A 288,358-nucleotide genomic window follows, 5' to 3' on the forward strand; every position below is an offset into this window, starting at 1 on the left:
GAGGGGAAAAGCTGAAAGGATGCTGCCAGTTTCTGAGCACCTCCTGTTGGCCATACCGCCTTTGCCCTTATAGTGTGGATAATTACCCCCATTTTGTAGATGAGGAAACTAAGGGTCAGAGAGGTGTCCTAACAACTCACCCGAATGCCGCACAGCCAGAAGTGATCAAGACAGATTTGGAATCCAGGCTTGAGAGTCTGCCAAGAGGCCAGGCCTCAGGAGGCCAGTCCCTGAGGTTGAGCCAGGGGGTTAGACCCTCTGCCAGAGCGAGGGAAAGGACCAAACACAGGATTCAGACACAGGAGCTCTGGGTCTCAGCATGGTTCTTTTCCAGAAGCCTCCAACAGGAGTCAGCTGTCAAAGATGAGGCCTGGGAAGAAGGAGGAGGGAGCTTTCTCTTCAGCTGATTTGCAAGACATTACCTAATAGTCTCCTGCAGCTTCCTCCCTGGACTGGCTTGAGATAAAACCTGAGCTAAAGGCTCTGGATTGAGCCTGAGGTCTAGACCTGCCATGTGAATCGGGCAAGTACCTGCCCCATGTCCAGACTTCAGCCTATGTGTCAAATGGTCTCAATCTGTGACCCAGAGGGAGCTGAAAGCCAATGGAGCAAGGCAGGCACTGATTTAAAGTCAGCTGAGCTCTGCTATGTTGGTGGCAAGGGGCTGCCACGCCTGGGCAGCTGCTCCCCTAGCCCTCCCACCCGCAGTCTGACCTTGGCAGTTACCTCCAGCCCCACATGGGGTTACCATCCAGGCAAATGCCGTGGACCCCTACCCCCTTAGGCCAGCGTCAGCCACCGCCTCCTTGCTGGGATCACATCTCTCACACTCGCCTGCCAAGTCCCCTCTCCTCTTGCTGAAAGAGGTGGGGAGGGCACAGTTCATAGCACTCTGCACGTTCTGTTGTTAGGACCCTCAGCCCTCTCCTCGCATTGCCCGATTGTGAATCCGTGGGTCCCACCACATGGAGCTTCAAAGGGACAGTGCTGTCTGGGTGACCCCCGGCTTGGTGCAGAGCAGGTTTTGGTAACCGTTGAATGGGTCGGCCAATTCGTCCAGCCGACTGCGTGACAAGCACTGAGGGGAAAGAAAAAGCCAGAGAGACCTTGCCCTTGAGAGAAGGTTCATGCTTTCATGAAAAGGAGGTTGTACAGTTCGGCTTCCCCTCTCCCTCTTGGTTTTTGAGGCTTTCACAATGATTTCCTTCTAGGTCCTTTGGTTACTCATGCAATCAATATTTATTGAGTAGTGAGCTGGGGCTTCACACGTGGCCTGCTGATATGTTTTGTTTAGCCAGACAGTGCTTTTAATATATATATTTTTTATTTGAATGCCTTTGGGAGGGGCGTGCACTCCAATTCTCCACTGTGTCCCCTTTCTCCCAACACACACAGTGTTGGTTTCAGTAAGCCATTTCTTACATTTACTTTTCCTGCCTGTCCTCTGATTTGTCAGTTGCTTACCAGGTTCAAGAGATACATGGTGGACAAAGTATGTATTCCTGTACTTTTGAAGCTTACAGACTAGAGGGAATGGGGGACAGGCTTTAATCAAATAATCACATAAGTATATAATAATGGTCTCTAATAGGTACAGGGAACTATAAGTATGTACAGTGTCATGGGGACCATTACTGGAGAAGGTCAGAGAAGGCTTCCCTGAGCAATTAACAATTTAGCCTGATAAGGGTAAGGATAAATAGCTAATTAGGCAAAGGGAACAGGGCCCTCGACACATGTTGCATGGATGGATTTCAGGTCTTCAGGTTGAGGTAGTGATGTAGCTAAGCCAGGGGGCTCTAATGAATTAAACACACACACTCACACACCCACGCCAGCCATCTCCTACACTCACCTCTTAGCATCTGGGCCTGGCTGGTTGCAGTTTGGGGTCAGTGACCAGGGGGCTGCGTGCACCCTCCCTGGCCTTTCCTGACCCATCGAGGCCCCAGGGAGCTTCTGGATTTTCTGAGCCCATCGTCAAGTTCCCGAAGCGGGTGTGGGACAAACTCAGGTGGAGACCCAGCTGGGCTCCGTCCCTCAGGGGTGTGCCTGGTCCTGGCAGAAGAGCACCCCACTCTCCGTCCCGTGTATCGATGAAAAACATTATTCAGATAAAGAGCCTGGGCCTAGGGACCTTTCCTGTCTAATGGAGCTGGCCGCTCGACATGGGTTCCCGGTGCTGGGAGAGCTGGGCCACGCAAGGCGAGGCTTGGAAATCCACCTTCTCTGCTTCCAGGTTTGCATTTGGCACAGGCTTCATCTGTGCTCGTTCTGGCCGGAACAGGGACGAAGAACCAGGAATCCAGCTGGAAGTCATTTGGGTACGAAGGGTCATTTACTGGGAAAAATTATTGAAGTGCAGAACTACTGTTACCATTAGGATTTTTCAGTTTTTAGCAATAGGAACTGACTGAAGCACAAAAAAATGAATGTATTGGAAGGTATTTTAGTTTCCTGGTGCTGTTGCACCAGAGTCCCACAAGCTAGATGGCTTTAAAGAACAGACATTTGGTGTCAGTTCTGAAACATGGAAGCCTGAGTGAGGTGTTGGCAGGGCCCAGGGCCCAGGCAGCTGCCCACCTCCCCCTGGGCTCCTGTGGCGCATGGCGCAGCTCTCCAGATCCTCACAGGCCCTTCTCTGTGTGTCTGATCTCACTTTGCCCCTTTCTTAGAAGGACACATTTGATGACATGTAGAGCCCACCTGGAGAATCTAGGATGATCTCTTCATCTCAAAATCCTCTGCAAAAGAAAAAAAAAAAAAACCCAGGGAAGCTGTTTGAAACCAGAAGCCAAGGGACCAGCGGCCCTGTGTGTGCCCTCCCAGCTGGCAGAGGTGTTCCGGACGCCATCAGACTTTCTTAAGTCGGGGTATCTTTCTCCAGATGCCTTGGTTTTGGTGTTTTTGTGGCCATGATATGGTGAATCCCTTTTACAAAAGCCAAAGAAAGAAAAGGAAAAAAAAATCCTCTGCAAAGACGCTTTTTCCAAATAAGGTCGCATTTACAGGTCCCAGGGATGAGGATGCTAGCGGATCTTTGGAGCCGCCATTCAGCTCATACAGAAGAGGGTAGGGAGTCTTGCCCAATTGAAAGAAAAGCTGACTGACCAGCTTCAGGAAAGAGATGAATAAAATGAAGCTCTGGAGTCCTCAGTAGCAGGACCCACGAATCTGCTTAGAGCTTGCATTCAAAGGCTCCATTTCTAATCACCTTCCCTCCCAGTCCCATTCTGCTCGTGGTTCATGACCCAGGAGACAGGCTGCTTTGCTCCCGTGGGGCTGGTGCCTCTCTCCTGATGGGGAAGAGGGCAGGTATCCTGGATTCACATCTGCCCCAGACCGCAGAGAGAAAAGGTTGTCACCTTTCTCCCTAACAAAGCGGAGAGATGTTAACAGGCAATAATAATAATAATAATAACAGATGTCGTCTGTGTCGCAACCTTGGCTACCCAGCATGTCCGCCCATACATGCACACCTCCCCAAACAGGGTTATAAATGCTTCGCTCTGACACAAGGAAACTAATTAATTAAAAGTACTCTGATTCTCTCCCCAAAGGGAAGATAACCTGCCATTATGTTCTGTTACTGAATCCAGTTCTGAATTTATTCCTTCAGTGGTATTACTGATCCTAAATCAATATCTACAACATAAGGAATAAGGGGAATGTAACTGCTGCCAGCATATGTCCTCTCTGTGACACTAGAGGATAGAAAAAGGAAAACAAAGACTCAGCAAGGAGAGAAACAGGTCTATACTGTATCATTCCTTCAGTGATCAGAAGGCTGCACTTGGTATTTCTAAATTTTCTTCTTCACTAGCTGTGCCGTGCTTTTCTTGCCTCTGGCCAACACCTCAGTTACTTGGGATCCCTTGCTTGATGGGGTGACCCAAGCATTTATTCCTCGAGGATCTGAGCCCTTGGCGATCCTGCCTGTATATGGAGATGCCCCAGGGAGTCCCCCGGGTGTTACTTGCACTGCTTCCTGCCTCCTTTGTACCCCCGTGACTATTTCCCCTTGACAGTTCTAGCCAACATGTAACTCCCTGTATATTTGTCCACCTGGGGATGAGAGGAGCTCAAAAATGTCCAGGTAGCAGTCTCGGTCTCCAATTTAGTAGGCCCACTTCTGTGTCTCTCAGTGGAAGTATTCTTCCCTCGAGTTCCAAATCTTAAGTCAGCGAATAGAAAACAATAGATTTGCAAGTGGGTCATTAGATTTAGTTGGGAGCTATATGACTCTTTGAGAGTGAACATCCTTCTCATGCAGCCAACTTGACTCCTAAGCCTACTTGTGCCTGGTCCCCTGGACGCATGTGGTACATTGGTGATGGCATCCTATCTGGCATGCCAGATTTTATGAATGGGTGGATGATACAGTATCTGTTTTCCAGTGGGTGCTTTGGGTCACAGGCATACCTGCTTTCTTGTACTTAGGCCTTCATACACCATCAAATTCAGTAGCAAGCTGAATCTGAGAGCAGTAGAACCAAAAAAAAAAAAAATCCAAATAGCACTGTACCTCTTTTTGTGGTGGTAGAAAGTTTAAAGGTAGCCACTTGTCCTTTACTTTGAAAGGAATATTCCTTCATGCACTAGGTTTACTGAACACTTCAAGAAAGAAACTTCACTGAACAGCATTTATCTCCTATTTTCTGAAAGGCATGCAGCTTTCCCATGCAATGGGGATACCTGCTTATTTTTGCTTTCCAATGTGGTGATCATCCAATAGGGATAATCAGGGAATCAAGGTTTATTTATTGTGCAGAGTTGGAGAAATGAGGTATCACTGATTTAGCATAATAAAACTGTTGTCCGCTCCAGATAATAGCAAAATGCTTCCAGTAGTTTCTGTTTCTCGGAATAGAGAATGAAACTGATAGCTGCGTATCAGCTCCAGGGACTTTAGTAAGGAGGATACATCTAATTACTACCTGATTAAAGTAATCCACTGTCATTTTCCAAGACTTATCTAATTTTCTTCTGGTCAAACGGGAAGTGAGTGATGTTTTGATAAGAGTCATCACCCTGCAAAATCTTAGTGGAGGCACAGCTCTCTGCAGCCTCCCCAGAGATGTGGTACTGCGCTTGATTTTGTATTTGGAAACATCTGCTCCTTTGTAATTCTGTTGGCTGTTTCTGCCATTAATGGCTCTTGCTCTATGGGTCAGGGAACCCATGCGGAGATCTTTTCCAACCATGTCACTCAGGAATTGGAGACATAGAAGGGCTGTAGGATCCCACCACACTTTCAGTGATACAAACTCAGGTCAAAACACTGTTTTTCACATGAGAGGTGAACCTGCCCAAGACATTGGTATTAGCTCAAAGTCTTCATCCAAAATTTCTTGGAAGATTTGCCTATTTCCTCTTCTCCAGTGCCCAGTTCCTCTGATGAATAGCCGCAGGCCCTTTTGACAAATGCAGGAGAGACGTTCACACTGGACTTGTGTAGAGTCCTCCCTGCAGGGCAGGTATCATTCACAGGTTTTTGTAAAATTAAACTAATTCAGGCCGAGGAATTAGGTGACATTCTATAACTATCATGAGGGCTCAAGTCAGAGCTTTATTTGCTGGGGATAGAGATTGTTTTCTGTTTTGTTGTTGTTGTTGTTATGCTTTGCTTTGTTTAGTTTTTGTTTTGTTGGTTATACAAACAAATGTAGGGTTTTAGTATGTTGCCCTTGATATAACTTTGGGGCCCTACAGCAAGAGATCTTGTCTCATTCCGGGCCTGTTGAGTATCATTTTGATGAGTCTCACTTAATTTCTAAGTATTACATGTCAACCTGGTTCCCATACCCCAGCATTCTCCCTCAGTTTTGAGATCAGAGGCCATTTCAACAGCAGCCTCTGTACCCAACATCCTTGATCTGGACATTCCTGAAAGCAAGGGTAAAGAGAGGGTTCTGGGTTCGGTGGGAGCCATAGTTAGAGGTATGTGTGGGCAGGAGGCACAAGATAGACCCATTTCAGCAGCCCTGTCTTTAGAAAGCTTTGAATTCCTTCCTCTACATGATGCCAAGAGAATTTGAGGCCCTTAAGTTCCATTTCACGTAAGCCAGTATTTGATCCAAGTTTGCATTAGCCAACCCATCAAACTGTTAGAACTCAGCCAGTTCTTGGAGCTAGCACAGAGAATGCAGACTCTTTGGTAAGTGCAGCCTTATCAACAAAATTATCCTGGCCCCAAATTACATTTCCCCGTTACTGATCAAGTGCCACAGAAATCTATTCCCACAAATATTCCCCAAATTTCTGGTGGTATCAATTAGCAAGTTTCTGCAATTCTGTCTGGGTCCGAGGTTCTGTCCTACTCAGAGTCTACTTTTACCCTCTGAGCCAATCTGTTCTCTGGCTTCCAGCTAAACAGCCTTGAGTGTGCGGCAAGCAGAGAGTTGTGAGTTTTCTTCTGTAAGGAAGAGGGGGTATTTGTTCTCCGTGTTTAGGGGGGCAGTGGAATTCTCCCACATCTGTTCATTTGGCCATTCCATCTGTCATAACCACCCTCTGTACCAATGCCTCACTTCACAGAAGTGCAGCAGGGCTTTGAATGCAGCAACCTCCATAATCAGTTGCCAGCTTTGGTTTTGGAGATCTCAGCTCTCCCTAAGGCCATAAGGAAATTTCATTGTGACCATAGAAATGCTTTACATTTCATTCTGTGCTTGAAGATGAAAATTTTTATATCTGGGCTTGCTTTACGTTACTGTACATTATCAGAAATAAAATATTCTATCCTTCAAGGGCATTTCTTGCCTCCTTGAAATTAAACTAAAATAGCAGGGCCTTTTCTGAGAGCCCCAGCTTCAGTGATCAAAAGATAACGAGTAATTCAGGAAATACAGCTCTTTATCAGTGTGTGCCATGGTCTTCTAGATTCCCAGGCCAGAGCACAAATGGTAACCTCACTGTCTTTTGCCCCTTCACAACCCAATAATTTTCAGTACACCACATTTCCTGGCAGATGTGTGCCTGCAGTTCTATATTTTTCCATTTACTGTATCAGTTAGTTAGTTGCAGACAACAGAATCCAACTCTGATAAACTTAAGCAAAACAGCGACAGCACTGGATACATATTGGATAGGATCAAAGAAAAATTAAACAACCAGGCTTTGAGAAAGATAGGAATGACGGAAACACAGATATCTAGGTAGTTAGGACTCATTAATTACTTCTTTAGGGCCCTGCAATCAAAATGCCTTAGTAACAACTGCTTCCATTGTGCATTACTCTGTTCAAGCTAAAAATTCCCCAAGAGTGAGTCCAGCTTGGCTGGGTTGGGTTCTGGGCCCACCTTTTGGCTAGGGGAAGAGATGGGAGGAGCTATCACAGACAGTCCCACCAGGACCTGACAGCCAAGGGTGATTCCCCTAAAGGAAAGGTGGGACAGGATGAGAGGGACAGGATCCCAGGTAGATAAAACAATCAATATTTATTACACTGGGCAGCTGGGCTTCAGCAACAACAGAAACCTAGAAATATACGAGAGAGAGAGAGAAATTTCTGCATCACATGATCACGCAGTAGACAACATGGCAGGGTTACAAACGTCTTCCAAGTTGTGCATCTTGTAGTGCCTCCAGCAGAGAACTCCTTCCCAGTTACAGAGACAGAAGGAGCGGCCCAGCTGAGGTAGGTGACTAGATCTCTCAACTGTGGCAAAGGGCTTGGGTCTCTGAGAACACGGCAGCCACCATTTGATCCCCCTGGCTGGTGTGGGAGTCGAATGGTTCCCAGAAGAGAAAAGGAGTGCTGGACAGAGCCCATAGTTGTCCCTCACTGTCTTGTTCTCTTGGGCCTGTCTCAGTTTTATCTTCCATAAAGTGGAGAGATGCTGTCCAGACATGTTTAGGAGTGACTGAGGACCTGGGCCTGCACAGGACGGCCGGGCTCCAGGGTGGCACATGCTTATAGTTAAAAATGAAGAAACTTGCTGTCATAGTTTCACACTGTTTGTGGTGACGTCAGGAGGGTGACATCCTGGGTGAGTGAAACATATTTAATGTTTCTTTGAGATGATCTGAACCAGCCTTTTACCTGTACCTTCGCCAGCGCTGTTTACAGATCAGGAAGCTGGGACCCAGCGAGGTCCAAGACCACACAAGAAGCCAGTTGTACTGAAAAATTACCCTCTGTTAAACAAAACTTAAGCTAGAGGCCCAGAAAAAGCTGAACTGAAGGTCAAAGAACAGATAGATAACAACTCATCTAGCAAGAAAACCCTAGGTAAGATAAGTGAAAGCAATCTCCAGAATAAACTAATTAAGGTAATTAAATGTCTAGACGCCAGCAAAAAATAACAGATCACATCAGGAAAATTGAAGATATGGCCCAGTCAAAGGAACAAACCAATAGTTCAAATCAGATATAGGAGCTGAAAACAATTAATTCAGAATATACGAACAGAAATGGAAAACCTCATCAAAAACCAAATCAATGAATTGAGGGAGGACATGAGAAGGCAAAAAATGAACAAAAAGAAGAAATGGAAAGTCTGAAAAAACAAATCACAGAACTTATGGGAATGAAGATACAGTAGAAGAGATGAAAAAAAAAACAATGGAAACCTACAATGGTAGATTTCAAGAGACAGAGGTTAGGATTAGTGAACTGGAGGATGGAACATCTGAAATCCAAAAAGAAACAGAAACTATAGGGAAAAGAATGGAAAAATATGAGCAGGGACTCGGGGAATTGAATGATAATATGAAGCGCACAAATATATGTGTTGTGAGGGTCCTGGAAGGAGAAGAGAAGGGAAAAGGAAGAGAAAAACTAATGGAAGAAATTATCACTGAAAATTTCCCAACTCTTATGAAAGACCTAAAATTACAGATCCAAGAAGTGCAGCACACCCCAAACAGAATAGATCCAAATAGATGTTCTCCAAGACACTTACTAGTCAGAATGTCAGAGGTCAAAGAGAAAGAGAGGATCTTGAAAGCAGCAAGAGAAAAGCAATCCATCACATACAAGAGAAACCCAATAAGACTATGTGTAGATTTCTCAGCAGAAACCATGGAGGCGAGAAGACAGTGGGATGATATATTTAAATTATTAAAAGAGAAGAACTGCCAAGCAAGAATTCTATACCCAGCAAAACTGTCCTTCAAAAATGAGGGAGAAATTAAAACATTTTCAGACAAAAAGTCACTGAGAGAATTTGTGACCAAGAGACCAGCTCTGCAAGAAATACTAAAGGGAGCACTAGAGACTGATACGAAAAGACAGAAGAGAGAGGTGTGGAGAAGAGTGTAGAAAGAAGGAAAATTAGATATGATCTATAAAATACAAAAGGCAAAATGGTAGAGGAAAGTACTACCCAAACAGTAATAACGCTAAATGTTAATGGATTGAACTCCCCAATCAAAAGACATAGACTGGAAGAATGGATTAAAATACAGGATCCTTCTATATGCTGTCTACAGGAAACACATCTTAGACCCAAAGATAAACATAGGTTGAAAGTGAAAGGTTGGGAAAAGATATTTCATGCAAATAACAACCAGAAAAGAGCAGGAGTAGCTATACTAATATCCAAAAAATTAGACTTCAAATGTAAAACAGTTAAAAGAGACAAAGAAGGATACTATCTACTAATAAAAGGAACAATTAAACATGAAGACATAACAATCATAAATATTTATGCACTGAACCAGAATGCCCCAAAATATGTGAGGCAAACACTGCAAACACTGAAAAGGGAAATAGACACATCTACCATAATAGTTGGAGACTTCAATTCCCCACTCTCATCAATGGACAGAACATCTAGACAGAGGATCAATAAAGAAACAGAGAAGTTGAATATTACAATAAATGAGCTAGACTTAACAGACCTTTATAGACCATTACACCCCACAACAACAGGATACACCTTTTTCTCATGTGCTCATGGATCATTCTCAAAGATAGACCATATGCTGGGTCACAAAGCAAGTCTCAACAAATTTAAAAAGATTGAAATCATGCACAACACTTTCTCAGATCATAAAGGAATGAAGTTGGAAATCAATAATAGGCAGAGCGCCAGAAAATTCACAAACACGTGGAGGCTCAGCAACACACTCTTAAACAACCAGTGGGTCAAGGAAGAAATTACAAGAGAAATCAGTAAATATCTCAAGGTGAATGAAAATGAAAACACAACATATCAAAACTTATGGGATGCAGCAAAGGCAGTGCTAAGAGGGAAATTTATTGCCCTAAATGCCTATATCAAAAAAGAAGAAAGGGCAAAAATTCAGGAATTAACTGTCCACTTGGAAGAACTGGAGAAAGAACAGCAAACTAACCCCAAAGCAAGCAAAAGGAAAGAAATAACAAAGATTAGAGCAGAAATAAATGAAATTGAGAACATGAAAACAATTGAGCAAATCAGTAAAACCAGAAGTTGGTTCTATGAGAAAATCAATAAGATTGATGGGCCCTTAGCAAGACTGACAAAAAGAAGAAGAGAGAGGATGCAAATAAATAAGATCAGAAATGGAAGAGGAGACATAACCACCGCCCTCACAGAAATAAAGGAGGTAATAACAGGATACTATGAACAACTTTATGCTAATAAATACAACAATGTAGATGAAATGGACCACTTCCCAGAAAGGCATGAACAACCAACTCTGACTCAAGAAGAAATAGATGACCTCAACAAACCAATCACAAGTAAAGAAATTGAATTAGTCATTCAAAAGCTTCCCAAAAAGAAAAGTCCAGGACCAGATGGCTTCACATGTGCGTTCTACCAAACATTCCAGAAAGAATTAGTACCAACCCTTCTCAAACTCTTCAAAAATATTGAAGTGGAGGAAAAGCTACCTAATTCATTCTATGAAGCCAACATCACCCTCCTACCAAAACCACACAAAGATATTACAAAAAAAGAAAACTACAGACCAATCTCTCTAATGAATATAGATGCAAAAATCCTCAACAAAATTCTAGCAAATCAAATCCAGCAACACATTAAAAGAATTATACATCATGACCAAGTAGGAGTCATCCCAAAATGCAAGGATGGTTCAACATAAGAAAATCAATTAATGTAATACACCATATCAACAAATCAAAGCAGAAAAATCACACGATCATCTCAATTGATGCAGAGAAGGCATTTGACAAGCTTCAACATCCTTTCCTGTTGAAAACACTTCAAAGGATAGGAATACAAGGGAACTTCCTTAAAATGATAAAGGGAATATATGAAAAACCCACAGCTAATATCGTCCACAATGGGGAAAAACTGAAAGCTTTTCCCCTAAGATCAGGAACAAGACAAGGATGTCCATTATCACCACTGTTATTCAACATCGTGTTGGAAGTTTTAGCCAGAGCAATTAGACAAGAAAAAGAAATACAAGGCATCAAAATTGGAAAAGAAGAAGTAAAACTGTCACTGTTTGCAGATGATATGATACTATATGTCGAAAACCCTGAAAAATCCACAGCAAAACTACTAGAGCTAATAAACGAGTACAGCAAAGTGGCAGATTACAAGATCAACATTCAAAAATCTGTAGGGTGGCGGGCCGCGGTGGCTCAGCGGGCAAAGTGCTTGCCTGCCATGCCGGAGGACCTCGGTTCGATTCCCGGCCCCAGCCCATGTAAAAAACAAACAAACAAACAAAATACAATAAAACAAGAAAATGTTTAAAGATGTTTCCCTTTCTTCCTTCCTTCCTTCCTTCCATCCTTCCTTCCTTCTCTCTGTCTTTCCTTCCCTTCCTCCCTCTTTAAAAAAAAAAAAAAAAAATCTGTAGGGTTTCTATACACTAGTAATGAACAAGCTGAGGGGGAAATCAAGAAACAAATTCCATTTACAATTGCAAATAAAAGAATAAAATACTTAGGAATAAATTTAACTAAAGAGACAAAAGACCTATACAAAGAAAGCTACAAGAAACTGTTAAATCACAGAAGACCTAAATAGATGGAAGGGCATACCATATTCATGGATTGGAAGACTAAATATAGTCAAGATGTCAATTCTACCTAAATTGATTTACAGATTCAACGCAATACCAATCAAAATCCCAACAACTTACTTTTCAGAAATAGAAAAACCAATAAGCAAATTTATCTGGAAGGGCAGGGTGCCCCGAATTGCTAAAAGTATCTTGAGGAAAAAAAAACAAAGCTGGAGGTCTCACACTGCCTGACTTTAAGGCATATTATGAAGCCACAGTGGTCAAAACAGCATGGTACTGGCATAAAGATAGATATATCGACCAATGGAATCGAATAGAGTGCTCAGATATAGACCCTCTCATCTATGGACATTTGATCTTTGATAAGGCAGTCAAGCCAACTCATTTGGGACAGAACAGTCTCTTCAATAAATGGTGCCTAGAAAACTGGATATCCATATGCAAAAGAATGAAAGAGGACCTGTATCTCACACCCTATACAAAAGTTAACTCAAAATGGATCAAAGATCTAAACATTAGGTCTAAGACCATAAAACAGAGGAAAATGTAGGGCACTGTCTTATAAATCTTATAATTGGAGGTGGGTTTATGGACCTTACACCTAAAGCAAGAGCACTGAAGAAAGAAATAAATAAATGGGAGCTCCTCAAAATTAAACACTTTTGTGCATCAAAGAACTTCATCAAGAAAGTAAAAAGACAGCCTACACAATGGGAGACAATATTTGGAAACGACATATCAGATAAAGGTCTAGTATCCAAAATTTATAAAGAGATTGTTCAACTCAACAACAAAAAGACAGCCAATCCAATTACAAAATGGGAAAAAGACTTGAACAGACACTTCCCAGAAGAGAAAATACAAATGGCCAAAAAGGCACATGAAGAGATGCTCAACGTCCCTGGCCATTAGAGAAATGCAGATCAAAACCACAATGAGATATCATCTCATACCCACCAGAATGGCCATTATCAACAAAACAGAAAATGAAGTGCTGGAGAGGATGTGGAGAAAGAGGTACATTTATTCAGTGTTGGTGGGAATGTTAAATGGTGCAACCGCTGTGGAAGGCAGTTTGGCGGTTCCTCAAAAAGCTGAATATAGAATTGCCATATGACCCAGCAATACCATTGCTAGATATCTACTCAGAGGACTTAAGGGCAAAGACACAAACGGACACTTGCACACCAATATTTATAGCAGCATTATTTACAATTGCAAAGAGATGGAAACAGCCAAAATGTGCATCAACAGACAGTTGGCTAAACAAACTGTGGTGTATACATATGATGGAATATTGTGCAGCTTTAAGACAGAATAAACTTTTGAAGTATGTAACAACATGGATGGACCTTGAAAACATTATGCTGAGTGAGACTAGCCAAAAACTAAAGGACAAATACTGTATGGTCTCACTGATATGAACTGACATTAGTGAATAAACTTGGAATATGTCATTGGTAACAGAGACCATCAGGAGATAGAAATAGGGTAAGATATTGGGTAATTGGAGCTGAAGGGATACAGACTGTGCAACAGGACTGGATACAAAAACTCAGAAATGGACAGCACAATACTACCTAACTGTAATGTAAATATGTTAAAACACTGAATGAAGCTGCATGTGAGAATGATAGAGGGAGGAGGGCTGGGGACATAAATGAAATCATAAAGAAAGATAGATGTTAAAGATCGAGATGGTATAATCTAGGAATGCCTAGAGTGTATAATAATAGTGAAATGTACAATGTACAAATTTTAAAAATGTTTTTGCATGAGTAAGAACAAAGGATTGTCATTATTGCAGGGTGCTGAAAATAGATGATAATTAATACTTTAGAATGTCACCTTATGTGTGAGACTAAAGCAAAAAATGTTTATTTGTTACAAAATTAAGATTTTGACTAGAGCATTTCCTAATATAACTCATGTAGCTAGTTTGATTGAATGTCATAAGTACTTGGAATCTCAGGTAGGACATGAGATTTTGTTGGTTTATCCAGAGTGATGCCCCGATGAATCCCAGAGTGATTTGATCAGTGACTGGAAAAGTATTTGCAAGCCCCCTTCGGGGAATGGTGAGAGCGGGGAGAAATTCAACTTCCCGAAGTTGAATTCTTGATATTCTCACAAGCAGTGTGGACAACCAAAGCTATAGGCTGAGCCCCCAGTCTTGGGGTTTGTTCATATAAAACTTAACCCCGCAAAGGATAGGTCAAGTCTACTTAAAATTTAGGCCTAAGAGTTACCCCCAAGAGAGCCTCTTTTGTTGCTCAGATGTGGCCTCTCTCTCCAGCCAACATGACGAGCAGTCTCACCACCCTCTCCCTCTCTGCGTGGGACATGACTCCCAGGGGTGTGGACCTTCCTGGCAACGTGGGACAGAGATCCTGGAATGAGCTGAGACTCAGCATCAAGGGACTGAGAAAAACACTAGAATGAGCTGAGAATTAACATCAAGGGATTGAGAGAACCTTCTCGACCAAAGGGGGAAGAGTGAAATGAGACTAAGTGTCAATGGCTGAGAGATTCCAAACAGAGTCGAGAGGTTATCCTGGAGGTTATTCTTATGCATTAAGTAGATGTCACTTTGTTGTTCAAGATGAAGTGGAGAGGTTGGAGGGAACTGCCTGAACATGTAGAGCTGTGTTCCAGTAGCCATGTTTCTTGATGATGATTGAACAATGATATACCTTTCACAATGAGACTCTGTGAATGTGAAAACCTTGTGTCTGATGCTCCTTTTAGCTACTATATCAACAGAAGAGTAGAACATATGAAATTAAAATAAATAATAGGGGGTGCAAATGTTAAAATAAATTTAGTTTGAAATGCTAGTGGTAAATGAAAGCGAGGGGTAAGGGATATGGTATGTATATTCTTTTTTTTTCTCTATTATCGTTTTATTTCTTTTTCTGTTGTCTTTTTCTTTTTCTAAATCGATGCAAATGTTCTAAGAAATGATGAATATGCAACTATGTGATGATATTAAGAATTACTGATTGTATATGTAGAATGGAATGCTATCTTAATGTTTTGCTTTTTAATTTTTTTTTAATTAATAAAAAAAAGTTAAAAAAAAAAAAAAAAAGAAGCCAGTTCTACCCCTGTGGCCGTTGGGCAGAGACGAACTTTTCAGTTCAAATAAAGGCCCAACAGGGCCTTCATATGGAGCAATGAGGGTAGGAAGGAATCTGGTTGACTCAGAAAGTACTTTTTAAGGCTTCTGAGAATGAAGATGAACTAGCAAATAATAACAACCACTCTTCACATGTCTGTGGCACTCTACAGTTTACAAAGTAATTCCACACCCATCCTCTCATATACTTCTCCTAACACCCCTGCCAGACAACAGCCACAATAACCAAATAGTAGTATCATTATTGGATAGATAAGGAAATTGAGGACCACAAACAGATGGTTCAAGAATTCAAACTCAGACTTTCTGATATTAAGTTGTACTCACTCACTCAGTACCGTATTTCACTGTTACTACTTTGACTGGCAAACTTAACTCTCTGGGTGCCCCTGATGGAAGTAACCCTGAAGCATGGGGTCTGTCATGAATTTCTTCTCTCCTGAGGTTCTGGACCCAGGCCTTAGGGGCTGGCTGGGATGGTACTCATTGATGCCAGACCTCATATTCCAGGCCAGCCAGCCCCATGCCTGAGTGTGGAAAGAATTCTCCAGAAGTTTAATAAGTTGAGAAGCTAAGCTCAGTAAGACAGGAGACTGAGAAGAAAGAGGCATGGTCTTTGAGATGCTGTCTGCTAGGAAGGGAGAGAAGACAGGAGCAGATATAGAACTGATGGTTTTAAAACTGATCCAGGAGGGTTGGGTTCAGAAACTGAGGGCGTTCATGTAAGAGGAGGAGCTGCTCATGACTTGGTCTCTGGAGTCAGGGCTGGGTTCAGACACTGGCCCTGACACTTAACACCAGTTGTGTGAGCTTAGGTCGGATCAGTTGAGCTTTAAGGAGCATGAGGGGGCCAGGCTTCGAGGGGTGTCCAGAGCCCTCTCCCATCTTTTCTTTAGCTACTTGGACTGTAAGGAATTGCTCAATTATAAAAAACACAACAAAGTGGCTTAAGTGCAGGTGGATCCAGAGGCTCAACTAAGGTCAGCAAGTCTTTTCTCCTTACCTCTCTCTGCTCTGCTTTCCTGTGTTGGCTCCATTCTCAGGTAGGGAGTTATTAAAATTATTTGACTATAACAGGAGAATGTGAGGGATGCCATGTAGTACAGGGAAGAGTATGGGCCTTGAAGCCAGACAGACTTGGGCTTCAATCTCTGCTCATTATGAGCTGTGTGATTTTGGTTGGGTTTCTTTGCTTCTCTGAACCTTGTTTTTTTTTTTTTTTCACTTATTTTGGTTTAATAATACCAACACCTCTGAGTGTTAACGTGAAGTTCAAGTGAGAGAATACATATGAAAATGCATGGCACAAAAATGTTAAACAGTAAATGAAAAGAAAATGCACAGGAAGGAAATGGTGCTCAGCAGCCTCTGCCAGGGCTCGTTTCCTGAGGAGGGGTAAAAGTCTGAGCAGAGGGCAGTAGGTAAAAAAGTAGTTGGTACATCTAGAGAGCACAAACCGGACTCATTTGAGTACTTGAGGCTACAGTTGGGGTCTCCGAATGAACACTGGGATCAAAAGCCTGGGTTTGAGTTCACACTTGACCACTATCAAACCTTGGGCCTCCGTTGCTTACCTGTTCAAGTAGGAGGGTGCCTGAGATAAAGGCTGATGGACTTCCCTTCGCACAGGGCTGGGGCGTGTTTTCCAAACGGCTTTCCCGTCCATGATCTCAGAAGCATTAGAGCCCAGCGGGGTAGAAGGCAGAGGGTATTTTATGTGTTTGTTTATTCAGGTATAACAGGCATTATTAAAAATAAAAAGGACAAACCCTAAGAGTTCACCTTGATAATTTTTTTCAATGTGAACACACTCACGTATTTAGCACCCAGATAAAGAAAAAGAATTTGAACCCTAGAAGCTCTCCTAGTGATCTCATGCAGTCACACTACCCGGACCACCAAAGAGAAGCATTATTCTGAGTTCTAACAAGAGTCACACACTTACGTACTCTTCTGTGATGGGTTCCCTTTTCCATTGGTTGAGATCAGCCATGTCGTTGTAGGTAGCTACGGAGTTCATCTCCATTGTATTGTATTCCGCTAGGTGAATCTACAAAATTTACTTATCCATTCTGCCACTAGGTATTTGAGTGGTTTCCAGTTTGGCAAAATTATGAATAATACTGATTTGAATATTCTTGCATATGTCTTCTGGTGGAAATATGCATACATTTCTGTTGGGGAAGTACCTAGGAATGGAAGTGCTGTGTTGTAAAGTATGCTCACTAGTGTTCAAGAGTTCCAGTTGCACGACATCCTCAGCAACACTTGGCATTTTCTGTCATTTTCATTTTACTATAAAGTGGGCGTGCAGTGATAGCACATTGTAGTTTTAACTTGCATTTTACTGATGACTAAAGAAGTCAAGCACTAGTCCGTGAAGGCAGAGTTTGAAAAGCATACATCTCATCAGGTCATTCCCCTGCTTAAAACCCTGCTGGTCTCCATCTGCCTGGAAATGCCAACCAAGCCCCTTCCCACGGCCCTGCGCCCTCCGCCTTCCTCCTGTTGGCCTCACTTCCACCTACGCTCCCCGCACACGCTGTTCCAGCCTCAGTAGCCATCGTCCATCCTTCCAACATCCTGCCTTTGTTCCTGTCCCAGGGCCTTTGTTCTTGCTGTTCCCTCAGCCTGGAATGCATGTTCCCCACCTGGCTGGCTCCTTCCAGGCATTCAGGCTCACTTCAAATGTTATCTCTTTACAGTCCATTCTAGACGATTCTATATAAAGCTGTATTCCCTATACTCAGATGTGCACACACACTGCTCTCAATCCTATGACCCTGTTTTTCTCTACTTACTGTTCTCTGAAATGATTATTTATTTGTTTACATGTTCCATAGAAGACTGTGAATATGACAAATCTCAACAAATTTTGGTGTGTTGTGCTGCACTGGGGACTCAAATATCACAAGCATCACTGACATCGATGATGTGATTTTCTAACATAGAGAACAACTCTTGGTAACACTCCAAACAAAACAAACTGCAAGAAACTTGTGGTTTCTACATCGCTCATTCCTGGAAAATTACATGTATAGTAAAACCTTACACAAGGTACTTTGTGTTTAGGTGTAAATGAGGCTTGGTTTAGTAGCTGGTATTTATAAATAACTTTTTCAGTGGGACATTTGAATGTTGTGCCAGATGCAGGACAATTTGGTTTTGTGCAGGACAGTGCCAGAATGCCTTGTAAGCCATCTAGCACCCCTGCCTCTACCCATTAAATGCTTATCGGCCCCTCAATTGTCATTGTCAAACTAAAAACATTCCCACACATTTCTAAAGCATCTCCTTGTGGGCAGTTCTGCGCTGAGAATCACATATCTACAGGAAGGGTGTACTACCATATAGTCTTTGTCAGAATAAAATGAGGTAATTAATTTCAAAGGCTCTGCATTGTGCCTGGCATTTAAGTGCTTAATAGATTTGAATTTGCTTTCTTCCCTGCTTTTGGCAATAGGTTCTCAGACTGACCATCCAAGAACTGTCATCAACCCTGGCAACAGTCAGGACGGTACATTATTTTAGGAAGGCAAGTAAATTACACCACAAACACATTCCTTAATCCCAACTCCCAGAAAAGCTTGCAGAATAGCATGATAGATCTGCACAGACTGTGGAACAAGAATATTATACACTGTATAGTAATTTGACTCAACACTTACAGTTGCTGGTTTAACTCTGCTCCCTTCCTGCTGTACAGTCCCTTCTAACATTACTAAGAGAACCCATGTTCAGGCTGAGGAGTCATTCCTTGATAAAGATGAGACACACAAGGGCAGGAACCCACTGCTCCGCTCTGAATGCTGGGCTGTGCCTGGCCTAGCTCCACCCAACAGCAGATGGGGGTGGTGGATTTAATCCTACATCCAGGTTCTCAAAATAGGACCCTCTGTACAGGTGGGACCCTCTGCCCAGGAGGCCTTCTCTCCTCTTCCTACCCTTTATCCATCTGGACCACTCTTCCTTATTTTTCAAGTTTCTGAATATATTATCTCCTCCAGAAAAGCTTCCTTGGAGATCCCAGCAGAATTATTGGTTGTCACCCTCCCCTGTGTGTCCACAGATTCTGGACTTCCTCCCTCCACAGTCTTTGCCATGTTGCGATACACTTTCATTCCTAACACCCCCAGATGGGCCTGCAAGAATTGTGCTGGCTCATCTTTCCATCTCTGGCAACTAGCTCAGCACGTGGCATGCAGTAGGTGCCCAACAAGTTTTCTCCCTTCCCTATCTGCTGCCCAACAAGTTTTCTCCCTTCCCTATCTGCCTGCCCCAACCTCTTCGGATTCTAGAATAAATACACCCGAGTCGGTGTCATGCAGGCTGACGACACCAGTTTCCAGGATGTATATGAAGGATCTCAGTATTTTAAAAAGGGATAGTCTGTGGTCCAAAGGACAGTTTATTTAAAAGAAAGGTGACAAGGTGCGAGGAGGAGGAAGGATGGAGAACACCAATTCTAACATAAAATCACATAGGAAGCATCTCAAATTTTTTTTTGTACAAAAAGGTAATGAAGGAAGCTACATATACAAACAGCTGACCTCAATAGATTATATACATCAAAACCTTACAAAATAGTATTTCAAGTCAGCACTTAAGCCAGTGTTACTAGTTTTTGTTATAAAAAGTTAAAGCTACAAACTTCACATTTTTAAGTTGTACATTAGCAACAGCATTTAAGCTATTTTTTTCCCGAAGCTGGTCCACGTGCAAGCTGGTAGAAGAGATTTTTTTCCAAACATAAACAAGAACATGATTGTAAAGATAATCAGTATAACCCTAATAAAAACACAAGCATAGAGCTTAAGAAAGGATAGGATTGGAGATGGATTGGACAGGAATGATTTTCCAGTAAATAAGGAGCTGCAATCTTCAGAGGCAACATGGTATGCTAGAAAGGGCCCTGGAGTAGAATCAGAAGACCTGGATTTGAACCCTGTCTCTGCCATATTCTAGCTGTGTGACCTCGAGCAATAGGCTTCACCTTTCTGAACCGCAGTTTTCTCATCGTAAAACGATGACAATACCTAGATCTTCCAGAGCTATTTTTCATAGAAATAGAGCTATTCAGATTATGTACTTCTTCTTGAGTAAACTTTGGGAGTTTGTACCTTTTAAGGAATCTGTCCTTTTAAAGTTGTTGAATTTATTAGCATAAAGTGGTTTATAATATTCTATTAACCTTTAATATCTATAGAATCTATAGTGATTCACCTCCCTCATTACTAATATTGGTAAGAACTACTGAGTAGTAAATGTTATGATAAATTTCTGACATGTGGTAGGTGCTAAATAAATGTTTCCTGGATCAGAATCTACAACCTCAAGAAGTGAAGGCTATGGTTCTTAAATTGCTTCTGATTTTTTTGTTTTATCTATCAATCTAGCCAGCCTGCCAGCAAAACATTCATCCATCCAATTGGTGGTTGGGGACGGGTCAAAGGGGAAGACAGAGATATGCTTTGAAATTACATGGAGGCAAGTAAAATAATCTTAGAGGATTTGAGTTTTTTTAATGACACAATTATATATGGGCCATTGTTTCTTGGAAGCAGAGAGTATGTTTGAGTCTCAAAATTCTTTGGAATCTTGAGTTACAAGTGCTCAAGGAATGACTGAAGCTCAGTCCTCAATCAAAGTAAGCTGATCTACCGTGAATTTAGTATTCAAGGAAAAAATGACTAGGACTTGCTCCTCTCCCTTTCTGTCACTAGAAAACGAATAAACCTTTGTCAGGAAATTTATCCAAAACAGTCTGGCTTCTGGCTAAAGGGCTCTGTCCATCCAGAATAGTGAGAAATCTACTTTGCTGTACCAGCATGTTGAGTGCACACATTCTTGAAACAAAATAAACTCCAGATCAAAATTCAAGATCCAATTTATGAGGAAGAATTGAACCTTCTTTTACTTGGATCTAGACTTGAACAGGGGAAAACAGGCATTCCCCTCCTCTTTGGCCAAGGACTCTTTTAAACAAGTCCTTTGTTTAAAAAAGAAAGGGACTGAGGCAGATGGGGTGAGGGATGCACATTGGAAGCTTTGATTTTTAAAACTCACTTGCCTGTTAGACTTGACTACTAATTCAGTTGTTTCCTAACCCAAAAATGCCAGTTAGAATTATTTAGTTTGTGCAAGAAAAGGTGGTGACTTCATTTCAAACAGACTTGTGATTTTCCTTTTCCCTATAAAAACTGGACCCGTATGATGATGCTATGAATTTTGATTCTAGCACTCAGTAGCTACATTGCCTTGGGAAAGAATCTTTTCCTCTCTGAATCTGTTTCTTCATCTATGAAACAGAGGTAAAGTATTTAACTCACGGGCTTACTGTGAAGTTTAGATCTGACACATGTAAAGAGCCTACCGAGCTCATCCAGGTATATAATAGATGGTCAGTGAATACTAGCTGCCATTTATTATTCTAGCAGGATCCTTAAATTGTCCTCTCTTCTCTGTGTCTGCCACTTGGCTGCAGCCAAGCCTGGTAGACCAGTAACTGCCTCTTGCATTTTTTAAAACTTGCTTTAAATGCACAGAAGAAGAATATTCCCAGCCTTCCCATTGATTCACAGGTTGGGGAGCAAAAGCAATTATGGAGTCAAATTACAGCATCCTTAGGTGCAAATCAGTTGTGGCTCCCCTATCTGAGGGGAAGAGGTATTAGAAAATAAATAAAATAAAAGGACATTTGCTTTTCCCAACTGCCTACTCTTTGCTATGTGACTAAATGCCAAGTGGCCTTGAGCCAAAGCTGCAGAAGGATGGCTCTGTGCTGTCTTTTGCAAAGCCCTCACATCTGCTTCAGGCCCTGGTCCGGATGCACAGAGGCTGGTCTGCTATCAAACAGACTGCAGAGCTCATGGACTCACTGAAACCGAACAATCTGGCCCTCACTGGGAATATCTTCATAGCCAGGTCACCCATCGAAAAGGCAAGGCACGAACAAGTTTCAGTTAGCAGGGTCCCCTGGGGCAGCTTAACCAAAATGGCACAAGTCTGTTTCCTTGGACAATGGGCTGCTTGGTTCAGTGGCCCAGGGGTGAGGAGTCCGAAGTTCTGGTCCCAGTTCTTACTCTAATTCGCTCTGTGATTTTGGCCATGTCTCTCCCCCTCTCTAAGCCTCAGTTTTCCCATCTAGACAATGAGGAGGTTGGAGCACGTGATCTCTCATGTTTTCCATCTCTGGCATCCTACATGTCTGGGTCGATCCTCCTGGAGAACAAATCTTGGTCTGATTCTCATTTATCCTTTCCAGATCCCTTCGCAGTAAAATGAAAAAGAGTCACAAATTTGAACGTGGACCACAAAAGCAGTGCCCTCTACCCCTCTCTGTAGGGAACATGGAGCAAAATGTCAAGTGTGTGATCTTCACATGAACAGTAAGAGCTTTGAAGCCCTTTTCCTTTTATGGACTGACCAGAACCCCTTGTTTGCTGAGAGGTCCTGGTAGGCCTGTCCCCTTGCTGGATTACGTCTCCTCTTAAGGCACTAGGCAGTGTCTGTGCTGTGACTTTAGACAGTTGGAAGAGTGGAGAAAGATGACAGGCATTGGAACAGCAAAGGCCAATTTGCAAAAAAGGTACCAGGCTACTCCTGGGACTAAGTAAACACAAACAGCCAGGGCTTTCCCTTGGACCTCACCGATGGTTTCAGAAGCCAATGATGATCCACAAAGGATGAAACCTTGGCAAAAAAACTGGCTCCAAACTTAATTTTAAATGCAGTCCTGCAAAGGGTCAAGTTGGCTTCTGGGATTCTAGTGACCCCAACATGGTGCCCTCTGCCCTCATGTTCCACAGTACCATAATCTTACAGAAAAGAGGCAAACTGTTTAAAATTGTACCTATACAGAGATGCCACCACACTGAGTGGGGAATCTATTTATAATTTATATATATATATATAATATATGTATATTTATATATATTTTTAAAGTCTTCCAGAAAGAACAATTGAAAGCTATTGGGAGAGGAAAAACAAACATAAAACTTTCCCAGCTATTATTCAACTAGGAGTCTCTGTCCTGGGGTTTACAACTCTGAGTTTAAAAGCGCCAATATAAATCCTTTGAAATAATACACCTGGCCACTTTAAATGAGCACATCAGGGTGGCACGCTGACTGTCCATAGCCCTTCCCTCTGGCGCGCATTCCTGAGTTCACAAAGGTGCTGTGGAGAAATGATAGAGCAGAACTGCTGGCACACAAACTTGAGTGGTGAGCAATCCACAGAGTTCACTAAAGGCCTAGGGTGGAGTTGGGGGCCCGCACAGCCTGGGCTTGCTCAGAAGTTTTGTTGCCGCCGCTTCTTGGCCTCAATGGCATCCAGGATTGGCTGCCGCTTGGACTGATACTTCTGTCTGATCTCTTCAATCTCCTGCTCCATCATGGGGTCAAGGGCCAGGAGCCTCTTCTGAAGGTCCTCCACTGTCCAACTCTTAAGCTGGAAAAGAAATGGAAAGTACAGTCATGGCAAGGCCTAGATAAATGACAGAACGACAGAGAAGTTCAGTCTTCCCAGAGACACACGGGGAGGGGACAGAGAAGACTGCTCAGAACAAGTCTGGGATGACAAGCTATTCAAATGAATGGCATATCAGGGAGTGTTTTGAGATGATTTGTCCCTGGAAGAGGTTTAAGTGCTAATCTCTTAGATTTATTGTACTCTGACCAGGAACTTGGTGGTGAATAATACATACTTTCACCTCCCCATCTTTTAAATTCATTAAATATAGATTCATTGTTAGGGCATAAAAATAACAGTAACTTGGTGTATGTAAAATAATAGTGGTCTCCAAGACATTGCCCTAATCATGAGAAGAGCATCGAGACAATGGCTCCTTGTCCATCAGGGTGACTAGATGCTGAGGATGAGATGTTCTTCCCCACCCCACAGGTGCTGGCACTGTGATTCTCTCATCACTAATATATATGGGAGGTTGATTATATGCCAGGTACCACTCTAAGCACTTTATATGGATTATATACATAAGCTTCCTGGGAATATAGATGCAAACCGATGTGGGGTAGAGGAGGTCTTGGAGAAACCCTGAAACTTCGAGATTAAGTTTCCATTATCCAGAGAAAAATAGGACTCGAATATTTCAATTAATAATAATAGCTAGCACTATATTAGAGCTTTGGAGGTGCCAAACACTAAATGCTTTACCTATATTGATTCATTTACTCCTCACAACCCTATGATTCGAGTACACTGTCACCCACATGTTACAGAGGAAGAAGCCAAGGAAAAGGGGGCCAAGTAACTTGCCCAAGGTCTCGCGACTAACTAAGTGGCAGAGCTGGGATTTAACCACAGATGATGTGGCTGCAGAGCCCACGCTCTGAACCAGCAATGCAGAACAGCAAATGAGCAAAGCAAAGGTTTTGGAACTATGTTGATCTGCGCTGAAAACAGGCAGCCCCTCTTGCAAATGCTACAAGACTGACAAATTACTAATTTTCAAGGCCTTCCTCATCTACAGAAGTGGGACAGCAATGGCTCATCGTTTCACTGCAAGAATTAAATGAGATGCTGATTATAAAGTTCTTAGTGCAGTGCCTGGTACACTGTGCATTTTAAAGATGGCAGTGGGTGTTAGACCCTCTTTTTTCACCAAAGCCCAGGAGCACACTTGTGCTCAATCTGTATCTACAACTGCTGGACAAGAGGGTTCACTGTTGTTGTATGTGTGGATTATTTACTGGAACAGAGCAAGGCAATCCTGGCTGGCAGGGGTGGGAATGAATGCCCCCTTATTCACAGCAGGTGGCGATACTTTCTTTTGTGAGCTTACAGCCAGTGTAGGAGGTACAGTGTTTCAGGAACTCCAAGGCTCACCCAAGTCATACAAAAGATTTCTTGTGTCCACATTTATAAAATCATCATCTCCCTCAATCCTTTTCTGGGGCCTCAAAAAGGAAGTGGCGGGGGGCGGGGGCATGGTGGCTCAGCAGGCAGAGTTCTTGCCTGCCATGCCAGAAACCCGGGTTTGATTCCCGGTGCCTGCCCATGTGAAAAAAAGGAAGTGGCTGAGAAAGGTGGGTGAAGGAGACTTTTTCTGTCCACCCTACCCTTAGGGGCTGGGGTGTGAATAAGTGTGATGTGGGGCAGTGGCCTCCCTAGAAATGGTTTATTGACTTGGCATCTTAGGAATTTCCCTTAGCTCTCTTCAAGAAGGTTGCCTGAGAAGTGAGAAAAGCCTAACAGTTCAAAACCAAAGGTTCTTTGTAATGTGAGAAAGGAAAGACTTGAGACTTGGGGGAAAATACTTGGAAAGTTGGACTAAAAAAAAATTTTCTTTCTTTCCAGCCTGTGGTTTCGGGGGCTGGTGTTCTTCGCCCAGGGACACCCCAAAGAGTGATACTTTTCTCGTCTTTAGCTTTTAAATCCCTTCTCCAAAGAAAGAGCATCCCAAACCTAATACTAAATGTTACTGGAGACAGGTAGTTAAGACCTTAATGTCTGGGTTCACAGACCCTAGATTTGTACTAGCTGTGACACTCTGGACAAGTAACTCACTGCTTTGAGACTCTATTTCCTCATCTAGAACACAGACAATTAGTTTCTTTATACTAGGGCTGTAATGAGGGTTACATGAGAGAACAGTGTGCAATCTTAGCTTGGGGCTTCACACAGTATGCTGACTTGCAGAGAGTAAGCATTACGTAGGGGCAGTTGTCACTGTTATTACTGTTGCTGTTACTAATATGGTTGTTACAATAAATGTTATTGAAGTCTCTAATTAATCTTTCACAAATGAGCTGTTCCTGTAACCTTGGATGCAAGCTAGAATCAAACAAGTAAAAAAGAAAATATTCTACTTTATTTCCTGCTAACAATGCCAAGGGCTATCACTTTGCCACAATGCCCGTTAACTTATTGATAGTTTTAACAAAATGCCATCCATCCATCCATCAATTTATCAAATATTCATTGAACATCTACTATGTGTTTGAGGCACATAGACACTTCAGTGAAAAAAATCATTGCTCTTGTAAAGACTACATTTTAGTGGGGAGAGATAAAAAAATAACAAACTATAAAACAGAGTAAATTACCTTTACATTAAAAGGTGATACATGCTATGAAGAAAAAAAAAAAAAAGAAAAAACAGAGTGAAGGAAGGGAAAACTTGTTTTTCATCCTTTCATTAGGATAAAGAGCAAAATGCAAAATGAAGAAATTTAAGTTAGTGGAACTATACTAGCTTTCCAACTTTCTCTGTAATTTTGGATAAGTCCCTTCTCCTCCCTAGGCCTCAGTTCCCCATTTATGAATGAGGGGGCTGCCTAGATGATTTCAGGTTTTTCTAGACTCAATGTTTCTCAAATGTATCATCTATGGATCACCTTCATCAGAATCAACTGTTAAAAATACAAATTCCTGAAACCCAACCCAGAGTTACTTAAACTATCTGGCAGGTAAGGCACAAGACTTGCATTTAAAGAAGCTATCCAGAGATTTCTTAAAAATCCTCAAGTTTGATAAGCATGATTCTACATCTTCCTTTTTGTTTGCATGTTACAAAATTCTCACAAAATAGCTGCTGCCTGTCTCTGGTCAAAGCTTTATCTAAGCTTCCAATTTCTATGCAGCTCTGCTGCCCTTGACTCCCAACTTGGGTAACAAGCATCCTTGCTTCATCTCAGTCATCTTCAGACTAATTTACTTGTCCTAAAGTCTTTGGGGCTTAAATTACACCTGACCTATCAGAACACAAGCCAGTCAGTCGATGCTGAGATCTCAGTCACACTGTCCAGATATGGATTTTTCTAAAAAACAAGCTCAGAGAATGGTTTTATGGCGCCAAGTGTAGCATTTCACCTTCCTGATCTTCGGTGGTATAAATAAATTTCAAAATGGCCATTTCATGGTAAAATAACTGTGGTTCTAGTGTACAATCTAATTCAACCTATCTGTACAGCTCATTTGAACAACTGAAACACAGGGAGTACAGAATAAGAGGTCCTTTTAGATTATTGTAATGCCTAGATATATCCTAGAGTACATCAAGCAGATAATCAAAAAGTATTGGCAAAGTCCCCTGAGGGATGGGAGCAAAATATGGAACTTAACCTTACCATCAGAGAATCCCCTGATACTGTGTCAAATTTTAGGGACACCCAAATCAATAGACCATGCCCTCAATCTGGAGGCTTACTCTTGTGAAGCTTCTGTAGGGAGTGGAGAAGCTTAGCCTATGTATAGGCATGCCTAAGGCCTCTGTTGTTGCTCAGATGTGGCCTCACTCTTGCTAAGCCCAACGCTACAAGTGAAATCACTGTCCTCCCCCACTATGTGGGACATGACATCCAGGGGTAAAACTCTCCCTGGCAACATGGAAGATGACTGACTCCCAGGGATGAATCCAGACCAGCCACCGTGGGATCAACATTTCCATCCTGAGCAAAAGGGGGAAAAGAAGTGAAATTAATAAAGTATCAGGAGCAGAGAGAGTTCAAATAGAGTCGTGAGGCTACTCTGGAGGTTGCTCTAACACAAGCTTCAGTTAGACATTGCTACCTATCATAACCTGCCAACCCCCAACCAGGGCCATTCCAGCCAATCCTAAAGAACATCTAGGGCAATATATAAGATTCCACAAGGTTTCTATGCACTAGAGTAACTTTTCAGAAACCTACAACCTACAGACTGATCCCTGGTCCAGATAAGTCCTGAAACCTAGCCCAGCCTCTCCAGAACATCAGATAGTTCATCTCCCTACCCCATATTAGTGACAGACCCTTCCAATATAAGAAATTTAGAATTGCCATAGCCCAAAAACCCCTAAAGGGAGGGATGGAAAGATCAAAGGTGATGGTGGAGTTATACAGAGAAGATAGGGTTTAACAAATGAATATGAATGCTGAGTCGTTGAGCTGATGTCTTTTTTGGTCTCCCGGGTTTTGGAGCAGCTGGAGGTAAAAGCCTAGAATTGTGAAATTGTGAGCCCTGTCAGGCTCTGGAATGTATTCTACAACTAATTGTGGTGCTGTGCTTTGAAGTTTATAGCTTTTTGTATATATGTTGTTTTTCACAAAAAAAAAGGAAAAAAAAGTTGATTGTGATGATGACAAAAATATTTAAGCCCGCTAGCCTCCTATATTCTGGAGCACCTACAAGGAAAAATATGAGAGGATCATATGGTAGCCCATGGTGGGCTCTGGGATCTGTCCTATAACTGCTTGTTAAAGAGTGCTCTGAAAATTATTGCCTTTTTATTTCTTTGCTTTTATTGTGCTATACAATAAAAAAAAAGTTATAAAACAAAACAAAACTGCTTCTACAGTTTGGCCATGGCCAGCATCCTAAAGGAACAAATTCTCAAAACAGTCATGTAGGCACCTTGTGCTGTTTTCACTAGGTAAGGGAAATAACCTCATCATTTAGTATCTTGTCCAGTCCCTTGTATTTAAATACCCTCTCTACACTTTGACACCCACATTTATATCTCTACTAACCCATAAATTTCTGAACTCTAAACTCACACATCTAAATTAGATCCTACCGGATATCTTGGGCTCTGATTATCTCATAGAAATCTGCAACTTAATACATCCAAAATAACTCTCTTGATTCCCACCTCTCCCTTATCCTAGAGCCTCTTCCCAGTCTTCCCCCATTTCAGGAATAGCACTTCCATTCTCCCATGTGTTCAAAATCATCCCTCATTCCTTTCCCACACCATCCCTAAGCCCACATCTAATCCTTCAGCAGTCTATCAATCTAATCTCTGAAATACTAGAATAACTCAAATTCAACCACCTTTTTCCATCTCCATCTCCAACCCCTTAGTCCAGGCCCCTGTCATCTCATAGTAACAACTAGAATTAAAACATATAAATGAATCATAACCATCACTCTTATGTTTCCTATTGTACTTAGAGTAAAACTAAACAACTCATCAGGGATTATAAAGTCCTACATCTCTGGACATGTCTTCCCTTCCAAGTTCATCACCAATCACTCTTCCCTTTGCTCATGATCCTCTAGCTGCATTTTATTTCAGATCCAAACAGGACACAAGTTTTTCAGCATCAAGGGCCTAGGCAGTTAGGGATCCTTCTGCCTGGATGGCACATCCCCAGTTTTTTTTATCCCGTAGGTGTTAGCTCAGATGTCAACTCCTCAGATGAGGGGATCAAGGCTTCTGTGACCATATGATGTAGAAAGGACAGTTCCTCTCTGTTAGTCTCTATTTCAGCTCCTAGCCCATTTCCTCCAAAAACAATCATGGCACCTGTAATTATTATTATGTTTTACTTTACTTTTAATTATAGAAGTTGCAGTTTATAGAAAAATCACACAGAAAATACAGACTTTTCATATAACTCCCTCAATGTGCACAATTTTGTCTTATTATTGTTACAAATGATGAAACAATATTATTATAATTATACTGTTAACTATAGCCCATTTTTAAATTGGGTTGTTTGTCTTTTTGTTGCTGAGTTGTAGCATTTCTTTATATATTCTGAATATTAAGTCCTTATCGGATATGTGGTTTCCAAGTATTTCCTCCCATTCTATAGGTTGTCCTTTTATTTTCATGATGAAGTATTCTGATGCACAAAGGTTTTAAATTTTGTTGAAGTCCCATTAATCTATTTTTTCTTTCTTTTAGTGTAAAGTCTAAGAAACCCTTGCCTGAAGATGCTTCCCTATGTTTCCTTCTAGGAGTTTTGCAAGTTGGGTTCTTATATTTAAGTCTCTGATTCATTTCCAGTTAATTTTTATATAGGATGTGAGGTAGGGAATCCTCTTCTGCATATAGATACCCAATTTTCTCAGCACTATTCGCTAAAGAGACTATTCTCTTTTCACTGAGTGGACAAGGCACTTTTTAAAAAATTGGCCATTGATGTGAGAGTTTATTTATGAATGCTCATTTGATTCCACTAGTCTACATGTTTCTTTTTGTGTCAATACCAGGCTGCTTTGACCACTGTAGCTTTATAATAAGTTTTAAAATTGGGAGGAATGAGTCCTATAACTTTGTTCTTTTTCTTTTTTGATGATTAGCTTTTTTACTTCTGCAAAGAAGGCTACTGGAATTTTTATTGGGATTGTGTTGAATCTGTAAATTGCTTTGAGTAGAACAATATTTAGTCTTCCAGTTCATGAGTGTGGAATATCCTTCCACTCATTTATGTTTCCTTTGATTTCTTTTGGCAGTGTCTTGTGGTTTTCCATGCATAAGTCCTTTATATTCTTGGTTAAATTTATTCCTAGATATATGATACTTTTAGTTGCTATTGTAAATGGAATTTTCTTCTTAGTTACCTCTTCAGATTGTTCATTACTGGTGTACAAAACTATATATTCTTGCATATTAATCTTGCACCCCATCATTTTACTGAATTTGTTTTATGTAGCTATGTTGTGGACTTCTCAGGATTTTCCATATCTAGGATCATGTCATCTGCAAACAGGGAAAGTTTTACTTCTTCCTTTCCAGTTTGGATATCCATTATTTCTTTTTCTTGACTAACTCTACTGGCTGGAACTTCATGTACAATGTTCAATCACAGTCGTGTTAATGGGCCGTCTAGACTTGTTCTTGATCTCAGAGGGGAAGTTTTCAGTCTTTCGTCATTGAGTATGATGTTAACTGTGGGTCTTTCATTATATGCCCTTTATCAAGTTGAGGAAATTTCCTTCTATTCCTAGTTTTCTAAGTGTTTTTATCAAGAAGGTGCTGGAATTTATCAAATGCCTTTGCTGTCTCTATTGATGATGATTTTTTTCCCTTTGTTTTGTAATGTGGCATATTACATTGATTGATTTTTGGATGTTGAACCACCCTTGCATATTTAGGATAAATCCCCCTTGATCATGGTGTATAATTCTCTTAATGTGCTGTTAAATTCGGTTTGCTAATATTTTGATGAGGACTTTTGCAAATGCATTCAATAGGGATATTGGTCTGTAATTTCCTTGTGGAATCTTTATCTAGCTTTAGTATTAGGATGATGCTGGCCTCATAGAGTGAGTTAGGAAGTGTTCCCTCCTCTTTAATTTTTTTGAATAGTTGAACAGGATTGGTTAACTCTTCTTGGAATGTTTGGTAAAATTCACCAGTAAAGCCATCCAGTCCTGGGTTTTTCTTTCTTGGGAGGTATTTGATTACTGATTTTATCTCTTTACTCATTCTTGGTATATTGAGATCTTCCATTTCTTCTTAAGTTACTGTAGGTAGTTTTGTGTTTATAGAAATTGTTCATATCATTTAGGTTACCTAATTTGTTGATGTACAGTTATTTGTAGTATCCTCTTATAATCCTTTTTTATTTATGTGGGATTGGGGTAATGCCCCCCCTTCATTCCTTGTTTTAGTTGTTTGCATCCTCTCTCTTCTTGGTCAGTCTAGCTAAAAGTTTGCCAATTTTATTAATCTTTTCAAAGAACCATATTTTCATTTGTTGACTACTATCTTTTTATTCTCAATTTAGTTTATCTCTGCTATCATCTTTATTATTTCCTCCCTTCTTAATCTTGTTGGGGGTCCCTTGTATGTGACACATTGTTTCTCTCTTGCAGCTTTCAGAACTCTTTTTATCTTTGGCATTCGACAATCTGATTAGACCATGCTATAGCATGGGTGTATCTGGGTTTATCCTATTGGAATTTGTTGACTATCACATATGTGTATATTCATGTCTTTCACTAAATTTGGGAAGTTTTCAGTTACATTTCCTTGAATATTCTCTCTATCCCTTTCTCTTTTCCTCCTCCTTCTGGATTCCCACATGCATATACTGGCACACTTGACGGTATCCCTCATATTCCTCAAGGTCTGTTCACTTTTCTTCATTCTCTTCTTCTTTCTCTTCGTCAGACCGAATGATTTCAATCGTCTGATCTTCAAGTTCTCTGATTTTTTTCTTCTGCTAGCTCCATTTTCCTATTGAACCACACGAGGGAATTTTTAATTTTTTTACTGTGGTCTCTGAGCTGCAAAGTCAAGTTCTGGAACAGCAATTCCCTCAGGCCAGTATTAAAAAGATTAGGCCAAACATCCATGCTTCTGGCATGTGCAGAGGCCCCTCTTCTCTCTGTGGAACTGGACCTAGAAATCTGTACTAGGAATGTCAGCCAGCATCAGGTTGAGTGAGGGCTGGAGAAGGACCTCCGAGAGCCACGAGATCCTTCCACTTTTAGGAACCTTTTGCTTGATTTTGTTTTTGTTGTGTTGCTGCAATCCTCTAACTGTTCCTGGAGCTCTGAGAAAGAAGTTTCTGCCAGTTCTTGCTCGTTGTTCAAGGCTTCTGTAGGGGAACAGAGCCTTGAAACAACTCACTCTATTGTCTTGATTCACTTTTTAAAAAATTCCTATTTCTTTTTGCTCCTCAGTCTGAATCATTTCACTTATGTTGTGTTCAAATTCATGGATTCTTTTCTCTGTCAGCTCCAATCTGCTGTTGAAACCCTCTGAGAAATTTTTCAATTCAGTTATTGTGATCTTCAGCTCCAGTATTTCCATTTAGTTCCTATTTTAAATTTTTATCTCTTTAATGAGATTCTTATATCTTTATTCATTGTTTTCCTGATATCCTTTAGTTTGTTTTTTGTGTTTTCCTTTATTTCCTTGAACATACTGAGGATCACTTTTTTTTAAGTCTTTGTCCTGTCTAATATATCCAAAGTCTGGACTTCTTCATTGATAGTTTTTGGATTTTTATCTTGTTCCTTCGGATAAGCCATCATTTTCTGCTTTGTCTACCTGCCCTGCCCCCACTTTATCCAAAGTGATACTGAAAGTAACTGGAAGAGTTTGCAACCATCACTGGAAAGGTTTCTGGAAATGGGGTACTGTTAATGAAAAATGTGTGAGGAATGGATGAGTTATGAATTTAGCAAACAGCCCTCTCATTTAAAAAATGCCACCATTGGCAGTGCTGGGTGACCTCAGGCAAGTTACGTCACTGCTCTGTGATTCAGTTTCCTCATTTATAAAACAGGGATGGTACTGCCTCTTTACTGCCTTTCCTTGTGTAAAAATGTCAAGTGTCTACTACATGCATGGCACTGCTGCTGAGTTTCAGTGGCTCAATCTAAGGTTACTGAACATGACTCAAATCGAATCAACTAAAATTACTGGCAGGAACAGTGTTGGGCAACATGAATATAAAGGATAGTATCTTTCAGAGAAGCGGCTGAATTTGGGGCCAAAAGCACTGGCCTTGTGTCAGACAAACCTTGGTTCCCATTAGAACTCTGTCCTCGGTAGCTGGATGCCCCTGGGTAAGCTCACCTAATATGTGTGTGTCTCAGTTTTCTCATCTATTCAATAGAGGACAACAGTATTTACCTTAGAGGGATGATGTGAGATGCAGAGGTATTAGTAAAATATATCACACAGTGTCTGTGCACACAGAAAGTACTGGGTGTTACCACCTAAATCCTTTTTTAGAAAATGGAGAAAATAATCAAGAGAAACAACAGCTGCTGTTGCTTTGAGAAGTGAGCTGGATGAGCTCACAATACGGTGCAGGACACACAACACACATAAAGCAGAAAGCCTTCTCTAGTTAATTCTAGAAGTGTGAGGAGCCCTAGATCAGATTATTTTGGCTTGTTTCTGCTGAGCCAGATCACAGAAAAATTCTCAGATTCCCAGTACAGAAAGCTGATGAGAAATGGTTTCTTGTTGAGTAGGCTTAGCAGTTCTGAAGTTCTGAATCATACTATGTTGATGTCGGTTGCACAACTGGCCTGGAGACCAACTGAGGAAATCCGGCTGCTGTTTCATCACAAGAAATAATTCAAATTAATTACACAGATAGCTTATCCTTAATCAGCATAGTCAAGCTAAACTAAACACATAAGAATGTATAAAGGAGCTCAATAAGGCTCTGGTGAACAACCAGGCTTCATCCCTATCCAAGGTACAGGTTTAGACCTATTTCAGGGTTCTGCTTCTAATAGGAATGCTTCTAATAAGTCTCACCTTAGAAGTCTATTGCATAAATGGTATCATGAGATGTCACCCCAAAAAACATAAAGGAGAGACTTCTCAAACTTCGAAGGACGAGCTTAAATCCCATACATAATGTACCTGAGCACTCATAATTGTGCCTCCAATATCACAAACATGATTTCTCAAACACATTCTCCCTTCTGGCTGGGTGAGTTAGGCCAATTTCCCATCACAAGTGATGCTTTATTGTGACTAAGAGTGAGGAAAGCACACACTTTTGCAATTTTGCAGTGAAGTTTGCAGCCATAAATATGCCATTCATTGACCTTCCACTCTAGCCGCTAGAAAGTTATCAAAAAGTCAAGAGAGAAAATGCAAAAAGGATAAAGGCATCCAGGACATTGATTTAGCTCCACCAAGGACACTCACCCTTTTCTTGAGGTGAACTTGTATCCACCTAGGAGTAGACTCTAGTTTGGGGACAGATGACTCTAATAAGATAAAATTCTCAGGTGATGCAGTAATCTCTCAGCAGATGAGTGAAAAGATAGTTAATCAGAAAAGCAAGGAAGCTAACTTCCAAATCACAGCATGGATTAAGTAAGCAACAGACCATTCAGTTACAAGAGATCCTGCTCTTTAAATGAACCTTTTGAGAACTTTAATGGGAAATTTCCTCTATTACAAATTATGGTCATGCCAAATCATGCTTACTTCAGTCCCTTATAAAATTTTCCTAAGGCTTCTCCAACAAGGTGGAAAAGAAGCAAAACTATTATCGATTAATGATTACTTCAATTCTATTTGGGGTTTGTAACTAATTAATTCTAATTAACACATGAAATTTCCGTCATTTGAATTCCAATCAAATAAAACATGACTGTATGTACAAAATATTTACCTATAAAACTTGTATGAAATAAATACCGTAAGCCCAAATAAAACAGAAATTTGGTTCCATGCAGGCATAGTGATATAATGACAAGAGCTCTGACCTGGTCAAAAGACTGGACTCAAGCAATCTGCAGACAGTGTCCATAGGGGCTTGCACTTAGGGAGGTTTCAGTACATTGTGTGTGTGTGTGTGTGTGTGTGTGTGTAAATGATATGGTTTGATAAATTATAAACCACAACTACAAGAGGAAAAGATATTTTTAAATAATGGGGTTTGCTATAATACAAAGTATACTATTTGCATATCGTTAGTTATTTGTGATTTGTTGAAAATCATTCACAAATTTATACAACAAAATTAATTTTTGAAAAAGTACTTATGCATGTGCAGAATTTGCTCCAACTCTGTTCTGACATGACTTTTTAAAACTTACTCTGAAAATCACAACATATTCTTTTCTTAATTCTGAGAGTATTCTTTTCTTAATTCTGAGAGTCTTATTTATGGCTTCTGGCCAAAGTTAATAAAGTTTTGATCAAATCCAGATTTTTACTATTATCATGACACTGGCTTTCTATAAAACTCAATGAATTTTCATGCCCCAACACTAAAGAACAATGATCCCCCAAAGACACTGCATTCCTAGTATCTAACAACATATCTTTAATTATAAAGATGTAGGGGGTGCCTGCTCTGCCAGGCACTCGTGCTAGGCGTGGGCTGAGTCAGGAGTACGGACAACAGAGGGGTGTGAGTGAGTATACGGCAGGGTTCCTTCTCTAAGTGTCACAAAAACAAGCTACAATCTGAGGCATTACTAAGTTCCTAATGATTACTAATAGTAATAAGAGTTACCATTAACTAAATACTGTGTGCTAGGTTCTGTGCTCAGCATTTTACATGTATTATCCCCTGTATCCTCACAATAGTCCATGAAACTAAGGCTCAGAGAGTTACAGAAATTGATCTCTTAGCCCACTAAGCAGTGGAGTTAGAATCCGAGCCCACCCTAGTGTATCTGACTGAAAATCCCAAGAAAACATGTGTTACATGGGAGTTGAGAGAATCCCAAGGGTCAGAGTCTCTGCGATATGGACTTTTTAGTATATTCATAGTGCAAAGAAGGAATGGTCAATCTAAGGAAAAGTCTGAATTGAAAATTTTAAAAATTGAAACATAAAAGCTATTTCAAGTAACACACTGAGATTCAGGGAACTAATGAAATTAGGTTAGGTAAATGCAAAAGACTTATGAGCTCTCTTGTCAGTATTATTAACAACTCAAAATTCTTTTAGATACCATGTTTTTTCACACCTCTATGCTTCTGCTGAATACAATGCTCACTGTCTTCTAGTTATGGAGTGCCTATTTAATCATCCAGCCCAGCTCAACTTCTAGCCCTTCTCTCCCCTCTACTATTCTTTTTCTTTTACTAAAATGAGCTTTTAGAGAGTAGGGACTATGTCTTACATATCTTCAGAGAGTCAGGCCAGCAGATAAGAGTTTTCAATAAATATTTAATGAATACACCTTTAATCTTGAAGATTTTTTTGAAAAATTATGTTGACTTCTTACTGATTTCCCTTAATCACTAGCAAGATGCTGGGCTTTTTGGAAGCTTTGGAAGAATATAAGCAACACATAATTCTAAGCGGATAATGTAAGTTCATTAAATAAAGTAATGACAATTACTCAAAATTCACCCTTGCATGCCAAAATCAAAACGAACAGCTCATCCAGTGTCATGAATGCAATAAAATTACAAGAAAAAATAGACATAAAATCTACTACGCTTGATGACTACCGTTTAAGAAAAATTATTATTTTAAGAGTAGTTCTAAATTGATGTATAAATTTCACACTTAAGGAAGCCAAACTGTAAGAGAAAAACTCTCAGGAAGCTGGTAAACACAGAGCCTCCTACAATAATTATGAATGCCTAAGGAAGGTAGAGTGCAAGAATAGGAAACCATATGATGCTCCTGAAATTTGAAAGCACTAAAGGGAGACAGCAAAAGTATCACCATTGTTTTAAGGATATTAATCTTTCAGAAGATGGAAAAATCTAAAACATCAACTGTACCAAACTACTGTTTTAATGTAGCTTAATAATTCAGATAAAGAGCCAGCTAATCACATAAGAACCCCTGCAAGCTGTGCTCCTGCATCCTTTCTTGGGTTGGAAATTTCCAAGACAGTAAAAAGGCCAGGCCTCCCCGCTCTCTTCCTGCCAAATAAAAGCAGCCCTAGAACCTCAAGCATAATCTGAAAGTCAAAATGCAAATTGATCTCGCTTTCGTTAATAAAAGGTATTTTTAGATGAAATAAGTTTTAATCCTGAATACAATAAAAGAACAAGTTTGCATACAACTAGTCAAGAATGCAAATAAAACTTAGTTGACCATTTTGTAAGTATGAATTTTTACAATTTGGACTTTGAGAAAGTAGGAAAACACAAGTAAACAGCACTCAGTTTCTAGAAAGCATACAAACTTCTGTAAGTCCTGTGACTGCTCCCAATTGAAGGGACAGAGAGTCACAATATGAATACCCAAAAAGAAATATTCTCTCAAGCATTTCTCTGAGAAAAAAAGAATTCTGAAACAAAAGCAGACAGCAAGTTTTACCTGCAAGGCATGTCAGAATCTTTCTGAAATAGCCATAAATAATATCTTGAGACCTGAACTCCCTACAGTATCAAGAATGTAACTTACGTCTAGATAGAGGTGTGTGTGTGTTTAAAACTTTCAAATCTGCCATGATCACATAAGTACTAAAATACGGATTATTTTGTCATTTTTCTAATTTAAAGTTTTCTGGTTTTATTTCTTATTCTGTAAAAGCATTAATATGTATATGTCCTAGATATTTTGAGAGAATCCTATTTGGTGAAACTTCATTCGTTTCAATATTTATTTGTTATGGATAATCAAATGTGACTTAACTTATAAGCTGGTAATACTTTTTTTAATGTATAAATTCGTACACCAGAAAAAAGTATTTGCAAAGACCATGTGTCCTAAATTTTGGTTTAAAAAGAATTACCTGATCGCTATATTCACAAGCTCAGGGTTAAAAACACATACCTCTTCTGGTATGAAACCATTCTTTAAAATTTGCATCCTAAATGTTTTCAACAAGTGAGCAAGCATCTGGAAGAAAGGAACTGTCTCCAATCTGGAGTCTGATGTACAACTCAGAATTTGTAATGATGGGAGAGGAGCAGATACTGATAGTACCCTGATATGCATATATCACTGAGAGATACCATGGAAAGGTCTATTGCATGATTAATATGATGCTGATATAGGTCTATAAGCATATTCCTTGTCATCTGAAAGTTTTTAACTTCAAATTTTTAGGAATCCTTTTCCCCTCATAAGTTGTCTGGTTGTTAACAGCGTAAGTATATGGTTATTACAGTTCGACTTGTTTAAAAATAATAGGGAGACATATTGTCTCTCAGCATCCTTCTGTGATAATGGACTTCCTTTAGACACATCTCCTTTACAGTGCAAGTGATGTGAAGCTTTCTCAGAGGAGATGTTGGAGAGACAGTGCAGGGGGGAAAAGCTCTTGAGCTTCTAGCATGGGCTGGCAGTGGGTGTGAGGACAGTCAGTGGAGTGCAGCCCCAGCCATGGCCCAGAACATGGTCTGGCTGCAACCCTGCAGCATTGGCCTGACCATAACCTTTCGGTAGCCCTCTCGACATGGACACCAGAGCCCCCACGTGGCTCACAGGCTCTGAAGACCTACTGTCCTGTGCCAGAGCCAACTTGCTCTGTAAGCCCTGGTGCACCCTTGTACACAGAAGCCACGGCGCGCCTTCTGAAAGTCCCCTGTCCCCTGCCAATGCCCACTGCACACCCACCTACTGTGGCTGATCGCTGTTCCCCACCGGCACTCCGAGAACAACCTAATGCTTTCCCACAGACTTTGGACCAGTTCTGGTCTAGCCAAACCAAAGAACCTCTCTGCCATTCCAAAGAGGTCTGAAGCCCTATCAAATCTGTTCTTATTTGGATACTGTTCCCTCATCCCTAGAATGCCATTCAGACTCTGCTCATATGTTACAGTTACTCTTTTATCATAGTTAGTTATTCTTCATATTAAACTTCCCCTTTTTAAACTACTATGTGGTTTCCTGATTGGACCCAGGCTACTACAGGAGGGAAGGGTGCATGTGAACACATATGAGTGTAATGGAAAAACTTCCAAAATGCCAAAACCCAAATAAAAGTTTAAATTCAAAAAATGCCAAAATAATTTCAAATCCAGAATAGACTGGTTATGTGTATTTATAGCCAAATGCAGGAAAGAAAAAAACAGAGAAAATCTAATTTTCTCTCACTGAAAACTGTAATAGCAAATAAACAAATTATAGTATATCCATAAACTGGAACTACTCTGCAATAAAAAGGAACAAATTCCAGATATATGGAGCTTAGATGAATTTCAAAACAATACGTGAATTGAAAAAAGCCTAATACAAAAGATTATATACTGCATGACTCCATTCTCATGACATCTCAGAAAGGACAAAACTATAGGAACAAAAAACAGAACATGAGGAAACTTTTATGGGTGATGGAAATGCACTACAACTTGATTATAGTGGTGTTTACACAACTATGTATATTTTTGTCAAATCTCTTCAAACTATATACTTCAAAGGAGCAAGTTTGGTGGTACAGAAATTAAATGTCAAAAAATCCAAATTAAAAAAAAGCATAAAACTACATATCAAGAATTACTGAAGCAGTGCCTGCCCGTGCAAAAAAAAAAAATTATTGAAGGTAGTTAAAGTAATATTTAAAGGGAATTTTATAGCTTTAAATGCACACATATTTAAAAAGACAAATGATTGAGAATTAATCATCTTAATTATCCAAGTGAAGACAGAAAAAAAACCCAGAATAAACTCACAGAAAGTAGAAAAGAAAAAACAAAATGATAAAGATCAGAGCAGAGGTTAATGAATTCAAAAGCAAGGATCAGCAAAACCAAACGCTGGTTCTTCAAAATGATTTAAAAAATAGAAAACCTCTGGTTTGATTAAGGAAAAAAAGAAACAAATATCAGGAATGAAAAACAAGATATAATTACAGATACAGCAAATTAAAAATCCAAAACTGTAAGCCAATAAATTAAAAAACTTACATGAAATCCAAATTTTGAAGGGGGCGGGGGTGGCACATTAATCTGGGATGAGACGAAAAAAGATCAAGGACTAAGAAATCTGGACCAAAGGACAAGTAAGATAAGCTAGATGGTTGAAAAAGTATACTCAAATGATAGAGCCACAGAGGACAAAACAATTTTTGAAAATTGAGACTACTAATATAAGCAAAGACATTTTCCCTGCAAGTAGGGGGGAAAAGCTAACTCCCAACTCCCAGTTCTGGCAATAGGGCAGACTGAGATAAATGGAAACTTTCTCCAGTGAAAGGGGAAATCCCCAGGAGCCAGGAATATTGTTTATATGCCCCCCCTCCCTGAAATAACAGTAATAATGTTATTTCCAGTAAATCAGGTTAAAATGAACACCAGGGGTAGTTTCACAGAGAGAAAAAAAAAACAAAGAAAGGGATGACAGTAGGGAGAGCAGAAGCTCTGCCCATGTGCCTTGGAGAGAAGGCAAGAGTTAAAGATCTTGCTATATAATGATTACAGTAATAATAACTAATAAAAGCCAACATTTTTTGAACATTAACCACATTATTAGTCAGTCTCTATATTAAGTACTCTACAAGCATTGTTTCATATGATCTTCACTAAATCCTACAGCTGTAATTATTAACCCCACTCTAGATGGGAAATTTGAGGTTCAGAAGAATTACATAATTTGTCTGAGGTTACATAGTCAGCAAATGGCAGAGACCAAAATTGAATCTTGTTCTGTCTGACTGTAGAGACTGTACTTTGAATGAAAAAAATCACTTAATATCCACTATTTGTTAGGTTCTTTCACACTCATTATTTCCTTTAAATACCCAGAATGAAATATAAATACACCACTAAAGCCCGTATGTTAAGCATCACCAGAATATAGGCAGTATCCAAGATTTAAGTGCTTGCCTTACTAAAATGAGTAAGCATAAGGCTGGTGAGTTTTACCTCAAGTCAAGTTACCATAATCCTGAGTGGTTAGGGACAAGAGACTTTGGCTTTCCCCATCTGCAAAATGGAAAATCCAGATAATCCCAATTAACCTTCTGTAAGGTTTCTGTGAGAAATAATCAAAATAAATCCATGGGCAGACTTCCCTTGGGGACGAATTTTGGCTAAAATTAAAAAAAAAAAAAAAAAGCAGGACTGTCGGGCAGAGTTTTTGGACTATGGTATGGACTACTTTCCAATTTCTGGAGTTACTTGTCTCAGAAATGACCAGAGGTAGTCAAGAAAACTTTGTATGATGCTCTTGTTGGAGATGTAGCAGCAGGAGGCTGGAACATATACCCTTTAAGACTTCTTTTCAGTCCTGAAAGTCTATCGTTCTCTTGACTGATACACTGTTGGAATAATTTATTGAGAAAGACGATGGCTTCTGGGAATTCAAGACATATGCCCACGGTCAGCTATGCTTCCAGTTAAGCACCATGGAAGTGACCTTGGGACAGCCCTTCCTAGAGCCTAAGGTGCCAAGATACTTGTTCATAGTACTTAGGATCTCTTTTTGATATTCTGTTCTAAGCCATTTGGATCTAAATTATTTCTTATCACTATTCACACTGCCTCTATAAGGAATCATAAAACCCAGTCTGGATTCAGCTCTCTGGCTCATCATCAGAGAATAATCAGCCTTGAAAAATGAACTTTAAAGGAGATGATTGCCAAATAGCCACAGCTCAAGCAACCTCAGAACCAAACAAAGGAAATGAAAAGCATTGTCAGCTTCACACATGCAGCCTGATATTGTTTTAAACAACCTCCTACAGTCATAAACCACAAGCATTTAAGTCTCACCCCCTAGTGCCATTTCAATAACAGTTAAAAAACCAAACTCAAACTAGCTAGTGCAATTTACCAGCAGAACCAGGCTACTGTGTTTCTGAGACAAAGACGACATTCATTTGCCATGAGATTCCTCAGAAAGCATATCTAAACAGTAGGTTTCCCTGGCAATTTTGAATACATATTTCTTTTTCAGACTGCTGTTCCTGGCTGGTTTTCTAAAAACAAAAAGTACAAGATCTCATTATATTCCTAAGTACAAATGAATTCAACCCCAACATACCTTAAACCCAGCTTCACAGGGAAAATAAGACATCTGAAACAAAAATAGTCTACCATGTCAAGGACAATTTGGGAGACGCTTCTCACCAGAAACTGCTCAGCAAGATTACCTCAGTACAGAGCCAGTTACACACAGCTGCTGTTGAGCCTGGCTAGCGCCTGGGCATCCACCCGGCACTGTCAGACACGAACCTGAACACTAATCATGGTTTCCACTCAGCTTTCTTCCAGCATAGAGGTATGGAAAGAAACACATCAAAAAAACATTAGAAAGCAAAGAAGGATAGAGACTGTCCAGAAAAGTGATGGCAAAAGTCTGAGAGCATAAGGTTTGATGTTTAAAATTCTGGCTTAATACATACAACAGACCAAATACAAACTTTCTCAATTTCTAAACCTTTCGTTGACAATAAGAAAGCCTAGCTTAATGAGTTACAATGCTCTAAAAGCAGTGTAACTTCATCAAAAAAGCCAAAAATACTAAATGCCAAATAAAAAACATTAAGTCAATCAAGATAATATAATGCATGTAAAGGACTTAGGGTAGTATCTGGCCTGCAGTAAACACTTAATAAGTGGGTTTTTTTCTTCTGTTGTAATGGGTTTGCTATTCCATGATGCTGCAACGCCATTTTTCCCCTCTTAGTTTTAAAAGGAATAAATGCCTATTGCAGAAAGTTTAGAAAATGAAGAAGTTTAAGGAACTGTTTTTCTTTCTAAAGTAGAAAATGTCATTTACAATTTCACCACTCCTCAACAAAAATCACAGTTTACATTTTAACATATTTCCTTCCAGTTTTTTTAATACTTATATAATATTTTACACAGCTAAGATTATTCCGCATATATAATCTGGTGTCTTGATTTTTTTTCCGCTTAAGATATTGTATATATTTTCTCAAATCATTAACAACATTTAAAATCATAATTTTTTCAGTCCACCACTAAAGGTCTTTTGGTTAAAAATAATCAATTTTGCTTGGCAAAAAAAGGCATCAAGACAGTACTTAGATTCAAATTCTGTAGAATCAGCCTATTTGAGATGCATTAAAGTTAATGCCAAAACCAATATGGTATTCTGTTCACAGTTCCTTTCTAGAGGTTTTAAAAACAGAAAAATACTGAGTTTCAAGTAGAAACTTTCTATATGTAAAAACAAGCCACTTTTAGAAGCTAGAAGCCATCAAATTTTGGTAAATTCAAATTTACCACGTACACTAAAAATACCTGGTTGTTAGGAAAATTGGCTAGCTGCTTAGAAAAATATAAAGCTAGATTTCTAATTTACTCTTTGCACCAAGACAAATTAGAGATGGATTAAATATAGAAAAAGAAAAATATAAACATTCTAAAACAAAGCAGAGGTTAAGATTTTTGTAATGTAGGGGAAAACTACTCTAGAAAGAACATAAAATTCCAGAAACTGCAAAGGAAAAGCTGATAAATCAAAATATATAAAAGTAAATTCCTATATACAAAATTTTTTAAAACTGGGAAAATATTTTTACCATGTATGTTAAAAAGTTCATAATCTTAAAATAAATTTAGTTTAAATGCTAGTGATCAATGAAAGCAAGGGGTAAGGGGTATGGTAGGTATAATCTTTTTTTTTTTCCTTTCCTGTGTTCGTTTTATTTCTTTTTCTGAATTAATGCAAATGTTCTAAGAAATGATGAATATGCAACTAAGTGATGCTATTATGAATTACTGATTATGTATGTTGTTTTATTTTTTAATTAATAAATATTTAAAAACTTCATAATCTTACTTGATATATGAAGAACTTTTATATTAATTAAGGAAAATAAGAATTCCATTGAAAATTAGGTAAATAACACAAATCGGCAATTCACACAACAGAAAAAGATAGGAAATTTGGCACTATGCATCATAATTTTCAATTTATAGTTTGACCCAATATGGAGCTATTAATTCCAGGAATTAATGCTAAGGAAGTACAAACAATACAGAAATGTTCATTAAAACAATGTTTATTAACATTAAAAAGCTGGAGGTTTCCTAAATATCCCCGAAATGGGGATCTGTTGTGATCACAAATGCAAATGTTTTCAGAGGCCAGCACAACTGGTTAGTTGTGAAACCATAAGCAGGAAGTGGTGGGATCTGTGCTGAACTGGAGAATGCACAGTCATTTCAGTAATTCAGATTGTAAAGTTATATATGCCATGGGCCAAACTGGCTGTCCATTCCCTAAGCCCCACAGGCGGCCTTGATTGGATGTGTAATCGATAGCCACAAGTAGTACCTGTTCTCTCTGCAACCAGCTTGGAGGACCCAAGTACTCTGAATGCTGAATGCTCATCAATTCTATTACACTTGAGTAGCTGCCAGAGAGTTCACCAACATGGACTCTCCGGACTTGACGTTAAAGGCCCCCCAGTCTAACACTAGACTCTCCCTGAGGTGCAATCACTCAGCCTTGTTTAGGCCCAGGTGAAGAAAGTAAGAGAGGAAGGGGAGGAGGAGAGTGATGGCATGGAAGGCCAGTAGTCAGGGAACAAGGACTACTCTCCTGTGGGATGTGCTTTTTCCATAAGCACAAAGTTGAGGTGGAAGGGCAGGTGGTGAGAGTGACAAAGGTGAAGTCCTCCACATCACCCCCCTGCTATACAATTGTACATAGAGCCCCATGAATTGATCAAGTACCAGGAAGTCAAGCACTATTCCTCACGAATTTTCCCATTCTCTGAAACTTCTTTTGGCAGTAAACTTGTGGGCAGCTGTTACCCTCCTTAACCAAAGTGGCACAGGGAAGAGTTGCCACAGATAATGTGGCAGATCGTATATGTTATTTTAATTGCAAGATCTTAATTCATCCCAGGAACAGTTTAAAATTAATCCTAGAATGGTTGCAGCTTAAAATTACAGTCTCCCCAGCACACTTTCAAAAGTGAAAAACTTCCACTCAAACCTAGAATGGAATATTTCTTCCTGATGTGTGAAAATAATTTTATGCTTGCTCCTGTCATTTCTGAGATTAAGAGCACTTTGGAGGGGAGGGCAAATTTACTGACTTGACCTCATTTTAAATGCCATTTCCTTAAGCTTTTTCAAAGCTCCAAAATAGACACATCCATTTCTGAAGTCTGGAATCCTGGAAGAGCCTATGCTATGATTTTTCCTAAATGGAAGTGACTGGTGGGTCTATAAATTGGATCTCAGTTTGCCCTTCCTTGATCATCTGACCACCACGTGCTTACCCATTGTGGTGTACAATGCCTGCAGAACTCGGCTCTACAAACAGGAGCACAGCTCACCTCTCCCTCCCTCCCACTCCTTGCTCCCCTACCCCTGCCAAGCTGTTTTCCATTATCAATCACACCATTAGAATGAAAAGTGTTCTGAAAAACAGTATCAATGTGGTAACTGTCCAGGCCTTACAGCTTCCAGATAGGCACAGGAAGGGAAGTCATCAGGTCAGAGAAAGCACAAAAGGTCTGTCAAGGTTTGAATCATTAAGTTTGACAATTAAACCCAGGATTAAGAAAGTCACTACAGAATTCAGCTCATCATGGATATTAAATAAACACTTCAAGCAAACAAACTTTAAGCTAGCAAGTGTCTGCTGTAGCAGGGGCCTCAACAAAATTGTGAAATAAGTGTTGGGCCTGCCACATTTCTCCATTTCTTGTCAGCCAGCTTCATTATCTTTAACTCTCTTCCTCTTTCTGGTAGTCTATCCATTTTTCCCACCTAAAGTACTACAGATGTAAATAAAATTTACTGAATGCCTACTCTGCTAAGCACTTTTAAAGCATTTTTTCTAATTTAATATTCTCAATAACCCTGAGAGTAAATATGATTAGCGTCTTCATTCTAGGTGAAACAACTTGTTTAGGGTTACTTATCTCATAAATAGTGGAGCTGAGATTGAATACAGGTCCATTTGGCTCTCAGGCAATTTGTTATACTGCTTTCTATGCTCATTTTGGTCTCCTGGATATTCAAAGCATCCCCTGCTTTTTGGAGGGTGGGAGGGGGAGAGTGCATGGTCTGGGAGGATTTTTTTGGGGGGGGGAAGGGGGGTGCATGGTTCGGAAATCGAACCCAGGCCTCCCTCAGGGAAGGTGAGCATTCTACCACTGAACCACCCATGTACCCCTCATCCCCTGCTTTTTAAAAGGACAGAAAAAAAAACTTATATGTATTGAGCATTTATTATATGTTTTACACAGGCTCTCTCTCTTTCAGGCTTATATAACTCCTTTGTGAAATATGTATTGTATCTGTTTTGAAGATTAGTAAAAAAAGGTGTAGAGAATTTCTGGGTTCTTGGGGAGCTTTTAATCCTACCTTTATTTAGCAGATAAAGAAACACAGCCCCAGAAAGGTAAGGTGGCTTGCTTAAGGACATAAAACTAATTACTGCCAGAGCTGAGATCTGGTTCCCAATCCACTGCTCTTTTAAACTATATCTAAGCTGATAGTCTGAAAGGAAGCAACATATTAATAATAGAGTAGAAATGCCAGGCACTTTGCTGAACATTTTACATTATTAACCCACTTTGATATAGGGGATTCCCAACATCACAGTGCCAATCAAAGTTTTCTACTAAAGTTTTACCAAAGAAGAGGGAAAAAAATCTAAACTCCATGGTCTATAAAATTTATAATCCAACTAATATGTTCCTATACAAACAGACGAATGGGATTATCAAAAAGAGAACCTGAAATGGCTTGGAAGGTTTTGCAAAGAATGTACAATGGGCTCAGATAACGTAAGGAAATATTGTGAATATGTGTGTGTGCATGGCTCTTTGCCAACTGCTGTGCACCACAGAGAAAAATACACACACTTGAATTAGACAAATATTCACCATCAGAGCCTATATAATACTTCTTATGCAAACAAATGCATGTTATTCTGAGAACAATAATGGTCTTATATCAGAAAATCTGGATTTAAAGCCTAACTCCATCATTTATTAATTACTTGCTATAGGATACAAAAGGATGATTGTTAAACGAATGGGAGTAAGATCTATTGTGTGAAAATACTGTGAAAGATAAAAGGGGCAAACATTTACGGCGGCCTAACAAGCAACAAACACTCAAAAATTGCTATTTTCATCTTGAATTGTAGTCTTAAAAGAACAAGTGTCTCTGCTAATAAAAGTTAAAATAAGACAAGGTAATTATGAGTGGCCAATATGAAAATTATTATAAATACACAATTTCTACCATTGAGATAAGAAAAGCAAATTAACAGAAAAGCCCATACTGATTAAAAAATAGATAAAAGGGTATGAGAGAGAAAAAATCCAGGCACAAGTGTCCAAATTAAGCTGACAGGTACACTGTGATAGAGCTATCACCAGAGACTACATCAAATGTTTGCAGTAGCCTTTAAGACTCCTTGACAAAAGACTCCTTTGTTTTTGCAGTTGGTAATATTCAATCAAAATCAAAATAATAATGCCTTCTTAGTTAGCATGACACTTTCTGAACAGCAGCATAATTACTATAAAACCCAGGGTTACAAAGTCAATAATAAAGATTGTCAAAGGAAGGTAAAACTGGTGCCTGCCCATGTAAAAAAAAAAGATAAGAAGGTAAAAATTAAATTGTTCCGACAAGGAGAATTATTTACATAAATGATTAACAAAGTACAAAGATTGTCAACTTGCATTATGCTCTAAATAAGCAAGAAAAAAACCATTTTGAGTCAATAATAATTACTCCTGTAATATCACAAAATTCCCAGGAAGACACAATAAACCTGAAATCAATCTTCCTGGCTACTACAGTTCCTAGCACACATTATTTGAAAGATGATTCTTTTCCTGTTTTGTAACATTAATTTAGCACCTGTATATACTAATAGAGTTCATAGTGAGGTTCTTTTTTTCATGTGGGAAAACACCTAAGAGTTAACAGAGACATGATTTTGGCACTAAGTAGGAAAACTGCCTTTTAACATCTCTGGACTTCAGTTCCTCAAACTATAGAAGGGGAAAAGAAAACTCCACCTTGACTCTCTTATAAAAACACTGTAAGAATCACCAAATAAAAGAAGAAAATATGAATGTACCTTTAACCATATAGGATGCTATACAAACCTAAGGAAATAGTACCATCATCAGCAAAAGGAAGCATACCAGAAGTCTGGACTTAACTGCTCCCTGGGTCTTCCCTATCTCTGGATTATGTGTCGTAGTTCAAAAGTCTAATAATAATAGTTTTTAAGACAAAACTAGAATAAAAAGAAAATAATAATTTAAACAAACAATACACCAAAAATGAACATAAATAGCCTTGTAATTCTCTGCTACTGAATTCTACCATAGATTTTTATTTAATTTTTTATTAATTAAAAAAAATTACAAGAAACACAAACATTCCCAACACATACACTCAGCAATTCACAATATCATCACATAGTTGCATATTCATCATCATGATCATTTCCCAGAACATTAGCATCAATTCAGAAAAAGAAATTAAAAGACAACAGAAAAATATAACAGAAAAAAAAAATTTTACATGCCATACCCCTTACTGATCCCTTTCATTGATCACTAGCATTTCAAACTAAATTTATTTTAACATTTGTTCCCCCTATTATTTATTTTTATTCCATATGTTCCTCTCATCTGTTGACAAGGTAGATAAAAGGAGCATCAGAAACAAGGTTTTCACATTCACATAGTCACATTGTGAAAGCTATATCATTATACAATCATCATCAAGAAACATGGCTACTGGAACACAGCTCTACATTTTCAGGCAGTTCCCTCCAGCCTCTCCATTACATCTTGGATAACAAGGTGATATCTACTTAATGCATAAGAATAACCTCCAGGATAACCTCTCAACTCTGTTTGGAATCTCTCAGCCATTGACGCTTTGCATCATTTCACTCTTCCCCCTTTTGGTCAAGGAGGTTTTCTCAATCCCTTGACGCTGAATCTCAGCTCATTCTGGGATTTCTGTCCCACGCTGTCAGGAAGATCCAGACCCCTGGTAGTCATGTCCCACATAGACAGGGGGAGGGTGGTGAGTCTGCTTGCTGTGTTGGCTGGAGAGAGAGGCCACATCTGAGCAACAAAAGAGGTTCTTTTGGGGGTGACTCTTAGGCTTAATTTTAAGTAGGTTTGACCTATCCCCTGTGGGGTTAGGTTTCATATGAACAAACCCCAAGACTGGGGGCTCAGACTATAGCTTTGGTTGTCCACACCGCTTGTGAGAATACCAAGAATTCAACTTAGGGAAGTTGAGTTCTCCCCCATTCTCACCATTCCCTGAAGGGGACTTTGCAAATACTTTTCCACTCACTGATCAAATCACTCTGGGATTCATCAGGGCATCACCTGCACAAACCAACAAAATCTCATGTCCTATACAAAGTTCCATGTACTTAAGGTGTTCAATCAACTATCTACATAAGTTATATTAGGAGATGCACTAGTCAAAGTGTAGATTTGTGCCAAATAAACATTTTTTCCTTTAGTCTCACACCTTAGTTGAAATTTTAAAATATTAAGTACCATAGTACTTTCTTCTACTATTTTTGCCTTCTGGATTTTATATGTCATATCTAATTTTCCTTCTTTTTATCTTTACTCATAGTATTCCTTTCTACACTCTTCTCCACACCTCTCTCTTCTGTCTTCGTATCTGTCTCTAGTGTTCCCTTTAGTATTTCTTGCAGAGCTGGTCTCTTGGTCACAAATTCTCTCAGTGATTTTTTGTCTGAAAGTGTTTTAACTTCTCCCTCATTTTTGAAGGACAATTTTGCTGGATATAGAATTCTTGGTTCACAGTTTTTCTCTTTTAATAATTTAAATATATTATCCCACTGTCTTCTCACCTCCATGGTTTCTGCTGAGAGATCTGTGCATAGTCTTATTGGGCTTCCCTTGTATATGATGGATTGCCTTTCTCTTGCTGCTTTCAAGATCCTCTCTTTCTCTTTGACCTCTGACATTCTGATTATTAAATGTCTTGGAGTATGTCTATTTGGATCTATTCTCTTTGGGGTATGCTGCACTTCTTGGATCTGTAATTCTAAGTCTTTCATAAGAGTTGGGAAATTTTCAGTGATAATTTCCTCCATTACCTTTTCTCCTCCTTTTCCCTTCTCTTCTCCTTCTGGGACACCCACAACACGTATATTCGTGCACTTCATATTGTCTTTCAATTCCCTGAGTCCCTGCTCATATTTTTCCATTTTTTTCCCTATAGTTTCTGTTTCTTGTCGGATTTCAGATATTCGTCCTCTAGTTCAGAAATCCTATGTTCTGTCTCTCGAAATCTACCATTGTAGGTTTCCATTGTTTTTTTCATCTCTTCTACTGTCTTTCATTCCCATAAGTTCTGTGATTTGTTTTTTTAGACTTTCAGTTTCTTCTTTTTGTTCTTTTCTTGCCTTCTTTATATCCTCCCTCAATTCATTGATTTGGTTTTTGTGAGGTTTTCCATGTCTGTTCGTATATTCTGAATTAATTGTTTCAGCTCCTGTATGTCATTTGAATTGTTGGTTTGTTCCTTTGACTGGGCCATATCTTCAGTTTTCCTAGTGTGATCTGCTATTTTTTGCTGGTGTCTAGGCATTTAATTACCTTAATTAGTTTATTCTGGAGATTGCTTTCAGTTCTTTTATCTAGGGTTTTCTTGCTGGATGAATTTGTTGTCTATCTGTTCTTTGACATTCCGTTCAGCTTTATCTGGACCTTTAGCTTAGGTTTTGTTTAACAGAGGAGAGTTTTTCAGTTCTTGTTTTCTTGTTTCTTGCCCTGCTTGTATGGTGCCTTTCCCCCATACACACACACTTAGGAGGATCTACTTAGATATTATAGACCCCAGCCAGATTTTCTCAGACCAAACTGGCCTCCTATCAGAAGGAAAGAGTCACCTGCATTGGTTTTCCCTGAGGGTGAGACCCAGCAGGTTGAAAGACTTTCCTGTGAAGTCTCTGGACTCAGTTTTTCTTATCCTGCTCAGTATGTAGCGCTTGTCTGAGTGCAGGTCCCACCAGTGTAAGATGATGCGGTACCTTTAACTTTGGCAGACTCTCCCTGCTGGGGGCTGGTGGAGACAGAGGAGAGGTTGTAGGCTGGTTTTAATGGCTTCAAATTACCAAGCCCTGGTGTCTGAATTCCTTGATGGAGGGATTCCACCTGGGTGGGCCTTCACTCCTCCCCTGGGGAAGGCACAGGCTCCAGATAAGCCCCCAAAAGAGCTCACTTCTGCCTATACCTGGGGCAGTTGCAGCCTGAAAAGTCCTGCCACTGTATCCAGAGGCAGTCAAGCCTTTGTAGATACACAGTCACAAAAACCTCTGTTTCCTTCTTTTTTTTCCCCCCTTTTCTGTCAGTCCTGCCCCCTTGGCCCCGGGGCAAAATGAGCAACCTCTGCTTTGATCAGGTTCACCTGAGCTGGGAGCCTATTTTTAGTAGTCAGAATTTGTTAATTAGTTCCACAATTGGCAATTGGTTGTGCCCAGTCCCTGCAGCTGGTAAAGTCCTTTCCTTTCCCCTCTGGGAAGCGGCCTGTGGGGAAGGGGTGCTGGCTGCCACAGCTTTGGGAACTCACGGTTCTGGGGGGTGCTCGCAGCCGGTCCAGCTGGTCCAGACTGGAGTATGCTGTGTGTCCGGTCACTATCATGGCTCCGGGAGCTGTTCTGTACTGTTCCTGGTTATTTAGTAGTTGCTCTGGAGGACGAACTAAAGTGCGCACGTTGTTAAGCTGCCATCTTGACCCGGAAGTTCTACCATAGTTTTAAAGATTACACTTAGATCCAAATAACCCCATTTGTCATTTAATACTTTCTCCAACCTGATGAGATAGGCAGGACAGGTGGCAGGTGGTGTTACGCCTGATTTTTACAGACCACAAACCTGATGCTCAAAGAGACAATCAGCCCCTTCTGATGTACTTTAACGCTCATTCTATTGGTCTACACAATGAGGTTCCCCTGTTTTAAAGGAAGCTCACATCACACAATGTCAAACTTCCAGGCTTGATAAAGTAATTTGATCAATCATTTTACACAGCCTGCATTACAACCTTAAGGGAATTCACACAGGAGATTATGCAGATAAGAAGTGAGAGGGCGGCATCTATTGGCAAATGTGTGTTGCTGCAACAGAAGTATTCTGAGATTTGAAAAATATCAGTAATGCCAGTGCTTTATGAAATGAAAGCAGGTTAGAAAGAAAAAAATATAAAATATAGATATAATGGAAAGAAAAATTATTGGAAAGTTCTAAAAATGATACTCACTTGGGGCAATCAATTATACATTCCTTTCTTTTAGAGCAGTTTCTAAATCCATCCATTTGGGACACAATTTTCTTGGGGAATGTATGTCTGATTTTAAAATAGAAACCAATGGTACATAACTGAGAAAAGGGGCTTAGGTTACTAAAATTCATCCCAGGGACAATGTTTCAAAAAGGGAAGAGAAAGTGAAGGAAATGAGGAAGTTAACATTTATGAAGTGCTTATTACGTTGCAGGCACTTTAAAGGTACGACTCCGTTTAACTCTCACCAAAACAAAAAAATCTATCCCATAGTTACTATTATTATCTCCATTTTACAGATGAGGAAACTGAGGCTCAGTGAGAAGTAACTGGTCCAAGCTACTCAGTAAATGATGAAGTCAGGATGGGAACCCCCAAATCTTGACTCCTGTGATCTTTACCTGCCTCATAATCAAAATGGCAGAATCTGACCACTGTCTGAAAACAGAGGGAAGAAAATAATAGAGAAAATTTTCCAGATTGAAAGATATGGCTTCCCAAAGGGAAAGGATCTTCCTGGGTTCTGCTCAGTACATAAAATAAGATCCATACCAAGTTTTATTAACTGGGAAATTTGAAAACACTAAGAACATAGATTCTACAAGTTTCAAAAAAAAAAAAAAAGCAGGGTAAAGAGTGGAATAATAAATAATAAAAGATAATCAATAAAGGATCAGGAATCCAGGAATCAGACTCCTTAATACCAACACTCGGAGTCAAGAAGATAATAATCAGTATCTTCAAAAATTTGAATGGGGCGGGCCACGGTGGCTCAGCAGGTAAGAGTACTTGCCTGCCATGCCCAAGGACCCGGGTTCGATTCCCGGTGCCTGCCCATGTAAAAAAAAAAAAAAAAATTTGAATGAACATTTCTAGTCTACGCCCAAACTATTAACTGAATATGAGGAAAAGGGGGAAAACAATTTTCAAATCTGCAAGGTCTCAAAAAAATTACCTCCTATGCAGATTTTTCTCTGGGATTATTACAGAACATTCTCCAATAAAATAAAAAGACAAACCAAGAAAAATAAATAACAGGATTCAAGAAACTGGATAATCAACACATAGAAAAGAGATAAAGGATGATGGTGAGAAGGGAGAAGCAAAGAGGGCAACTATGTACCAAGCCAGATAAGTGCATGTTGGTTGGCTCCAGCAGCAAACGTTTCTTTAAGATGAAATTTATCACGCATCTGATGCAGCTAAACATCAGCTGAAAGGAGGGAGACATGTGTATGGTGAGGGTGGGGAAAGGAAAGAAGGCAAAATCCTCCTCTTCCTATGAGTGAAGTCAACAGATAATGCCTATCACGCTGAAAAGTCAGGAAGTAATAATGCAAGCATGGCATTAAAGATATGGAGGTAAAATAGGGGTTTTCCCAGAAAAAAGAAAGGAGATACAAATATGGAATGGGAGAAAGTTAGGAAGAATATGGGGATAGATCTGAATGGGCAGATCAACATTTAACTTATGATTAAAACACACACACACATTTCTGAGCTCTGTCCACTTAAAAAGCTTAGGTATGGACTTCCGGAGAAGATGGCGGCTTAGTAAGACGCGCAAATCTTAGTTTCTCCGCCAGAACAGCTACTAGGGGAGTAGAAACGATACAGTACAGCTCCCAAAGCCACAACAGAGATAAAAAAGACAGCGTACCCCATCCTGGAACGGCTGGCTGGCTGAGAGAAGCCGCTCTGGTGAGAATGCCGAGGGGCGCGGGCTTCACCGGGCGGGGCGGCAAGCGCCGGAGTCACTCCCTTCCCCCTTCCCGGGCCAGCTGGGAGAATTGGACAGGCGGTCCCCTCAAACCGCGGCAGCTGGCGCCCACACCACGCACGGCCCCCCGGACCAACTGAGAGAATTGGATCAGAAATCCCCAGGCCGCAGAGAACGGTGACGGGGGGGTGCCCCTTCCAAACCCGTGACTCCCCGGGAACGGTGCACACTCCCGGGCGGGCTGCTGCGGCTGGCGCCCTCCCACCACGCTTGGCGCCCCGGGCCGACTAGTAAATTCGGACGGGCGCTTTCCCAGGCTACGGCGGCCAGCGACCCTCCCCGCATTTGGACCCCGGGCTGGCTGGCACTCTTCCAAGCCGCTTCGGCTAGCGAACCTCCCGGACGGCGAGAGTTTTCCAAAGTTAAAGGACCCACAGCATCTTTTACTGGTGGGACCCACAGACAAACGTGTGCCACGAGCGCCACCTACTGGGCAGGATAAGAAAAACAGAACCCAGAGATTGCACAGAAAAATCTTCCAAACTTTTGGACCCAACACCCAGGGAAATCTGTTTAAATGCGCAGACGCCAGCAGAAGATAACGTTTCACGCTCAAAAAAATTGAAAATATGGCCCAGTCAAAGGAACAAACCAATAGTTCAAATGAGATACAAGAGCTGAGACAACTAATGCTGAACATACGAACAGAAATGGAAAACCTCTTCAAAAACGAAATCGATAAATTGAGGGAGGACATGAAGAAGACATGGGCTGAACATAAAGAAGAAATAGAAAAACTGAAAAAACAAATCACAGAACTTATGGAAGTGAAGGACAAAGTAGAAAAGATGGAAAAAACAATGGATACCTACAATCATAAATTCAAAGAGACAGAAGATAGAGAATTAGTGATTTGGAGGATGGAACATCTGAATTCCAAAAACAAACAGAAACTATCGGGAAAAGAATGGAAAAATTTGAACAGGGTATCAGGGAACTCAAGGACAATATGAAGCGCACAAATATACGTGTTGTGGGTGTTCCAGAAGGAGAAGAGAAGGGAAAAGGAGGAAAAAAACTAATGGAAGAAATTATCACTGAAAATTTCCCAACTCTTATGAAAGACCTGAAATTACAGATCCAAGAAGTGCAGCGCACCCCAAAGAGATTAGACCCAAATAGGCGTTCTCCAAGACACTTACTAGTTAGAATGTCAGAAGTCAAAGAGAAAGAGAGGATCTTGAAAGCAGCAAGAGAAAAACAATCCATCACATACAAGGGAAACCCAATAAGACTATGTGTAGATTTCTCAGCAGAAACCATGGAGGCTAGAAGACAGTGGGATGATATATTTAAATTACTAAAAGAGAAAAACTGCCAACCAAGACTCCTATATCCAGCAAAATTGTCCTTCAAAAATGAGGGAGAAATTAAAACATTCTCAGACAAAAAGTCACTGAGAGAATTTGTGACCAAGAGACTAGCTCTGCAAGATATACTAAAGGGAGCACTAGAGTCAGAAACGAAAAGACAGAAGAGAGAGGTATGGAGAAGAGTGTAGAAAGAAGGAAAGTCAGATATGATATATATAATACAAAAGGCAAAATGGTAGAGGAAAATATTATCCAAACAGTAATAACACTAAATGTTAATGGACTGAATTCCCCAATCAAAAGACATAGACTGGCAGAATGGATTAAAAAACAGGATCCTTCTATATGCTGTCTATAGGAAACACATCATAGACCCAACGATAAACATAGGTTGAAAGTGAAAGGTTGGGAAAAGATATTTCATGCAAATAACAACCAGAAAAGAGCAGGAGTGGCTATACTAATATCCAACAAGTTAGACTTCAAATGTAAAACAGTTAAAAGAGACAAAGAAGGACACTATATACTAATAAAAGGAACAATTAAACAAGAAGACGTAACAATCATAAATATTTACGCACCGAACCAGAATGCCCCAAAATACGTGAGGAATACACTGCAAACACTGAAAAGGGAAATAGACACATCTACCATAATGGCTGGAGACTTCAATTCCCCACTCTCATCAATGGACAGAACATCTAGACAGAGGATCAATAAAGAAATAGAGAATCTGAATATTACTATAAATGAGCTAGACTTAACAGACATTTATAGGACATTACATCCCACAACAGCAGGATACACCTTTTTCTCAAGTGCTCATGGATCATTCTCAAAGATAGACCATATGCTGGGTCACAAAGCAAGTCTTAACAAATTTAAAAAGATTGAAATCGTACAGACACTTTCTCGGATCATAAAGGAATGAAGTTGGAAATCAATAATAGGCGGAGTGCCAGAAAATTCACAAATACGTGGAGGCTCAACAACACACTCTTAAAGAACGAGTGGGTCAAAGAAGAAATTGCAAGAGAAATTAGTAAATAACTCGAGGCGAATGAAAATGAAAACACAACATATCAAAACTTATGGGATGCAGCAAAGGCAATGCTAAGAGGGAAATTTATTGCCCTAAATGCCTATATCAGAAAAGAAGAAAAGGCAAAAATGCAGGAATTAACTGTTCACTTGGAAGAACTGGAAAAAGAACAACAAACTAATCCCAAAGCAAGCAAAAGGAAAGAAATAATAAAGATCAGAGCAGAAATAAATGAAATTGAAAACATGAAAACAATAGAGAAAATCAATAAGACCAGAAGTTGGTTCTATGAGAAAATCAATAAGATTGATGGGCCCTTATCAAGATTGACAAAAAGAAGAAGAGAGAGGATGCAAATAAATAAGATCAGAAATGGAAGAGGAGACATAACTACTGACCTCACAGAAATAAAGGAGGTAATAACAGGATACTATGAACAACTTTATGCTAATAAATACAACAATTTAGATGAAATGGACGGGTTCCTGGATAGACATGAACAACCAACTTTGACTCAAGAAGAAAGAGATGACTTCAACAAACCAATCACAAGTAAAGAAATTGAATTAGTCATTCAAAAGCTTCCTAAAAAGAAAAGTCCAGGACCAGATGGCTTCACATGTGAATTCTACCAAACATTCCAGAAAGAATTAGTACCAACTCTCCTCAAACTCTTCAAAAAAATTGAAGTGGAGGGAAAACTACCTAATTCATTCTATGAAGGCAACATCACCCTCATACCAAAACCAGGCAAAGATATTACAAAAAAAGAAAACTACAGACCAATCTCTCTAATGAATATAGATGCAAAAATCCTCAATAAAATTCTAGCAAATCGTATCCAACAACACATTAAAAGAATTATACATCATGACCCAAGTAGGATTCATCCCAGGTATGCAAGGATGGTTCAACATAAGAAAATCAATTAATGTAATACACCACATCAACAAATCAAAGCAGAAAAATCACATGATCATCTCAATTGATGCAGAGAAGGCATTTGACAAGATTCAACATCCTTTCCTGTTGAAAACACTTCAAAAGATAGGAATACAAGGGAACTTCCTTAAAATGATAGAGGGAATATATGAAAAACCCACAGCTAATATCATCCTCAATGGGGAAAAATTGAAAACTTTCCCCCTAAGATCAGGAACAAGACAAGGATGTCCACTATCACCACTATTATTCAACATTGTGTTGGAGGTTCTAGCCAGAGCAATTAGACAAGAAAAAGAAATACAAGACATCAAAATTGGAAAGGAAGAAGTAAAACTATCACTGTTTGCAGACGATATGATACTATACGTCGAAAACCCGGAAAAATCCACAACAAAACTACTAGAGCTAATAAATGAGTACAGCAAAGTAGCAGGTTACAAGATCAACATTCAAAAATCTGTAGTGTTTCTATACACTAGCAATGAACAAGCGGAGGGGGAAATCAAGAAACAAATTCCATTTACAATTGCAACTAAAAGAATAAAATACCTAGGAATAAATTTAACTAAAGAGACAAAAAACCTAAAAAAGAAAACTACAAAAAACTGTTAAAAGAAATCACAGTAGACCTAAATAGATGGAAGGGCATACCGTGTTCATGGATTGGAAGACTAAATATAGTTAAGATGTCAATCCTACCTAAATTGATTTACAGATTCAATGCAATACCAATCAAAATTCCAACAATTTATTTTTCAGAAATAGAAAAAGCAATAAGCAAATTTATCTGGAAGGGCAGGGTGCCCCGAATTGCTAAAAACATCTTGAGGAAAAAAAACGAAGCTGGAGGTCTCGCGCTGCCTGACTTTAAGGCATATTATGAAGCCACAGTGGTCAAAACAGCATGGTATTGGCATAAAGATAGATATATCGACCAATGGAATCGAATAGAGTGCTCAGATATAGACCCTCTCATCTATGGACATTTGATCTTTGATAAGGCAGTCAAGCCAACTCACCTGGGACAGAACAGTCTCTTCAATAAATGGTGCCTAGAGAACTGGATATCCATATGCAAAAGAATGAAAGAGGACCCGTATCTCACACCCTATACAAAAGTTAACTCAAAATGGATCAAAGATCTAAACATTAGGTCTAAGACCATAAAACAGTTAGAGGAAAATGTTGGGAGATATCTTATGAATCTTAGAACTGGAGGCGGTTTTATGGACCTTAAACCTAAAGCAAGAACACTGAAGAAGGAAATAAATAAATGGGAGCTCCTCAAAATTAAACACTTTTGTGCATCAAAGAACTTCATCAAGAAAGTAGAAAGACAGCCTACACAATGGGAGACAATATTTGGAAATGACATATCAGATAAAGGTCTAGTATCCAGAATTTATAAAGAGATTGTTCAACTCAACAACAAAAAGACAGCCAACCCAATTACAAAATGGGAAAAAGACTTGAACAGACACTTCCCAGAAGAGGAAATACAAATGGCCAAAAGGCACATGAAGAGATGCTCAATGTCCCTGGCCATTAGAGAAATGCAAATCAAAACCACAATGAGATATCATCTCACACCCACCAGAATGGCCATTATCAACAGAACAGAAAATGACAAGTGCTGGAGAGGATGCGGAGAAAGAGGCACACTTATCCACTGTTGGTGGAAATGTCAAATGGTGCAACCACTGTGGAAGGTAGTTTGGCGGTTCCTCAAAAAGCTGAATATAGAATTGCCATACGACCCAGCAATACCATTGCTGGGAATCTACTCAAAGGACTTAAGGGCAAAGACACAAATGGACATTTGCACACCAATGTTTATAGCAGCGTTATTTACAATTGCAAAGAGATGGAAACACCCAAAGTCTCCATCAACAGAAGAGTGGCTAAACAAACTGTGGTATATACATACGATGGAATATTATGCAGCTTTAAGACAGGATAAACTTATGAAGCATGTAATAACATGGATGGACCTAGAGAACATTATGCTGAATGAGTCTAGCCAAAAACTAAAGTACAAATACTGTATGGTCCCACTGATGTGAACAGACATTCGAGAATAAATGTGGAATATGTCACTGGTAACAGAGTCCAGCAGGAGGTAGAAACAGGGTAAGATGATGGGCAATTGGAGCGGAAGGGATACAGACTGTGCAACAGGACTAGATACAAAAACTCAAAAATGGACAGCACAATAATACCTAATTGTAAAGTAATCATGTTAAAACACTGAATGAAGCTGCATCTGAGCTATAGGTTTTTGTTTTGTTTTGTTTTTACTATTATTACTTTTATTTTTTCTCTATATTAACATTCTATATCTTTTTCGGTTGTGTTGCTAGTTCTTCTAAACCGATGCAAATGTACTAAGAAACGATGATCATGCATCTATGTGATGATGTTAAGAATTACTGATTGCATATGTAGAATGGTATGATTTCTAAATGTTGGGTTAATTTCATTTTTTCCGTTAATTAAAAAAAAAAAAAAGAGAGAAGGGGTAATTGGAGCTGAAGGGATACAGACTGTGCAACAGGACTGGATATAAAAACTCAGAAATGGACAGCACAATACTACCTAATTGTAATGCAATTATGTTAAAACATTGAATGAAGCTGCATGTGAGGTATAGGTTTTTTTTCTCTCTATTATCGTTTTAATTCTTATTCTGTTGTCTTTTTAATTCTTATTCTGTTGTCTTTTTATTTCTTTTTCTAAATCGATGCAAATGTACTAAGAAATGATGAATATGCAACTATATGATGATATTAAGAATTACTGATTGTACATGTAGAATGGAATGATTTCTAAATGTTTTGTTAATTTTTTTTAATTAATAAAAAAAAAGAAAAAAAAAGCTTAGGTATGAAAAAAAGTAAAAAGCTTAGGTATGGGTGCACAGGTAGTTCAGTGATAGAATTCTTGCCTTCCATGTGGGAGACCTGGGTTTGATTGCCGGGCATGCACCGAATAAAAAAAAAAAAGCTTAGGCAATGTTACCCTAGTAACAATGGATAAACCTACCACCCAGATCTTGAGGTGTTGGACAAACCATTGATTCTATACCTGGGGCAGGGAAATTAAAAAGTGGGCTTGGGAATTTCTGATAATACCAGGAATCAAGGAAGGGCTCAAAGACAAAAATGTCATAAGGACAAGGGGGCCACCTTGAAGAGTCTTCCACTGGCAAAATTTAGGAATAAAACTGAATGATAATAATAATGGATTAAAATACATTTAATGAAAAAGAATCCATGAGTCCACAATGAGTATTAAAAAGTAGAAAAGGAAAACTGTTCTTTATAAAAGCATGCCATCTAATAAATGTAGAGGGGATAACAGAACTGAAATTACTAAACCCAAGGGAAAAAATGCCTTTATACTGCCAAGAACTGGAGGACATCACCTAAACCAAGCAATCAAACTTAGTATCTCCTAAGGTAGGAAACCTGACATTATGTGCTTCCTGACATATGTCACCTTTGCAATGTGCATCCCCAACAATGTTTAATTTGAAACTAATCATGAGGAAACAATACCGCAAATCAAGAATATGGGATAGTCAATAAGAAATCAGGGCTCCTTGGAAAAATGACAGATTCTAGGGCAGGAAAAGACATTAAGATGAGCCAGGGGTATCTTTTTTTTTTTTTAACTTTTAAAATTGTGTAATGTAACATATATACAAAGCAAAGAAAGAAAAAAGCAATAGTCTTCAAAGCACTTTTCAACAAGTAGTTACAGGGCAAATTCCAGAGTCTATTATGGGCTACTATATCATCATTTCAGATTTTTCCTTCTAGCTGCTCCAGAACCTAGGAGGCTAGAAGGAATAAATATTTTTTTATCATCACAATCAATTTTTTTTTCTTTTTTGTGAAAAATAGCATATACACAAAAAAAGCAATAAATTTTAAAGCAAAGCTCAACGATTAGTTGTAGAACAGATTTCAGAGTTTGGTATGTTAGAGTTCCACAATTTGAGGTTTTTACTTTTAGCTGCTCTAAGACACTAGAGACTAAAAGAAGTATCAATTTAATGATTCAGCAATCATATTTGTTTGTTAAACCCAACCTTCTCTGTGTAACTCCACCATCACCTTTGATCTTTCTGTCCCACTCTTTAGGGTATTTGAGCTATGGCCATTCTAACTTTTTCATGTTGGAAGGGGCTGTCACTAATATGGGACAGGGAGATGGAACTAGCTGATGCTCTGGAGAAGCTGGGCCCTCTAGGTTTCAGGACTTATCTGGTCCAGGGACCCACTGGGAAGTTGGAGTTTTCTGGAAAGTTACCCTAGTGTATGGAACCTTTGTAGAATCTTATATATTGCCCTAGGTGTTCTTTAGGATTGGCTGGAATAGTTTTGGTTAGAGTTTGGCAAATTATGATAGGCAGCAATGTGTAACTGAAGCTTGCTTAAGAGTGAACTCCAGAGTAGCCTCTCAACTCTATTTGAACTTTCTCAGCCACTGATACTTCATTAGTTATACTTTTTTCCTCCTTTTGGTCAGATTGGTATTATTAGTCCCACAGTGCCAGGGGCATCTTATAGTAATCAGAAAGTAAAGTATGCAAAAACAAAACAAAACCTACATGGACTGGGGGTATGTCAAAGGGGCAGAGGAGCCAACTGAAATAGGTCCCAAGGGCTGAAGCCAGAACAACTTTCGCAACAAAATAAAGTAGTACTGGATTATAACTCAAAGTATAAAATATATATCCATGAGTCCCTACTGATATAAATAAATGTTGAATAAATTAATAACTGGGGAAGAAGAGACAAATCTCCCATGAAGAAGAATCCCAAATACTTTATATAGCTAGCATAACACCCCATTCCTTAAGTGCAGGCATGCAGTGTGACTTCTTCCAATGAGTACAGAAAGAAGGGAAAATATGGAGAAATCGGACAAACCCTACTTCAGCCAGGTGATCAAAGTTAACATCAACAGTGATAAGCCATGTTGCTGGTATACATACTTGATATGATATGGTGAAAACAGCACTATACCTCTTGGTCTTCCTCCCCAAATGCTATAGCTTCAGTTTAACCAGGAGAAAAACATCAGACAAATTCCAATTGAGAAACAATCTAAAAAATACTTGACCAAAACTCAAAACTGTCAAGGCCATCAAAAACAAGGGCAGTCTGAGAAATTGTCACAGCCAAGAAGTGCCTAAGGAGACATGATGACTAAATGTAATGTGGTATCCAGGATGGGATCTTGGAACAGAAAAAGGACATTAGCTAAATAAAAAACAATTTTTTTTAACTAAGAAAATTTGGAATAAACTATAGACTTTATGTATCAACATTGTAATGTATCAACATTGATTTGTTAATTCTAACAAATATATGATACTAATGTATGATGTTAATAATAGGGGAAACTTAGTTCAGGGACTATGACAATTCTCTGTATAATCTTTGCGTTTTTCCTGCAAATCTAAAACTGCACTAAAATGTAAAGTTTATCATATCAAATGCAATGCTTAATGGAAGTACAGATTTTAAAAAGTAGAGACAATGTGGAAATCTAAATTTAAACTTAAACTAATTTAAACTAAATTTAAATATATGATATATTATTGAGCTATTGTTAGTTTTTTAGATAGGATAATGGTGTTGTGATAAATGGTTATGTTGGCAATGTTCTTGTCCTGAGGAGATGCAAGCTGAGCTATCTGACAGGGGCTGTTTTATACATGTATAACCAGGTGTTTAGAGGTAAGAATGAAGCCAGTCGGGTCATGATTAAGGTAATTCATAATACAGGATAAGGAAGACACTGCCTGTATTTTAGAACTTCACCTACTCTTTGAGACCGAAGGAAGAAAGTTTTATTATATCCAGAACCTTAATTTTCTGTAGTACATAATCTAACTTAACCTGTCTGGATAGATCATTTAAACAATATAAACAAAGGGAGCCCAGAATAAGAATGAGAGCCTTTAATCCTGTTTAGCTTAATGTAATGCCAGGATACATGCCAGACTAATTAAGCAGATAATCAAAAAGTATTGGCAAAAAATAAAAAGTATTGGCAAAGTCCCTTGAGGAATGGGAGAAAAATTATGGAACTATAATTTTTTTTAGAAAAAGATGTAGTTCTAAAACCACTGAAAAACCCTAGATACTGTGCCAAACATTAGGATACCCAAATCAACAGATGAAGCCCTTGATCTTGAGGTTTGCTTTGTGAAGTTGAGAAGCTTAGCCTACGTGGGACATGACATCCAGGGGTGAAAGTCTTCCTGGTGGCACGGGAGATGACCTCCAGGGACGAGACTGGCTCTGGCACCATGGGATCAACAATGCCATCCTGACAAAAAGGGGGGAAAGAAGTGTAACTAATGAAGTATCAGTGGATAAGAAGAGTTTAAACAGAGTTGAGAGGCTACTCTAGAGGTCACTCTTATGCATGCTTCAGTTAGACATTGCTACTTAATCATAACTTGCCAAATCCCAACCAAAACCATTCCAGCAATCCTAAAGAACATCTAGGGCAATATATAAGATTCTACAAGGGTTACATGCAGTACGGTAACTCTTCAAAACCTACAACCTCAATGGGTCTCTGGATCAGATAAGTTCTGAAACTCAGAGAGGCCAGCCTCTTCTAGAACATCAACTAGTTCCATCCCCCTATCCCATATTATCAACAGCCCCTTCCAACACGTAAAAGTTAGAATGGTCATACCCCGAATACCCCTAAAAAGTGGCAGAAAGATCAAAGGTGATGGTGGAGTCAAACAGAGAAGGTCAGGTTTAACAGATGCATATGAGTGTTGAATAATTATACTGATATTTCTTTCAGCCTCCAGTACCTTAAAGCAGCTAGAAATAAAAACTTAAAATTGTGAAATTGCAACCCATACCAACTCTGAAATCTGTTCTACAACTAATTGTTGTAATGCACTTTGAAATTTATTGCTTTTATGTATATATGCTATTTAAAGAGAAATATAACGGAGAAGATACGATTTAACAAATGAGTATGACTGCTGAATCATTATACTGATATTTCTGTTGGTCTCCACTGTCTTTTTCTAGGAGAAAAAATGAAAAATCGTGTAACAACCCATACTAAACTTTAAAATCTGTTCTATAACTACTTGTTTAAAATGTACTTGGAAATTTATTGCTTTTTTTGGATATAGGTTATATTTCACAATATAAAAAATGCATCTGATACTAGCAGTCAATGAGAGGGAGGGGTAAGGGGTATGATATGCATGAGTTTTTTTCTTTTTTCTTTTTATTTCTTTTTCTGAATTGATGCAAATATTCTAAGAAATGATCATGGTGATGAATATCAACTATATGATGATATTGTGAGTTATTGATTATATACCAAGAATGGAAGGATCATATGGTAAGAATGTTCGTGTTTGTATGTTGTTATGTTTAAAAAAAATGCATTCCATACTAGTGAACAATGAAAGGGACTGGTAAGGGGTATAGAAAAAAATAGGGGGAGGAACGTTTAAAATCTATTGAAGTAGATGGAAAAACTAGTGGTCAATGAGGAGGAAGGGTATGGGGTATGGTATGTGCGAGTTTTTTCTTTTTTCTTTTTATCTCTTTATCTGGAATCATGCAAATGTTCTAAAAAGTGATGATGGTGATGAATATACTACTATGTGATGATACTGTGAGCCACTGATTGTACACCATACATGGAATGTTTGTATGTTAAGAATGTTCATGTTTGTATATTGTTTTGGTTTGATAATACAAAATAAATTAAATTAAAAAAATGCATTTGAGCAATATATGGGTAATTGTTTAAAAGTTTAGGCAGTAGCAAAATGATCAAAAACTTTAAAAATAAAAAGATGCATAACTGTATAAAACATATAATCCTATTTTGAGAAAAGGAAAAATAACTGCACAAAGACACATTGACATTATATACCCTAAAGACTGGACAGAAAGAATACCAAAATATTAGCAGTGGTTATCCATGAGAGGCGTGCCTACAGATAATTTTAAATTTTTTTTCAAATTTGATAATAACCAAGTATAATTTTCATAATTAAAAGGGGGGAAGATTATTCTTTAAAAAATTGGAAGCAAAGTCTACCAAACAGTTCTTTTCCCCAGGCTACTTTATCTTTTCAACATTTCTGCAGCACAGTGACAAAAGTTAAAAATTGTCGAATCCTAAGAACTACGCAGAAACCTTCTTAAATGGATATTCCCCACTATTCCTCTCACTGTTTACCATCTATACAGTTGTCATCTTGTCTGTGTGCCTGCCTGGTGTAATTATAAGATCTTCAGTTATTAGTGAGAGTAAACTCTAATTTGTTTCCCGCTGATAATGACCATCATAATAAATATACATAGGTCCACAAAGACTTAATGTATTTCTACGCAAAGAGACCCAAGTGAAACCCTACAAAGTTCTAATCATATGTGAAACTGAACATTTTTCAGTTTAAAAACTTGGTTGTACAGAATAACCAATAGTCTGAGTTGTATCTTTTTCTCAGTAGCAGTAAAATATATTACCATCACTCAGTCTTCTCCTCTTTGAAACATCTCAATTCTTCTTCCCTACAGTCTGCTGGAAATCTCAGTAATAGCATCAAATTCAAATACTGAGATGAAAGAAGGAAAAGAGAAATGCCTTCCATTTGAGAAGCATCAGAATCTTATAAAATAAAAGTAGTCATGCTGGGCAATGACATAGGAACACATCTTAGATGATGAGAAAACATGTTCTTTCAAAGGCACTTGGCTATAAATAAGCAATACTATTAGAATTGTAATAGAGATTCTGTCTTTGGATGGGGATTTAAAAAACTGGCATAAATCTTTCTTGTCTTAACAGTTCATGTACCAGGAATATAAATTACTGGACAGTCAAGAGTCCATTTGAGAAAAAAATGGGAGGTGAAGGTGAGAAGAAAGACCCAAGAAAGTATCTTTGGCAGCTCCAAGGAAGATGAGTGAAAAAAGATGTCTAGGTGAATGGGTTCACAATTCAAAGTCATAGCTGTGGATCTAGTAATAGGAAAAATAATCTACATGCCATCTAAAGCTGAAAATTGAAAACTGTGCTTTCTAAATTAGTAACTAATTTACATTTTAAAATATTTTTCAGGCTTTGAAACCTTCTATGGATGAAGAATAAACAATACTAATCTTACTGTTGTTTTTCTTTTCTAACTCCAAGTTTCAGCAAAATTACAGTGACTGAACCAAATCTGAAATCTGGACTTGGTTGTATTGAGATTCAAACTTAAGATATTTCAACCTCTGATTATAACAATTAGGAATTCCAGGCCTCCAGGGACTCCTTCAGCTGTAAATAAACCAAACTGGCAACACTCTGCTACCTGGAGCAGTCTATCAATGCTTGCCAGGAAACAGATTACTCATTTTCATGTGATACAAGGATGTTATAACTAAATTAAAGTCTAATTAGTTTTTATAAACAGCATCAGACTTTGGCAGAGAGATTCTTCTGAATATTACTTGCTTAAAACAAACAAAATAAATTCAGCATTAACTACAAACCCAAACAAGCTTAAAATATGTAATATGCATTTCAACTCTTAAAGGTTAAAGTATGAACCTTAAAAAAACAAAAGCAATATTACAAAACTTTCATTCTTTATTTGTGAATACGTTAATGAAGCAATCAACTTTAAAATTACTTCAAACAACCTAAATGTCCATCAACAGGGGACTGGCTACATAAACTACAATATATCTTCACAATGGCATACTAATAAGCATCAGAAAGGAATGAAAACTATCTCTATATATTGCTACCAAGTAATTCTAAGCTATATATTAAGTGAAAAAAGAAAGGTAGAGAGACGTTTGTAAAGTATACTTTCAATGATCTAAGAATAAGGAATACAAATCTACATGTATTTGCATCTACATAACCAAAAACAAAAAAAGAGGGAGGAAACAGCATAGAGGGGGCAGGGATAAAAGCCAAATCTGAATAACTTTGTTTTGTAGATTTTCCTTTGAAACCATACAAATAGTTTATATAATTATAAAACAAAACAATAAAAATACCTAAAAATAAAGCAAAATGAAACAAAAAAATCTCTCTGCATATTGAGTTTGTGATTTAACCAGATGGACAGAAACGATTTCAAGTGACTTTAAAATACAATAATTTACCTATACATCTCTAGTTGGATATGCCCTATGGATAAAGAGAACTCTGATACAATCTTAAATTGTTTTCAGTAGTTATTGTTGGTGGGAGTGTTGATATTGTTATTCTGAAGCTGACAAATTTATTTTGGGATATAAAGCAAATGAGTAATTATACTGATATTGCTGGGAATGAAATATTTGATATGGGGAGGAGTTAACAGATACAGAGTCAAAGTGGTTAAGTAAAAATCCTTTAGTTTTGAATCTGTACTGGAAACAGTATATGAATTCATGCATTTTTTTAAAGTACTAGTTTTGTCCATTGAAAAGGCCTATAGAAAAATGACTTAACTGCAATGAGTACACATTGTACCCAGACTGTGGTCTCTAAATACCACTTTCCACTAAAAGGAAACAGAGTTCCTTATAAAAAAAAGGGGGGGGGGAGGGTTGTTTCCAGGTCTGGAGCAGGGAATGTACAAGATGACATCTGTCATAGCAGAAATCAAGGAAGATATCAGACACTCCTGGGAAGTATGGAAAACAATCCTCAATAAAACAAATTTAAAAAAAAATCAACCTATTAGGATTGTATCAAGATGGGACAATTTAAACATTAGAGAATAATAACTGCAAGGATTGAAGCACAACAAATATTTTTAAATCCACAAATTCATGATAACCAAAAAACCCTCACTGGTTACCTTTGGAGGATGCTAGGGAACCAATTCATTATTCCGAAAACTGGTAAATAAAGAGAAAACGATCAGTACGTACCCTTCCTTTCCTACACAAATATTCCTGAGAATATCTCCATAATTAATGAAAATGTTTCTTTATAGAAATATTTCAGGTGGTAAGTGTAGAAATGATAAAATGTCACCATTTTGCAATCTTTAATGAAATAATAGCTCTAAATGACACTCAGTGGCTGACAGCAATACAAAAAAGAGAGATGAGCATATATCCAGATATTATGGACTCCTGATGAAGGTACAGATACCATCCATGAAATGTTTGTCCCCCAAAACTGATCTGAATCTGATCAAGTTTTTAGATCAGCAGTTCTCAAAGTACAGCCTGTAGACTTCTGGGAGATCCCCGATAACCTTTTAGGGACTATGTAAAATCAAACTATTTCCATAGTAATACTAAGACATTATTTTCCTTTTTCACGTGTTGACATTTGCACGAATGATACAAAAGTAACGGTAGGGAGAACTGCTAGTGGCTTAGTATGAATCAAGGATGTGGCACCAAATGGTACTGGCAGTTCTTGTATTCTTCACAATCACTGGGGCTCACAGTCAACAGTTCCCTAAAGAATGTCTTTGATGAAATAGTCAAAAGTATTTATTTATTACAGTTTGATACAAGAGTATATCTTTTTAATATTATCTTTTTTAAAATTCTGTGTGTTGAAATGTAAAGTTTGCATTAAGTACTTCTGCTGCGTATTGAAATTGAATGGTTTGTCCTGAGGCAAAGCACCTGTCCAACTGAGTTGTGAACGGAACTAGTTCTTTTTTTCATAGACCACCATTTTTATTTGAAAGAATGACTGATAGACAAATTGTGATTATTCAGACTTTGGTATTGGGCAGAGATTTTCTCAAAAATGAGCCTGTCACTTAATGTCAATGGCTGAGAGATTCCAAACAGGGTCGAAAGGCTATCCTGGAGGTTATTCTTATGCATTAAATAGTTATCACCTGTTGGTTAAGATGTAATGGAGAGGCTGGAGGGAACTGCCTGAAAATGTAGAGCTGTGTTCCAGTAGCCATGTTTCTTGAAGATGATCGTATAATGATATAGCTTTCACAATGTGACTGTGTGATTGTGAAAACCTTGTGTCTGATGCTCCTTTTATCTACGGTATGGACAGATGAGTAAAACATATGGATTGAAAATAAATAAATAATAGGGGGAACAAATGTTAAAATAAATTTAGTAGATTGAAATGCTAGTGATTGGTGAGGGGGAGGGGTACAGGGTATGGTATGTATGAATTTTTTTCTGTTGTCTTTTAATTTATTTTTGTGAATTGATGCAAATGTTCTAAGAAATGATCATGATGATGAATATGCAACTATGTGATGATATTGTGAACTATTGATTATATACATAAAACGGAATGATCATATGTTATGAATGCGTTTATTGTTATATTTTTAAAAGAAATTTAAAAATTAATTTAAAAAATGAGTCTGTCACTTAAAACAACTGAGAGTGTGTGTTGTCAGTAATAAAATTTAAGCTCTCAAGGGAAAATTAAGAAAATTTTGGAAAACTTGATCCATAAATGTGTTCTTGACAGCTTCCCCAAATTGAGGGACTTTTCTGATAAGACTGGTAGTAACATCAAAGAAGGTGGGGGTTTTTTTTTATTGTATAATGAAATGTGTCAGTATTTGGAAAATCTGTATAACTCAGTAAGTCAATATTTTCTAAATGACCAATACATGATGTTATAAATCATGTATGAGTAGAAGTTCCATTCAAAGTCCAAGACAGATGAATGGATTTTAATGAACAGAGTAAGAAAAGCTCATTGGTAGGTTTAAGATTTCACATTGCACTGTTATGAACTAACATTAATGAATGGATTTGGAGAAACTCAGTTAAGAACAGGGGTCATCAGGAGATAGAAATAGGATACATATTGGGTAGTTGGAGTTGAAGGGATAAAGACTGCAACAGGACTGAATGTAAAAATTCAGAAATGGACAGCACAATACTACCTAACTGTAATACAATTATGTTAAAACACTGAATGAAGCTGAATGTGAGAATAACAGAGGGAGGAGGGTTGGGGACTCAAATGAAATCAGAAAGATAGATGATAAAGATTGAGATGGTATAATCTAGGAATGCTTAGAGTATATAATGATAGTGACTAAATGTACAACTTTTAAAAATGTTTTTGCATGAGGAAGAACAAAGGAATGTCACTACTGCAAGGTGCTGAAAATAGATGGTAATTAATACTTTAAAATTTCAACTTATGTGTGAGACTAAAGCAAAAAATGTTTATTTGGTATAAAATTTATATTTTGACTAGTGCATTTCCTAATATAACTTGTGTAGACAGCTTAACTGAACATCATAAGTACATGGAACCTTGAGTAGGACATGAGATTTTGTTGGTTTGTCCAGAGTGATGCCTCGATAAATCCCAGAGTGATTTGAACAGTGAATAAAAAGTATTTGCAAAGTTCCCTTCAGGGAATGGTGAGAAAGGGGGAAAATGCAACTTCCCCAAGTTGAATTCTTGATATTCTCACAAGCAGTGTGGACAACCAAAGCTTTAGGCTGAGCCCTCTATCTTGGGGTTTGTTCATATGAAACTTATCCCCACAAAGGACAGGCTAAGCCTACTTAAAATTAGGCCTAAAAGTCACCCCCAGAGAACCTCTTTTGTTGCTCAGATGTGGCCTCTCTCTCTTAGCCAACAAGACAAGCAAACTCACTGCCCTCCCCCCTCTCTACGTGGGACATGACTCCCAGCAGTGTAAACCTTCCTGGCAATGTGGGACAGAAATCCTAGAATGAGCTAGGACTCAGCATCAAGGGATTGAGAAAACCTTCTAGACCAAAGGGTGGAAGAGAGAAATGAGACAAAATTAGTAGGTGAGAGATTTCAATGAGAGTCAAGAGGTTATCCTGGAAGTTATTCTTATGCATTATACAGATACCACTTTTTTAGTTAAAGTATATTGGAGAGGCTGGGGGGAAGTGCCCAAAACTGTACAGCTGTGTTTCAGTGGCCATTTTTTTTTTTTTAACATGGGCAGGCACTGGGAATCGAACCCAGATCCTCGGGCATGGCAGGCAAGCATGGCCATATTTCTTGAAGATGATTGTATAATGATGTAGCTTTCTCAATCTGTGTGATTGTGAAAACCTTGTGTCTGATGCTCCTTTTATCTATGGTATGGACAGATGAGTAAAACATGTGGATTAAAAATAAATAAATAATAGGGGGAAATGTTAAATGTTAAAATAAATTTAGTAGATTGAAATACTAGTGATCAATGAAAGGGAGTGATAAGAGGTAAAGAAAAAAAATAGGGGATACAAAGGCTAAAATATACTGGGCAGATGGAAATACTAGCAACCATGAGAGGGAGGGGTAAGGGGTATGGTACATAGGAGTTATTTTTCTTCTTTCTTTTTATTTCTTTTTCTGAATTGATGCAAATGTTCTAAGAAATGATCATGGTGATGAATATACAACTATGTGAGGATATTATAAATTACTGATTATGTACCGAGAATGGAATGATTATATGGTAAGAATGTTCATTTTTGATGTTATGTTTAAAAAAATTTTTTAATTTAAAAAAAAAAAAGAAAGAAAGATTCCACATTGCAACTAACGTTTAAGGAACTACCACATGTCGAGTTCTGGTGTAGTGTCCAAGAAGAATATTCATGAATATCTGTAAAGGCTATTAAAAGACTTTTCCTCTTTCCAACTACATTTCTTTGCTAACTTTTCTTCATATCCTGCAATCAAAACTGTATATTATAACATGCTGAATGCAGAAGCAGATATGGTAAATCTAGCGGCCTTCTCTTAAGCCAAGCATTAAAGAGATTTGAAAAAATGCAAAGTAACACCACTCTTCTCTATAATTTTTTTCATTTTAGTAAATAGATATTTTTCAAAAGAATATATTCTTTATATTTATGTGTAATGTGTTCATTATTGTTATTTTTAAATGAATTAATATTTTCTAAATTTCTCAGCGTTAACCTCTAATCCAGTAAATATCAATGGAAGTAATGCCCGGCAATGTGGGGCATGACTCCTGGGGATGAGCAGGACCCAGCATTATGGGATTGAGAAAGCCTTCTTGACCAAAAGGGGGAAGAGAAAAATGAGACAAAATAAAGTTTCAGTGGCTGAGAGATCTCAAACAGAGTCAAGAGTTATCCTGAAGATTATTCTTACGCATTATACAGATATATCTTTTTAGTTTATGGTGTATTGGAGTGGCTGGAGGGAAGTACCTGAAACTGCTGAACTGTATTCCAGTAGCCTTGATTCTTGAAGACGATTATATCACTATATAGCTTTTACAGTGTGACCTGTGATTGTGAAAACCTTGTGGTGATCCTTCCTTTATTCAGGGAATGGACAGATGAGTAAAAAAAAATAAGGACAAGAAATAAACAAAGAATAAGGGGAGGGAGGATAAGGGGTAAAAAAAAAAAATTGGACAGACTAGAATAATAGCAGTCAATGAGCGGGGGGTAAGTGGTATGGGTTGCATGGGCTTTGTCTTTTTACTTCTTAGTTCTTTTTCTGGAGTGATGCAAATGTTCTAAAAATAATCATGGTGATGAATACACAACTATATGATGATATTGTGAGCCACTGATTGTATACATTGGATGGACTGTACGTACGTGAAGATATCACAATAAAAATATTTTTTTAAAAAGTAAAGGGATGGAGAAAGATATACCATATTAGCAGTAATTAAAAGAAAGCTGAAGTAGCTATATTAATTTAAAACAAAGCTGATTTCAAGCATAAGCAAAGACACTGCATAATAATAAAGGGCTCAATTCTGTAAGAGATGACAATCCTAAACATGTATGTACCAAACAACAGAACATCAAAATATATAAGGTAGGGCAATGGTGGCTCAGTGGCAGAGCTCTTGCCTGCCATGCCAGAGACTCGGGTTTGATTCCCAGTGCCTGCCCATGTAAAAAAAAAAAAAAAAAAAAAACCATGAGGTAAAATCTGATGGAAATGAAGGGAAAAACAGGCAAATCCACTATTATAGTTGGAGTTCTGAATTAGAAGTATGTTCCAGGTTGCAGAAGTCAGACCAAACAAGGTCCCTAACCTGGATGCAGGAGTGATGCTAAAAACTAAGCAAGTGATTAAAAAAAAAAAGCATCCTTGAGAGTATTAACTGAAATAGGAGTAAATAAAGAATCTATGTTACCACAGCAATCATTATTTTAAATTATAAATAAGGTAGTAATAACTCTAACCTCCCACCAAATGTCTAATTTCTAAAGTGTATAGCCAAAAGCAAAAGTGCAACCTAAAAAATGAAAGAACTGACTAAATCCTGACTAATTTAGGATTGAAAGAAACCTTCACTTGCAATCAGATTTGGAGCCCTGATCTACAAGCAAATGGGTAAGATAAAGTTTTATGAAATCACAAGTTGTTACTCTCCTGGGGAAAACTCACAAATATTCTTCCCTATCATACACACATACAAACACACACACACACACACACACACAATGTGTATGGTTTACAATTATTCAGAGAATCTAAACAATCAATCTTGATCTAGGTTCTGTTATTTTAGTCAAATTAATTTTGGATTATTATCTTGGTGGTTTTATATACTGAAGAACCCTTTATCACACAATCCTAGAGAGTATTAGCTCTTTGTGCTACATTAGATTTCCATTTTTAACTTCTCTGATACATATGGAAAAATGTGAAAGAGTATGAAATATTACAGAATAAGTAAGGGCACACTAGGCACTAATTTACTTCCTTTGGAAGTTCTCCAGTCCCTCTTCCCCATTCCTTACCACCCGCCCTCTATGCTCCAAACACAATTGCTCAGTATGTCCTGACCATCCCTTGGTCCTTAAGTCTTTTTCCTCCTTCTCCTTTCAAATACACTTCAAATGAGACTTCTTGATACCTTCCTTGAGGCTCTTACTCCTCTTCTGGGCAAAGCATTTTTTATACATACTTTATGAACAGACTTTATCAGAATAACCTAGAAAGAGGTTACTAAAAAGAAGTGATTAAGAGCTTGAACTCTGGAGGAAAATGCTCTGGTTCAAATCCCTATTTTGCCACTTATTTTTTGAATACTTTAGTCAGCTATTTACCCCCTTTAAGCCTCAGTTTTCTCATCCATAAAATGGCAATAATAACATTACCTACCTCATGGATAGTTATGAGGGTTGACCTAATATATATATATATGAAGCACTGAGAACAATGCCTAGCACAGAGTAAGTTTTCAATAAATGTTGGTTATTATTACATTACTGCTATGTATCAAAATTCTTTAGGCTAGATTTTGACTGTTATATTTATCCAAAGAGTTTCTATTTTTCAATAGGTAATTTTAATGTGCTCACATCTATGGTGATTCTGATGTGCTTACACGTATACAGCTATCCTCTGTGTCGCACCACTCCAGCCACAGTGGACTCCTTTCCGTCCTCACATACCCCAACCATGACCTTTCAGAATCTATGTTTGTTCCCTTCCCAAAGCTTACTTTCCCTCTTCATTCAGGCCAAATGCCCCTCTGTGCAAGGCTTTCTATCACACTAGCTCTTTACTGTGCTTTCTTTTTTTTTATAGCCCTTATTACCGGAACTGATGAAGTTAATGGAATGCTGATTGATGGCTGTTTCCCTCACCATCCTGTCAGGTCCCTGAGAGCATGGAACTTTTGTCTTCCTCACCACTGCTATCTTAAACAAAAATATAACAGCGCGTTTTAGGAAGAGTCATGAGCCATACTAGATTTATATTTATAGCTTTTTGTATGGCAAAATGGGAATGTCTGAATTCTCATAAAAGGGACATTCATTTTCAAAAATGCAATATTTTTATGAAACATTAAAGGGAATCTTTGCTGCTTTTCCATTTTGGCAAGTAAAGCAATTCAATTCTAAAAATTGAAGAAGTATTCAGCTTCACATGAAAATACGAAGTTTTTTGTCAACATCAAATCCTGCCACTCCTGATTAAATTATGTTCTATTTGATATTTTCAGCAAAAAGCTCATTTCAAATAATAATTTCTTTCACAGGAGAAGGGAATATTGTTTCCCATAATTAAATACTGCCTGTACAGAAATCAGAAAGTCTCTAAGGAATTACTCAGGGAAACAAATGAGCTAGGCTGACACACACCCTTCTTTAAGCTTAATGGGATTATTCAGAATACTTCCTTCCCTCAAAAGTTTGTATGGCACAGTCATGCAAGTGTAATTAACAAAGCTGAGTGTGAGTGTGGTTGTAAGAGGAAGGCTAGGGTCACGTATGGTCCCAGAAGAAAAGCTAGCGGATAAAACCCACTGTATAACTTAGCAAAACCCAGAGTAGAAGATGACAGTGTAAATTGTACAAATATAAAAAAGTTTTTACATGAACTAGAACAAACGTACATCACTATTATAAGGTGTTAATAATAGGGTGGTATATGGGAAAAATACAATTAATGCAAACTAAGGTAACAGTTAACAGTAACATTGTACTATTCTTTCATTAATTTTTACAATCGCAATATACCAAAGCCAAATGCCAATAATAGGGGGCTAGAAGGGGCATGGATTTTTTTTTCCAGAGGAAATGAGAATGTTTTCATAGATGGTGGTGGTAAATGCAGACCTATGTGATTACACCAAAAGCCACTGATTGTACACTTAGGATGGACTGTATGGTATGTGACTAAAACCGTTACAAAAAAGACTGGTTCTCTTTTCCAGATGCCACTTACAAATGTATACTTTCTTTATGTTATGTGCTTCTTTGTTACTTCCCATAGGAGTATAGGATATTCAAGAGGAGCAAAAAGGAAATTTTAAAAATCATGCAACGCTAATAAAGTGTGAATACATCTTTATCTCTGAATTTCAATAGCATCTAAACTTACATAAACCATACTCTAAAATCCATTAAATTAAAAATTCATAGTTCTGACTTTAGTGTATAAGAATCACCTGGAAGGCAGATTAAAAAGTTTACTGTGAATAAAAAAAAGAATATTTGCAAAGTACCCTTGGGGGAATGGTGAGAAAGGGGGAAAATTCAACTTCCCCATTTGGAGAACTCCTGACATTCTCACAAGTAGTGGGGATAACCAAATCAATAGGCTGAGCCCTCAATCTTGGGGTTTATTCATATGAAACTTATCCCTTTGTGGGGATAAGTTTCATATGAACAAAGGATAGACTAAGCCTACCTAAAATTAGGCCGAAGAATCACCCCCAGAGAATCTCTTTTGTTGCTCAGATGGGGCCTATCTCTCTCTCAGCCAACATGGCAAGCAAACTCACTGCCCTCCCCCTGTCTATGTGGGACATGACTCCCAGGGGTGTAAACCTTCCTGGCAACGTGGGACAGAAATCCTAGAATGAGCTGGGACTTAGCATCAAGGGATTGAGAAAGCCTTCTGGACCGAAAGGGGGAAGAAAGAAATGAAACAAAGTGTCAGTGGCTGAGAGATTTCAAACAAGAGTCGAGAAGTTATTCTTAAGCATTATATAGATATCCCCTTTTTCGATTAAGATGTATTAGGCTAGAGGGAAGTGCCTGAAACTGCAGAGGTGTGTTCCAGTAGCCATATTTCTTGAAGATGATTGTATAATGATATAGCTTTCTCAGTGTGACTGTGTGGTTGTGAAACCCTTGTGTCTGATGCTCCTTTTATCTATGGTATGGACAGATGAGTAAAACATATGGATTAAAAATAAATAAATAATAGGGGGAACAAATGCTAAAATTAAAAGATACATATATTGGATAGTTGGAAATACTAGTGGTCAATGAGATGGAAGGGTACGGGGTATGGTATGTATGAGTTTTGTTTTTTTTTTCCTTTTTATTTCTTTTTCTGGAGTGATGCAAATGTTCTAAAAATGATCATGGTGATGAATATACAACTATGTGATGATATTGTGAGCCACTGACTGTATATTATGTATGGAATGTTTATATGTTAAGAATGTACGTGCTTGTATGTTGTTGTATCAATAAAAATTAAAAAAAAAAAGATTACTGGGCCTTGTCCTCAGAATTTCTGATTCAGTAACCCTGGGGCAGGGCCTGAGAAACTGCATTTCTAATAAGTTTCCAGGTGATGGTGACACTGCTTATTGGGGACCACTTTAAGTACCGCTGCTTTAGACTACTGTTTCAAATGCTTGCTTTCTGATTAAAGTAAGAGTTATACACTAAAGATATTAAGGGATTAAAAACAGTTTTAGTGGCAGTGCAATGGTGGCTCAGTGGCAGAATTCTCATCTGCCATGCCAGAGACCCGGGGTTGATTCCTGGAGCCTGCCCATGCCAAAAAAAAAAAAAAAACCAACCAGTTTTAATTCGTTCTTTGGTATTTTTTTGGTGTAGCTACTCATGCACAACCCATCTCTAACTCTTTTGTTGATTAGTTTGAAACTTTCTCAAAAGAAGAATTTAAAAAAATGAATTCTCACGAAATTCAGAAGATAAAAACAGGGTGAAATTTTATATATCAGGATGGATTGGCTCAGGCACAATGTGGGTTTATGCAAGTATTTAGAACATTGGTCTAAGTATCAAATGCCCATGAGTCCCAGACAGCTCAGACAGTGAATACAAATGAGTGAAGTAGGCCAGATTATACGTATAATTGGAGAGGGCATACCCAAACAGGGATACTACTCAGCTCCAGACAACAGTTATCCGATCATCTAGATCAACTTCTAAGTTTTCAAGATAAGTTAGAGATCCAAAATTTTATGTAAAATTTCTCAATTTCTAAACACAGATGACTGATTTTAAAATGTTGAAATACTGTTCAGAATACACAAAAAGTTCTGAGGGCTGGAGCCTCCAGTTTATGCATCTCGTTTATAGGAAGATTCAGGACCTTTCTCTTGCATGGTCTGAAGTAGTGTGAGCTGGCAGTATGCTGACCCAGTCACTGCGCTCATGGGCCCAGTCCCCGCAGCAGCTACCCAGTTCCAAAATAAAGCAGTCTCCATAAAGACTTACCAAAGCCCCTTTGTATAAGCAGCTTGCCTCCTGAAATAAGGTCTCTTGCCAATGAGCTCTATATGGGAAAACTGCGGCAAAGAGAAGTGAATTCTTCCTAACAGTTAGGATCAAAGTGACTGGGATTTCAGGATCACTAACATGTATAACATTTGAAACAAACAAACAAAACACACAGGAAACAAAGCTTGGGAACAGAGATATGAGGATTCTGAATGATAATGTGATTTATTTACCTAGGAGTTATTGAGACATCTTTGCCAAAAGACTCACTGAACTGAGAAAATCAGTCTTTACAGATTTGTAGAAGATAACTACACAAACAACATGGAATAGCAACACAATAACTCAAATCCCATGAATCTATTCTGATGGGTTGATCCTGAAGTCTGGAGCACTGCGGTAAGGACTCTGAAGCCAGATCCTGAATCTGTGCAAAAGATGAATGCCAAGGACCTAGAAGACAGGGATGGCAGCACATATAGCCCTGTATGTATGTATACCTTTGTATGGTAGATAAGAACACTTCACTTTGTCACATTCACAATGTGACTGAGTGACCGTGAGAGCCTTGTATCTGATGCTCCTTATATCCAGGGTATGGGCAGATGAATAAAAATATGGATATAAATAAATAAATAAATAAATAATAAGGGGGACAAAGGGCAAAATAAATTGGGTAGATGGAAACACTAGTGGTCAATGAGAGGGAGGGGTGAGGGGCATGGTATGTATGAGTTTTTCTTTTTTCTTTTTATTTCTTTTGCTGGAATGATACAAATGTTCAAAAAATGAATGTGATGATACTGTGAGTCACTGATTGTACACCATGTATGGAATGTTCTTATGTCAAGAATATATGTTCGTATGCTAAGTTTTTACAATTAAAATAGAATAAAAACCACTTCACTTGTGTTCAGAAAACCTACAGTCACGGTTTTCCTATAGTGTATTCTTAATACAGTAACTAGAATACTTTTAAAACATAAAGACAAAGTCACCTCTCCTCAGTGGTTTTCCATTTCACTCATAGTAAAAGTTAAACTCCTTATAATTGCACACAAGAGCTTAAATTATCTGATTTTCCACTACAGTGCCTGATCTCATTTCCTGCTATGCTCTGCCTTGGCACCATTCCTGATATACTGTCCTCTTCACTTGTTCCTCAAACATGCCAATCAAGTTCCTGCCTCAGGATCTCTGCATGTGCTGTTCCCCCTGCCTGAAAAGCTCTTCCTCTAGATATTAATATAGTCCACTCCCTCATTTTGTCACCAATGAGGTCTTCCTTGACTGCTCTATTTAATACTGCTACACACACACACACACACACACACACACATACACACACTCCTAAACTCTCTCTCCTGCTTTATATATTCCCAAGCACTCATCAATGACACACTAAATATTTTTCTTCTTTACTTTCCTACTTGTAGAATGAAAGCTCCACAGGGAAGGAGCTGTCTATTTTGTTCACTATTATATCCCCAGAAAAGTGTCAAACACGTACTGGCCCTCAAAAAAACACTGAACAAATAAATGAATGAACAAATAGATAAAAAAACAAACTTGGGTTCTAGCATAGGTTCAGTGACTAACCAGTTAACATTGGGTGGATTATCCCAGTCCTAGAAAGATCTCTATCATTACTTGTATAAACTATAACATCCTTGCTATTTAAAATATTCTATTATTTAAAATAGAATTTGAGTTATGAAGATTGACAGCGGAAAGTCAGGACTAGAAAGGACTCCCACCAAATCCAATGTTCAAACCAAGTTCTTCTATTAACAACAACAGAATTACAGCAGCTGAATATGAAAACCTCAGAATTTGAAATGTAAAAATAAAAAATTCATAAGGAGAAAGTTCATTCTAAAAATATTTAGAAAACGAATGCAGATTTCTCAGTTTACTGTTTTCCCAAATTTTGTACTGCCTTTACTCACTGAATCCCTGTGAACGTTAATAAATGTCTGTGGTTGAGGGAAAATGTCCTACAACAAAAAAGGGAAAAACACTCCCAGTTTTTCATAAGGAACTTTGGAACAATTTAATAGTCATCTTCTGACAATATTCAGAAAAATCTTCTTAGAATGCCTAAAATTAAAGAATGGTTAGCAAAACGACAAAGACACTGCAAAACAGCATCAACTGCCCTGGAGGGGCAATCTCAAACAACTATTAAACACATTTGCAGCCTCAGTTAAAGGCTGAATAATTCTTTTACCATTAACAATTTCTAACTTGACAAGGAGAAAAATGGCAAATGAATAAATCATTTTTAAAATGAAAAAGACAGCACTAAACCAGGGGCTCAGGCATTGTTCAAATGTCAGTCAAAATGCTGCTATCTCAAAACTGAAGGCCTCAGCTTAGGAAATGCAGCAAAGGATGCCAGAGGAGACTCAAACAGCCATGAGGAAGTGCTCAGGCATTTTCAGTGGAAGGGCAGAGCTGGATGTGTGGCAGTTCAAACAGAAGTCACAACCATTTGACTTCTAACACTACTTACAAACTCGTAGTCTCCATCTTGTGGCACTTTCCAATCAGAAGAATTTTTCAATGGGCCGGAAACACTCTTGCCAAAGTTGTTGATCTGATTTTCCTTTTCTTTCTGCTCAAAGTATTCAAGGAAAGATGGTTTTGCAGGCTGCATGGTCTCATCCCTTCCTGAAAACCCAGGAAAATAAAAGGTGAAAAGGAATACTCATATTTTATATAAATTTAGTAAACAGATCTCTCTCCAGATGGGCTCTGGTAAAACAGAGCTGTAGAGATGCTCTTTTTATTAAATTAGGACTCCTTTGGGAATCTAATGAAAACTATAGAAGACTACATAAATGTTCATTCAAAATATTTCTCAGAGAATTAAAAAAAAAAAAATCACAGTCTCCCTAAAATCCACACAAAGATTTTGGTGTGATACAAATGACTGAGTAAACTGCACATAACAACTTTTTGAGTCTCTGATAGCAAACAGTTCCTGTAATATTCAGACTGAAAACAGAAAAGCAAGTATAAAATATTTGTTTAACATCTTCAGCACAATATTCTCTATAGTCACTTAAGCAGGGAAAGAGAAAGATATTACAGTAGGGTGATTTCATTTGATAATTTCAATAATTGGATTAATGAGAAAAATATGCATGGAAAGTAAAATATAAGTAAATCACAACCCATTCACTTCATAAACTGTAACTTTAAAAATACTATTTATAGGGCAGACCACAGTGGATCAGCAGGCAGAGTTCTTGCCTGCCATGCCAGAGACCTGGGTTCGATTCTTGGTACCTGTCCATCCAAAAAAAAAAATACTATTTACAAATGCTTTATAATAAGGCTAAGGGAAAAAAATAGGTTGCAACATTATATATACAGATAATCTCAACTCTGTAAAAACATACCTAGGAGGTTTGTTACTCAGAGGTAGCCTCACTCTCTCTAAGCCCAACTCTGTAAGTGAAATCACTGCCCTCCCCCCTACGTGGGACATGACATCCAGGGATGAAACTCTCCCTGGCAGCATGGGAGACAATTCCCAGGGATGAGTTCGGCCCTGACACCATGGGATCAACAATGCCATCCTGACCAAAAGGGGGAAAAGAGGTATAAACAATAAAGTATCAGTGGCTGAGAGAGTTCAGATAGAGTTGAGAGGAAATTGTGGAGGTCACTCTTACACAAGCTTCAGTTAGATATTGCTACCTATTGTAATTTGCCAAAAACATTCCAGCCAATCCTAAAGAACATGTAGGGCAATATATAAGATCCTTAAAGGTTCCATGCACTAGAGTAACTTTTCAGAAACCTACAACCTCCAGATGGGTCCCTGGACCAGATAAGTCCTGAAACTTAGAAGGCTCAGCCCCTCCAGAGCATCAGCTAGTTCCAATTCCGTACCCTATATTAGTGACAGACCCTTCCAACATAAAAAGGTAAGAATGGCCATAGTCCAAATACCCCTAAAGTGTGGGAAAGATGGTGGAGTTATACACACAAGGTAGGGTTTAACAAACGAATATGACTGCTGAACCATTAAACTGATATTTCTTTTAGTCTCCAGAATCTTCGAGCAGCTAGAAGTAAAAACCTAAAATTGTGGAATTGCAACCCATACCAAACTCTAATATCTGTTCTACAACTAATTGTTGTGCTTGCTTTGAAATTTATTTTAACATATATTTACCCAACATATATTTTTTTATATATATGTTATTTTTCACAAAAAGGAAAAAAAAGTCAACTGTGATGATACAAAAATATTTATCTCTTCTAGCCTCCTATATTCTGGAGCAGATGGAAAAAATCTGAGAGGATGGTATGGCAGCCCATGACAAACTCTGGGATCTGTCCTGTAAGTACATTTTGAAGAGTGCTCTGAAAATTATTGCTTTTTTCTTTCTTTGCTTTGTATATATGTTATATTATACAATAAAAAAAAGTTTAAAAAATAATACATAGGAGAAAAAAAAATAAGACCAAAAGAAAATCAATAAAATGTCAACAGCTTTTGTCTCTGCTAATAGGATTACAGGTGATTTTATTTACTTCTTTATGAACATTTTAAATAAAGAAGATAGTACAGGATAAGTATTAAGTGAGTAGAACAAGTGGTAAGAGTTACAAAGGCCCCCAAAATGGAGAGAACTCACAAGCTGGGGTGGTTAGGAAAGACTGGAAGCTTAAGTTGGGCTTTGAACCATTCGTGCTAGAGGAATCGGCAGCTACAACTAGTCACAATGGCAAAAAAGAATAATCTTATCCGGCATGACTTAAACACCTAGCTAGCTGAATGGCCCTATTTTACATATTGAGGTATGTTTGTGCCTGTGATTAGTATCATTATGTTGGAGTGCAGGAAGCTTTTTTCAGTCCTTCCCACGAACATGTCCTTTTCCCCAGAAACCAGGAAAAAGGGCCAGCAGGTCTGGAGCCTTTCTAAGCTCATGGAGAGGTGTTTAGAAGAAAAGGAGCAAATGTTTCTCTCTGGGCACATCTGTTCCATGCAATCTTATCTCCCGACACTTGTCTCATCCAATTTCAAGCCAGCACCCTGATTCTGTCTTAGACGTTTGTTACCCTCCTCGCTGTCACCATCGCCAAGTTCCATAGCTGTCAATCCCAGATTTGTCTACTTCCAGATGCTGCCAGTAGCTTATTTCACTGTTGCACCTCATTTATTAGTGATTAAATGCAATATTTGCTAGGAGTAGGTAATGGATGTTCTGTTTAATTTGTTCTAGGTATGATATTAAGTGCTTTTCATGCTTATCCTATTTAATTTTTAAATTAGACTTAAGGTATTTTTTCATAACATAGTTTGTAGGAACTACAATAAAATAACACTTGTAAAAAAAATGGATGTTTGGGATTTGCTCAGAAGTCAGGAAGCCACATTCTTTTGATAAGTCCCCTCTTCTACGACCACTAGAGAAGAGGACCAGCTCAGGGAGGACACTGAAGCAATCCTACACATAAAATAAAGGAGTATTCAGAGAGCCTTTGAAAGCTAAGCAACTGCAATAGTACTATTGACTGCAAACATACACAACATTATTATTAAAAATATCCTGACGAGACAGACCGATCAGCTGAACAGAATAGAAAGTACAGAAATAAAACAGAAAGTCCAAATGGCTGTTTCAACTGGAAAAAGATTAAATTGGATCCATACCTCACACCTTAAACTATAAAAATTCCAAATGCATAGCACATCTAATTGTAAAATTGGAAACCATAAATACTAAAACATGTGTGAATTCATTTAGAACCTAAGTGTGGAAAAAGGCTTTCCGACCATGACAAAATCCAGATGCAATAAAAAATAGATAAAAACTTTTTGTGTGACAAAAACATCATAAATAAAAAAAATTATAAGCACACATCCACTATAAGCCAAGCAAAAAGACAATGAAGATCTGGGAGAAAGTATTTACAACAATTACCACAAAATAATTTAAATTTTTCTTTTTAAAGAAAAGTTTAGGAATTCTTTATATATTAGGATAAGCTTTAAGTATAAAAAGAATTCTTAAAATCAAGGTAAAGAAAGATAAAACAGTCGAAAAATGGGCTTAAGACTTGAAATGATGGCACACACACAAAGATATCCCACTGGTTCTTAAACATATGAAAAAATGCTCAGGTTTACTCATATTAAGAGAAATTCAAAATCAAAACCACTTACATTTCAGACTGGCAAAATTTCAAAAGCTTGACAACACACAACCTGTGGGTATGGCTGTGGGGACACAGGTACTGTGACACACTGCTAAATTGGCATTCAAAATGGTACAATCCCTATGGGGAGTTTTGTCAATATCTAAATGTCAAAATATGAGACCAGGGAAGTCATGGAAAAATACTGTGGTGGTGTATTTAAATCAAGGTATTCATTTGAATTCATGATTTTTAAAAATACATATTTCCAAGCTTTTTTCGTTAAAAGGCCTTGAAACAATAACACCCCAGTAGTGATGAGCACACCTAGCACCCAGTTCCTGGTTTCTAAATACCACTCTCCACTAATAGGAACTAGGACTTCTTAAGAGAAATGGCTGATTCCAGATCCAGGGCAGAAAATGTACAAAATAAGCCTGGAACATCTTTTTGTGCCAAAAAGAGCAAATGTTCAAAAATTAATGGTGATATATCACTGAGCTATAGGTTTTTGCTTTGTTTTGTTTTGTTTTGTTTTGATTTTACTATTATTACTTTTATTTTTTTCTCTATATTAACATTCTATATCTTTTTCGGTTATGTTGCTAGTTCTTCTAAACCAATGCAAATGTACTAAGAAATGATGATCATGCATCTATGTGATGATGTTAAGAATTAATGATTGCATGTGTAGAATGGTATGATCTCTAAATGTTGGGTTAATTTCTTTTTTTCCGTTAATTAAAAAAAAAAAAAAGAGAAGGGATAATTGGAGATGAAGGGATACAGACTGTACAACGGGACTGGATATAAAAACTCAGAAATGGACAGCACAATACTACCCAATTGTAATGCAATTATGTTAAAACACTGAATGAAGCTGCATGTGAGGTATAGGTTTTTTGTTTTTGTTTTTTTTTCTTTCTATTATTGTTTTAATTCTTATTCTGTTGTCTTTTTATTTCTTTTTCTAAATCGATGCAAATGTACTAAGAAATGATGAATATGCAACTATGTGATGTTATTAAGAATTACTGATTGTACATGTAGATTGGAATGATTTCTAATTGTTTTGTTAATTCTTTTTTTAATTAATAAAAAAAAAAATTAATGGTGATATATCAAAAGGACACTGGAGCCACTTTGAAGGGGATGCCACTGGTGAATTCTAGAACATCAAAAAGTATACAATGAGGGTGATGTGATGATGGCTCAGTGGTAGAATTCTTGCCTGCCATGCCAGAGACCCAGGTTTGATTCCCGGTGCCTGTCCATGCAAGAAAAAAAAAGAAAAAAGTATAAAAGGAATAAAAAAGAATACATGAGCTCAGACTGATACTCCAAAGGTAAGAGGGGGTTGGGAAAGAAGGGAAAGCTCTTCTTTAGAAGAATCACCATTTGACAACTGAATTGTAAGTCACAAAAATATCTTCTTTCTTAAGAAATACACATAAAAGAGAGTATCTTCTTTCTTAAGAAACATGTACTTAATGTTTGAGAATGAGTTGCATATATATGCAACAACTTCTCATTACTTCTTTTAAGTTCTTATTATTTCTCTTATTCATCTATCTTCGTGTACAGAGAAATGTCAGAAATGAGTTCATCAATAAAAAATGGCAACATTTGGATAGAAATATTAGGTAATATAAACGTTTTTTCCTCCTGTGGAATTGTCTTTAAAAATGACAGTCTTATTTAAAATTAAAAAAGCATCATCTCCAACCATAAAATTGGGCAGTCACTACATAGACTTCCATGGTGCTTCATCCACTCCTTCCACTTGCACTATAGGTGGACTTCAGAAATTCAAGACTTTACTGAGGGATGAAACACTGAAGACAACATTTCAGTGGTCTAATTTTAAACCACATCATAAAAATCAAAGAAAGGTCTTTTAGCTAGAGTAAAGTCATTTGTCTAATTCTGGATTATCACTATTAAGATGAGAAAGTGAGAACATTTACTTTCTTCATATTTGAGTTCTTCACTTGTTCGATGACAACAGCCCTTAAAGATTACTAATACTTTTGGAGTTGAAGCACCAACAGTTGTTTGTCTCTTTCAAAAACTGCGGGTCACAAATCAGAAATTCTATCTAAAACTTCTTTCCTTTTACTTTTGTATATCAATACCAGGAACCTGCTTACATCTAACATTTGTTAGAAATTAAAGTTCCAAAAACTACATTGAATCATATAATAAGAGAATCTGAATCTAAGCACACATTTAGACATAAACTGGAAGTAAAATTCACACATGTATTAGAAATTTAATTATAGTGAAATGATTAGTTAAAAGGTTACATGCAAAAGATTACAAAAAAAAGTTAAAATTGATTTTGGAGACAAATCTGATTCTAGTCCTGACTATGTGACCTTAGAGATAACCACAGGTTCCCAATCTGCAAAGATGATACTGGAACAGATGATTTATAATGTTTCTTGAAGCTTTAAAAATTCTAAGATTCTATTACTTGGTAGTAATTTATGAAAATATATTTCTGCCCCAGTTGCTATAATAATTCAAAAGTTCTCCTTGCTGTGGAAGACAGTTTGGCGGTTCCTTAGAAAACGAAATAACAAGTTGCCCCACAACCTGGCAATACCACTATTTGGTATATACCCAGAATTGCTGAAAGCAGTGTCATGAATAGACATTTGCACACTGATGTTCACAACAGCATTATTCATAACTGGAAAAGATGGAAACAATCCAAGTGCCCATCAACAGATGAGTGAGATAAACAAAATGTGGTATGAACATAGGATGGAATATTAGGCAGCAGTAAGAAAAAATGAGGTCCTGAAGCATATGACAACATGGATGAAACTTGAGGACTCAGCATTACCTGAGTAAAATAAAACAGACACAAAAGGATAGCTACTATATGATTTCCCTGATATGAACCCCCTAGAAAATGCAAACTCAGAGTCAAAGTAGAATATAGGGGACCTAGACACAGAAACTAGAGAACAGGGAACGATTACCTAATATGTACAGATTTGTTAACGAGGCTGAACTTAAATGGGAATGGATAGAGGGGATGGTAGTTCATTAGTGGGATTATAAGTAATGGTGTTGTATTGAAGATGAATATGATTGAAAGGGGTTTAGAGCCATGTATGTCACCAATTAGCACCACAAATATAAATAAGTTCTTGCATGAACTACTTCAAAGGTATGACATTTGTACAAAGAGTTAATAATTATGTGGGAAAAGCTACCTATTGCATTCTAAAGTCTGTATCTAACAGGAATACCACACTAGTACCACAATACTAGGGGTAAATAATTGCAGGGTGGAGAGGGGATAAGAGTTAAGGGGAGTTTGGGATTTTCTCTTTGGCATGGATATGTCTAACTGTTATCTCTCTCTTTGGAGCAATGAAAATTGTCTACAATTTAGAGTGACGATGATTGTAAAACTAAGTGAGGATACTGTGAGACATGATTGTTTATTTTGGATAGAATATATGCTACATGAAGCTTTTAAAAAAATTCTCTCCTAAAGGATTATGACTCAGCATTAGTCAATCTCTGCTTTTAGCGATTCCAGAAATAACTTCCTACACCATAATGGTTATTTATGTATGTGTTAGAGTGCTTCACTATTGGATCAAATTTATATGGAGGAGATAGCATTTCTAACATGACCAATATTTCCTTGATAATAATACTATGATTAAACTGTTACTCCTATAGTAAGAGTCAAGATAATCTCAATAAACAGATCTACATTACTAATACAATTACTATCTAATGTAGATTACCTACAAAAAAATAGCCACAATAATTTCCTCTCTGTATCCAGACCCTCAAGAAGTTCCCTTCCACAATGACTCTGGGCTTGGCCATGTAGCTTGCTTTGGCCCCTGAGATAATAACAAATGTACTGAAGGAGAGGCATGAAAAGTGCTCATGTATTCTACAACCATGTAAATAAACCTGAGTGCACCTGCTAGATGGTGAGAGACCCCTAGCCAACAGCCATCTCAAATGAAGCCTTTGAAAAGGTACACCAGCTGACCAGAGACAGGAGCCAGCTAGTCCAGACCAGAAAGACCACCTAAATTAAATAAAATGGTTGTTCTAAGCCGCAAGTTTTGGGGTGGTTTGATATATACAGAAAAAACTAATGGATACTGTCAGACTGCTTGTCTCTTTTTTTCTCTCTTACACATACACACTATAACTACGGAAAGAGCTCTATTCTTTGGGACTGCAGGTTCAAGTTCAACTAATGTTTACTGAATACCTTCTAAATTTCAGGCTTTCTACTAAGTGTTTTCACAGGATGGTCTCATCCAAGCCTCATGTAAACTATGGAGACGCGGACTTACATTTATTAGGCACCTACCAAGTGCAAGAACCCTATATGACTTCATGTAATCCTTGAAGAATTTGTTGAAGTATGTATTATTATTTCCATTATATAGGTAAGAAGTTTGCCTAAGATTTCATAGCTAATACTGTTAAAGCCAGGATTTGAACCTGATTACCAGGAATTAAGTCTGATGAGCCATGTCTCATACTGCAAATTCCCTAAAATCAAACGAAGAATCTTGATTGCCAGAACTGCCATTAAGTTGAGTCCAGAAAGACTGGGGTTGAGGGCAGAATTTTCCCAGTAACCTTATCTTTCAGCATCCTTGAGCTATGACCAAGTAGGCATGTCAGTTCTGAAAAGTGTAACAGTATCATTCCAAGCTAATTAAAAGCAATGCTCTTTCCATTGGCTGGCTGGTGAGCTTTTGTTTCAACCCCAGCTAGGGTATTTCTTCTGATGTATCCCAGGAAATGAAGACATTCAGTTGAATAACAATACATGGAACTTGAAGCCATGGGGAGAATGCACTGAACAGAGAAGTGAAGGTTTGAAAATGGAAACGTATTGCGCTGATTTTTTTTTTTACCTGATGCAGATAATGCATGAACATCTACGCTGCCTATTTTTCTTTGTAAGCCTCATCTGGCAAGCTAAAATGACAATTACAATCTATCTAAACCCCCATAGGCAAAGGGATAAATTAATAAGTAATTGTACCCTTCTTTACCTTTCTTTGTGAAATGTCAAATAAAAGGTAAAGTACCCAACAACCCAAATGTCCATCAACCGATGAATGGATAAATAAAATAAGGTATATCCAAACAGTGGAATATTATTAGGCGATAAAAAGGGATGAAGTACTGATACATATTACAAATATGGATGACCTTTGAAAAATTATGTTAGTGAAAAAGCCTGATGCAAAAGTCACATATGATTCCATTTCTATAAAATGTCCAGAATAGACAAATTCATAGAGGCAGAAAATAGATTAGCAGTTGCCAGGGGCTAGGGGAAGAGAACAATAGGGAATAACTGCTAACAGACTGGGGTTTTTCAAGGGGGTGATATGTCTAGAGTTTAATAGTAGACACAGGTACACCACTGAATTGTATATTTTAAAATGGCAAATTTTATGATACATGAATTATATCTCAATTTTAAAAATAATACATTTTAAAAACTAAATTATGGTGATGGTTATGCAACTTTGTGAATATACTAAAAATCACAGGTTTATCTTAAATGAATGAATTGTATAGTATGTGAATTATATATCAATGACTCCATTTTTAATTTTTTTTTATTATTAAAGCAGAAGGATCCCCTTTACTCCATATTCACTTTTATTTCTGTATTCATATGAGCTATAACAAAGCCAGGGCAATCGTAACTGATAAGGAACATGACCAAAGATTGATAACGATCTTTTCCTTTGGAATGACCACCTTCTAGATCTTAAACTTCTGCTCTTCAATTTCAAACCTTCATTTTTTATATTGTTACTAAGTAAACCACATGGTCAACTTATTCTTTCCATAATTCCTACAATAACAGTTCTTTTCTATCTTAATAGTATTTTATTCTGTTTGAATTAGAGAACTGAGCAATGTTTGCATTTTCTTCCATCTCATGTACAAATATTTGCAAGGGAAAAACCCTCAAGTAATCCCTCAAATGTTTTCTTCTGGTTTAGAATAATATGCCTTAACATGCACTTATCACAGGCTTTCCCCCCCTTAATCTAGTATTTTTTATGTGTGGCTTTTTTGGTTTTGTTTTTGCTACCAAACATCGAAGTGCTTTGCATGTGTATTAACTCTCTCAGTTACACAATTTATTACCCAACCTGCTGTACCACCATATAATTACAAGTTATAAGACTCCCTGGAACCAACACAGGAATAATTTTTCCAGTAAACTAGCTTCAATCATTGCCTGTATAAGAATTAAATAACTGAAAGCGAGGGGTAAGGGGTGTGGTAGGTATAATCTTTTTTTTCCCCTTTCCTGTGTTCGTTTTATTTCTTTTTCTATTGTCTTTTTATTTCTTTTTCTAAACTAATTCAAATGTTCTAAGAAATGATAAATATGCAACTAAGAAAAAAAAAAAAGAAAGAAATAATCCGTAACTGAGCAAGTGCTGTGTTAGATACAACACTAAATGTATAAGTAATAAAAGAAAAATAAATGTCATCAAAATTTAAAAAAAAAAATGAATTAAATAACTTGACTTCTCTGCAAAGGTGTTCAATATCTATCAAAAGAGAGCTAGAAAAAACTTCTGGACCAAAAGGGGGAAGAGTGAAATGAGACAAAGTATCAATGACTGAGAGATTCCAAACAGAGTCCAGAGGTTATCCTGGAGGTTATTCTTATGCATCAAGTAGACAACATCTTGTTATTCAAGATGTAATGGAGAGGCTGGAGGGAACTGCCTGAAAATGTAGAGCTGTGTTCCAGTAGCCATATTTCTTGAGGATGACTGAGTAATGATATGGCTGGCACAATGCTACTGTGTGATTGTGAAAACCTTGTGTCTGATGCACCTTTTATCTACCTTGTCAACAAAGGAGTAGAACATATGGAATAAAAATTAATAGGGGGAACAAATGTTAAAAGAAATTTAGTTTGAAATGCTAGTGATCAATGAAAGCGAGGGGTAAGGGGTATGGTAGGTATAAGCTTTTTTTTTTCTTTCCTGTGTTCGTTTACTTTCTTTTTCTATTATCTTTTTATTTCTTTTTCTGAATTAAGGCAAATGTTCTAAGAAATGATGAATATGCAACTAAGTGATGATATTGTGAATTACTGATTATATATGTTGATGTTTTATTTGGTTTCTTAATTTTTTAATTAATAAATAAATTAAAAAAAAAAAAAGAGAGAGCTAGAAGACTTCCGGGAAGGTAGCCAACTAGAGTAGCTTGAGATTACCCTGCTCCATGGAACAGTTCAAGAAGGGACAGGAGGGCGACGGAGGTGGCAATTTGGGAGTGCAACTGACCTGGGAGAGCCTTCTGCACCACATGTGGCAGCCCTGGTTGCAGAGGTCGAGGAACTGAGAAGCAAAAAGCTGGAGCCTGACACGGAGCATGAAGCCACAGACTGCACGGGAGTACACAGATGGGAACGCAGGACTAGGAATTAAGCCAGGCTATGTTCCTTGGGCGCGCTACCCTCACCAGTGCAGCCCTGTGACTGGCGACTCAACCCACACTCCAGCACCTGAACCCCATCACCCCTTCCATTCCCTGTGCTCCAGGCACTCCCACCCCACCAGCCTCCAGCGCACATATCTAACCCACATCCATACCCCAAGGGCAGCCCAACCCACCTCTCCTGCATACCTCCTGAGCACTACCTCCCCCTCCGTTTCCAGTAGTCTATTGCCAGTGCATAAAGGTTGTGTGCACTAACCCTCATATCTAGGATACCCCTGCCTGCCCCCATGCCCACAGTGTCACACAGTCTCAACCCCCTCCCTGAGCTCAGCGCATCCATTTACGGCACTACTAGACCCACGCATGCGCACGGACCCCCCATCACATCATTCAGCTCTGGGAACTGTGCTTTACAGTAGTCCTAGAACCGTGCATGCGCAAAAACCTCAGCCTCACTTCCCAGCTCTGAGAAAGTACTGGCCTGCACAGCCGGGTCACAGCTACCACCAATCCATGAAGGCATAGACCTGCTGTCACAGCTCTAAGCAGGTGCACAAAAGGCCCCATGCCTTAGACCAGCACACACTACGGTTAAGCCACCCAGACCGGTGCACTTACACAGCTACATCCTCTCTGGCTGCTGGGCACCCACAATCACAAATATCAGCAAAACATCCTCAACCTGTGCCCATACCTGACCTGAACCGAATCACTACACTGAGTGCTCCCCACCGTGCCCTGCTCCCTGCTGTACAACCATTCCACAAACACAAGGCCTTAGACTACTGAAAGAAATCAACTCCCAAAGTAAATCAATCAAGATATTTACATACCACGAAAATAGCAGATAACTAAGCATATCACAATGCAGACAGATACAGCCCTGTCTAATGACCAAATTAAAACACCAGAGGAGACACAGATGATGGAACAACTAATCACAAATGTTCATACAACTCTACTTAATAAAATAAGTGGGAAAGCAAATGACATAAAGGAGATCAAGAAGACAGTAGAAGAGTACAAAGAGGAATTTGAAAGAATAAATAGAAAAATAGCAGAAATCACAGAGATTAAAGACTCTGTTGACCAAATAAAAAACATATTAGAATTTGGTACGAAATTAAAAATATATATATTAGAGGCACACAAAACCAGATTTGAAAAGAGACAGTAGAAAGAATAAGTGATATAGAAGACAGGATAATTGACTTTGAAGAATCAAAAATCAAATGGCAAAAAAGATGGAAAAAATTCAGTGGGAACTCAGGGAAATGACAGACAAAACAAAGTGCACAAATGTAAGAATCACTGGTATCCCAGAGGAGAAGCAAGGAGTAAAGGGCTAGGAAGAGTAGTTGAGGATATAATGGGGGAAAACTTCCCAACCTTCATAAAGGACATAAACATACAAGTCAAGGAGCCCAAAGAACTTCAAACAGACCAAATCAAAATAGGCCTTCCCCAAGACGCATACTAATCAGTCTGTCAAATGCTGAAGAGAAGCAGAAAATCCTGAAAGCAGCAAGAGAAAAACAATCTACTACATACAAGGGAAACCAAATAAGACTGAGTTCAGACTACTCAACTAGCACCCTGGAAGCGAGAAGGCAGTGGTATGATATATCCAAGATCCTGAAAGAGAAAGACTTCCAACCATGAACTCTGTACCCAGCCAAATTGTCCTTCAAAACTGAAGGAGAGGATAAAGTCTTCAGGGACAAAGAAGCCCTGAGTGAACTTGTCAATAAGAGACCTGCCCAACAAGAAATACTAAAAGGAGTTCTGCCAGCTGAAAAAAAAAAAAGACAAGAAAGGGAGGTTTGGAGGAGAGCACTGAATTGAAGAGTACCACTAAGGGCAATTTAAAGAATATGAAGAGAAAAAGGGAAAAGAATATATAGAACTGACAAATAAAATAAAAAAGATAAGATGGTGAATCAAGAAATGCCCTTTCAGTAATAACTTTGAATGTTAACACACTAAACTTACCAATTAGAAGATTTAGATTGGCAGAATGGGTTAAGAAACATAATCCCGCTATATGCTGCTTACAAGACACTCATCCTAGATACAAGGATATAAATAGATTGAAAATGAAAGGATGGAAAAAGATTTTCCTCACAAGTTGTAACCAAAAGAAAGCAGAAATAGCTTAACCAATAGTGGACGAAAGAGACTTTAAATGTAAAGACATAAGAAGAGACAAACAAGGACACTATATACTAATTAAAGGGCCAATTCACCAAGAAGATATAACAATCATAAATATTTATGCTCCCAATCATGGAGTTCCAAAGTACATGAGACAGACACTGGTAAAACTGAAGGAATGATAGATGTTTCAACAATAATAGTAGGAGACTTCAATACACCACTCTCCTCTATCTGTAGATAGAACAATCAGACAGAAGACCAACAAGGAAATAGAGACGTTAAATAACTTGATAAATGAATTAGACCTACAGACATATATAGGTCACTGCACCCCAAAGCACAAGGTTATACATTCTTTTATAGAACTCATGGAACATTCTCCTGGATAGATCATATGCTGGGGCACAAAACAGATCTTTATAAATTTAAAAACACTGAAATTATTCAAAGCACTTTCCCTGATCACAATGGGATGAAGCTGGATCTCAATAACCACCAAAGAATGAGAACATTTACAAATACGGAGATTTAATAACACACTATTAAACAACCAGTGGGTCAAAGAAGAAATTGCTAGAGAAATCAGCGGGTATCTGGAGATCAATGAAAATGAGAATTCAACTTATCAGAACTTATGGGATGCAGCAAAGGCTGGGCTGAGAGGGAAATTTATTGCCTTAAAGGCCTATATGAAAAAATAAGAATGAAGAAAAATCGAGGACTTAGCAAACCTGGAGGAACTTGAGAAAGAAAAGCAAACTAATCCCAAAGCAAATAGGAGAAGAGAAATAACAAAGATTAAAGCAGAGATAAATGAATGGGGGAACAAAAGAACAATAAAAAGAATCAATAAAACCAAAAGTTGTTTCTTTGGGAAAATCAATAAAATTGATGGGCCACTAGAACACTGGCAAAGGAAGACAGAGGATGCAAATAAACAAAATCAGAAATGAGAAGGGGTGCATTACCACAGACCCTAAAGAAATAAAAGAAATCATGATACTATGAACAACTATACACCAACAAACTAGACAGCTTAGATGAAATGGACAAATTCCTGGAGACACAAAACAAGCTACACTGACTCAAGAAGAAATTGAAGATCTCAGCAAACCATTCACAAGTAAACAGATTCAATTAGTCATCAAAAATCTTCCTTCAAAGAAAAGCCCAGGGCCAGATGACTTCACAGGCGAATTTTATCAAACATTCCAGAAAGAACTAACCCTAATCCTCTTCAAACTTTTCCAAACCATTGAGGAAAAAGGAACTCTACCTAACTCATTTTATGAAGCTGATATCATTTTAATACCAAAACCAGGTAAAGATGCTATAAAACAGGAAAACTATAGGCCAATCTCCCTAATGAACATAGATGCAAAAATTCTCAATAAAATATTAGCAAATCAAGTCCAATAGCACATTAAAAGAATTAGCCACCATGACCAAGAGGGGGTTATACCAGGAATGCAAGGATGGTTCAGTGCAAGAAAATCCATTAATGTAATACAGCACATTAACAAATCAAAAGAGAAAAATCACATGATCATCTCGATTGATGCTGAAAAAGCATTCGACAAAATTCAGCATCCTTTTCTGATAAAAACACTCCAAAAGATAGGAATCCAAGGTAACTACCTCAATATGATGAAGGGAATATATGAAAAACGATAGCCAGCATCATACTCAGTGGAGAGAGACTGAAAGCTTTCCCCCTAAGATCAGGTGCAAGATAAGGATGCCCACTGTCACCACTATTATTCAACATTGTGACAGAAGTTCTAGCTAGAGCAATCAGGCAGGATAAAGAAATAAAAAGCATCCAAATTGGAAAGGAAAAAGTAAAACTCTCATTATTTACGGATGATATTATCCTACTATACTTGGAAGATCCTGAGAAATCTAAAGCAAAGTTACTTGAGCTAATAAACAAACTCAGGTAGGTGGCAGGATATAAAATCAATATGTAAAATTCTGTAACATTTCTTTACACAAGTAATGAACTAGCTGAGGAGTCAGTTAAGGGGAAAAAATCCATTCAAAATTGCAATTAAAAGAATCAAATACTTAGGAATGAACTTATCTAGGAGATATAAAGGACTTGTACACAGAAAACTACATAACACTGCTAAAAGAAATCAAAGGAGATCTAAATAGGTGGAAAGACATTCCCTGCTCATGGATAGGAAGGTTAAATATAGTTAAGATGTCAATTCTCCCCAAACTGATCTACAGATTCAACACTGTACCAATCAAAATTTCAACAACCTACTTTGAAGATTAGGAGAAACTAACTACCAAATTCATCTGGAAGGGAAAGAGACCCCAAATAGCTAAAAGCATCCTAAAAAAGAATGAAGTGGGAGGATTAACACTTCCTGACTTTAAAACCTATTTTAAAGCCACAGTGGTCAAAACAGCATGGTACTGGCTCAAAGACAGAAGCACTGACCAATGGAATCGAACTGAGAGTACAGAAATAGACCACCAAATCTATGGTCAACGATTTTTGACAAGGCCCCTAAATCCTATGATCTGGGACAAAATAGTCTTTTCAATAATTGGGAACAGAAGAACTGGATATCAGTAGCCAAGAGAATGAATGATGATCCCTATCTTACACCCTACACAAAAATTAATTCAAAGTGGATAAAACAGCCAAACATAAGAAGTAGCACCATAAAGCTTCTAGGAGAAAATGAATGGAAACATCTTCCAGACTTAGTAATAGGAAGTAGCTTTCTAAACTTTACACCCAAAGCACAAATAACAAAAGAAAAAAATAGATAAATGGGAACTCAAAATCAAATGCTTCTGCACCTCAAAGACTATGTCAAAAAGTTGAAGAGGCAGCCAGTTCAATGGGAGAAAATATTTGGAAATCACATATCAGACAAAGGTTTGATTTCGTGTATATACAAAGAAATCATACAACTCAACAAAAGAACAAACAAACGCAATTATAAAATGGGCTAAAGGTATGAATAGGCATTTTTCTGAAGAGCAAATACAGATGGCTCTAAAGCACATGAAGAGATGCTCATTTTCAATGGCTATAAGGGAAATGCAGATCAATACTATAATGAGATACCATCTCACACCTTTAAGAATGGCTGCTATCAAACAAACAGGAAACTATAAATGTTGGAGAGGATATGGAGAAACTGGGACACTCATGCACTGATGGTGGGAATGTATAATGCTGCAGCCAATATAGAAGACTGGCGGTTCTTTAGGAAACTAAATATTAAGCTGCCCTATGACCCAACAATAGCACTACTTGGTATATACCCAGAAGAACTGAAAGCAACGACACAAACAGACATTTGCACACCAATGTTCAGAGCAGCATTAGTCAATCGCTAAAAGATGGAAACAAACCAAATGCCCATCAACAAATGAGTGGATCAGTAAAATGTGGCATAATATGTACAATGGAAATATTATGAAGCAGTAAGACAAAATGACGTCCTGAAGCATGTGACAAGATGGATGAGCCTTGAGGACATTATGCTGAGCGAAATCAGCCAGACACAAAAGGATAGATACTATATGATTCCACTTTTATGGCCAGCATAAAGGTATAATTAGAGGCTTATAATACAGAATAGAGGGGACTTAGAGATACATAGAAGCTAGAGATGGGTCAAATGCTAGCTAATGAGGTTGAATTCCAATGTAAGAGAAAAGATAGGCGTGAAGGTGATTCTCTAGTGGGTCTAAAAGTAATATTACCTTATTGAAGATGAACAAGATTAAAAGGAGTTGTATAGACCTGCGTGTCCCACAGATTCACACTAGAAATATGAATGAGTTCTCGCAAGAATCACTTCAAAGGCATGATTCTTGTTTAAAAAGTGTTTAAGTCTAGGGTACAGGGGGAAAACTGCTATTGCATACTATGAGCTATGCTCAAAAGGAAACCATCAGCACTACTACAGCAACAGCAGAGGTAAATAATGGGGTGAGGGACAAGAGTTAAGAGGAGGTTTGGATCTCCTATTTGGTGAGGGTGTGTTTATTGGATTTCTGTCTCTTGGGAATAATGAAATTATCTAAAATTGAGAATGTTGATAGATTGTGGACTTTGGGCCCTCTACATGATGCCCGATGAATGCAGGTGGCTGAAGGATGCACTGACTGAGAAGTAGATTGGCGAATGATGACGTAAACTTACGAATGAAGACTGTGCTGCTACAAAAAGGAACAATGTCGTGAGGAATGCATCAATGTGAATGAACATGTGGACATTTGGTGAGACAAAATAAGCCAGGAACAAAAAAACAACAGTGGTATGGTCACTTTTAGAACATGCTTATAAGAAAACAGAGGCCTAGACTGTAAGCTTTTAGAGCAGACACACTAAGTCCGGAGTGGTGATTATTATTTTGGGATCTTGAGAGGCTGTTTTATATATGTAACCTGATATTTAGAGATAAGAATGAAGCCAAACAGGTTGGGGTTAAAGTAATTCAGAACACAGGGGTAAGAAAGACAGTGTCTGTATTTCAGAACCACACATACTCTTTGAGACCAATGGAAGAAAGGTTTATTTGATCTGGAACTGAAATTTTCCGAAGTGCATAATCGAATTCAACCTTCTCTGTATAGCTCATTTGAACAACTGAAACATAGAGAACACAGAATGAGAAAGAGGTCCTTTAGTCTCGTATGGATTATTGTAATGCCTGGAATCATCCTAGAGGATATTAAGCAGATAATCAAAAAGTATTGGCAAAGTCCCCTGAGCAAGGGGAGAAAGACTATGGAACTATTACACTTACCATCAGGGAATCCCCTGATACTGTGTCAAACTTTAAGGATATCCAAATCAATAGGCCATGCCCTTGATCATGAGGCCTTCTCTGGTGAAGCTTATGTAGGTAGCATAGAAGCTTAGACTACCTATAGGCAGGCCTAAGAGTTACTTCTGGAGGACCTCTGGTGTTGCTCAGATGTGGCTTCAGTCTCTCTAAGCCAAACTCTGCAAGTGAAATCATTGCCCTCCCCCCTATGTGGGACACGACATCCAGGGGTGAAAGTTTCCCTGGCGACGTGGGAGATGACTCCTAGGGATGAATGCAGACCTGGTACTGTGGAATCAACAATTGTACCTGACCAAAAAGGGGGAAAGAAGTGTAATTAATAAAGTATCAGTGACAGAGAGAGCTCAAATATAGTTGAGAGGCAAATCTGGAGGTGGCTCTTATGCAAGCTTTAGGTAGATCTTGCTACGGATCATAACCTGCCAACCCCCAACCAAGACCATTCCAGCCAATCCTAAAGAACACCTAGGGCAATATATAAGATTCCACAGAGGTTCCAGGCACTAGAGTCAATTTCCAGAAACTACAACCTCTAGATGGGTCCCTGGTCCAGATAAGTCCTGAAACCCAGCCCAGCCTCTCCAGAACATCAGATAGTTTCATCTCCCTACCCCATATTAGTGATAGATCCTTCCAACAGCAAAAATTTAGAATTGCCATAGTCCAAACAACCCCAAAGAGAGGTATGGAAAGATTAAAAGTGGTGGTAGAATTATACATAGAAGACAGGACTTACCAAATGAATATGAATGCTGAATCATTAAATTGCTATCTCTTTTAGTCGCCCATATTTTAGAGCAGCTAGAAGTAAAAACCTAAAATTGTGAAATTGTAACCCATGTCAAAGTCTCAAATATGTTCTACAACTAACTGTGGTGCCGTGCTTGGAAATTTACAGCTTTTTTTGTATATATATTATTTTTCACAAAAAAAGAAATAAAAAAGTCGATTGTGATAAAAAAGTATTTAAGCCCTGTAGCCTCCTATATTCTAGAGCAGCTAGAAGGAAAAATATGAAAGGATCATATAGTAGCCCATGACAAGCTCTGGGATCTGTCCTGTAACTACTTGTTGAAGAGTGCTCTGAAAACTATTGCTTTTTTATTTCTTTGCTTTGTATATATGTTATACTATACAATGAAAAAAAGTAAAAAAAAAAAAAAGTTAAAAAAAGAGATCTAAATCCAACTTTCAAATGGTTACTAACTAGAGCAATATGGACAGCATATTTAAAAATATACCAAAGGTTCACAGGTGGTGATGATCCACCCCGCAATTATCACAAGAACTTCTTAATTGATCTCACTTTTTCAGTTTTTATAAACTGTTTATCATTCAACTGATCCTCCTTAACAAAGCAAAAAAATGTGCTTTGTTATATCACATTTCTGGTCAAAATGTCTTTACCAACAGAATCAAGTTCAAACTCTTTAACATTCAAAGTACTCCAATATTTGGTCATTGTCCTACATAAATACATATGTCATTCTCCTACAAAAACTCTACTTCAGCCAAACTCAATATTCAACACACATTTCTACCTTTCTGACCTTGCATTTGCCTGGAACACCCTCCTCCAGCCTTTATGAAACATCTAAGTCTTCACCATCCTTCTTACAAACATTTTAACATTTTTCTGTACGACTTACTTTTTGCCACAGAAGAGGTCCTATTTCTTTAAGTTATGTCATTATCAAATAACATTATTTGAAACACCCAGAGTAATGGCCCCTACATGAGGTATTAGAAAGAGTAGTTTAGTATAGGAGGCATTTCATAAATATCAGATGATGATGATGATGATGAATGTCATTGTCCCCTTTTAATCCATAAGTCCCTGGTCAGCAGCAAACGTCTCACTTGGTTTAGTACATCGCACTAATAATGACACATAGTGACTACTAATAAATACTGCCTGGCTAGTATTAAATATTTACTTCTAACCACTACTGACCCTGAGTTGATATTTTTAAGGGAATCGTCTACTTTTCATTATAAATCCATATATATTCATATGACAAAATGCACCTCCCTTTTCTTGCTGAGAAGAATAAGGATGATCAGAACAGCTTAGAACACCAGAGAAATATATTCTACTAACTGATCAAGACTGGCTGACTTATCTAGCTTTTAGGCATAAGAGCCGAGGTATATCTTTCAAGATTCACTTTCCTTTGCTTTTCATTACTCTTTTGCTGTTGCCATCCCTTGGAAAATTCATTTCCCCATGGCAATTCTTGGCTTTCCTTTTTATCATTGTAATTATACTGATTCACCTTATCTTCCCCAAAACACAGGCCATCAGACCTTCACCCAAGTCATACTGAGATCTGGCACTTTCAAATCCTAATAATGTGGTCTGGCAGGGTGTTTGGAATGAATTTTCAGGCACCAAGAGTCTGCTTTTTGGCTCATCCTAAGAGAATCAAGAATGTTAATGGTTTCCAAAGATAAAAGTGGGTCCAACATCTGGACACAATTAGAAAACTGCACAATTAGGATTTGGTCTCCATGCTGGCAGGATGACCTTGAATTACTTGTGCAACTGTGAGAGAAAAGTCTAAGTGCCAAGATGTCTGGTCTCCTATGGTAACTCTCACCCAAGAGGGAACTTCTGATAAAATGAACAGTGAACCACAGTGATTATCTTTCAGGGATGGAAAAAAATCCAGTAAATAATAAATTCCACAGTATTAAGGTAAAAGCTTGAATTTTACAAAGGCAGGTTCATGTGGATCCAAAGTCTGTCGTTCTTTAAAATCTGCCAACTTGGATTTGGAATTATGTAACGGGTTCTCAAAACATCTATCATCTTATTACCAAGGAATTTAGAATTCTCTTTTTCTCTGTCTCTCTTTTCTTAGCACATTTGTAAAACATTACTGAAACTGACAAGTGACCATGTTTTAGATCAACCATTTTCATGCCAGTGGTAAGACATAAGAAGAAGCACTTATAACACAGCATTAATACCAAGAGCAAATCTAAAAACATAAATAGCAAGAGAAATGGAATTAGGATGCAGAAAAGGAGCATTGGTTGAAGGAGTTTATAGGTCCAATGAAAAAGCCATTCCCATACACAAAAGCCCCATAATATAAATACTGTAATTCCCATCACTTTGGGGCATCTAAATGCTAAGTATTTTACATATGTTCTTTTGTATCATCTTAACGACCCTACAGACTAGGAACTTTTATGCCTCCTTTTTGCAGACTAGAAAACTGAGGCTCAAAAAAAGGAAAAAACTTACCCAAGGTGAGTCTATAAAACCCTGAGCCAAGTTTCAGACTAAGGACTTTCTTTAAAATCCATGTTCTTTCTGCTATCCTTTTTTCCTTCTTTTGCCCTTACTCAGAGAAGTGACTCCAAAGCTAAGTATTTTAAGTTTTTAGCTTTGGTATATAAAACTACGCTAATGCTATCTGAAATTCTCACACGATGCTGACTTTAAGTGGCAAGCATAACACTTAAGACTCTCTGATGAGAGTTTTAAATATCTTTAAGGGATAAGATATTGGACAGTAAGGCTACCGTAGTAAAAGAATTAAAATACCTGTAATACTTTATGTCCTAATTACTGTACTTGCAAATGTGAGACCTGAATCAGACAGAAAGAAACTGATAACAAATAAGGGAGACAACGTTAAAAAGAAACTGACTGAGTGAAGAATTTTTATATTATGCAGCTCCAAAATTAGTACCTGATGGACAGTACTAAAATAAAATCATTTCAACAAGAGTGCGGCCTTTGGTTTTAATATAGGGAAATGCATATTAACAATTCATGCCTTCATGAGACTCAGGACTTTCTGAGGAACTAGTGAGGTCACCACAAAATACTATCACAGTAATTTACCTAAAATATGCTCCTGAACAGTGATTTTAAAAGTATTTGCAAAGTCCCCTTGGAAGAATGGCAAGAAAGGGGGAAAATTCAACTTCCCCACGTGGAGAATTCCTGATAGTCTCACAAGCAGTAAGAATAACCAAAGCAATAGGCAGAGCCCTCAATCTTGGGGTTTGTTCATATGAAACTTAACCCCGCAAAGGATAGGCTAAGCCTACTTAAAATTAGGCCTAGAAGAGAGAAATGAGACAAAATAAAGCGTCAATGGCTGAGAGATTCCAAACAGAGTCAAGAGATTATCCTCGAGGCTATTTTCACGCATTAAATAGACATCACCTTTTTAGTTAAGGCTTAACAGAGAGGCTGGAGTAAACTGCCTGAAAATGTAGAGCTGTGTTCCAGTAGCCATGTTTCTTGAAGATGACTGTATAATGATATAGCTTTCACAATGTGACTGTGTAATTGTGAAAACCTTGTGTCTGATGCTCCTTCTATCTACCTTATCGACAGACAAGTAAAACATATGGAATAAAAATAAATAATAGGGGGAACAAATGTTAAAATAAATTTAGTAGATTGAAATGCTAGTGACCAATGAAAGGGAGGGGTAAGCGGTAAGGTATGTATGAATTTTTTTCTGTTTTCTTTTTCTGAATTGATGCAAATATTCTAAGAAATGATCATGATGAATATACAACTGTGTGATGATATATGATATATTACTGATTATATATGTAGAACAGAGTGATCATATGTTAAGAATGTTTGTGTTTGTTGTTATAGTTTTAAAAAATTTAAAAATTAATAAATTTTTAAAAAGCATACTGTATAAGAAAATTCTGACATTTGACATTATGAAAACAGAAGTTGCTGTTTAAGAAAAGACACGCCAAGTCAACAGCATGAGTCACAAGCTGGAGATATTTACAATTCACACACAAAAAACTGTATCCAAAATATAAAAAACTACTGCAAATCAGTAACAAAAAGATCCTGCCCCCATCCCTAAACAACAACAAAAAGGCAAAGGGGCAAAGGCTATTCCCAAAGAAAGCATTAGATTTTTATGTAGCCAACATGGAAATACGTAAGATTAAAACTAAAGAGGTAACTAATAAAATGTCACCATTAATATTTATTTTGATACATAAAATACCTTTCTCTCAAGCTAGTTTTGCCCATGAATTATTACTTTTATTAAAAAAATGTATTCAATTATTTGGTGAGGTCCATTTTGGGTGATTACAGTTTCAAAACTATAGAACGGTACCATGCTACAGAAAGACAGCATGAATACTGGTTAAGGTCCACTGAAAATCTGGGAAGGAAGAGGAATAGTTTTCCATTATTCTGAGACACTTCGGCCAACTTCAGTCTCATGTGAACTTTGCCAGGTATGAGGTACCCAATCTCCTACATAAATAAAATAAAGACACTGACTAGGGTTGCTATGGTTACTGAAAATAAAAACAAATAATGGTCTTAAACAAGAATAAAGCCTTCTGCAGAAAGAGGATTTTTGAACGCAAATGTGAACACAAGTTTAACTTATCACAGAGCTCCCTCTGCCGGTCTAAAGGAAGCAAAATGATCCTAACATCACCCACAGAAACTCTGAAGTTGCCTCAGGGATGATCTTTCAGTTCACGAAGGCAAACAAATTTCTTCTAGAGCTTTTGTCATTTAAACAAACAAAAACAACAATTAAAAAAAACCCAACAACATAAAAAGACAAATACCTAGATGAATAGAAGCCTTCCAAAATTCCCAAAATGAGTTTTATCCAGACAGGGGTTACAAAGTACTATGGGCCACTGCAATCAAATCTTATCACCACCCTAAATCCCCTCCCTCTAGGTGCAATCTGACTCCTTCCTTAGATACACACCACTAAAACGTTTCCTCAGATATAACAATATCATTAGCCTATCATCATAGGGAGCATCCCTTTGAAAAACATCAGTCCTTTCCTTGTGGAAATCTTGGAGACACTAGTTACTCAAACCACCAACAAGGAGTGGTATATGACCTCAGGCTGAAGCTTTCCAAAATCTGACCTGGAACGTGGGCCTTAGCCTTGTGGTCCTTTTTCCTCCAGTGGCTTAATTAAGGAGCTAAATCGGGAAGCCAGATTATATAATAGTTAAAAGCATGAGCTTTGAAATCAAACATATCTGAGTGCAAATCTTGGCTCTTCTATTACTCACTGTGTAATCATGAGCAAGTTACTCAATCTCTCTGCAATTCAATTTCTGCTGCTATAAAACGGGTAACGGTTATATCTATCACACATCTTGGTTATAAGGATTAAAAGATGTGAAATGCTTGCAAAGGATTAAGCACAGTGCCTGCTATACATCATGTACCTAAGTGTTAATGATTATTATTTACATTTATAATATCTACCCTATTGAGAATAAAAAATAATTTATATATAACTTTATTTTTAAATATATATATATATTTAAATACATATATATATTCCTGGAATCTCATAAAAAGCCAACATCAGGAGGCATGGATGGTTTAGTGGTAGAATGCTCACCTTCCATGCAGGAGACCCGGGTTCGATTCCTGGACCATGCACCCCCCCAAAAAAAAGCCAGTACTGTTCTTAACATTAATTTTGAAGAACTTTATATCATGGATTTAATGTCGGTGAATGTAAGAGTAGGCACCTAAAACAAATCAGTAACTCAGTGGAATGAAAAGAACATAGCCTCTGGAATGCTTTCAATTCCCAACTCCAAACTTAATAGCTGTATGACCATTAGTAGATAACAAGCTTTCTGAATTTGTTTCCTTCAAGAAAAAAGGCAGAAACATCATCTGTGTAGACATCATCTGTGTAAACATGATTGACCAAGACAAAGTGCTACGGGCCTCCTCTCTTGTTCCAAACACAGAGAGATTCAAGACTTTGTAAAAGGCAGTAAGAAATTAAATAGTGGTGAGCTGAAAATTGCTGAAGCTGGGTGACAAGTCCATAGAGATTCACGACATTATGCTCTATAATTATGTATACGCTTTAATTTTCCATAATGAAACATTTAAACAACTCAAAAAAGAATAAAATATCTCAAAAATAAGTGGCAAATTTATCAAGTTCATGACGCAAAAACTGAATTACAAAACCTTAGCATGTGGTTTGTGAACTTTGTTTATTTTATGTCACTCAGCCTATGACTGTTTAGGTTTTTAAATGGTTCTCATCATAACTATAATAAAAAATGCATTTTTTTCATTAGACACGCTAAAATTATCCAAGCTCAGAAAACAAAAAGAACAAGCAAGCCAACGAATTAACTAGTGCTTGAAACATGGAAATTCCATCTGGAACAAAATTAATTCTTTAAATAAAACAGAATGGACTTTCCATGACATGTGAATGCAAAACATACATTAATGGTTCACCCAGTTATACAGTACATAGTGATTATGACCATCTGCATAAGCAAAGCCCTTAAAACAAGTGGAAGATAGAGCTCTAAGAGTCTATCAAAAGAACCAGAGGGGGCGGGCCACAGCAGCTCAGCAGGCAGAGTTCTCGCCTGCCATGCCGGAGACCTGGGTTAGATTCCAGGTGCCTGCCCATGTAAAAAAAAAATATAAAAGAACTAGAGATCAGCAGCTCATTATTACAAAATTTAAATTTAGTACACAGCATTCACTTGATTATTTAACATCGAACACACAATATGTAGGGTGCTTTCATGCTAAGTTTAGAGAGTGAAATCTAACCTAAAAGCACTGAATGAGATAAGAATTTTAAAAGACTAGCTTTTAATAAATCCGATTTTTATAAATCCTTTGTAAATATTCATTTTTAAGGCCATAAAAAAGAGTGAAAGTGGAAAGAAGGGAAAAAAATACGATTCTTAAGGCAATGCTGAGTTCAGTCTTTTAATTTACAGGAGGTACCTATGACATCAGCATTTTTTTGAGGGGGAGTACGTAGTCCAAGAATGAAATCAACATTATTTTTGAGGGATTTTTTTCTCTGATAATAATTCTAGAAGATTTTTAAAATAAGTAAAATTTAAAATATCTATAGTATACCTACCAGTGATAATTAATATGGGATGCAGACGATGACAACTGAATCTGTTTTACAAATGAATTACATAACTATAGTGAGGGAGGTGGGAAAGAAAAAAGCTGACCCAAATGTTTGGACAAGATACTGAAGGCTAGAGAGAAAAAAACCTGCACACCAATGCCATACTTAAGCTGGTAAATTTGCTTCTCACAAGGTTAGCAATTCTGAAAACATTTATATGTATATTAAGATTGAATAAAAAAGTGAATGTATTATAGATAATAAGAGTCAGATTCCTCACTATCAGGAAAAGAGAAGTTATAAAGAAAAAGAAAGGGGACAAGAATCAACCCAGTGACACTGGACTGGAGTGGAAGGTATCATAATGGAGTCACAGTTTTATCTCTATCTATGTATTTCTCTATATACACACAAATATATACATGTACAGATCTTTATATATACACATACAAACATACACACACACACATAATCTAGCTCTGTGTATTAAGAGAACCTAGAAACAAAGATCTTGGTTTCTTAGTTTTTAAATAACACTCACTAATAAAAGGAAACAGGGCTCCTTGAAGACATAGGTGATACCAGAGCTGGAAGAAGGAAAATACAAGATAAGCCTGTAGCGACTTGTGGTGCCAGATAATAAGGAAGTACTCAAACAAAAAGACAGGGGCATTCAAAAGTACACAACAGCCAACCTAAAACCCTCCCAATAGCCAAAGCCAAGACAACTTGAGAAATAAAATCAAGAATAATAGCACTGGATTATAACTCAAAAAATAAAATAAAAATCCATGAATCTACGTTCATGACACATAACTAACTAAAGAAAAGGGTGAGAAGGGACAATTTTTCCTTACAGGAAAATTGTAACTAATAAAAGTAGAAGGAATGAGGGTGGTACAATGGTGGCTCAGTGGCAGAATTCTCATCTACCATGCCGGAGACCTGGGTTCAATTCCTGGAGCCTACCCATGAAAAACAAAAATTGCAAAAAGTAGAAGGAATGAGGAAAATAGAAAATCACATTACAGTAATAATAATTCAGGCAAGATCAACCCATGGATACTAAAATTAGTGGGTGAACATTTGAGAAAAAAAGAGGATATTTACATAGTCTCAAAGTATCTGCTCCCAAAATATTTATTAACTAAAAAGTGAAAAATAGTCACTTTACAGTAGAGAAATCTGGCAGACGGCATTTTAAGCCAAGTGATCAAGGTTGTATCAACAGCGGTCACTACTAACACATATTACATCATAAACCCCTAATATGATTCCCTGGGAAGGGCGCATCACCTCTGTGGTGTTCCTTCCAATAATACATATATAATCGTGAGAAAATATTAACAAACCCAAATTGAGGGATGTTCTACAAAAGAACTCCCACTGTTCTTTAAAGACTAAAAGGTCATAAAAGTCAAGGAAAGATGGAGAAACCATCACAGATTAGAAAAGATTAAGGAAAAGTAACAGCAAAATGCAATATGGGATCCTGCACAAAATCCTGGAATAGGAAAAAAAAAAAAAGGCATTATTAGAAAAATTGGCAAAATCCAAATACAGTCTATAGTTCAGTTAATGATATTTATATCAATGTTAATTTTTAAATTTTAGTAACTGCACTATGGTTATACAAGGCATTAAAAGTAAAGGTTGCTGAATGAAGAACATATGGGAACCATACTGTTTTTGCAATTCTTCTATAAGTCTAAAATTATTTTTTAAAAAAAAGCCAAGAATTTACCTCTAATTCTACTGCCAGTAATAACCACTTTTAATATTTTAATTCTTTCCTTCTAGTCTTTTTTTCAGTCTTATTCTATGTACATGCTAACAAATATTAATTTATCTTTTTAAATTTACAAAAACTTGAATCATGCTATAATTTTGATAACTGTTTTCACAAAGAAACATAATTATTTCTCCAACGCACTAAATATTCCTCAAAAACATGATTTTTAATGTTTTTGTATAGTATGGTCTTCCATCTTATGGATGTATCATAATTTATTTAACCACTCACCAACTAATTAACATTTAATTTGGATTTTTTTGCAATTATAAGTAACACATTTCGGGAAAATTCTTGAATATAATTTTTATATGTCTGTAATTATTTTTTTGGACTGGATTCCTAGAAGTGGAATATACTGAATCAAAAGTCTGAAGTTCTTAAACTCTTTATACACACTGCATTCCAGTAAGATTACACCAATTTATACATATCACTCCTTCATCATCTGTACAGTTTTGATCAGAAAACACAGAAGAGTCTGAGTTCCAAAACAGAGAAAATAAAATTAAAAAATCATTTCCCTTCAAAAATAATAATTTTCTTGAATTTGATAGCTGTATTTATCATGGTTATATAAGTGAATATCCTTGTTTTCAAGAAATAAGAGACTTCCGGGAAGATGGCCAACTAGAGCAGCTTGACATTAGCCCTGCTCCACAGAAAAGTAAAGAGAAGGGAAAGGAGGGCAACTGAGGCAGCAATTCGGAAGTTGTGGCTGACCTGGGAGAGCCTTCTGCACCACAGAAGTGGTGGAAGGGCAGTCCTGGTTGCAGAGGCCAAGGAACTGAGAGGCAGAAAGCTGGAGCCTGGTGTGGAGAAGGGGGTGGTGGAGGCCGCGGAAGAGCACGGATGGGTACACGGGTCTAGGAAGTAAGCCAGACTGCATTCCTTGGATGTGCTACACTCATCAGCGCAGCACCCGTGACCGGCGACTCACCCCACACCCCACACACCTGAACCCCCTCACTCACTCCCATTCCCTGTGCCCCAGGAGTCCCCACCCCAACCAGTCCCCAGCGTACATACCTACCCCAAACCTCCACTCCAAGTGCAACCCAACCCACCCCTAATGCACCCCTCCCAAGCACTAGCTCCCCCTCCCTCTTTCCTGTAGGCTGTTACCAGCACATAAAGGTTGTAGGCACTAACCTTCATATCTAGGCTAGCCCCGCCCCCCACTCATAGAGTAATAAGTCTCACCCTGCCCTCCCTGAGCTCAGCACATACACTTATAGCACTCCCAGGCCCACACATGCACACGGGCCCCCAATCACGTCATTCACTCTGGGAACTGAACATTAAAGCCGTCCTAGACCTGAACATGCACACTGCCCTCAGCCTCACTTTCCAGCTCTGAGGAAGTGCCGACCTGCAAAGCCGGGTCACATCTGCTGCCAATCCATGAAGGCATAATGCCGACCTGCTGCCACAGCTCTACGCATGTGCACAAAGGGCCCCATGCCTTAGACCAGTGCACATCAGGGTTATGTTCCCCAGACCAGTGCGTCTGCACAGTTACATCCTCCCTGGCCGCTGGGCACCAACGTTCACAAGCACCAGAGTAACATCCCCAACCAGCGCCTGTAACTGCCCTGAAACAAATCACTGCACTGAGTGCTCCACACATGCCCTACTCTCTGCTGAACAACCATCCGACAAACACAAGGCCTTAGACTACTGAAAGAAATCAACTCCCAAAGTAAATAAATCAAGATGTCTACATATGATGTAGACAGCAGAAGATCAATAACCATATCACAACGCACACAGATATAGCCCTGCCTATAACCAAATTAAAACACGTGAGGAGACAGACATCGGGACAACTAATCAAAGATGTTCATACCATACTACTTAAAAAAATAAGTGGGATCACAAGTGACATAAAGCTTTGAGATCATGAAGAGAGGAGAAGAGCACAAAAAGGAATCTGAAAGAATAAATGGAAAAATAGCAGAAATCACAGAGATTAAGACTCTGTTGACCAAATAAAAAAACATACTGGAGGCACACAATACCATATTTGAAGAGAAAGATGAAAGAACAAGTGATACAGAAGACAGGATAATTGACTTTGAAGACTCAAAAGAGCAAATGGCAAAAAAGTTGGAAAAACTTGAACTGGATCTCCGGGAAATGATAGACAAAACAAAGCACACAAATATAAGAATCATTAGTGTCCAAGAAGGAGAAGAGAGGAGTGAAGGGCTGGGAAAAGCAGTTGAGGATATAAAACGGGAAAACTTCCCAACCCTTATAAAGGACACAAATATACAAGTCAGAGAAGCCTAACGAACTCTAAACAGAATAAATCCAAATAAGTTTTCCCCAATACACATACTAATCAGTCTGTCAAATGTTGAAGAGAAGCAGAAAATTCTGAAAGCAGCAACAGAAAAACAACTCAACTAGCACCCTGGAGGCAAGAAGGCAGTGGAATGATATATTCAAGATCCTGAAAGAGAAAGACTTCAGGCGAAGAATTCTGTGCCCAACCAAACTGTCCTTCAAAACTGAGGGGGAGATAAAAGTTTTCACAGACAAAGAAGACCTGAAAGAATCTGTCAACAAGAGACTGTCGCAACAAGAAATATTAAAAAGAATTCTGCCAGTTGAAAACAGAAAGACAGGAGAGGGAGGTCTGGAGGAGGGCACAGAATTGAAGAGCACCATTAAGGGTAATTTAAAGAACACAAAGAGAAAGAGGGAAAAGAATATGTAGACCTGATAAGTAAAATGAAAAAATAAGATGGTGGATTCAGGAAACGCCTTTTCAGTAATAAACTTGAATGTTAATGGACTAAATTTACCAATTAAAAGATACAGATTGGCAGAATGAATTAAGAACATAATCCAGCTATATGCTGCTTACAACACACACAGTTACACAAAAGGATACAAACAGATTGAAAGTGAAAGGATGGAAAAACATTTCCCATGCAAGTTATAACCAAAAGAAGGCAGGAGTAACTATACTAATATTGGTCAAAATAGACAATATCAAGATGTAATGGAGAGGCTGGAAGGAACTGCCTGAAAGTGTGGAGCTATGCTCCGGTGGCCATGTTTCTTGAAGATAACTGTATGATGATATGGCTGTTGCAGTGTAGCCGTGTGGTTGTGAGAGCCTTGTGTCTGATGCTCCTTTCGTCTACCTTATCAATGGACAAGAAAAACATATGGATTAAAAATAAATAATAGGAAGAACAAATGTTAAAATAAATTTAGTAGACTGAAATGCTGGTGATCGATGAAGGGGAGGGGTAAGGGATATGATATGTATGAATTTTGTTCTGTCTTCCTTTTATTCCTTTTTCTGAATTTATGCAGATGTTCTAGGAAATGATCATGATGAAGAATATACAACTATGTGATAACAGTGTGAGTTATTGATTATATAACAAGAACGGAATGATATGATAAGAATGTGTTTGTATGTGGTTATGTATCATAAATAAAAAATAAATAAATTTAAAAAAGAAAGGGAGGGGTGAGGGGTATGGTATGTATAAAAAAACAGACTATCAATGTAAAGATATCAAAAGAGACAAAGAAGGACACTATGTACTAAATAAAGGGCCAATTCACCAAGAATAAATATTTATGCTCCTAATCAAGGAGCTCCAAAGTACATGAGACAGACATTGGCAAAACTGAAGGGAGTGATAGATGTTTCAACAATAATAGTAGGAGACTTCAATACACCACTCTCCTCTATCTGTAGATAGAACAATCAGACAGAAGACCAACAAGGAAATAGAGACGTTAAATAACTTGATAAATGAATTAGACCTAACAGACATATATAGGTCACTGCACCCCAAAGCACAAGGTTATACATTCTTTTATAGAGCTCATGGAACATTCTCCTGGATAGATCATATGCTGGGGCACAAAACAGATCTTTATAAATTTAAAAACATTGAAATTATTCAAAGCACTTTCTCTGATCACAATGGCATGAAGCTGGATCTCAATAACCACCAAAGAATGAGAACATTCACAAATATGGAAATTTAATAACACACTATTAAACAACCAGTGGGTCAAAGAAGAAGTTGCTAGAGAAATCAGCGGGTATCTGGAGATAATGAAAATGAGAATTCAACTTATCAGAACTTATGGGATGAAGCAAAGGCTGTGATGAGAGGGAAATTTATTGCCTTAAAGGCCTATATGAAAAAATAAGAAGGAACAAAAATCGAGGACTTAGCAAACCTGGAGGAACTTGAGAAAGAAAAGCAAACTAATCCCAAAGCAAATAGGAGAAGAGAAATAACAAAGATTAAAGCAGAGATAAATGAATGGGAGAACAAAAAAACAATAAAAAGAATCAATAAAACCAAAAGTTGGTTCTTTGAGAAAATCAATAAAAATGATGGGCCAGTAGTAACACTGACAAAGAAAGGAAGACAGAGGATGCAAATAAACAAAATCAGAAATGAGAAGGGGTGCATTACCACAGACCCTAAAGAAATAAAAGAAATCATGATACTATGAACAACTATACACCAACAAACTAGACAACTTAGATGAAATGGACAAATTCCTGGAGACACAAACAAGCTACACTGACTCAAGAAGAAATTGAAGATCTCAGCAAACCATTCACAAGTAAACAGATTCAATTAGTCATCAAAAATCTTCCTTCAAAGAAAAGCCCAGGGCCAGATGACTTCACAGGTGAATTTTATCAAACATTCCAGAAAGAACTAACCCTAATCCTCTTCAAACTTTTCCAAACCATTGAGGAAAAAGGAACTCTACCTAACTCATTTTATGAAGCTGATATCATTTTAATACCAAAACCAGGTAAAGATGCTATAAAGCAGGAAAACTATAGGCCAATCTCCCTAATGAACATAGATGCAAAAATTCTCAATAAAATATTAGCAAATCAAGTCCAATAGCACATTGAAAGAATTAGCCACCATGACCAAGTGCGGTTTATACCAGGAATGCTGGGATGGTTCAGTGCAAGAAAATCCATTAATGTAATACAGCACATTAACAAATCAAAAGAGAAAAATCACATGATCATCTCGATTGATGCTGAAAAAGCATTCGACAAAATTCAGCATCCTTTTCTGATAAAAACACTCCAAAAGATAGGAATCCAAGGTAACTACCTCAATATGATAAAGGGAACATATGAAAAACTGATAGCCAGCATCATACTCAGTGGAGAGAGACTGAAAGCTTTCCCCCTAAGATCAGGTACAAGATAAGGATGCCCACTGTCACCACTATTATTCAACATTGTGACAGAAGTTCTAGCTAGAGCAATCAGGCAGGATAAAGAAATAAAAAGCATCCAAATTGGAAAGGAAAAAGTAAAACTCTCATTATTTGCAGATGATATGATGCTATACTTGGAAGATCCTGAGAAATCTAAAGCAAAGTTACTTGAGCTAATAAACAAATTCAGCAAGGTGGTGGGATATAAAATTAATGTACAAAAATCAGTAACATTTCTATAAACAAGCAATGACCTAGCTGACGAGTCAGTTAAGGAAAAAATTCCATTCAAAATAGCAACTAAAAGAATCAAATACTTAGGAATGAACTTAACTAGGAATGTAAAAAAATTGTACACAGAAAACTATATAACGTTGCTAAAAGAAATCAAAGGAGATCTAAATAGGTGGAAAGACATTCTCTGCTCATGGATAAGAAGGCTAAATATAGTTAAGATGTCAGTTCTCCCCAAATTGATCTACAGATGCAACACTGTACCAATCAAAATTTCAACAACCTACTCTGAAGATTTGGAAAAGCTAACTACCAAATTCATCTGGAAGGGAAAGAGACCCTGAATAGCTAAAAGCATCCCAAAAAAGAAGAATGAAGTGGGAGGATTAACACTCCCTGACCTTAAAACCTATTTTAAAGCCACAGTGGTCAAAACAGTATGGTACTGGCTCAAAGACAGAAGCACTGACCAATAAATCGAACTGAGAGTGCAGAAATAGACCACCAAATCTACAGTCAACTGATTTTTGACAAGGCCCCTAAATCCTATGATCTGGGACAAAATAATCTTTTCAATAACCGGGCATGGAAGAACTGGATATCAATAGCCATGATTATGAACGACGACCCCTGTCTTAAACTCTACACAAAATTTAATTCAAAGTGGATAAAACAGCTAAACATAAGAAGTAGCACTATAAAGCTTCTAGGAGAAAATGTATGGAAACATCTTCAAGACTTAGTAAGGAGGTAGCTTCCTAAACTTTATACCCAAAGAACTATAAGAAAAAATAGATAAATGGAAACTCCTTAAAATCAAATGCTTCTGCACCTCAAAGACTATGTCAAAAAGTTGAAGAGGCGGCCAGTTCAATGGGAGAAAATATTTGGAAATCACATATCAGACAAAGGTTTGATTTCCTGTACATACAAAGAAATCATACAACTCAACAATAAAGAACAAACAATCGAACTATAAAATGGGCTAAAGGTATGAATAGGCATTTTTCTGAAGAGCAAATACAGATGGCTCAAAAGTACATGAAGAGATGCTCATCTTCACTGGCTATAAGGGAAATGCAGATCAAGACTACAATGACAAATAGGGTAAGATATTGGGTAATTGGAGCTGAAGGGATACAGACTGTGCAACAGGACTGTATACAAAACCTCAGAAATGGACAGCACAATACTACCTAACTGCAATACAATTATGTTAAAACACTGAAGGAAGCTCATGTGAGAATGACAGAGGGAGGAGGGCTGGGGACATAAGTGAAATCAGAAAGAATGATAGACGTTAAAGATTGAGATGGTATAATCTAGGAATGCCTAGAGTGTATAATAATAGTGACTAAATGTACAAATTTTAAAAATGTTTTTGGATGAGGAAGAACAAAGGAATGTCACTATTGCAGGGTGCTGAAAATAGATGATAATTAATATTTTTAAATGTCACCTTATGTGTGAGAATAAAGCAAAAAATGTTTGTTACAAAATTTATATTTCGACTAGTGCATTTCCTAATATAACTTATGCAGATAGTTTGATTGAACACCATAAGTACTTGGAATCTCAGGTAGGACATGAGATTTTGTTGGTTTGTCCAGAGTGAAGCTCCAATGAATCCCACAGTTATTCGATCAGTGAGTAGAAAAGTATTCGCAAAGCCCCCTTCGGGGAATGGTGAGAACACGGAGAAATTCAACTTCCCCAAGTTGAATTCTTGATACTCTCACAAGCAATGAAGACAACCAAAGCTATAGGCTGAGCCCCCAGTCTTGGGGTTTGTTCATATGAAACTTAACCCCACAAAGGATAGGTCAAGTCTACTTAAAAGTTAGGACTAAAAGTCACCCCCAAGTGAGCCTCTTTTGTTGCTCAGATGTGACTTCTCTCTCCAGCCAACACAACAAGCAATCTCACCACCTTCCCCCTGTCTACGTGGGACATGACTCCCAGGGGTGTGGACCTTCCTGGCAACGTGGGACAGAAATCCTAGAATGAGCTGAGACTCAGCATCAAGGGATTGAGAAAAACCCTAGAATGGAGACTTAGCATCAGGAGATTGAGAAAACCTTCTCGACCAAAAGGGGGAAGAGTGAAATGAGACAAAGTGTCAATGGCTGAGAGATTCCAAACAGAGTGGAGAGGCTGTCCTGGAGGTTATTGTTATGCATTAAGTAGATATCATCTTGTTATTCAAGATGTAATGGAGAGGCTGGAGGGAACGGCGTGAAAATGTAGAGCTGTGTTCCAGTACCCATGTTTCTCGAGGATGATTGAATAATGATACAGCTGTCACAATGTGACTGTGCGATTGTGAAAATCTTGTCTCTGATGCTCCTTTTATCTACCTTGTCAAGAAACAAGTAGAACATTTGGAATAAAGATAAATAATGGGGGGAATAAATGTTAAAATAAGTTTAGTTTGAAATGCTAGTGATAAATGAAAGTGAGGGGTAAGAGGTATGGTATGCATAATCCTTTTTTTTTCTGTTACTGTTTTATTTCTTTTTCTGTTGTCTTTTTATTTATTTTTCTGAATTGATGCAAATGTTCTAAGAAACGATGAATACGCAACTATGTGATGATATTGAGAATTACTGAATATATATGTAGAACAGAATCATGTTAATGTTTTTGTTTGTTCTTAATTTTTTTAAATTAATAAATAAATTTTAAAAAAGACTACAATGAGATACCATCTCACATCTGTAAGAATGGCTGCTATTAAATAAACAGGAAACTATAAATGTTGGAGAGGATGTGGAGAACCTGGGACACTCATGCACTGCTGGTGGAAGTGTACAATGGTGTAGCCACTATGGAAGACTGTTTGGTAGTTCCTTAGGAAACTAAATATTAAGCTGCTCAAAACCCAGTAACAGTACTACTTGATATATACCCAGAAGAGCAGAAAGCAATGACACAGACATTTGCACACCAATGTTCAAAGCAGCATTATTCACAATCACTAAAACATGGAAACAAACCAAATGCCCATCAACAGATGAGTGGATTAACAAAATGTGGTATTATATATGATGGAATATTTGAGGCATTAAGACAAAATTATGTCCTGAAGCAAATGACAAGATGGATGAGCCTTGAGGACATAATGCTGAGTCAAATAAACCAGAGGGAAAAGGACAGATACTGTATGAACCCATTTTTATGGCCAGCATAAAGGTATAATCAGAGACTTAGAACCTAAGAATACAGGGGACATAAAGATACACAGACGTTAGAGATGGGTGAAATGTTAGCTAAAGAGGTTGAACTCCAATGTAAGGGAATAGATAGGAGCAAAGGTGATTCTCTAGTAGGTCTAGAAGTAATATTACCATTTTGAAGATGAACAAGATTGAAAGGGTTGTATAGACCTATGTGTCACACGGATTCACACTAGAAACATGAATGAGTTCTTTTAAGAATTATTTCAAAGATATGATTCTCATATAAAGAGTGTTTAAGTCCAGGGTACAGGGGAAAACTGCTATTGCATGCTATGAGCTATGTTCAAAAGGAAACCATCAGCACTATCACAGCAACAGCAGAGGTAAATAATGGGATGAGGGACAAGTGTTAAGAGGAGGTTTGGATCTCCTATTTGGTGAGGGTGTGTTTACTTGTTTTCTGTCTCTTGGGAAGAATGAAATTATCTAAAACTGAGAATGTTGACGGACTATGGGCACTGGGCCCTCTATGTGATGCCTAATGAATGCAGATGGCTGAAGGATGCACTGACAGATAAGCAGAACGGGGAAGGATGGTGTATGCTTATGAACAAAGGCTGTGCTAATACAAAAAAGGAACATTGTTGTGAAGCATGCAACAATGTGAATGAACATATAGGATATTTGGTGAGACAAAATGAGCCAGAAAAAAAAAACACAACAATGGTCTGGTCACTTTTAGAAAATGCTTATAAGAAAACAGGGGCCTAGATTGTAAGCTTTTAGAGCAGACACACTAAGTCTGGAGTGGTGATTATTATTTTGGGATTCTGAGAGGATGTTTTATATATATAACTGGACGTTTAGACAGAGGAACAAAGCTGAACAGGTTGGGGTTAAAGTAATTCAGAACATAGGAGTAAGAAAGACTATCTATATTTTAGAACCACACATACTCTTTGAGACCAATGGAACAAAGGTTTATTTGATCTGGCACTGAAATTTTCCAAAGTGCATAATCAAATTCAGCCTTCTCTGTATAGCTCATTTAAACAACTGAAACAGAGAGAGCACAGAATGAGAAAGAGGTCCTTTAGTCTCGTATGGATTATTGTAATGCCTGGAATCATCCTAGAGTATATTAAGCAGATAATCAAAAAGTATTGGCAAAGTCCCCTGAGCCAGGGGAGAAAGAATATGATACTATTACACCTTACCATCAGGGAATCCCCTGATACTGTGTCAAACTTTAGGGACACCCAAATCAATAGGCCATGCCCTCGATCATGAGGCTAATTCTTTTGAAGCTTTTGTTGGTAGTATAGAAGATTAGACTACCTATAGGCATGCCTAAGAGTTACTTCTGGAGGGCCTCTGTTGTTGCTCAGATGTAGCCTCAGTCTCTCTAAGCCAAACTCTGCAAGTGAAATCATTGCCCTCCCCCCTACGTGGGACATGACATCAAGGGGTGAAAGTCTCCCTGGTGACATGGGAGAGGACTCCCAGGGATGAATCCAGGCCTGGCACTGTGGGATCAACAATTCCATCCTGACCAAAAGGGGGAAAAGAAGTGTAATTAATAAAGTTATCAATGGCAGAAAGAGTTCAAATGGAGTCGAGAGACTACTCTGGAGGTTGCTCTTATGCAAGCTTGAGGTAGACTTTGCTACCTACCATAACCTGCCAACCCCCAACCAGGACCATTCCAGCCAATCCTAAAGAACACCTAGGGTAATTTATAAAATTCCACAAGCGTTCCAGGCACTAGAGTAACTTGCCACAAACCTACAACCTCTAGATGGATCCTGGCTCAGATAAGTTCTGAAAACCTAGCCCAGACTCTCCAGAACATAGTTCTCCAGTATTTAACAAACGAGCAAGGCTATGTTCCAATAACACTTTATTTCCAAAAACAAATGGCAGGCCAGTTTTGATGTATAGACTACTGTTTGCAACCCTTGGTCTACAGGAAAGACCTCTAAATATTTTTAAAAAAAGGAAAGATGAAAAAGATCATTGAGACTTAGTGCTTTAAACCTATGCAAAGTTAAATTGCACCTCTACAACCCAATTATTACAATTTGGTATTCTCAAACTGCTTTCCTATATAGTTGGTCTATAATGTACAATGTAAGGGCAGGGGACACAGCTGAAGAGTAGAGGCAAACACAGCACTCTAAGATGGGAGCTGAGCATACGGCCTTAGACACAGGCAAATAAGGATCAGCAGGACAAGAAAAGAAGCAGGGATTGGCTTCGACTAGAAAGGACTTGTTAGGACTTTTAAACTTGGACAGTTATCTTGAAGGGATTGACTAAGTGTTGCTATAGCTGAGTTAGACACAAAAAATGTCAGGAAAGTGGCCTGTAAATATGTACAGCTCAGAATTTTATTACACTTTAAGATGAACTAATCATCAAAACAATGTATGCGAAGAAGGGAGAAATGATAACGTTCAATGAGGGAATGACTATTCAAGTTCAAAGTAAGTCCCTTCTCATTGCTGATCCTTTCTTACCCTTGACTTCACATGTCAACTTCCCTTTTCCATCTGCTACCTGCCCTCCAATGCTCCTTTGGTGGTAGCATGAGGAGAGGGGATGAGCCTCCATGGACTATGAGAAGCATCATCTCTGATGTGTGTACGGCTTATGCAAGAAGTTAGTATATTTAATCAGTCTTACTTTTCATGGTCCCTTCCTCTTCCTCATCCTCTGTATTGATCACCATGGTGCCTAACTGTGAAGGCAAGGTGTCTTCATGCTCTATCATAGTATTGGCTCCATCACTCATGGTGCTGGCAACTCGGACAGTGCCCATCTCATCACCCACTGCCCGAACCATTGTGCCAGAATCCATTTCATCCTCCTCCTACAAATGGAGAGAATCTCAAATTAGGAATGATTTGATCAAAATGTTTTTACTCATCTTGGTGCAAATAAATATCTCTGGATTTGACACCTATTTAGTTTCTAAATTCACCTCACAGAACTGAGAGTTCTCTTCTTTTATCCAAAGATCATAAATGTATTCATGTGAGAGCTGCCCATCTAACCCTAGAAGGACCTTCTACTACCCTTTTTCAATCATTCTTCATAGAATGTTGGACATAAATCTAAGAAGCCAAGGTGAGCACCTTGGGAATCTCAGGCTTGTGGGAGCTACATATTTAGTATGGGTTCCACCTGCCCCACAAGGGTACAGAAGAGCCACATCTTGGACCTGAGCATTTTCTCTCCTGAATAAAAAGTCAGACTAAATATCAGATATCAGGGTAAGAGAGCACAATTTTAAACTAACTCAGAAGCACTGGGAGAAGAGCAATCACAGATACAACATGATGAGATCAAGCTCCTTTGGCAATTAGGATAGTTAGGTGAGAAGAATTCCAGCTCCAGGCTGGTCCTACATCCCAACTCCTCCTAACTGGCTCAGCAATCATGAAATAACAAGCATTAATGCCTGAGGCCCACAGCAATGCCTCCACTCACTGAATTTTCTTCATCATCCTGGTCCACCTCCCGCTGCTGGGCTTCCTGGCGTTTCAACTTCACGTCCATGGCTTCATTAATTAAGTCCCGCAGTATTGACACTCCTTTGGCACTCTTGACAAACGGGTGCTTAAAAAAGAAAGTGAATAACATTAGAGATAGTGTATAAGGCACCAGTGCTAAAATAATGCCTTAGACACAATTAGTACCGTGATTGTGTTCAAATATCTGTTGAACTTCAACAGTCTTTAAGATTAGATCCTGTCTTTCTCTTATCACACGCAAGTCTAGTCTGTTATTACCAACATCACTTTTCATTCTACGGTTCACCCACACCTCTGATCTCTCATTGCCCTTTACTTCTTGAATGGAATGGCTCAGATCTTCAATGTTGCTCTTAAATGGAAACTTATTCATGATGCTAGGTACAGGTAACTAACTACTTCATTACGCATTCATGTTGAGTCATACTGGAGCATTTCTAAAGTGAAATATGTATCAAATATATATCATTTGCAGAAATTATTTTCTTTATATTTTCCCATGTATCACAGAATATTTAGATACTTTTTAAAATTATGAGCATAAACGTCCCCTTTGTGGAATGGTGATGAAGGGGGAAAATTCAACTTCCCCAAGTTGAATTCTTGATATTTTCACAAGCAGTGCAAGTCTCCAATCTTGGGGACTGTGCATATGAAACTTAACCCCACAAAGGATAGGTCAAGCCTACTTAAAATTATGCCTAAGAGGGGAGAGAAGCCAAGATGGCAACTTAGCGAGCTGTGGGATTTAGTTCATCCTCCAGAGTAGCTAGTAAATTGCCAGAAACAGGATAGAACAACCGCTGGGGCCACGTCAGTGACCGGACACACAGTGTACCCCAGTCTGGACCAGCTGGACTAGCTGCGAGCCCCCCCCAGAAACATGAGTTACTCAAGTCACGGCGGCCGGTGCCCCTTCCCTGCAGGATGCTTCCCAGAGGGGAAAGAGACTTTACTAGCAGCAGGGGCTGAGCACAACCAAACACGAATTGTGGAACTAATTAACAAAATCTGCCTATAAAAATAGGCCCCCACCTCAGCTGAACCTTGAGTAAATGTGGTAGTCGCTGGGTTTTGCCCCTGCACAGAGGGGACAGGGCTAATAGAAAAAGAAAAAAGAAAAAAGAAAAAAAACAGGTTTATTTGGATCTGAAAAAGTCTGGGTCCTGAATGAAAAGAGGGGGCACATAGGACCTGGAGATATACAGAACAACATACCAACTTAAGTTCTTGATTGGGAAACCTGAGGATCAGGGCCCTGCTCTGAAAAGGATTTTTCTTTTTCTCTTTTGTGGCTGTTTCTATGGATTGATTACTCTTTGGATACGGCTGCAAGGCTTCTCCAGCTCCACTGCCTCAGGCAAAGGCAGAAACAGGCTTTTTTTTTTTATTAATTAAAAAAAAAAAATTAACTAACAACATTTAGAAATCATTCCATTCTACATATGCAATCAGTAATTCTTAATATCATCACATACATGTATGATCATCATTTCTTAGTACATTTGCATCAATTTAGAAAAAGAAATAGCAAGACAACAGAAAAAGAAATAAAATGATAATATAGAGAAAAAATAAAAATAAAAAACACACACAAAAAACAAAAAACTATAGCTCAAATGCAGCTTCATTCAGTGTTTTAACATAATTACATTACAATTAGGTAGTATTCTGCTGTCCATTTTTGAGTTTTTGTATCCAGTCCTGTTGCACAGTCTGTATCCCTTCAACTCCAATTACCCATTATCTTACCCTATTTCTAACTCCTGATGGTCTCTGTTACCAATGACATATTCCAAGTTTATTCTCTAATGTCAGTTCACATCAGTGGGACCATACAGTATTTGTCCTTTACTTTTTGGCTAGTCTCACTCAGCATAATGTTCTCTAGGTCCATCCATGTTATTACATGCTTCATAAGTTTATTCTGTCTTAAAGCTGCATAATATTCCATCGTATGTATATACCACAGTTTGTTCAGCCACTCGTCTGTTGATGGACATTTTGGCTGTTTCCATATCTTTGCAATTGTAAATAACGCTGCTATAAACATTGGTGTGCAAATGTCCGTTTGTGTCTTTGCCTTTAAGTCCTCTGAGTAGATACCTAGCAATGGTATTGCTGGGTCGTATGGCAATTGTATATTCAGCTTTTTGAGGAACCGCCAAACTGCCTTCCACAGTGGTTGTACCATTTGACATTCCCACCAATAGTGGATAAGTGTGCCTCTTTCTCCACATCCTCTCCAGCACTTGTCATTTTCTGTTTTGTTGATAATGGCCATTCTGGTGGGTGTGAGATGATATCTCATTGTGGTTTTGATTTGCATTTCTCTAATGGCCAGGGACATTGAGCATCTCTTCATGTGCCTTTTGGCCATTTGTATTTCCTCTTCTGAGAGGTATCTGTTCAAGTCTTTTTCCCATTTTGTAATTGGGTTGGCTGTCTTTTTGTTGTTGAGTTGAACAATCTCTTTATAAATTCTGGATACTAGAACTCTATCTGATATGTCATTTCCAAATATTGTCTCCCATTGTGTAGGCTGTCTTTCTACTTTCTTGATGAAGTTCTTTGATGCACAAAAGTGTTTAATTTTAAAGAGCTCCCATTTCTTTCTTTCTTTCTTCAGTGCTCTTGCTTTAGGTTTAAGGTCCATAAAACTGCCTCCAATTGTAAGATTCATAAGATATCTCCCTACATTTTCCTCTAACTGAGAAACAGGCTTTTTTGAGAGCTTGTCTGGAGCCTGAGCCTTCCACAGGAGAGGGGTGGGGCCCAGCTCCCATGAAATCCCTCCCTCAAGGAATTCAGACTCCAGGGTCTGGAAAACGGAAGCAATTAATGCCAGCCTACAACGTCAACTCTGTCTTCAACATGCCCCCAGCAGGGACAGTCTGCTGAAGTTTAAGGTAACACATCACATAATGATGGTGGGACCTGTAGGCAGAAAAGCGTCACATACTAGGCAGGGTAGGAAAAACACAGAGTCCAGAGACTACATAGGAAAACCTTTTAATGTGCTGGGTCTCACCCTCAGGGAAAATCAACGGAGGTGACTCTTCCTGAGAGGAGACCAGGTTGGTCTGGGAAAATATGATTGGGGTTTATAATACCTAAATAGACCCTCCTAAGGGGTGGGGGAAAGGCAGGGCAAGGAAAAAAAGAACTGAAAAATTCTGATCTATTGAACAAAACCTAAGCTAGAGGACCAGAATAAGCTGAACTGAATGCCGAAGAACAGACAGACAACAAAGTCATCCAGTAAGAAAACCCTAGGAAGCAAAAAGTGAAAACAACCTCCAGAATAAACTAATTAAGGTAATTAAATGCCCAGACACCAGCAAAAAAAAAAAAAACAAATCATATTAGGAAAACTGAAGAAATAGCCCAGTCAAAGGAACACATCAACAATTCAAATGAGATACAGGAGTTGAAACAATTAATTCAGAATGTTCGAACAGACATGGAAAACCTCATCAAAAATCAAATGAATGAATTGAGGGAGGATATAAAGAAGGCAACAGATGAACAAAAAGAAGAAATCAAAAGTCTGAAAAAACAAATGACAGAACTTATGGGAATGAAAGGCACATAGAAGAGATGAAGAAAACAATGGAAACCAACAATGTCAGATTTCAAGAGGCAGAAGATAGGATTAGTGAACTGGAGGACAGGACATATGAAATCTGAGAAGCAAAAGAAAATATATGGAAAACTATGAGGATGAGGAAGGACTCAGGGAACTGAATGACAACAGGAAGCACGTGAATATATGTGTTGTGGGTGTCCCAGAAGGAGAAGAGAAGGGAAAAGGCGAAGAAAAACTAATGGAGGAAATTATCAAGGAAAATTCCCCAACTCTTATGAAAGACTTAAAATTAAGATCCAAGAAATGCAGCATACCTCAAAGAGAATAGATTGAAATAAACGTACTCCAAGACACTTACAAATCAGAATGTCAGATGTCAAAGAGAAAGAGAGAATCCTGAAAGCAGCAAGAGAAAAAAACAATCCATCACATACAAAGGAAGGCCAATAAGACTATTCATAGATTTCTCAGCAGAAACCATGGAGGCAAGAAGACAGTGGGATGATATATTTAAGATATTAAATGAGACAAACTGCCAACCAAGAATTCTATATCTAGTAAAACTGTCTTTCAAAAATGAGGGGGAAATTAAAACATTTGCAGTAAAAAATTCACTGAGAGATGTTGTGACCAAGAGACTGGCTCTGCAAGAAATACTAAAGGGAACACTAGAGACAGATAAGAAAAGACACTAGAGAGAGGTATGGAGAAGAGTACTGAAATGAAGACTATCAGTAAAGGTAAAAAGAAGAAAAATGAGATATGACATATAAAATCCAAAAGGCAAAATGGTACAAGAAAGTACTGCCCGTACAGTAATAACACTAAATATTAATGGATTAAACTTCCCTATCAAAAGACATAGACTAGCAGAATGGATTAAAAAACAGGACTCATCTATATGCTGTCTACAGGAAACGCATCTTAGAACCAAGGATACACATACATTGAAAGTGAAAGGCTGGGAAAAGATATTCCATGCAAATAACAATCAGAGAAGAGCAGGAGAAACTATACTAAAATCCAACAACTTAACTTCAAATGTAAAACAGTTAAAAGAGACAAAGAAGGACACTACGTATTAATAAAATGAACAATTCAACAAGAAGACATAACAATCATAAATATTTATGCACCAAGCCAGAATGCTCCAAAATACATGAGGAAAACCTGAAAACAATGAAAAGAAAAACAGACACATCCATCATAGTAGGTGGAAACTTCAACTCCCGACTTTCATCAATGGACAGACCATCTAGTCAGAGGATCAAAACAGAAACAGAGAATTTGAATAATACAATAAATGAGCTACACTTAACAGACATATATAGAACACTACTCCCCACAACAGCAGGATACACCTTTTTCTCAAGTACTCATGGTTCATTCTCAAGGATAGACCATATGCTAGGTCACAAAGCATGTCTCAATAAATTTAAAAAGATTGAAATCATACAAAACATTTTCCAAGATCATAAAGGAATAAAGTTGGAAATCAATAACAGGTAGAGGGCCAGAAAATTCACAAATATATGGAGGCTCAACGACACCAACACACTCTTAAACAACCAGTGGGTCAAGGAAGAAATTACAAGAGAAACACAACATATCAAAATGTATGCCTGGAGACCCGGGTTCAATTCCCAGTGCCTGCCCATGCAAAAGAAAAAAAAAAAAAATGTATGGGATGCAGCAAAGGCAGTGCTAAGAGGGAAATTCATTGCCCTAAATGCCTATATCAATAAAGAAGAAAGGGCAAAAATCGAGGAATTACCTGTTCACTTGGAAGAACTGGAGAAAGAACAGCAAATTAACCCCAAAGCAAGCAAAAGGAAAGAAATAATGAAGATTAGAGGAGAAAGAAATAAAACTGAGAACATGAAAACAATCAAGAAAATCAACAAAACCAGAGTTGGTTCTATGAGAAAATCAATAAGATTGATGGACCCTTAGCAAGGTTGACAAAAAGAAGAAGAGAGAGGATGTAAATAAATAAAATCAGAAATGGGAGAGGAGATATAACCACTGACCCCACAGAAATAAAGGAAATAATGAGAGGATACTATGAACAACTTTATTCTAATAAATTCGACAATGCAGATGAAATGGACAACTTCCTAGAAAGGCATGAAGAACCAACATTGACTCGAGAAGAAATAGACAACTTCAACAAACCAATCACAAGTAAAGAAATTGAATCAGTCATTAAGAAGCTCCCCAAAAAGAAAAGCCCAGGACAAGATCGTTTCACATGTGAATTCTACCAAACATTCAAGAAAGAATTAGCACCAATCCAGCTCAAACTCTTCAAAAAAAATGAAAAGGAGGGAAAGCTACCTAACTCATTCTACAAAGTCAACATCACTCTCATACCAAAGCCAGACAAAGATATTACAAGAAAAGAAAACTACAGGCCAATCTCTCTAATGAATATATACACCATGACCAAGTAGGATTCATGCCAGGTATGCAAGGATGGTTCAACATAAGAAAATCAACTCATGTAACATACCATATCAACAAATCAAAGCAGAAAAACCACATGATCATCTCGGTTGATGCAGAAAAGGCATTTGACAAGTTCAACATCCTTACTTGTTGAAAACACTTCAAAGGATAGGAATAGAAGCAAATTTCCTCAACATAATAAAGGGAATATATGAAAAGCCCACAGCTAATATCATTCTCAACAGGGAAAATCTGAAATCTTTCCCCATAAGATCAGGAACAAGACTAGGATGTCCACTACCACCACTGTTATTCAACATTATGTTGTAAGTTTTAGCCAGAGCAATTAGACAAGAAAAAGAAATACAAGACATTAAAATTGGAAAGGAAGAAATAAAACTCTGTTTGCAGATGATATGATACTATATGTCCAAAACCCTGAAAAATCCACACCAAAACTACTAGAGCTAACAAATGAGTACAGTAAAGTGGCAGGTTACAAGATCAACACTCAAAACTCGGTAGTGTTTCTATACACTAGTAATGAACAATCAGAGGGCGAAATCAAGAAAAAAATTCCATTTACTATTGCAACCAAAGGAATAAAACATTTAGGAATAAACTTAACTAAAGATAAAAAAGACGTATGCAAAGAAAACTACGAGAAATTGTCAAAAGAAATCACAGAAGACCGAAATAAATGGAAGAGCACACTGTGTTCATGAATTGGAACATTAAATATAATTAAGATGTCAATTTTACCTAAATTGATTTACAGATTCAATGCAATACCAATTAAAATCCCCAAAACTTATTTTTCAGAAATAGAAAAACCAAAACCAAATTTATCTGGAGGGGCAGGATGCCCCAAAAAGCTAAAAATATCCTGAGAAAGAAAAATGAAGTTGGAGGCCTCACGCTACCTGACTTAGAGGCGTATTACGAAGCTACAGTGGTCAAAATAGTATGGTACCAGCATAATGATAAATATACTGACCAATGAAAGCGAATCGAGTGTTCAGATGTAGACCCTCTCATCTATGGACAACTGATCTTTGATAAGGCAGTCTAGCCAACTCACCTGGGCCAGAACATTCTCTTCAATAAACGGTGCCTTGAGAACTGGATATCCACATGCAAAAGAATGAAAGAGGATCCGTATCTCACACCCTATGCAAAAATTAACTCAAAATGGATCAAAACCTAAACATTAGATCTAAGACCATAAACCTGTTAGAAGAAAACATTGGGAGATATATGAAAAATCTTATAATAGGAGATAGTTTCCTAGACCTTACACCCAAAGCATGAGCACTACAGAAATAAATAAATGGGAACTCTTCAAAATTAAATACTTTTGCGCATCAAAGAACTTCGTCAAGAAGTAAAAAGACAGCCTACACGATGGGAGCCAATATTTAGAAATGATATATCAGACACAGGTCTAGTATCCAGAATATATAGAGATTGTTCAACTTAACAACAAAAAGACAGACAACCCAATTATAAATGGGCAAAAGACTTGAACATACACTTCTCAGAAGAGGAAATACAAATGGCCAAAAGGCACATGAAAAGATGCTCAACTTCCCTGGCTATTAGGGAAATGCAAATCAAAACCACAATGAGATATCATCTCACATCCACCAGAATGGCCATTATCAATAAAACAGAAAACGACAAGTGCTGAAGAGGATGTGGAGAACGTGGCACACTTATCTATGTTGGTGGGAATGTCAAATGGTACAACTGCTATGGAAGGCAGTTTGGCAGTTTCTCAGGAAGCTAAATATAGAATTGCCATATGACCCAACACTACCATTGCTAGGTATCTACTCGGAATATATGAGGGCAAGGACACAAGTGGACATTTGCACACCAATGATTATAGCAGCATTATTTACAATTGCCAAGAGATGGAAACAGCCAAAATGTCCATCAACAGATGAGTGGCTAAACAAACTGTGGTATATACATAAGATGGAATATTATGCAGCCGTAAGACAGAATAAAGTTATGAAGTATGTAGCAACATGGATGGACCTTAAGGACATTATGCTGAGTGAGATTAGCCAGAAACAAAAGGACAAATACTGTATGGTCTCACTAATATGAACTGACATTAATGAATAACCTTGGAGAATTTCATTCGTAACAGAGACCATCAGGAGAGAGAATAGGGTAAGATATTGGGTAACTGGAGCTGAACGGCTACAGATTGTGCAACAGGATTGATTGTAAAAACTCAGAAATGGATAGCACAATACTATCTAACTGTAATATAATTATGTTAAAACACTGAAATGAAGATGAATGCAAGAATGACAGAGGGAGGAGGACTGGGGCCACAAATGAAATCAGAAAGAAAGATAGATGATAAAGACTGAGATGGTATAATCTAGGAATGCCTAGAGTGTATAAAGATAGTGACTAAATGCACAAATTTTTTAAATGTTTTTACATGAGGAAGAAGAAAGGAATGTCATTACTGCAGGATGCTGAAAATAGATGGTAATTAATATTTTAAAATTTCAACTTATGTGTGAGACTAAAGCCAAAAAAAATGTTTATTTGGTACAAAATTTATATTTTGACTAGTGCATTTCCTAATATAACTTATGTAGACAGCTTAATTGAACACCATAAGTACATGGAACCTTGAATAGGACATGAGACTTGGTGAATTTGTCCAGAGTGATGCCCCGATAAACCCCAGAGTGTTTGAACAGTGAATAAAAAAGTATTTGCAAAGTCCCTTTCAGGAAATAGTGAGAAAGGGGGAAAATTCAACTTCCCCAAGTTGAATTCTTGATATTCTCACAAGCAGTGTGGACAACCAAAACTACAGGCTGAGCCCCCAGTCTTGGGGTTTGTTCATACAAAACTTAACCCCACAATGGATAGGTCAAGCCTACTTAAAATTAGGCCTAACAGTCACCCCCAGGAGAACCTCTTTTGTTGCTCAAATGGGGTCTCTCTCTCCAGCAACACAACAAGCAAATTCAGTGCCCTCCCCCATCTACATGGGACATGACTCCCAGGGGTGTGGACCTTCCTGGCAACGTGGGACAGAAATCCTAGAATGAGCTCAGATTCAGCATCAAGGGATTGAGAAAACCCTTAGAATGAGCTGAGACTCAGCATCAAGGGATTGAGAAAACCTTCTCAACCAAAAGGAGGAAGAGTGAATGAGACAAAATAAAGTGTCAATGGCTAAGAGATTCCAAACAGAGTCGAGAGGTTATCCTGGAGGTTTTTCTTACGCATTAAGTAGATATCACCTTGTCAGTCAAGGTGTAATAGAGAGGTTGGAGAGAACTGCCTGAAAATGTAGAGCTGTGTTCCAGTACAATCTAGGAATCATCTTGAAGATGATTGTGTAATGATATAGCTTCCACAGTGTGACTGTGTGATTGTGAAAACCTTGTGTCTGATGCTCCTTTTGTCTACCTTATCAACGGATGAATAAAACATACAGAATAAAAATAAATAATAGGGGGAACAAATGTTAAAATAAATTAGATTGAAATGCTAGTGATCAATGAAAGAGAGGGGTAAGGAGTATCGTATGCATATATTTTTTTCTGTTGTCTTTTTACTTTTTTCTGAATAGATGCAAATGTTTTAAGAAATGATCATGATGATGAATATGCAACTGTGTGATGATATTGTGAATTACTGATTATATATGTAGAACGGCATGATCAAAAGTTAAGAATGTTTACGTTTACATTTTTTAAAAATTAAAAAATTAATAAAAAAATTTAAGAGCATAAATAGGTTTTATTGTCTATGAGTTTCATTCCAGCATTTCAGAAAAGTAATCATAGCATTAAAAAATAAACATCTGTTAAAAAAGGGAGGCACTAGGTTGAAACAGCTGAACACCATTGGTCTAGTTCCGTAATAATAGCAGACATTTGTCATCCCCATACCATACTACCTGTAATCTGAAGCTATATCACTTGATTTTCTTATTCCCATTTTATAGATAAGAAAACAAGGTACAGAGAGGTTAAGTTCCTTGTCCAAGATCACAAAGCTAGTCAATAGGAAGTCAAGATTCAAATCTGAGCAGTGGTAACTCTAGAATCCAAGCTTCTCACTACTAAGCATATTGTCTGCCAAATGCAACCCATCCTTCAAGGCCCAGGCACAGAGGCTTCCACCTCCAGGAAAGCATTCCTTGTTCCTCCAGCCCAAAGCGGCCTCCTCCTACCCTGAGCTACAACAGCACCTACCAACACACTAAATTATTTGTCAGAGTAGACTTGATGGCACTCCTGATTCAGAGTCAGAAATACCTTGCTTCTACTCTTGCCTGGGTTTACCAGCTGAGTCAGCTTCTCTAAGACTCCATTTTCACACCTATAAAACTGAAATAACACCAATCCCTCACAGGGTTTATACGATGATTAAATTACATAACACATCCCATATGCCCAGCACACAGCAAGTGCTCACTAAATGTCACTTCCCTTTCTCTAATCCCAAACATCCTGGCATTATCTTGTACTATTTTTTTTACATTCTTTTCCATGTCTTTTCTACTTATTTTGATTTAAAACTTCCTAGAAGCAGGGATTGTCGTATACTTTTTTGATATTTTCAGACTGATCTTTTTTTTTTGGCATGAGCAGGCTACAGGAATTGAACCTGGGTCTCCGGCATGGCAGGCGAGAACTCCACCACTAAGCCACCATTGCACCACCATATCTGTTTATTTATTTATTTATTTATAATTTTTAATTTTTTTTTAAACATAACAACATACAAACACAAACATTCTTACCATATGATCATTCCATTCTTGGTATATAATCAATAACTCACAATATCATCACATAGTTGTATATTCATCACCACGATCACCTCTCAGAACATTTGCACCAGGATATCTTAAAATATCTTTAGTTCAGCCTGTGGAGGAAAAGGAGTGGCAGCATCTCAGGGTGCTTCATACCTGTAGGAGTTGAGTGGCTGTGGCTCTCTGCTCAGGACTCTTTACGAGACACTGCTTCACAAAATCTGTAAAGTTATCTGACCAAATCTCTGGCTTCCGGAATGTGGGAGGAGGGTTTGTAGGAATCATGAAGATAGCCTGATTAAAAGAAAAAGAAAAAGAGTATGTAAAGTAAAAGTGATATTCCAGTAAAAATCTGACTACAATTACATTGGAAGCTTGGTAAAATGATTTTTCTCACATCTACTGACAAGCCCAACTGATCCCAACAAAAGTTTAAGTATCTCAAAGTAGCAAGTATGGCAATTAAAGAATCTATTATCTATCTATTTACCTACCTACCTCTCTCACTCTATATCATTCTTTTTATCTGATGTAGTCTTGTCCCCTAAACCTCATATCAATCAGCATTTTTTGGGGGGAAAGGGTAACCATGCCATGCTTTTCCAAGTGGAAAGCCTAGACCTAAGAGTATCCATATCCAGAAGATGACCTAGGCCCCCGAGTTGTCAAGTTTCCCTCCTACGTAAAGTTATCACCAGCCTTGGCTGTCAGCAGCGAACGAAAGGTGAGCATAGACCCAGAAGTCCCCAAATTACAAGGGATTCATTCACCTCTGAGTTGAGCCAATCCAATACAAAGTCGATCCTAATTATTCATGGATTTCATACTTGCGAATTCACTTACTAATATTTATTTGTAATCCCAAAGTCAATACTCATGACGCTTTCACAGTTCTTTACAGACACGCACAGGGCAGGGAAAAATCTGCGTCAGCAACAAGCACACTCCAGCTAAGGTTGAATGCTCTCCAACTGTAAACAAAAGGTACTTTTTGCAGTGCATTAATGGTACATTTTTTACTTTTTTGTGCCTTTTTTTTTTGGTGATTTTGCTGCCTAAAATGGCCCCCAAGCATAGTGCAGAAGTGCTGTCTAGTGGTCCTAAGTACAAGAAGGCTATGATGTGCCTTACAGAGAATATGTGTGTCATGTAAGTTTTATTCAGGCATGAATTATAGAACTGTTGGTCATGATTTCAATGTTAACCTTTCTACAGGTTTAAATAAGGTGCCTTTTAACAGAAATACACATTAAATAAGATTATGTACTGATGGGTTAACAAAAAATACTGTGACCAGAAGCTCACAGGAACCTAAACTCATATTTCCCCTAGAAGCCATGGCTCAGTATTTGCTAATTCAGTGTTCACAGTAACTTGATATAACATAATAATTGTGAAAAATGAGGATCAACAATACTTGTAAAAACCAAAGTACAATTAAAAATTGGTCCATTCTTAATTAATATTTTAAAATTTCAACTTATGTGTGATACTAAAGCAAAAAATCTTTATTTGGTACAAAATTTATATTTTGACTACTGCATTTCCAATATAACTTATGTAGTCAGCTTAACTGAACACCGTAAATACATGGAACCTTGGGTAGGACATGAGATTTTGTTGATTTGTCCAGAGTGATGCAAGATGAATCCCAGAGTGATTTGATCAGTGAGTAGAAAAGTATTTGCAAATACCCTTCGGGGAATGGTGAGAATGGGAGAAAATTCAACTTCTCCAAGTTGAATTCTTGATATTCTCACAAGCAGTGTGGACAACCAAAGCTATAGGTTAAAGCCTCAGTCTTGGGGTTTGTTCATATGAAACTTAACACCACAAAAGAGAGGTTAAGCCTACTTAAAATTAGGCCTAAGAGTCACCCCGAAGAGAACCTCTTTTGTTGCTCAGATGTGGCCTCTCTCTCCAGTCAACACAGCAGGCAAACTTACCACCCTCCCCCAGTCTATGTGAGACATGACTCCCAGGGGTGTGGACCTTCCTGGCAATGTGGGACAGAAATCCTAGAATGAGCTGGGGCTCAGTATCAAGGAATTGAGAAAACCTTCTCGACCAAAAAGGGGAAGAGTGAAATGAGACAAACAGTCAATGGGTGAGAGATTACAAACAGAGTTGAGAGGTTATTCTGGAGGTTATTTTTACACATTAAGTAGATATCACCTTGTTAGTCAAGATGTAATGGAGAGGCTGGAGGGAACTGCCTGAAAATGTAGAGCTGTGTTCCAGTAGCCACGTTTCTTGAAGATGATTGTGTAATGATATAGCTTTCACAATGTGACTGTGTAATTGTGAAAACCTTGTGTCTGATGCTCCTTTTATCCTTGTCAACAAACAAGTAGAACATATGGAATAAAAATAAATAATAGGGGGAACAAATGTAAAAATAAATTTAGTTTGAGATGCCAGTGATCACTGAAAGGGAGGGGGTAAGGGGTATGGTATGTATACATATTTTTGTGTTTTCGTTTTCTTTTTCTGAATAGATGCAAATGTTCCAAGAAATGATCATGATGATGAATATGCAACGATTTGATTATACTGTGAATTACTGATTATATATGTAGAACAGAATGATCAAAATAGGAATGTTTGCATTTGGTGTTTTTTTGTTATTTAAAAAAATAAAGCAAAAAAATTTAACAAAAAAATTGGTCCGTTCAAAAAATCACTGAGAGAATTTGTGACCAAGAGATGGTTCTGCAAAAAATACTAAAGGGACCACTAGAGACAGATATCAAAACACAGGAGAGAGAGATGTGGAGAAGGGTGGTAAAATGAAGACTATCAGTAAAGGTAATCAAAAGGAAAATTAGATATGGCACATAAAAGCCAAAAGGTAGAAGTACTGCTTGAATAGTAATAACACTAAATGTTAACGGATTAAACTCTCCAATCAAAAGACACAGACTGGCAGAATGGATTGAAAAACAGGACCCATCTATATGCTGTCTACAGGAAATGCATCTTAGACCCAAGGATAAACATACATTCAAAGTGAAAGGCTGGGAAAAGATATTCCATGCGAATAACAATCAGAAAAGAGCAGAAGTAGCTATATTAATACCCAACAAATTAGACTTCAAATGTAAAACAGATAAAAGAGACAAAGAAGGATACTATGTATTAATAAAAGGAACAATTCAACAAAAAGAAATAGCAATCATAAATATTTATGCACCGAGCCAGAATGCGCCAAAATACATGAGGAAAACACTGAAAAAAGAAATAGACACATCAACCATAACAGTTCGAGAATTCAATTTCCCATTCTCATCAATGGACAGAACATCTAGAGAGAAAATCAATAAAGAAAGAGAGAAGTTGAATAATACAATAAATGAGGTAGACTTAACAGACATATATAGAACACTACTCCCCACAACAGCAGGATACACCTTTTTCTCAAGTGCTCATGGATCATTCTCAAGGATAGACCATATACTGGGTCACAAAGCAAGTCTTAAAAAATTTTAAAAGATTGAAATCATACAAAACACTTTCTCAGATTACAAAGGAATGAAGTTGGAAACCAATAATAGGCAGAGGGCCAGAAAATTCACAAATATATGGAGGCTCAACAACACACTCTTAAACAACTAGTGGGTCAAGGAAGAAATTACAAGAGAAATCAGCAAATATCTCGAGGCAAATGAAAATGAAGACACAACATATCAAAATGTATGGAATGCAGCAAAGGCAGTGCTAAGAGGGAAATTCATTGCCCTAAAATGCCTATATCAAAAAAGAAGAAACAGCAAAAATCAAGGAATTAATTGTCAACTTGGAAGAACTAGAGAAAACAACAAACTAACCCCAAAGCAAGCAAAAGGAAAGAAAGAATGAAGATTAGCAGAAAGAAATGAAATTGAAAACATGAGAACAATCGAGAAAATCAACAAAACCGAAGTTGGTTCTAAGAGAAAATCAGTAAGATTGATGGACCCTTAGCGAGGCTGACAAAAAGAAGAAGAGAGAAGATGCAAATAAGTAAAATCAGAAACGGAAAAGGATACATAACCACTGACCCCACAGAAATAAAGGAAGTAATGACAGGATACTATGAACAACTTTATGCTAATAAATACAACAATGTAGATGAAATGGACTACTTCCTAGAAAGGCTTGAACAACCAACACTGATTCGAGAAGAAATAGACGACTTCAACAAACCAATCACAAGTAAAGAAACTGAATCAGTCACTAAGAAGCTCCCCAAAAAGAAAAGTCCAGGACCAGATGGCTTCACATGTGAATTCTACCAAACATTCAAGAAAGAATTAGTACCAATTCTGCTCAAGCTCTTCAAAAAAACTGAAAAGGAGGAAAAGCAACTGAACTCATTCTACGAAGCCAACATCACCCTCATTCCAAAGCCAGACAAAGATAGTAATCTGAAAGAATTTCTGGAAGAATTTCTGAAAGAAAACTTCAGACCAATCTCTCTTATGAATATAGATGTAAAAATCCTCAACAAAATTCTTGCAAATTGAATCCTGCAGCATAGTAAAAGAATTATACACCATGACCAAGAAGGATTCATTCCAGGTATGCAAAGATGGTTCAACATAAGAAAATCAATTAATGTAATATACCATATCAACAAATCAAAGCAGAAAACCACATGATCATCTCAATTGATGCAGAAAAGGCATTTGACAAAATTCAACATCCTTTCCTATTGACAACTACTTCAAAGGATAAGAATAGGTGGGAACTTCCTCAACATGATATAGGGAATATATGAAAAACCCACAGCTAACATCATCCTCAAAGGTGAAAAACTGAAAACTTTCCCCTTAAGATCAGGAATAAGACAAGGATGTCCACTATCACCACTGTTATTCAACATTTGGGATTTTTTTGGTTTTTTCACTTTTTTTTCTAATGGAGTGTGCTGGAAGTCTCTATAATTTTGTTCAGATGACTGCAGAACCTGGAAAAGCTGTTGCTGCTATTGATGCATAACATACTGCTATTGGTCTTTTTAAATAAATATATATACATATTTATGTATAATTTGAATTTTGGAAACTTTAGCTGGGCTGTCAACTTCGGAAAAAGTATCCCAGTTATACTGTGTTGAGTTGGTATTGTACAGAAATTAACAGCCATATTGGTGTAGAAATGTTAAGCTTAATTTTTTTCCATTTATACAGGGGTAAACACACTATATTAAATATGTAAAGTCTTACCTACATGGGATTGATGACAGAAACTATCAATAAAATACTCTCTAGAAAAAAGAAAAAACTGGTCCATTATATTAACATAAATTTCACTACTTCAAAAAATAAGACTATTTGTTGAGATTCCAATAAAGGAAAAGCCAGTTTTCTTCAGAGCGGCTTAGTGATTTTCTTTAAATCTAAAAATATAACCAGTAAATTACTCCAATTTTCCACACTTCTGCCCACACTCCAAAAAGGAGGGAGGACTTCCGGAGAAGATGGTGGCTTAGTAAGACGCGCGGATCTTAGTTTCTCCTCCAGGACAGCTACTAGGGGAGTAGAAACGATACAGAACAGCTGCCAAAGCCACAACAGAGATAAAAAAGACAGCGTACCCCATCCTGGAACGGCTGGCTGGCTGAGAAAACCCGCTCTGGTGAGATCGCCGAGGGGCACGGGCTTCACCGGGCGAGCCGGCAAGCGGCCGGAGTCACTCCCTTCCCCCTTCCTGGGTCGACTGGGAGAATTGGACAGGCGGTCCCCTCAAACCGCGGCTGCTGGCGACCACACCACGCGCGATCCCCCGGACGAACTGAGAATTGGATTGGAAATCCCCAGGCAGTGGAGAACGGTGACGGGGGGGGGGGCCCTTCCAAATCCATGACTCCCTGGGAACGTGCACTCTCCCGGATGGGCGGCTGCCGCTGGCGCCCACCCGCCACGCTTGTCGCCCCAGGCCGACTAGGAAATTCGGACGGGCGCTTTCCTGGGCTGCGGCGGCCAGCAACCCTCCCCGCGCTCGGACCCCGGGCCGGCTCGCACTCTTCCAAGCCGCTTCGGCTAGCGAACCTCGGACGGCGAGAGTTTTCCAAAGTTAAAGGACCCACAGCACCTTTTGCTGGTGGGACCCGCAGACAAACGTGTGCCACGAGCGCCACCTACTGGGCAAGATAAGAAAAAACAGAACCCAGAAATTTCACAGAAAAATCTTCCAAACTTTTGGATCCAACACCCAGGGAAATCTGTTTAAATGCGCAGACGCCAGCGGAAGATAACGGATCACGCTCAAAAAGTTGAAAATATGGCCCAGTCAAAGGAACAAACCAATAGTTCAAATGAGATACAGGAGCTGAGACAACTAATGCTGAATATACGAACAGAAATGGAAAACCTCTTCAAAAAGGAAATCGATAAATTGAGGGAGGACATGAAGAAGACATGGGCTGAACATAAAGAAGAAATAGAAAAACTGAAAAAACAAATCACAGAACTTATGGAAGTGAAGGATAAAGTAGAAAAGATGGAAAAAACAATGGATACCTACAATGATAGATTCAAAGAGACAGAAGATAGAATTAGTGATTTGGAGGATGGAACATCTGAATTCCAAAAACAAACAGAAACTATCGGGAAAAGAACGGAAAAATTTGAACAGGGTATCAGGGAACTCAAGGACAATGTGAACCGTACAAATACACGTGTAGTGGGTGTCCCAGAAGGAGAAGAGAAGGGAAAAGGAGGAGAAAAACTAATGGAAGAAATTATCACTGAAAATTTCCCAACTCTTATGAAAGACCTAAAATTACAGATCCAAGAAGTGCAGCGCACCACAAAGAGATTAGACCCAAATAGGCGTTCTCCAAGACACTTACTAGTTAGAATATGTCAGAGGTCAATGAGAAAGAGAGGATCTTGGAAGCAGCAAGAGAAAAACAATCCATCACATACAAGGGAAACCCAATAAGACTATGTGTAGATTTCTCAGCAGAAACCATGGAGGCTAGAAGACAGTAGGATGATATATTTAAATTACTAAAAGAGAAAAACTGCCAACCAAGACTCCTATATCCAGCAAAATTGTCCTTCAAAAATGAGGGAGAAATTAAAACATTCTCAGACAAAAAGTCACTGAGAGAATTTGTGACCAAGAGACCAGCTCTGCAAGAAATACTAAAGGGAGCACTAGAGTCAGAAACGAAAGACAGAAGAGAGAGGTATGGAGAAGAGTGTAGAAAGAAGGAAAGTCAGATATGATATATATAATACAAAAGGCAAAATGTTAGAGGAAAATATTATCCAAACAGTAATAACACTTAATGTTAATGGAATGAATTCCCCAATCAAAAGACATAGATTGGCAGAATGGATTTAAAAACAGGATCCTTCTATATGCTGTCTACAGGAAACACATCTTAGACCCAAAGATAAACATAGGTTGAAAGTGAAAGGTTGGGAAAAGATATTTCATGCAAATAACAACCAGAAAAGAGCAGGAGTGGCTATACTAATATCCAACAAGTTAGACTTCAAATGTAAAACAGTTAAAAGAGACAAAGAAGGACACTATATACTAATAAAAGGAACAATTAAACAAGAAGACATAACAATCATAAATATTTATGCACCGAAACAGAATGCCCCAAAATACGTGAGGAATACACTGCAAACACTGAAAAGGGAAATAGACACAAATACCATAATAGTTGGAGACTTCAATTCCCCACTCTCATCAATGGACAGAACATCTAGACAGAGGATCAATAAAGAAATAGAGAATCTGAATATTACTATAAATGAGCTAGACTTAACAGACATTTATAGGACATTACATCCCACAACAGCAGGATACACCTTTTTCTCAAGTGCTCATGGATCGTTCTCAAAGATAGACCATATGCTGGGTCACAAAGCAAGTCTTAACAAATTTAAAAAGATTGAAATCGTACACAACACTTTCTCGGATCATAAAGGAATGAAGTTGGAAATCAATAATAGGCGGAGTGTCAGAAAATTCACAAACACGTGGAGGCTCAACAACACACTCTTAAAGAACGAGTGGGTCAAAGAAGAAATTGCAAGAGAAATTAGTAAATACCTAGAGGCGAATGAAAATGAAAACACAACATATCAAAACTTATGGGACACAGCAAAGGCAATGCTAGAGGGAAATTTATTGCCCTAAATGCCTATATCAAAAAAGAAGAAAAGGCAAAAATGCAGGAATTAACTGTTCACTTGGAAGAACTGGAGAAAGAACAGCAAACTAATCCCAAAGCAAGCAAAAGGAAAGAAATAACAAAGATCCGAGCAGAAATAAATGAAACTAAAAACATGAAAACAATAGAGAAAATCAATAAGACCAGAAGTTGGGTCTATGAGAAAATCAATAAGATTGATGGGCCCTTATCAAGATTGACAAAAAGAAGAAGAGAGAGGATGCAAATAAATAAGATCAGAAATAGAAGAGGAGACATAACTACTGACCTCACAGAAATAAAGGAGGTAATAACAGGATACTATGAACAACTTTACGCTAATAAATACAACAATTTAGATGAAATGGATGGGTTCCTGGAAAGACATGAACAACCAACTTTGACTCAAGAAGAAATAGATGACTTCAACAAACCAATCACAAGTAAAGAAATTGAATTAGTCATTCAAAAGCTTCCTAAAAAGAAAAGTCCAGGACCAGACGGCTTCACATGTGAATTCTACCAAACATTCCAGAAAGAATTAGTACCAATTCTCTTCAAACTCTTCAAAAAAATCGAAGTGGAGGGAAAACTACCTAATTCATTCTATGAAGCCAACATCACCCTCATACCAAAACCAGGTAAAGATATTACAAAAAAAAGAAAACTACAGACCAATCTCTCTAATGAATATAGATGCAAAAATCCTCAATAAAATTCTAGCAAATTGAATCCAGCAACACATTAAAAGAATTATTCATCATGACCAAGTAGGATTCATCCCAGGTATGCAAGGATGGTTCAACATAAGAAAATCAATTAATGTAATACACCATATCAACAAATCAAAGCAGAAAAATCACATGATCATCTCAATTGATGCAGAGAAGGCATTTGACAAGATTCAACATCCTTTCCTGTTGAAAACACTTCAAAAGATAGGAATACAAGGGAACTTCCTTAAAATGATAGAGGGAATATATGAAAAACCCACAGCTAATATCATCCTCAATGGGGAAAAATTGAAAACTTTCCCCCTAAGATCAGGAACAAGACAAGGATGTCCACTATCACCACTATTATTCAACATTGTGTTGGAGGTTCTAGCCAGAGCAATTAGACAAGAAAAAGAAACACAAGGCATCAAAATTGGAAAGGAAGAAGTAAAACTATCACTGTTTGCAGATGATATGATACTATATGTCGAAAACCCGGAAAAATCCACAACAAAACTACTACAGCTAATAAATGAGTACAGCAAAGTAGCAGGTTACAAGATCAACATTCAAAAATCTGTAGTGTTTCTATACACTAGTAATGAAAAAGCGGAGGGGGAAATCAAGAAACGAATCCCATTTACAATCGCAACTAAAAGAATAAAATACCTAGGAATAAATTTAACTAAAGAGACAAAAAACCTATATAAAGAAAACTACAAAAAACTGTTAAAAGAAATCACAGAAGACCTAAATAGATGGAAGGGCATACCGTGTTCATGGATTGGAAGACTAAATATAGTTAAGATGTCAATTCTACCTAAATTGATTTACAGATTCAATGCAATACCAATCAAAATTCCAACAACTTATTTTTCAGAAATAGAAAAACCAATAAGCAAATTTATCTGGAAGGGCAGGGTGCCCCGAATTGCTAAAAACATCTTGAGGAAAAAAAACGAAGCTGGAAGTCTCGCGCTGCCTGACTTTAAGGCATATTATGAAGCCACAGTGGTCAAAACAGCATGGTATTGGCATAAAGATAGATATATCGACCAATGGAATCGAATAGAGTGCTCAGATATAGACCCTCTCATCTATGGACATTTGATCTTTGATAAGGCAGTCAAGCCAACTCACCTGGGACAGAACAGTCTCTTCAATAAATGGTGCCTAGAGAACTGGATATCCATATGCAAAGGAAGGAAAGAAGACCCATCTCTCACACCCTATACAAAAGTTAACTCAAAATGGATCAAAGATCTAAACATTAGGTCTAAGACCATAAAACAGTTAGAGGAAAATGTTGGGAGATATCTTATGAATCTTACAACTGGAGGCGGTTTTATGGCCCTTAAACCTAAAGCAAGAACACTGAAGAAGGAAATAAATAAATGGGAGCTCCTCAAAATTAAACACTTTTGTGCATCAAAGAACTTCATCAAGAAAGTAGAAAGACAGTCTACACAATGGGAGACAATATTTGGAAATGACATATCAGATAAAGGTCTAGTATCCAGAATTTATAAAGAGATTGTTCAACTCAACAACAAAAAGACAGCCAACCCAATTACAAAATGGGAAAAAGACTTGAACAGACACCTATCAGAAGAGGAAATACAAATGGCCAAAAGGCACATGAAGAGATGCTCAATGTCCCTGGCCATTAGAGAAATGCAAATCAAAACCACAATGAGATATCATCTCACACCCACCAGAATGGCCATTATCAACAAAACAGAAAATGACAAGTGCTGGAGAGGATGCGGAGAAAGAGGCACACTTATCCACTGTTGGTGGGAATGTCAAATGGTGCAACCACTGTGGAAGGCAGTTTGGCGGTTCCTCAAAAAGCTGAATATAGAATTGCCATACAACCCAGCAATACCATTGCTGGGAATATACTCAAAGGACTTAAGGGCAAAGACACAAACGGACATTTGCACACCAATGTTTATAGCAGCGTTATTTACAATTGCAAAGATATGGAAACAGCCAAAATGTCCATCAACAGAAGAGTGGCTAAACAAACTGTGGTATATACATACGATGGAATATTATGCAGCTTTAAGACAGGATAAACTTATGAAGCATGTAATAATATGGATGGACCTAGAGAACATTATGCTGAATGAGTCTAGCCAAAAACTAAAGGACAAATACTGTATGGTCCCACTGATGTGAACGGACATTCGAGAATAAATGTGGAATATGTCACTGGTAACAGAGTCCAGCAGGAGGTAGAAACAGGGTAAGATAATGGGCAATTGGAGCTGAAGGGATACAGACTGTGCAACAGGACTAGATACAAAAACTCAAAAATAGACAGCACAATAATACCTAATTGTAAAGTAATCATGTTAAAAACACTGAATGAAGCTGCATCTGAGCTATAGGTTTTTGTTTTGTTTTTACTATTATTACTTTTATTTTTTTCTCTATATTAACATTCTATATCTTTTTCGGTTGTGTTGCTAGTTCTTCTAAACCGATGCAAATCTACTAAGAAACGATGATCATGCATCTATGTGATGATGTTAAGAATTACTGATTGCATATGTATAATGGTATGATTTCTAAATGTTGGGTTTCTTTTTTTCCGTTAATTAAAAAAAAAAAAGAGAACGGGTAATTGGAGCTGAAGGGATACAAACTGTGCAACAGGACTGGATATAAAAACTCAGAAATGGACAGCACAATACTACCTAATTGTAATGCAATTATGTTAAAACATTGAATGAAGCTGCATGTGAGGTATAGGTTTTTTTTTTTTCCTCTCTATTATCGTTTTAATTCTTATTCTGTTGTCTTTTTATTTCTTTTTCTAAATCGATGCAAATGTACTAAGAAATGATGAATATGCAACTATGTGATGATATTAAGAATTACTGATTGTACATATAGAATGGAATGATTTCTAAATGTTTTGTTAATTTTTTTTAATTAATAAAAAAATAAATAAATAAAAAACTGAAAAAAAAAAGGAGGGAGAGCTTATCTTTTGACACAGAAATATTTAACAGAAACTGTTAAATCTTTTAACAGGAAAACTAACCAATCACAGAAGGGAGGAGCTGGATTTAGGAGCTATGGAGAGAGCTATGGAGCCCCAGCAAAAGGCAGGGTCAGGGATCTTATAGCAATGTTGTGATGAGGAGACCCTGGGAATTTATCTCTTAGCGGGTCGACATTGTGTGAGTTTCAGTGTGAATGCAGTCAAGGGGTCCTGTGCTGGTTTGAAAGGATGTATGGACCCTAGAAAAGCCATATTTTAATCAAAATCCCATTTCACAAAGGTAGAATAATCCCTATTCAATACTGTATGTTTGACACTGTAATCAGATCATCTCCCTGGAGACGTGATTTAATCAAGAGTGGCTGTTAAGCTGGATTAGGTGACAACATGTCTCCATCCATTTGGGTGGGTCTTGATAAGTTTCTGGAGCCCTATAAATGAGGAAACATTTTGGAGAATAAAGGAGATTCAGAAAGAGCAGATCAAAATGACAAAGTCATGAGAAGTGGAGTCCACCAGCCAACAAATGCCTCCCAGGGAGGTTCATGAAACAGGAAGCCAGGAGAAGAAACTAGCAGATGACGCCATGTTCGCCATGTGCCCTTCCAGATGAGAGAGGAACTCTGTTTTCACCATGTGCCTTTCCAGCTGAGAGAGAAATACCGACTGTGTTTACCATTTGCCTTCTCACTTGAGAGAGAGAGAGACCCTGAACTTCATCAGACTTCTTGAACCAAGGTATCTTTCCCTGGATGCCTTTGATGGGACATTTCTACAGACTTGCTTTAATTGGGATATTTCTCAGCCTTAGAACTGTAAACTAGCAACTTATTAAATTCCCCTTTTTAAAAGCCATTCCATTTCTGGAATATTGCACTCCGGCAGCTAGCAAACTAGAACAGGTCCTTAACACTTTAGAAGTACATGGAAGCTGGAAACAGAGCCTTTAAAAGGTTTCAGAGCTGGAAATCTACAAACCAAAATTTACAAATTTAAATGCCTACAGTGGGGAGGCAGTCAAAAGGCAAGGAAAGAACAAGGCTGGGTGTTAGAGAAAAGTTAAAAAATAAAAGTTTGCAAATGAGTATGATTGCTGAATCATTATATTGATATTTCTTTTAGTCTCCTGTATCTTAGAGCAGCTAGAAGTAAAAACCTAATATTGCGGAATTTTAACCACACCAAACTCTGAAGTCTGTTCTACAAATCATTGCTGTGATGAGCTTTGAAATTTATTGCTTTTTTGTATATATGCTATTTTTCACAAAAAATGAAGTAAAAGGTCTATTGTGATGATAATATATACATATATACATATATATTCCTTCTAGCTGTTCTAGAGCAGCTAGGAAAAATCTGAGATGATGGAATGGTAGTCCATGACAAACTCTGGGATCTGTTCTGTAACTACTTATTGAAGAGTGCTTTGAAAATTATTGCTTTTTCCTTTCTTTGCTTTGTATATATGTTATATTATATTTTAAAAATTTAAAAGAAAAATAGTTCGCTTTCTTCTTAATACTACTCTAAGAAAATCATTAGCAAAAATACTGTAATAAATGACACCTGCTACCTGATAATACAATATGGAATCAAGAGGAACAGTAAATAAAAAGACCACGTATGTACTGAAGGAGACAACCATTATACAGTTCTAGGTAATGCTATCACGTTAAGATGTGAGCCTCTAAAACATCTGTTATCATATTGCATCACCAAACCATTCATTTCTGTGGCCCGTGTCCTGCCAAAGGGCTATCAGTACACAACCCTTGCCATGGAGAGGGATAGATCAGGTGTGAATTAAGTAGTAACTACAATTAGAGTCCATGGAAGTGTGTCATCTAGAGTGACATATCATTTACATATAATTAATTCATTTGTTGTTCAGTATCTAATCAAATAAATCATTTTATTAAGTTTTTAATTACAAGCAGTAACTAACCACCACTTTGTTTCCCTGTCTATGACCTTACCCTCATTGGATGGATATCGGCATATGGTGGCTTTCCTTCAGCCATTTCTATTGCAGTTATTCCCAGCGACCAGATGTCTGCCACACAATTATACCCAATTTCCTGAATCACTTCAGGAGCCATCCAAAATGGTGTTCCAATCACTGTATTTCGCTTGGCCATCGTATCCTAAAATAGAAAGGAAAGAGGACACTAAGCATTAAAACTATCGAGAAAAAGACTTTTCCAACAAAAAGAATATCTCGAACTTAAAATGTATATAAAGACCAGGCTCAAGACATGATCAAGCACGTCACAAAAGAAATTCAAACAACCAAGAAACACAAAAAAGGTTCTCAATCATTCTAACACAGATTAAAACAAGAATGTTCTAGAAGATTCTAGAGGGCAGAATCACCAAGGACTTTTACTTCCCACCCTGTATACTTCTGGAATACTCTGATGGTTTACGTGAGCATGTAGATACATGTACAATCAGGAAAAAAAAGATATATTCAAAGTCTTAGTTTGGCTTAAGGTAAACTCTCTGGATATAGGCCTTCTCATCATCACCGCCTCATGTTCCTTTTGAAAAAGACTGTGGCTTAGGTTGGGGTATATCAGTGAGGAGTAAATGACAGGTAGCATTTTTAAAATGATCTCACTTTGTGGATCCTATGTAATAAATTAAAGTAGAAACTAACTGTCATGGTAGGTTCATGTGTCAACTTGGCCAAGTGTTGGTACCTGTTTGTCTGGATGGGCAAGTGCTGGCCTGTTTGCTGCTATGAGGCCATTTCATAGAATTAAATCATGATCACATCGGCTACATCCACAGCTGATTCCATTTGTAATCAGCCAAGGGGAGTGTCTTCTTTAATGAATGATGCTCAATCTAATCACTGGAAGCCTTTTAAGGAGGATTCAGAAGAGACAGGCTCTCTTCCTGCTTTGGCTGGCGAGCCTCTCCTGTGGAGTTCGCCCAGACCCTCCATCAGAATCATCAGCTTCACACCCTGCCCTGCAGATTTTGGACTCTAAGTTCCCATGGTTATTTGAGACACTTTTATACATTTTATATTTATGAATATTTCCTGCTGATTCTGTTTCTCTAGAGAACCCTAACTAACACACTAACTTAACTGCTTAGTCATTTCCTTAGCTCTGAAATTTTGAATTTGTTTTCAAATGGTGGTAGTCAAACTTGTTTTATAGAATTATTTCAATTAAAAATGGATACTTTAAAAAAATGGATACTTTGATAGCCAGACATTTTTTGAAAATTGAAAGTAATGAGGGGACACTAACCCAACCAAATCTGGATTACAAAGCCAAATAAGTCCAGAAACAGACTGTGGCATAGATAAGATTTCAATATATAATTAAAATGTTATTTCAAATCAGGGGGCAAAGAATGGATACACACATACACACAAAAGACAACAAACCAAAAATGCACGCATAAGAAGGTTTTGGGCATCTACTTAGTCATTTATAAAACTACGCTTACATTCCTACCTTGTATTCAAGAAAATAAATTCAAATACATTGAAATTTTAATACAAAGGACAAAACCCAAAATACTACTAGCACAAAGAACAGACGAACAGTTTTAGAAGACAAAAACATGACATCAAAGGCAGGTACCATAAAATAAAAGGTAGATTTTTGTGTGTATAATATTTGAAAACGTGTATATTCAAAAAATAAACCTTAATCAAAATAAAAAGACAAACAGCACACTAGGAAAAGATATTTCAATATATATAACAAAGAATTAACACCTTTAACATATAAATGCTTTCAGTCTGGTTTATCTTTTCATAACAAATACATATTTTTAAAGGTCTACATTTGATTAGAAAAATTGGCAAAATAATAAACAAGATAAATAAATAAATAAAAAGAAACACTGGCAAACAAGATGAAGTTATTTTACAGGAGAAGAATTACAAATAGCCAATAATCAAATACAAATATATTTAATTGCTTTGAAAATGGTAAGGAAAATACAATTTATTGACACTTGGTATTGGTAAATATGAGGGAAAATGGACACAGTTATCATCGTTATATATTGCAAGTGGAAGCAAAAATTGTTCCCTTGTAGAAAAAATTTGGCAATATGCATCAAAAGACTTAAAATTTCATATTTTCGGACCCAGATTCCAACATTAAGAAATTATACTAAGGAAATACTCGAGGAAGTGTCGAAAAGTTTAGATGCAAGGATGTTTATCAGATTTTATGTTTATGATGGTAGGAACACTATAAGCAACCTAAATGGGTACTCAAAATCCAACTGATAACAAATGAGTTTAGTAAATCCTTATACATATGACACATCTTTATGATGAAATACCCATTTTGGCATCAGAAATATTGTAGATTTTAGGGTAAAAATAACAGATTGAACAAATACTTTTGTTTTTGCTCCCTCCCAAAACCCACTAAACAAATACTAGAAGGATTTCTTTTAAGGAATAAATTTACAAGAACAAAAAAAGAAAAGGGAAAAGCCACAGCTACAAAATTTCAGAAGCTAGAAAGCAGATGAACAAGTGATAGACTAAACAGACCATGAAAAGTAAATCCCAAGTCAGTGGTTGGGAAATTTAACCTGATTTTTAACATCAACTCCTCCAAAGGCTTAAAACTGGTAGCACTGGGAATGCGAGTAAGACAGGAGGAGAAAGACTGGGGCTGGTATGAAACCAGAAGGAAAGTTAGAGGATAAACACTGAGACAGTATAACATAGGAATGCCTAGAGTGAACAATGATGGTGATTAAATGCACAAATAAAAAACTTTTTGCATAAGGGAGAACAAACAAAAATCAACACTGTAAGTTGTTGAAAATAGATGGTATATAGCAAAAAGTACAATCAATGCATATAGTCAACAGTAACATTGTATTATGCTTCTACTGAATGTAACAAAGGCATTATGCCAAAACTAAATGTCAGCAGGCGGTATGGGGGCCAGTGGGATGGAGTGGGGCAGTGTATGGGGGAGGGGTATGGATTTTTTGTGGAAGAAAAGGAAATGTCTTCATATAGATTATGGTATGGAAGGCATGTCTATATACTTAGGTTAGGGATTGTACGATGTGTAATTAAAACTCTTTTAAAAAGAACAGAAAGAAACAAGTGCTAGAGAAAATGTGGAGAAAGAGATGCACCTATTCACTGTTGGCAGGGAAACAGAGAAATGCAGCCCCTTGAAGGGCAGTGTGGTGGTTCCACAGGAGGTTAGGGGTGAGGTTGCCATATGATCCTGAAACCCCCTTGCTCAGCATATACTTGGAGTAACTGACAGTGCAGACACGAATGCACATTTGCACACTGGTGGTTACGGTGGCAGTGTTTGCGATCCACGATGGATGGAGGTGGCCTAAGGGTACAACAACTGAGGAACGGAAAGGGGAACTGTGCCGTATACTGACAATGGACTACTGAGCGGCCGCAAGAAGGAATGAAGTTTTGAGCATGCAACCTAGGTGAACAAACCTTAAGGACTGTATGTTGACTGAAAATGTCAGAAACAAAAAGACAAATATTATCATGCCTCACTCATATGGACTAACTATAATATAAAACTCAGTGAACTGAATCAAGAGCATGGGTTATTAGGAAGGTCTACTGTAAAGGTACCTAGACTGTAAGCTCTTACAGGAGTCACATATATTCAGGAGTTGTAACTGTTAATTCTAAATTCTGAGATACTGAGCTGTTTGTTTATAACATGATCATTCCCAGAAACTGAGTATTTATGTGACACCTGAGACTCAGAGTTAGAGCTCTGAAGCTATGAAAGTTAGCAGTACCCCATAAAGGAACTGTTTAAAAAGTTGAAAAAGGGATCAGACCTCAACTAGAGATATGAAGCAAGCTGATCTGGATAGGACTAGATTAGAATACAGGGTAAAGGATGATACTGTCCATATTTTAAAACTTCAACTTCTGTGTGAGACCAAAGGGAGAGATGTTTATTTGGTGCAAAATTTATATTTTGGGTAGCACATTACCTAATTTAACTTACACAGTTCAGTTTAGTTGAACATCATCAGTGTATGGAATCTTGAATAGGGCGTGAGATTTTGTTGGTTTGCTCAGGTTAATGTGATGTCCCAATATATTCCACAGTAATTTGGGCAGTGAATAAAGAAGTATTTGCAAAGTCCCCTTGGTGGACTGGAGAGAAAGGAGGAAATATTCAGTCTCTCCATCTGGAGTATTTCTATATTCTCGCAAGCAGCAGGGACAACTAAACCAATAGGCCTAGCCCTCGACCTTGGGGTTTGCCCCTATGAAACTTATTGCTGCAAAGGATAGGCTAAGCCTACTTAAAATTATGCCAAAACGTTACCCCCAGAGAACCTCTTTTATTGCTCAGATGTGGCTTCTCTCTCTAAGCCAACTCAGCAGGTGAACTTGTTGCCCTCTCCCCTACGTGGGACATGACATCCAGGGGTGGAAGTCTCCCTGGTGACGTGGGAAATGACTCCCAGGGATGAATCTGGCCCTGGCACCGTGAGATCAACAATTCCATCCTGACCAAAGGGGGAAAAGAAGTGTAACTAATAAAGTATCAGTGGCAGAGAGAGTTCAAATAGAGACAAGAGCTATTCTGGAGGTTGCTCTTACACAAGCTTCAATTAGACATTGCTACCTATCATAACCTGCCAAACCCCAACCAGGACCATTCCAGCCAATCCTAAAGAACACCTAGGACAATATATAAGATTCCACAAGGCTTCCATGCACTGGGGTAACTTTTCAGAAAACAACAACACCCAGATGGGTTCCTGGACCAGATAAGTCCTGATACCTAGAGGGGCCAGCTTCTCCAGAACATCAGATAGTTCCATCTCCCTACCCCATATTAGTGACAGACACTACCAAAATGAAAAAGTTAGAATGGCCATAGTCCAAACACCCCTAAAGAGAGGTACGGAAAGATCAAAGGTGATGACAGAGTTATACAGAGAAGATAAGAGTTAACAAATGAATATGATTGGTGAATCATTAAATTGATATCTGTTTTATTCTCCAGTATCTTAGAGCAGCTAGAAGTAAAAACCTAAAATTGTGGAATTGTAACCCATGTCAAACTCTGAAATATGTTCTACAACTAATTGTGGTGCTGTACTTTGAAAGTTATTGCTTTTTTGCATATATGTTGTTTTTCACACACAAAAAAAGAAAAAAGTCTATTGTGATGATAAAAAAATATTTATTTCTTCTAGCTTCCTATATTCTGGAGTAGCTAGAAGGAAAAATCTGAGAGGATCATATGGTAACCCATGTCAAACTCTGGGATCTGTCCAGTAACTACTTGTTGAAGAGTGCTTTGAAAACTATTGCTTTTTTACTTCTTTGCTTGGTATATATGTTATACTATACGATTTAAAAAGTTAAAAAAACAACAATACAAAGCTATAGTAATTAAGACCGTGTGGATCAGGCATAAGGATAAACATATATTTCAATGGAATAGAATTGAGAGTCTAAGGAATAATCCTACTTATGGTCAATTGATTTTTCACGAGGGCCAACACAATTTTAGGGAAAAATAATAGTCTCTTCAATAACTGATACTGAAACAACTGGATATCCGTGCCAAAAAAAAACAATTTGAGGTGGAACTCTACCTCACACCATATACAAAAATGTTGAACCACACACCTAAATGTCAAACTTGAAACTATAACTCAAAGTTTTATATAGGTATAAATCTCTGTAAGCTTAGATGAGGCAATGTATTCTCTGATATGACACCAAAAGCACAAGCAACAACAACAAAAAAATAGATAAGTTGAACTGCATTAAAATTAAAAACTTATGCTTCCAAGGACCCATTAAGAAACTGAAAAAGCCCACAACATGGGAGAAAATATTTGTAAGTCATATGCATGATAAAGGACTTAGATCGAGTATATATAAAGAACACTTAGAACCTAACAACAAAAAGACAAATTACCCAACTAAAAAATGGGTAAAGGATTTGAACAGACACTTCTCCAAAGAAGATATACAAATGGCCTATAAGCTCATGAAAAGATGCTCAAACTCATTAGTTATTAGGGAAGTGCAAATCAAAACTAAACTGAGATATCTCTTCACACCCACTGGAATGGCTAGAATCTAAAAGACAGAAAATAAGTGTGGATAAAGTTTAACTCCTGTACACTGTTGGTGGGAATGTAAACGTCAGAGCCACTTTGGTAAGCCATCTGGCAGTTCCTCAAAAAGATAAATACAGAATTACCATATGATTCAGCAATATTATGTGCCACATGAAAACACATTCACACAAAGTATGTACATGAATTTCTTAGCAGAATTATCCATTTTGGAAACAACCCAAATGTCCATTGACTAATGAATGGATGAACACAGTGTGATATATCCATACAATGGAATGTTATTCAGCCATAAAAAGGGAAGAAGAACTGATACATGCCATTAACTTGGAGGAACCTTGAAAATGCTACACTGAAGGAAAAAAAAACAGAAACAAAAGATCACAGATGATTCTATTGATAAGAAATGTCCATAGTAGGCAAATCCACAAACACAGAAGGTTAGATTAGTAGTTTGTCCGCGCTGGGGAAAGAAGACAATGGAATGACTGCTAATGGATATGGAATTTATTTTGGGGATGATGAAAATATTCTGGAATTAGATAAGGTTGCACAATATTGTGAATATACTAAAAACACTAAATTATACATTTTAAAAGAGAAAAAAAACTCTGTAACTATAGGCATTTTAGCAATAAGAACAACATAAGTTATTTTTCAGTAATCAATTATTAATTAATGTAACTGGTATTCTTATTTCTTTTATTTTTATTTTTTGCAGGGCCAGGCACTGGGAATCGAACCCGAGTCTCCAGCATGGAAGGTTGAGAATTCCACCACTGAGCCATAGTCACACTACCCTTAATTTTTTAATTACAGCGTTCTGTACAGCACTACAAGATATAGTTTGTGGTTTGGTTTTATTATCAAGACTGTAGTTTAGATAATATTGCTTGGTACTGTTTCCTTTTGTGTTAAAAATCTTTTAGCTGGCCCAAAAACCATAATATTGAATAAGCTTCTGAATTTTTTTTTAAACATCAAAGCAATTTCTGTGCTGATGCAATACATATGAGACTCCCTGGCATGTCCCAGACAAAATTAAAAAATTAAAACTGTACATAATACCAGCTTTAACATACATATGTTTGTGTTGGGGTGAGTGTGTGTCTATTTTACCATCTAAGAAAACCACTTGATATCTGTCGCTGTGAATTTTAGGATATACCTGTCCAGAACATTTTCTATTTTTTCTCTATATATACTTTCATATATATATTTTCTTATTTTACAGAATCAGATAATTTTACTTCCTGTTTTGAAATGTGCTTTTCACTGCCATGCACCAGTGAGGTAGAAGGAGAATTGAGAGTGTCACATCCTGGAAGCAAGCAAGGAGAGCATTTTCAGTAACTATCTGGTACTGCCTGGAGGTTGAACAAGATGATATTATGTCTTATACAAGGAAAGGAGTTCGGATTTTAAATTTTTTCCTTTTTTTAATGTGATAATGTAAGTCCACTAGAATTTAAACTTCTACTCTATCATTTCTTCCTTTAGTTTTCATATTTACTAAAGTTAAACTAAGCATGCACATAGTTTAAAGAGTCAATTATGAATGGCAGGCAGTTATTCACAATATTGTGAATGTAACCAATATCACTTAACTGTACACACAAAAATTATTAAAAATCAACTAAGTGTCCTGAACCCCAGCAAAGGATCTAAAATAATCTGCCAGCTCTTTTGTAACCTATTAGTAGATTCTATGGTTTTTCGCTAATACAATTAAGGAAATCATTTTACTTTTAAAATACAAGTAAGATGAACTGGTTTCAAGAGAGAGCTAAAAGTTATCAACACAAGAAACATTTTTACTTACTGTGAGTTGACCCGCTACTCCAAAATCTGCAAGTTTTGCATGTCCTTCTGTATTAAGCAAAATATTTCCGGCTTTGATATCTCGGTGGATTTTCCTCATAAAATGAAGGTATTCCAGTCCCTTAAGTGTGGATTGAAGTATTGTAGCTATTTCATCTTCTGTCAACTATAAAAAGAATGAAAAGTTCAAATTCTATCAGTTTACATGAGCACATTAGAAACAAAGAGATCCTAACTCCTTTATTTCTTCAAATATAAACACAAGGTATTATTGAACCTGTGAACATTTGACAGTCCCATATTGATATAATACCATCAATATGAAGACCACGCCCAAAGTTACATTTCCAGCCCAGTTCTCTCCTTAAACATCAGATTTATGTATCTACCCACTCAATAGCTCCACTTAAACACCTAACAAGCATTGTTTTTAATGTTTAAAAACATGTCAAAATCGGGCGGGCCATGGTGGCTCAGCAGGCAGAGTTCTTGCCTGCCATGCTGGGGACCCGGGTTCGATTCCCGGTGCCTGCTCATGCAAAAACAAAAAAAACCATGTCAAAATCAAATTCTTTTATTTCCACTACCATTCAACCCTTCCTATTCACATCCAACCAACCTAACCCTGTCCCACAGTCTTCCCTTCTCAATGAAAAGAAATTTCTTTCAGTTTCCTTCACAAAAGCCTTGAGGCCATCCTTGACTCTTCTCTATCTTTAAAATATGTCCAAATTATCCTGGATCAAGCTACCATGTCTGGCTTGAACTACAGCAATAATCTCCTACTTGGTCTCTCTGTCTCCACCCTTGACCCTCAATAGTGTATTTTCTATACAGAAGTCATAATGAACCTTTTAAAAATGAAATCTATATCTATTCAAAGGCTTCCAGTGCCTTTCTAAGACACTCAAAATAAAAGGCAATCCTCACGCAGGCCTTACATGATCCAGCTGCTGGCTCCGTCTCACTTCATCTTCCACTAATCTCCACTCTGCTCACTCGGCTTCAGCCACAGTGGCTTTCCTGCTGTTCCTCCAGCAAGATCTACTCCAAGCACATGCCCCCCTTTAGGCTCCTCATCTGCTGTTCTCTTTGCCTAGAACATTCATGATCCAGCTATCTGTACAACTTGCTCCTTACTTCACTGCTACCCAAATATCACCTCATGAAAAACCCAAGGTCTTCCCTAGCTCCCCTCCAACCTAGATTCCTTTATCCTACCTTATTTTCCTCACAGCATTATCATCATCTGACACTTTATGCATTCTCTATATACCCCATTTATGTTGTCTTCCTTATTAGAACATTAGCATTAGAAAACATCTGTGATTTGTTTATATACCCTGCACTAAGAAAGCCACCTGGCACACAGAAGGTGCCAAAAAATTGTTAAATGACAATAAATGAAAGAGACTGACATAGAGTATTTGATCAGTCCAACGTTGACTTTATGTAGATCTAACTCCAGTCCTAAACAAACTCAATCTATCAACAAACTCTCAGTCAGTCTCCCTTAGGACAAATAGCTCACATTTAGAAGGGAGTATAGTGTGGTACAAAAAGTATGAGATTTGGGATTAGAAAGATCTAGCTTCTACTCGTGGCTCTACTTTCTAGCTGTGTGACTTAAGCAAGTTATTGAACTTCTCTGAGTTTCAGTTTCTCCATCTATGATACAGGAATAATATCACCTTTCTTCAAGAGTGTTATGAAAATCAAATGGTATAAGGCATATAAGAATACATGTGGTTCAATACCACTATATTATCAATCAACAAATATTTAATAAGCACCTATTTAAGCCAGGCATAATGCTAATAATATTAAAAATAGCTAACAATTACTAAGTGTTTATATTAAGCACTATTTTTGCAATCTCATGTAATCTTATTTAATTATAAGAACCAAATGAGGTAGGTACTATTCTTATCGTCACTATTATAGTAAAGGAAACTGAGGTACAGGAACGTTAAGTAACTTGCCAAAAGTCACTGAGCTAATAAGTGACAAAGTATCCACTAAAAACCCAAGCAAACATTATTGGGGAGGTAATAGGCCAGAGTTTGGGGTACATTCTGTGGCCAAAGAGAAAACTTCATGTCTTGACTTACTGACTTCTTATTCTAATCAGCTGAGCCAACTGGTTAAAACAGCACTGCCTCACAGAAATAAAATGCAAGCAAAGATTTAAGTTAAAATTTTCTAGCAGCCACCTTCAAAAAAGAAAAATGAATTCTAATAATTTATCTCACTTAGCTATATATATCTAGAATATTATCATTCCAACATGTGCTCAATATAAAAAATTTTTAATTTTTTTTGCAATAAGTATTCAAAATCTGGTATGTACTTTATACTTACAGCACATCTCAATTTGGATTAGCCATATTTCAAGTATTCAATAACTGCATGTGGCTACTAGCTATTTTGCTGGACAGTGCAGAGTCAAAACATTTAAATGTGACACAGTAATTTGTAGTATTAAAATCGACCCCTCCTAGGAGTAACCCCCAGGAGAGCCTCTTTTGTTGCTCGGATGTGGCCTCTCTTTCCAGCCAACACAACAAGCAAACTCACCACCCTCCCCCTGTCTATGTGGGACATGACTCCCAGGGGTGTGGACCTTCCTGGCAACGTGGGACAGAGATCCTAGAATGAGTTGGGACTCAGCATCAAGGGATTGAGAAAACCTTTTCAACCAAAAGGGGGAAGAGTGAAATGAGACAAAGTGTTAATGGCTGAGAGATTCCAAACAGAGCCGAGAGGTTACCCTGGAGGTTATTCTTATGCATTAAGTAGATATTACCTTGTTATTCAATATGTAATGGAGAGGCTGGAGGGAACTGCCTGGAAATGTAGAGCTGTGTTCCAGTAGCCATGTTTCTTGATGATGATTGTATAATGATATGGCTTTCACAATGTGACTGTGTGATTGCGAAAACTTTGTGTCTGATGTTCCTTTTATCTACCTTGTCAACAGACGAGTAGACCATGTGGAGTGAAAATAAAAATAGGGGGAACAAATGTTAAAATAAATTTAGTTTGAAATGCTAGTGATCAATGAAAGGGAGGGGTAAGGGGTATGGTATGTATAATTTTTTTTTTCTGTTTTCGTTTTATTTGTTTTTCTGTTGTCTTTTTATGTCTTTTTTTGAATTGATGCAAATGTTCTGAGAAATGATCACCATGATGATGAATATGCAACTATGTGATGATATTGTGAATTACTGATTATATATGTAGAATGGAATGATTACGTTAAGAATGCTTGTGTTTCTTTCTTGTCATATTTTTTTAATTTAAAAATTAATTTAAAAAATTAAAAAAAAAAAAATTGGCCCTTAATGGAGTTTGCTCATATGAAACTCATCCCTGCAAAGGATAGGGTAAGCCTACTTAAAATTAAGCCTAAGAATCACTCCCAAGAGAACCTCTTTTGTTGCTCAGATGTGTCCTCTCTCTCTCTTCACCAACATGACAAGCAAACTCACAGCCCTCCCCCTGTCTACGTGGGACATGACTCCCAGGGGTGTGGACCTTCCTGGCAACGTGGGACAGAAATCCTACAATGAGCTGGGACTCAGCACCAAGGGATTGAGAAAACCTTCTCCACCAAAAGGGGGAAGAGAGAAATGAGACAAAATAAAACGTCAATGGCTCAGAGATTCCAAACAGAGTTGAGAGATTATCCTGGAAGTTATTCTTACACATTAAATAGATATCACGGTTTTAGTTAAGGTGTAATGGAGAGGCTGGAGGGAACTGCCTGAAAATGTAGAGCTGTGTTCCAGTAGTCATGTTTCTTGAAGATGATTGTATAGTGATATAGCTTTCAATGTGACTATGTGATTGTGAAAACCTGTGTCTGATGCTCCTTTTATTTACCTTATTGACAGACGAGTAAAACATACAGAATAAAAATAAATAATGGGAACAAATGTTAAAATAAATTTAGTAGATTGAAATGCTAGTGATCAATGAAAGTGCGGGATAAGGGGTATGGTATGTATGAATTTTTTCTGTTTTCTTTTTCTGAATTGATGTAAATGTTCTAAGAAATGATCATGATGATGAATATACAACTATGTGATGATATTGTGAATTACTGATTATATGTAGAATGAAATGATCATATGGTAAGAATGTTTGTGTTTGTATGTTTAATAAATAAAATAAATTAAAAAAAAAAGAAATCTATTGAGTAGAGCAGGCAACAGTGGCTCGGTGGCAGAGTTCTCACCTGCTGAGCCGGAGACCCAGGTTCAATTTCCAGAGCCTGCCTATGCAAAAAAAAAAAGCTTAAAAAAAAATCTATTGAGTACATGGAAATACTAGTGGTCAATGAGTGGAGGGGTAAGAGGTATGGTACATATGAGGTTTTTTCTTTTTATTTCTTTTTCTGGAGTGATACAAATGTTCTAAAAAATGATCATGGTGATGAATATACTACTATGTGATGACAGTGTGAGCCACTGATTGTATACCATGCACAGAATGTCTGTATGTTAAGAATGTTCATATTTGTATGTCATTTGGGTTTGATAATAAAAAATAAATTAAAAAAAAGAAAAAACCAGTCCTTAAGAGTTTAAAAGTACATAAATATAATAAAATAATATTATGATATCAAAAAACACCAAAAGCGTCATCGAAATTAACTTTGGGTTTTTTTTTTTCAATTTCTTAATTTTTTTTAAACATAACAACATATAAACATGAACATTCTTACCATATGATCATTCCATTCTTGGTATATAATGAATAACTCACAATATCATCACATAGCTGTATATATTCATCATCATGATTATTTCTTAGAGCACTTGCATCAATTCAGAAAAGAAATAAGAAAAAAGAAATTCATACATACCATACCCTCTACCCCTCCCCCTCACCAATCACTAGCATTTCAATCTACTAAATTTATTTTAACATTTGTTCCCCCTCTTATTTATTTCTTTTTAATCCATATGTTTTACTCATTTGTCCATAAGGTAGATAAAAGAAGCATCAGATACAAGGCTTTCATAAACACACAGTCACATTGTGAAAGCTATATCATTATACAATCATCTTCAAGAAACATGGCTACTGGAACACAGCTCTACCTTTTCAGGCACCTCTCTCCTGCCTCTCCATTAAATACACGAAACAAAATAACTTAATGCTGCATATAGGAAGCTCTGGAACCCAATCCTTAATTCAATAAATTATTCAAAGTTTTGAACTTTTAAAAATATATCCTTTTATTCCTACCTAAAGAACTTGCTATTTAATCAGGCAAACACATTAACTTTCAAAATGTAAATTAAGAAAAGGCTATAGTAATATGGATAATTCAAAGTTATAATTAAGTTTTTTAACATGCCCACTTTATAATTTGCATAGCACCTCACAATTTACAAAGTACATTCACAAAGCATTTAAATTAATTTTCATAATAATTTTGTAAATACTTAACAGGTATATTATTCCTATTTTTCTTATAAAGACAAAACCAAAAAAATCCTAAAGGCTAAGACTTCTGCTTCTACTCATATCCACACAGAAGCCAGTTACCTTTTAAAATGTAAATCAGAAGACTTAGTCGCTTGCTTAGAACTCAGCAATGACTTCCTCTTGGACTTGGAATAAAACTCTAATTCATTATCACGGCCTAAATAACCTAACAAAACCTGGCCCTGTTTAACTTCATCTCCTTCCGTCACAGTGGCCTTCTTACTGTTACTCCAACATGCCTAATTCATTTCAGCGGTGGAGTCTCTGTACTGGTTATTTTCCTACATAGAATGCTCTTTCCAAAGTCTTAGCTCCTTCCTGTCATTCAAGTCTTGCTTTAAATGTAACCTCCTGTGAGTGACCTTCCTTAACCATCCATGCTCAAGTAGCCTACCAGGTATTCTCTATCACTTTATCATCACTTCATCCTGACTTTCATTTTCTTCAAAGCAACGATCACTATCTGATATTTATTGTCTAGTTATCATTAATTTGCTTTTTGCTGCCCTATTAGAAAGTACACTATCATGAGAGCAGGGCTGTTGTCTGTTTTATTTACAACTGTATCCCTAGGGCCTAGAACAGTACTCTGGAAATATTTAGTGAGTAAATGAATAAAAACTTGAGGCAACCGAAGTTGGACAGGAACCCATGATTCCTAACTCCTACTCCAGCAATCAAAGTAACATCAAATAATCTTTCATAGTGAGATTATCTTTGATTAATAATAAAGCTATATTTCTGTATATCTGTCATGACAGTGCTTGCATCCTATTTGGTGTACTCAGCAAATAAACTTTCCATTTTAGACAAACAAAAAAAATAATGAAGCTAATTTCAGATTCTGAGTATAGAGGATGAAAAGGAAGATAATCAGTGAACATGCTGGGTGGGAGGAGAAATCCAAATTCAAATTTAAACCTTTAAAACACACTGCGGGTCAGTGCAACAGTGACACATGTCAGAATTCTCACCTCCCATGCCAGAGACCCGGGTTCGATTCCCAGAGCCTGCCCACGCCAAAAAACAAAAACTAAAACACAAACTCATTGCAGACTTGATAGTCATTTTTTCCGCAGTAAGAAATAAGCAGAGGTCTGGGTTGGTGTCTAAAATGTCATATCCAGGAGCAGTCAAAGAGCAAAGAGGGGGAAAGAACCAAGATAAAGGGGAAATTTGAAAAATGTGGTAGCAAAAGAATGCACATAAATGAAGACTCAGGGAAAAGAAGATGGCAGAAGAGATAGGACTGTGCTAGAGGGTAAACTTACTGTTTTATTTCGTAATCGAATGATATCAGACACAGAACCAGCCCCACAATACTCCATAACAATCCACAAGTCTGTGTTCTTAAAATAACTGCCATAATATTTGACTACATGAGGGCTAGAAAGAGAGAGAAAGATAATACAAATTAGTGGAATAGCTTTCAAATGCCTCTCTTAATTCAAATTAATAAAAATTAATTTCTCAGCTCAAAAGATCAATTATTCATATTCAGGGTTAAAAGGGCACCCTCCTGGTTAAAACATAAAATAAATTTTCTGGATGCTAATAAATAACAAAAGCACAAAAACGTTCATGTGATTTAATGCAGTATTTCTATTTTTACATTTACAAATTTATCCTAAGAAAAGAATAACAGCTGTACAAAATGAAACAGCATTATAGTGCTATTTATAAAATCAGATTTAGATGCCATCTAAAAGTTTAACATTAGGAAATCTATTAAAGAAATAATGATATAACCATATACTGGAATACCGCAAATCCATGAAAAATGTTACAGAAAAATATATAACATGAGAAGCTATCCTGTTTATAAAAAAAAGGTTACAAAATAACAGAATTGGTATAATCTCAAAAAGAAGTAGAAATTATTTATGTAAATGATTTTATTCTTTTAAATTATTTGCATTTTTCTAAGAAGTCATACGCATTTTGTAATAAAGGGAAAAAAAAATCACACTAGTAACTATTATAAAGAAAAAATAGTCAGTATCAGAGCTAGAATCGTAGGTTCAAGCCTAAAGAGAGGTACCAAATAAGAAATTTCAAAGAAAAATCAAGCCTTCCTTTAAAATTAAATAACTTCCCCTCCAAGAGCCACCAGCTTTAACTGGCTAGACTGTTATCAGGCCCAAAATGAAGATGCTAAAACCAACTCAGCTTCACTAAGTCTGAGTATTTCAAAGGCCCCTTCATCCTTGGGAAACATGTCAATGACAAGGACAGAAGAAGGACAAACACACACACACAATGAGTATTAGTGAAGAAATGGATAAATAAATCTGTTCGGAACAGAGCTCTTCAACAGTCTATTAAAAGTGGCAAAGCACCAATTTGCCAACTGGAATAGCTTTCATGATGTATCTTGCAGCGGAGAAAAGGAAAACTGCTGCCTTAATCCAGTCAATTTAATCAAGGAAAATGGGGATTTATCTAGTACACTTAGCTACAAAAATTGAAAGAAAAAAGGAAGGGAGGGAGAATAAGGACTGCATTTAAATAGTCTGTAAGACTTCAGGGCTCCTGGGTAAATTTGCTGGTAGGAAGCTCCACCTGCCTGATGTTGAAGTTATATAAATAGAAGGTACTAAATTGAACAGCCAACAAGATTCAGAAGACTGGATAAAGCCGTAACAGCAATACTTTATCATCTCTCTTCTAACTCCCTACAGTTGGCACTGACCCTTGGTTTGTATGTCTCTTAAGTTTAAACAGTGCTCAGGAAGCCTGCTCCATCACTGTGACCAACCCATGTTGTCACGGAATTTCAGAGCAAGTCACGTGTTTTTCTGTGGTTGCCTGCTGGCCTGATTTCCTGCTTACAGCATTCGACAAATCTTAGTTCCTCAAAAATAAAATACTAAACCAACCTCAGTTTGAAAAACTCTTTAAAATGTGAAAGAAGGAATAGTAATACATAATGATTCTCCTTTTGCAGATCTATCTGAAATTCCAAGGTTTCTAGAGCTAAAAATTATTTTATTTATCTCTTCTTAGCCATCTCTGCAGAAGTGCTGTCTCAATAGGAAGTAAAAGAGATCATTATCAAAAAAAAAAAAAGAAAAGAAAAAAAAGGCCAGCACCACTTTCTGGCTCTTCTTCCTAGTTTCTAAAAGGGCTAACTAGAAAAACAAAACAAAACACTATGCAAAAATGTAGAAAACATAAAAGACTGGCCACTAAAACACTCAAACTTTTTCATCATATTTTTCTCTAAGAACATGCAAGATGATTCTACTGAATTCTTCCTTCTGCAAATAACTAAGTAAAAGCATCTCTAGGAGTCAAACTTTAAATAATTACACAAAATTCAAAACCAGGTTCTCTCCAAAGTAACACCATGTGCCCTTACCTGTCACATTGCTGCATTATAGAGATTTCTTTGATTATCTCCTGCAGGTCTGATTCCACAGGAACTTGTTTAATAGCAACTATCTGACCAGTCTCTTTATGAATAGCTTTGTATACGCTGCCATAGGACCTATAATTGGGTGAAAAAGAACATTTGTAGAGTCAAAGCAAGCCAAGAGATCCAAGGTGGTTAAAAAAAAAAACAACACTCAGTTTATATCTGTAAGGGCTTAGTGCGTATATACCTAGCTACACATTCAAAACTGAAATAGCTGAAGAACTCTGGAAAATAACTGTCATCAAGAGAACTACCACAAAACTGCATTTTAAAAACTTTATATTTGAACTTTATTTAGTGTACTGCTATAAAATAAGTTATTACAGTAGCTGCCATGTATTACATACTACTATCCGCTATAAACTGTGCACCATCCCAGTTCATACTTAGAAATACAGTGAGGGGTCATTATTCCTAACTTACAAGTTACATATAATAGGGCTCAGAGAGGTTACATGACTTGCCCAAGATCACACAAGTGATGGTTAGATTTGAACCCAGGAGCATCTGAATACAAAGTCTGTGTTCTCTCCACACTATACTGGGGTACATTATGGAAATGGAAGTCTTTGTTTTTTTTTAATTTGCTATAGTACCACTAAGGTCTTTCAGTTCTTTCTCCTCCGATTTGCAATAGTACTTAAAATCTTATGGAAGCTAAGTAAAATCTAAGCTAGTATTAGGTGTGCAAAACACAATTTCTTTTTGCCTTCTACTCCATTCTCCCTTAAAAGCATATTCTTAAAATAAATAGATAAAACCCTTATGAAGCCATTCAGTCCAGGGTTACAAAAGCATTAGATTTAGAATTTAAACCCTAGGATTTTAGTCCTACTACATATTAGCTGTTCTTCACATAGTGATGCCTTCGCTGCACCTAATTTTCTCATCTGTAAAATGACAATACATACCAACAAGACAGCTGTGACAGTCAAATGATATTTCATCATCATTTTATATACATTACATATTCACTGAAATCCTGGGGACTCGCAATGAAATAATGCGTAAATTGCATTTCATCTTTTCCAAACACATCTGTTTTTTCATACTGCTTTGGTGAAAAAAAACATAAAGATAGTGCCACCTAATATGCCAAAGTGGCTGGATGTTCCAGCTGCCAAAATAATCCTCAAAAATGGTTTCAATGTGAAAATGACATTCCATTGGAATCCCTTTAATGGCAATTGGTTTGGGAATCCCAAAACGAGTTTAATGAGTCTTAAGTATTACATCAAGTACTTTTGTGGCCAGAGAAAGGCAACCACTAACCATATGAAGAAGACCCGACAGCTGCCCCGCTTCCCTGCTAAAATAACCCTGATGTTAGGATGGCAACATGCTTGGTCCCAGGAGATGAACCATGGTGATCCAAGTCGGTCACAGAACTCCTGTTCCCTCTGACCAGCAACTGAACTAGAAGGCCTATGATCTAGGTCTGGCCAATGAAATTTGAGGGAATTCTGCTGAACGGTTTCTGGGAAAGATTTTCTTCCTTGGCAAGAAAGAAATACACAAGAAGGCTTATTTCCACCTGCTACTTCTTTTCTTGCTTTGGTTACTGTCATGTCAAGCATGATGCTGGAGGCCAATACAGCCATCTTGAGACTATGAGAATTACAGAGATGCCAAACCATTGTTGAGCCAGTTAACCAATCCTAGACTTTCTCACCCCCAGATTTATTACTTGGCAAATACCTTTATCTGTTAGCCATTGTTGGTTGGATATTTTGTTACTTTCATCCAAAGGCACTCTTAATACACTAGATTCCTTGTGATGAAAATGTCTCAATTTCACCATCACTCTGGAATGAGTTTTGCTGGTAGATAATTCTTCATTGACTATAACTCTTCCTCTAGGACACTATTTTTCAACATCCATTTTTGCTGAGAAGTCTGCTCATTTTTTACAGACAACTCTCTTTCCACAGATTTTAAGATACCCTCTTTAACATTCTGCAAGTTCATTACAATACAATTTGAGGTTGATTTATTTGGCACTTCATGAACTTCTTCAATCTGAGGGCTTATGTCTTTCTTATTTGGAAAATTCTCAGTCTTATCTCTTTAATTATATCCTCTAATGTAGCTTTTCTAGTATCTCCTAGAATTCCTACAGGATCTAAATTCGACTCTTTAATCAGGCTGTCCTCTTGATTTCCAACTCTATATTCTCTGTGCTATATTCTGTGACCAGTCTCTTTTCTTTCAATTCACAAATTCTCTTTCAACCTATTGTTTATCTGATTTATTGGGCTTTTGATTAAACTTCAATGATTGTAGTTTTCATTGTTAAGATTCCCAACCTTGCATTTTTCATGGAATTAACTTTCCAGTTAAGTACTCTTGTTATAAAGATGTTATTGCTTCTATTTTATCTTTATAAAACAAACATACTGAACATATTTAAGCCCTTTTCAGATTGCTCCATTATTTCTATTTCTTTGGCTGTGACTTCTCCCATTTGTTAGGTCTACTAATCATCCCATGGAAGTAAATTTCCTCATATGGATTTCCTTTTTTCTTGAAGGATTTTCCTCTACACAATGCTAACAGCATGCTACACATGCTGTTTCTTCTCCCTAACAGGTGGTTTCATGGTTCCCTAAGTCCAGTCGTCTGGGTTGTATAACTTAAACCGGTCTTAGGAGTTTGGTGGTTTTATCACTAAAGATACCACACCTCAATGCAGTGTAGGCCCAATGTCAGACCAATACCTCTGTTTTTTCCCTAGGCCATAGGCAAACAGCACCTTCTAGTGATTAAACAAATTTATTTCAGCTTTAGTTCACAGATGGAGGGCCTCATCCTAACCAATAACTTTACACTGGAAGTCAAACACATCTCCTGACAAGGACAGTGTACGTCACTATCCCTGATCAACTGCTGGCTACGTATCTTTAAATTAAAAAACATAAAAAAGATTTTCACCCATTATTCTTCTGTGTTTGAAATAAAGGTCTCTAAATGTACTCACTAAGCAATCTTAAAAAGAAAACTTCCCATGCCTCTCTATGCCATCTTGATAGCAAAGAAATCTTATAGCTCATATATACTAAGGAGTCATGATTCCACACATGTCTAGTAATCTGGAATTTGAAGACTTCAGTAATCATGTTTGTAAATAGGTAAATCTCTTAAGACCTGATTTCCTACTACAAATACTAAGTGACTCAAATTTTAATTGACATGGAACAAAGATGGTGAGGAAGTGGGTATCACACAAACCATACAAGGCAAAGATACAATGTAAAAAAATGGAAATAATACAGTAACTGAAGCTAATCAAACCAGGTTCAAGTCTTAGTAATACCATTAACTAGCTATAAAATCATGGGCAAGTAACCTAGACTGTATGAGCCTCAATTTTCTCCTCTGAAAAAGGAGAACAATGATAAAAATACCTAGCTTATAAGATTGTTACAATAATTAGATGAAATAATAAATGAGACTTTGTAAATTACAAAGCACTAGGTATATACTAGTTTTTATCATCCTATGATACAAAGTTAAATGAGTCCATATGTAAAACTTTAGCTATACATAATAGAAGGAAAAAGGTGCTGAGCTCCAATGGAAAACACTTTCCAAGTGCTCTCCACTTATCCTGTCTGGAACAGACTGTGCCTCTATTCTGCCACAGATCCAGTTTCCTCAAAACATAGAATGGCTGAGTCTCCAAAATCCAAAACAATCCTTTAGCCAGAGCTTGTTTCACAGGACACAATTCAGGGAAAGTTCATCCCTTTTCCAGAACAAAGTAAGGATAGCATGGTAGTTTGCATTTAGAAAGGAAGTGCAGTTAAGGTCTTCCTCAGGATTTTGTTAGTTAAATGAAGCTTGCTCAGGTTCACTCAGTCCAAGTGACAGAAATATATGTATTTCTAGTATCTGGACAACAGCAAAAATATAATAAACCTAACTCTTTAATAAATGAGTAATATGGTTATAGCATGGGAAGAAATAGCCGAAGCTTGTTTTCTCCTTGGTGGTGCCATTATGGGAAAATTTCCAAGTTCCTTGATGAAAAAGTCCATGGATCTAAAACACAATTTAAAAAATCATAATTAGTTTAGTTTTCCTTACACCTATATTCCTGATATAATCTCTGCTTGAATATTTCTTTTGACATTCCCAAAACCAATCAACCCAAACAGATCTTCCAAAGTAACATCTAAGCATACTTTAAGTTTTAAGATTTAACTTTGATTTGACACAGTGAGATGTGATAAATGCCTTAGCTGACATACTTGAAAATAAAATAACTGTCATTCACTGAGCACTTACTGTGTACCAAGCACTATACTAAGTACTTTACCCCACTATCTCATGTACTATTCATCATAAACCTATGAGGTAGATACTATTATTATAGGTGAGGGAAGGGAGGCTTTGAAATATTAAACAATTGGCTCAAGTTCACATGCCTAATAAACAGTAAAGCAAGGATATGAACCCAGGTCTGTATAACTTCAAAGTCTATACTCTTACTACTGTAATATACTTTTACTAAAAGTAAAAAAAAAAATAAACAGTTACATAGTTAATATTTTTTTTGTCTTTATCTTATTCCAAGTATAACCTATAAATATTGTTAGTTTAAGGGCCATGTACTGACTGCGTGGAAATAGCAAGGATACCAAGCTAAAGATGAAAATAGCAGATGAGATATAAAAGACTATCATTTTCCATACCTTTAATGATGCCAGTCAATTTGCTGTCTTCAGATTCATCTTAGATTTGTATTTTAGCAGCACAGCTGGTGTCATCTTTTACTGCCCTTCTCTGCTTGATTCCAAAGACATTTTTCCAATTTATAAAAAGACAGTGACTAATGTTTTTTATAAGGAGGCAATCCATCAAAAACTATTGCATTTAATCCAGGATTGGGTTTAACATTATTGTGGATCTATATTAGGCATAAGTAACATTAAGTCCAAAAAATAATCTAACAACATAGCAGAGCTGATTTCAAAGAACATAAAGTAATTAAACAGTAGATATTTTTAAAAGTTAATATACCAGGTCTTCTCCTGAATCAGAAGTACCCTCAAGAAACAAACAAAAAAATACATAAACACATTTATTTGCCTATACATCATTAAAGTACCTCCAAAGGATACACAAGAAACTGCTACATTGGTTGCTTTGGGGTGGCTGAGAGATAGAGTTGGGAGGCAGATTTTTTACTGTAAATACACTTACCTTTTTTGAATTTTGAAACATATGAACTTATTACCCATTCACAAATTAATAACAACAAAAAAATTAATTAAGGAAGGGTGTCCCTAATATTTTAATGTCCTCATCATTACTGAAGAATGAGTAACTGCACAAAGATTAAATTGAAAGGATATGTAAAAGTACAAAAAAATTATGATGTAACTTTTATTGTTATCATGAAGATCAATGATGGCCATTGTCTATTATTAAATATCACTTCATCACTATTTCATAAACTCATTCATAAATCTGTGTTTCACGAAGTCTCTTTTTTTTTTTTTTTTTTCCCACGAAGTCTCTTGGATCCCAACTTGGGATTCTGGATCTCCTAGGAAGCTATAAAGGTGGTTGACAGTCCTAGACTAATTGATTATATTTCAAAAAGCTGCACTAACTACCATTGTTTTGTTTTTTACTAAACAATTATTGCCTAGCAATCAGAAGCTATGAGAAGAAATAAAAACGTCTGATTAATAAAAATAGAAAAATGAGTAATACCTTTAATGCAATACGTTAAAATCTTTCAAACCATGGATTCTACAAAAGCCCAGGAATCACTAAATCTGTCTGTAATAGTGATGGCAGAAGAAGGGAGGAGGGTGTTTCAAACTGTACATTTACTTTCACCCTACTCAGAGCTGTGCTGATATGTAACACTGCCTTTCCTTCCCCTCAGAGTTGAGAATTAGTGCCAAGAGAATGGCTCATCTCCTCGTGCTAGAGCACGGAAAAAAACTGGGAACTAACTAGTCTACCTATATTTTCTGTATACTCACCCTTCTCCAAGTTTCTCTAAGACATCAAACACTTCTTCTGGTTGTTTGGTTAGACTATCTTCATCCAACTTTTTCAGTTGCCTGTGAATGAAGAAGTATAAACATAAATATATTTCATTTGTTAGCAACTAGAACACGAAATACTTTATCTTACAATTAGCATCCTAGGAATTTATTTACAAAGTCTTCACTAGCAAGCAACAGTGAAACCAAGTGAAGAGACTTTTAAAGGAAGCTGAAGAGTTGTTCTATGGAAAGATTATACTTGTTCTGGGTCACCCTAATGAGCAAAATCAAGAGCAGAGGGTGGAGAGCTGCCAAGAATCAGATTTCAGTTCAACAGACGTCAGAATTTTCTACCAATAAAATAGCACAGAATGCCTTAAGAGGTCCCTAGTTCCCTATCACTGGAGAATTTAAACAGAAAATGAATCACACGTGGCTGAAATGCTACAGAGTGGATTTAAGCATGAGAGAGAATCTTTAAAGCCCACTTATATTAAGATTCTATGATTCAAATGACATAACTAACTTTTGGGAAAAGATGTGAAAAATAATAGGCACATGGAAGTTTCAAACTAGCTCACAAAAATCCTCCAATGAGCAGCCATGTACCTTTGACTAGTTTCAAAAAACAAAGGTAAAGGGCACCTTACAACCTCCAACAGTAATTCAAGATTTTTCTGTTTAAGCTAGATAATCATAACAAACATGGGAGGCATACAAACATACTTTTTTAAATTCTGGGATCTGTGAAAATCAAAGCCCAGAATAAGTACATCCAGTTTTTTTTTTATATTTATATTATTAATAGGCTTAAAGAAGGAGCTTGCTAAGGAATCTGTGTATGTGTGTATGTGTATGTGCCTCTTCTACACAATGGCTTCCTGAAACTGCAAAGGACAACAAAGAAAAGTGAAGTAGGGAAATGGTGAAACATGGAAGTAGTCACATTGTAGATTTCTTTGTAAAGAAGAAGGTTTAAACTAGTTGGATAATATCAATTCTGATAAGACTTGAATTAAAAACATATATGTACATATACACATACACACACAAATATGTAACTTCCTAGAGAAATAGCAAAACCAGAAGAGAAGGCAATAAAATCCGAACACATCAAGTATATCTACCAATAAGCATAGATCTTAAAAGGACAGTCTTACAGAATTTTATATCAAGGACTAGGTACTAGAGAAATGGAGAACTGCTCCAAGCAATAATTGCCTTAACCTCAAACTTAACAAAACAAAACGACCATGCTGACCTTTGAAAATCAAAAGGTCCAAAAAATTAAATTCCAATGATATCATAAAAACTCCTAGTTTCAAAACATAAAAGACTGATGTGAAACTACTCTTAAATTTCAGAACTGAAATTTCTATGAAATCATAAGTTAGAACGAACATGTCATAAGCCAGTCATTTAGTTTTTATTCCTTGTGTCTTGTGTGTTTTTTGAAGCCCTAAATTATAATTATATAAACAATGGACAATACCTCATTTCTTAAGTACGATTAAAGTTTTATAAACAGTTTATCTAAAGGCAGATTCATGTGTTCCTTTGAATGTTGACTCTTTGTGGTCACAAAAAGCAAAACTCACTATTTCAACTACTACAGAGACCACAGCATAACAAAGGAAACTGCCACTGCCACGAGAGAAATAGCTGCAAGCCTCCAATAATACACTGACAGACAAACTTTATATGACTGCTCAGAATCCATTTAAAAAAAAATCCAAGTGGCTTTTTGTTAGTGTGTTTTTGGTCTAGGGTTATTTAAAACAACTTGAACTCAGGGGACCGTTATATCTCTGGTGCCTGGTAACCAAAAGGTGACCAATAGATGTTTACTAAATGGACTGAGTGTAATGATGGGAATCATAACCTTTATCAACAAGCTGTGAGTTTTCAAAATAAAACAGAACTTCATCTAAAAAAGTATTACTGGATTATCAATTAATAAGATTTCTAAAAAAAAATACTTTGATAAGTGAATCAATGTAATTTCCTACCATGAGTCTAAGTAATATTACCCAAACAGCCCAATTGTGAAGATGCAGCTGCCTCAATAGGGACTTCCCAGGTACTAGGCAGTTTCGATGTTGGCTCATAAACGATAGCGGTCTGGCCAGCACAGTCTCCATGGGCCAGATACGGCTGGGTGGTCCTCTCCTAAGTCAGAAGGCTTCGTGGGTGCCCAGCATCCCAGGAAAACTCTCTACACCATCCATCAAACCATCATTATTTAATGGTAACTCACCTTTAAAAATCATTAATTCCTATATAGGACAATAACTTTCAATCTGCCATCATTCACTCAGACACATGCAAATGTCAAACTTTGAACACAAAAAGCATTTCCTGCCTTGGGGTTGCTACCCCTTGCCTGCAATGCATACCTTCTGAATCTCCGAAAAGACCCCTTTCCAAACACAAATAAGGGTGTTTGAGAAGTAGTCACTCACAAGTTTGGCTAATACTCAAACCTCTACCTCCCATCTTAGATCTCCTGTAAGGGGTATTTTATTTATGTACACCTATCCTTCTTTCCACAAAGAATTTGATGTCGGTTACAACAAATATACAAAATTAACTAACAATTTTTATAAATGACAATAAAATGTAGCTACTGCAAATTAGGCACTCCACTGGTTATGATAAGCAGGAAAGTGCCAATCAATCAAGAACTCAGTCCTGCAACGCTCTTCTGTTGCATTTTTGATAATTTTTTTTTAATCCAAAAGATACAGGAATGGACATAGTGATCAGCACTGATGTCAAAAAGCAATAGGCTTACTCCTTTGCCCAAGATTACACAACACAAAGCAGAGTAGAAATTCAGATTCCTAATCCTTTTTCAATTAAGCCAAGGCCTCACTGACTCAAGGAAGAGAAAGAGCACACACATTTCAGAAAAAAATACATATAACCAGTATACAATAATAAATGGATTGCTACCATGCTATAGCAAATATCTGCTAACATAAGGCTTGTGAAACAAGGGTATTTCCGGAGGGGCAGCAGAGTGAGGCAGTTAAAAGCTCTGACTTTGCACTAGGTTGCCTCGATTAAAACCCCAGCTCGACCACTGACTGCAGGACCTCGGGCAATCACTAATCCCTCCATGCCTCAGTTTTATCATTTATAAAACAGAGAGCTAGGGATATCCACCTCACAGAATTGTAATAAGGATCAAATGAATTAGTAATAAATTGAACCATACGAAATTTCCATTTTTATAGGTCAAAAATCATCAAATGTCAGCAATTTCATACAGTCCACACAAGTATAAGGGGGTAAGAATCATCCTTATAACAGCACACTACGCTAGAGAGAATTATGAATCCATCCCAACCATTTATTTGCCTTCTGCAATGTTTGTGCACTTCGATCGACCCCAAGACTCCAGCCCATGCTGTCAATCCCTTTCTTTCACCTCTTCACTGGCCCACCCACTCAGCACTTCCTACTTTAGCGCTCCTTATGCTACAGGAAGTCAGAGGTCTCTACCAAATAAAAGCTAACTACAGCGCACCTCAGAAAAGCATGGCTCTTTCAGTCTCTACTCCCCACTTTTCTCTAGATACAGGAGAGTGGCATAAGACCCTGTGTCCACAGAGCAAATCAATAATAAAACTGCAACCAGACCCAAGATGTTAGACTTGATCAGTCACCTCCCTGATGTTGGCCTAAAACAATCCAAGTATCTCTAAGATCTGGAGCTGATAGTCACAAAACAGTAGAGGCCTGAGAAGAGCACAGTCAGACCAGATCCAGAGACCCGGACCCAGATCAAAAAGGGAAACAATTAGAACTGTGTCTCAACTCTTCTGGGCTTCACACTGCTCATCTTGAAAAGATCCTCTTATTTCCTAATCTATCTCCCAAAGTGGGGTTTGAAGGGATGAAGAGGATGTGAGGAAAATTAGGAAAGCACTCTGGATCTGAGGAATGACTGATGCCGTCATCACCCTAAAGTGGGGACAGGACACCACTAAGAGCATCCCTCTTGCTAGACTTTTCTTCACACTTCAGACTTAGGCGCAAGCTTTTCCCCTCAACATAGCTCCGACACGCGACTCCCCAGGTGGGACTCTCTCCCCTCCCTTAGAAAGTCCACCCGGTCTTCCCCTCCGCTGGTACCTTTAGAAAGATTCCTCAGAGGTTCGCATCCCACTTCAGTACCTCCACCACCACCACCAACCCCAATCCCAGTTAAGTCCCTTCTTAGCTAGCCTTCCCCAAGTGGTCCCCGCCCTCAGCAGGTGCTCCAGTCAGCGAGATTCCACCCCCTTTCCCAAGAGGTCCCCCACAAGTGCTCTCCCTGGCCAGTCCCACGTTTCTCCCCTTCGACGGGCGGGCCCCTCCGCCGAACCCCAGCCCCCAGAGATCCCCCACTCAGCGGGTGCCCCCATCAGTCCAGTCGCTTCACCCCCGCAGATCCCATCTCTCCCGGGCTTCCACACAGCCGTCTCCCTTCAGTCAGCTCCCACCTTTTCCCTGCCCCCCAGGACCCTTCCTCTCGGCCAGTGCCCCCTCACCGGCGCGGCGGGTTCCTCAGCTGCACCGTCTCCATGGCGTTGCCGGCAGCCGCCCGAGCCCGCTCACAGCTCCATCCTCCCCCCGGGCCGCCTCGAGCCCGCCCCGCAGACCCTCCCACACTTCCGCTTTCCGCCCCTACCGGAAGTAGCGCGCCGCGCGCGAGCCGGGCGGAGCCGCCGAGGCCCAGGCCGGAGAAGCCGGGCGTGGGTCACGTGGCGCTGGCCTGAGTCACGTGGCGGAGCTGGGGGCGGGGGGACCCTCTAACCGAGTCCTTTTGTCGCGCAGCTCGGGCTCCAGTCTGGGACCTCATCTCTGTCCGGGGCTGGCCCCCCATTTCTCAGACGGAGATATTGAGGCTTTTTGCGAAGCGCCGACTGGTTAAGAACTGTCGGTTCTTAACAACCCAAGTTCTACGCGCGTTGTGGGCAGCGTTCCTCCAGGAGTGCCTGAAAAGGTTTATGCTCCTCCTGTTGTTCCAGATCTTGTCCCAGATGGGGATTGGACTGTGCACATCAACTCGTTGTTGTCACAGAACAACAGCCTGTAAATTGCCCCACCCTCTCTCTTAGCTTCGCCTTTGAGTCAGTTTGTAGACACAAAAATAGTTAACGTTTTTCAGCACATGCCATGTGCCTGCTTTCATATTAATGTCATTTAATCCATCAAGGTCTTAAAGTTATCCCCGTTTTTATGTATTTAAATAATTATTTGACAAAGAGTGCTTGGCAGCATTCTCAGCGCTTTGCTAATTAGCTCATTTAATCCTAACGACGCTATACTATTATTATCCTCCTTTTGCAAGCCCGGAAAAGTAAAATATTTTGCTTCAAGGTAGCACAGTTAAAAGTAGAGGTTTGGAAACTCAGTCCAGGTCGGTTTGATTCCAGAGCCTACACCACTAAACTGGAAAAACCCTAATGTCTATCCTCTGGTTGAGCAAGACGTCTCCATTTGGAGCTCCAGTTCCAGCTATGACAAGTCAAAATCCTCAGTTGCCACCACTATCAGTGAGTGTTAGGAAAATGGCAGATTCTTCCCAGTGGGGAAGGTTACAGGAAAAAAATTATCTAGAGCAAACTCACTGGTTTTAATTTTCCTTATCCCAGAGGGATACCATCTACAAAACAACACCTAAGATAATGGAACCATTCACCTGCGAGGCCATTTGCGAAAAAAAAACTTACTGAGAATCGACTTTGAGCCAGGCATTGTCCTGACTTTTGACTTAACCTTCAAAACAACCCTAAGAATTATCTGTAGTTTATAGGTGAGGACTCTGAGACTCACATATACACAGCTAGTCAGAGCAAAGGTTTCAATCCAGGACTGTCCTGACTCCATAGCTTCCGTGTTTTATTTGCCACATTGCTCTATCAGAAATTTGTACAAGTGGCGGGTGGAGTCCTAAGAAAGGAAGAATCAAGGAGAGTTGTACAATGCTCAGGAGGGCATTACAAGTCTCTTGTAAGGAGTCAATCCTTTGTCTTCTGAAATCCTGTAGCATTTTTCCTTTCCTTCTCTCAAAGCACATTTTTTATCTTATGTGCAGGCCCTGCTGTAAGTGGATTTTTTACCCCTTGCTGGTCAGTTCTGTATCATAAGCTTGCCCACACAGCATAACAGGCATCCCTGTACGTGAGAAGGTATTCGGTAACATGAATTGTGAAAATAAATGTCAGTTTGCCAGTACATGGTTGTAAACAAACATTCCTCCTTTGTCCACTTCCTGGGATTATTTCAGAAGATGAACCAAGATTCGAATGGCCCTCTTTTTCTACAGATTATCCAGTCCAGCACTGTCTAATAGAAATTTGTGTGAGGATAGAAATGTTCTGTATGTGTGCTATCCAAACCTGTAGTCACAAGCTACATGTGGCTAGTTCAACTGAAAAACTTTTTTTTAATATTTTTATTGAGAAATTTTCACCTCCATACAGTCCATCCACAGTATACAATCAATGGCTCACAATATCATCACATAGCTGTGTGTTCATAACCATGATCAGTTTTTCACCATTTGCATCACTCGAGAAAAAAAAACAGAAACTCATACATCCCATACCCCTTACCCCTCCTCATTGACCACTAGTATTTCAATCCACCCAAATTTTTTTTCCCCTTTATTGCCCCCTATTATTTGTTTATTTTTCCTTACTTTTTTACTTGTCTGTCCATATCCTGGATAAAAGAAGCATCACACAGGAGGTTTTTACAATCACACAGTTACACTGTATAAGCTATATAGTCATACAACTGTCTTCAAGAGTCAAGGCTACTGGAACATAATTCAACAGTTTCAGTTATTTCCCTCTAGCCACTCCAATGCACCATAAATGAAAAAGAAATACCTATATAATGCATAAGAATAACCTCCAGGACAAACTCTCAAATCTGTTTGAAATGTCTCAGCCACTGAAACTTTTATTTTGTATCATTTCTCTCTTCCCCCTTTTGGTCAAGAGGTCTTTCTCCATCCCTTGATGTGGGTCCCAGCTCATCCCAGGAGTCCTGTCCCAAATTGCCAAGGAGATTTACACCCCTGGAAGGATCAGGAAAGCTTCTCTGAGAAAGCTGGGACAGTCATTCATTCATTCAGATATATACTGAGTGTCTTCTCTGGGCCAAGCATGCTACTATGTGCCAGGCAGTGAGCAATATAGATAAAAGTTCCCGCCCTCATGAGTCTCACATTCAAGTTGGCAAGATCAACAATAAACAAAAAGCAAATATGTAATATGTCTGCTATTAAAAGAGCTATGGAAAGAAAGAAATCAATGTAAGAAGTGTAGAAAGTGAACAGAGGTATCACTTTAGGTAAAGGAATTAGGGAGTGCTTTACTGAAGAGGCAGTACTTGAGCAGAGATGGACTAATGAGAGTAAGTCACACTAATATCTGCAGAAAGACTATTCAGGGGCAAACACTTCTGTTCTTTGTGCAGTGAAAACACAGTACGGTTTAACCAGTATGAAGGAGGGAGGAGAAAAGTAGAAGATGAAGTAAAAGAGATAGCCAGAGCCAGATCAAGTGTGGGCCATGGTAAAGTTTAAAAAAAAATAACTAGAAGTTAGCTAGATTTATCAATTAACTATCACCGTATAACCAACCACTCCAAAGCCCCATAGTTTAAAACAGTAATCATTTCCCTGTTTTGGGTTATTACAAATAAAACTGTTAATGATCATTTTTGTTCAGGCCTTTGAATGGATGTACATATCTATAATTCATTTCTTTGGGGATAAATACACAAGAGTGGAGTGGCTGAATCATATCGAAGATACATGTTTAAGGTTTTAAGAAACTTTTCCAATGTACCATTTTACTTTTCTTCCAGCAATGTAAGAGAGCTCTGGTTGCTCTCTTCCTTACCTACACTTGGCGTGACCAGTCTGTAATTTTAGCCATTCCAGTAGTTGTGTAGCGGTATCTCTCTGTTTTAATTTGCATTTCCCTAATGATGCTGAGCAGCTTAACTGCTTATTTTGCCACCTGTACATATTCTTTTTTGAAATATCTTTTCCGGTCTTTTGCCCTTTTTAAAAATTGGGTTGTTTGTTTCCTTACTGAGTTTTGAGAGATTTTTAAATATCCTGAATAGAAGTCTTTTATCGAATATATGATTTACAAGTATCTTTTGTGGCTTGTCTTTTCATTCTGTTAACAGTGTCATTCAGAGAGCAAAGTTCTAATTTTTATGAAGTCCAGTTTACCTTTTGTTTTTCCTTTACGGATCACACTTTTGATGTCATATCTAAGAAATCTTGGGGAGAAGGCTGTGCTTCCCAAGTTTCCATGGCAGCTGACATCTGGCTGGTTTCAGCCAATTCAAGGCACCAGTGGGAGACTAAAGAGTGGGATTAAGAGAAACCAGGGTCTTTCTCTGCCACCTTTACCTCTGACCTGGTATCCAGCAGTGGCTGTGTCTTCATCTCCTGCTGGACAGGTCCGACTCGGTTCCAGCTTCCACTGTACTGCAGCCCTCGGGCTCTGCTAATAGCCCCCCACCCCCACCCCCATTTTACCTTCAAGTTCTAGGAAGTGTAGTGGCTTCGTGCCATTGCTATCCTCTGCTGGGCAGCCTCACTGCTCCCTGCTGGCGGCTTGGCTTTTCCATCACATGTGAAACCAATTCCCTGCATTAAGTTCTGTGTCTCAGGGTGGGCCACAGTGGCTCAGTGGCAGAGCTCTCGCCTGCCATGCCAGAGACCCGGGTTTGATTCCTGGTGCCTGCCCATGCATTAAAAAAATAATAAAAACATGTTTTAAAAATTCTCCATGTTTTCCGATACTCAAGAATGTGTTTTCAGATTGGACCCTGATTAATATACCAGCATTAAAAATTATCCAGAACTGTAAATTGAGGAATTATAATGCTCTTTACGCTTCTGTCTCCAAGGCTGTCTGTTTTTGGCCTCAGGGTTTGGAATCAGCATTTAAAGTTATTGGCTGAGCCCAGCTGAATCAGATGAAATGTAAGACCTGTCCAGATCCTGGCACATCTTTACTTGCCAGTGTTTGCCCATGCTATAAACCAAGAAAGGCAGAGATACTATTTAAACAAACTATCAGTTAACCCTGGGAAGACATGTTCAAGAAAAAAAATTAATATTTGTCCAATAGTAATATCTGTGCATTTAATTCCATTAAAGAAACTGCAGCTGTAAAATATATTCCTTTCCCAATAGAACTGGATACAAACTAAATGTGGACTTAATGAGAGAGTTAACTTTGAAAGAGATAAAATCTTAAATAGGTCAAAAGGTCTCCTGCTTGTAATATAATTATGTTAAAACACTGAATGAAGCTGCATATGAGAATGATAGAGGAAGGAGGGCTGGGGACATAAATGAAATCAGAAAGAAAGATAGATGTTAAAGATTGAGATGGTATAATCTAGGAATGCCTAGAGTGTATAACAATAGTGAAATGTACAATGTACAAATTTTTAAAATGTTTTTACATGAGGAAGAATAAAGGAATGTCATTATTGCAGGGTGCTGAAAATAGATGATAATTAATACTTTAAAATGTCACCTTATGTGTGAGGCTAAAGCAAAAAATGTTTACTTGTTTCAAAATCTATATTTTGGCTAGAGTATTTCCTAATATAATTCATGTAGATAGTTTGATTGAATGTCATAAGTACTTGGAATCTCAGGTAGGACATGAGATTTTGTTGGTTTGTCCAGAGTGATGCCCCGATGAATCCCAGAGTGATTTGATCAGTGAGTGGAAAAGTATTTGGAAGCCCCCTTCAGGGAGTGGTGAGAGCGGGGAGAAATTCAACTTCCCCAAGTTGAATTCTTGATATTCTCACAAGCAGTGTGGACAACCAAAGCTACAGGCTGAGCCCCCAGTCTTGGGGTTTGTTCATATGAAACTTAACCCCACAAAGGATAGGTCAAGTCTACTTAAAATTTAGGCCTAAGAGTCACCCCAAGAGAGCCTCTTTTGTTGCTCAGATGTGGCCTCTCCCTCCAGGCAACATGATGAGCAGTCTCACCACCCTCCCCCTCTCTGCGTGGGACATGACTCCCAGGGGTGTGGACCTTCCTGGCAATGCGGGACAGAGATCCTAGAATGAGCTGAGACTCAGCATCAAGGGATTTTTTTTTTTGAGAGAACCTCGACCAAAACGGGAAGAGTGAAATGAGACTAAGTGTCAATGGCTGAGAGATTTCAGAGTCGGGAGGTTATCCTGGAGGTTATTCTTACTCATTAAGTAGATACCACCTTGTTCAAGATGTAGTGGAGAGGCTGGAGGGAACTGCCTGAAAATGTAGAGCTGTGCTCCAGTAACCATGTTTCTTGATGATGATTGAACAGTGATATAGCTTTTACAATGTGACTCTGTGAATGTGAAAACCTTGTCTGATGCTCCTTTTATCTACCGTATCAACAAAAGAGTAGAACATATGGAATAAAAATAAATAATAGGGGGAACAAACATTAAAATAAATTTAGTTTGAAACAGCCAAAATGTCCATCAACAGAAGAATGGCTAAATAAACTGTGGTATATACGTACGATGGAATATTATGCAGCTTTAAGACAAGATAAACTTATGAGGCATGTAATAACATGGATGGACCTAGAGAATATTATGCTGAGTGAGTCCAGCCAAAAACTAAAGGACAAATACTGTATGGTCCCACTGATATGAACGGACATTCGAGAATAAACTTGAAATATGTCATTGGTAACAGAGTCCAGCAGGAGTTAGAAACAGGGTAAGATAATGGGTAATTGGAGCGGAAGGGATACAGACTGTGCAACAGGACTAGATACAAAAACTCAAAAATGGACAGCACAATAATACCTAATTGTAAAGTAATCATGTTAAAACACTGAATGAAGCTGCATCTGAGGTATAGGGTTTTTTTTGTTGTTGTTTTTTACTATCATTACTACTTTTATTTCTTTTCTCTATATTAACATTTTATATCTTTTTCTGTTGTGTTGCTAGTTCCTCTAAACCGATGCAAATGTACTAAGAAACGATGATCATGCATCTATGTGATGATGTTAAGAATTACTGAGTCCATATGTAGAACGGTATGATTTCTAAATGTGTTAATTTCTTTTTTTATTTTTATTTTTTTTTCTTTTTTCTTTCTTTCCATTAATAAAAAAAGAAAAAAAGAAAAAAAAAGAAAAAAAAAGAAATAACGAAGACCCCCAAAGTCTCTCAAGGACTGCCAACCTCACTCTCTGATATATCTGCCCCTTCCCGTTTGCCCCCCGCCCCCAAGGCATGTTCTGGATCTCAGCTGGAGGTGGCCTTTGGTCAGGAACTGTATGCTCCTCTAGCCATTATTCTGACCTCTTCTCAGAATAAATACCTTAAGGAGAAAGGAGGCTGGGGTTGGTAATGACAGAGCATTGTTATCTGGAAGATCTTTCTACCCATTAAGCAGATGTTGTGCTGCCCTATCACATCTCATCCAACACAGCCAACCTCACAGGAAGGCAGCCTGGCCTGGAGGCAGAATCACTGGACAAGGCATTTGGAGGTCTAGCTCCCTCTGTCACTGACCTTGGTTCTCTTTACCCTAATCTTCTTCAGTGGAATTTGAGGGAAAAGGCAGATGAGAGGCGCTATACTTTAATGACTTAATACCAGGGGATGACAAGGCAACTTGGTTTTTACAACAGCGTTCAGGGGACAGGAGAAAGGGGGTAAGGGATGATCAAGAAGCCAAGGCGGGGAGCAGGAAGATGGAATATAAGGCAGGTAGAACAATAAAGAGGTGGTGGTATAGTGCTCCTTATCCTTAGGTCCAGAGTTAGGCTGGGAGACAGGCAGAAAGTGGCATGAGGAAGGAGGCCAGGCAGAAATGGCATGGCCCCCATCGTACCTCTGCAGCCTTCCCACTACCGCGTTCAGTGCCAACCAGCAATCCCTTGCCACTCCCCACATGACTCTACACCCCCACCCCAAAGCTCCCTTTCTGGCCCCTAGATTATAAGACCATGGCTATGACATAATCAAGGTATCATTTATTGAGCACCTACTATATGGCAGGTCTCATGTTGAGAACTTTATATACATTATCTCATTGAATCCTGAGGATTCAGTTCTACAAGGGAGGTACAGTTAGTATCTCCATCTTATGGGCAAGGAGATTGAGGTTATAAGGTCACACAGCTGATAAATGGCAGAGATCAGTGACTAGTGTGGCACATTATCACTATGTTCTGCTGCCTTCCATGACAACATTCCTTGTTGCCTTGACTTGGGAAGGGCCCAGGAAAGGTTGGCCAGTTCAGGAACCACTTGCTGGAAGGTGGACACACCTTGGGCACCATGGTCCCTACCCATGTAACCTAAGTTCCTCTAGATTAAGTTCAAGTGTTGATTTAAACTCATCAAGAGGTCTCTGGCCTCTTCTGACTCCTCTCAAAGCTTCCAGTGGGCACTAGACAAACTCAGATCTGTCAGACTGCCCCTGTGAATGGCATCTAGCCTCCACTCAGACCAGCCCCATCCTGGTGGACAGAGCCACCACTGGGATCAGGCTGGAGTAAAAGGAAAGCACACTGCATTGGGTCAGAGGGAAGAGTGTCACGTCAGCATACCTGCGTGCCATGGGCTGCGCAGGTACAGAAGCTGCAGCACTTTGCTTCAGCCAGACACAACCTCTCATCCCAAGACCATTTCGGGTCAGAGTTAGAATAGGGGATTGGGTACAGGGTTGACGCCTGGCTCTGCTCTCTGCCAGAGACAGCTTATTTTTGCTTCAGTCAACCGTTGCATAAAACTGCAGTCATAGTACCCACCTCCCTATATTTCTTGTGAAGGTTAAATAAGATAAGGTATGCAAAACACTTAGCATAAGGCCAGGCATGGACTAATAACTGTGACTTAAATGCACTGCCTTATTTATTCTTCAGATAATTACAAGAAACTGAAGCAGAAGAAGGTCAAGCCACTTCTCCAAAATCACTTGCAAGAAGGGAGTGAATTCAAGGTCCCCACCCAGATGGTCTGCCCCACTATCCTTGCCCTGGACCCGTGCCATGCCTCCCCAGTAAATGCAGTTGTTACTATTGCTATTTGTTGTTGTTGTCATCATCATGGTGATAGGTTCCCTCTTTGTTGGCTGCACTGGAAACCAATGATGGAGCATGAACATAAGTTCTCTGCAGGATGGCTGGAGAGGGGTGAGTGATTTCAGTAACAATTTTCTATCTGCTGCTGGCAAATTCCAAGCTTTAGGTGAAGGGAAGTTAGACTGAGTGACTAAAACCAATCATTGTGAGTCAGTCTTAGCCTCTTTGAGGCTACCCTCCATCAATGTTACCAAGAAGGGCAGGTCTGCCCTTCTGTGTTTGGAATTATGAACTGGAAAGGAAAAATAAACTCACTATAGGAAACTACAAGATAGATAACCAAACAAATGGAGGGAAAGAGGTCCCAGGTGGCCTGGTCGGCTCAGGGTACTAACTTGTAACAGAAGTCTGCATTGTGCTTGTAGAAGCGACAGAGGTTCCCATCATCGGGGGGCGTGGCACAGAAGAAGATAGATGGGGACAGATTGTATCGGCCAATCTTGCAGAACTCATCAGTTTCTCTGGGGGCACCAGGTTCAATGGCAACACGATCACCTGGAGTGGAAAACAAAGATGGTTCAATGTCTAAGAGTGGAAGCAATGTCTGTCCGAAGTGTTCTTTGTTTTTCAACCTTTGAAAACAAGAGTAGAAGCAGAGATGCTGCGAAGGGATGAATGTTATCAGTAAGTGCCAGGTGGGAGAATCTAAACTAATGAGCCACTCCTCCTCCTCTTTGGGGACCCAGAGTGCCCTAAGCAAGCCTGGCCCATTTATCCTTCCCAGGGAAACACATGATATAATACAGGATCACACTCTGGAAGCAAACTATCAGCTCGCTTCTCCCAAGGCTGGCTTGGCCTGCCCTCTAACCAGTTTGTGCCACAAGCCAACCTGTCCCTCTAGTTCCACAGCCACCTCTCAGCCTGGGAAACACAGAACCATCACTAAGCCAAGCCAAGTTCAGTTCCCATCTCAGATTGCTCAAAGAGGTAGCTAGACACTTAATTTGCAGACATTTTTCTTCACCTGCTCTGAAATTATGGGGCAAGGACTTCACAGAGGCAAGAGCTATAATTATAGTATGGCTGACGTTTGGTCTGGTCGTTTAGACAAAGACAAGGATAACTGCTTCCTGGTTAGCAGAACCGCTAAACCACCAACCTCCTGGGGCCTCAGACTGTTACAGTGGAGACTAATAGTCAAGACCTGTGAACAGCCAGCTCTATCATACTTCTACACAATGTCCACTACTTCTGTTTAGAAACCCAGGCTTGGAATTGCTCTCTGGTTGTTGCTTAGTTTTTGTTTTTCCCTATTTTTTTAATATTAAAATTTTCAAACATAAAAAAAATAAAATAAAATAAAATAAATTTAGTTTGAAATGCTAGTGGTAAATGAAAGCGAGGGGTAAGGGGTATGGTATGTATAACTTTTTTTTCTCTATTATTGTTTTATTTTTCTGTTTTTATTTCTTTTTCTAAATCGATGCAAATGTTCTAAGAAATGATGAATATGCAACTATGTGATATATTAAGAATTACTGATTATATATGTAGAATGGAATGATAATGTTTTGTTTGTTGTTAATTTTTTTTTAATTATTTAATAAAAAAAAAAAGGTCTCCTGCTGCCAGAAAGTGGAAACAACCCAAATTTTTACTGGGCAAAGGTGGTGGATTCTTTTGCCTGATGCATTCAAATGGCCAATACCTGAGACAGCAAGATTTCAAAGACAGAAGAAATGATCACTAGGAGCATAGCCGGAGATCAGATGGCCTGATGGTCCAAAATCCATCTCCCTGAACTGCAGTAATTCTGATAGTTTTTTAGAATTAAAAGATGGGTAGATTTTAGGATAATGAGCATGGTGGCCCCAGATGATGTAATTAGATGCAATGAGCATGCGCAGATTGATTACATGCTTAGTCACAGAATGCATGTAAGAAAATGGTAGCCTTAATACGCTGATGGGCATGATTTTTAGTATTATAATGAGGTCTAGGTGACTTATAGGTTAAAGTCTAAGCTACTGTGCATGTCAGCCAGGCCCACTTTGGTTACATACAGTCTCAGTTATCAAGATAACTTTGGATTTGGGTGGGTTCATTCTAGGCTGACCCAAGACCCTTCATTAATAAGCATTAAGGGCTGTCTCGCGAGATTACAAGACTCTAAAGTTGAAAAACTGGATAAATGGGTACAGATGACGATTAGTCACAAGGTCTTTACAATGACAGGGGCAGAAGATAAGGCTATAGGATCGTTATCAGAGATCAAGGCAGCTAGATTACAATTCAGAGATTTCAGGTATTTCCCTCTGTCTACTCCAGTATATCAGGAAGCAAAAAGGAATATATTTCCCTCTGCCTACTCCAGTATATCAGGAAGCAAAAAGGAATATCCATTTAATGACTTAGTAATCAAAATCATCCCTTAAATCCTAATTTCTTGGTTATAAAATGTCCATCAAGTGATGGATAAACAAAATGTGGTATAGCCATACAATGGAATATTTAGAGCAATAAGAAATGAAACACTAATAAATACTATCATATGGATGAACCTTGAAACATTCTAAGTGAAAAAGCTAGATACTCACAAAGACTAGATATCGTATGGTTCTATTTATATGAAATGTCCAGAATAGGCAAATCTGTAGAGATAGAAAGTAGATTAGTGGTTCCCTAAGGCTGGGAGAGTTGGATGGATTGGGGGTGACAGCTAAGAAGTATGGGGCTTCTTTTGGGGTGATGAAAATGTTCTAAAATTGATGGTGAAGATGCTTGCCCGATTCTGTGACTACACTAAAAACCCTGAGTTTTATACGAGTAGAACATATGGAATAAAAATAAATAATAGGGGGAACAAATGTTAAAATAAATTTAGTTTGAAATGCTAGTGATCATTGAAAGGGAGGGGTAAGGGGTATGGTATGTATAAACTTTTTTTCTGTTGTCTTTTTTCTTTTTCTGAATTGATGCAAATGTTCTAAGAAATGATCATGATGATGAATATGCAACTATGTGATGATGTAAATTACTGATTATATAATGTAGAATGGAATGATCATGAGTTAAGAATGTGTGTTTGTTAAAATTTTTTTTTAATTAAAAAATTAATAAAAAAAATTTAGTGGCATAAAACAACAACAACCTTATTTTTTTTTCTCCCATAAATGTATAGTTGGGGCATGACTCAACAGGGAGGGCTTCTCTGAGCTCCATGTGTCCTTAGGGTCACTCAGCTGAGAGGCCAGGGCACAGGAGTTCACGAATCCTCACTCTCAGGGCTGACAAGCTGGTACTGACATTTGCTGGGGCTGAGGGCTGGAAGCCATTCAGCTTTTCTGAGCTTCTTCACAGAATAAAGGCTAGGTTCTAAAGTGTTTTGCTGAGGGGGAGCCAGAAGGAAGCTGTATTGGCCTTTTACGTACTTCTGCTGAAGGGGCCACAAAGGCCCACCCAGTTTTAGAAAGAGGGTGAATAGACTCCACCTCTTGACGGGGCAGCAGCAAGGTTCTGGAAGAGCCTGTGGGACCCAAAATGTTGTAGCCATTTTTGGAAAATACCGTTTGCTACAGGTGTACTCGTCTGATATTTCAGTTAGAATTTACTCAGCTGCAAGCAAGTGAAAACATCTAAATGATGACTGAAAGCATTAATAACATTTATTAATAAGTCCATAAGTCTGCAGTTCCAGGGTTGATTCAGTGACTTATCGATGTCATACCATCTTTCCCCTCCCATCCTACTCAGTATGTAGGTTTTCGGACTTGTGCTTACTGTCTCATAGTTTCAAATTGGCTACCTTACCTCCAGTGGTCATTTCCCTAACCCACCACTACCCAAAGCAGAAGGAGGGCAAAAAAAGGCTATTTTCTTGTACCTCTCTCTTGTCAGGGATGAAAAAACTTTTCCAGTAAGACCCCACAAGTTTCCTCTTCTCTCATTAGGTCACCTGCCCACACTGGGACCAATCACTGACAAAAGAGACGGATTAGGGCAGGCCTCTGTGGCTCAGCAGGCAGAATTCTCACCTGCCATGCCTGAGACCCGGGTTCAATTCCCAGTGCCTGCCCATGCAAAAAAAAAAAAAAAAAAAAAAAGAGAGAGAGAGAGATTATTGTGATTGATTTAAAGCAATCATTCTTTTCCCGGGGAGTGGGAAAATCCCATGTGAAATTCAGGCATCTGGAAGCAAAGATGAAGTTTATTTAGAGAACCAAGAGTGTGTACTGTTAGACCTGGTGAACAGGACTTGTTTCCCCCATGATGTGACCTGCCTCTGGCAGCTACTTCAAACATCTCTCCCACCCTCGCCTCACCTTTTCACGCTCTAGCAACTGCCCTTTTATAATAACCTCCATTACTCAACCTCCACCCTCTGGCAGAGACAATTACAATGCTGCATGGTTCAGGCAGTGCTTAAAATTTTAACTTTACCAATAAAGCACTGACAACTCCTAACTTAACCCCCTAATTCTGAAAGCTAGTCAATAAAAACTTACCTAACCCTTGTCCCCAGCGGCCTTCCCCCCCCAACATCAAACCATAAAAACCCTATCCCCTGCCACCTCTGCACGGCCATTTCCCTCATGAAATGCTGCCTAGGTGGCTCTGTTTCTCCCTGAAATAAAGCCTTTGCCTGAACTCCTTGTTCCATCTCGTTCCTGGTGAGTTTGCCTTTCAAGTGCCTCACCTGGTTTCCCCACAACTCTCATCCAGAGGTGGAGACTTTACGGCATTTTTCTACATGCAATGTGTGAAATAGTGTTTTAGTTTCCTAGCTGCTAGAAACAGCTAGGAACACACCAGAGACAGACTGGCTTTCAATAAAAGGGGATTTATTTAGTTGATGTATAGTTCTTCAGAGGAAAGGCAGCTAACGCTTATCTGAGGTTCTTTCTTACATGGGAAGGCATGGGGTGATCTCTGCTGGCCTTCTCTCCAGGCCTCTGGGTCCCAACAACTTTCCCCGGGGTGATACCTTTCTGAATCTCCAAAGGCCTGGGCTGAGCTGCGAGTGCTGAGATGAGGTATGCTGAGCTGCTTGGGCTGTGCTATGTTGAGCTCTCTCATTTACGCACCAGCCAATTAAATCAAACATCATTCATTGCAGCAGGCAGGCCTCTTAGCTGACTGCAGATGTAATCGGTGACAGATGAGGTTCACACGCCATTGGCTCATGTCCGCAGCAACAGAACTAGGCATCTTCACTTAGCCAAGTTGACACCTGAATCTAACTATCACAAATAGTATGTAGTCAACACAGGATTATATAAACCTAGGGACAGGCTCATTAATTTCCTAATTAACAGATAATTATAATTATAGATGCAAATAATGCTAGCTTGTTGTAAAAACACCTGGCCCCAAGCTACCGGAGACCATATAAGCCAAGGAGGATAGCCTGGGGGGTTCCGACTTCTTAATTAAACTCTGTCAATCATCCACTACATTGTGGTTCTTCCATAACTTAACAGTGGTTGCTGTTGATTTTCCTTAGAGGTTGGTGGTTTCCCGGCCTTACAGGTTCTGCACAGGACTGAAGATTCAGACGGAAGAGCCACCCAATTCTTAAAGTTTTTAATTGTGAATTCTGGAGTGCCTAGACCAAGTCTTCAGGTTCATAAACCTAGGGAAATGCTCATTAGCTTCTTAAGGTTCATAAACCTTAAGAAGTGCATTCTGGGGGCCATACTCTATTAGTTGGTAACCAAAGATGAAGAAGACTATTTCCTGCCTTTAAATACCTCACAGTCTTTGCCAAAAACCGTAAACTGACAATCAAACAATAAGCACTAAATTAGGGATAAACCCTGGAAACAGTATGAGCAGAGGCAGGACTGGGGGGGATGGATCAGAAAGGCTTTCAGAGATGATGTATGACTTTATTATAGGTTGATTCAAGATAAGACAGAAGAAAGTGTTTGGAAAGGACAGTGTTCCAGAACAGGAGCGCATAAGCAAAAGTTAGAAGATAAGAAAAACAGCTTAAAGTGCAGATGGCAACAGGTGGTTGAAAAAATTTTTCAGTTGTATTAATTGGGACATGGACAGTGAAATCAGATGAGGCTGGAAATAAGCTGAAGTCACCAAAGAGCTCCACCAATCAATGCATTTACTTAATAGCTCTAGGGCGCTAGGGTCCCGGTACTTTTCAGCCTCAGAGCCCTTGCTCTTGCGCCTCCCTCAGTTTGGAACAGCATTCCCTAGATTTCCCTAGTTATCTCCTCAGTTATCATGCCCTCAACTCAGAGGCTCTGTCCTCATCGAAAACAGTCCCCACGTGATCACTTTCCATTGCATTCCCCTGTTTTGATTTCCTTGTAGTACCAATCACGTTACGAAATTATGGTTCACATTTGCTCATAAGTCAGCTGCCTGTTAGGCCGCTCTAGGACGTATATCTCACAGGAGCGGGGACCCGGCCCTATCTCTGCTTCATCCACGGCGTCTGGCGCCCGACAGAAGCCCAGCCCAGCGACGGACGGTTGCGCGCCTAGAAACCTCAGGTGCCGGACTGAGCACGCGCAGAGAGGCGGGCGCTAAGCGCAGCTGATCCGTGCAGGCCCCGCCCCGTCCCGCTCTGCCCCGCCCCGTCGCGGCCGGTCTGGGGACCCAAGAGCTCCCCGCCGGCGCCTTAACCCCGACGCGGTTCTTTCCGACTCGTGGAGGGGCTGAGGCGCTCCCCGTCGGTCGGCCCGGCTCCGGGATGGCGCCCAAACCTCCAGACTCTGTGGAGGGGCTCCGCGTCGCCGGCAACCAGAGCTTCCGCAACGGCCAGTACGCCGAGGCCTCGGCGCTCTATGGCCGCGCACTGCGGACGCTGCGGGCGCGAGGTACGACCCCGGCCCGGCGGACCTCGGCCTGGGCCTCCGGGTTTCTCCCCCGGGCCTCCTCACGCCTTCCCCAACCCACCCAGACCCCGCTTTCCCTTCTTTGTCTCTCTGGGCCTTCCTTTGACGGTTGCCCACCGTCCCCCAAGGCCTCCCCTCTCCCCCCTCCCCGCCCACACCCACCCTGGCATCCTACGAGAAACTTCCTTGGCCTCCTTCCTTCTCCGCTTTCTTAACTACCCTGTTGTCCCCCATCCTAAATTATTCAGGCTTCTCATTCTGATCCCTGAACATAAGGCCCAGCTTTCCTTCCCTCAGCCATTCATTTCTTCAATTAAATTAATATTTTCTGACCGGTTGCTGTTTATTGAATGTATAGCAACTGAGAAGGAGCGTACGTTCTTTTATCGTGCCAGCCTCACTTGATAAAGTCACTGGGAAGTCTGAGGAATTGGTGTTTCTGCCTTTTTCTTTCATTTCACCTTAGCTGTAGAGGACATTCTGGAAAAGCCTGTGCTTCCTCATGGGTTTAATCTGGGTTCCGAGAACAGCTGACCTGGCGTCTAGATTTCGCCAGGAATCAGAGTTTGGTTCTGTATTTGCTACTGATTTTCTAGGTAATATGTGGGCAAGTCCCTTAATTTTTCTCTCATCAATTTTCCCGATCTGGAAGTGAGATCTGGGAGTAGTAACCTAACACGCTTAACCTTTCCAGCAAGTCTCTGACGAGGAGATACCTTCATTGGGTAGGTGAGCACACAGTTGCAGGGGTTGAGTGACTTGTCCAAGATCCCAGGCTGGGTTGAAGGTTCTGATGTCATTCTCACCGCACCTGGCTGCTGTTTCTGAGCAGCCATGCGCTGTTGACTCAAAATGAATTACAGGTTTTGAGTGCTTTTACTTGATCCTTGAGGGAAAGGATGTATTTACTTTTATCTGTATTTTAACATCTCAGTCAGGGCCTAGCAAAATAAGGGAAGAAAAAGTTATTAATTTTTTTATGTTTGTTATTGTTGATACTGAAAGATATCTCAGCATACTAACATGATAGTGAAAAACAGTGTGTTGCAGAAGGATAAGCAATGTGCCACTTGGGAAATACTATAAAAGATTTAAATGATACTGTATCTCAGCTGTGAATACATATATAGTAAAAGTATGCAAACATGCTTGAGAAAATTATACACCACCTTCAGTATTTGCTGGCCTTTGGGGATCAGGGAGGGAACAAAGGGAAAAGGATAGGGATAAGAGGAGCTTTAGCCATATCAAAATTTTTTAAATTGGAAGCAGATAGGATAATGTGTGCTAAGTATAGTGGCAGACACTGAGTATCTATTTCCTGTGTGTTCCAAAATTGTAAACAGGGCCTAGAAAGGTATATAGATTATCATCAGGCCTGTATGGGTGTGTGATGGAAAACAAAATGTAAAATGCTTTGCAGATCTACAGTAGAGTGTGGGAGTCAGTCGGTGGAGCCTGGCCTTTGAGTTCTGTCATGTGGTTGACTTGAGCTTCTGATCTTCCCAAGGTTAAGGACTGCCTTTGGAGATACAGATACCTTCTAATAACTCTTCTCTGCACTGGGTGTCCTGAGTCCTTTCCCTGATTAAGTTCTCTCTAGTCCTGCGAGACCTGGCGCAGATATCACGGCTAAATCCTCTCTCACTTGGCCAGAGAGTTAGTCTTTTTCATGTCCACACAAAACTTGGTCAGTTTATTTATTATAGCATTTATTACCGTATTCTATTCTACATTACTTTTTTCTTTATTGAGCTTATGTGCTTTTTGCAATAACATTAAAACTCACAAAATAGTACAGCAAGGATTTCTTCGAGGCGGAAGTCAGCTATTTCATTTTTTCCTTTGCCTGGGACCAGGTTCAGTGCTGGCATGAATCAATGAGAAGATGCTTAATACCCTATGAATGGCAGAAAGCCTGGTGTCCTCATTCTCATGTAAGAACAAGCATGCCAGCCCATTAGGCCAACAGGCCTGCTCGAGTTACAGTCAGATTTTTGTTGCCTTTCATCGGAGCCCAGAGAGCTTAGGGTGAATTGCACCTTGGTGTCCCGAGTATCCATTTCCCAACCTGATACTCTTCCTGCTCTTTCTGCCTCCCCCTCGGCAGGTTCTTCAGACCCGGAAGAAGAAAGCGTTCTCTACTCCAACCGGGCGGCATGCCACTTGAAGGATGGAAACTGCACAGACTGCATCAAAGATTGTACTTCGTAAGCAGTCATGGGTAACTTTGAAAACGCTTGAGGGCCTAAGAGTAGGAGGCTGGGCTTATCCAGCCTTTTTCTTCTTCGTACTGATCCTCCCAGTTATGACTGTGAAAGATAGTAGCTTGGCCCATGTCACTGAGAATGGTAGGCGCCACTTGGCCTTGTAGGTCCTGATTTGTGTTTTTGAGTCTTGGCTTTGCTACTGAAAAAGGAATAGGGTGGACAGTTAGAGATAGGCCTTCAAATCTTTGTAAGATTTGGAATCTGAGCATGAGGTAGAATTGTAAACCAGTCTAATATTACCTTCTCTCGTCATCACTAGACTAGCACATATATCTGAAAGTGTTCTTAAATCTGATAGCCTGTGACATCACCTTGGATTCATGCGCTGGTGATAGATGAGAGAGAAAGAGGGAGGTGAGCATGCTCATGGATTCTTTGCTAGGTTGGCTTGTACCAGGCCCTGTGTTAGGTTTGTGAATGCTCAGAACAACTCTGGGGTCTAGAGTGGGTCCCATGGTAGAACTGGGGAGCCTAGTACTGGGGCAATACATTCCTCTTGGGTCACATGGTTGTGGAGAGGTGGAATTCAAACATCACTCATTCAGACTCCAAAGTTTGTTATTCCCACCAGGCACTACTCTAGAAACATGTAGAATAGTATGAAAGCCATGAAGTACTTGTTCTTAAATTTGGGGAAGGATTGAGACTGTGAAAGTAGATACACATGAACATAAATTTCAAAATAATGGTTCTCTGCTGTCTGCCTACACCCTACCCCCACCCCCTTCAATCTAATTACCTGTTCTAAGCTTTGGCACTTTTAACAGGGTCTCTCAGCCAGAAATAACCTCCTATGTATACTGACTGCCCCACATGACCCTGACTGGAAGGAACTGTGCGGGAGTTGGGGTGGCTTTGAAGCTGGATAATATTTTTGCTTCTTCCTTTAGAGCACTGGACTTGGTTCCCTTTGGTATTAAGCCCCTGCTGCGGCGCGCAGCTGCCTATGAGGCTCTGGAGAAGTATCCACTGGCCTATGTCGACTATATGACTGTGCTGCAGATTGATTATAGTGTGACATCAGCTCTGGAAGGCATTAACAGGTGAGCCCCAATCACTGCCAGCAGTCTCCATAGAGACCTCCTCCATTGGTTTTGGGCCATCCCTTGGGTTGTATTCTGCAGGATGTCTTTAGGGTAGGTTCAGAAATCTCCTGATGAGTATGTGGGGGAAAGTATAGAACGAGAATCTGCCTTCATGTTTGGCAGGTATTTAACACGTCAGTATTACTGAATTGTGGTTTTGGTTTTTTGTTTGTTTTTTGCCTAGAGGCTTAAGTTAATTCACACAGTAATACTTATTGAGATAGTTTAAAATATTATGCCAGGTTCAATGGGTGATCTCAAAATAAAAAGGGATATGGACCCCTTGTTTACAAAGCTAATTAGTGAGGAGAGCCTCACTTTGTGCACAAGCAGCTATGATACAAGGCAGTAGTAATACTGTTTGAGGATATTGTTCAGTATTTTGTACTGTGACTCTTTCATGCAGCCCTTAAGGACAAATTTCTTTCTGGTTTTAATAACAGGTGAGTTCTGCATCTTCTGAGCAGTAGTTTGTTTTTCTCTCATGGATACCTCATTTGTATAACTAATTGTGTTTCCCCTCTTTGCATAGCCTTCTAGAAGTCCAAGTGCCAAACTAATAGCAAACCCGTAACAGGACTTCATGGTATGCATTTAGTGCTTCATTTCTGGCTTGACTTATTTGTTTTTCATTTGCCTCCTTTTAATTTTCTATCCAATGAAATATTTTTGAGTGCCCATTATGTGCTAGACTTTGCACTAGAATCTGGGCTAATGAATGGAACACTGCTCTTCCTGTCCTCTTAGAGCTCATGGTCTCATGGAGAAGACTACTTGCCATCAAGTAGTCAAGCATAATACCATGTAATGAGTGCTATGGTATAAGGAAGCACAGGGAGCTCTAGGGGGAGAAAGGAGGCACCTAACAAGCTGGAAGAAGGAGAATTTTTCAGTGGTGAGCTAAGATTGAGAGATGAGTAGAGATGGGGAGGGGAAGCAAGAAGAAAGGGCATCATGGGCAAGGGTGGACAAGTGTGACATATTTTAGGAGTTGTAAGAAATTCATTTAGCCTGGTGCTACAAGTGGGGAACTCAGCTCAGGACAGCTTGGTGAGGCCAGATAAGAAAGGGCATGGCATTTGAGGGCTTAGACTTAATCCTGAGTGCAGTGAGATGTCATGAAAGGTCTTTTTAGCAGGAGAGCAATATAAGCAGATTTGTGTCTTAGAGCTCATTGGCTGCCAAGATTGGGGATGGCATGAAGGCAAACAGAACAGCAAGTAGGGCATGCAGTAATCCAGGAGAGAGGGTGGAAATAGAGGAAAGGGGAACAATGAAACCAATTTAAGGGGCATTTAGGAAGTGGTTGGGGTCTGGTGGGGGGAGGGAATAGAAGAGGACATCACATTATTGACCTGTTGAGTTGGAGGTGACTATGTAAAATGAAAGAGGGGTGTAATGAAGGTGGTTGGGTGTTTACATTGGTTTGGAGCAAAGCAGAATAAGACAGGCCAGACAAAGATTTGAGTGTCATTAGCTTCGAGGTAGATTAAGGCTGTTTGAGGAAAGAAAAACACCACATCAAGTATGTAATAGGAAGAGGATGGAACTTTAAGTAACTCCAACATTTGAGGGACTTGCAGAGGAAGAAGAGCTCAAAAAGAACGAGAAAACTTGGAGCATTTAGTGTCAGAAGGAAAGGGAGTGTTTCAAGAAGGATGGGGTATGTCATTAGTATCAGGTGTTCCAACAAGTTTTTGTAGATTAAGGGTGTTTTAGTTTCCTAGGCTGCTTAAAGCAGATACCATAAAATCAGTTTACTTAACAATGGGAATTTATTAACTTACAGTTTTGAGGTCATGAAAATGTCCAAATCAGGGCATCATCAAAACAATACTTTCTTCTTGGAGACCAGATGCGGTGATCCTTTGTTCCTCTGCCACATGGCAAAGCACCTAGCGACATCTGCTGTTCTCTCCTTTCTCTTCTTTGCTTTCAGCTTCTTGCTTCCATGGCTTTTTCTCTGTGTGTATTCATCGCATTTATAAAGGGCTCCAGTAGAGGATTAAGAGCTATTCTGAATGATGTTTGTCACACCTTAGCTGAAGAAGCCTCATTAAAAAATCTTACGTACAATGGGTCCACATCTACAGGAATGGATTAGATTTAAGAACGTGCTTTCCTGGGGTACACAGACCTCCAGACTGCCACAAAGGGTTTAGCAATGAAGTCGTTGTGATTCTGAAAGAAGTGGTTCAGAGGGATCAGAAGCCAGATGACCAAAGAGAGACATAGAGTATAGCTGGGGTAGCAGAGGGGTGTCCAGGCAGGGTTTATTAAGAGAAGAAAGAGTTAAGGGGATTTAAATACTAATGGATGGAGTCAAAAGAGAGACAGGATAAAGATACAAGAGAGGTGTAGATGCTGGCTGAGAGAGGCCAGAGGAGATGGGATCCAGAGCTTAGGTGGGGTATTGGCCTTAACTGTCTCTTCTGTTGTGATGGGAGAGAAATAGGAAGAGGTTGGTGCCCATGCAGGTAGGTTTGTGTTTGGGGTATGAGGAAGTTTGCTCTGATAAAGAAAATGGTTTGGGAAACAGGTTTGAGGAGAGTAGAGGTTTGAAATAACTGGGCGAATCAGGAAAACAGCTATGGGGGGCCTAGTCAGAGACCATAGGAATTTGTAGTGGTACCAGTCTATGCATTTTCATTCTAGTAGCATATATGAATCTGGTTGATATATGACTGTATTGCCCATTCAACAAATAATTACTGGTTTATTGGGTCCTGGTGGGTTCAGGGTAATGTACTGGATCCTGGAATTTATGCGCATGGTCACTGAGCAACAGTATTTTTTTTTTTTTATCAAAGCAACAGTACATTTACAAAAGAATTATGCATTTAGGGCAGAGTACCCCCACATCCCAATCACACACACAGTATTCCCTACTACTAACATTAGCATCAGATAATGGAACCTTTGTTATAATTGACGAAACAATATTATAAATATACTATTACCTTTAGCCCACTGTTTGCGTTAGAGTTCACTCTTTGTGTTATACAATTCTACGGTTATGTGTATGTGTGTTGTTGCTGTTGCTGGTGTTTTTTTTGAGGGGGTGGGGAGCGTACAATGTAAATTTCCCTTTTTATCCCTTTTCAAATATCTGGTCCACTGGCCTTAATTGTACATGCAAAATTGTACCTCCATCATATTGCCAGACTGTTCTATCACCCCAAGCAGAAACTCCAAACCAATTAAACATTAACTCCCCAGTCCCACCCCTCACCCCCCATCCAGCCCCTACTAACCTCTATTCTAGCTTCTGACTTCATAAATATGTTTATTTCATATCAGTGATATCAAACAATACTTGCCTTTTTGTGTCTTCTGGCTTATTTCACTCGACATATTGTCTTCAAGGAGAGATGTACTTGCTGTGTGTATTCATCCATTCATAAAGGACTCTGGTAAGAGTGCCTTGATTCAAGTTGGTTGCTTCCAACACCTCTATGACTGTTGATGTGCGAATATATTTGATTCCCTGCTTTCAGTTCTTTTGGGTCTATCTCTAGAAGTAGGATTGCCAAGTCATATGGTACTTTTATACTTACTTTTTTGAAGGCAACCAAACTGTTTTCCACAGTGACTCCACATTTTCATACCCACCAACAATGAATGAAAGTTCATATTTCTCTCCTAAGTCTCCAAGGGAGATTTGTTGTTTTCCGTTTTTAAATAGTAGCCATTCTGCTGGGTGTGAGATGATATCTATTGTAGTTTTTTTTTTTATTAATTAAAAAACAAAACATTTAGAAATCATTCCATTCTACATATATAATCAGTAATTCTTAATATCATCACATAGTTGCATATTCATCATTTCTTAGTACATTTGCATCGATTTAGAAAAATAAATAAAAAGACAACAGAAAAAGGAATAAAATGATAATAGAGAAAAAAAAAAACTATACGTACCATACCCCTTACCCCCGCTTTCATTTACCACTATTTCAAACTGAATTTATTTTAACATTTGTTCCCCCTATTATTTATTTTTATTCCATATGTTCTACTCTTCTGTTGATATAGTAGCTAAAAGGAGCATCAGACATAGGTTTTCACATTCACAGAGTCTCATTGTGAAAGCTATATCATTGTTCAGTCATCGTCAAGAAACATGGCTACTGGAACACAGCACTACATTTTCAGGCAATTCCCTCCAGCCTCTCCACTACATCTTGAACAACAAGGTGATATCTACTTAATGGGTAAGAATAACCTCCAGGATAACCTCTCGACTCTGTTCGGAATCTCTCAGCCATTGACACTTTGCCTCATTTTACTCTTCCCCCTTTTGGTCGAGAAGGTTCTCTCAGTCTCTTGATGTTAATTCTCAGCTCATTCTAGGGTTTTTCTCAGTCCTTTGATGCTGAGTCTCAGCTCATTCCAGGATCTTTGTCCAACGTTGCCAGGAAGGTCCAAACCCCTGAGAGGCATGTCCCACGCAGAGAGGGGGTGGATGGTGAGACTGCTCATCATATTGACTGGAGAGAGAGGCCACATCTGAGCAACAAAAGAGGCTATCTTGGGGGTGACTCTTAGGCCTAAATTTTAAGTAGACTTGACCTATCTTTTGTGGGGTTAACTTTCATGTGAACACACCCCAAGACTGGGGGCTCAGCCTATATCTTTGGTTGTCCACACTGCTTGTGAGAATATCAAGAATTCAACTTGGGGAAGTTGAATTTCTCCCCACTCTCACCATTCCCCGAAGGGGGCTTGCAAATACTTTTACAGTCACTGATCAAATCTGGGATTCATCAGGGGATCACTCTGGACAAACCAACAAAGTCTCATGTGCTATCTGAGATTCCAGTACTTATGACATTCAATCAAATTATCTACATGAGTTATGTTAGGAAATGCTATAGTCAAAATATAAATTTTGTAACAAATAAACATTTTTTGCTTTAGTCTTACACATAATGTGACATTTTGAAGTATTAGTTATCATCTATTTTCAGTACCCTGCAATAATGACAATCCTCTGTTCTTCCTCATGCAAAAACATTTTTAAAATTTATACATTGTACAATTCACTATTATTATACACTCTAGGCATTCCTAGATTATACCATCTCAATCTTTAACATCTATCTTTCTTTCTGATTTCATTTATGTCCCCAGCCCTCCTCCCTCTATCATTCTTACATGCAGCTTCATTCAGTGTTTTAACATAATTACATTACAGTCAGGTAGTATTGTGCTGTCCATTTCTGAGTTTTTGTATCCAGTCCTGTTGCACAGACCATATCCCTTCAGCTCCAATTACCCACTATCTTACCCTATTTCTATCTCCTGATGGTCTCTGTTACCAATGACATATTCCAAGTTTATTCACTAATGTCGGTTCATATCAGTGAGACCATTCAGCATTTGTCCTTTAGTTGTTGGCTACTCTCACTCAGCATAATGTTCTCTAGGTCCATCCATGTTGTTACATACTTCATATGTTTATTCTGTCTTAGAGCTGCATAATATTCCATCATATGTATATACCACAGTTTGTTTAGCCACTCGTCTGTTGATGGACATTTTGGCTCTTTCCATCTCTTTGCAATTGTAAATAATGCTGCTATAAACATTGGTGTGCAAATGTCCGTGTCTTTGCCCTTAAGTCCTCTGAGTAAATACTTGCAATGGTATTGCTGGGTCATATGGCAATTCTATATTCAGCTTTTTGAGGAACCGCCAAACTGCCTTCCGCAGTGGTTGCACCATTTGACATTCCCACCAACAGTGGATAAGTGTGCCTCTTTCTCCGCATCCTCTCCAGCACTTGTCATTTTCTGTTTTGTTGATAATGGCCATTCTGGTGGGTGTGAGATGATATCTCCTTGTGGTTTTGATTTGCATTTCTCTAATGGCCAGGGACGTTGAGCATCTCTTCATGTGCCTTTTGGCCATTTGTATTTCCTCTTCTGAGAAGTGTCTGTTCAAGTCTTTTTCCCATTTTGTAATTGGGTTGGCTGTCTTTTTGTTGTTGAGTTGAACAATCTCTTTATAAATTCTGGATACTAGACCTTTATCTGATATGTCGTTTCCAAATATTGTCTCCCATTGTGTAGGCTGTCTTTCTACTTTCTTGATGAAGTTCTTTGATGCACAAAAGTGTTTAATTTTGAGGAGCTCCCATTTATTTATTTCTTTCTCAGTGCTCTTGCTTTAGGTGTAAGGTCCATAAAACTGCCTCCAACTATAAGATTCATAAGATATCTCCCTACATTTTCCTCTAACTGTTTTATGGTCTTAGACTTAATGTTTAGATCTTTGATCCATTTTGAGTTAACTTTTGTATAGGGTGTGAGATACGGGTCCTCTTTCATTCTTTTGCATATGGATATCCAGTTCTCTAGGCACCATTTATTGAAGAGACTGTTCTGTCCCAGGTGAGTTGGCTTGACTGCCTTATCAAAGATCAAATGTCCATAGATGAGAGGGTCTATATCTGAGCACTCTATTCAATTCCATTGGTCGATATATCTATCTTTATGCCAGTACCATGCTGTTTTGACCACTGTGGCTTGATAATATGCCTTAAAGCCAGGCAGTGTGAGACCTCCAGCTTTGTTTTTTTTCCTCAAGATACTTTTAGCAAGTTGGGGCACCCTGCCCTTCCAGATAAATTTGTTTATTGGTTTTTCTATTTCTGAAAAATAAGTTGTTGGGATTTTGATTGGTATTGCGTTGAATCTGTAAATCAATTTAGGTAGAATTGACAACTGAACTATATTTAGTCTTCCAATCCATGAATATGGTATGCCCTTCCATCTATTTAGGTCTTCTGTGATTTCTTTTAACAGTTTCTTGTAGTTTTCTTTGTATAGGTCTTTTGTCTCTTTAGTTAAATTTATTCCTAAGTATTTTATTCTTTTAGTTGCAATTGTAAATGGAATTCGTTTCTTGATTTCCCCCTCAGCTTGTTCATTACTAGTGTATAGAAACACTACAGATTTTTGAATGTTGATCTTGTAACCTGCTACTTTGCTGTACTTGTTTATTAGCTCTAATAGTTTTGCTGTGGATTTTTCAGGGTTTTCGATGTATAGTATCATATCATCTGCAAACAGTGACAGTTTTACTTCTTCCTTTCCAATTTTGATGCCTTGTATTTCTTTTTCTTGTCTAATTGCTCTGGCTAGAACTTCCAACACGATGTTGAATAACAGTGGTGATAGTGGACATCCTTGTCTTGTTCCTGATCTTAGGGGGAAAGTTTTCAATTTTTCCCCATTGAGGTTGATATTAGCTGTGGGTTTTTCATATATTCCCGTTATCATTTTAAGGACGTTCCCTTGTATTCCTATCTTTTGAAGTGTTTTCAACAGGAAAGGATGTTGAATCTTGTCAAATGCCTTCTCTGCATCAATTGAGATGATCATGTGATTTTTCTGCTTTGATTTGTTGATATGGTGTATTACATTAATTGATTTTCTTATGTTGAACCATCCTTGCATACCTGGGATGAATCCTACTTGGTCATGATGTATAATTCTTTTAATGTGTTGCTGGATTCGATTTGCTAAAATTTTGTTGAGGATTTTTGCATCTATATTCATTAGAGAGATTGGTCTGTAGTTTTCTTTTTTTGTAATTTATTTGCCTGGTTTTGGTATGAGGGTGATGTTGGCTTCATAGAATGAATTAGGTAGCTTTCCCTCCACTTCCATTTTTTTGAAGAGTTTGAGCAGATTTGGTACTAATTCTTTCTGGAATGTTTGGTAGAATTCACATGTGAAGCCTCTGGTCCTGGACTTTTCTTTTTGGGAAGCTTTTGAATGACTGATTCAATTTCTTTACTTGTGATTGGTTTGTTGAAGTCATCTATTTCTTCTTGAGTCAAAGTTAGTTGTTCATGCCTTTCTAGGAACTTGTCCATTTCATCATATTGTTGTATTTATTAGCATAAAGTTGTTCATAGTATCCTGTTATTACCTCCTTTATTTCTGTGAGGTCAGTGATTATGTCTCCTCTTCCATTTCTGTTCTTATTTATTTGCGTCCTCTCTCTTCTTCTTTTTGTCAATCTGGCTAAGGGCCCATCAATCTTATTGATTTTCTCATAGAACCAACTTCTGGTCTTATTGATTTTCTCTATTGTTTTCATGTTCTCAATTTCATTTATTTCTGCTCTAATCTTTGTTATTTCTTTCCTTTTGCTTGCTTTGGGATTAGTTTGCTGTTCTTTCTCCAGTTCTTTCAAGTGAACAGTTAATTCCTCGATTTTTGCCCTTTCTTCTTTTTTGATATAGGCATTTAGGGCAATAAATGTCCCTCTTAGCACTGCCTTTGCTGCGTCCCATAGGTTTTGATATGTTGTGTTTTCATTTTCATTCACCTCAAGATATTTACTAATTTCTCTTGTAATTTCTTCCTTGACCCACTGGTTGTTTAAGAGTGTGTTGTTGAGCCTCCACGTATTTGTGAATTTTCTGGCACTCTGCCTATTATTGATTTCCAACTTCATTCCTTTATGATCTGAGAAAGTGTTGTGCATGATTTCAATCTTTTTAAATTTGTTGAGACTTGCTTGTGACCCAGCATATGGTCTATCTTTGAGAATGATCCATGAGCACTTGAGAAAAAGGTGTATCCTGCTGTTGTGGGGTGTAATGTCCTATAAATGTCTGTTAAGTCTAGCTCATTTATTGTAATATTCAAATTCTCTGTTTCTTTAATGATCCTCTGTCTAGATGTTCTGTCCATTGATGAGAGTGGGGAATTGAAGTCTCCAACTATTATGGTAGATGTGTCTATTTCCCTTTTAAGTATTTGCAGTGTATGCCTCACGTATTTTGGGGATTCTGGTTCGGTGCATAAATATTTATGATTGTTATGTCTTCTTGTTGAATTGTTCATTTTATTAGTAGATAGTATCCTTCTTTTTCTCTTTTAACTGTTTTACATTTGAAGTCTAATTTGTTGGATATTGGTATAGCCACTCCTGCTCTTTTCTGGTTGTTATTTGCATGAAATATCTTTTCCCAACCTTTCACTTTCAACCTATGTTTATCTTTGGGTCTAAGATGTGTTTCCTGTAGACAGCATATAGAAGGATCCTGTTTTTTTAGTCCATTCTGCCAGTCTATGTCTTTTGATTGGGGAGTTCAGTCCATTAACATTTAGTATTATTACTCTTTGGGTAGTACTTTCCTCTACCATTTTGCCTTTTGTATTTTATATATCATATCTAATTTTCCTTCTTTCTACATTCTTTTCCACACCTCTCTCTTCCGTCTTTTCGTGTCTGTCTCTAGTGCTCCCTTTAGTATTTCTTGCAGAGCTGGTCTCTTGGTCACAAATTCTCTCAGTGTTTTTTTTGTCTGAAAATGTTTTAATTTCACCCTCATTTTTGAAGGACAATTTTGCTGGATATAGAATTCTTGGTTGGCAGTTTTTCTCTTTTAGTAATTTAAATATATCATCCCATTGTCTTCTTGCTTCCATGGTTTCTGCTCAGAAATCTACACATAGTCTTATTGGGTTTCCCTTGTATGTGATGGATTGTTTTTCTCTTGCTGGTTTCAAGATCCTCTCTTTCTCTTTGACCTCTGACATTCTAACTAGTAAATGTCTTGGAGAACGCCTTTTTGGATCTATTCTCTTTGGGGTGTGCTGCACTTCTTGGATCTGTAATTTTAGGCCTTTCAAGAGTTGGGAAATTTTCAGTAATAATTTCTCTCATTAGTTTTTCTCCTCCTTTTCCCTTCTCTTCTCCTTCCAGGACACCCACCACACGTATATTTGTGCGCTTCATATTATCATTCAGTTCCCTGATCCCCTGCTCAAATTTTTCCATTCTTTTCCGTATAGTTTCTGTTTCTTTTTGGATTTCAGATGTTCCATCCTCCAGTTCACTAATCCTAAACTGTCTCTTGAAATCTACCATTGTAGGTTTCCATTGTTTTTTTCATCTCTTCTACTGTATCTTTCATTCCCATAAGTTCTGTGATTTGTTTTTTCAGACTTTCCATTTCTTCTTTTTGTTCATTCCTTGCCTTCTTCATGTCCTCCCTCAATTCATTGATTTGGTTTTTGAAGTGGTTTTCCATTTCTGTTCGTATATTCAGAATTAGTTGTCTCAACTCCTGTGTCTCATTTGAACTATTGGTTTGTTCCTTTGACTGGGCCATATCTTCAATTTTCCTGGTGTGATTTGTTATTTTTTGCTGGAGTCTGGACATTTAATTACCTTAATTAGTTTATTCTGGAGATTGCTTTCACTTATCTTACCTAGGGTTGTCTTGCTAGATGAGTTTGTTGTCTATCTGTTCATTGACCTTCAGTTCAGCTTTTTCTAGGCCTCTAGCTTAAGTTTTAACAGAGGGTAATTTTTCAGTTCTTGTTTTCTTGTTTCTTGTCCTGCTTGTAATGTGCCTTCTCCTTCCCCACCCTTAGGAGGGTCTACATAGGTATTACAGACTCCAGCTGGGTTTTCCCGGACTAAGCTGGCCTCCTTTCGGGGGAAGGAATCACCTGCGTCAATTTTCCCTGAGTGTGAGACCCAGCAGGTTGAAAGATCTTCCTGTGAAGTCTCTGGGCTCTGTTTTCTTATCCTGCCCAGTATGTGGCACTTGTCTGTCTGCGGTTCCCACCAGCAAAAGATGTTGTGGCTCTTTTAACTTTGGAAGGCTCTCCCTGCTGGGGGTGTGGTGGAGACAGAGGAAAGGTTGTAGGGTGATTTTAATGGCTTCAAATTGGGAAGCCCTGGGAATTCCTTGAGAGAGGGATTCCACCTGAGTTGCGTTGAGAGAGGGATTCCACCTGAGTTGCATTTCACCCCTTCCGTGGGGAAGGTTCAGGTGGGAGACAGCCCTGAAAGCAGACTGTTTTTGCATTTGGGGCAGTTGCAGCGTGTGTAATCCCCCCTCCGGGAAGCCGCCTGTGGGGGAGAGACGCTGGGCGCCGGCCGCTGCGGCTTGGGGAACTCTGCACGCGGCTTGGGTATTGCACGCGGCTTGGGGAACTCACTGTTCCAGAGACTCGCAGCCGGTTCAGCTGGTCCAGACTGGGGTACGCTGTGTGTCTGGTCTTTGTCGTGGCTCCGGGAGCTGTTCTGTACTGTTTCTGGTTATTTAGTAGTTGCTCTGGAGGACGAACTAAAAACGCGCGCACATTACTAAGCCGCCATCTTGGCCCCCCTCTCATTGTAGTTTTGATTTATATGTTCCTGCTAGCCAATGATGGTAAGCATGTTTTCAAGTATTTATTGGCCATTTGTATATCTTCTTTGAAGAAATACCTCTTCAAGTCTTTCCGTTTTTAAATTGTGTTGTTTGCCTTTTTGTTGTTGAGTTGTAGGATTTCTTTATATATTCTGGATGTTAAATCCTTAATATGGTTTCCAAATATTTTCTCCTATTCTGTAGGTTTTTTACTTTCTTGACTAAGTCCTTTGATGCGTAGAAATTTTTAATTTTGTTGAAGTCCCATTTATCTATTTTTATCTTTTGTTCCTTAAGCTTTTTTGTAAAGCCTGAGAAATCACTGCCTAACACAAGGTCCAGAAAATATTTCCCTTTATTTTCCTGTAGGAATTTTATAGTTTTAGTTCTTATATTTAGACCTTTGATCTGTTTTGAGTTCATTTTTATATATGGTATGAGGTAGGGGCCCACACTCATTCTTTTGCATTTGGATATACACCTCTCCCAGTCCCTTTTGTTGAAGACACCGTTCTTTCCCCACTGACTGGACTCATCAAAGATCAGTTGGCCAGAGCCCTCAATCTTGGGGTTTGTTTATATGAAATTTATCCTCACAAAAGATAGGCTAAGCCTACTTAAAATCAGGCCTAAGAGTCACCCCCAGAGTACTTCTTTTGTTGCTTAGATGTGGTCTCTCTCTCAGCCAACACAACAAGCAAACTCACTCCCCCCCCCCCCCCCCCCGCATGGGACATGACTCCCAGGGGTGTAAACCTTTCTAGCAACATGGGACAGAAATCCGAGAATGAGCTGGGACTCAGCAGCAAGGGACTGGGAAAACCTTCTCGACCAAAAGTGGGCAGACAGAAATGAGACAAAGTAAGTGTCAGTGGCTGAGAGATTTCAAACAGTCAAGAGCTTATCCTGGAGTTTATTCTTAACACATTATATAGATATCACCTTTTTAGTTAAGGTATATTGGAGAGGCTGGAGGAAAGTGCCTGAAAATATAGAGCTGTTTTCCAGGAGCCATGTTTCTTGAAGATGATTGTATAATGATACAGCTTTCATAGTGTGACTGTGATTGTGAAAACCTTGTGTCTGATGCCCCTTTTATCTACGGTATGGACAAATGAGTAAAACATATGGATTAAAAATAAATAATAGGGGGAATAAAAGTTAAAATAAATTTAGTAGATTGAAATGCTAGTGCTCAATGAAAGGGAGGGGTAAGGGGCATGGTATATATGTTTTTTTTTTCTGGTTTTATTTCTTTTTCTGAATTGATGTAAATGTTCTAAGAAATGATCATGAGGATGAATTACAACTGTGATGAAAAAAATAAAAATTAAAAAAATGCTAGTGATCAATGAAAAGAAATGGTAAGGGGTATAGAAAAAAATAGGGGAAAAAAGGCTAAAATATATTGGGTAGATGGAAATACTAGCAGTCAATGAGAGGGAGGGGTAAGGGTATGGTATGAATGAGTTTTTTCTTTTTTCTTTATATTTCTTTTTCTGAATTGATGCAAATGTTCTAGGAAATGATCATGGTGATGAATATACAACTATGTGATGATGTTGTGAATTATTGATTATACCAAGAATGGAATGATCATATCGTAAGAATGTTCATGTTTGTATTTTGTTATGTTTAAAAAAATTTAAAAAAAAAAGAATGTTTGTATGTTTGTTGTTTACAATAAAAATATTTTTTAAGAAAAAAAAAGATCACTTGGCCAACGAGTTTAATTCTGATTTCTCAGTTCAATTCACTGGTCTCTGTGACTGTCCTTGTGCGAGAACCATGCTGCTTTAATTACAGTAATCTTTGTATAAGTTTTAGAATCAGGAAATGTGAGTCCTATAACTTTGTTCTTGTTTTTCAAGATGCTTTTGACTGTTCAGGGCCACTGATCCCTCCCCATGAATTTGATGATTGGCTTTTCCATTTCTGTGAGGACACCTGGTAGAATTTTTATTGGAATTGTGTTGAATCTGTCTTTCACTTTGGGTAGAACTGACATCTTAACAATATTTAGTCTTCCAACCCATAAATGTGGAATGTTCTGCCATTAATTTCTGGTCTTTTTTCATTTATTTCAGCAATGTTTTGTTGTTTTTCTGTGTACAAGTCCTATATGTCTTCGGTTAAACTTATTCCTAGATATTTGATTCTTTTAATTGTTGTTGTAAATGGATTTTTTTCCTTAACTTCCTCTTCAGACTGTTCATTACTAGTGTTTAGAAACACCACTGGTGTTTTCATGTTGATATTGTATCACACTACTTTGCTGAAGTTATTAGCTCTAGTAGGTTCACTGTGGATTCAGGATTCTCTTAGGTATACAATCATGTCATTTGCAAAAAGGTAGAGTTATTTCTTCCTATAGGGTCATGTCATCTGCAAATAGGTAGAGTTATTTCTTCCTTTCATGTTTGGATGCTTTTTCTTTCTTTCTGTTGCCTAAGTGCTCTGTCTAGAACTGTCGGTATGGTGTTGAGTAAGAATACTGACATTGGGCCTCCTTGTCTTGTGGGAAAGCTTTCAGTCTTTGACCATTGAGTATGATGGTAGCTGTCAGTTTTTCTATTCTTTCCCTATATCATGTTGAGTAGGTTTCCTTCTCTTCCTAGTTTCCTAAATGTTTTTTGTCAGGAATTTTGTGCTGAATTTTGTCACATCTCTTCTGCATCAGTTGAGATGATCATGTGTGTTTTTTTTATATATATATTAATGTGGTATATTCTATTTGTTTATTTTCTTATCTTGAACCACTTTTGCATACCTGGGATAAATACACTTGATCCTGTGTATATTCTTTTTTTTTTTTAGAAGTCCACTTTGTTTAATGTTGTACAAAAAAGTATGAGTAGAACCAGAGTGAATTAAACATTATCAATTTGTTTACACAACTGTCTAGTTCTTCATATTAACTTTACTATTCAAAAAATAGAAAGTAAGACACAATTTAGGGATTGAGAAAGAGATAAAACCAAAAAACTTTTCTACTATGTTTATTCTTCTACACTCTATTGCTGTGCTCACAGAGACAGCTTCTTTTACTTCTCCACTGTGCAGAAATTCAGTTGTTTAGAAAATTTAACTTGCTCTAAAGCTGAGGGAGACTAGAAATGATGGGCCCATATCCAGGTGCATTGTCATACAATTCAAATAATGGTGCAGCTACCAAGTTGTAATTTTTAGGGACTGCAAACAAGGCTTTCTCTTGAAGTTGAATCAGAAACAAATTCTATGTTCCTTAGGCTTTGTAATATGTGCAGGAATATATGGATACTGAGAAGGTTCAAACTTCAGTCTCCAACAATTACCGATGTAGTCATAAATGACACAGTCTTAAAGGACTCCATCTTGATGACCTAGGATCTCTGTCATTAAGCATTTTAGTCCTTCAACTTTATCTTCTCCTGGGTTAAGTTCACCACCAGGTAATTTGAAGAAAGTTGTAACAATAACACATGGGGCAGCCAATGCTTGTGTACAATCAGAACTCCTTCTACAGTCCTCCTCATTCTAGTTTTATCACATTCTTCCTGCACTGAAATCTGGCTGTAACAGAACTGCCTTTCTCATAGAGGGCCTCTTTTGTACCAAAAATATAACTTGATCATGTGTATTATTCTTTTAATATGCTGTTGGATTCCATTTGCATATATTTTGTTGAGAATTTTGTTTCTGTTTTCATGAGGGATATTGATCTATAGTTTTCTTTTCTTGTGATATCTTTAGCTTTGGTATTAAGGTGATGCTTACCTCATTATCAGGCTCTGAGCTATTCTTTACACTTCTATCAGTTCTTTTCTCTGATGTGTGTCCACTCCGTCCTCTGGCAGTAGTAAAATGGCTATAGCAGTTTTTGGCTTCAGATTCGTACACCTTGTCTCATTGAGTGACTTGGGGAGTGTTCCCTCCTCTTCAATTTTGTTTGAAGACTTTGAGCAGGATTGATGTTAATCCTTCTTTAAATGTTTTGTAAAATTTACCAGTGAAGCCATCTGGTTCTGGGATTTTCTTTATTGGGAGGTTTTTGATTACTGATTTAATCTCTGTTTTGTTATCAGTCTATTGAGATCTCTTTCTTCTTGAGTTAGTGTCAATAATATGTGTGCTTCTTGGAATTTGTCAGTTTCAACTAGGTTATCTTATTTGTTGACATACAATCACTTATAATATTGTTTTATAATCGTTCTTATTTCTGTGAGGTCAGTAGTAATGTCATCCCTTTCATTACTGATTTTAGTTATTTCCATGTTTGTTCATCTAGCTAAAGATTTGTCGATTTTATTGATCTTTTCAAAGCAACAATTTTTGGTTTCATTGATTCTATTATTTTTTTATGCTGAGCAACATTATAAGCTGAAACCTAAGGAATGAGTATGAGTCACCTGGACCTAGAGGATGGAGGCAATGGGGCATGGAAGAGACCATTCCAGGTAGAGGAAGAAGCACATGCAAAAACTTGACCAAAGGGTGGTGCAACGGTGGCTCTGTGGCAGAATTCTTGTCTGTCATGCTGGAGACCTGGTTTTGATTCCTGGAACCTACCCATGCCAAAAGAAAAAAAAAGCCAAAACTTGACTGAACATAATGTGGTCTGGGTAAACATGAAGAAGAGGGGAGGAAACCAGATCTCACAGGCAGGCCATGTTAGCTTAGGGAAATGGGAACCATTGAAATATATTAAGATTTGAGAATGAGATATAATTTGCATTTAAAAAAAAATCTCTGGCCATTAATCAAGTATTAAGTACTTACATGGCCTTATGCTAGAACCATTGAGGAAATAAAATAATTAAAATGTAAGATCCTTTCTTGGGATATGTGTGGTCCTTTTGGAAGAAGGTTTAATTTCCTCTTAAAAAACAACAGGTTGCTACTTGGAAGTTAACATAGCATAACATCCTTGAACCCTCAGGGAAGGAGTGTGATGGAGGCTGATCTGAGAAGGCGTGTATGGGTGGCAGATTCCTGTTCCTTTCCTGCAGTGTGTGGGAAAGTTATAAAGAGATGGTTCAGGCCAGAGGGATGATGATAACTCTGACTCTTTCTGAAATCTCCTTTGGGTGTATGTTTTTAATCCAGCTGGAAACTTCCTTGCAATCTTGCCTTCCTTTCCAGAATGACGAGAGCGCTCAAGGACTCACTTGGGCCCGAGTGGCGTCTGAAGCTGCCCCCTATCCCCTCGGTGCCTGTTTCAGTTCAGAAGAGATGGGATTCCTTGCTTTTGGAGAACCACAAAGAGACAGCTAAAACCAAACCCACAAGTACAAAGAACAAAGGTAAGCTGTGACCTCATGCCCCAGCCTTGCACTTTCCCCATAACTACTTTCATTAGATTGGTCCTGTAAAGATTGGCCTCGGGCGGGCCACGGTGGCTCAGCAGGCAAGAATGCTTGCCTGGTGTGCCAGAGGACCTGGGTTTGATTCCCAGTGCCTGCCCATTTAAAAAAAAAAATAAAAAAAGGTGTAAAAAGATTGGCCTCGTTTAAGCTAATTTATAAAAATAACCTTATAAAGAAAGTGAAAAATCAAAAACAAAAGCTATCTTAACCTCTTCAACACTGTTTCCTTAGCTGTACATTGAGAGTGATGGTAAACCTACCCTGGCCTACCAGGATTAAATAACGTGGGCGTGTAAAACTCTTAGTGTGGCATATACTGTACAGAGTCGTTCCCTTCTCTTTCCTCTGGCAGCATGTAGGATGTGTAGCTTAGGATGTTTTCAAATGAAAGAATAGAAGATTCAGTGTGATAAAAATAATGAAGGGAATTGATTGACACACAACTGAAAAGTTTAGAGGTTCAGGTTCAGGCAGGGTTTGCTCCCACAGTTCACTACATTATCATGCTCTGACTCCTTTCTTTATACTTCTCTCAGCTCTTATCTCTGGTGTGTGTCAGCTCTGTCTTCTGATAGTAAAATGACTATAGCAGTTCTTGGTCTCAGATCCATACACCATATCTCATCCCCCAGAGGGAGAGAGAGAGAATCCATTTCTAATAGCGCCCTTGGAAAAGAAAAGATTTATTTCCTGAAAACCCTTAGCTCACTGTTTTCTCAATTTATTCTGACCTACATTAGATCATAAGCCACTCCAGTCTGAACTAGGTGAAGTTTTGTGATTAGCCCTAAGCCATCTACTCCACTTCCATAGCTAGAGGGTGATGATTCCCAAAAAATACATGTTCTGGGTGAGGATGGGTGAATGGCAGGAGCGTGATGAAGAAGAGAAGGGAGATCAAATCTGGGTAGCCAAAAATTAACCTGTCTGCACCTCAGCTGTATAAAATGGATTGAAGAGGACCCCTTCTGTAAGCAGGGATTAACTGGGAAGCTCTTAAAATGATCCAAAGGAATGAATCCAGATCAGCAAGTTAGGTATTGAGGATAGGGAGGAGCAGAAGGTATCCAGGCTGGAGCTCCGGGGGGTGTAAATGAACAAGAGTATTTGGGGACGGCAGGAAAGGTGATGTGTTTAGCTGGACCTTGAAGAATGAGCCAATCAGGTAGGCAGGGAGAAAACAGACAACAGAGAGAGCTGGAAAATTAAAGGGCATTGCTGGTGAATAACAGGAGTAAGCATGATGTTATGAAATATTGTAGAAGCTGAGGTAAAGCTGAAGATATGCTTGCGTTATGACCCATTGGTTCTGATGCTAGAGAAACTCGTGCAAGGAAACAATGTACAAGAACATTCATAGCAGAGTGTTCATAATAGCAAAAAAAATAAGTAACCCAAATCCACATAAATAGGATAAATAAATCAGTTGCAGTAATGGAGTGAAAAATGAACTAAAGCTATTTTAGTATTTAGTATTGTATTATGCGTCAGTACACATTTAACTCAGGGTGTACTTGGGTGGTTCAGTGGCAGAATGCTCGCCTTCCATGCAGGAAATCTGGGTTCGATTCCTGGACCATGCACCCCCCAAAAAATTTAACTCAGGAATATAATGCTGAGGGAGGATAAAGAAAGCCAGTTTTCTTAGAAGACTACATAGAATGAAAGACCATGTATTTTATTTGTGTATGTATATGTGTGCACACATTCTGTTTCAATGACATTCAAAAACAAAGTGCAAATTTATGAATAATATCGCATGTAGTTAAACTACAGCAACAGTAAAAAAGGGCAGGGGGATATGTCACTGACAGGGTGATGTGAGAATTAAGACAGACACAGATTTCTAGAGAAAATGGAAGCAGGGGACTCTTGAACTTCTAGAACCAAGATCCCTTTGCTAGTTTTGCTCCAGCTATTTATTAGTGTTTATTTCAAAAGGCAGGAGGAAGTAACATCAAGTTAATCTTTAATGTTAATTACAATTACACCAATATGTAAAATATAAGAAAATGCAAAACCTTTAAGCTAAATTGCTTATCTGTGAAATCTCTTCAAAGAATAGCACATTCTAGCCCCCAGCCCTTTTACCCTTCAAAGCTTCCTTGTAGGAGATGAGCTGTCTGCTGTGTACCGCAAGAGCTATGTGACCCAGTGTTCTGGGTCACCATCTCTAGGTTTAGCCTGAAGGTAAAAAGGTCTGTTTCCCATAGGAATAAAAGCATAGAATTTAGGACACAGCTTTCCTCCAGGGGTGGACTGAGTTGGGGACCTGAGCCCAGAGGGTTTCAAAAGTCCTAGTAATGTTTTCTTTCTTAAGCTGGGGTGTTGGTTTTTCTCCTAACACCTTATCAGTGTCAGAAATATTTGTAAGGCCTGGCCTGATAGCCTCTGGCTGGAAGGCCCCCACCCGAACTAAAACCCGTGAACATCCGGCATACAGCTGTTCGAACTCAGCCAATCAGGACCTGCCCTGACAAACAAAGGACCCGCACTGCACACGGCCCGTAGCTATGCCCACTGCACACGACCTGTAGCTATACCCCCCACCACCACCACAGCCAGTAGCTATGCCCCCCGATGCTAAAGTGCGGTAAACTCCTAACCTACCCCAGGAGGCCCCGTAGGCATCATCAGTACCCCCCACTAGCTAGCCTATATCCAACCCCGCTGCTCCTAGGGGGGCGTGACTTCCCCTGCCCACATCCTGAGCACCCGGACCCGGAAACCTCGCCCCTGGACAATAAAATTTTAAACTCGGATTCAGTTTCTCTAATTTCTCAGTCGGCTACTGTCTAAAACCTGACAATATTCAGTGTTCTATAAAGATAGTTTTAAAAGTTAAAAAAGCAGAGAATATAGGAGCTGAAGCTGGAGTGGTTAATTGGGGCCAAGCCATTTGGATTTCACCTTGTTCACCCAGGTAGGCTAGGGCAGACCTGTCTGTATTAGGTGGGGGAGAATACGCGCACACTCAGACCAAACCAGAGGTGGGGAAAAGCAGATTTTCCCACCTCTTTCTGGAAACCCAGAAACTACACCCTGTTGTTGTTTTTTTTTAACCAGATGCTTGTTTATTATAAGGCACTTTAAACTTCCTCTCCTGCTGTTCTGTTATAGTGTGTAGCTGTTCTGTTCTTCCTTGTAAATTCTCAGATTTGATCCTGATAGTATTGTCCTTATTAAGAGGTAGGGCACACAAGATCTTCCAGCTGCTAAGTGGCAGTACCAGGGTTAGAGCCTGAGTTCCTTTTTATCAGGTATGTTATTATCTGCATGAATAAATACGTGTCAGAAGTCCCCAACCCCTTTTGAATGAGAAACAGTGTTTACTTTCCCAGAAGCTTTTAACTTGGGAGAAATCATTAATCAGGAGGGATGTTTTATAGGGTAGGAAATCTCGGGGAGAGAGGGTTGTAGACAACTCAGAAGACACCATGCTGAAGAGATCTCATTGATCTCAGTTGGGTACCTGTCCCATGGTTTCTTTCTCTTCTGAATTTTGATTCTAGTGCCTTCTTCTGGAAACATGGAGAGAGCCAAAGTTCTGAAGGAAGAAGGCAATGCGCTTGTAAAGAAGGGAAACCATAAGAAAGCCATTGAGAAGTACAGTGAAAGTCTCTCATTCAGTAACCTGGAGTCTGCCACGTACACCAACAGGTATTTTCTACCCAGTTTACACCCTGGGGGATTTCAGGGCATTGGGCATTTTTGTCCCATAGTCTTCAGTTGGACTGCAGTGGGGTCTGCATTCCTGGTATTTATTCAGTATGAATTTGCACCTGTTTTGGTCACTCTGAGGTAGGCATTGCCAGTGGCATTTGCTCTTAAGAGCCAGTAGGAAGTCGAGGGCTTTGACCCCTCTCCAGAATTCTCATCAGCCATTCCAAATAAGTTTACCTACAAATTTACCTACAATATAGGTGAAAACACAGAGCCTTAACACTCTCTTAACCTCTCCACCCTTCTTCACCCCATCCTGTGGCTTCCCCCAATACCCACCTGTTAAAAATGTTGGTACTCTCTGAGAGCACTGGCCAGGATATAGAGTCACTGTTGCCTTGCCTGGGAGCAAGGCAGTGGGGGGTCCAGCCTATCTGAGAGGTTAGGCTTATAGAACTCTAAAAGGCTCTGTACCAGAAGCAGCTGCCAGCAGACAAGGATTCTTTCCTACGAAGCAAGGGCCTGGAAATGAGGGCAAGGTCCCTTGATCATTGAGAGTCACTGCTCTGCAGCAGCCTGCAGGTCATAGGTAATAGGGAGTCTTCCTCTTTTCAAGTAGAGAAAACAGGCTCAGAGAAAAAGGGGCTTTCCCTGAGCCCACCCAGCCAGTAAATGGTGGAACCAGAACTGGAGCCTGGCACCAGTGGGATTGTCTGGTTTGTTGTCAGAGAGGCTTGAGCCATTCAAGGGGCCATATCTGATCTAAACATTTATTATAAAATGTTCATTATAAAATTTTTCTCCTTCCTGACCACACATATACATATATTAAAAGTCTTGGATAGACACTGTTCTTTATCCAAGGCCGTTGGGATAAAATATGTATCAGATTTTAGAAAAGTAATATGGTCCATATACTGAATTACATAAAACCCCAGCAGGGGCTCAGGCTTGTGAACGTCAAAGATTAGTATTTCTGCAGTAATAGATGGAAATTTCTCATTCACATAGGGTGGGATAAAAAAAGATTTAGTAGCCTTGTGTCACTTCGGGTCAGATTTTGTCACCAAAGTAAATAAAGAAAGAACATTTAGAGTCTGGAGCTTTTTAGATTACAAAATTTTCATCAAGGAATTTTGAACCTGTGGTATTTCTGACTGGTTGCAGTAGAGGCACCTTAACCTACCAGGCTAATTTGAGTGAGCTGCAGTCCATTTGTTCCATCTTTGTGTGGTACCATCTTCTGATTTCTTTTTCTCTGGGCTCTCTTTGGCCTTGCTTACCTGATTCTGGTTCCTCTTATTCCCAGAAACTTAGCTTTAAATTGCCAGAGTCTACTGGGAGACAACCTTAGATTTCCTTAGAATGCCTGGATATTTAAAAATCAGGGAGTGGGTGGTGCAGTGGTGGCTCAGTGGCAGAATTCTCACCTGCCATGCCAGAGACCCAAGTTCGATTCCCCACGCCTGCCCATGTGAAAAAAAATATTTATCAAGGAGCTGCTATTCTAAAATTTATTGGCTTACAGTAACCATTTTCATTTTGCTCATGATTTGTAAGTCAGGAATTTGAGAAGAGCACTTTTCACTTGGGATCTCTTATTCTGTTTCAGCAAGATGGTAGCTGGAGCAGGAATCATCTAAAGGCTTCTTTACTGCATGTCTGGTGCCAGGGCTGGGATGATTCAAATGCTAGGGGATGCAGCTGCTAGGGCTGGCTGGCACCTTTTTTCCTTTTTCCTGGCAGCCTTTTCACATGTGCTGGCTTTGAGCTTCCTCCCAGCATGGTGGCTGCAGGGTAGTTGGCTTCTTACATATCAGGCTCCAAGAGCAAGGGTTTCCAGGGACTAAGACAGAAGCTCCAAGGCCTTTTCTGACTTAGCCTTGGAAGTCACAGCATATCCTTTTCTCTACTGTTTTGGTCAGAGTGGTCACAGAGCCTGCCCAAATTCAGGGAGAAAAGTGCCAAAAGATCCAAAAGATTAGTGTCTGTCATTTAATTGCCAAAAAGGGGGAAAATTTCTCTCTAGGTTAATTTTTAAATCCCATGTAATCACAATTAAAATACCAATAGAATTTTTTTTTAAGTTCATGGCAATGATTCCGAAGTTTGTCAAGGAAAAATGAGAGTAATAGCGTAAGAAAATTTAGCATATGGTAAAGGAGTAAGTATGGGGAAAGGAATTATTCAAAAAATGGTGTTCCTTTGGCTGGATAGCAGTTAAAATGTAAACCTGAATCCCTACCTCACTCCTTGTTTTAAAATGAATTCTAAGTAGATCACAGTTTTAAATGTAAAAAATGAAACTATAAATTTCATCAGAGCTCCTGCGTTAATTATCTCACAGTGAGGCAGAAGCCACTAAAGGAAAGGAAAATTGGATAAATTTGATTTCATCAGATTAAGGAAACCTTATGTAAAGATAGTCAGCTTTTGACCAAAAGGGGGAGAAGTGTAACAAAATATCAGTGGCAGAGAGAGTTCAAATACAGTCGAGAGGCTACTCTGGAGGTTGCTTTTACATAAGCTTCAGTTATACACTGCTACCTATCATAATCTGCCAAACCCCAACCAGGACCATTCCAGCCAATCCTAAAACACACCAAAGGCATGTAAGGTTCCACAATGGTTCCATGCACTAGAATAACTTTCCAGAAACCTACACCCTCCAGATGGGTCCCTGGACTAGGTAAGTCCTGAAACCTAGAGGGCCCAACCTCTCCAGAACATCAAATAGTTCCATCTTCCTATCCCATATTAGTGACAGACCCTTAAAATGAAAAAAGTTAGAATGGCCGTAGCCCCAACACCCCTAAAGAGAGGGATGGATGGAAAGATCAAAGATGATGGTAGAGTTATATAGAGAAGATAGGATGTAACAAATGAATATGAATGCTGAATCATTAAATTGATACCTTTTAGTCTCCAGTATCTTAGAGTAGCTTGAAGTTAAAACCTAAAATTGTGGAATTGTAACCCATGTCAGACTCTGAGATGTTTTACAGCTAATTTGTGGTGCTGTACTTTGAAAGTTATTGCTTTTTCTGAATATATGTTATTTTTCACAAAAAAAGAAAGAAAAAAGTTGATTGCAATGATAAAAAATATTTAAGCCCTCTAGCATCCTATATTCTGAAGCAGTTAGAAGGAAAAATCTGAAAGGATCATATGGTAGCCCATGACAAATTCTGGGATCTGTCCTGAACTGCTTGTTGACAATGCTTTGAAAACTACTGCTCTTTTATTTCTTTGCCCTGTATATGTGTTATACTATACAATAAAAAAAGTAAATAAAAATAAAAATAAGCCCCCCCCCCACAAAAGATAATCAGCTTTGCCCATTAATTTAAAGTGACTAAATAAAAATAGTGAGGCACCACTTTTTTCCATATTGTCAGAAATTAAAATTTGAGACCCCACTTCGTGCAGGAGACCTGGGTTCGACCATGCACCCCCCCCCAAAAAAAAAAATAATTTGAGACCCCAGGTTGGTACAGCTGTAGGAAAACAGGCTTTGTCAGTAACTGTAGGTAAGGATGCAATCTTTCCACCCAGCACATCCTCCCAGTAAGCATCATTCATGGCAGCATCATTTACAAGCTGGGAACAATGAGTTTTACCTACCAATAGGGAATTGGTCAAATAAATAGGGCATATCCAACTAAGACTATAGTTGTATCCACTGAAAACACGGAGATGGAATGGGTGGATTTACATCATGAGTTCTAGAACAGCTGAGTTTTTCAGTGGTCTTTGGAGCAGGAGACTAGGTTTGGTTAGAAAAGATACACAAACACATACACTTTTTTTTCTCCACAGATGGAGAATATTGTTGAGGATATACCATAACTTAATTTTTTCCAAAATTTTATTATGAAAATTTTCAAAATATGGAAAAGTTGAAAGACCTGTATATTGAACACCCATACACTGAATCTACCATCTAGATTTTAAAAATAACATTTAGGTGTGTTTTTTACCACTGTTTATCCATCTTTGGATCCATTTTATTATTTTTGATACATTTCAAAGTAAGTTTAGACATCTTTACATTTAACCCCTAAAGACATCAGCGTGCATATCATTAGAATTCATTTGTTTATGTGTTTGTTAGGTAACTTTTTTTTACACTCAGCTTTTTAAAAATATTTTTATTGACAAATCTTCACACACATACAGTCCATAATACATGGTGTACAATCAGTGGTTCACAATATCATCACATAGTTGTGCATTCATCACCATGATCATTTTTAGAACATTTGCATCACTCCAGAAAAAGAAAAAAACTCCCTCTCATTGACCACTAGTATTTCAATCTACCAAATTTATTTTTAGATAGGTACCTTTTTAATCTGTTAAGGGAAAAGTTTCAGGAAACTTTTTTCTTTGTTCAATGTACACATTATGGGAGAGAGAAGTAGACAGAATGATAGAACTAAACTCAGATCTAGAGTTATGCAAACCTGGTTTGAAATTTAGTTCTGCCCTGCACTAGAGAGGTACTTTAGCAGGTCCCTTCACCTCTCTTCTGAACCAGCATTTTCCATTTGTAAAAAGGGGCTAGAGTTGTGAGGGTTGAACAAAATACAAGGCGACTAGCACAGAATAGGTGTTCATAAAATCTTAGATCATTCCTCAGACTACTTCATGGCTTACATATGACGCTTAAGAAGTAACCGAAACTCTGAAATGATCTTTCCCCTTCAGAGCACTCTGCCATTTGGTCCTGAAGCAGTACAAGGAAGCAGTGAAGGATTGCACAGATGCCCTCAAGCTGGATGGAAAGAATGTGAAGGCGTTTTACAGACGGGCTCAAGCTTACAAGGCACTGAAGGTAAAAAGATCCTGACCAAAAGGTACCACTGTAGCTACAGATAATTGTGCCTGTTGTGGCACTTCAAAAGTATAGTCAAGGCAAGGAGGGATCTGCCGGTTTCCTTCTTACCCAGGGGCCTCGGAATCACTCAGGGCAGGACTATAGGCCGGGGTTTGTAAACCCTCTGCTGTCTCGGCAGTTGTCCCTACCCAGGTTGATCTCACATCTTCAGTCAGGGTACCTTCCCCACACCCTTCTCCTCTCTTCTGATAGGACTATAAATCCAGCCTTGCAGACATCAGCAGTCTTCTGCAAATTGAGCCCAGGAACGGCCCTGCACAGAAGTTGCAGCAGGAAGTTAACCAGAGCTTAAAATAAAAACCCAAAGGGCAGCAGGAAACCTCTGCTTGACCTTCCCCAGAGAAGCCAGGGACCTCCTTCCTTTGTGCCTGCTCCTGAGATCCAGCATGCCCCAGAGTAAGCTGTGAAGTACCCTTCTCTGCCCCTCAGAGAGGCAATGGCCTCCCACCTCTTCTCCCCCTTAAGAGGCTTTGCTTGTTAAAATTAAGCTCAGTGCAGACACAGACATTGTCATTTTGCGGGGAAAGATCCCCTGACTAGAGCTGAAATGTGAGGTCCATGCCCCGTAGCCCACTCCCACCTCCTCAGATGTCCAGAGGATGGCAAAAGCAGATCCTCATCAGCAGAGCCCCTGGCATGCTCCAGACCGAGTGCTACCTTTTAGCTTTACCAGAGCCCACCCCACTGCAATTAACCTGAGCCTCACTGAGCTCCTGGGCAGGAGTAGAGGGTAAGGGATAAAGTAAGAAAACCCTGACCCATCACACCCGAAGCAGCCTGTTGAGCTGGTTCTCCAGGGCTGCAGTCCCATGTGCAGCTGCTCTTACCCTATCCTTGGCACAGTCTCCCATATTTGGAGTCCCAGTGCCTTTTGTCTGGGCCCTCATTGATGGGGATGCAGAGCCCTGACCCTTGGATGGCTTGGTCTTTGACCGTTTTTGTGCTGCTGCCTCCTGTGTGGAGGTCCGTGTTTCAAGAATCCAGTGGTTGTGGCCACTCTTCCTGGAGATGGGATGGGAGAAAGGCCTCCTTGAAGTCAGTACCTTTGCATTTGGGGCAGGGGCTTGCCTGCTGACGCACAGTCCAGCCTCCTCCAGGCTTCCTAGTTCTTTGTAATATGAAGTTATTTTGAACAGAACTGATTTTGTGTGTTCTAAGCCATTGCATTAAAAGTCTTTCATCTACATAAAGGTGTTGTACTTTCATTTATGCTTTTCTCAGCTCTATGCCTTAATCTTTGCAGTAATAAAAGCTACTGCTTATTGAACATTCTTTTCATTCATTGAATAAATTGACTGGTTTCTGCATGGGCCAGGCTTTATGTATAGTACTTGGGATACAACAGTGAATAAACAGATGCGGGCCCTGCCGCCAAGTTAATCAGATAGTCACACAAAAAGTATAAAAAAAACTGCAGCTGGCTTGAGTGTTTTGAAGGAAAAGTCAAACAATGCTTTTACATGCCTAAATGGGGAGAACTGGCCCAGTTGAGAGAAAAGGTACAGTGGAGCAAAGTGATGCTTGAATTGAGTTCTAAAAGGATGAACTGAGTTTAACTGGTGAAGGGGAGTGGGAAAAGCAGCCCAAGCAGGGAGAGCAGCGTACATAAACACGCTGTAAGGGGGAACAGGTTGATACAGGGACCAAAATATGGCAAAACACAGCATGGGGTGAACCTAGAAGTTTTTAGAATCTGGCCAGAATTAAGGGCTGTCTCATCTTCTCAGGTTGTATCCTAGTTAAATTACTTAGGTAGAGCAAAGAGTTTTTATTGTCCCCAGGTGCTAAGCAACACTGTTGTTAATCAGGCTGTTTTCAACCTCTTTTTGAGGCTTTCTGCAATCTAAGCAATCACATTCAAAGACCTCTGAGCTGAAGTGGATTTTATTCAGAGTCCACATACAGATTCCATGGCATTTACCAAGGGACTGCCTCAAAGTGGGGGCTGAACCCCTTTTATCTCCTCTTGAGCAGAAGTGCCTGTCTGGCATGCACACATGACTTTTACCTGACTTGAGGTAAGTTTAGTGGTAACATCCAGTCACAATCGACTTACCTTGGCATCTTGGGTTCTAGAAAGCCCAACAAGGGTTTTCTTGGTTTACTAACAAAAATATAGAAAGTGAGCTTGTACAAACACTGAAGAGGCTTTAAAAATATATATATTTTTTTAAACTTCACATAAACACAATATAGTGTGCTTCCGTATTTCTTTGGGAATATGGGAACAGTGATAAGCTTCAAAGAGGGTCTGAGGAAGAAATTTCATGAACATTGAAAATCCCTCCTCATAAGTTAACATTTCTAGGAATGAGACACACAGATAGTGCTGTAATTGTGTCAGTGATCATGATTGAATTTCATCTCCAACCCTTCTCCCCAGGAGGTGATGTCATTACAGAGTAATGACAGAATCTCCTATCCCCATGGAGCAGGGGAGGCCCACGTCATACAGGGGCTCACAGGCATGTAAACTTTGTCCGTAGTCTATCTGATAATGGGAAGCTACTGAAGGATTCATGCAAGGATGACATGTATTTGCTTTTTGCAAAAAATTAAAAAAACATTCTGACTGCAGATGCAATTAAATCAGCAAGGGGCTACTTCCAGAATCCATCTGAACTCAGACTAAGAGGTTGTAGTGAATTGAGAGAAGTAGGAAGACTTGAGAGTAAAACTGTAATTTCACATGGGAGAGAAAAGAGAAAGTGATGGAGGGGACTTGGGTTTTGGCTTTTCCAACAATATGGATGTCAGGATTATTTACTGAAATGGGGAATACTGGAAGAGAGAGTCAGCATGGGAGTTGAGTTGGGGTGGGGATTCTATCATGAGTTTGGTTTGAGACATAATCTGTAAGTGTTGAGGTAGCCAAGAGGTGCTGGTCAGGGGGCAGTGAGGTGTGTGGGCCTGGAGTACAAAAGAGTGGACTGGGCCGAAGAGAAGAGTGTGCCAGTGTCGGACTGAGGTGCAGACTACAGATGCAGTCGTCGGTTAGTCTAGGGAGAACACGGAGTGTGGAAAAGACCCAGGACTGGGCCTGAGGAAAGACGCCAACATTCAGCATTTGGGAAGAAGATCAATCCACATAGGGGCCAAAGTTACAGGAGCCAGGAGGTAGGGTGTAGAATGCTAGGTGACAGCAGGTTAGAGATCTGAGGAGTGGGAAAACTCGAGATATTTTTAGAGCACGGGAAGAGTGAACAGTAGAAGGTAAGATGACAGTAGACTTGAGGGCTTAGAGTTGTTGATGGTGAATTTGTCACAAGAACCAGTCTTCTCGGTTATGATTTTTTTCATTGTCAGTTGCTTGCTCAGGGCAGAGGGTTGGAATAAACAGATCCCTGATGCGAGGCGGGTGCTAACTCTCCCTAAGAACCCTGTTCCCCCAAGGGAGGAAACAATGACCTGGGAAGGTAACCGAAAGTGTTTGCTTCTACACTTGCTTGCTTCTTGGACATTTACCTGCACTGCAGGGTGAAGTCAGGGCTCCAGCACCCTGATGTGCATTGGATGTGGAGCCTGTAGCTTCATTTTCTCAGCGCAGGAGTGTATGTGGTCCATTATGTGGAGATGGCAACTGAGCTCTCCATTTCACTTTTGACATTTTTAATAATCTAGGGATATCATAAATAGCCTGCTCAGTTCCTAATAGTTTTCCTGCTCTAGTAAACACACTTTCTTTATACACGAGCCCACTTGGGTTCCTCTTCTGAAAGCCAGAGCCCCAGTCCAGTCAGATCTCTTTGTGCACTTTACCTCCCTCACACACAAGAAAGCCTCCTGGGAGGCAAGACAGATTTTGCAACACTTTTAATGCACAACACAAAAGGCAATACCAGGCCAGCTGGGCGACCAGACTTCAGTAGAGTACTCATGTACAGAAACAGACCAATAAGTTAGGGGCCACAAGGCCATGCAGCCAAGAGCAGGAAATGCCATTCTCTTGGCAGCCACAGGAGGGAAGATTCCATATTCTGGGGATGAAAGGAAAAATAAATGTTTCTAAAGTATAATGGACACCTGGCCTTCAACTAAGACCATAAACTGACCACGAGAGTACCCAGGGAAAGCCCAGCTTATTCTGAAAGAGGGCACCTCGCTCCCTTCCCACTCTAACCAGAACACCCATTTCAGTCCCAGTTTGTCACCTCCTTTGATCCTCACAGCTTTCCTCAATTTTCCCCATGGTGCCTCAGAGAAAGCCAGTGACAGATAAAGTTCTATGCCCATTCTTGACAGCTCCTCCTGGGTTCAGCTGCTTCTGCTGCCATACCCCCACCCCACCCACCTGGTTTCAGGGCAGGTACGCCCGCGGCTGCTCCGTGACCTGGTGTGCCTGCAGCACTGCCACCGCCTCTTCTATCTGTGGGGCACAGGTAGGAGGAACTTTGTGCAGCTACCCTAGGAGGGTCCCAGGAGAGAGCCTTGTCCTCCCCCTGCACCAGCATGTTATATACAATTCCCCTCCCTCCACAGCATTTCTGCACAGCTGTCACCTGTTAGCTCCCCTGACAGATATCCAGTGTCACTTTCAAGACAGAGAAATACACTTAGCTGGGCAGCTGAAAGAAACATAACCCTTTCTTATAGCTCTTTGCACACAGACCTTGCCTCTGGAGTGGCACAGAATTGATCCAGCTGCTGAGGGGCCCTCTCCCACGTCAAGAATCAGCAGACTTCCAGCATTAGCAAAAAGGCAAACATCTGGCAGGCCAGCTGGCCACCAGCTCATCTAGGAGATACCTTGGTCCTTAGCTCCCCTCAGCCCTCTGGGGCTCCCCTGCTGCCCAGGCTCTGGCCTACCTTGGCCTGGAGGGACTCTGGAGATTCCAGCATGAGCAGTAGCTCCGAATTGTCAATTTCAAGCAGCATGCCAGTGATCTTGCCAGCCAGCTGGGCATGGACACCAGAGATAAGGGGGTAGAGCCGCTCACCTGGTAAGAACAACCTTGGCTGGCTTGTGCACACACCTGGTGTGGCAGATAGCCCAGGACCCTACATGTAGCACTGTGAAGTGGAGCAGTGAGGAAGTTTGGATTACTAACCAGAACTGCTCCCTCTAGGCTATCACTTAAACTCACTGGGAGCCTCTACTCCCAACCATAAAGGGGACAGAGGAAACCCCTCCTTCAAAGATAGTTTGAAGAATCAAATTTGACATCTTATAGGAAGTGCTATGTATAGGGTCTGACCAAAGTTGGTTTTTCAGGATAACCTCACCTTCCTCCGTGAGGTATTCCTTCTGGCAGGGCCTAATGGCGGTGAGCTCACCTCAGCTACATGTAGAGGGCCCCCGCTGGGATAGGGTGGCTTAGGTGGGGATGGGAGGGGGGTCTTCCCCTAAGGAAGCAGAATATGTTTATGGGGAACCGCTCGCCAACCCTTCTACCTCCATTAAACCTACTCAATTTGTCTTGGGCTTAGTAGCAAGACCCCAGGTAATCTGGGCAAGGGTGGGAGCAATGGGGACCTTCAGGAAAGGTCTAGAGATCTTAGTGGCCTTGCTCATTCGACAGTCAGTGACATTCTTCGGCCAGGGCCTGTCAGAGACATTGAGGGCAGAAATGAAGTCACAATGGGTCCAGAGCCTAGTGGGGAGTTACTTTACAAACCCCACACATTCATTTATCCCCCACCTCTCTACAGTGGGCACTGGGAAATGAATGAGGTTTGGCAACAGCTTCCTCTAACTCAGGATTGGTATGTAGAGTAACATGGCCCACCTTATGGGCCATCTCCTGGCAGAAATCCAAGTCAAGAATCCAAGAGAAGACCTTTCTTCTCTTTCTGGGCCCTGAACTCCCCACCAAACTGGGTTTCTATCAGTATAGGTCAAAGTCATAGAAGAATGGAGCTGGAAAAAAACTGGAACCATCAGGTATGAGCAGTTGTGTAAGATGACAGAACAGGAGCTCAGAGATAACTTGTACAAGGTCACCCAGTGGGTTGGTCAGGGGCAAGGCTGGACCTTGTCCTCGTCTCCTGACCTTCACTCAGGGTGTTTGCCAAACCAGCCACCTCTCGGCCCTCCTCTTACTGCTCCAGAGTAGGAGAACTGGCCACTCACCGATCATCTGCTTTTGTTCATGCGGCGGCGCTGCAGCCAGCATGGATGCGGTCAGGGGCTCTTGTCCAAGGATGTGCACGGCAGGCTCCAAGACCTGGACACGGTGCCGGGGACACATTCCTTCACCACCATGGATGGGCGAGGGCTGGGGCCACTTACCCTGATAGGTGAACGCTAGGCTTCCAGGAAGGCTCACTGGAAGAGGGGAGCAGGGAGCAGGGTCCAGAAGACCAGGTGGGGTAGCGTCCCTCACCAGGGCACAGTGGATTAGAAGACAAAGCTACACTCTAACTTAGAAGCATTTCGTGCTGCCATGAACCAATAAGCACCCCTGGTGAGTACTGTCAAGTGAAGCCCCATTCTTCACTAATTCCTTTGTGCCAGATAAAGCACTTTGTTAGCAAGTAGCTTTTGGCCACATCCCCAGTATACTTTGGGCCTTTTTACATATTGGTAACTTTAAAAGGGTTTTGTTCTTTAGAGACTTCTTGTTAATTTTTCAAGAAATTGTTTGACGACATGTTTCAAACAGTATGATAATGCCAAACTTGACACTTTTTTTCTGGCGGGGGCTGAGGGTGAGTGGAGGAGGGGAGGCAGATTTCCCAGCCTTTTTATTTAATTACAGGCATTACTTTCAGCTCTCAGTTCTGCAGATTAATCATATCCCTTTACATTCAGCAGATTCTTAGAATACTTTTCCTGTTGCACAACACAAATACCAAGGAAATCCATATAAATTTTATTAATAACCTAGGCAAAGCAAGTCATAATTAGCTAATGAAATATAATTCTGGCCCTCTTTCTACCTCTGTTAGTATGGGAGATCTTTCAGCCACACACATTAATAAATGAAGTGTCACAAGCCAAGAAAAGAAAGAAAACCAAGGCACAGAGAAGGCCCACACCACGGCCAAGGCTGAGACAGGTCGCCCGGAGCCTAGACCAAGTGGCTGAGCCGGCCAACCTTACCCGGTGGGTGCTGTGAACTGCCGAGGCGTATTTGTACGGCAGGAGGGGCCGGCTCGGTGCAGTGCATCCTGCCCCACTGGGTCCCGTGGTCTGCGTACCGATGTTGGCTGTAAGAGATAAGCACTGATTTAGTAGATTGAAATGCTGGTGACCAGTGAAGGGGAGGGGTAAGGGTATTGGTATATATGAATTTTTTTCTGTCTTCTTTTTATTGCTTTTTCTGAATTGATGCAGATGTTCTAGGAAACGATCATGATGAACATACAACTATGTGATGATAGTGTGAGTTATTGATTATATAACAAGAATGGAATGATATAATGTTTGTGTTTGTTTGTGGTTATGTATCATAAATAAAATATAAATAAATTATAAACAAAGATAAGCACGGACATCAAGAACTGGCAGCAAACTGAGGTCAGGAACTGGGCCTGGCTTGTTCATGCAGAACCCCCAGCACCAAGCTTGGGACTGGCACACAGTAGGTACATCAACACTTGCCAGATGTTGGAACAGATGCCCTTGTTCAAAGCCACTACAGTAGTTACTGAGGTCCAGGTACTATGCTAAGCTCTTGGATGTGACCTCGTTAATCCTCACAACAAAATGTGGCTCCTATTTTACGCTGATTTTAAGGATAGGACAATCAGACACAGCAGTTGGCAAGACCGTAAGAGTGAGCAAGGCTCCAGGAATCAGATCTGTCTGGCTCTGGAGTCCAAGCTAACTTTCATGCTTCATGACCTCCAAAGTCGGCCTTGCTCAGCAAGGGGGTGTATGAGGAGGCCACCAGGGAGGCAGCTTCTGACTCCCCTCCAATGGCAGCCCCGGGGGAGCCTGCCGAGAGCCCCTGCCCCATACCCCCAGCCCTCGTGACCTGCCCACACTCACCCACTCTTTGACTGTGGGGCACGGAGTGTGGCACCTGGGTGGAGGCCTGCCTGACACTGTTGCCGTGGGCCAGGGAGCGCCGGGGCGTGGCTGGGGGCCGGACCATTGCGCCAGGTGGCGGGTAGGTAGCTGGGGGCGGGAGGAATATGGAGAGAGAAAAGTGAGGGTGGGGGTAGTCAGGATGGCACGGAGGGTGATGGGAAGGGGAACTAGAGAGAGAATCGCAAAAAGATAGTGAAATTGCCTCACGGAGCAGAGCACAAGCTCCAGAGACAGGGATGTGGAAACTGGCAATAACAAAGCCAACTGGCACCCAGCTGGAGCCGCTGGGGCACGGCATGGGACCTCAGTCCTCCAAGATCTTCTGGGGTCAGTGTGAACTCCACCCCAAGAGGGAAGCACCCTCATTAGCGATATGGCCAAGGGGGTTCACTGTCTCAGCTTTGTGAGACTTTTTAGAATCACACATCAGACCAGTCTTTGGCTAACGCTGACGATGGCACTTCTGAGTGTCATCTGTGGACCCGCACTGCCCCTGGCGTTTACACGCATGTCTTTCAGGCCCACAGCGGAAACAGAAGCTCAGAGAGGCGACATTACCCAGCTAAATTCACACCCTGGGAAGGGACAGAGCCAGGCCTGGCCCAAAGCCCGGTGTCTTCATTGCATGTCCCACGGCGCCCCCTGGGGTCCACCCCAGGCCAGGCTGGTCACTCACCGGGAGGCCGAGGTGGCTGGGCCGTCCACCTGGGGGCCGGCTGCATGGGCGTCACGGGGCCAGCACCGTAGTACGCAGCCCGGGCGGGGGCCTGTGGGGGAGAAGCGGCCCTAGAGTGAGGGGTTTGCACCCCTCAGAGACACCAGGCCGGGCTGCTAGCCGACTCCTCCCTCCTCGAGGTCGCTGGCTCCTTCCCCACACCAGGCTCCTCAAACGAACGAACGTGTCCAGGAGAGAAGGTAACGGGGATCCCACGGAAAGTGGCCCTCTAAGTGGGGAACGCTGCCTAGTGTGTGCCCGCTTGGGACAGTCATAATGCATCCTTCTTATTCAGGTAGATTAATGCATAGTAAAAAGAAAAAGTAGGCTTCTTTTGTTTAAGGCAACCTTTCCCAAACTAAGTTGGCTACACAGAAATCCTTCCCCAACTAATATCCACAAATCCCTGTTTGGCAGCAGCACTGTTACCCCACTAAAGGGGGGAACTAAGGCAGCAGAGGTGACGACGGCATGTGGCGGGGCGGGCGGCAGCGCGTGGGGGACCATGGTGGCCTGTGCGGCTCTGGTCTGGCACTCTTCCCGGGGTCAGGGACCCAGTGGGGGGCTGCTGCGGGCAAGCAGTCACCTGGGGCATGGTCGGCAGGAAGTAGCTGGCGGGCTGCTGGAAGGAGCCCAGGAGGGGCCCGCCGAGCGCCCGCACGGTGGAGAGGCGCTGCACGTACTGGTTGGTCAGGATGGCCTTCCGCTCCTCCTTGCGCTGGGCCAGCGCCACGTACAGCGGCTTGGTGCCGACGATGCGCCCGTTCATCTCCGTCACAGCCTTGGTCGCCTCTTCTGGAGAGGAAAAACACACAAAGCCAAACCCCTTGCTGTGGCCACCCTCTGTCATCACCTAAAAGCAAGACAAGACAAGGGCTGCTGGGGGTGGGGAAGACAGACTCCCGGGACAGTGCTCCCTCCTCCCCCGGGGCAGGGCCTGGCCTGGGTGGGCCCCCGGGAAACCTGAGCTCACCCCCACATTTACTGAGGCCTACTGCATGCCAGATGCTTCCGGGCCTCCGCACCCACCCAGTGCACGGCACCCGAGGAGGCAGGTGCTGGCACTCCCCTCGGCAGGTGAGGGGAGTGGAGCCAGGAGAGCACGGCTTGTCCTGGGTCACCCAGCCGCCGGGATCCAACCCCAACGCTCCCTTCTCATCAAGGCATTGCTTCTGCAAGGTACTGAGCCGAGTTCTTCAAGAAGATGGGAAAGGCTCTTAACCTTTTTTTCCCCCAAGTAACCTTTTATTTTGGAATAAGTTTAGATTTATAGGAGAATTGCAAACATAGTAACGAAGAGCTGCTGTGTACCCTTCATTAGGCTATGACACTAACATTGGTATAATGCTACTAACCATCCTGCTGTTAACCACTACTAACTACAAAGCTATTAATTAAACTCCAGATTTCATCTGCATGTCACCAGTTTTTCCACTATTGTCCTTTTCCTGTCCCAGGAGCTAGCCCACACTGTATTGAGGGTTCTCAATGTCTTAAAAAAACAAGCATCAGGCTCTGGCCTAGCTCACACAGCCCATAAGGACTAGAGCTGAGATATATACACATATATGTATATTTAAAATCTGCCCTACCAGAGAGCCCATATTCTAAACCAGTGATTTTTAAGTTGCATTTGCTACCCATTAGTATTGGGGTTCAAGCTATAAATTCAGGGGGTCTAAGAACTTGGACGGGAAAAACATGATACCTTTATATTCACTAAGCTCTAACTCAAGCTTAGCATTTTCTTCTATTATGAATGTGGGCAACCAAAAAATATAATAGTGTTAGCCATGTTGGTGACTGTCACCAAGAGGAATGGTATTTTCATATCACACTCATAATCTCAAAACATTTATGATAATTACTACCTTGTCAGAGCTTAGTGAATTAAGCACATACACTGCTGACACTTATTCTGATAGTATATTTCAATATAATTGCTTCTTATACTCCTATGACTTTTGTTTTATGTATTCAAAAATATTCTCGGGAGGGGTCCAGAGGCTTCACAGACTGCCAAAGGGATCTTGGCACAGAAATGGTCAAGAACTTTTAGTAGGTTATAAGAAGATATGTGCGCGTGCACACACACACGTGCGCGCACACACAAGTACGCGCACACACACACACAGGTACAGATAACTTACACAGAGCTTACTCTGAACTTGACAGTGCTCTAAGCACTCATATATTAACTGAATTTCCGTCTCTTCCTTATTTCATATAAAAATATATAAAATCCTCATTAACAAATCACCAAAGGTTCTTTATAACCCTAAGCAATTCAGATTTATACAACTATCTTCATTCAGCAGGTGTTCAGTCACAGGCCAGTGAATCTTCTCAAATGTAATTTGTATGTCACATAATTATAGCGAATTGCAAAGTTACAAATGTTGTAACTTGAACATTTACAAATGTAATGTTTCAGAGACTGAGAGGCAAAGTTACCTGCCTCGGGTTCTACAGCTGGCAGAACTAGAATTTAGATCGAGGTCTGATTAACTTTAAAATCCCAGCTTTCCACCATGATGCTACATCAAGGACATAGGCATTTTCCTGGAATGAGCCTGCAGCTTTTCTAATTGTTTAATCACATTTATTGATGCTTAGCTTACATGTCCCACAGCTTTTGACCAAGTTTTTCTAAAAGTTCTTAACCCCCAAGCATTAGAACCCCCTCCCCAAATACCAGGCTCCCTGAGTGACATTTAAAATCAGACTCCACAGGCAAAAGAGAACTTCTAGACAACTTCCTAAGAACCCAGCCAGTACATCAATGCACGAGCCACCAGACCCGCCGTCCACACTAACCTCCCTAGAAAGTCCCCCATTCCCTCCTGCGTTCCCTATAGTCACAGCCCAATTACACACTGCCGTGACTGCCGCTTACTTCAAGAAGCCCCCCTCATGTTGCATCAAACTCCCACAGCCTGCCTCCAGCTATTACCCTTCTTTCTGAAAACACAGTTTAGTGATATGTCTGACTTCCCCACTAGACTTAAAGCTGTTTGAGGAACATACCATATCTGATGTGTTCCTTATGCCCCTCAGACGGCCTGGTGAGACAGGTACTCACCCATGGAATGTACAAACATCGGGTCATCTGGAGAGCTCTTAAAAATAAAATGCCTAAGCCCTACCCTCAAAGATTTATATTTAATTTTCTTGACCCAGACATCTGTATTAGGAGATCCTGGGGGATTCTAATGAGCAGCCAGGACTGAGAACCACCAAGTGAGCCCAATGACCTCTTTTCATACATGAGGCTCAGAAGTTTAGACACCTGCCCAGGGTTACAAAGCTACTGAGTGGTACAGTCAGTTGCCACATCTCAGGTGCCTAATAGGGTAGGGAGGTGCTCAAAAAGCGCAGGAGAATTAACAAAGACTGATGCAGGTCAACCTTCTCATTTTCTAAATGGGGAAACTGAGATTCAGAAGAGGTTACGTCACTGGCCAAGGCCAGAGAGCAGAAGTCAGTGGAAATACTGAGATATGAATTCCTAGGATCTGGCATACAGTAGGCACTCACTAAATGACAGCTGAATAAACTATGGTTACAGTAAGCCCCAACAAGTCCAGCTATGTGACTGGGGCTGTATGTCTACCCTCTCCCGCTCCAGCCCAGGCTAGGACTACAAACGGACTAGGGTCCACCTGGGTCAGGAAGCTCCAAAGGGATAGACTCCCTGGAGCCCCGAGACATGTGGCAGTGGGGGTCACGATGGGAGAAGAAAGCTATGCTGTGGGTGTGTCCCTGGCCCTCACCTTCGCGCTGGTGATCACGCCGTAAGGAGAGAACTCTTTCCTCAGCTTCTCATCATCAATGGAATCATCCAGGTTCTTCACATACAGGTTCACGCCCTGCAAGGAAAGGGTGCTGCTGGGTGCTTCCTCTCCCGAGCCCAGGCTGTCTTGGAGAAAGCAGGCGCCAAGCCCCCTGCCCTCAGTCTCCCCCAGCACCACCCACTCAGCACACCCATCACCTGGAAGCTGCCACCCTCACAGTCCTCAGTTCCCTCAGCAGTTCCTGCAGACCTGCTCTCCCCCAAGTTCACCACACGTCTTCACCCAGTTCATACGTGGGCCCAACAGAGGACGCCGAGGCCACACAGCATGCAAAGGCACAGCACCGAAGCAGAAGCTCGCTCTCCAAGGAGCTGCTGTGGCACAGCGCCAGGCAGAGCTCTCTGCAGGCCAAGTCATGTCTTAGTGGAGATCGTGTAGGGCAGTGAGTAAGAACCCAGACTACAGAAAAGGCACCTGACCAAATCCAACACATTCAGGATTAAAACACTCAGAAAACTAGGAATAAAAGGGAACTTCCTCAGCATGAGGGCACATATGAAAAGCCCACAGCTAACAAGGCATTAGATAATGACAGTCTGGACATGTCCCCCTAAGATCAAAAACAAGGTAAGGGCGCACACTTTCACCACTGCTGCTCACCATTACAATGAGACTTCTAGAGCAGTTAGGCAAGAAAATGAGATAAAAGGGACAAAAACTGGAAATAAGTAAAACTATATTCACTGATGACATGATCCTATATCTGGAAAACCCCAAAGAATACACAAGAAAACTACTAGAGTTAATATATGACAAATTCAACAAAGTTGCAAGGCACAAGATTTAACACCCAAAAAAAAAAAATTTTTTTTTTTTTACCAGCAGCAATGAAAAATCCAAAAAAGGAAGAAAACAATTCTATTTCTAATAGCATCTAAAAGAATAAAATATTTAGGAATAGACTTAACCAAGGAGGGAGAAGACTGTATGCTAAAAACTACAAAATACCATTGAAAGAAATTCAAATACCATGCACTTCCCAAAATAAACAAACAAATAAAAATTCAACAAATGGTGCTACAGTAATGGGATAGTCACATAGAAAAATAATGAAATATGACCCTGCACAGCATACAAAAAAAGGAAAAAGTCCATGTTCACAGACTGGATCACCCAATATTGTTAATACGTCAGTACTACCAAAAGCGATCTACAGATTCAATACAATACCTATCAAAATCCCAGCAGCTATTTTTGCAGAAATGGAAGAATCAATCCTCAAATTCACGTGGAATTGCAAAGGGCCCTAAATAGGGCCAAAACGATTTTGGAAATGCAGAACAAAATTGAAGGATTCACCCTGATTTCAAAACTTACTAAAAAGCTACAGTTAGCAAAACAGTATGGTACTGCCATATGGACATACAGACCAATGGACTAGAACTGGGAGTCCAGAAATAAACCCACACATCTTTGGCCAATTAATTTTTGACAAGGGTAGAAAGTAGATCCAATGGTGAAAGAATCGTCTCTCCAACAAACGGGCCTGGAAAAACTGGCTGTCCATGTGCAAAAAAAAAGTGAAAATGAACCCCTATCTAACACCATATAGAAAAAACTAACTCCCATGGATCAAAAAGGATTAAATATAAACGCTAAAACTATAAAACTTTAGAAGAAAACACAGGGCAAAATCTTCATGACCCTGGACTTGGCAATGATTTTTCAGATTTAACACAAAAAGCATGAGCAAAAGAAACAAAAAAATAAACTAGACTTCACATCAAGATTTAAAAAAAAAAAAAAAAGACTAAAAATTTTGGGGCAAAGGACATCAAGTGAAAACACAGCCCACACAGTAGGAGAAAATATACAAGTCATAAGGGTTTAATATCCCTAATATACTTTTTGGTTTGCTTTTTTCCTATTTCTTAAAACTCCTAAACTGACCAATAAAAAGACAAACCCAACACAGAAACTGAGCAAAGGATTTGCAAAGGCCTTCTCCAAAGAAGATCTAAAAATGGCCAGTAAGTGCATGAAAAGTTATGCAACATTATCAGTCATTAGAGAAAAGCAAAGCAAAACCACAGTGATTCCACTTCACATCCACTGGGATGGCTATAAAGAAACAGAAGACACATTCTGGCAAGTATGTGGAAAAGCTGGAACCCTTGTACACTGCTGGTGGCAATGTGGAATGGTAGAGCTGCTGTGCAAAACATGTTGTTTGATAGAAATTTTAAACACAGAATTACCATATTGTTTTAGTTTGCAAGTGCTGCTGGAATGCAATACACCAGAGATGGTCTTGTTTTTATAAAGGGGATTTGTTTAGGTACAAATTTGTAGTTCTATGGAGGGAGGCAGCTGGCTTTCCTCTGGCTTTCTCTGTCACATGGGAAAGCACAAGGTGATGTCTGCTGGCCTTCCCTCCCAGCTTCTGGGTGTGTACACACACACACACACACACACAATATTATTCAGCCATACGCAGGAAGTTCTGATACATGTGACAACACAGATGAATCTTGAAGTTATGCTAAGTGAAATAAACCAGACATAGAAGGGCACATATTGTCTGATTCTACTTATATGAAATATCTAAAATGAGCAAATTTTAACAGAGACAGTAGATCAGAAGTTACCAGGAGCCAAGGGGAAGGGAAAATGGGGAGTTAAAGCTCACCAGGCATGGTTTCCATTTGGGGTGATGAAGAAATTTTGGTAATCAGTAGTGGTGACGTGGCACAACACTGTAACTGATACCACGCAACTGTCCATTTAAAATGGCTTAAATGGGAAATTCTGTGCTATATATACACGTTACTACTCCACCGTGGGCCAGCTGAATACCTCGGGCATGTTACTCAAACATTTTAAAGGGGTTCATTTTCTTCCAAAAAAAGTCACTGATCTATATTAACTTTATTAATTTAGTTTTCCTAGCTATACAACATTCTCACTTTCAGGTGTAATACATATGATCTAATCATCTCAGCTGGGAACACTGTCCCTGGGGCATATGGATGTACGTAGAGCACTCTGGCTTTCCATGACTGACAGATAAAACTGGCATCTGTTGGGCAGGGGTGAAGGAGACGCAACCTTCCCCCACAAAGGACAATCTTGACTGAACGGCAACAGGATCCCCAACCAAAACCCTGCAGCTGGGCGGCTGGGCCGGGTCCAGTTTCTCCACTGTTACAAACAAGGCTGGGAAGGAGAGCCCAGTGCTCACTGGCCCCTGCCCGGAGCCAAGCGCCCGGAAGCCGACCCGCCAGAGGAAGGGGTGGCCTTCGGGCGCAGCCCCGCGCGCCATCCCGGGAGCCTGCCCCTACCTGGTAGCGGCTCAGCCGGTCCTGCTTCATCTGCTCGAACCGGTGTTTCAGCTCGCTCTGCCGCTCGCCCCGCTTCTGTGCCCGGCCCACGTACAGCAGCCGCCCGCGCACCTCCTTCCCGCTCATGTCCTCCACGGCCTGCGGCAGAAGGGGACAGCGTGGTGCGGGGGCCACCCTGGCCTCGCCACCTCCTGAGCCCAAAACAGGGTGGCCTTGTCAGCCGAGGATAACCACGAAAAAGGCCCTTCTTGTGAACCCAATTTAATAAAGGGTGGGGGGGGCCAAAGTTTTAGAGTATATTGGTGGCTTAAAAAAATGATGTAATTAGGGTGTCATCCTGAAAAGTGAAACTGAAACTTGGAAAGTTTTCCACCTTTAAAATTTAGGTTCTAACTGCAACTATACACTGATTATGTAAACAACGAAAAAGCGTAATTCTTTCAAAGCTGCATGACAGAATAATCGATATCCCTCATATACATCTGATTTCACAGCACAGATTTTTGCTAATCTGTGAGGGCTTTAATTCTTGTTTTATTTTAAAAGACACATTTGTGTCTTAATTCCTATTGACTTTTCTTTTCTTCAGTTAACTGGCCTAACTTGGCCAGTGGCTTTGGCTACCTGAAATTCTGCACCTCCCGCAAGCCTGTGGGAGCTCTTTCTGCAGGCACTTGACAATGGGCTGAATGCGCACTGGTTTACTTGCAAAAAAAAAGGGGGGCAGCAAATGGCAGATCTATGAGAATACTGATTCAGGGGTTAGGATTAGACACTGGCATTAGTCAGGAGAAATGCTTGAAGGGGACTTTTGGGGGCAGTTCATTAGTAATTATTTTCACATGACAATGACTTTTGCTTCCCTACACAAATATGCAACTGACTGTTCCATATTAGTTTTAAAGGTTATTACCAAGGTCTCTAAGACCGTGGAGTCTATGGAGCCTGGCACCTCTGCCCATCTAGACCAGCTTGTCATTTTACAGCTGAGGAAACAACAGCCTAGAGAGCAGGTGGGAACTGTCCAAGGGCACACAAGTTATCTCTCAAAGGATCCACCTAGTCAAGACTAAAACTCCAGAATCAGAAATACCTGGGTGCTGGTCCCAGGTCTCGCTTACTCGCTGCAAGTAATTTTGGAGCCTCAGTTTTCTTACCTCTCAAGTAGGGCTACTGATAACAGCACAGCCCACCCCAGTGGGAACAGTGATGAAAATGTATGCAAAACATTTATTTATATTAGCACATGCCCGCGGAGAGTGTTCCTATCAAGGTGCCACCAGGAACCAGGTCTCCAGCCCAAACCACCCTCAACCAAGGCCTTCCACGCCCAACCATCTAAACAGGCAGTGGCCATGGGAAGGGTGCTGTGGTGGGAGGCCACGCAGGACATTCTAATGCCAACTCTGTCACTCACTGTGTGACCCTGGGCCACTCACTTGTTCAGCTAATATGTACTTGGAACCTACTGGTAGGTGCAGTATGAAAGATTTAGTGGGGAAATGAGACACAGCCCCTATCCTCAGTTCCATACGGTCATCTGTGCTAATGACGGGCAGACAGATAAAGGGCACCTCATCAGAAGCGTGTGAAGACAGGGAAGGAAAGTAGAAGCCAAGACCCAAAGAACAGGGATTCCAGAGCCCGAGGCTATGCCATCCAAGATGGCGCCACAGCCCCCAGCCTCACTTGAACTGTGGCGAGTCCAAACTGACACATGCTGTAAGTACCCGATTTCAAAGAACTGTTACCAAAACAAGAATGTAAAATCTCATTTTGTGCTTATATGTTGATGTGATAATACTTTGAATATATCAGGTTAAATAAAATGTTAAAATTAATTTCAGGGCGGTGCAATAGTGGCTTAGTGGCAGAGTTCTTGTCTGCCATGCCAGAGACCTACCTGGGTTCGATTCCCGGAGCCTGCCCATACCCCCAAAATAAAATTAAATTAACTTCAGAGTTTTTTCTTTCATATATACACACACTTTTAGTGTGGCTTTTGGACAATTTTAAGTTACATTTGTAGCTCACATCACAGTGGACACCACTGGGGTAAAGAGCAGGGGAGGGAAGAGTTTTAAGAAGACAGCTCTTGCAAAGGCCTGGAAGCAATAAATAACATGACACTTCCCTCCCTGGCTCCAATCCATACAAATCCCCCACAGACACACCCCAACCCCAATCAATTCAAGTAAAGGACTGCCCCAAGGCCTCTTCTGCTCCCAGGCAACAAGAGTTTAGGAAAAAAAAAGAGACAGGCCTGGGGGTAGCAGGGAAACAGCGCCAAAGGAGGATGAGCCTGCTGCTTTGTACTGCGAGCAGGAAGGGCCCAGGCTGCCCACGGGACACACCCGCTCCTCTCGGCCCAGGCTGCAGATGGACTTTCTCTCCCTGCCTAGGCAGCTGACCTTGCTCCTGATTCCCCTTCTTCCTAGCCCTGGCTCGGTGCCTCTCCACTGGAACAGGGCCACGGAGCCGTTCCTACCTTCTGGGCTTCCTCATGCTTCTCAAAGTTGACAAAGCCAAAGCCCCGGGAGTGACCGCTGTCATCTCTCATCACCTTCACACTCAGCATCTTCCCTGGGGAGGACCAGCCCGGCTCAGAGGGGTGCATGGGAAGCCCCAGGATGGTCCCCCTTCCTCCCACAAGTCCCCAGGGAAACCCCAGGAGGGCCCTCCCTCCGAGGTAGACTCGGAGACAGGCTGAGAAAAGAGACAGCAGTGAACCCCTTTCCCCCAGTCTTGGGGAACACACCCACCGAACTGGGAGAAGAGGTCCTGCAGGCCCTGCTCATCCACGTCCGCGTGGAGGTTCTTCACGTAGATGTTGGTGAACTCCAAGGCCCGCGCCCCCAGCTCCACTTCCCGCTCCCGTCGGGACTTGAAGTGGCCAACAAAGCTGTGGACACACCACCAGCGTGGGCAGCTGTTAGCCACCTACCACCCCAACCCCGGCCCACCCAGCAGCCCTGGGCCACTTGGGGAAACTGCTGCCCCTCCCCAGGCCTCCAGAAGCCCCATCAGGGAAACAGCGAGGGCAAGTCTCCTTAGCGAAGCACATCCAAACCCAACCACTGGCAGCAGCCAAGATTATACATTCCAGAGACTGACCCCAACATAAGGTTCAGGAGGCTTAATGCTTGTGACAAATGTGCACAGAGCTTCTGCATACCAGGTTGCTGAGAGCTCAAAAGATAAGGTAGGAACTTGGGTGTTTGATCAGATGAGAGCTTGAACCCTGGCTCTGCAATTGCCTTGCTGTGTTACCGGAGCAAGTTACTTAACTTCACTGGGCCTCTGTTTTCATACTTGCAAAATTGGGAAATCAACTCAGGTCATGAGGATTCACTTATTTAACATGTTCTAGGTACCCTGCGGAAGCAGTAGTCAGCAAACTAGACAGAGTTCATGCCAGTGTTGCTACTGAGGAAGGACTTTTTTTTTATTGTAATTTCTAAGCTCATGTAAACACATCTAGGAAAGTATCCTAGATTAAAGTAGGGGAAAAAAAATCAAACAAAAAATTTTCATGGTATGTGCAGCACATTTAGCACAAGCAAGTTATACCAAGTACTGACACTAAAAGAAAACAAGGCAAAGATAAACTAGAATAAATTCTAACTAAAAAAGATACCATCCTTCTGAGAACTGGGAAAAGCTTGCCAAGATTCAATTCTGTGAGAAGAGTCCTTCCTGAGAAATCTTGTACAAAAAAGACTCTCGGTGCTTCTCCCAGCTCTGAGACTCCTTCACTCCCACGGCACAGAGTGTGGCTGATAAGACGGGCAGACACAGAAGCAGGGGAGAGGAACTGTCGGAAGCAGATTCTCTCTCACATCTACATCTCAACTTTCCCATCTGTGAAGTAGGAGTGATACCAAACTCCACTATACGAAGACGGCAGGGTAAGCACATACCTACTTTTCTTCTCATCCTAAAATCCCAAGAAACAACACAAAAGTCTTAAGGAAAAAAATTTAGAGCCTGGAAAGCAAGTGAAATCATTAAGTCCACTGATAATTTGGCCATTAGGCATGCCCCCTAGAATTTCAAAGCCATCACCTCATTTTCTAGCCAGAGCAATCCTCTAAGGTATAGCATGGGCCCATTGTTACACGCGAGAACAAGTCCTGAGAGACTGGGCGACCTGTCCACGGTCACACTAGCAGAAAGTAACCCGTCCGCGGCCCGGTGCTCCCCTGGCTGTGGCGGGCAGTGCCAGCTCCCACAGGTGGGGCCGTGATTCTGTCCCTGCCCCCGCACCCCCCAGGCCCGGCCACTCACACTTTGCGGTCGTTCAGCAGCATCCCGTTCATGGTGCCGATAGCATGCTGGGCGGCCTCGTGGGTCTCAAAGTGGACAAAGCCAAAGCCCCGGGAGCCGTGCTCGTCACACACCACCTGCGCCACAAGGAAGGCAGGCAGGCAGATCACCCGGAGGTTCCAGGAGAGCAGAGCACAGAGGCGATCGCGACGCACAGCCGCGTGCTTGTGTATATGTGAAGGAAAACCTCATGGCACGCTTCCCGCGGCCCCGTTTTATGGATGGGGAACCCAAACTCAGAGGGGTCAGTTCCCTTGCTCAAGATCACACAGGGGAAGAAGGGCTAGAACCTTCTAACTAAGCACAGGTCTCATTTACACCCGAGGTCCCACAGTCAGGAAGTACAGGTGGCAGGATTTGAACCCAGGAAGTTTGCTGGGCTGGGCCTTACACTCAGTTGGCCCGACTCCAGGTCTCGTCTCCTTCCCGCTGTGCTGGAGAACCCCTCCTCACTGGCTTCACACCTCCCTCCCTCCTGGGGCTCCAACGACACAGACCATTTGCTGCGCCCTCAGAGCCCAATTTCTGGCTGTTCCTAAAAGCCTCTCCATCTCGTCAGCCCGGGAGATCCTCGAGCAGGGACTGGACAGAACCCCTTGGGATCTACCCAGACCACAATAGGGCCTCATCAGGCCTGCGGAGACTCGCCTGAGCCACACGGGCTGCTCTCCCATCCTCAGGAGCCCGTCAGAAACCTCACGGCCTGGACTAGAGGAATGGAGACACTGGTCTCTGCTAAACTGGCTTCAACTAAGCTGGCAACTCCACTGGCACGAATCCGAGCTCTGCCACGGCCTTCCTTCCCCCTCCTTCACCAGCTTGTAACAGCCTTTAAGCCTCTCTGTGCTTAAGTGTAATCAGGGATCCTACTATTTACATCTCAAGGGGCGGCTGCAGCCATGCATGCAGAAAGCCTAGCATGCTGAGAGCACTTCATAAGCCTGCTATCATTATTTTAAGAACTTAGCACGGTTGAGAGTGCTGAAGGCAGGAAACAGCCCTCTCTTCATCACTCTTGTGAATCACAAGAATGTCCCCTCATTCACTGGGGGGCTGTGAGGCCTAACTGAGAACTCAGAAATTGTGTCTGGCTCATAACAGGTGTTCAAAGAGGAGTCCTGACTCGAGGTCACCATCACTCAATGGTCACTCGCTGACCTGCTGTATATCCCTTGAACCTCAACACCCTCACTGACAAGATGAAAGAGATAATCAGTGCCTTCTCCAGGGAGGAGGCATCCATCTGCTCAGCAAATATTAACTGAGCACCCGCCATGCATGAGGTCTTCTTCTAGGGAGTACATTACAACGATGAACCAGAACATCGCCGTGCTAAGGGAGCGGACATTCTAGTGCAGGAGCAATCTCAAAAACGAGGCGTGGGGCGCACGGGTGGTTCCATCGCAGAACGCTCACCTTCTGCGTGGGAGACCCAGATTCAATTCGCAGACCATGCGCCAAAAACAAAACAAAACAAAACACCACACAAAGTGTGGTTCACTGACTGTCTTGATGGCTCCAATTAATAGCCATCCTGCAGCCACAATCTTTGCCCTGTCCCCCTCTGTTTAAAAAAAAGTTTTGGGTTTTGTTTCTTTTTTTTAGTATTTTGAAATATATATATTAAATACTTTTAAACTTACAGGACAGTTGCAAAAATAATACGAACCGGGTGGGCCACGGTGGCTCAGCAGGCAAGAATGCTCACCTGCTATGCCAGAGGACCCAGGTTCGATTCCTAGTGCCTGCCCATGTTAAAAAAAAATAATAATAATAATACAAACCCCATAGAGAACTCCAACAAACCCCTATCCTCCCAAACAACCAGATCCATCAATTTTAACATTTTGCCAAATTTACCATATCTACCTACCTGCCTACTTATCGATTCATTTTCTGAACACTTGAGTATAGGTCACAGATATCATACTCTTTAAATATTTAATATTGCCATGTATTTCCTAACAAGGATACTCACTTATGGAACCACCTTAAGTGCTTATCACTTACCAAGTTCAACAAATTTAACACTAATATGAAGCTTATAGTCTATACTCGAATTTTTTCATTTGTACCATTAATGTCCCTTTGAAACTTTAATCCTTCCTTGCTAGATGGCATTCAGGCTGCACTTAGTTGTCATTGTCCCTTTAGTCATTCTCCCCCTCTTCTGATTGTGGGAACATACACGCACCATGTCTTCCCACCTCTACCACCCCCACGCGCACCACTCAATGGTATTAATCACCTTCCCAAACTCGTGGCGCCCTCACCACCTTCCATCACTAACCCCCATCTCTCCAAACAGAAGCCCTACCCCCATTCTGAATCAACTCCCTAATCCCCTGCTTGCCTCCCCTCCCCCCCAACCTATACTCTGCTTTCTGTCCTGGTGAACTTGCACATTTGACAATTTCTTGTAGTTTCCATGGGGCTTACATTTAACATCCTAAATATTTAACAATCTCGTTTGCTTTGATACCAACTTCAATAATAAACTATGCTCCTATACCCTTCCATCCCCCCACTTTTATGCAGTTCTTATCACAAATTACACATTTATACATGGAGTCCAAAACCACTGATTTACCATTACGTTTTACGCACTTGACTTTTAGAGCCTGTAGCAGCAGAAAGTGGGACTACAATCCAAAAACACAACAGCACTGGAATTAATGTTTACTTACCTTGTTATTCTCACTGGAGATATTTATTCATGTAGCATCAATCTATTACCTCCGCCCTTCCCCTTCAATCTCCAACCCTCTTTAGCTTCTCTTACAGAGCTAGTCTCGCGGTGATGACCTCCCTCAGCTTTTGCTGATCAGGGACTGCCTTAATCCCTCCCTCATATTTGAAAGACCAATTTGCTAGAAAGACAATTCTCAGTTGGCAACATTTTTTTGCTTTCAGCACTTTAAACACGCCATCTCACTGCCTTCTTGTCTCCATGGTTTCCGATGAGAAAGCGGAACTTACTCTTACTGAGGCTCCCTTGTACATGGCATGTTGCTTTTAGAATTCACTCACTTTGGCATTCAACGAATTGCCTACAACATGCTGCAGGGTGGGTCTACCTCGGTTTATCCTGTTTGGGGTTTGAGTGTCTTGGAAGCGTACATTCATGTCTTTCATTAAATTTGGGAAGTTTTAGCCATTATTTCTCTGAATATTCCTTCTGCCCATTCTTTTTCTGGGACCCTGACAATGTGTCCACCGATGTGCTTGATGAGTCCCAGAGGCATCTCAGGCCCTGTTCATTTCATTTTTCCTTCTTTCCCTCACACTGAATGATTTAAATTGTCTTATCTCCAATCTACTGTTGAGCCCCTCTAGGGAATTATTAGTTTCCATTCATTTTCATAATTTTCATCTGTTTTGGTTTGCTAAAGCTCCTGGAATGCAATATATTACAAATGGGTTGGCTTTTTCAGTGGGGATTTATTAGGTTACAAATTTGCAGTTCTAAGTCCATGAAAATGTCCAAACTAAGGCATCAAGAGAAGATACCTGTCCTGAATAGCTAAAAATATCCTGAGAAAGAAAAATGAAGTTGGAGGTCTCACACTACCCGACTTCAAGGTGCATGACAAAGCCACAGTGGTCAAAACAGCATGGTGCTGGCATCAAGAAAGATATACTAACCAATGGAATCGAATAGAGGGTTCAGATATAGACCCTCTCATCTATGGACAATTGATCTTTGATAAAACAATTAAGTCAGCTCACCTGGGAAAGAACAGTCTCTTCAACAAATGGTGCCTAGAGAACTGAATTTCCACAAGCAAATGAATGAAAGAGGATCCATATCTCACACTCTATGCAAAAATTAACTCAAAATGGATGAAAGACCTAACCATTAGATCTAAGACCATAAAACTTTTAGAAGAAAACGTACGGAGAAATCTCATAAATCTTATAATAGGAGGCGGTTTCCTTGACCTTACACCCAAAGCACAAGCACTGAAGAAAGAAAGAAAGAAATGGGAACTCTTCAAAACTAAACACTTTCGTGCATCAAGGAACTTTTCAAAAGAAACAAAAAAAAACAGCCTACACGATGGGAGACAATATTTGGAAACAATATGTCAGATACAGGTCTAATATCTAGAATATATAAAGAGATTGTTCAACTTAACAACAAAAAGATAACCCACTTACAAAATGGGCAAAAGACATGAACAGATACTTCTCAGAAGAGGAAATACAAATGGCCAAAAGGCACATGAAAAGATGCTCAACTTCCCTGGCTATCAGGGAAATGCAAATCAAAACCACAATGAGATAACATCTCACACCCACCAGAATGGCCATTATCAATAAAACAGAAAACGACAAGTGCTGGAGAGGATGTGGAGAAAGAGGCACATTTATCCATTGTTGGTGGGAATGTCAAATGGTACAACCACTGTGGAAGGCAGTTTAGTGGTTCCTCGGGAAGCTAAGTATAGAATTGCCATATGACCTGGCAATACCATTGCTAGCTATCTACTCAGAGGACATGAGGGCAAGGACACAAACGGACATTTGCACACCAATGTTTACAGCAGCATTATTTACAGTTGCCAAGAGATGGAAATAGTCAAAATATCAACAGATGAGTGGCTAAACAAGCTGTGGTATATACATACGATTGAATATTATGCAGCTGTAAGACAGAATAAAGTTATGAAGCATGTAACAAATGGATGGACCCTGAGGACATTATGCTGAGTGAGATTAGCCAAAAACAAAAGGACAAATACTGTATGGTCTCACTGATATGAACTAACACTAATGAATGAACTTGGAGAATTTCAGCTAAGAATAGAGATCATGAGAAGATAGAAATAGGGTAGATATTGGGTAAGTGGAGCTGAAGGGATACAGATTGTGCAACAGGACTGAGTGTAAAAATTCAGAAATGGATAGCACAATACTACCTAACTGTAATACACTGAATATAGTACACTGAATGAAGCTGAATGTGGGAATGATAGAGGGAGGAGGGCTCAGGGCACAAATGAAATCACAACCAAAGACAGACGATAAAGTCGAAGATGGTATAATGTAGGAATGCCTAGAGTGTACAATGATAGTGACTAAATGTACAAATTTAAAAATGTTTCTGCATGAGGAAGAACAAAGGAATGTCAATATTGCAGGGTGTTGAGAATAAGTGGTCATTCATATTTTAAAACTTTAACATATGTGTAAGACTAAAGCAAAAAATCTTTATTTGGTTTCAAAATGTATAATTTGACTAGTGCATTTCCTAATATAACTTATGTAGACAGTTTGAACACCATAAGTACATGGAACCTTGAGTAGGGCATGAGCATTTGTAGGTTTGTCCAAAGGGATGCCCCAATAAATTCCAGAGTGATTTGAACAGTGAATAAAAAAAAATAAGTACTTGCAAAGTCCCCTTGGGGGAACAGCGAAAAAGGGAGAAAATTCAACTTCCCCATGTGGAGAATTCCTGATATTCTCACAAGCTGTGGGGACAACCAAAGCAATAGGTTGAGCCCTCAATCTTGGGGTTTGTTCATATGAAACTTAACCCCACAAAGGATAGGCTAAGACTACTTAAAATTAGGCCTAAGAGTCACCCCTAGAGAACCTCTTTCGTTGCTCAGATGTGGTCTCTCTCTCTCAGCCAACACAACAAGCAAACTTGTCACCCTTCCCTTCTCTACGTCGGACATGACTCCCAGGGGTGAACCCTTCCTGGCAACATGGGACAGAAATCCTAAAATGACCTGGGACTCAGCATCAAGGGATTGATAAAACCTTCTTGACCAAAAAGGGGAAGAGAGAAATGAGACTAAATAAAGTGTCAATGGCTGAGAGATTTCAAATAGAGTCGAGAGGTTATTCTTATGCATTATATAGATATCATCTTTTTAGTTAAGGTATATTGGAGAGGCTGGAGGGAAGTGCCTGAAACTGTAGAGCTGTATTCCAGTAGCCATGTTTCTTGAAGATGACTGCATAATGATACAGCTTTTGCAATGTGACTGTGTGATTGTGAAAACTTTGTGTCTGAAGCTCCTTTTATCTACAGTAGGGACAGATAAGTAAACATAGGGATTTTTAAAAATAATAGGGGGAACAAATGTTAAAATAAATTTAGTAGATTGAAATGCTAGTGATCAATGAAAGGGAGTGATAAGAGGTATAGAAAAAAATACAGGGAAACAAAGCCTAAAATATATTGGGTAGATGGAAATATTAGCAATCAGTGAGGGGGGTAAGGGGTATGGTATGCATGAGTGTTTTCTCTTTTTTCTTTTTATTTCTTTTTCTGAATTGATGCAAATGTTCTAAGAAATGATAATGGTGATGAATATACAACTATGTGATGATATTGTAAGTTATTGATTACAGACCAAGAATGGAATGATCATATGATAAGAATGTTTGTTTTTATGTTATGTTTAAAAAAAAATAAAAATATACATATAAAAAAGAGAGAAGATACCATCTCTGAGGAAGGGCTCCTGTCATCTGGGGTTCCTCTGTCACATGGGAAGGCACGTGGTGACACCTGCTCATCCTTCTCTCCTGGTCCTGGTTTCAAAATGGCTCTCTCAGCTCCTCTGGATCCTTCTTGCCTCTCCTGTTGTATTTCCTCTCAGAGCCCTCTCTCCCAATGTTTCTGCCTTTAACGCTCTTATAAAGAGCCCAGCAAGGGGACTAAGACCAGCTTTGAATGGCCTGGGTCACATCTTCATGGAAACAACCTAATCAAAAGTTCCCATCCAATAACAGGTCTGCCCGCGGGGATGGATTAAGAGAACATGGCCTTTTATGGGGTACATAACAGCTTCAGACCAGCACACCAGCTCCATATTGATACTCTTTGTGTTCATCTATCATTTCCTGATTCCTTTAGTTCTTTGTGTTTTCCTTTAGGACTTTGAGCATTTTTTTTTAAATGTCTTTGGTATGTCCAAAGAAGACATCAATGGTTGCTAACGTTTTAGTCTTTTCCTTTGCCTAGGCCATCACTTCCTGTTTCTTTGTATATTTTGCCACTTTTTGAAACCTGGACATTTGATATTTTAATATGTTATCACGGAATTTAGACTCTGAAGCATCTATTCCTTAAGCTTGTATCCACCTAGTGTTATGACACAGCCTTCCTTGATTGCCAGGAGCAAACAAAAAATCTTGTCTTTGTAGATTGACTTGTACAAGTGCTCTCCTTCAAGGCTTATCCAAACAATGGGTTACAGGACAGCTCCAGGACAAAGCACAGGGGCCTCTCTGATGTTTGCTGCACTCGCAGAAAGTAGCCATAGGAATTTCCATTTTTAGGGGGTCCGAATGTCCCCTCTTCCCTAGCAAACAGTGTCCTCATAGGCCAGGGCACTGCACTCTATGTGCTATGGCCAGCAATCCCTTCACCTGGGCAGCCCCCTGCCTGCTCTCCCACAGGAGCTCTGCATCCTCTAGCAGAGCTCAATAAGCTGCCTTTCTCATACAGGGCAAATTCTTGGACACAGTGTCCCTCGGGTCACCACCAGAGAGACTGGGCCAGACAGACATACATGCTCTCAGAATGTGCACAAGGGTATTCCCTCCCTCCAGAACTGGGACCAGGGATCCACACTGGAAGCACAGGCTGGTTCCAAGCTGAGCCAATGAGGGGTGAGTGAGGCACAAGCCAGGACATCCCAAGATCCTACTGATTTCAAGTAGTCTTTTGCTTGATTCAGTCCTCACCCTGTTACTGTGCTTTGAGAGAGGTGTTTCCGCCACTCTAGCTGGCTGTTCAAGCTTCTGTGGGAGGACAGAACCCTGAGGTGTCACACTCTGCCACCTTGAACAGGACAGGGGCCTTGCTCCTAATTTGGACTGGTCCTGTGACTAGCTTTAGCCAAAAGAATGCAGATGAAGTGACAGTGTGCCAGTTTCAATCCTAGTCCTCGAGAGGCTGAAGAGTTTCCACTCTGTCTCCTGGAACTCTGCTGTTGCAGAAAGACAGGCCTAGGCTAACTGGAGGATGAAAGATCATAGGAGGGAAAGCCCACATGTCCCACTGGTAGCCAGCCAGTCCCCAGAAGTAAAGCTATCAAGCCAACCTCAGCGGACACATGAGGGAGCCCAGTCAAGACTAGAAGAACTATCCCTCAGCCCACAGTGCCCTAAATAAATAGTTATTGTTTACAGCCATTAAATTTTGGGATGGTTTGTTACACAGCAAGAGCTAACTGATACACAAGGTAATCTCTGACCACACTACGAAGAGAAAACTAACAGCTACCATTCAAGGGCTTGCAGTACCTGGAGCTGTACAGAGAGGACCTTGTAAACTATACAGTACAGTGCTGATTGACATCTGTCTACCACACTGGTATATAACACAGACTGCCCATAAAGATTCACTCACCTTGCAAGAGAGGATGTTTCCAAAGGTAGAGAAGGTATCATATAAGGCCTTGTTGTCAATGGAATCCTCCAGGTTCTTGATGAAGATGTTGCCCACACCTGACTTACGAAGTCCTGGGTCTCGCTGGGACCACATGATACGGATGGGCCGGCCTTTGATCACCTCGAAGTTCATTGTGTCCAGTGCACGCTCCGCTGGGCAGGAGGAGAATGGGAGAAAGGAACGACTTAAAGAAATCCTCTTTCCCTGAGCTCCGAATGGTGAGCCTTTTTGCTTAACTGGGAGCCAATACAGAATCACTGTCTATGTCTCACCTGAGATAAGAGCCTATAGGCTCCACAGGGAGAAGCAGAAAAAAATTAATGTGTATGGTGCTCCTCCATCTTCCCATTATGCTCCCATTCAACTCCCTACTGTGGCCATGAGAGCATGGATTCCCATTCCATTTTACAGATTGGGAAAACTGAGGCTCAGAAAGGTAAAGAGGTCAGTGGCCAAGCAGGTTCATTCTGGCCTCTAAAGCACACCGAGTAGGTAAGAATGTGAAGGAGGGATCCATATGACATTGGGTGGCAGAAGTTTGAGGACACTAAAGCTTAGAGATGCACACATTCTGACTTTGGGGATATGCTTATCAACTCTCTGAGCCTGATTCCTCATCTATAAAGTGCAGATGGTTTCCTACATTTGCCAAGGGGCATTATTAACACCACCTACCTCCAGGTTTTTGGACAGATTGAAGGTAAATAAGGTATACCGGGTGCACCTAGCAAAAAGTAGGTGTTTGGTAAATGGCAGTTCCACCCTCTGCACCAAGAGTGGTAACGAATAACAACCTATGCCCATCCTCCTGACACTGATATGACTTGTCCCCTCTCCCAGTGTCCTGTAAGCACAGGAAATATGCTGTCTCCTGCTTCAAGTTTCAGAGTCAGGTAGAGAGGGTCTATGGGGAACACTGAAAAAGTTCCAGGAAATAAGTTCTCTGCCTAGTCCTACTGTAAACACCAAGTAGCAAAATTCCCTCCTCTCTGGAGTCAGTTTCCCCAACTATGAAATGGGGAAGAAAAAAAAAATCCTCCCCACCCAGCCAAGGGTCCTGGAGTAAGAGCACACTTTTGGACTTGGCTAGGGCAGGCCTTTTTTTGGTTAAGTTTCTGGATTATTTTTCTTCGGATATCACTTATTAAGTGCTTAGAATATAACAAAAAATACAGGATATGCTTTATGAACACCAGTTCCCAAACTCCTCCCACGCCACTGAGGAAAAGACTTAGCCCGTTTTCACAGATGAAATCGGGGTGCGAGAGTCAAGTCCCACTCAACTCCCCGCCCCCCACCCCGCGGTAGCGCTGAGCTGAGACCCCTGCTCTTAGCCCTTCTCGTCTCCCCTCTCAAAGGGGGTGCAGAGGCAGGCATCTCGCCGGCGGCAGCCTCTCCTACCGGCTCTGAGAAGCCGGTTTTGGAGCCTGGCAGTAGAGTAGCTCAGGAAGGTGCGCGTGCCAGGTGCGGGCCCCAGGTGCGGCTGCTGCGTGGTCCCGGGCTTCCCCACGCACCAGCTGTGTCGCCTTGGACACCTTCCTCACCAGGTGCTCTGCATCTCCCATCCTCACAACCATTCCAGAAGACGGTTAGGATGCGGGTTTTCAGAGACAACCGAGGCTCAGAGTGGTGGGGTAAACTGCCCAGACTCACACAGCTGCTGGGTTTCTGTCCAGGTTTGCCTACCCTAAAGCCGTTCTCACCCGGCCTTCTGTGAAATGGGGCAATACAGTAACATACAATAGGCGCACACTAATTACCACGTGTCTCAGGCGCCTCTCAGGGGGCGGGCCCCTTCCCACGCCCCTATCTCTGCGAGACGCACGAGCAGCCAGGGACGAACGCGCGGGGAGCGGGTCCCGAGTGCAGTCTGTCTGTCCGTCCGTCCGTCTCCGCCCGGAGCCCTCCCCGCGCCCCTCCGGGGCTCACCGTCGGCCGGCTGCTGGAAGTTGATGTAGGCGTAGCCCAGCGAGCGGCGCGTGGCCACGTCGCGGCACACGCGGATGGACAGGATGGGGCCGGCGGGCGAGAACTTCTCGTAGAGCATGGCCTCCGTCACGTCGGCGTGCAGGTCGCCCACGTAGAGCGAGGCCAGCGGGTACCCCGAGCCCCGGGCGTTCATGGCGGGGTCCGGAAGCCCGTGGGCGGCGGGCGCGAGGACGGCACGGGAGCCTCACGCTCCCGGGGCCGGGCCGCCCCTTCCTTTAACCGCCCCCCGGGGCCTGCGGGCCAATCGCGCGCGCGCCCGGCGCCTCCTCCCCCCGCGCCCCGCACCTGGGGCCCGTCTACGTTCTAGAAGCCTCAGGTGGGGTGCTTCTCTGCCCCCAGCCCAGGGCGAGCCGCGGAGACCCCGCTTCTAACCCTTGAGTTCGTGGTCGCCTTTGGGGCCCTTCACTTTCCCTGTCAAACGGCAACAGGCCCTTTTTTTCGCAGGGACTGAACGTGTTTTTTGTGCGAGTTTCACATGTAAACGTGAGTAGAAGGCCAAGTCAGACCGTTTCAAAGCTGTGTAGAGAATTTTATCCTTTTTTTTCCCTTCTACGCGGAGAGGGCCTGGACGCAGTTCCACCCTCTCTCTGCACCAAGGGTGGAAAAGGTTTTGTAACCTGGGACGTCAGGGGGGGCTGGCCTCGTGTGAGGGGCACAGAGAACCACTCGGTCTGCCATGCCACTGGCTGTTCGGTTGTCAGGACCTCTTCCTGGGTTACTCCCTGCCCACCTTTCTCTGGGCTAAGCCATTTCACCTGGGGACCAGGAAGGTTCACCACCTTCTTACTTGTGACCCACCCTCTTGGGGAACAGAAGGGGCCTAAGAGGAGAAAACAAATGCGAGGTGGTGTCCCCAAGCCCAGTAGTAAGACACCCATGCCAATCCAAGACACTTGTAGCCTGAAACTACCTGTGGTGTAAAGCCATTTTTGAAAAATCTCCATCCAACAGACCAGTTTCCACCTTGCCTCTTGTGGAGAATGCTCCCAGTTTCCCTGCTGCTGCAGGTAGACTCCCACTGACCTTTGGGTGGAGATGACTTCACCCACCAGGTGGAACAGCTTGGAACTAGGTGAGGAAGAGCTAGTCTAGATGCCCAGCCTTACAGGAGCAAGGGGACCGATCATAATTTTGGGCTAAAATATTTCCCCTTGAGTTTCTCTCTCTCCCTCTGAGAGTGTAGAAGCTTTTCAGAGATCCCATGAAGAAATACAGTACTAAAACTTGTATTTTGACTAGTGCATTTCCTAATATAACTTATGTAGACGGCTTAATTGAACACCGTAAGTACATGGAACCTTGAGTAGGACATGAGATTTTGTGGGTTTGCCCAGAGTGATGCCCCGATAAATTCCAGAGTGATTTGGACAGTGAATAAGTATTTGCAAAGTCCCCTTAGGGGAATGATGAGAAAGGGGGAAAATTCAACTTCCCCAAGTTGAATTCTTGATATTCTCATAAGCAGTATGAGCCCCCAGTCTTGCGGTTTGTTCATATGAAACTTAACCCCACAAAGGATAAGTCAAGCCTACTTAAAATTAGGCCTAAGAGTCACCTCCAAGAGAACCTCTTTTGTTGCTCAGATGTGGCCTCTCTCCAGCCAACACAAGCAAACTCACCACCCTCCCCCTGCCTATGTGGGACATGACTCCCAGGGGTGTGGATCTTCCTGGCAACGTGGGACAGAAATCCTAGAATGAGCTGAGACTCACCATCAAGGGATTGAGAAAACCTTCTGGACCAAAAGGGGGAAGAATGAAATGAGACAAAGTGTCAATCGCTGAGAGTCCCAACAGAGTGGACAGGTTATCCTGGAGGTTATTCTTACGCATTAAGTAGATATCACCTTGTTATCCAAGAGGAAATGGAGGCTGGAGGGAACTACCTGAAATTGTGGAGCTGTGTTCCAGTAGCCATGTTTCTTAATGATGATTGTATAATGATACAGCTTTCACAGTGTGACTGTGTGATTGTGAAAACCTTGTGTCTGATGCTCCTTTTATCTACCTTGTCAACAGACGAGTAGAACATATGGAATAAAAATAAATAATAGGGGGAACAAATGTTAAAATAAATTCAGTTTGAAATGCTAGTGATCAATGAAAGGGAGGAGTAAGGGGTATGGTATGTATAAATTTTTTTTGTTTCCGTTTTATTTCTTTTTCTGAATAGATGCAGATGTTCCAAGAAATGATCATGACAATGAATATGCAACTATGTGATGATATTGTGACTTACTGATTATATATGTAGAATGGAATGATCAAAATAAGAATGTTTGTGTTTGTGTGGTGTTTTTTGGTATTAAAAAAAATTAAAAATTAAAAAAAGTTAAATATGGAATTAAAAATGAGAAATTAAAAATTGACCTACAATATCATTTATAGCTGAATACTGATAACATTTTAATAAACAAAAACATGTATTAAACAGCTAGAAGGGAAAATCTGAGATGATGGTATCATACCCCATGACAAACTCTGGGAAGTGTCCTGTAACTCCGTGTTGAAGAATGCTTTGAAACTATTGCTTTTTTCTTTGTTTTGTATACATGTTATACTATACAATAAAAGTAAAAAAAAAAAAAAAAAAAGAAATACAGTACTGCACACTAATCCTAAAATGTTAGAGCCGATGTGTTTGTTACTACCTTGGAGATAACCAAGACTTAACCAACCATCTCTCATTGCTTGGTTACAATTGAGGATTAAAGGGTTAAGGGGGGAGGGGCACTTGAACGCCATGCAGAGTAACTGCCCACACAAATCTCAGGTTGCCATAAAAGAGGACCTAACACCTGGATGGTTTCTTGGGGAAGGTGGAGAAGAGGCAACAGGTAATAGGTGGAAAGATGCTTTGCTTTAATGAATGGTAATTTCTTTCCTTTTATAACACCCTGACTTATGGTTCTGAAGGGTGAGAGAAAGCTACTGCCTACTTTTAAAGAAAGCATAGAGCCAAAGAGAAGTGTGATCAGACTAGCTATTCTAGTTCTGCTAGTGATAGAGATGGCATGAAGCATTAATTCACCGGCAACCAACTGATAAAATTCTTTATTTCACTTTTGAATGTTTAACACTTTCCTGATTATTCCGTGTAAGGTGAAACTAGAACTGTTTAAAAGACATACACAAGTCTAGGTACATCAATAACCAGGGATTTTCTTTTTTTACTATACTATTTTCACAACCACGGGTGCTTGCTAGGCAATATAACCATCACAAAAGCAAATGTTAGGCAGAATACTGGTAAGGAAAAACAAAGCAAGAAAGAGCTACCAGATATACAGACAGGCTCAGTTCCACATTCACTACTGCATTGTATCAAGTGCCAAATATTAACTGCACGTTTTTGTTCGACTAGAAAGGAGGGATTTTTTTTTTAATTGTTTTTGGTTTGTTTTAAATCAGTGCATGGATTTTTCTTTTCTCATTTCAGCAGATGGACAAACAGATGGACTCTAGAGCTACATGGAATGTTATAAGGTAGAGGGGTGATACTGTGAGACTGACAGGCCTGGCAACTCCTGCCTTCTCCACTGCTGTGTTCATGAAACATCCCTGCATTATAGGGTCTTGTTTAAATGTGCCTGAGAATTTAGCTGGAAGAGTACACTTGGGAGATCTGGTGACAGGTACTAACGAGCATTATCAAGGCTAGTAGTTGCATTATTGGGAGAAATTGTGGATGTCTAAGATTACTTTTTCTATTCAGATCTTGGTATGACTTAAGAATAACAAACGTGTTGAGAACTGGAGGAAGACAGAGCTATGGTGCTGGCAGCTCTTCGCGACTTTCTGCAGCAATGCCTGCTCACCCATCAGATGCTCACTGGCTTCTCTCACCCTCTCCAGGCCCCATCCCTGCTCATACAGTATTAAACAGTGAACAAAAGACAGAGATAGAATTCCAAAAGAAAAAGGCAGGAGGACAGAAACCCAGACAGGGAAGAGAAAACCAAAGTCAATTCATAAAAGCACAGGGGAAAAGAATACTGAGATTTCAAAATTTGAAAGCCCAAGCTAGGAAGAGTCCAAAAGATCTGAGTACTCCTTGAGTGAAGGCAATCTACTCTCTGCAAAATATCCTTAAAGATATTATCCAGTAAACAAATAAGACCATTTGTAAGACACACAGTTTTCTTTTTCTTTAGCTCCATGGTTACAGGGAAAACAGATTCCACTACTGACGCACAAAGCTGCAAATTATGCAGGAAAAGGAGTTCAGTTATGTGTGTGTATGAGCACTGGACCTTTTTGATAACCCACTTATCTGCCACAAAGAATATCAACTTCAGGCTTCGAGTTTCCTCAGAGAAGGACACAGTGAACATCTGTGGTCATGAGCTTTTGAGTAGAACAGCCCAAACTGGCCAAGTGTTTATAACCCCCAAACATCAGGCAGAACTACTGTGAGTTACTATTCAACTTGAATGCCAAATGACAGGTGTCTCACTCCAAGTCCCAGCGTCACAATATAATCTCTATAACTTTCTGTACAACTTTACAATGGAATTGTATTTCAGTGACTATTTTGATATCAGATTAAACTTTCCAAAAAGTTATACAATAATTCAGTTCTATTTTTTCTACCAATAAGAGTTCTGCTAAATTACAAAACCCCATAATCACAGTGTTCAGTTTTTTAAAAATTAAACACACGGAAATCCTGTCATTGTTAATCAAAATCAAAACTTTCAGAATGCCGTGGCATTTCTGTGGCCAATCTGAGTTTTTAGATATAAATATCAGCTGTTTATCCCATGGACCATTTTTGCTAGGCTGAGGCTGTGAAAAATCGAAAGTCGATGTACGATTCTTTTTTTTTTTTTTTATCGCACAAAGGGATACATGTGGAGGGTAGAGAGTGACACTGAATTAATCACGAAGCACGAGAGACATTAGTTCTCTCCCTCCCCAGCATCTCCTTCATCTCCCTGGTTTTCTGACGTCCACAGCTGCAAGAGAAAAACAAAACTACAATCAAAGTAGGTCTAGTGAAATTTGCTTAGGGAGGGAGCTCAGTCAGTATATAATCTTATCTCACTCAACTGTTAAAAATTCTCCCTGTACCACTGCAGACACCGATGACTGCACAAAGGTCAAATCTTTAGCACTTAGGGATTATTTAACAATTTCAAATTTTAACTACATTTAACAAGAGTACAAATCCCCTCTTAAATCTGGGATACAGTGAATTGTTAAATAGGTGAATATGAAACAGACTTTAAACCATCCAGAAATAGTCATTGAAATTAGTAATACTTACAGTCAGATTATCTCTAAGTAACTGCATGATCAGGGTGCTGTCTTTATAAGATTCTTCATTCAGTGTATCCAATTCAGCAATTGCCTCATCAAATGCCTAAAACAAAGAGGCATTAGCAAAATACTTACAGGCTCAAGTCAGAGAAATGTTCTCCCTTACAGCTGAATATTAATTTTTCTTCCTGCATAGTTCATAGGGGAACATACACTCTTATTACATGGTTTTCTAAATGTTTCAGTCAACATATCCTGCACATTTACAAAGCACCCAACAACGACAAAATTCCTTGATAAGAACTTTGCTGTACCTAATAAATCAATAGGTATTCCTATTAATCCAGCACATTCATTCTATGCAAATTCACCTAAATTTTTAATCGCCAAAGAATTCTAGTAATCCCTTTTTTGTTTTTTAAACTAAAACACAAAAGTTCTGTATGTAAGAAATAAAAGGAGAAAGAGAAATTCCTATCACTAAATATTATTTGATTAAGTGAACTTTGAGAATTCATTTCAACTTTGAATTCATTTCAACTTTGAATTCATTTCAAATAACTTTCCCACTTTTAAAAAATTTTAAAGCAGCAGCAAGCATGATGAAAGATTAAAAAATATGTGGAAAAGGCAGTTGGGTTACCAAAAAAAGATAATAAGCAGTAATATAGCGAAGAAAAAAAAGTGGTCTGATTTCTTTAATTTACGCAGCTATCATTTCAGCTCTTGATATAAACTTAACGAGGAACAGCAAACTATTCTACTTTTACTCTTAATTCTTTACACAACATCCCCACCCCTGCGCGCGCACACACACACACACACAAAGGAATCAAAGACAAAAAACAAAACAAAAAACCAGCAGGAGGGGTGAGAAGAAGAAATAAAAAAGTAATGATAGGCCCACATTTATTTCATAAATAGGTATAAACCCACTCCATAAAGTCTTCAAAAAATCCTAAGACAATGAGTTATGTTAAGATAATAAAAACAAGTTATTAGAAAGCACAAGCACTGTTTTACTATGACCAGAAACCAGAGGGGTTTGCTCACCGTTTTTGCCAGGCTGCAGGCCTTTTCAGGAGAATTTAGAATCTCATAGTAAAACACTGAGAAATTAAGTGCCAGGCCAAGTCGAATTGGGTGTGTAGGCTGCATTTCTTTCTTACTAATTTCAAATGCTTCCTGGTAAGCCTGCTGGGAGTTTGACACAGTGGCTATAAGAAAGATGAAAAATATTCAAGGTTGGGTTCCTTCACAGGTTGCAGCATACACCAGATCCACTATCAAAAAATTTTACCAAACTGAACTGGAGCAAATGACCTATCAAATTAGGTATCAGTGTCTCTACCATCCAATAACAAACTTCTGTTAAATGCTTATTCTAAGCTAAGTACTGTATTAACTGCTTTTGGGGAAAAGTAAAGGCCATATGACAAAAACTACTTAAGCAATAAAGAAATAGAGATGTAATTTTAAGAAGGTAGAACGTGGAAAACGATATGCTCAAGTAGAAAAATTGTCTTTGGAGTCAAGAGACCCAAACTTGAAATTCCCTTTCTTCTTCACTAGGTGTGTGGCTTAGAGAAAAAGAAAACCTCCATGAGCCCTGATTTCCTTCTCAAAATATGGCAGACTCCCACCTAAACTCAAGGGTTGTGTGAGGAATAAATTAAACTCAACAGTACTTGGTAATAGTAGGCACTAATAAAACACAGCTATAATTGTTATTATGACCATAATACATGTGATAAAAGAAGTACATCACTGTGGTGGTTTCAAACCACCAAACATTTTAAACTTTTGCCTCTAAAAAAAGAGCTACCAAATAATGCTTTCCAGACCTTTAATGTTTTCCATATTTTGCCCCTTAGTAACATTTTGATTTGTCAACCCCTATAACCTCATGCATCACAGATGATCCCAATGGCGTGGCTGTTTAAATTCTGACTCCTGTGCTGTCAGTGTCTATGGTGAACAGACAAACCAAAACCTTAAGTCATTATAACAGAAAACTGGCTCCTCAATTGTTCAAATTTCTCTAAAGAATATACTTACTTTGTTTACTGTCTCCAGATGCCACCTCCGAAAGATATCTAAAATAATCTCCTTTCATTTTCAAGTAGAACACCTTACTTTCTGGTTGTGTAGCATTGGGAATAAGATATTTGTCCAACAGCTCCTAAAAAGTGATTTACATTCTATTAAGAATTTTGAAGTCTTATTATTTATAAGATGTTAAAACTATGTATGAGACTCAAGATACACACTACCACTACTATGTCATTTTTTTCGAAGAGTTAAAAAAAAAAGCAATGATATTTTTCATCCAAAGCTTTTAAGTGTAGTTTAGCCCAGGTCATAAGAGCAGATGCATGGTTCCTCCTTCCATAAGGTTTGATTAAACACTTTTGATCATCCATAAGAGGTTCATTAAAGTATAGCCATACAATGGAATGCTATGCAGGCCTTAAAAACAACAATGTAAAACTACACTGATGATATGGAAAGGCTCTAACAAGAAATCTGAGTGAAAACAAAAGATTGTAAATAACACATCAATCCTACTATAATAATAAAATATTTGTGCATGCACACAAATATGTAGGGAAAAAGTATGGAAGGATATACATCAATATGTTAATAATAGTTCTCTGGATAATAGGGATTAGAAGTGATTTTTACTTTCTTATTTATACTCTTCTGCCCTGTTCTTTTGTTTTTCTTTTTTTAAACAGTAAATATTTATTTCTGTAATTGGAAGAAAAAAAAGATTTACATTATAGGAGGAAAAAAGTGATAAATAGAGCAAAACTGCCAAGAACTAAGTTTAGAACCAAACAGACCTGGATTCAAATCCTTCCTCTGCCACTTAGTATCTGTATGACCCTGGATATATTACTTAATTGCCCTGAGCCCAGATTTCCTAAGCTGTACAATGGGGATCATAATAGCCATTTCCTAGGGTACTTCTGAAGGAAAATGAGCTAACGGACATAAAGGCACTTAAACAGTGCCTAGCACATAGTAAGCACTCAAAGAGTAGCTAGTTCTGTTATTAAAAATAAATTCCTTTAAACATTTATGCTTACAACAAAAGTAGTTCTGAAGGAGTCCACGCTTCGTAAACAGAGCAATATTTTCGAAGAGTTGTTTTAGAATGTGGCATCCTGAAAAACTGGTTAAGAGGCAGTAAGAACCATGCTCTTCTTCACATTCTTTCAGATGCTCTTAAAAGCTGGTCTACATTTCAGGAATTATGGAACTTTCTTGCCTTTGGAATGCATGCCATACTTCATCTGAATACCAGATGTACCTAACATTCAGGAATTAGTGCACCATTAACAAACCCCCAAATTACCAACATGAAACAAATTTAGCCATGACACTCTTACACTATGAGTCTAATCAAAAGAGAAGCTCAGTGCAAAAACTTAGTTATAAGGGGATTTAATCAATCAGAGTGAGAAGATGCAAGGGGCAGTAGTCATCTTAATAGTCTTTACAGAAAGCAAGGGTTTAACGCCTTATGATTAAGGGATGAAGAGTACTGCCTGGAAGGCTGACAAGCTTCGTACTGGTTTTCAAAAGAAAGGTGTCATGGGCAGTAATTCAGAAAGGCAGCCAGCAAGGGAGGAGGTAGATCCACAAGTGTGAATTCCTTTTCCCTTCAAAGCAGCCCTCACCGTTCATTTTTACCTGATTTCACCTGGAAGAAAAAAAGAGTTCCCAGTGGGCTCAGGGTATGAGAGAGAGACAATATAATCATGATTTGCTCTAGGATATGCAACCCTCCCCACCAACCCCAGACTATGGCAAAGAGAAAGCAGGTTCGAATCAATCTCTAAGACTCATATGAAATTATGCCTGAACTGATGGGCATGCCTAACTTTCAGACAAAAAACAGGACTTTATACCATGAAGTCAAGACTGGGGAGAGGCTGAAAGCTCAGCTTCTTGATTCTGTCTCCCCTCATTGGAGATGACATCACTACTCAGACTAACATATAGAATAACCTATCGATACGGCCTCAATTTCAAAAAGATGGAGGCAGTGACTAATTGTTCTCTTTCTCAAAGCTCTTCTGGATGAGTGAGAATACCCCAAAGTGATGAGCAAGCTCTGATCAAGCAGGTGAGAAAATCACATCCTACACTTAAAACTTAGTTGCACATAGTCTGCACCTCTATCTCATAAGCTGTTTGTGTTTGCATTGTACATTAAATACTATTTAGAAATCACTGTTTAAAACAGAAATTACGGGCCTCTTACCAGAACATCATTGCAGATGTCCTGCAGTTCTGCCTCTATCTTCTCACGGTACTCTTTGCCCATCTGCTGCTTCTTCTCATTCCTCTCGGTTTTCTGTTCAATGCTGGAGATGACACGCCAGGAAGAGCGACGGGCACCTACCACATTCTTGTAGGCGACAGAGAGCAGATTTCTCTCTTCATTGGACAGTTCATGACCCTGTTCTGTGACTGCCTTCATGGCTGCAGCCATATCATCATAGCGCTCAGCCTGCTCGGCAAGTTTGGCTTTCTGCACCAGCTCACTTTTATCCATGGTCACTCCTTAAAACAGAGCAAGAGAATAAGAAAGCAAATGTCAGGCTTCAGGGCCCAGGAAAATGCATATGTGACTTCCTCCAATCCACCTAGAAAGAAGCATGACTAGGTAAGTACATGTACTTCAAAATACCATCAACAATACTGAGCATATATTCAGCACCTATATAGTGAGGTATTTTGCTAGGGCCTTTATATTATTTTAATAAACAGATTTTCCCAACAGTTCTACAAGATAAGTGTGTCACAACAACCGCTTCTCCCCGAAGAAAAAGAGGTTGAGGGAGAAGGTAAAATACGTGCCCAGGGCAACACTCCAAGTAGATATGGGGTAGGAAAATAGAATTCAAATTCGACTTCTTTCAACAATTGTCTGGTTTTGACCAAATCAATTCAATCAATTCTGAAGCAAAGGGTATGATTTTTTTTTCACATTTTAAAGTGTTTTAATGTTCATTTAAGTGGTTTACTGTTCTTTACTATTTCAATCTGCCCATTTTTTTATACCCCTTATCTCCATCAACTTTTATTTATTTTTTGTCCTTATTTTTGTACTCATCTGTCTATACCCTGGGTAAAGGGAACACCAGACACAAGGTTTTCACAATCACATGGTCACACTGTAAACACTATACAGTTATCCAATAATCTTCAAGAATCAAAGCTACTGGAACACAGTTCAGACTTTCAGGTGCTTCCTTCCAGCCACTCCAATACATCATACACTAAAAACAGACATCTATATAATGCATAAGAATAACCTCCAGAAGGAGGTTATTTTTTTCAATTTTTAAATCTTTTAATATAAATACATGGAAATACTGACATTAGAAAGATGGAAATAGTCATACTATACAAACCGTAAGCATATGAAAACAGGACTGACCAAATTATAATAGCAGATTTTAAAAACTTTTTTATTGTACAGTATAACATATATACAAAGCAAAGAAATAAAAAAGCAGTAGTTTTCACAGCACTCTTCAACAAGTAGTTACAGGACAGATCCCAGAGTTTGTCATGGACTACCATACGATCCTCTCAGATTTTTTTCCTCCAAGCTGCTCCAGGATATAGGAGGCTAATAAGCTTAAATATGTTTTTATCAAGCAGTATGATTTTAAATGGTATTGTTTTTAAACTTTTAAAACTGTATAACATACATACAAAGCAAAGAATGAAAAAAGCAAGTTTTCAAAGCACTCTTCAACAAGTAGTTACAGGACAGACCCCAGAGTTTGTCATGGGCTACCACATTATCCTCTCAGATTTTTCCTTCTAGCTGCTCCAGAATTTAGAAATAAATTATTTAATCATCTCAACCAACTTTTCTTTTCTTTTTTGTGACAAATAACATATATACAAAAAACCACAACATTTCAAAGCACAGCAAAACAATTAGTTGGAGAACAGATTTCAGAGTTTGACACGGGTTACAATTCCACAGTTTTAGGTTTTAGCAGCTCTAAGATACTGGTGACTAAAAGAAATATCAATATAATGATTCAGCAATGATACTCGTTTGTCAAACCCTACTTCCTCTGTATAACTCCACCATCACCTTTGATCTTTCTCCCCCACTCTTAGGGGTCTTTGGGCTAAGGCCATTCTACCTTTTTCAAGTTGGAAGGGGCTGTCAATAATACAGGATAGTAGAGGAGCCAAGATGATGGCTTAGAGAGGTGTGGGATTTAGTTCGTGCTCCAAAGCAGCTAATAAATAGTCAGGAACAGTACAGAACAACTGCTGGGGCCACGTCAGTGATTGGACACACAGCATACCCCAGTCTGGACCGGCTACGAGTGCCCCCTGAACCGTGAGTTGCCCATGGCAGCCGGCGCCCCTCCCCCATAGGTTTTTTCCAGAGGGGAAAGGAAAGGGACATTACCAGTTGTGGAATTAATTAACAAATTCTGACTACTAAACATAGGCGCCCAGCTCAGCTGAACCTTGAGTAAAAGCAGAAGTTCCTGTTTTTTTGCCCCAGTGCAGACAGGGCAGGGCTGACAGAATAAGGAAAAAAAACAAAACAAAACAAAACCAGGTTTTTTTGGATCTGAAAAGGTCTAGGCCCTGTGGGAAAGGAGGGGGCACATAGGACCTGGAGATAGACAGAGCAACATACCAACTTAAGTTCTTGACTAGCAAACCTGAGGATCGGGGTCCTGCTCTGAAAAGGATTTTTCTTTTTATCTTTTGTGGCTGTGTTTCTTCAGCTTGATAACTCTTTGGATACAGCTGCAAGGCTTCCTGGGCTTCCCTGCCCCAGGCATAGGCAGGAACAGGCTTGTTTGAGGGCATGTCTGGAGCCTGTGCCTTCCCCAGGAGAGGGGTGGGGCCCAGCTCCCATGGAATCTCTCCCTCAAGGAATTCAGACCACAAGGTGTGGAAAGGGGAAGCAATTAAGGCCAACCTACAACCTCTCTTCTGTCTCCACCATGTCCCCAGCAGGGAGAGTCTGCTGAAGTTAAAGGTACCAAATCACCTTATGTTGGTGGGACCCGGAGGCAGAAAAGCACCACATACTAGACAGGGTAGGAAGAACACAGAGTCCAGAGAATATATAGGAAAACCTTCCAAACTGCTGGGTCTCACCCTCAGGGGAAATCGACGGAGGTGACTCTTCCTGAGAGGAGACCAGGGTGGTCTGGGAAAATTTGGCTGGGGTCTATAATACCTAAACAGACCCTCCAGGGGTGGGGGAAAGGCACCATACAGGCAGGGCAAGAAAAAAAAAAACAAGAACTGAAAAATTCTGATCTATTGAACAAAACCTAAGCTAGAGGACTAGAATAAGTTGAACTGAATGCCGAAGAACAGACAGACAACAAAAGCATGCAGCAAGAAAATCCTAGGTAAAAGAAGTGAAAACAATCTCCACAATAACTAATTAAGGTAATTAAATGCCTAGACACCAGCAAAATATAACGAATCATTCTAGGAAAATTGAAGATATGGCCCAAAGGAACAAACCAACAATTCAAATGAGATACAGGAGCTGAAGCAATTAATTCAGAATATTCAAATAGACACAGAAAACCTCATCAAAAACCAATCAATGAATTGAAGGAGGATATAAAAAAGGCAAGGAATGAACAAAAAGAAGAAATTGAAAGTCTGAAAAAACAAATCACAGAACTTATGGGAATGAAAGCACAGTAGAAGAGATGAAGAAAACAATGGAAACCTACAATGTCAGATTTCCAGAGGCATAGCATAGGATAGTGAAGTGGAGGACGGGACATCTGAAATCTGACAAGCAAAAGAAATATAGGGAAAAAAATGGAAAACTATGAGCAGGGACTCAGGGAACTGAATGACAACATGAAGCACAGAAAGATACATGTTCTGGCTGTCCCAGAAGGAGAAGAGAAGGGAAAAGGAGGAGAAAAACTAAGAGGAAATTACCACTGAAAATTTCCCAACTCATATGAAAGACTTAAAATTACAGATCCAAGAAGTACAGCATACTCCAAAGAGAACAGATCCAACCAGACATACTCCAAGACACTTACTAATCAGAATATCACATATCAAAGAGAAAGAGAAAATCTTGAAAGGAGCAAGAGAAAAACAATCCATCCCATACAAGGGAAGCCCAATAAGACTATGCGTAGATTTCTCAGCAGAAACCTTGGAGGTAAGAAGACAGTGGGATGATACATTTAAGATACTAAAAGAGAAAAACTGCCAACCAAGAATTTATACCCAGCAAAACTATCCTTCAAAAATGAGGGGGAAATTAAAACATTTGCAGTCAAAAATTCACTGAGAGAATTTGCGACCAAGAGACCGGCACTGGAAAAAATACTAAAGGGAACACTAGAGACAGATAAGAAAAGACAATAGAGAGACATGTGGAGAAGACTATAGAAATGAAGACTATCAGTAAAGGTAAAAAGAAGTAAAATGAGATATGACATATAAAATCCAAAAGGCAAAACAGAAGAAGAAAGTACTGCCCATACAGTAGTAACACTAAATATTAATGGATTAAACTTCCAAATCAAAAGACATAGACTGGCAGAATTGATTAAAAACATGACCCATCTATATGCTGTCTACAGGAAACACATCTGTTCTAGTTTGCTAGCTGCTGGAATGCAACACACCAGAGATGGATTGACTTTTAATAAAAGGGGGTTTATTTTGTTAGTTCTTCAGAGGAAAGGCAGCTAACTTTCCACTGAGGTTCTTTCTTACGTGGGAAGGCACAGAATAGTCTCTGCTGGTCTTCTCTCCAGGCCCTTGGGTTCCAACAACTTTCCGCGGGGTGACTTCTTTCTGCATCTCCAATGCCTGGGCTCAGCTGCAAGTGCTAAGATGAGGAATGCCGAGCTGCTTAGGCTTTGCTACGTTGTGTTCTCTCATTTAAGCAACAGCCAATTAAGTCAAACATCACTCAAAGCAGCAGACACACCTCCTAGCCGACTGCAAATGTAATTAACAACAGATGAGGTTCACGTACCATTGGCTTATGTCCGCAGCAAAAAGACTAGATATGCTCACCTGGCCAAGTTGACAACTGAATCTAACTAACACAACATCTTAGACCCAAGGATAAACATAGGTTGAAAGTGAGAGGTTGGGAAAAGATATTTCATGCAAATAACAATCAGAAAAGAACAGGAGTAGCTATATTAATATCTAACAAATTAGATTTCAAATGTAAAGCAGTTAAAAGAGACAAAAAAGGACACTATGTATTAATAAAAGGAACAATTCAACAAGAAGACATAACGATCATAAATATTTATGCACCGAGCCAGAATGCTCCAAAATACATGAGGAAAACACTGAAAAGAGAAATAGACAGATCAACCATAATAGGTGGAGACTTCAATTCCCCACTCTCATCAATGGAAAGAACATCTAAACAGGAGATCAATAAAGAAACAGAGAATTTGAATAATACAATAAATGAGCTAGACTTAACAGACATTTATAGAACATTACACCCCACAACAGCAGGATACAGCATTTTCTCAAGTGCTCATGGATCATTCTAAAGGACAAACCATAAGCTGGATCACAAAGCAAGTCTCAATAAATTTAAAAAGACTGAAATCGTACAAAACACTTTCTCAGATCATAAAGGAATGAAGCTGGAAATCAATAATAGGCAGAGGGCCAGAAAATTCACAAATATATGGAGGCTCAACAACACACTCTTAAACGACCAATGGGTCAAGAAAGAAATTACAAGAGAAATCGGTAAATATCTTGAGGCAAATGAAAATGAAAACACAACGTATCAAAATTTATGGGATGCAGCAAAGGCAGTGCTAAGAGGGACATTTATTGCCCTAAATGCCTATATCAAAAAAGAAGAAAGGGCAAAAATCGAGGAATTAACTGCCCACTTGGAAGAACTAGAGAAAGAACAGCAAACTAACCCCAAAGCAAGCAAAAGGAAAGAAATAATGATGATTAGAGCAGATAGAAATGAAATTGAGAACATGAAAACAATCGAGAAAATCAACAAAACCAGAAGTTGGTTCTATGAGAAAATCAATAAGATTGATGGACCCTTAGCAAGGTTGACAAAAAGAAGGAGAGAGAGGATGCAAATAAATAAAATCGGAAATGGAAGAGTAGACAAAACCACTGACCCCACAGAAATAAAGGAAGTAATGACAGGATACTATGAACAACTTTATACTAATAAATACAACAATGCAGATGAAAAGGACAACTTCCTAGAAAGGCATGAACAACCAATACTGACTCAAGAAGAAATAGACAACCTCAACAAACCAATCACAGTAAAGAAACTGAATCAGTCATTAAGAAGCTCCCCAAAAAGAAAAGTCCAAGACCAGATGGCTTCACATGTGAATTCTACCAAACATCCAAGAAAAAATTAGTACCAATCCTGCTCAAACTCTTCAAAAAAATTGAAAAGGAGGGAAAACTACCTAACTCATTCTACGAAGCCAACATCACCCTCATACCAAAACCAGACAAAGATATTACAGGAAAAGAAAACTACAGGCCAATTTCTCTAATGAATCTAGATGCAAAAGTCCTCAACAAAATTCTTGCAAATCGAATCCAGCAGCACATTAAAAAAAATTATACACCATGACCAAGTAGGATTCATCCCAGGTATGAAAGGATGGTTCAACATAAGAAAATCAATTAATGTAATACACCATATCAACAAATCAAAGCAGAAAAACCACATGACCATCTCGATTGAGACAGAAGACGCATTTGAGAATACTCAACACCCTTTCTTGTTGAAACACTTCAAAAGACAGGAATAAAAGGGAACTTCCTCAAATTAATAAAGGGAATGTATGAAAAGCCCACAGCTAACATCATCCTCAATGGGGAAAAACTGAAAACGTTCCCCCTAAGATCAGGAACAAGACAAGATGCCCACTATCACCACTGTTATTCAACATTGTGCTGGAAGTTCTAGCCAGAGCAATTAGACAAGAAAAAGAAATACAAGGCATCAAAATTGGAAAGGCAGAAATAAAACTCTCACTGTCTGCAGATGATATGGTACTATATGTCAAAAACCCTGAAAAATCCACACCAAAACCACTAGAGCTAAGAAATGAGTACAGTGAAGTGGCAGGTTACAAGATCAACACTCAAAAATCTGTAGTGTTTCTATACACTAGTAATGAACAATCTGAGGGGGAAATCAAGAAAAAAGTTTCATTTACAATTAAAATCAAAAGAATGAAATATTTAGTAATAAACTTAACTAAAGATACAAAAGACCTATACAAAGAAAACTACAAGAAATTGTGCAAAGAAATCACAGAAGACCTAAATAAATGGAAGGGCATACTGTGTTCATGGAATGGAAGACTTAATATAATTAAGATATCAATTCTACCTAAATTGATTTACAGATTCAATGCAATACCAATTAAAATCCCAAAAACTTACTTTTCAGAAATAGAAAAACCAATAACCAAATTTATCTCGAGAGGCACAGTGCTGCGAATAGCTAAAAATATCCTGTGAAAGAAAAATGAAGTTGGAGGCCTCACACTACCTGACTTCAAGGCGTATTATGAAGCTACTGTGGTCAAAACAGCATGGTACTGGCATAAAGATACATATACTGACATATGGAATCGAATAGAGGGTTCAGATATAGACCCTCTCATCTATGGACAATTGATCTCTGATAAGGCAGTCAAGCCAAGTCACTTGGGACAGAACAATCTCTTCAATAAATGGTGCCTAGAGAACTGGATATCCACATGCAAAAGAATGAAAGAGGATCCATATCTCACACCCTATTAAAAAATTAACACAAAACAGATCAAAGACCTAAACATTAGATCTAAAACCATAAAACTATTAGAAAAAAATGTGGGGCGATATCTTATAAATCTTATAATAGGAGGCGGGTTCCTAGACCTTACACCCAAAGCACGAGCACTGAAGAAAGAAAGAAAGAAATGGGAACTCCTCAAAATTAAACACTTTTGTGCATCAAAGAACTTCATCAAAAAAGCAAAAAGACAGCCTACACAATGGGAGTCAATATCCAGAAACAATATGTCAGATACAGATCTAATATCCAGAATACATAAAGAGATTGTTCAACTCAACAAAAAAAAAGAGAGACAACATAATTACAAAATGGGCAAAAGACTTAGACACTTCTCAGAAGAGGAAATACAAATGACCAAAAGGCACATGAAAAGATGCTCAACTTCCCTGTCTATTAGGGAAATGTAAATCAAAACCACAAGGAGATATCATCTCACACCCACCAGAATGGCCATCATCAATAAAATAGAAAACAGTAAGTGCTGGAGGGGATGTGGAGAAAGAGTCACACTTATCCATTGTTGCTGGGAATATCAAATGGTACAACCACTGTGGAAGGCAGTTTGGTGGTTCCTCAGGAAGCTAAATACAGAATTGCAATATGATCCGGTGATACCATTGTTAGGTATATACTTGGAGGACATGAGGGCAAGAACACAATTGGACATTTGCACGCCAATGTTTACAGCAGCATTATTTATAATTACCAAGAGATGGAAACAGCCAAAATGCCCATCAACACACGAGTGGCTAAACAAACTGTGGTATATACATATGATCGAATATCATGCAGCCGTATAGACAGAATAAAGCTATGAAGTATGTAACAACATGGATGGACCTTAAGCACATTATGCTGAGTGAGATAAGCCAAAAACAAAAGGACAAATACTGTATGATCTCACTGTTATGAACTGACATCAGTGAATACACTTGGGGAATTTCATTGGTAACAGAGACCATCAGGAGATAGAAATAGGGTTAAGATATTGGGTAATTGGAGCTGAAGGGATATAGACTGTGCAACAGGACTGACTGTAAAAACTCAGAAATGGATAGCACAATACTACCTAATTGTAATACAATTATGTTAAAACACTGAATAAAGCTGAATGTGAGAATGGCAGAGGGAGGAGGGCTGGGGGCACAAATGAAATCAGAAAGACAGATAAACACTGAGATGGTATAATCTAGGAATGCCTAGAGTGTATAATGACAGTGACTAAATGTACAAATTTTAAAAAATTGTTTTTGAATGAGGAACAACATAGGAATGTCATTACTGCAGGGTGTTGAAAATTGATAGTAATTAATATTTTAAAATTTTAACTTAAGTGTGAGACTAAAGCAAAAAATGTTTATTTGGTACAAAATTTGTATTTTAACTAGTGTATTCCCTGATATAACTTATGTAGACAGCTTAACTGAACACTATAAGTACATGGAACCTTGAGTAGAGTATGAGATTTTGTTGGTTTGTCCAGAGTGATACCCCGATAAATCCCAGAGTGATCTGAACAGTGAATAAAAAAGTATCTGCAATGTCCCCTTCAGGGAATGGTGAGAAAAGGGGAAAATTCAACTTCCCCAAGTTGAATTCTTGATATTCTCACAAGCAGTGCGGACAGCCAAACCTATAGGCTGAGACCCCATCTTGGGGTTTGTTCATATGAAACTTAACCCCACAAAGGATAGGTCAAGACTACTTAAAATTAGGCCTAACTGTCACCCCCAGGAGAACCTCTTTTGTTGCTCAGATGTGGCCTCTCTCTCCAGCCAACACAACAAGCAAACTCACTGTCCTCTCTGTCTACGTGGGACATGACTCCCACAGATGTGGATCTTCCCAGCAAAGTGGGATAGAAATCCTAGAATGAGCTGAGACTCAGCATCAAGGAATTGAGAAAACCCCTAGAATGAGCTGAGACTCAGCATCAAAGGACTGAGAAAAACCTTCTTGACTAGAAGGGGGAAGAGTGAAATGAGACAAAATAAAGTTCAATGGCTGAGAGATCCCAAACACAGTCAAGCCGTTATCCTGGAGGTTCTTCTTACGCATTAAATAGATACCATCTTGTTAGTCAAGATGTAATGGAGAGGCTGGAGGGAACTGCCTGAAAATGTAGAGCTGTGTACCAGAAGCCACGTTTCTTGAAGATGATTGTATAATGATACAGCTTTCACAATGTGACTGTGTGATTGTGAGAACCTTGTATCTGATGCTCCTTTTATCTACCTTATGAACAGACAAGTAGGACATATGGAATAAAAATAAATATCAGGGGGAACAAATGTTAAAATAAACTTAGATTGAAATGCTAGTGATCAATGAAAGGGAGGGGTAAGGGGTCTCGTATGCATGAATTTTTTTTGTTGTTTCTTTTATTTCATTTTCTGAATTGATGCAAATGTTCTAAGAAATGATGATGAATATGCAACTATGTGATGATATTGTGAATTACTGATTACATACATCAAACAGAAAGATCGTATGTTAAGAATGCTTCTTTCTTGCCATTTTTTAAAATTTAAAAATTAATAAAAATTTTTAAGATATTTTAATAAAACATTTTAATGCTTCATAATAATAATAATAATAATAATAATAATAATAATAATAATAATAATATGGGGTAGGGAGATGGAACTAGCTGATGTTCTGGAGTGCCTGGGCCCTCTAGGTTTTGGGACTTACATGATCCAGGGACCCATCTGGAGGTTGTAGGCTTCTGGAAAGTTACCCTAGTGCATGGAACCTTTGTAGAATCTTATATGTCGCCCCAAGTGTTCTTTAGGATTGGCAGGAATGGTCTTGGTTGGAATTTGGCAATGTATGATAGGTAGCAATGTCTAACTCCAGAGTAGCCTCTTGATTCTATTTGAACTCTTTCAGCCACTGATACTTTAATAGTTACACTTCTTTTCCCCCTTTTTGATCAGGATGGAGTTGTTGATCCCAAGGTACCAGGGCCAGACTCATCCCTGGGAGGCATTTCGCATGCCACAAGAGAGAGACTTTCACCCCTGGATGTCATGTGCCATGCAGTGGGGAGGGCAATGATTTCACTTACCCTCTTAGAGAGAGTTAGGCCACATCTGGGCAACAAAAGAGGTCCTCCAGAAGTAACTCTTAGGCATGCCTGTAGGTAGGCTAAGCTCCTCCACTACCTACATAAGCTTCACAAGACTAAGCCTCAAGATCAAGGGCTATTGATTGGGAGTCCCTAAAGTTTGACACAGTATCAGGGGTTTCCCCAGTGGTAAAGTTTAATAGTTCCATATTTTCTCTCCCATCCCTCAAGGGGCTTTGCCAATACTTTTTGATTATCTGCTTAATATATTCTAGGATGCATTCAGGCATTACATTAAGCTATTCAGGGTTAAAGGCCCTTATTCTTATTCTGGACTCCCTGTGTTTCAAATGAGTTATCCAGACAGGTTAAGTTAGATTATATGCTACAGAAAACTTAGGTTCGAGACAAAATAAACCTTTCATTCTTTGGTCTCAAAGAGTAGGTGTGGTTCTAAAATATAGAGAATGTTTTCCTTACCCCTGTGTTCTGAATTACCTTAATTCCAACCTGATCGGCTTCATTCTTATCTCTAAATACTAGGTTATAGATATATAAAACAGCCTCCCAAAATCCAGAAATAATAAGTAGGTTAATAAGTAATAAGTAGTATGCTCCAGAAAAATGAGAGCTAGTATTATTATATCTTCTGCAATTTACTAACTTTGTTACAAGGGAAGAACAAAAACTAACAGAAAGCAGATATGAGCTCTAACTAGCCCCAGCTCTGCTACTTACTAGCGGTATGACTTTGGTTAAGTCATTTAATCTCTTGAGTGTTTCAACTTTCTTACTGGAAAATAAAAACAGTACTAACTCTCTTAAGCAGCTGCTGTCAGGAACAACCAACCTAATATAAGTGAAGACACTCTGTAAAGTTTAAAGCACTATATATAAATACAAGGAACTAATTTTGTATATGGGTAGAGGTTGCGAGAGATATGAAATGTACTCAATAAAATACACAGCAACAGAACCTCGAACCATACTTGAGTCCATTATAAAAGCTTTTCTGAAATAAGACACAAAACTTTGTGACTTCAATTTATCGTTTTATCAAACCTTTTATACACTGATCACTGAATAGCTCCTTAAATTATAAACCTCACCTTAATTCCCTAATATAATACTATTTACAGAGTACAGTAATTTTTGGGTATTATATAGCTAAAGAAATTTATTAACCAATAATCGGTTAGTTTACAGGTAATGTCAGCTTAAATTTCCCATCTGTAGTACAGCATAAAATATGCTGATATCTTAAGGTATGAGATACCACTTTAAACAGTAGTAGGCATGTATTTTTTTTAACAAATTTTTAATTTCAATCTTTTTACTGTATAATATATATACAAAGCAAAGAAAGAAAAAAGCAGTAATTTTCAAAGCACCCTTCAACAAGTTTTACAGGGCAGATCCCAGAGTTTGTCATGGGCTACCATACCATCCTCTCAGATTTTTCCTTCAAGTTGCTCCAGAACACTGGAGGCTAGAAGGAATAAATATTTTTGTAACATAACTGACTTTTTTCTTTTCTTTTTTCTTTTTTGGTGAAAAATAGCATATATACAAAAAAGCATTAAATTTTGAAGCACAGCACAACACTTAGTTGTAGAACAGATTTCAGAGTTTGGTATGGGTTACAATTCCACAACAAATTTTTATTATTATATACATGGTATCACAACTAAGACTCAGAAAATGTGTACCAATTTAAAAACAGCAAAGTATAATCTCTACTCACAAAATGGCTTTGCTTCAAAAGTCATTTCTGTATATTCAAGAAAGAAATTCTATGGACATGGACCTACTCGAATCATACTTGAGTCCATTATAAAAGCTTTTCTGAAATAAGACACAAAACTTTGTGACTTCAATTTATCGTTTTCTCAAACCTTTTATACACTGATCACTGAATAGCTCCTTAAAAGGTTTTATTAGGTGGAACACCTAATAATAATAAGATACACTCAGACTCTAAGCAATTCAGGAGTTGCTTCTCTAGTTCTGAACTATGATTTTTCTTCCTACAGCTTATTATTCTAAATCATATTCAGAGCTGTGTCCTATATAAGGCTCATTAACTTTAAGTTTACCATCAATGAAGCAAGTCTACCTTCATCCATCTGACATCTTCACTCACATCACTAGAATGAGAGATGGTAGGGATAGTAATTCTCATAAAATATTCTATTTGCTCCCCTGTATTTTCCAGCAACTTCCCTCCAATTAGAAGGCACCATACGGTAGTTCTGTCCAATGAAAAGTAAGCAGGAATGATGCTACTTCCAGGCTGAAACTGAAAAGCCTATGTGCAATTCTCGACTCTCTCTTGCCCTACACAAGCCACCTAGAAGGCCATGTATTCTAGATGGTGCAGTCACAAAATGGTGGACTTTCTGTCAACCTCAATTCTGGAGTGACTATGTGCCAGTCTTGAATCTGTGGTGGACCCCAGAAAAGCCATGCCCTTTGATCCTCATTCAATATTGATGGGTGGGAGCATTTTGATTGTTTCCATGAAGATGTGACCCACCCAACTGTGGGTGGTAACTTTTGATAAGCTGATTTCCATGGAGGTGTGTCTCCACCCACTGAAGGTGGAGTTGCTTGCTGCAATCTAAAAAGAGGAAACATTTTGGAGAGGGTCCCTTTTTAGTAGAGCCACGAGAAAGCCAGCAGACGTTGCCATGTTCACCATGTGCCCTTTCAGCCGAGAGAGAAACAGTGAATGTCATCAGCCTTCTTGAACCGAGATATCTTTCCCCAGATGCCTTACATCGCCATGTTCTCCATGTGCCCTTTCAACTGAGAGAGAAACATTGAACATCGTTGGCCTTCTTGAACCAAGGTATCTTTTCCCCAGATGCCTCAAATTGGACATTTCTATAGACTTGTTTTAACTGGGACATTTTCTCAGACTTGGAACTTTAAACTGGCAACTTATTAAAGTCCCCGTTTTGGAAGCCATTCCATTTCTGGTATATTGCATTCCGGTAGCTAGCAAACTAGAACAGACTACAATACAAAAATTCCTGCCAACCCAACTTTTGTTCGGTTGACATTGAGATGTTGGGGTGGTTTCTTACTGCAGCACAATCTAATTTACTCTGATACAAGTACCCCCAAAATACATTATTTATAGTTTTAAAATTATATAGTGTCATTATGTCTAACTTTCTTAACCAAAAGTCTTTGATATCAAGACTATATCTCCAACATTAAATAACTCTACTTCACTGAACCTAAAACTGTCAGGCACAGCAAAAGGAAGCCAACTTCCAACGACTGAATGAACATTTCCAGTCAGTAGACTAATTTATAGTAAGCATTCACCTAGTGGCCTAACTCAAAGTTTAGAAGATAGAACCTGTGCAACTACCTATGTTCAATTCCAGTTAAGAAAATGTGGGCCAAATGCCAATTCAGAGCTAAGCCTATATATGTAATATCATAACAGAGTAATACAGAAATAAAAGGCTCAACACTGCTAAAGGATGCAAAGAAAGTCTTTGGCCCTATGAGGTCTCCAAATTAAATCCTCCCCACTTCCTCACAAGCATTAAAAGTTAAATCATACTTCTCCCAAAGAACCATGACTACTGCTTGGGACCTCTGAAATGTACACTCCCTACTTCCCAAAATAAAATGGGCTTTTCTGGTACAGCACCAACAACTTCAAGTTTCATTAGGAGAAATTCTTGGAAATTGAGAACTATCAGGGTACAGTAAAGACACAGTATTCATAACTGGTTTAATTATTTGTAAGTACACACACAATACGACTTATAACAAACAATTCATAGCTAAATATTCTGATGCCTACTGCTTACATAATTTTTAACTTACATAACATGGATTTTGAAGCAGCTACATCAACTTCAACAGGAAATGGTTACACAACACCTAGAAGTTTGGAGGAAGGCAGCAAAGAAAGGAGAAATGAAACTGCTCCTATTTCTACATCTACAATACACATCTCATCCATGCTCTCTCTATTTCCACTACACTCAGTCACTCAATATATCTCTAGCCTCCTGAATTTTTTGCTATCAGATCCATTTTTTTAACAGGCTGATCAAGCCACTTATTGCTCAAAATTCTTTTAAGTTCCCTGCTGCCCAAAAGAGAGAGTCAGATTTCCTACCCTGTCAGTGAAGGTTTTCCAGGCTACCTCCGCAACTTCTTTTTTTTTAAAATTTTTTTTATTAATTAAAAAAAATTAACAAACAAAACATTAAGATATCATTCCATTCTACATATACAATCAGTAATTCTTAACATCATCACATAGTTGCATATTCATCATTTCTTAGAACATTTGCATTGATTCAGAAAAAGAAATAAAAGACAACGGAAAAAGAAATAAAACGACAATAGAGAAAAAAAAGACTATACATACCACACCCCTTACCCCTCGCTTTCATTTACCACTAGCATTTCAAACTAAATTTAACATTTGTTCCCCCTATTATTTATTTTTATTCCATATGTTCTAATCTTCTGTTGATATAGTAGCTAAAAGGAGCATCATACACAAGGTTTATACATTCACAGTCTCATTGTGAAAGCTGTATCATTATTCAATCATCATCAAGAAACATGGCTACTGGAACACAGCTCTACATTTTCAGGCAGTTCCCTCCAGCCTCTCCACTACATCTTGAATAACAGGGGGATATTTACTTAATGTATAAGAATAACCTCCAGGATAACCTCTCGACTCTGTTTGGAATCTCTCAGCCATTGACACAGTCTCATTTCACACTTCCCCCTTTGGTCAAGAAGGTTTTCTCAATCCTTTGGTGTTAATTCTCAGCTCATTCTAGGGTTTTTCTCAGTTCCTTCATGTTGAGTCTCAGCTCATTCCAGGATCTCTGTCCCACGTTGCCAGGAAGGTCCACACCCCTGGGAGTCATGTCCCACGCAGAGAAGGGTAGGGTGGTGAGACTGCTTGTCATGTTGGCTGGAGAGAGAGGCCATATCTGAGCAACAAAAAGGGCTCTCTTGGGGGTGTCTCTTAAGCCTAAATTTTAAGTAGACTTGACCTATCCTTTGTGGGGTTAAGTTTCAAATGAACAAACCCCAAGACTGGGTGCTCAGCCTATAGCTTTGGTTGTCCACATTGCTTGTGAGAATATCAAGAATTCAACTTGGGGAAGTTGAATTTCTCCCTGCTCTCACTATTCCCTGAAGGGGACTTTGCAAATACTTTTCCAGTCACTGATCAAATCACTCTGGCATTCATTGGGGCATCACTCTGGACAAACCAACAAAATCTCATGTCCTACCTGAGATTCCAAGTACTTAACGACGTTCAATCAAACTATCTACATGACTTATATTAGGAAATGCTCTAGTCAAAATATAAATTTTGTAACAAACATTTTTTGCTTTAGTCTCACACATAAGGTGACATTTTAAAGTATTATTATCTATTTTCAGCACCCTGCAATAATGACATTCCTTTGTTCTTCCTCATGCAAAAACATTTTTAAAATCTGTACATTGTAAAATACCTAGGAATAAATTTAACTAAAGAGACAAAAAACCTATATAAAGAAAACTACAAAAAACTGTTAAAAGAAATCACAGAAGACCTAAATAGATGGAAGGGCATACCGTGTTCATGAATTGGAAGACTAAATATAGTTAAGATGTCAATCCTACCTAAATTGATTTACAGATTCAATGCAATACCAATCAAAATCCCAACAACTTATTTTTCAGAAATAGAAAAACCAATAAGCAAATTTATCTGGAAGGGCAGGGTGCCCCGAATTGCTAAAAACATCTTGAGGAAAAAAAAAGAAGCTGGAGGTCTCGCGCTGCCTGGCTTTAAAGCATATTATGAAGCCACAGTGGTCAAAACAGCATGGTATTGGCATAAAGATAGACATATCAACCAATGGAATCGAATAGAGTGCTCAGATATAGAACCTCTCATCTATGGACATTTGATCTTTGATAAGGCAGTCAAGCCAACTCACCTGGGACAGAACAGTCTCTTCAATAAATGGTGCCTAGAGAACTGGATATCCATATGCAAAAGAATGAAAGAAGACCCATATCTCACACCCTATATAAAAGTTAACTCAAAATGGATCAAAGATCTAAACATTAGGTCTAAGACCACAAAACAGTTAGAGGAAAATGTAAGGAGATATCTTATGAAACTTACAATTGGAGGCAGTTTTATGGACCTTAAACCTAAAGCAAGACCACTGAAGAAGGAAATAAATAAATGGGAGCTCCTCAAAATTAAACACTTTTGTGCACCAAAGAACTTCATCAAGAAAGTAGAAAGACAGCCTACACAATGGGAGACAATATTTGGAAATGACATATCAGATAAAGGTCTAGTATCCAGAATTTATAAAGAGATTGTTCAACTCAACTACAAAAAGACAGCCAACCCAATTACAAAATGGGAAAAAGACTTGAACAGACACCTCTCAGAAGAGGAAATACAAATGGCCAAAAGGCACATGAAGAGATGCTCAATGTCCCTGGCCATCAGAGAAATGCAAATCAAAACCACAATGAGATATCATCTCACACCCACCAGAATGGCCATTATCAACAACACAAAATGACAAGTGCTGGAGAGGATGCGGAGAAAGAGGCACACTTATCCACTGTTGGTGGGAATGTCAAATGGTGCAACCACTGTGGAAGGCAGTTTGGCGGTTCCTCAAAAAGCTGAATATAGAATTGCCATACGACCCAGCAATACCATTTGTATTTCCTCTTCTGAGAAGTGTCTGTTCAAGTCTTTTTCCCATTTTGTAATTGGATTGCCTGTCTTTCTGTTGTTGAGTTGAACAATCTCTTTATAAATTCTGGATACTAGACCTTTATCTGATATGTGGTTTCCAAATATTGTCTTCCATTGTATAGGCTATCTTTTTACTTTCTTGATGAAGTTCTTTGATGCACAAAAGTGTTTAATTTTGAGAAGCTCCCATTTATTTCTTTCTTTCTCCAGTGCTCTTACTTTAGGTGTAAGGTCTATAAAATCGCCTCCAATTATAAGATTTATAAGGTAGCTCCCTACATTTTCCTCTAATTGTTTTATGGTCTTAGACCTGATGTTTAGTTCTTTGATCCATTTTGAGTTAACTTTTGTATAGGGTGTGAGATGTGGGTCTGCTTTCATTCTTTTGCATATGGATATCCAGTTCTCTAGGTACCATTTATTGCAGAGCCTGTTCTGTCCCAAATGAGTTGGTTTGACTGCCTTATTAAAGATCAAATGTCCATAGAGGAGAGGGTCTATATTTGAGCACTCTATTCGATTCCATTAGTCAATATATCTATCTTTATGCCAGTACCATGCTGTTTTGACCAATGCGGCTTCATCATATGCCTTAACGTCAGGCAGCGTGAGACCTCCAGCTTCGTTTTTTTTTCTCAAGATACTTTTAGCAATTCGGGGCACCGTGCCCTTCTAGATAAATTTGCTTATTGGTTTTTCTATTTCTGAAAAGTAAGTTGTTGGGATTTTGACTGGTATTGTGTTGAATCTGTAAATCAATTTAGGTAGAATTGACATCTTAACTATATTGAGTCTTCCAATCCATGAACATGGTATGCCCTTCCATCTATTTAGGTCTTCTGTGATTTCGTTTAACAGTTTCCTGTAGTTTTCTTTATATAGGTCTTTTGTCTCTTTAGTTAAATTTATTCCTAAGTATTTTATTCTTTTATTTGCAATTGTAAATGGAATTTGTTTCTTGATTTCCCCCTCAGATTGTTCATTACTAGTGTATAGAAACACTACAGATTTTTTAATGTTGATCTTGTAACCTGCCACTTTGCTGTACTCGTTTATTAGCTCTAGTAGTTTTGCTGTGGATTTTTCAGGGTTTTTGACATACAGTATCATATCATCTGCAAACCGTGATAGTTTTACTTCTTCCTTTCCAATTTTGATGCCTTGTATTTCTTTTTCTTGTGTAATTGCTCTGGCTAGAACTTCCAGCACGATATTGAATAGCAGTGGTGATAGTGGGCATCCTTGTCTTGTTCTTGATCTTAGGGGGAAAGTTTTCAGTTTTTCCCTATTGAGGATGATATCAGCTGTGGGTTTCTCATATATTCCCTTTATCATTTTAAGGAAGTTCCCTTGTATTCCTATCCTTTGACATGTTTTCAACAGGAAAGGATGTTGAATCTTGTCAAATGTCTTCTCTGCATCAATTGAGATGATCATGTGGTTTTTCTGCCTTGATTTCTTGATATGGTGTATTACATTAATTGATTTTCTTATGTTGAACAATCCTTGCATACCTGGGATGAACCCTACTTGGTAATGATGTATAATTCTTTTAATGTGCTGCTGGATTCGTTTTGCTAGAATTTTCATCTACATTGTTGTATTTATTAGCATAAAGTTGTTCATAGTATCCTGTTATTACCTCCTTTATTTCTGTGGGGTCAGTGGTTATGTTTCCTTTTCCATTTCTGATTTTATTTATTTGCGTCCTCTCTCTTCTTCTTTTTGTCAATCTTGTTTTGCCAGTCTATTTCATTTGATTGGGGAGTTCAATCCATTAACATTTAGTGTTATTATTGTTTGGACAGTACTTCCCTCTACCATTTTGCCTTTTGTATTTTATACGTTGTGCTGGTTTGAAAGGAAGTATGCCCCCTAAGAAAAGCCACGTTTTAAGCAATCAATTGAGAAAATCATCAATCTTATTGATTTTCTCATGGAACCAACTTCTGGTCTTAATGATTTTCTCAACTGTTTTCATGTTCTCAATTTCATTCATTTCTGTTCTAATCTTTGTTATTTCTTTCCTTTTGCTTGCTTTGGGGTTAGTTTGCTGTTCTTTCTCCAGTTCTTCCAGGTGGACAGTTAATTTCCTATTTTTTGCCCTTTCTTCTTTTTTGATATAGGCATTTAGGGCAATAAATTTCCCTCTTAGCACTGCCTTTGCTGTGTCCCATAAGTTTTGATATGTTGTGTTTTCATTTTCATTCGCCTCGAGATATTTACTGATTTCTCTTGTAATTTCTTCCTTGACCCACTGGTTGTTTAAGAGTGTGTTGTTGAGCCTCCACGTATTTGTGAATTTTCTGGCGCTCTGCCTATTACTGATTTCCAACTTCATTCCTTTATGATCTGAGAAAGTGTTGTGCATGATTTCAATCTTTTTAAATTTGTTCAGACTTGCTTTGTGACCCAGCATATGGTCTATCTTTGAGAATGATCCATGAGCACTTGAGAAAAAGGTGTATCCTGCTGTTGTGGGGTGTAATGTGATATAAAAGTCTGTTAAGTCTAGCTCATTTATTGTAATGTTCAAATTCTCTGTTTCTCTATTGATCCTGTCTAGATGTTTTGTCCATTGACGAGAGTGGGGAATTGAAGTCTCCAACTACTATGGTAGAAGTGTCTATTTCCCTTTTCAGTGTTTGCACTGTTTGCCTCACGTATTTTGGGGCATTCTGGTTCAGTGCATAAATATTTATGATTGTTATGTCTTCTCGTTGAATTGTTCCTTTAATTATTAGTACATAGTATCCTTCTTTGCCTCTTTTAACTGTTTAACATTTGAAGTCTAATTTGTTGGATATTAGTATAGCTACTCCTGCTCTTTTCTGATGGTTATTTGCATGAAATATCTTTTCCCAACCTTTCACTTTCAACCTATGTTTATCTTTGGGTTTAAGATGTGTTTCCTGTAGACAGCATACAGAAGGATCCTGTTTTTTAATCCATTCTGCCAGTCTATGTCTTTTGATTGGGGAGTTCAATCCATTAACATTTAGTGTTATTATTGTTTGGGCAGTACTTCCCTCTACCATTTTGCCTTTTGTATTTTATACGTTGTGCTGGTTTGAAAGGAAGTATGCCCCCTAAGAAAAGCCATGTTTTAATATAAATCTCATTTCTAAAAGGTAGAATAATCCTTATTCAATACTGTATATTTGAAACTGTAATGAGATCATCTCCCTGGTTGATGTGATTTAGTTAAGAATGGTTGTTAAACTGGATTAGGGGATGACATGTCTCCACCCATCTGAGTGGGTCTTGATTAGTTTCTGAAGCCCTATAAAAGGAGAATGAGAGATTCAGAGAGACTCAGAGAGAGCAGAGAATGCTGCAGCACCATGAAGCAGAGTTTCCACCAGCCAGCGACCTTTGGAGATGAAGAAGGAAAACACCTCCCGGGGAGCTTCATGAAACAGGAAGCCAGGAGACCAAGCTAGCAGATGACACCGTATTCGCCATGTGCCTGTCCAGCCGAGAGAGAATCCCTGACTGTGTTCGCCATGTGCCTTCTCACTTAAGAGAGAAACCGTGAACTTCATCGGCCTTCTTGAACCAAGGTATCTATCCCTGGATGCCTTTGATTAGACATTTCTATAGACTTGTTTTAATTGGGACATTTTCTCAGCCTTAGAACTGTAAACAAGCAACTTATTAAATTCCCCTTTTGAAAAGCCATTCCATTTCTGGTATATTGCATTCCGGCAGCTAGCAAACTAGAACATACATCATATCTAATTTTCCTTCTTTCTACACTCTTCTCCACATCTCTCTCTTCTGTCTTTTTGTATCTGTCTCTTGTGCTCCCTTTTATATTTCTTGCAGAGCTGGTCTCTTGGTCACAAATTCTCTTAGTGATTTTTTTGTCTGAAAATGTTTTAATTTCCCCCTCATTTTTGAAGGACAAATTCTGCTGGGTATAGAATTCTTGGTTGGCAGTTTTTCTCTTTTAGTAATTTAAATATATCATCCCACTGTCTTCTCGCCTCCATGGTTTCTGCTGAGAAATCTACACATAGTCTTATTGGGTTTCCCTTTTATGTGATGGATTGTTTTTCTCTTGCTGCTTTCAAGATCCTCTCTTTCTCTTTGACCTCTGACATTCTGACTAGTAAGTGTCTTGGAGAACATCTATTTGGATCTATTCTCTTAGGCGTGCGCTGCACTTCTTGGATCTGTAATTTTAGGTCTTTCATAAGAGTTGGGAAACTTTCAGTGATAATTTCTTCCATTAGTTTTTCTCTTCCTTTTCCCTTCTCTTCTCCTTCCAGGACACCCACAACACATATATTTGTGCGCTTCATATTATCATTCAATTCCCTGAGTCCCTGCTCATATTTTCCCATTTTTTTCCCTATAGTTTCTGTTTCTTTTTGGATTTCAGATGTTCCATCCTCCATTTCACTAATCCTAACCTCTGTCTCTTGAAATCTACCATTGTAGGTTTCCATTGTTTTTTTCATCTCTTCTACTTTATCTTTCATTCCCATATGTTCTGTGGTTTTTTCAGACTTTCCATTTCTTCTTTTTGTTCATTCCTTGCCTTCTTCATATCCTCCCTCAATTCATTGATTTGGTTTTTGATGAGGTTTTCCATTTCTGTTCATATATTCTGAATTAATTGTTTCAGCTCCTGTATCTCATTTGAACTATTGGTTTGTCCCTTTGACTGGGCCATATCTTCAATTTTCCTGGTGTGATTTGTTATTTTTTGCTCGTGTCTAGACATTTAATTACTTTAATTAGTTTATTCTGGGGATTGCTTTCACTTATCTTACCTAGGGTTTTCTTGCTAGATGAGTTTGTCGTCTGTTCTTTGACCTTCAGTTGAGCTTTTTCTGGGCCTCTAGCTTAAGTTTTGTTTAACAGAGGGTAATTTTTCAGTTCTTGTTTTCTTGTTTCTTGTCCTGCTTGTAAGATGCCTTTTCCCTCCCCACCCTTACGAGGGTCTACATAGGTATTACAGACTCCAGCCGGGTTTTCCCGGACTAAAGTGGCCTCCTATCAGGGGGAAGGAGTCACCTGCGTCAGTTTTCCCCAAGGGTGAGACCCAGCAGGTTGAAAGACTTTCCTGTGAAGTCTCTTAGGTCTGTTTTTCGTATCCTGCCCAGTATGTGGCGCTTGTCTGCCTGCGGGTCCCACCAGCAAAAGATGTTGTGGCTCCTTTAACTTTGGAAGGCTCTCCCTCCTGAAGGCATGGTGGAGACAGAGGAGAGGTTGTAGGCTGGTTTTAATGGCTTCAAATTTCCAAGCCCTGGGGTCTGAATTTCTTGATGGAGGGATTCCACCTGAGTTGGGCTTCACCTCCATTTCGTGCCCTTTCCTCTCTTTTGGTTAGCCCAATAAGTGCCCTCCGCCTTGACTAGTTTTGCCTGAGCTGGGGGCCTATTTTTAGTAGTCAGAATTTGTTTACTAATGCCACAATTGGTGTTTGGTTGGACTCAGTCCCTGCTACTATTAGAGTGTCTTTACTTTCCCTCTGGGAAGCCACCTGTGGGGGACGGGTGCCGGGCGCTGGCCGCTGTGGCTTGGGGAACTCATGGTTCCGGAGACCCACAGCCAGTCCAGCTGGTCCAGACTGGGGTACGCTGTGTGTCCGGTCACTATTGTGGCTCCAGGAGCTGTTCTGTACTGTTTCTAGTTATTTAGTAGTTGCTCTGGAGGACGAACTAAAAAGTGCACATTGCTAAGCCGCCATCTTGCCTTAATCTCTCCCCTCCCCAGACTTTTTGTAGAACATGCCTTCTTCCACTGTTCGAGGCAGTAAATGCGTATGACAAAATGGTTTCCTTACATAAATAGGGTACTCTTTTGTCTTAATTTCTTTGCTCACAGAGCCAGTCCCTCTACCTGGAATATCCTTTCCCTTTTACTGTGCACAGAAAATTCTTCAGAGCATGGCTCCAATGCTATTCCATCCAAGAAGCCTTTCTAAACTACTTAACCCAGTGCTAATGGAATAGTCACTAGCTATGTGTGACAGTCATGTCTGGATATGTTGGATTAAAGAAATAATAATAATTAAAAATTTTTAAATTATTTTCACTTGTTTCTTTACTTTTTAATGTAGCTACTAAAAATTTTAAATTACACATGGCTCATATTTTATTTATGTTGGACAGCACTGCTCTGAGCCGCAAATAATCTCACAAAGGATTTTAATTTAATTAATGGCTTCATTTCTTCAGAACTTAAGTTATTTATATAGATAACTCTTAAATCCCTTACTACACCATAACCTCTGTTAGGGCATATATCTCACACATAATTGGTAGAACAAATATTTGCTGAATGAATGAACAGGTCCCAAAATGAAATAATAATAATAGTACATACTTGGTAGAGTTCTCTTTTTTCTCAAATAATTCAAATCACCTATTCTTCAAAAGCACATTTAATTTTCATTACTTATACTTCTGTGCTCCAGAGGCTACTTCACAAGTATGTAATGCATACAATTCAATGTATGTGGAAATTACTGCAAATGAAAAAGCTATCAATTTTTCCAAGAATTATTTTTATTATTCACTGTGAGAAGTTCAAAAGAAATACAAGCAGGGGGAACAAATGTTAAAATAAATTTAGTTTGAAATGCTAGTGATCAGTGAAAGCGAGGGGTTAAGAGGTATGGTTGGTATAATTTTTTTTTCTGTTTCCGTTTTATTTCTTTTTCTGAATGGATGCAAATGTTCTAAGAAATGATGAACATGCAACTAAGTGATGATATTGTGAATTACTGATTATCTATGTTAATTTTCATTTCATTTGTTAATTTTTAAAAATTAAACAAATTAAAAAAAAAAAGAAAAGAAATACAAGCAGAACAGTGTGGTCCTACCCTTAGAAAATTTAAAAACCTCCAAGGGTAGGAATATAAGAAGATAGCACATATTTACAGGTTACAAAGCTTCTGATTGGAGAAGCCACTAGCTAGAATCAGAGGAAGAAATCTGGATTAGGTGGCCGGGTCCCGATTGGTTTTATGGGATGGGAAGGCTCCATATAGGAGAAAAAGGGAGCTTCAGATGGGGAAGGAAAAACAGACATATGAATATAATGTATGTGAGTTTTTCTAGACGGAACAGAAATCAAAGGCCAAAGTAGAAAAATAAATGGTAACAGTCACCAGTTTGAAGAAAGGAAACTGAAAAGGGTATGTGAAAACCCAGGTTCAAAACTTTCAATTAAGTTAAGGAAGTGACAATAAATTCTCAACAGCATTCACAGACGTACCATTCCAGATAGAGTATCCATAATACCAGCAAGGAACGTTATAGTTCTGAAGTTACTGTGCTGAACTAAAAACAGATGCCAGGCAACTGTGGGAGAGACCAAGAAAGTCAGGAGGACCAGGTGGTTTGTGGGTGTCACCCAGAAAAAATTAAGTACTTCTAGCTGTCAAAACTACTCACTAAAAAACTCCCACTCTTAAAACGTCTATATGCCATTCTACACACAAAACTCAGAGTCCTGTAATAAATTCAACTCCATTCAAACATTTGCTGGTTCTCTGATAGAAAATGAAACAAGGATATGTGAAATAAAGTCTTCAACACTTAATCCAGTGAACATTGTATTGTGGAGGAAAACTACACCTCTATTTAAAAATCCTTTGTCCTCTCTCTCTCACATCAGTTGTTGAACACCATTGCTTAAAACAAGGGAAGTGTTAAATGATTTGCCCAAGGTTAGAACAATTTGAATAAACAGCAGACAGGACAATAAACTAATCACTCGCTTTAAATGAACAATTCAGAAAAGATAATATGCTATTTTGACCCATAAAGACTGTTGCATCCCTGGACTTGTAAAAAAGGTTTCAAAAGCTTTGGGCATAGCAACATAATACAACAATCCAGGTCCATTTACCTTTACCAAGTTCTATGCAAGGCTGTTTCAGATCACTCCATAGATTACTTGACCTCTGTAAACCTCAGTTTTCTCATCTATAAAACGGGCATATCTAGCTAGATTTCTTGTAATGGTGCAAACATTAGGAATCTGCACAATGGTAGTACTCAAATAAATAGCAGCTACATATATTCCACACAAAAATCTAACAAACAAAACAAAAGTATAATAAATAAGTGGTCAGCCAGTTAAGGGAAATATACCTCACTTCTCTTAAATCTAGACTACTGTCTTTATAGACTTTTAAAAGAAAGACACGTTAATTTAACTATGCCTACTGCTAAAATAGCACATTTGTAAATGTCTTTGTCGGCTGTTACACTAGATTATAAGCCTAAAGCAGGGACACAGACTTTTATCTTCGGCCACCCAAAGTGTAGTACAATGCCTGGCTTGCTGAACATGACCTGAATATGAAACAATTTGATCAACCGATGCTTTTTTTTTTCAAAGGTGAACACTGCTGTTGTTTCTTATGTGGACAGAGGTAAGTACATCACACTTAACCTGTAAAATACAAACTGAAAGTCTATCTCAGACTACTTTTGAAAAAAGCCATCTTGGCCCTATAAGAGACAACTACACTTACTAATATTTCTAACACTACACTTATTGACTAATATTTCTCAGCTATCAATTATATTTATAGATTTAAATTGCGTTTCAGAAGCTCTTGGAAAACTTTCTGTTCATCTCCTCTATTCAATAATCCAATCACTGTTAGCTACACAAAAGGCCATACCCAGCTAACTGGTTTAGTAAATAAAAACAAAATTAATCACTTCTGGTCTGCCTAAATGTGCAAAGCAGTTAGGATTTATATCAGCTCATTTAATCCTAAATACCCTATGAGGTTCCATTTTACAGATTCCAAGAATAATACCCAGGGTCACACACCTATATACCACACAGCGAGGATCTAAATCAATACTAATTTTAAAATTAATGCTGTTTATGCAGTACTATCTTCTAAAGAATTAGGATTCTCAGTGCTTACTTAAGGAAAAAACAGAATGGACAATTTTTTGAAGAGCAATACAAAATTATCATAATGAGGTTTTAGAACCGGCCTTAAGCTAATTTATCCAGTTTTAAAAATCAAAATAAAATTCTGAAGTTAAAAACACCATTGGCCAAAAGTCAGTAAACTGTCAATGAAACTATAAGGTAAGACTCTTATTTGAGGATAAACAATAACAACCAGGAGGGCTCATTGTTTACTATATCGTAGCTGCCAATCTTTGTCCAGGTCAAGGCCATTCAGAAATAACTTTTCCTATTGGGTCTCAGGAAAAACAATGAAATAAACTTATCAGTCCAAGAAAAAACTTATATAACAGAGAACTGTCTGCCCCCACTCAAATTTTTTTAAAGTTATTTTCATTAACCTACAGTCAGCTAAGAATGACTCTTTCAAAGCAAAATAGGCCATCGATCATTTTCATCTCAAGTATCAAAACTATGTAACTGTGCCTATATTCAAAGATCCTTTAGCCAAGAATGCATTAATGTTGCATGAATACTGAAGGAATTGGGACCGGAGTCCCAACTGGGGACTGGTGAAGGCACCGGAGCTTCAGGAAGTGAAATTTTACTTGTCCATGTGCAAGGGGCCCAGCCGAGTCACCTTGAAATTCTGAGCCCTGAACAAAAGGTCACAAAAGCTTTTATAGTCAGATGACGTTATTAAAGACAAGGTATGAACTGTTGGGGCTGGAAGAAAATGATTGGCTGATTTAAATTGGGAAATAAATTTAAATTGGGAAATAAATTGCTTGCAATTTTACAAGGTTACAGCTGCTAGGGAGTTCAATTGGTCTTGGAGGGAGACTAGAGTCTGCTACCCATTCTAGATCTTCATTTAATTCTAGGGAAAGTTCGTAATAGAAACCGTAATAGAAATTTACGGAGGAGCCTAATCTTGCTACTCCTGCCCCTTTTCCTCTAGCTATGCCAGTTCCAATTAAGACTTGAAGCAAATAAGGCCATTTTTTGTCGCTTATGCTTTTTTGGCCACCTGGGTTTTAAGGCCTGATTAAATTCTACTTCAGCGTATACAGATAATTCTGGAGTTAAGTATACGGTGTGCATTTCCTATCCAGTGTGCTTCCAGACATTTATAAGCTGAGCCTACTCATAAAAAGAATATTCCGGGGGAACCACATTGGATGATATTTGCCGGGGGAGGGGAGGTTGTCTGGTTTTTGATACATAGGTGTCCAGGGATGGTTCCAAGTGATTCACCTTTCAATGAAAGGTTTCCCTAAAGGCAGGTTAAGTTATTTCCTGGAATTGCTAAACGAACATTCTAGGCAACAGGGCCGAGGAGTATAGTCTGGTTTTTGGCTAGTGGTTGTATATAATTTTGAGTGGGTTGATGAGGCAAAGGAATGCCTACAAATACATTTCACACAAGGGGAAGACAAAGCCAACATGCACTGAGTTGTTTGCTGGCATTATGGAGAAGTGCATAGGTGGCATTGAGCATGCGTGCTATTTGACGTGTGGGGTTTATAGACTGGCTAAGATGGCTGAGACCTGAGGTTTGCTTGCTGGTACTTAGGCCCCTGAGCTAATGTTATAAGTTGTTTTTTAACTTCTTTGACCTGTTACTCTTTAGCCTGATCTTGGACTCCTCCTCCATTGCTCATGCCTGCATGTGTGTAATAAGTCCAGCAAGCCAGCTGCCCGGGCTGTCCATAAGCTGCGCAATTTCCCCCGAACTCAATGGTGCCTATCCAAGATGTGTGTCCTCCGCCTTGCCAACATAATTTAGCTTGGGAGCAGGTGTAGCAGGCTGCTGGTATGTAAGTTTGGGCAGAATAATGCCTAGATCTATGTGATCCTTTGTAATAGTTATTTCAACCTGGGAAATTATTGCTGCTATTTTTAGAAGGATAAGCAGGATAAGGCACAAATACATCCTACCAGGCAGAGGTACATTAAAGCAATTAGAATTTTTTTCTAGTAGGTTCCATTCTTTGGAGCTACTGCTGCTAGTCCGATACTGAACAGCAAGGTGAGGAGCCCAACTGGGAGTAGTATCCAGCAGTTCATATAATAGCATAACAGTTATGTGGTTAGGAAAGGTGAGGAGGGTTAGAATTTTGGTTAGTCAAAATAAAAGGGAGGTATTCAGACCAGTCTGTAGTCCTCAAGCTTCAGCCATGCACAGATCAGTCAGCTTCCTGGGGTGACTGAAGCAGGGCGTGAAGATTTCCTCAAGCTTCAGCCGTGCGTGGACTAGCTGCTTCCGGTGAGCTAGAGCAGGGCAACAATGGTCATTTAGGCCTCAGTCGTGGGCTGGTTAGCTGATCTTGGCTGCAATGGAGGAAGGCGTGGTGGCTTCTGGAGAATGACGTGCGTTGGGTGCTCAGGATCAGGGGTACACTCCCAGGGGTCATCTGCAGTGGTCCTACTGACCCAGGAGTGGTGAATCCACGGGATGATTTCTGCAACTCTGACAGCTGTTGGGGTAGCTAAAAAACACGGTAAGGGCCTCTCCATTGAGGCTGGAGGGAGCCTTTTTTCCAGTCTTTAACCCATACCAAGTCCCCAGTGCAAACTCATGTATGGGGGGGGGGGTAAATGCTGAAAGGCTCAGATACTGCTTCTAATGCTTTTCCTTTTAATTCATTTAGAACCCATCCCAACTGAACTAAGTGTTGGGTTAGGCTTAAGTTCTCAATCTCTCTGAGGTTTCCCTACAAGACTCTGGTAAGGGGTGGTAGCCTTCCATACACTAGTTCAAAGGGGGAGAAACTTATTTTCTTTGTGGGGGCAGATCTAATTCTAAACAGAACTATAGGGAGCACCTATACCCAGGTCAGTTTTGTCTCCTGACAGATTTTCTTTAATTGCCCCTTTAAAGTCCGATTCAGGACCACGGTGGCTCAGCAGGCAAGGACGCTTGCCTGCCGTGCCAGAGGACCCGGGTTCAGTTCCCAGTGCCTGCCCATGTTAAAAAAAAAAAAAGTCCGATTCAACCACTCTAGTTTTCCACTACTTTGAGGCCAGTAGGCAGTGTGGAGCTTCCAAGTTATCTGCAAGGCTTTTGCTAGCTTTCAGAGGGTCTCAGCTACAAAAGTGGAGTAAGTTGTTAGAGCCTGTAAGCAGCATTCCATACTGAGGAATGATGTCTTTTAAAAGGGCTCACACCACCTCCTGGGTTGTTTCTGAGTGGGTGGGGTATACTTCTATCCAATCTGAGAAGGTGCAGGAGATAGTGAAATCACTGGGCCCGTGGCAGCTCTGTGAAGTCTACTTGTAAATCTTCGAACGGACTCAGACCTGCTAACTGGATGTTCAGACCTCCCATCCTGGCACTGGGCTGCCTGGCTTTGTTTTTCTGGCAGGTGACACACCTTTTACATGCTAGATTCACCCAAGAGGGGAACTTGGGTATGGAGAGGTGAGTGCCCAAACTAGCATGAGGGCCTTTTCCCCAAAATGAGTTTGATAGTGAACATTTTTCACTAGGGGCCAGGCTAGGCTTTCACAGATGGCGATATGTCCATGGTGCAGGACCCACCACGCATCATGGCATTTCTTCCCTTCCCTCTCTAGCCAGTGGCCCTCTGACTTGGAATAGTTCGGCTTTTCTCTCCACTGCTGTAATGGGTGGGGGATGAGGAGAGCAAAGAGCAGTTTATGCTCTGGAAGGAACACCAGCTGTCCCTGTGGTGCTTGTTTGGCAGCTGAGTCTGCCTTGCGGTTGCCTTTTACAGTTAAGGAGTCTCCCTTCTGGTGGCCACGGCAATGGACAACAGTCACGGCAGAAGGGGCCGAGACTTCCTCATGTAAGGCCAGGATTTCTGGCCCAGGCTTGATAGGCTTCCCCCCTGCCGATATTAGCCTTCACTCTTTGTATAATGTCCCATGCACATGGAGGGTTGTGAACGCATAGTTTGAGTTGGTATATATACTGGCTTCTTGTCCTGCTGCCAACTGCAGACCCCAGGTGAGCACTATGAGTTAGGCTTTTTGGGCAGATGTCCCTGAGGCTAGGGCCTTTGCCTCTAGTATGTCTACTAGGGTGACAACTGCATATCCAAGGTAACGTATCCCATTTTTTACTATGCTGCTTCCATTGGTGAACAATTCAATGCCAGGACATTTTAACGGTTGGTCTTTCAGATCTGGGTGCCTGGAGTAGACTTCGTCCACAGTCTCTATGCAGTCGTGTTTTGCAGGCCCCAACCCAACAGGCAGCAGGGTGGCAGGGTTCAGGGTTTGGAAGACGCCAGGTATAAGTTTAGCGTTTCATACAGAGTGGCCTGGTACTTGGTGAGTCTTGCATCTGACAACCAGAGGTGCCCCTTTTGCTCCATAAGACTGTTGACTGAATGGGGAACCAGGACAGTCAGTTCCTGGTCAAATGTGAGCTTTCTGGCCTCATGGACTAGGAGGGTGGTGGCAGGTACAGCTCTTAGGCAGGAAGGCCATCTTAATGCTACATTGTCCCACTGTCTGGAGAGGTAGACTATAGGCCTCTTCCATGATTCAAGGGTCTGGGTTAAGACCCTGATGGCTGTCCCTTTCTGCTCATAGATGAACAGGGTGAAGGTTTTTTTTTTTTTAAGTCCAGGAGGCCTAGATTTGGGGCCTGTGTAGGTACCACCTTTAGATGCTGGAAAGCACGCTCTTGTTCGGTCCCCCACAGGAATGGGTCCTTATTGCCCTCCTTTGTGACTTCATAGAGGGGTCTCGCTAGGAGTACATAGTTCAGGATCCAGGATCTGCAGAACCCAGTTGCCCCTAGAAACTCCCCAACCTGTTTTCTGGAAGTTGGTGCCGGGAATGACACAAACTACTTGTTTGCGCTCCAGTCCCAGTCTTTGGTCCCTTGCGGTAGGTAAAAACTCAGATATCTGACTTGCTGCTGGCAGATTTGGGCCTTTTTCTGGGATACACAGAACCCTGCCTGGTCCAGGTGACGGAGAAGGCACTCTGTTCCTTGCTCATAGTCACTGAGGGATTCAGTGGCAAGCACAAGGTCAT

At 39.3% G+C, this 288,358-nt stretch overlaps 5 protein-coding genes and 1 pseudogene across 10 annotated transcripts in view; 2 read left to right on the forward strand and 4 right to left on the reverse strand.

Annotated features, from left to right (window-relative positions):
• Positions 1-2,912, forward strand: part of KCNS1 (potassium voltage-gated channel modifier subfamily S member 1) — a 6,689-nt gene extending 3,777 nt beyond the window's left edge. The window contains exon 2 of the mRNA XM_077167973.1: positions 1-2,912. This exon is cut by the window's left edge and continues 713 nt beyond it. The gene's annotated coding sequence lies outside the window, so the exon portion shown is untranslated.
• A 16,551-nt stretch (positions 2,913-19,463) lies between these two features.
• STK4 (serine/threonine kinase 4) lies at positions 19,464-173,167 on the reverse strand. 4 transcript variants are annotated; one of them, XM_077167995.1, is made up of 12 exons: positions 171,870-171,957; positions 168,512-168,592; positions 162,456-162,584; positions 160,366-160,480; positions 153,597-153,761; positions 145,651-145,818; positions 131,941-132,078; positions 120,897-121,025; positions 120,090-120,276; positions 80,925-81,082; positions 63,728-63,827; positions 23,436-23,524 (listed from the first exon to the last, which is right to left on the reverse strand). In XM_077167995.1, the coding sequence occupies exons 1-12, from the start codon at positions 171,926-171,928 to the stop codon at positions 23,520-23,522; spliced, it is 1,434 nt and encodes a 477-aa protein (XP_077024110.1). In that variant the 5' UTR covers positions 171,929-171,957; the 3' UTR covers positions 23,436-23,519. The 4 variants fall into 4 exon arrangements, with proteins under 4 accessions (XP_077024105.1, XP_077024100.1, XP_077024110.1 ...); XM_077167990.1 differs by lacking the exons at positions 63,728-63,827; positions 171,870-171,957 and adding an exon at positions 173,056-173,167 and having other exon boundaries at positions 19,464-23,524; XM_077167985.1 differs by lacking the exon at positions 63,728-63,827 and having other exon boundaries at positions 19,464-23,524; positions 171,870-171,956.
• Positions 173,168-188,176: 15,009 nt separating this feature from the next.
• On the forward strand, positions 188,177-219,058 carry TOMM34 (translocase of outer mitochondrial membrane 34). The gene is made up of 7 exons (XM_077168039.1): positions 188,177-188,450; positions 190,579-190,678; positions 191,629-191,781; positions 208,115-208,275; positions 211,851-211,998; positions 216,712-216,838; positions 217,094-219,058. Exons 1-7 carry the CDS (start codon positions 188,324-188,326, stop codon positions 217,196-217,198), a joined length of 921 nt encoding a protein of 306 aa, XP_077024154.1. The 5' UTR covers positions 188,177-188,323; the 3' UTR covers positions 217,199-219,058.
• On the reverse strand, positions 205,964-206,754 carry LOC143678129 (cleavage and polyadenylation specificity factor subunit 5 pseudogene; annotated as a pseudogene).
• Positions 219,059-220,026: 968 nt separating the features above from the next.
• Positions 220,027-247,593, reverse strand: PABPC1L (poly(A) binding protein cytoplasmic 1 like). Of its 2 annotated transcripts, XM_077168031.1 has the most exons (15): positions 247,401-247,593; positions 245,430-245,623; positions 237,014-237,129; positions 235,489-235,628; positions 235,215-235,309; positions 232,727-232,864; positions 229,365-229,460; positions 226,178-226,444; positions 225,553-225,643; positions 224,835-224,963; positions 223,944-224,050; positions 222,972-223,065; positions 221,708-221,838; positions 221,193-221,267; positions 220,027-220,878 (listed from the first exon to the last, which is right to left on the reverse strand). In XM_077168031.1, exons 1-14 carry the CDS (start codon positions 247,591-247,593, stop codon positions 221,199-221,201), a joined length of 1,860 nt encoding a protein of 619 aa, XP_077024146.1. In that variant the 3' UTR covers positions 220,027-220,878; positions 221,193-221,198. The 2 variants fall into 2 exon arrangements, with proteins under 2 accessions (XP_077024146.1, XP_077024143.1); XM_077168028.1 differs by lacking the exons at positions 220,027-220,878; positions 221,193-221,267; positions 221,708-221,838; ... (2 more) ...; positions 224,835-224,963; positions 225,553-225,643 and having other exon boundaries at positions 226,267-226,386.
• A 2,904-nt stretch (positions 247,594-250,497) lies between these two features.
• YWHAB (tyrosine 3-monooxygenase/tryptophan 5-monooxygenase activation protein beta) overlaps positions 250,498-288,358 on the reverse strand; it is a 45,204-nt gene continuing 7,343 nt past the window's right edge. For both annotated transcript variants that reach the window (XM_077168048.1, XM_077168042.1), the window contains exons 2-6: positions 256,995-257,296; positions 254,780-254,903; positions 253,775-253,938; positions 252,729-252,824; positions 250,498-252,417 (exon numbers count right to left, since the gene is read on the reverse strand). In XM_077168048.1, coding sequence (XP_077024163.1) covers positions 252,361-252,417; positions 252,729-252,824; positions 253,775-253,938; positions 254,780-254,903; positions 256,995-257,288 — 735 coding nt within the window. In that variant the 5' untranslated portion in view covers positions 257,289-257,296 and the 3' untranslated portion in view covers positions 250,498-252,360. The remainder of the gene's footprint in view (positions 252,418-252,728; positions 252,825-253,774; positions 253,939-254,779; positions 254,904-256,994; positions 257,297-288,358) is intronic.

This window comes from Tamandua tetradactyla, chromosome 1, assembly GCF_023851605.1.
Source record: "Tamandua tetradactyla isolate mTamTet1 chromosome 1, mTamTet1.pri, whole genome shotgun sequence".
Taxonomy (NCBI): Eukaryota; Metazoa; Chordata; class Mammalia; order Pilosa; family Myrmecophagidae; genus Tamandua; species Tamandua tetradactyla.

What these genes read in the sequence shown, in the direction of transcription:
- STK4 (XM_077167985.1), bottom strand. Translation starts at nt 171,928, where the DNA reads ATGGGCTGGAGTCTTGGGGTCGATCGAAGTGCACAAACATTGCAGAAG. An exon ending in CAGCCACTCAACTCCTACAG is followed by an intron (nt 121,026 to 131,940) that starts GTATGAAGCACC and finishes TTCTTTTTTAAG; the next exon opens with CACCCGTTTGTCAAGAGTGC. An exon ending in AGGATGATGAAGAAAATTCA is followed by an intron (nt 120,277 to 120,896) that starts GTGAGTGGAGGC and finishes CTCCATTTGTAG; the next exon opens with GAGGAGGATGAAATGGATTC.
- TOMM34 (XM_077168039.1), top strand. Translation starts at nt 188,324, where the DNA reads ATGGCGCCCAAACCTCCAGACTCTGTGGAGGGGCTCCGCGTCGCCGGC. An exon ending in GCGGACGCTGCGGGCGCGAG is followed by an intron (nt 188,451 to 190,578) that starts GTACGACCCCGG and finishes CCCCCTCGGCAG; the next exon opens with GTTCTTCAGACCCGGAAGAA. An exon ending in GCTCTGGAAGGCATTAACAG is followed by an intron (nt 191,782 to 208,114) that starts GTGAGCCCCAAT and finishes CTTCCTTTCCAG; the next exon opens with AATGACGAGAGCGCTCAAGG.
- PABPC1L (XM_077168031.1), bottom strand. Translation starts at nt 247,593, where the DNA reads ATGAACGCCCGGGGCTCGGGGTACCCGCTGGCCTCGCTCTACGTGGGC. An exon ending in ACCGGCTGAGCCGCTACCAG is followed by an intron (nt 229,461 to 232,726) that starts GTAGGGGCAGGC and finishes CTTTCCTTGCAG; the next exon opens with GGCGTGAACCTGTATGTGAA. An exon ending in GCGTGATCACCAGCGCGAAG is followed by an intron (nt 226,445 to 229,364) that starts GTGAGGGCCAGG and finishes TCTTGCTTTTAG; the next exon opens with GTGATGACAGAGGGTGGCCA.